The 288,358-nt window shown below is 47.2% G+C and overlaps 2 protein-coding genes and 1 long non-coding RNA gene across 3 annotated transcripts; 2 read left to right on the top strand and 1 right to left on the bottom strand.

Annotated features, from left to right (window-relative positions):
• Window positions 1-14,961: 14,961 nt before the first annotated feature.
• Window positions 14,962-19,491, bottom strand: LOC147738104 (uncharacterized). The gene is made up of 3 exons (XM_086952131.1): window positions 19,418-19,491; window positions 18,707-18,760; window positions 14,962-18,201 (listed from the first exon to the last, which is right to left on the bottom strand). Exon 3 carries the CDS (start codon window positions 17,139-17,141, stop codon window positions 15,018-15,020), a length of 2,124 nt encoding a protein of 707 aa, XP_086808257.1. The 5' UTR covers window positions 17,142-18,201; window positions 18,707-18,760; window positions 19,418-19,491; the 3' UTR covers window positions 14,962-15,017.
• Window positions 19,492-90,880: 71,389 nt separating this feature from the next.
• Window positions 90,881-216,692, top strand: LOC147738105 (uncharacterized). The gene is made up of 5 exons (XR_015307462.1): window positions 90,881-91,008; window positions 121,784-121,834; window positions 215,045-215,116; window positions 215,776-215,829; window positions 216,366-216,692. It is a non-coding gene; the product is annotated as an uncharacterized LOC147738105 (long non-coding RNA).
• Window positions 216,693-217,140: 448 nt separating this feature from the next.
• Window positions 217,141-221,075, top strand: LOC147738106 (uncharacterized). The gene has a single exon (XM_086952140.1). The coding sequence runs from the start codon at window positions 217,477-217,479 to the stop codon at window positions 218,620-218,622; it is 1,146 nt and encodes a 381-aa protein (XP_086808266.1). The 5' UTR covers window positions 217,141-217,476; the 3' UTR covers window positions 218,623-221,075.
• Window positions 221,076-288,358: the final 67,283 nt, after the last annotated feature.

Here is a 288,358-nt window from a genome sequence, read left to right on the forward strand (position 1 = left end):
CTGATCAAAAAAATCTTGCCATTTCTTCCTGAGGCAGCTGGAAAAACTTTGGTGAGCTCCTTGGTATTGTCTACATTAGATTATTGTAATGCCCAAGAAAGAGTGCTATACAAAATGCAAATTATCCAAAACGCAGCTGCCAAGCTCCTTGGAAGAATCCCCAAACACCAATCTGCGTCAGAAACTAACAGGAAGTTACACTGGCTTCCTGTTAGAAATAGAATCAAATTTAAGGTCCTCTGCATAGTGTATAAGGCTCTACGCAACGTGGGACCAGCCTTTTTTACTCAAAATCTTATTCCCTACAGTCCCTCTAGAACACTACGCTCCTCCAGTTCACATGAACTGGTGGTACCCTGTACCAAATCTGTCTTATGGGGAGACACAACATTTCTTGTAGCAGCACCCAAACTATGGAACACCTTGCCGCACTCGATTAAAACAAGCCCCTTTGGTCTTTTCGAAAGCAACTTAAGACCTGGCTTTTTAATCTGTAAACTCTAGCTCCCCTTTGATGGTTAAACACTGCAGATATTCTCTTAGCGCCGAGATGCCCACGGGCCTTCGTTCACGCTCTATAAAGGCTTTTAATAAATAAATAAATAAATAAATAAAGGAAGCACTGATGACAAGATATGGATTAACTCCAGAGCTCTATAGACAGAGGTTCAGGAATTGTAAGAAACTGGAGGGAACCAATTGGGTAGACTATGTGTCTTTCTTTTGCAGAGCTAATCAAATGCTGCTGGTGGGTTTGCAGCACTGGTGTGCCACCCACACAAGCAGCTTGTAATGTGTGTCTCCGGCCTCCCATTGCAAGGCCTGTGTGCAGCCTAGCACTGCCATGTCGACTTGGCCAAGTGCACCCACTTGCCAGTCGCTAAACCTTTCCTTTGCATCATATTAGATACCCCTATGGTAGACCCAAGGGCAGGGTGCATTGTAAGTATAAGGTAGGAATGCTCTGATGGGTGTAGCATGTTCTAATAGTGAATTACAGCCATTTTCGTTCTTCACTATTGAAGGCTACCTGTTCTTATAGGCCTGAATGAGCAGCTAGAATATACACTCTTATAATCCTAACTGACTCAGGGAACACAGTAGAAATTCGAATTTAGTATGTCTGAACTCAGAATAATAAAATACATCTTTTAGTAAATTGAAATTCAAATTAAAAAATTCTTTATTTCGGCAAATTTGGCCATAAAAGAGTACACAATGAAAGGAAAAGGGGAAGAAAGGGGGAAGGGAGGGCAGGTAACATTTAAAATTCATTTATATACACATGACAATATTTTCGTACAGGCAAAAATACCCACTCAACTATACCACATTAAAATTCATTAAAAATAGCATCAGATTCAGCACATTTGTTTATAAGCTTTGAGGCTAGCAATCGACTTTATTAATTTACGTCTCTTACACCACATAGCTAGCAGAAATTTAGAAAGCGCAAAAACAATAGGGCTCAGTGTACTGGTTTTAACAATTCTAAAAGCATGCAAGCAATGTTTAAAACCCAGGTTTCTGCACAATGGTATCAGCCAATATTTTCTTGATTTTGTGTATGCTGGACAAAAGAAGAGAACATGGAGTGCATCTTCTAAGTCCCAGCTGCAGCCCGGGCAAGACTTATTAGAGGAGGCCGTCCACTTGGATGTAACGGCCTTAAGGGGTAAAGTGCCATGTAGCCATTGGATAAAAAGTTTCCGAGCTAAAATCGGAAGACAACATCCATGAAGTCCTTGAAATAATAAGAATTTTTTTATTCAAAGAAGGAATTGGTGAGGGTGCCTGCATTAGGGGCTGTAGATAAAAGTTCCAGCTTTTACCCTTTGTAGATTTTAGTGAACATTTTCCGTGAGATCCTGCCACAGGCTCTGTCTGGCTCTTCCCACATGGGCTGTAGTCCTAACCTTAAAAGTTCACGCTTGATGAACGCGAGCCAGGGAATTTTGCCCACACAGTTAAAGCTCAGGATCTGTTTGAGTTCATCCCTGTAATTTATGAGATCTGGAGTGGTCCATAGTCTGTGCCAGCACCTTAGAGGTTTTACTGTTAACTCGTCTGCAATGGGCATCAGTCCCAAGTCTAACCTCAGTGGTGTTAATGGGGTACTCTGGGGAAGCGATAATAATCGCCTTACAAATTTGGACTCAACTTTTGTGATTTCCGGGGCAGCACAGTGGCCCCACAGCTCACCTCCATATAGAGCAGCTGCCCTTGCTTGCGCCTTATAAATCTCCAGGGCAGGACTCATTGGCCTAAAGCTTGAAGAGTTGGAAACCTTTGAGATGGCACCCGACAACTGTGACAGTTTCATATGGGATTTCGCCTTTTGCAGTCCCCATGACAGATTTCCATGAAGTGTAACACCCAGGTACTGGAAAGTCGAGACCCTTTCCAGGCATACATCGCCCAGTGATGGATTAGCGCGAGTCGACACTGGCGGGTTAAAAATCATGAATTTTGTCTTGTCGGCGTTGATCTCAAGGCCTCTACTGTGACAAAAGTCCCCAAAACCATTCAGTATCCTCTGAATTCCCATGGGAGATTTGGATAGTAGGAGGGTGTCGTCCGCGAACATGATCGCCGGCAGCCTCCTACCAGCCAGCCTTGGTGCGTCATTGTCGGGGACGCTGTCCAGATGTGAGATTACCCTGTTGACATAAAGGCAGAACAGGGTCGGTGCCAAGACACAGCCCTGTCTCACCCCCCTGTCAACGGGGAACCTTGGTGACAGCATCCCGTTCTTGCCACAACGGACCTGGGCAAAGTTCCCCTCATGTAATCTCATGAGCAGTGCTAGAATCTGATGTGGAAGGCCCAGATCATGAAGGACAGGCCACAATTTCCCCCTAGGAACCATGTAGAGGCTGCCACCCTCTACCTTTACCGTCTTCCAGTACAGTAGGATCAGTCGGAAAATTTGGTCCATAGTGGACGTATTCCTTCTGAATCCTGCCTGGAAGGGGCTCAATACATCGTGTTCCTCCATCCACGTCAAGAATTGGTCCAGGACCAGTCTCGCAAATATTATTTGTTGTACATCTATCAAGCTAATTGGCCTGTAGTTGCCTGGGAGCAGAGGTGACCCCTTCTTAAATATCGGGACTATCTCTGCCCCCAGCCAAGTACTAGGAACTTCCATACCTCTCGAGATGGCGTTAAATACCACAAGGAGATAGGGGCCCCAGATTTCAGGTTGATGTCTAAAGAGATCCCCCTTTAATTTATCAAGCCCCGGGCCCTTTCCTGCTGATAGTTTGCATATTGCACTTATCACCTCCCCCAAGGTGAACTCCAGGGGCTCCTGCTGATCTTCTGAGACTTGTAGGTCGGGCAGACTAGACAACACAGCTTCCCCCCCATATAGACCTTTAAAGTGGGCCTCCCATGCTGATGCTGCAACATTCGGTTCTATCGCAGATTTTGGTTCACCCGAGCCATGATTAACAAGTGACCAAAATCTGCGCGCATCTTTTGTGTCCAGGGCTAACTTTAGGTCCAACCACCTTTCCATATCCCATTCTTTTTTTGCATACCCTATTACCTCTTTGTACTTCAATCTACAATCTCGGATCACCATTTTACTTTGTCCTACCTTGATTGCTGTAACAAGATTGCACTTTGCCTTCCTGCATGCTGAGTTATACCAGGAAGAAGCAGGTTGTCTGGGCCTTCTTGTCGGTGCCTGAGGGTAGAAAACTTCAGCCAGGTTGTTGGCCAATTCTGAATAAATTAAGCTAAGTTCTTCATTGATGTCCCTGTGAGAATCTTGGGAGATTAGGGTTTCGACCTCCAGGAGTCGTGGTAGAACTATATTATAGACTTTAGCTAAGTACTCTTCCGAACCTACTATTCTACCCCACTTTACCCTGCGCCTGTTATTGGATAGAGTCAAACCAGTACCCTCATCATCTTCTCCTGCGTTAGCTGAGTCTACTTCTTGTTGCCCTGGATATATCAACTCCAGGCCTAACGCGTTGTGGTCACTGTCAGCTCTCTCGACTACCCTGAAATCAATGACCTTCGACCACATCTGGGTTTCCACCATGATGTAGTCGATTCGGGACTCTTGCCCCTTTTTGTTGTAGGTACACACTGACGGGCTATCGGACGCTGAGCGTCCATTACAAGCCCTAAGGGAGTTGTTTAATACCAGGGCTGTAATCTGAGTAGCCAAAGGGGACCACACCTTAGGGCGAGGGGACTGGCATTGGGGAATCGCCCAGTAGTCATCCTCTCCCAAAAGGGCACCTTTGCTACTTCCATAAATGGCTCAAATTGACACTTCACATCCCCTGCAACCAAAATCCTAAAATCCCCTGACAATGTGCTCAGGAATTGGGATAGATCATCGATTGTGGTGGACTCAAGGCCCTGCCGTACTGGCCTCGAGTAAACATTCACAACCGCCAGTCCATACCCGTTGGGCCATTTTAGCACTAGACACTGCACATCATCTTAGTCAGTGGGCATGCTTTCCACCACACAACACAGGTGAGGAGCAACTCATACAGCCAGCCCCCAGATGGTCTTCCTTTCCCTCCCCACCTTGCAGGTACATAAAAGGTGGCAAATCCCACTCTAGAGTGTTCCTCCCTGGCCCAAGTTTCCTGGAACAGACATAAATCCATCTGGTCTACCAGGGAGCCCCACTCTGTACAATGTAGCTTGTTTGTAATACCCGCCACGTTCCAGGATAATATATTAATTGATGTCAGTGTCGTGGCTACTTTTATAACTGCAGCGCCTACAGTTTGTGCCCCACAGTCAGGTGGAGCTTGGAGCTCTGGCACCACACTTTCTCGTATCACAGGCCCTTCTACCATATTCGGTGCCCGGGTCTGGATAATTGGGAACACTCTACCTGGACCACCATCTATCCCCTCTGCACTTTCAGTAGACTTTTTAAGATCCATAGTCTGAAAATTACCCACCCTCAGCTCCCTATCCACATGAAGTCAGTCTGCCATTTCGAGGGAACTAAACCTATTGTGGGTCGCTGGGTAATTATGGGTTATTAGGTCTCTGTGGCCGCCCCTGATCGCCCTTTGGCCCTGCCTTTGCATCACCAGTGACCAATCTGGTGTGCAGTCTTGCATTGCGAGTCTGGGGTAGAAGAAGGACAGAGGATAGGGTTTAATCCTTGAGTCTGCATTGTCGTGAGCCCAATTCCAAATGTGTTCTACTGTGCGCGGGTCCCCAAAGTTAACCAGAACACAGTCGCCTGAGATGGTTTTTCTGCTGCGTCCCACCCAAGCTATCCTGCGTACCATCAATACTTCACTTTTGACATTGTGTGGTAGGGGCCTATTGTAATTGAGCCATTGGGTCACTTTATTTTTTTAGAGACGTATGTGATTCTTGGCCATGGTTGCTAATTTCAGGAATACCTGTCAATACCACCACATACGGGCTGGTTTCAGGCGGCAAATCAATTCTTGCTACAACTTTAGATGTTGGATTAGATAGAGACTGACTCCTTTCTGGTGCTTTCGCAGCGGGGTCTGAGGTGGGCGCACTTGATTTGGCTGCCGGTCCAATCCCAGCACCGACTCCTGCAACCACGGCTGTCGAGTTGGCAGCAGTGTTAGGAGGCCCGGCAGTGGAAGAAGGAACAAGATTGGACACAGAACTGGTTTGGACTGTATCTACCGGCTGCATTTTTTTCTTTCTTTTTGCCCCATTCCCCGCCATAGCCTGTTGTAACTGGGAGAGCTGAGATTCCATGCAAGCAAGTCTCTCATCTAGTGGTTCAAGCGCTAACTTTAGTAGGGACCCCAGTCTCTCTAGAATGAGACCATCCTCCCCCTTGACCTCCCCCGTGCACTGGGCCTGCTCCAGAGTCAAGGGTCCTTGCGTATCTGGAGGTGACAAGGATGTGTCAGTGCCTGGGCCAATTGAGTCGTTCAAAGTAGGACCTCCCTTGATTTGTGAAGATGTAGCACTACCAGACCGGCCCTTCACTGTTCTAGTATTCCTGTGACAAGTCACTTTGGTGGCAGCCCGCTTCCTCCTATGTTTTGGCCCTCTTTTAGTACCCCTAGGTGGGTAATATGATGATTTCTCTGGCGAGGTAGGCGGGGATTCAGCCTCTGGGAACACTGTTGCCTCTGGAGTTGGGGAGCTTGTAGTTGAAGAGATGTGGAGTGTACCAGGACTGGAACGCAGGTGGTGCTGGCATGGTTATCGTGCACGGGTGTCCGAGCATTTGCAAGGTGGCCCATAGATGAGCGTTTGGCCATAGCAAGGTCCTGGGACACTCTACGCTCCATGAGGATAATACCCTGGTCGATCACTGAATTTGCTCTGATGATGAAATTGTCTAGAGTACCAGTAATCAACCCTCTGTTGGCCATTGTGTTACTCCATGTCCCCCGGGCAGCCATATTGGTGATATGCAGGACCCCCCCCCCCCGTTAGGCTATGCGCGCTGCTGACTTTCGGGACACCAAGTCCCACACGCTGTGGTTAGCCCACTGCTCTGCCTCTGCCGCTGCTTCCAGGGGCCGTTTGCCTGCCTGCTGAGCCCCAAATCTGTGAGGGCGGTTGTTAATCTCTTTGTTGATCTGTCGTCTGCAAACTCGTAGCCAGTCAGCAGCAGCAGCGTCGAAGTTACCAACAATGTCTCAAGTGGTTTCCGTCAGAGCACTTTATAGCACTTTATAGCCAATGCTCTTACACGTCTTCTTCCACACAAATAGAAATAAATGCACTCGCTATTGTGCTATTATGCTCCAGTGCTCACCGTGTGTTTAACTACAGCTTTCCAAGCCTAATTGCAAGCTCTCCTCTCCTCCGGCTCCACACACAAACCATCCGACTCCAGACGACCTCAGGTGAGCTGTAACGCGTTTAGCAACCGCCGCACCACGCCGCACTCCGCTCCGCTCTACTTGCCCATGGACACATTCCTTTTCTTTAATACCGGCAAAAAGTGCATATATATTTTTTTTATCAATCTGACTGCCCTTTAGTTTAGTTTAGTCCCGGAGGCAGGGGCAGATTCATGTAATTTATACACAACTGAATTGTCACTTATGCAGTCTTTCCCCTCACCTCACCTGTGCAACTCTGGAGTTTTGAGCCACTTCTGCTCCCTCCTCTTGTCCGCGGGAGCCCCTCGGCGGCACCGAGGCAGAAGACCCGAGTCCTGCAGCACAACTGGGAGACGGCCTCCAGGTGCGCCGCGCACTAGCCTGGAGCAACGCCCAGAGACCGCGCCGAGTCCGCACTCACTCCGCGGCCGAAGGAATCAGTGGCTCAAACACCGTCGTCACCTGCGGCCCGCGTCCAGCACAAGAAACCTCCAGGTAAGCTCTGTTTTCTCCGATTCGGACTCCGCCGAAGAAACCCTTGCAGGTTCGAAGAAGTAACGCTTATTTTAATATTCTGTGTTTGCAAATACCACTTTTAGAAAGTAGGTATTTGCTTGCCTAACCATTTGAGCCTTCCTCTGCTGTGTTGTGTATTCCTTGTCTGGGTTTGTGAGTGGTAGGCTGGGGAATTCCAGGAGACAGGCAGGGGCAGCCCGGTGGTGAATAGAGAGATCTGAATCTAGATGGGTGGGAGGAGTTCCACCTGGGACCTGAATAGGGCTGGGCCTTCCCTCTACAATGCTGGCTCCACCTCCTGTGGCTTGTCTGAAGTCTCTGGCCTGCACTGTGAAAGGAGAGGAAGAATCATGTCAACAGAGTGCTCCAGAGCTGTATCTTCCCTCCCCCGTGCTGGCTCCACCTCCTGTGGGGCATCTGATGTCCCTGCCCTGCACAGTGAAAGGAAGAAGAGAGTTATGTAAACAAATTGCTCAGGAACTGGTTTGGACTAGGCAGAGGCCTCTCTGCCTTCAGAGAACAAAGGATTCTGGGTTATAAATATTGGGACCCTGATCCCAAGAAATTAGATCTTTTCTGGAACAAGAAATCTTTCTGCCTAGGAGAAGAACCAAGAAAGCTGCAGGAGTTGGATTGCCCCTCTGCCAGTGTGCTGTTTGCTGGGTTGGCCTGCAGTGGTTGCTTCATTGTAGAGGGAAAGGAGAAGGAACTTTGTAAGGACTTTCATCTACAGACTATTCTCCAAGGGCTTGAACTGTGCTTGCCTCCTGCTGAAGTCTCAGGAACAAAAGGCTTCACCTCCAGCTCCCTCCTGAATTTCCTTGCTGGGAATTCTGACTCCAGTCACTGGAAGCTGGAAGCGCGATGCATCAAGATGAACCGTGTCGCCGCCGCAGCTGAAATTATCGCAATGCGGGAGAAGCGAAACTTTGTCGGATCTCCCTGGAAGCGTGTGTTCATCGAAGCTGCCTGCTGTCGCATCACCGGAGAAATGTGACACCATCGAGAGAGTCGTCATCGCATCACCGGAGAAGAGTGTCGCAGGGCCTGTCGTGGCTCCATAGTACAGAGTCGTCGCAAGGCAGCCAGGGCGTCATCGCATCGTCATCCCATCGCCGCATCAAGGGCGCCATCTTTTCGCATCGCAACCGGATCATCGCATCAAGGTGCCAACTTGCGCACCGCAACGGGCCCGCAAGCCGAGTAACTACTCATCACCTTTGCTCTGGTAAGGCTCACGAAGAGTCCCCTACTCTGCGCAAGCATTGAGGCAGGACACAACCGTTCCCCCGGATCACGGAACCGACGCAACTCCCCTTTTACGAGCCTTTTGTTTACTTTGTGTATCGCATCCAGGTACTTTGTTGAGAACTTTGTTGCATTTACCAACAACTTGTACTAAGCAACTTGCATCATCTTTTAAGTCATCTTAAGTGTAGTATTGTGGATTTTTGCCATTTGTGGTCTTGTGTTTACAACCTGTGTTGTGTCCATCTGTAGTGTTTTCACTGTATTACTGTGGATATTCACAAATACTTAACACACTGCCTCTGAGATAAGCCTGTCTGCTCGTGCCAAGCTACCAAGGGAATGAGCAGAGGTTATTAAGGAGTGTAACCCCCTTATCCTGACTTAGAAGTAAGGGTCCCTATTTGGACAAAGGTGAATACCATTGCCAATTAGAGACCCCCAGAGTACTTGTAGTTCTCACAGTACACTAGCTGCACATCAGAATCGGCTTGTTCCTATACAATCCCTCTGTGGCTTCCTTGGTCTTGCGACCTGAATGTCTAGGCCACACACTTTCAGACCACAACCACCTCAAAACGGTGATTCAGTGGAGCAGAAGACATGCACCAGTACCTACTAGGAGGCTGTATGCTCCGGCCCTGCAGGACAGAGTCTTCTGTGATACTGTAAGTACACATATTGCCATCTTTGAGGAGAACAAAGGGACTGCTTCTACGACAGTGATAGAGTGGGATACCTTTAAGGGTGTCACATAAGGCCTGTGCATCAAGATGTAGCATGGTGTAAAACATGCCTTGTGAGCCAAGAACCTCTCCCATGAACAAACAATATGAACAGCGGAAATATATGTGGGGTAGCTGCATGAAACAAGAACATAATCACCCCTCTCCGAAAGGAGTAAAGAGAGGCAATGGTCAGACTAGGAACACTACACTATCAAATAGTAGCAAGGCTCCTATGGTTGTTGACCCCAAAGACCCCAAGAAACGGCAGTAGATCCCCGGTGGGAGAGATATTGAATGTGCAAGCAGATATAAACCAGGCTTTCTGTAGTATCACACATCTGTCTACCAGGCCGAGGAGGGAGTGCAAGCTCCTCGATTAGATGAGTATTTGAATAGACTGTCGATTCCCAGACTTAAGCCCCTTTGGGGACATTCAACAGATGAAACCCTGACCACTGAGGATATTGGCTTCATGATTGACTATATCACGTGCAACAAAACTCCTGGGATGGACGGGTTCTCTGTAGACTTTTACTTCACCTACAGAGCAACCCTCACTCCAAAGCTTCTCCAAATGTACCAACAGGCCCGGCAGGAGGGCACATTGCCGGGATCCCTATGGAGGCTATGAGATTGGTCCTGCCTAAGCCCAACAGGGACCCCTGGAGATACGGTCCTACTGGCCACGGTACACCGAGCACAAGAATCGCAGGAAGGTCTTTGCAAACAGGCTGCTACCCTGCCTCTTTACATTGGCACCAAGACCAGAATAATTTTGTACCTGGGAGGAAAATGTATCTAAACCTATGATGCCTCTTGCGGCTGATGGAAGAGAATCTTCATGAATTGCCTCCATACAGAGCACTCTCACTAGATATAGAGAAGGCCTTCGACACCCTGAGGTAGTTTTACTTAGCGAAAGTGCTGATGTGCATGAAACAAGGAGCAGAAATTCTGCATTGGATAAATCTCCTCTACACCAACCCGCTGGCCCGCATCTGGACAGGCAGAGATCTCAGTTTTTTTTTAAGCATGCAGCAAAGATACCCGCTGTCAATTACTTTTGCCCTAGCCATGGACCTGTTTGCTGGCCTGTTTTGTTCGCAGGACCCAGCAATCAGTATACAGAGTGAGCCAAATTGAGAGGCCTTATCACTGTATGCTGATGATGCATTTGTGTGCCTCAGGAATGTGTATGCGTATCCATCGCAGGTGATGAAGGTTCTAGATGACTTTGGTAGGACTTCCGGACTGAGGCTAAATTGGACCAAATCCAGCTTATATCCCAAGCGCAAACTCACAACTTAGAACAGGAAGTGCTGCCCTAATTAGCACTGGGGTGGCACCATGGCCTCTTCAGGTATTTAGCGGTGAACTTACTACACCGAAGAAGATGTTATAGAGGGCAACTTAGGTGATGTCCAATGTTTGCAGCTCCCTGTCGTTTTGGGGTTCGTTGCCTCTATCAACCCATGGGTAGAGTGGAAGTTGCAAAAATGCTATTAATACATTTATACTGCTTCTCGACCCCTCTAGTTTACCTGCCCTGGCGCTTCTTCAGGAAATTGGACTCTGTTTCTGTTCTTATGGACTTAATCTGGGGAGCGGGCCACAAGAGAGTTGTGCTTTGCAAACTATACACTACCTTGGAACGGGATAGAGGAAAGGACATTTAAAAGACTAATAAAGAACTACAAACTACTGTGTGACTTGGAAGCCTATTATTTCTCAATACAGCCCTTGTTTGTGATCTTGTTACAGTTCTCACATTATCATCCGCACTAGAAGAAATGGGAGCCTGGGGTGTCTGATCACAGAAACTCATTTACATACAAAAGGGGGTGAAAGCCTGTTCACAAAGCACAACACAACTTGTTTATGTAATAGTTTATACATTGCACAAGGAGTGTGATTCAGGTAACAGTGTGGGTGTGACTGGAACGAGCAGTCTTAGTTGCTGAGACATGAATGTCTGACGGGTGCATCTTTAGCTCTTTCAACTGATTGAGAGAGGGTGGCAGTCTCAAATTCTGGGGGCATAGATACCAACAGCTTCCCTCATAATCCTTGATTTTTGTATCTACAGTTGGTGCAGATGCCACCTAAGAGAGTAACCTTTCCAGCTAGGTAGTATGCTTCCTGGAGTGAGCCTGCTTTGCTTTTCCCAAACTTTGGTCAGCAAAGGTAAATGTGTCTTCTACTAAAGTGTTCTTAGCTCGCTTTTGGTAACGTGGCTTGAGCAGTATGGCCTAAGGCGCGCTCAAAGGAAAAGCAAAACAGTGGAAGTCACAAATTTCAATTCAGTTTATTGACAATAGACAAGGAACTTTAAGATTCAAACCAAGTTTAGATAAAAAAGAATATTTAACAATTATTCAGAAGCAAAATCTAAAGGAGGGCTGTGATTTAAGGATTATTAATTAGCAACTGTCAAAACCAAAAAAAAAAGTAAATGAATTTTTAAAAAAAGCTGATCCACTGAGTCGATCAGGAAGTCACATACAAAATTGTAGCTGACTTCACTAGCTATGCTTGAGGGGTCAAAGGTAAGTTTAGTCCCTGGTGATGATCAACACTTGAATTTGATGCAAGGCTTTTGGCTGAATCTGTCTCACAAGGTGACGAGCTGCACAGATGTGGCTTGAAGGGCAACATTCCCAGTTGAACCTGAATTCACAGCAATCAAAATCAATGAAACTTCAGGCAGTAACAAGAACTGCAAAGTCTTCGGAGCTTCCAAGTTATGGAGATGGTTCAAGGTTGATGATACAAAGCTTGGAGCGCGGTGTGAGACAAGCAGCGTACTGGAGTTCACGCTGGCGGTTCAAACATGAAACTTGTAACCGCCAAGGTGTATCACAGCAGGTTCAAAGGTTGTTCAGCGATTCAAACCCATATCTCACTTATCCAAGTGGAAAGGTAGAATACCATTAAAGGCAGATCAAGGTGCAGGAATCTCAGGGTTTGGGCTCTCAGTGCTTACATTGTAGCCGTACAGCGAGGGTAAAAACTGTTCATCGTATAAAAATGTACACAAAGGATAAGACCTCAGAACCAATTAACAGCAAAGTACATTTCTGTGCTAATGTTTTGGTAAAACCAACAAAATCAGGTAAAAGGAAGAGGAGAAGGGAAAAATAAAAGCAAATCATGATAACATGGCTAACAACACAGAGAAATTACCAGATCCTACTACGGTAATGATAAATCACTGCTACACGAGGCCCTCAGGAGGCCCAATGATGTATCAAATCCAGGAAAATTACTTCAAGATATTTGTTGCCGCTCCCCAGCTAAACAGACACATCGGACGAGTGCTCTGGTGTTCGCGCAGGATCATCCAATTCACTCTAATAACAGCCCAAGTGCCCGTGTCCACTTTAGAGTTACCACAAAAATGACACACCCAGGTGGAGTTGGACACCTCGAAGGCTATTCACAAAGGTACCTTACACCTGTGAGTAATCTGTACATGCAAGGATGCTCGTAGAGTAACTTTGCTACTTGTATCTATTCACTATTACGATAACGTTACTCAAAAGTGTGGACTTGCACGTCTGCACACCCTTAAATAGATGTGGAGCAAAATGTACAAATGTAACTTACTGAATCATAAATGGAGCATTAGAAAGTGCAGCATAACCGACCACTGGTAATGGCTTCTAAAACTGCATATACATTCAAAAGAATGTTACAAAATTACCTATATTTTAAAAATAATTTTTGCATGATAAAATATGTTGACCTTTTAATTCATATTTTTTTTAAACTATTAAATAAATAATTTCAATTAATTCTATCTATAACTTTTTGTAAGGCAGTTCCACCTCTGAACAGAGTTGTGAAAGGAAATTTTGTAACTATGAGTACATAAAAAAAAGAATGATTTTACTGTAGGTGGAATTTTTCATACAAACCTTTGAAAAAAGATGTTTAAAATTAATTACATTTCAAGTTAATAGTGTTGCATCATTTGTATTTGTTATAAAGTAAATTTACATTCATATTTAACATACAAATATTTTATTTTTTCAAGTTTAATAAACTTGTAAAATGTTCCCTACATTTTTTACACAGGGAGAGCTTCACCCAAGTTGAATATATATAAAATTGTATTTTTTCTAAAGTCTAAATTAAAAGTAAGTAACATTTTTATTATGTATTTATAATTATTCATTGTGAGGTAGAGACATAATTGTAACAAGTGTAACTATGCCTTACTAAAATTGATTGTTATATCAGTGTTTAAATTAAATAACACATTTTTATTAAAATAATCAAAAGTTTACTTTTGAGATATTTTTTGCCATTGAATTTTTAATTTTTTATTTTTAACTAGTTGCAGTTCCAGTGGATGGCTATGTGTGATATTGGACTTACTCTGGCTCTGAGCAGGAGTACATTTACGACTCTTTAGGTACATTATGGCTGTAGTGACTTTATAAGTGTGGTTAGTAAATAGAAATGGGCCTACTCTCTAGTGAGTGCCTGTCCTTCCCTAAACCCCTCCCTATACTTCTCTTTACTCCTGCCTTACCCCTCCCCTTTATTCATAAGTATTTAACATTTTACAGCTACTTCCCTCTATCACTCCCACATTTACTACTAAAACTATACTAACTTGTGCGGAAACTCTGCAGTCGAGGCAGACAACTCCACAAAGAAAAAGACAGGCGAGGCAGAACGACTGCACATAGTTTGTGAATCGCATTTTGTTGTACTTTAGTCGTCCTATAGTAGTTTATGAATAGGCCTGATTATCTGTGAGACTCTCTTGGGTGTATCTGATGTGATTGTAAAGCTTGTGAAACTGTCCTCAGCAGATGAGAAGCAGGTTCCATTTGTAGCAAAAAGAACATTGAAAAAGGCCGCTAAAGTGGATCTTTGTAATATGAGGCTGTGTCCTATTGGAACAGAAGTCATTAGAACAATTTAGGGTGGGGCAAGAATGGTTTGCATATGGTTGGCCTTGTCTTTAGTGGCACGGAGACTAGAGAATAATGTGGTGAGATGTTGCCGAGATTAATGACCAGTCCTTCCATCACTGTTAGTTTTTCTCAAAGATCAGCCCTCCGTGGCACAGAACAGATGTTGGTTCCATAGAGACCTAAGACAAAGGGACTCCTGCTGCAGACCCCTGGTGAGGATCATTATGGGTGCAAACAGTTTGATGTTGCAAGCATTCCTGATCCTAGCAGCGTGGCCTCAAAGTTCAGGATCGAATGGCCTTTGTGGGTCAGAGCTCTACATATAAACACTCAGGGAGGAAAACACACTGAATGGAATGATGCCCCAAATAGTGGCTTAGGAATGATTTTAATTCAAGCATTTCCATCCCTCGCTGTGTGCTTTTCTCAGTAGACAGTTTGTAGAACAATCAATAGAGTGGAGTCTTTGTAGCTGCTTCATGTAAATGTTTTTTTGATGCTGAAAGCTCCTCCTCAGTGTTTACAGTGAGCACCTTTTATTCTACCACATTGTCTCTCTTACGTAGAAAGGTTACATTTACAACTGAAGTTTTTGTCACATTGAGAGCACGGATCATTTTCTTTCTCATTGTGGGTTCTCTCTTGTTGAATGAAACTGAATCTCCAGCAGACGCTTCCCAGGTATTTAGAACAAAGACAAGGTTTTTACAGGTAAGTTCTCCCAAATTGAGTGAGACCAGATTCCAACTGAAACTTTTCCAGTATTCAGAGATCTAATAAGGTCTTTCCCCAGTATGAGTTCTTTCATGTCTAGTGAGATTCCTTTTCAGTCGGAAGCTTTTCTGGCATTCAGAGCACTGATACAGGTTATGCCCAGTGTGGGTACTTTCATGTGCAGTAAGGCTGGATTTCTGACTGAACCATTTCCAGCATTCAGAGCACTGATAAGGTTTTTGTCCAGTGTGAGTTCTTTCATGTAAAGTGAGAGTGGATTTGCAACTGAAGCTTTTACAGCATTCAGAGCACTGATAAGGTTTTTGTCCGGTGTGAGTTCTTTCATGAAAAGTGAGAGCGGATTTGCTACTGAAGCTTTTACAGCATTCAGAGCACTGATACGGTTTGAGGCCAGTATGGATTCTCTGATGTACAGTTAAAGCGGATTTGTGACAGAAACTTTTTTGGCATTCAGAGCACTGATACGGTTTATGCCCAGTGTGGGTTCTTGCATGTGTAGCGACACTAGATTTGCGAATGAAGCTTTTAGAGCATTCAGAGCACTGATACTGTTTGAGGCCAGTATGGATTCTCTGATGTACAGTTAAAGCGGATTTTTGACAGAAACTTTTTTGGCATTCAGAGCACTGATACGGTTTATGCCCAGTGTGGGTTCTCTCATGTAAAGTGAGATTGAATTTGCTACTGAAGCTTTTAAAGCATTCAGAGCACTGATATGGTTTGAGCCCAGTATGGATTCTCTGATGTACAGTAAAAGCGGATTTCTGAGAGAAACTTTTTGGGCATTCAGAGCACTGATACGGTTTATGCCCAGTGTGTGTTCTTTCATGTACAGTAAGGATGGATTCCTGACTGAAGCTTTTCCAGCATTCAGAGCACTGATAAGGTTTTTGTCCAGTGTGAGTTCTTTCATGTAAAGTGAGAGTGGATTTGCAACTGAAGCTTTTACAGCATTCAGAGCACTGATAAGGTTTTTGTCCGGTGTGAGTTCTTTCATGAAAAGTGAGAGCGGATTTGCTACTGAAGCTTTTACAGCATTCAGAGCACTGATACGGTTTGAGGCCAGTATGGATTCTCTGATGTACAGTTAAAGCGGATTTGTGACAGAAACTTTTTTGGCATTCAGAGCACTGATACGGTTTATGCCCAGTGTGGGTTCTTGCATGTCTAGCGACACTAGATTTGCGAATGAAGCTTTTAGAGCATTCAGAGCACTGATACTGTTTGAGGCCAGTATGGATTCTCTGATGTACAGTTAAAGCGGATTTGTGACAGAAACTTTTTTGGCATTCAGAGCACTGATACGGTTTATGCTCAGTGTGGGTTCTCTCATGTAAAGTGAGATTGAATTTGCTACTGAAGCTTTTAAAGCATTCAGAGCACTGATATGGTTTGAGCCCAGTATGGATTCTCTGATGTACAGTAAAAGCGGATTTCTGAGAGAAACTTTTTGGGCATTCAGAGCACTGATACGGTTTATGCCCAGTGTGTGTTCTTTCATGTACAGTAAGGATGGATTCCTGACTGAAGCTTTTCCAGCATTCAGAGCACTGATAAGGTTTGTCCCCCGTGTGAGTTCTCTCATGTCTAGTGCGAGTCTTTTTCAGTCTGAAGCTTTTGTGGCATTCAGAACATTGATACGGTTTGATGCCAGTATGGATACTCTGATGTTCAGTTAAACTGGATTTGTGATAGAAACTTATTTGGCATTCAGAACACTGATACAGTTTATACCCAGTGTGGGTTCTTTCATGTTCAGTAAGGCTGGATTTACGAGTAAAGCTTTTCAAGCATTCAGAGCACTGATAAGGTTTTTGGCCAGTGTGAGTTTCCTGATGTTGAATCAGACTGGCACTAAAACTGAAGCTTTTTTGGCACACGGAGCACTGATACTGTTTACGCCCGGTGTGGATTCTTTCATGTATCGTAAGGTTGGATTTGTGACTGAAGCCTTTCTGGCATTCGGGACACTGATAGGATTTTCGTCCAGCACTAGTTTTCTCATGTTTAGTGAGGTGGGATTGATGACTAAAGCTGTTCTCACATTCATTGCTCTTATTCAAGTTGTTTGTTTCTCCAAATTCGGTCTGTTCCTGAATACATGCCATCTTCAGACTAAATCTGATTCCAGAGTCTGTTTTTGTTTGTGTTACACTCAGCATTAACTTCTAAACTACACTGCAGAAGTTCTTCTTCACATTTGTATTTAACTAATTATAGTTTTTACCTGGAGATCATTTTCCTACCTTTGAAGGCACCTATCTAACTTGTCTTATTAACTTTCACTGAGGAGCCCCTTGTATTGATTAAGAGGCCTCTCAGGGATTCATTTTCTCCAAGTTATGCCCGGGTGAATTCTCTCTTGTTTAATTAGTCTTATTTAGTGATTCTAGTTTATCACCTTTGATTTAGGAGTTTTAAAAAAACTGATAAGGTCTTTGGGCTTTTGTGTTTGCCTGTTAGGTATGTTTGTTCATACAAGTAATGACAGCTGATTAGGGCATGCCAGGGTGGTTTATGAATTATTAATAGCGTAACACCGGCCCCTTTTATACTTGCTGTGCCAGTATATGCTTTTTTGCTCAGTGGCTAAGACATGTACATGATCCACTTTGGAAGTTACAGGACACTTTGAAACCACTCGGATCAACCCAAGAGACAGAGTTGGTGGGGGAAAATCTTCCTATATTGGAAATGATAATCCAGCATCTTTGCTGTAACGACATCTGAGAAAGTGTATTTAGAATGACTTTCTTTTAAATGATCTTTTTCTTCCTCTTGTCTCCAGGAGACAGAGACAAAAGCTTGCACTTGTAAACCGAGGATATTAGTCTTTTTGACCGTTCTGTCACATTACAACACGTCTACGGGTGCTGATCTGTTGGAGAGGGTTTGGGTCTCCAAAGCATTTCTCATAAACCATCAAACAGAATTTAAATCACTGACTTTTCTCAAGTGCACTGCGTGGGGATCAATTGTGGCCAATGTTCTCCTTAATCTCAGTTACGGACATTTGGTAAACATTTATGGCCATTTTACTTCAGGGATTTGGCTACTTTCACATTCACCAGATTCTTCTGCTCCAACATCCTCACTATTTCTGGCACGTAGAATGTGTTTCTTCTCAAGAGCTTGAGAATGTTTTAACTTTCCTTGAAATAATCCTTTTCGTTGTGTTTCACAAAATTTAAACCTTCTTTTTTCTGTTCATGCTTCAGTCACCTGTAGAAATGGAGTCAGATATTGTAATTGAACACAAAGAAAACATTCATGACTGTATACTTTGCACAAAGAAAGTATTGACAAAAACAAGATAGGAAATCAGTTGAGTAGCATTTCTGATAGTGGTGAAACAGCTCTGGACACTGTGTGGATCGGGAGCTTCGGATCACTGGAGCTCATGGATGTGAGAGCAAACGTACAAGTTGCACATATATTGTGACACCGATTCTCAGCCAACACTATCAATTTACAATTGTTGTGGCAAAGACTGGCATCACAAGATATTTGTAATTTTTTTAATGAATTATCAGCTGTTATTTACTCCAATGCCCACCTAGACTATTAATCTATTCCCTTTTCCAGTGATCTAGGAAGGGACATTTTGTTGAACGAAAGAATTGGCCTTGTTGCACTCAGTACTTTAAATGCCACTGTGGACTGATGCTGTGTCCAGTTAGCTCAGTGGAATTCACTATTTCAAATTGTGCAGATGATAAGGACTTACTTTGTGGCCCAGAACTCATCACACTCCTCTGACAGGACGCGGGTACTGCAACACCTGAACAAGAGAAAAAAACAGCACAACAGTAAAGGAAACCAAAAAGGGTCAAGAAAAGAAAAACACAAAACAGAGGAAAGAGAAAAAAGGCTATCTTCCACTCTCACTACAGGGGTCCAGCATAGGAAACTCTGAAGCAGATGCGTGTGAACCCATAAGTTACTTCTAAACCCAATGCCCCCAAGGTCAGTACCAGGCGCAGCTCCACCGGCCGCACCACCCTAAAGCAAGCCCTGTGTGCATGTGTGTCCACGCACATGTACTGTGTCTTTTGCTTGTAGTAGATAAGACACAAAAGGATAGTTTAGGGGGACGCAATGAGATGGAAGTCAGATCCAGAGATGAAAGATGCTGAAAGAACGGACATAGGGAGGATAGTATCATGTGGTCTGGAAGAGGAGACAAATGTGCCAAAAGTTAAGGAGCTGCTGGGCAAAAATGACCTAAAAAGGAACTGGACTTGCACTACACCCCCCAACATGTTCCAAGAGTGGAATGTGGCTCCATCAGGTGATTATCAGAGGTTTGATAACAACAAGAATAGTGCACAGAGGGAGTCAAATATTGTAGTCGAAGAGACAGAAAAACAGATCAAGAAAGGGAATAGAGAAAGAAGAAACAGGGGAAAAAGAAACTTAGAGTTATAGGAATCCTTACCAGACAATTATTTTATTTTTTGTTCCTCCAAGGGTGGCAGCCACGCTGCACTGCCTGGTCATCCCAGCATACCTTGAAAGGAAGTAAAGAAATGGTTTTGCGTCAGACGACTATCAAACTTCATCACATTTTACAAATAACCGTCCTGAACTTACAAAACAAAAGAATCTCTTGTTCTCTGGAGGCCATTGTGAAACAACTCTGGTTATGAATACATATTTTTTTTTGGTTCAAGAACCATGATCCTTTGCTGGAAAAGGTCCTTGTGAATATAGAGTGCACCCACAGTCTCAGAGAACAAACCCTAACAACCCAGTCCACGTCTTCATAACCCCCATCTTTCCATTTACAGACCATGAAACTTGCAAATCAAAACAATCTGGTTTGCAAAGGTATGTTAATGTCCTTGTACATAATTCTACCCACCGTTCATAAATCAGTCTAAGCAGACTCAGATTTATACAAACCATGCTCTCGGAGCAACAGCAATTCAAGTTCAAGCTGATGCAGAGTTTGAATGCTAAGCAATGGAAGCAACAAGGCATCAATGTGTTGGCGCTTTTTATCAATAACTTATCTGAAGGGATGATGCGGAGGGTCAGTATAAATAAACCCTTCACGAGACAAAGCTTGGAACATTGAAATGTTTAGACCTCCATTGAAGACAACGGAGCAGCAGCAGCCTATACAACCTGATATAGACCCGCTGCTCTCAACATTACAATGTCCTAATACAGAGCCTCTGCCTCTCTGAAATATAGGGATTAGACAGGAGAAGGCAGAAGATACAGCCTGCAGCAGGGCACACAGGAGCCCTCCCTTCCTTCCCCCGTATCTCGCAGTGTCACTGGTGTCTCGGAAGGTGGGGGTGTTCTGTTCATCTCCTACATCTCCCGGCTCACCTGAATGATGAAAAGCAGTTTAGCCGAGCCCAGAGAGAACCGGGGGCTGACTTCAGTCTCCTTTCACAGCTATTGCTGTGAATGTTCAACTATTAACCACCGTGGTCCTGCATGCGGGTGTTAACTATTCAACATTGCCACTTACAGCAGTTCGGAGTACCGGAGGTGTTTCAACCCCCTCGGTCTATGGGACACCGTTGTTTTTATTAATTAACACATTCTGCCCTCATAGGGCAAACAGTTTAATGACCTTATAGTCAGCCATAGCAGGCAATACTGCCCATGAAAGGACCGCTCCCTTGGTAAAGGCCCTTGCCTTTGAAGCTGCAACAAGCTACAAAGCTAAAGTAAACGTTTCAAATAATTACTGAAGGCATAAACATGGTTACTCAGTCAGAGAAATAATTATCATAATATTTGCAGGCGGGTCACATAAAAGTAACATCTAAAGTATATCAAAAGCCAGAATCAGAAATAACTCTCGATGTAAAGCCAATAGACAGACCACCACAACAAATGTGCGCTAAGAAATAAGAAAAAGTTTTTCTATAATATCAAATAGCAAACTGACATAGAATCTGCTTTTTAAAAATCAAGAAAAAGTTCTTAATATCAGTAAGAGGACTGACATGTAGTCTGCCTTTAGGAAAAGGATAAAATAAAACAATTCCAGCAAATATCCCAAAACAGTCATTTTATATGTTTTTAGACAGAGAGAACACATTATTGACATGGTTCATGATGAGGTAAAAATGACTATTCAGAAAAGGGGGTGGTGATGAACAAGGTGTCTGAATTAAGCAGACCACTCTTACCCAGTCCAAAGATCAGGGCTTGATCCATCACCGTTTTTCAGCTCACTGCACCATCCCAGCTCAGAACTTGGCTATATGCAAATTAGTCTGACCCTGGCCCAGTGCATCATGGGAACAGGGCAGACCAAACTACCAAGCCAATTCTTATACTGGGAAGGAAACAAGCTACCGGGGACCAGTTTCTGGCATTTCAGCCGTCTTCGGCCCGGCTTGCTTGAATCCTGATGGTGCAATGAGCTAGGGACTCACATCTGAGTATACCCTTCCACGCTTATGGTGGACAAAAATTATTCAGAAAAGGGGGTGGTGATGAACAAGGTGTCTGAATTAAGCAGACCACTCTTACCCAGTCCAAAGATCAGGGCTTGATCCATCACCGTTTTTCAGCTCACTGCACCCTCCCAGCTCAGAACTTGGCTATATGCAAATTAGTCTGACCCTGGCCCAGTGCATCATGGGAACAGGGCAGACCAAACTACCAAGCCAATTCTTATACTGGGAAGGAAACAAGCTACCGGGGACCGGGTTCTGGCATTTCAGCCGTCTTCGGCCCGGCTTGCTTGAATCCTGATGGTGCAATGAGCTAGGGACTCACATCTGAGTATACCCTTCCACGCTTATGGTGGACAAAAATTATTCAGAAAAGGGGGGGGGGGTGATGAACAAGGTGTCTGAATTAAGCAGACCACTCTTACCCAGTCCAAGGATCAGGGCTTGATCCATCACCGTTTTTCAGCTCACTGCACCATCCCAGCTCAGAACTCAGGATTCAAGCAAGTCGGGCCGAAGACGGCTGAAATGCCAGAAACCGGTCCCCGGTAGCTTGTCTCCTTTCTGGTGAAGAATTGGCTTGGTAGTTTAGTCTGCCCTGTTCCCATGATGCACTGGGCCAGGGACAGACTGATTTGCATATAGCCAGGTTCTGAGCTGGGATGGTGCAGTGAGATAAATAACGGTGATGAATCAAGCCCTGATCTTTGGATTGGGTAAGAGTGGTCTGCTTATTTCAGACACTCTGTTCATCACCATCCCCTTTTCCGAATCGTTTTTGGCCACTATAGGTGTGGCAGGGTATACTCAGACATGAGTCCCTTTCTCACTGCACCATCAGGATTCAAGCAAGCCGGGCCGAAGACGGCTGAAATGCCAGAAACCGGTCCCCGGTAGCTTGTCTCCTTTCTGGTGAACAATTGGCTTGGTAGTTTAGTCTGCCCTGTTCCCATGATGCACTGGGCCAGGGACAGACTGATTTGCATATAGCCAGGTTCTGAGCTGGGATGGTGCAGTGAGATAAATAACGGTGATGGATCAAGCCCTGATCTTTGGACTGGGTAAGAGTGGTCTGCTTATTTCAGACACTCTGTTCATCACCACCCCCTTTTCTGAATCGTTTTTGGCCACTATAGGTGTGGCAGGGTATACTCAGACATGAGTCCCTTTCTCACTGCACCATCAGGATTCAAGCAAGCCGGGCCGAAGATGGCTGAAATGCCAGAAACCGGTCCCCAGTAGCTTGTCTCCTTTCTGGTGAACAATTGGCTTGGTAGTTTAGTATGCCCTGTTCCCATGATGCACTGGGCCAGGGACAGACTGATTTGCATATAGCCAGGTTCTGAGCTGGGATGGTGCAGTGAGATAAATAACGGTGATGGATCAAGCCCTGATCTTTGGACTGGGTAAGAGTGGTCTGCTTATTTCAGACACTCTGTTCATCACCACCCCCTTTTCTGAATCGTTTTTGGCCACTATAGGTGTGGCAGGGTATACTCAGACATGAGTCCCTTTCTCACTGCACCATCAGGATTCAAGCAAGCTGGGCCGAAGACGGCTGAAATGCCAGAAACCGGTCCCCGGTAGCTTGTCTCCTTTCTGGTGAAGAATTGGCTTGGTAGTTTAGTCTGCCCTGTTCCCATGATGCACTGGGCCAGGGACAGACTGATTTGCATATAGCCAGGTTCTGAGCTGGGATGGTGCAGTGAGATAAATAACGGTGATGGATCAAGCCCTGATCTTTTGACTGGGTAAGAGTGGTCCGCTTATTTCAGACACTCTGTTCATCACCACCCCCTTTTCTGAATCGTTTTTGGCCACTATAGGTGTGGCAGGGTATACTCAGACATGAGTCCCTTTCTCACTGCACCATCAGGATTCAAGCAAGCCGGGCGGAAGACGGCTGAAATGCCAGAAACCGGTCCCCGGTAGCTTGTCTCCTTCCTGGTGAAGAATTGGCTTGGTAGTTTAGTCTGCCCTGTTCCCATGATGCACTGGGCCAGGGACAGACTGATTTGCATATAGCCAGGTTCTGAGCTGGGATGGTGCGGTGAGATAAATAACGGTGATGGATCAAGCCCTGATCTTTGGACTGGGTAAGAGTGGTCTGCTTATTTCAGATACTCTGTTCATCACCACCCCCTTTTCTGAATCGTTTTTGGCCACTATAGGTGTGGCAGGGTATACTCAGACATGAGTCCCTTTCTCACTGCACCATCAGGATTCAAGCAAGCCGGGCCGAAGACGGCTGAAATGCCAGAAACCGGTCCCCGGTAGCTTGTCTCCTTTCTGGTGAAGAATTGGCTTGGTAGTTTAGTCTGCCCTGTTCCCATGATGCACTGGGCCAGGGACAGACTGATTTGCATATAGCCAGGTTCTGAGCTGGGATGGTGCAGTGAGATAAATAACGGTGATGGATCAAGCCCTGATCTTTGGACTGGGTAAGAGTGGTCTGCTTATTTCAGACACTCTGTTCATCACCACCCCCTTTTCTGAATCGTTTTTGGCCACTATAGGTGTGGCAGGGTATACTCAGACATGAGTCCCTTTCTTACTGCACCATCAGGATTCAAGCAAGCCGGGCCGAAGACGGCTGAAATGCCAGAAACCGGTCCCCGGTAGCTTGTATCCTTTCTGGTGAAGAATTGGCTTGGTAGTTTAGTCTGCCCTGTTTCCATGATGCACTGGGCCAGGGACAGACTGATTTGCATATAGCCAGGTTCTGAGCTGGGATGGTGCAGTGAGATAAATAACGGTGATGGATCAAGCCCTGATCTTTGGACTGGGTAAGAGTGGTCTGCTTATTTCAGACACTCTGTTCATCACCACCCCCTTTTCTGAATCGTTTTTGGCCACTATAGGTGTGGCAGGGTATACTCAGACATAAGTCCCTTTCTTACTGCACCATCAGGATTCAAGCAAGCCGGGCCGAAGACGGCTGAAATGCCAGAAACCGGTCCCCGGTAGCTTGTCTCCTTTCTGGTGAAGAATTGGCTTGGTAGTTTAGTCTGCCCTGTTCCCATGATGCACTGGGCCAGGGACAGACTGATTTGCATATAGCCAGGTTCTGAGCTGGGATGGTGCAGTGAGATAAATAACGGTGATGGATCAAGCCCTGATCTTTGGACTGGGTAAGAGTGGTCTGCTTATTTCAGACACTCTGTTCATCACTACCCCCTTTTCTGAATCGTTTTTGGCCACTATAGGTGTGGCAGGGTATACTCAGACATGAGTCCCTTTCTCACTGCACCATCAGGATTCAAGCAAGCCGGGCAGAAGACGGCTGAAATGCCAGAAACCGGTCCCCGGTAGCTTGTCTCCTTTCTGGTGAAGAATTGGCTTGGTAGTTTAGTCTGCCCTGTTCCCATGATGCACTGGGCCAGGGACAGACTGATTTGCATATAGCCAGGTTCTGAGCTGGGATGGTGCAGTGAGATAAATAACGGTGATGAATCAAGCCCTGATCTTTGGATTGGGTAAGAGTGGTCTGCTTATTTCAGACACTCTGTTCATCACCATCCCCTTTTCCGAATCGTTTTTGGCCACTATAGGTGTGGCAGGGTATACTCAGACATGAGTCCCTTTCTCACTGCACCATCAGGATTCAAGCAAGCCGGGCCGAAGACGGCTGAAATGCCAGAAACCGGTCCCCGGTAGCTTGTCTCCTTTCTGGTGAAGAATTGGCTTGGTAGTTTAGTCTGCCCTGTTCCCATGATGCACTGGGCCAGGGACAGACTGATTTGCATATAGCCAGGTTCTGAGGTGGGATGGTGCAGTGAGATAAATAACGGTGATGGATCAAGCCCTGATCTTTGGACTGGGTAAGAGTGGTCTGCTTATTTCAGACACTCTTGTCATCACCACCCCCTTTTCTGAATCGTTTTTGGCCACTATAGGTGTGGCAGGGTATACTCAGACATGAGTCCCTTTCTCATTGCACCATCAGGATTCAAGCAAGCCGGGCCGAAGACGGCTGAAATGCCAGAAACCGGTCCCCGGTAGCTTGTCTCCTTTCTGGTGAAGAATTGGCTTGGTAGTTTAGTCTGCCCTGTTCCCATGATGCACTGGGCCAGGGACAGACTGATTTGCATATAGCCAGGTTCTGAGCTGGGATGGTGCAGTGAGATAAATAACAGTGATGGATCAAGCCCTGATCTTTGGACTGGGTAAGAGTGGTCTGCTTATTTCAGACACTCTGTTCATCACCACCCCCTTTTCTGAATCGTTTTTGGCCACTATAGGTGTGGCAGGGTATACTCAGACATGAGTCCCTTTCTCACTGCACCATCAGGATTCAAGCAAGCCGGGCCGAAGACGGCTGAAATGCCAGAAGCCGGTCCCCGGTAGCTTGTCTCCTTTCTGGTGAAGAATTGGCTTGGTAGTTTAGTCTGCCCTGTTCCCATGATGCACTGGGCCAGGGACAGACTGATTTGCATATAGCCAGGTTCTGAGCTGGGATGGTGCAGTGAGATAAATAACGGTGATGGATCAAGCCCTGATCTTTGGACTGGGTAAGAGTGGTCTGCTTATTTCAGACACTCTGTTCATCACCACCCCCTTTTCTGAATCGTTTTTGGCCACTATAGGTGTGGCAGGGTATACTCAGACATGAGTCCCTTTCTCACGGCACCATCAGGATTCAAGCAAGCCGGGCCGAAGACGGTTGAAATGCCAGAAACCAGTCCCCGGTAGCTTGTCTCCTTTCTGGTGAAGAATTGGCTTGGTAGTTTAGTCTGCCCTGTTCCCATGATGCACTGGGCCAGGGACAGACTGATTTGCATATAGCCAGGTTCTGAGCTGGGATGGTGCAGTGAGATAAATAACGGTGATGGATCAGGCCCTGATCTTTGGACTGGGTAAGAGTGGTCTGCTTATTTCAGACACTCTGTTCATCACCACCCCCTTTTCTGAATCGTTTTTGGCCACTATAGGTGTGGCAGGGTATACTCAGACATGAGTCCCTTTCTCACTGCACCATCAGGATTCAAGCAAGCCGGGCCGAAGATGGCTGAAATGCCAGAAACCGGTCCCCAGTAGCTTGTCTCCTTTCTGGTGAACAATTGGCTTGGTAGTTTAGTATGCCCTGTTCCCATGATGCACTGGGCCAGGGACAGACTGATTTGCATATAGCCAGGTTCTGAGCTGGGATGGTGCAGTGAGATAAATAACGGTGATGGATCAAGCCCTGATCTTTGGACTGGGTAAGAGTGGTCTGCTTATTTCAGACACTCTGTTCATCACCACCCCCTTTTCTGAATCGTTTTTGGCCACTATAGGTGTGGCAGGGTATACTCAGACATGAGTCCCTTTCTCACTGCACCATCAGGATTCAAGCAAGCTGGGCCGAAGACGGCTGAAATGCCAGAAACCGGTCCCCGGTAGCTTGTCTCCTTTCTGGTGAAGAATTGGCTTGGTAGTTTAGTCTGCCCTGTTCCCATGATGCACTGGGCCAGGGACAGACTGATTTGCAAATAGCCAGGTTCTGAGCTGGGATGGTGCAGTGAGATAAATAACGGTGATGGATCAAGCCCTGATCTTTTGACTGGGTAAGAGTGGTCTGCTTATTTCAGACACTCTGTTCATCACCACCCCCTTTTCTGAATCGTTTTTGGCCACTATAGGTGTGGCAGGGTATACTCAGACATGAGTCCCTTTCTCACTGCACCATCAGGATTCAAGCAAGCCGGGACGAAGACGGCTGAAATGCCAGAAACCGGTCCCCGGTAGCTTGTCTCCTTTCTGGTGAAGAATTGGCTTGGTAGTTTAGTCTGCCCTGTTCCCATGATGCACTGGGCCAGGGACAGACTGATTTGCATATAGCCAGGTTCTGAGCTGGGATGGTGCGGTGAGATAAATAACGGTGATGGATCAAGCCCTGATCTTTGGACTGGGTAAGAGTGGTCTGCTTATTTCAGACACTCTGTTCATCACCACCCCCTTTTCTGAATTGTTTTTGGCCACTATAGGTGTGGCAGGGTATACTCAGACATGAGTCCCTTTCTCACTGCACCATCAGGATTCAAGCAAGCCGGGCCGAAGACGGCTGAAATGCCAGAAACCGGTCCCCGGTAGCTTGTCTCCTTTCTGGTGAAGAATTGGCTTGGTAGTTTAGTCTGCCCTGTTCCCATGATGCACTGGGCCAGGGACAGACTGATTTGCATATAGCCAGGTTCTGAGCTGGGATGGTGCAGTGAGATAAATAACGGTGATGGATCAAGCCCTGATCTTTGGACTGGGTAAGAGTGGTCTGCTTATTTCAGACACTCTGTTCATCACCACCCCGTTTTCTGAATCGTTTTTGGCCACTATAGGTGTGGCAGGGTATACTCAGACATGAGTCCCTTTCTTACTGCACCATCAGGATTCAAGCAAGCCGGGCCGAAGACGGCTGAAATGCCAGAAACCGGTCCCCGGTAGCTTGTCTCCTTTCTGGTGAAGAATTGGCTTGGTAGTTTAGTCTGCCCTGTTCCCATGATGCACTGGGCCAGGGACAGACTGATTTGCATATAGCCAGGTTCTGAGCTGGGATGGTGCAGTGAGATAAATAACGGTGATGGATCAAGCCCTGATCTTTGGACTGGGTAAGAGTGGTCTGCTTATTTCAGACACTCTGTTCATCACCACCCCCTTTTTTTTCTGAATGGTTTTTGGCCACTATAGGTGTGGCAGGGTATACTCAGACAAGAGTCCCTTTCTCACTGCACCATCAGGATTCAAGCAATCCGGGCCGAAGACGGCTGAAATGCCAGAAACCGGTCCCCGGTAGCTTGTCTCCTTTCTGGTGAAGAATTGGCTTGGTAGTTTAGTCTGCCCTGTTCCCATGATGCACTGGGCCAGGGACAGACTGATTTGCATATAGCCAGGTTCTGAGCTGGGATGGTGCAGTGAGATAAATAACGGTGATGGATCAAGCCCTAATCTTTGGACTGGGTAAGAGTGGTCTGCTTATTTCAGACACTCTGTTCATCACCACCCCCTTTTCTGAATCGTTTTTGGCCACTATAGGTGTGGCAGGGTATACTCAGACATGAGTCCCTTTCTCACTGCACCATCAGGATTCAAGCAAGCCGGGCCGAAGACGGCTGAAATGCCAGAAACCGGTCCCCGGTAGCTTGTCTCCTTTCTGGTGAAGAATTGGCTTGGTAGTTTAGTCTGCCCTGTTTCCATGATGCACTGGGCCAGGGACAGACTGATTTGCATATAGCCAGGTTCTGAGCTGGGATGGTGCAGTGAGATAAATAACGGTGATGAATCAAGCCCTGATCTTTGGATTGGGTAAGAGTGGTCTGCTTATTTCAGACATTCTGTTCATCACCATCCCCTTTTCCGAATCGTTTTTGGCCACTATAGGTGTGGCAGGGTATACTCAGACATGAGTCCCTTTCTCACTGCACCATCAGGATTCAAGCAAGCCGGGCCGAAGACGGCTGAAATGCCAGAAACCGGTCCCCGGTAGCTTGTCTCCTTTCTGGTGAAGAATTGGCTTGGTAGTTTAGTCTGCCCTGTTCCCATGATGCACTGGGCCAGGGACAGACTGATTTGCATATAGCCAGGTTCTGAGCTGGGATGGTGCAGTGAGATAAATAACAGTGATGGATCAAGCCCTGATCTTTGGACTGGGTAAGAGTGGTCTGCTTATTTCAGACACTCTGTTCATCACCACCCCCTTTTCTGAATCGTTTTTGGCCACTATAGGTGTGGCAGGGTATACTCAGACATGAGTCCCTTTCTCACTGCACCATCAGGATTCAAGCAAGCCGGGCCGAAGACGGCTGAAATGCCAGAAGCCGGTCCCCGGTAGCTTGTCTCCTTTCTGGTGAAGAATTGGCTTGGTAGTTTAGTCTGCCCTGTTCCCATGATGCACTGGGCCAGGGACAGACTGATTTGCATATAGCCAGGTTCTGAGCTGGGATGGTGCAGTGAGATAAATAACGGTGATGGATCAAGCCCTGATCTTTGGACTGGGTAAGAGAGGGTCTGCTTATTTCAGACACTCTGTTCATCACCACCCCCTTTTCTGAATCGTTTTTGGCCACTATAGGTGTGGCAGGGTATACTCAGACATGAGTCCCTTTCTTACTGCACCATCAGGATTCAAGCAAGCCGGGAAAAAGACGGCTGAAATGCCAGAAACCAGTCCCCGGTAGCTGGTCTCCTTTCTGGTGAAGAATTGGCTTGGTAGTTTAGTCTGCCCTGTTCCCATGATGCACTGGGCCAGGGACAGACTGATTTGCATATAGCCAGGTTCTGAGCTGGGATGGTGCAGTGAGATAAATAACGGTGATGGATCAAGCCCTGATCTTTGGACTGGGTAAGAGTGGTCTGCTTATTTCAGACACTCTGTTCATCACCACCTCCTTTTCTGAATCGTTTTTGGCCACTATAGGTGTGGCAGGGTATACTCAGACATGAGTCCCTTTCTCACTGCACCATCAGGATTCAAGCAAGCCGGGCTGAAGACGGCTGAAATGCCAGAAACCGGTCCCCGGTAGCTTGTCTCCTTTCTGGTGAAGAATTGGCTTGGTAGTTTAGACTGCCCTGTTCCCATGATGCACTGGGCCAGGGACAGACTGATTTGCATATAGCCAGGTTCTGAGCTGGGATGGTGCAGTGAGATAAATAACGGTGATGGATCAAGCCCTGATCTTTGGACTGGGTAAGAGTGGTCTGCTTATTTCAGACACTCTGTTTATCACCACCCCCTTTCTTTTCTGAATCGTTTTTGGCCACTATAGGTGTGGCAGGGTATACTCAGACATGAGTCCCTTTCTCACTGCACCATCAGGATTCAAGTAAGCCGGGCCGAAGACGGTTGAAATGCCAGAAACCGGTCCCCGGTAGCTTGTCTCCTTTCTGGTGAAGAATTGGCTTGGTAGTTTAGTCTGCCCTGTTCCCATGATGCACTGGGCCAGGGACAGACTGATTTGCATATAGCCAGGTTCTGAGCTGGGATGGTGCAGTGAGATAAATAACGGTGATGGATCAAGCCCTGATCTTTGGACTGGGTAAGAGTGGTCTGCTTATTTCAGACACTCTGTTCATCACCACCCCCTTTTCTGAATCGTTTTTGGCCACTATAGGTGTGGCAGCGTATACTCAGACATGAGTCCCTTTCTCACTGCACCATCAGGATTCAAGCAAGCCGGGCCGAAGACGGCTGAAATGCCAGAAACCGGTCCCCGGTAGCTTGTCTCCTTTCTGGTGAAGAATTGGCTTGGTAGTTTAGTCTGCCCTGTTCCCATGATGCACTGGGCCAGGGACAGACTGATTTGCATATAGCCAGGTTCTGAGCTGGGATGGTGCAGTGAGATAAATAACGGTGATGGATCAAGCCCTGATCTTTGGACTGGGTAAGAGTGGTCTGCTTATTTCAGACACTCTGTTCATCACCACCCCCTTTTCTGAATCGTTTTTGGCCACTATAGGTGTGGCAGGGTATACTCAGACATGAGTCCCTTTCTCACTGCACCATCAGGATTCAAGCAAGCCGGGCCGAAGACGGCTGAAATGCCAGAAACCGGTCCCCGGTAGCTTGTCTCCTTTCTGGTGAAGAATTGGCTTGGTAGTTTAGTCTGCCCTGTTCCCATGATGCACTGGGCCAGGGACAGACTGATTTGCATATAGCCAGGTTCTGAGCTGGGATGGTGCAGTGAGATAAATAACGGTGATGGATCAAGCCCTGATCTTTGGACTGGGTAAGAGTGGTCTGCTTATTTCAGACACTCTGTTCATCACCACCCCCTTTTCTGAGGTAAAAATGACAGCAATCAATGAATGTTCATGAAAACATGGCACATCAAAATGAAGTTTAATAAACCACACCTACAAAATTAATAATTAATTGTGACTCTTCCCCAAAAAGCCACAAGTCATTTTACAAGGTGATTCCCTAACATAATAACTGTATCTTAATCACAGTTTAAGTTTCTGGCCATTCATGTATGACCCAATTTGTACGGGAACAATTGCTGACAGATTATTACTTGTTTATTAGAAATGCCTACAACTTGGACTCCTTTCCCAAGAGGGGTGGGTCGTGAGCTCCCGTCAGTCTGACTGTGGAACGGGAGGCACATTTATTGATTAAAAGTGATGCTAGATTCCCATTTACTTCTTCTACAAAAGGGCCCTCTGGGTGACCTCTAGGACTGCACCAAGCATGCAATCCTTCTCCCGTCTCAGGCACCGTCATTGTGTCTGAATCAGTCCAGTAGAAACTCCTAGTGTAGATGCAAGTCGTGGAAAATCCTTATTAATCACTAAAGGATTTTGTTGAAATCTTGAATGTGTTGAGAATTTGGTGTTCTATTCTGCATTGGGCTGGGACCATCTGGACTGAAGGTATGTTCCAATAAATCTGCCTTTGATTCTGCATGCTCGTAACAAAGGCCAGTTGGGCTGGGACCATTGACTGAGACATCCCTTTCGGTGCCATCTGATTCATGTTCCAGTTTCCCAGGTTCCTGCAAACATCGCACAGATCATGTCTTATTCTGCACATCATTAGCGTTTGAGGTATTTAAATTGCCACTGTCAGTAAAACCTATACCCTAATCGGTGCCGGACTGGCCGGAACGGGCTTCCAGTGTTTCCCCAGGAGGCTGGAACAGTGGAGACCGATTGCTCAGTGCTGGGAAACATATTGGTCACTGGGGGTTGGTTTTGCTGTGGTGCTGCTATATCACCCCCAAGCAACAAAAGAGGCAGGGAGCTGGTCCGTTATAATTGTCAGGCCTGGTTTGGGTTCCCAGTCCGGCCCTGACCCAGAGGAACAACATTTCCTCCTTGCACATACTGAACATCATTACTCTGCACACCAACGCCGTGCATATCCAAATTCACACCAGCAACACACCCAGAATCAAAACAAGAATGCAATTCGTGAGAACCACTTTCGTCACCCGTTTGGAAAAATGTTGTCTGAGCCATCATTATTTTTATTTTGATCTTCTTCTGCTTAGTAATAAAATTGTCACTAGAGTACTTTGGTTACAATAAATTCTCATCCAGAATGTTGGTCGGCAGCCCCTCACATTTTGCTGGATATGTGCACTAACCTCTGGATGCAACGCTAAAAGAGGCGTCCTCTTTCACCCCGTCTTCGACTGTGCAATATTGTCTGTAAATCTGCATGAATCTCTTGTAATATATAATAAAATATTTTGAGGCGCTTCACTCTGTGGCTCTTCAATTGGCCAGTTTACAAACAACTTACACTCATTCCACAAATCTCTTAGGACAACAATTAATAAACTTAAACTCAGCTCTTGACAACCCTGCCTGGACGAACAGGCCTCATCTCCACTGCATCCCTCCTGGACAGGCCCCACCTTCTATGAACCATCCAAACACAGGACAGGCCTCTGCACCCCTGGACAGGCCTCTCCCCCTCTGCACCCCTGGACACCTCACATCCTCTGCACCCCTGGACAGGCCTCACATCCTCTACACCCCTGGACAGGCCTCACCTCCTCTCACCCCTGGACAGGCCTCAATTCCTCTGCACCCCTGGACAGGCCTCACCTCCTCTGCACCCCGGGAGAGGCCTTTCCTCCTCTGCAAGGCTAGAAAGGCATTACCTCCTCTGCAACCCTGGACAGGCCTCTCCGCCTTTGCACCCCTGGACAGGCCTCTCCTCCTTTGACCCCTGGACAGGCCTTACCTCTTCTGCACCCCTGGTTAGGCCTCTCCTCCTCTGCAGCCCTGGACAGGCCTCACCTCCTATGCACCCTGGACAGCCAACTCTTCCTCTGCATTCCTGGACAGGCCTCACCTCTTCTGCACCTCTGGACAGGCCTCAGCTCTTCTGCACCATTGGACAGGCCTCACCTCCTTGCACCCCTGGACAGGCCTTACCTCCTCTGCACCTCTGGGCAGGCCTCTCCTCCTCTGCACCCCTGGACAGGCCTCACCTCCTCTGCACCCCTTGACAGGCCTCTCCCCCTCTGCACCCCTGGACACCTCACATCCTCTGCACCCCTGGACAGGCCTCACATCCTCTACACCCCTGGACAGGCCTCACCTCCTTGCACCCCTGGACAGGCCTTACCTCCTCTGCACCTCTGGGCAGGCCTCTCCTCCTCTGCACCCCTGGGCAGGCCTCACCTCCTCTGCACCCCTTGACAGGCCTCTCCTCCTCTGCACCCCTGGACAGGCCTCACCTCCTCTGCACCCCTGGACCTGCCTCACCTCCTCTGCACCTCTGGACAGGCCTCTCCTCCTCTCCACCCCTGGAAAGGCCTCACCTCCTCTGTACCCCTGGATAGGCCTCACCTCCTATGCACCCCCTGGACAGGCCTCACCTCTTCTGCACCCCTGGACAGGCCTCACCTCCTCTGCACCCCTGGACAGGCCTCACCTCCTCTGCACCCCTTGACAGGCCTCACCTCCTCTGCACCCCTGGATATGCCTCACCTCCTCTGCCCACCTGGACAGGCCTCACCTCCTCTGCACCCATGGACAGGCCTCACCTCCTCTGCACTCCTGGACAGGCCTTACCTCATCTGCACCCCTGGATAGGCCTCACCTCCCCTGACCCCTGGGCAGGCCTCACCTCCTCTGCACTCCTGGACAGGCCTCACCTCCTCTGCACCCCTGGACAGGCCACACCTCCTCTGCACCCCTTGACAGGCCTCACCGCCTCTGCGCCCCAGGCCTCACCTCCTCTGCTCCCCTGGACAGGCCTCTCCGCCTCTGCACCCCTGGACAGGCCTCTCTTCCTCTGCATCCCTGGACAGGCCTCTCCTCCTCTGCCCCCCTGGACAGGCCTCACTTCCTCTGCACCCCTGGACAGGCCTCTCCTCCTCTGCACCCCTGGATGGGACTCACCTCCTATGCACCCCTGGACAGGCCTCACCTCCTCTCCACCTCTGGACAGGCCTCACCTCTTCTGCACTTCTGGACAGGCCTCACCTCTTCTGCACCCCTGGACAGGCCTCACATCCTTGCACCCCTGGACAGGCCAACCCCCCTCTGGACAGGCCTCTACTCCTCTGCACCCTGGACAGCCCACTCTTCCTCGGCATTCCTGGACAGGCCTCACCTCTTCTGCACCTCTGGACAGGCCTCAGCTCTTCTGCACCATTGGACAGGCCTCACCTCCTTGCACCCCTGGACAGGCCTTACCTCCTCTGCACCTCTGGGCAGGCCTCTCCTCCTCTGCACCCCTGGACAGGCCTCACCTCCTCTGCACCCCTTGACAGGCCTCTCCTCCTCTGCACCCCTGGACAGGCCTCACCTCCTCTGCACCCCTGGACCTGCCTCACCTCCTCTGCACCCCTGGACAGGCCTCTCCTCATCTGCACCCCTGGACAGGCCTCACCTCCTCTGTACCCCTGGACAGGCCTCACCACCTCTGCACCCCTTGACAGGCCTCACCTCCTCTGCACCCCTGGATATGCCTCACCTCCTCTGCCCACCTGGACAGGCCTCACCTCCTCTGCACCCATGGACAGGCCTCACCTCCTCTGCACTCCTGGACAGGCCTCACCTCATCTGCACCCCTGGATAGGCCTCACCTCCCCTGACCCCTGGGCAGACCTCACCTCCTCTGCACCCCTGGACAGGCCTCACCTCCTCTGCACCCCTGGACAGGCCACACCTCCTCTGCACCCCTTGACAGGCCTCACCTCCTCTGCGCCCCAGGCCTCACCTCCTCTGCTCCCCTGGACAGGCCTCTCCGCCTCTGCACCCCTGGACAGGCCTCTCTTCCTCTGCATCCCTGGACAGGCCTCTCCTCCTCTGCCCCCCTGGACAGGCCTCACTTCCTCTGCACCCCTGGACAGGCCTCTCCTCCTCTGCACCCCTGGATGGGACTCACCTCCTATGCACCCCTGGGCAGGCCTAACCTCCTCTGCACCCCTGGACAGGCCTCACCTCCTCTCCACCTCTGGACAGGCCTCACCTCTTCTGCACTTCTGGACAGGCCTCACCTCTTCTGCACCCCTGGACAGGCCTCACATCCTTGCACCCCTGGACAGGCCAACCCCCCTCTGGACAGGCCTCTACTCTGCACCCTGGACAGCCCACTCTTCCTCTGCATTCCTGGACAGGCCTCACCTCTTCTGCACCTCTGGACAGGCCTCAGCTCTTCTGCACCATTGGACAGGCCTCACCTCCTTGCACCCCTGGACAGGCCTTACCTCCTCTGCACCTCTGGGCAGGCCTCTCCTCCTCTGCACCCCTGGACAGGCCTCACCTCCTCTGCACCCCTTGACAGGCCTCTCCTCCTCTGCACCCCTGGACAGGCCTCACCTCCTCTGCACCCCTGGACCTGCCTCACCTCCTCTGCACCCCTGGACAGGCCTCTCCTCCTCTGCACCCCTGGACAGGCCTCACCTCCTCTGTACCCCTGGACAGGCCTCACCTCCTATGCACCCCCTGGACAGGCCTCACCTCTTCTGCACCCCTGGACAGGCCTCACCTCCTCTGCACCCCTGGACAGGCCTCACCTCCTCTGCACCCCTTGACAGGCCTCACCTCCTCTGCACCCCTGGATATGCCTCACCTCCTTTGCCCACCTGGACAGGCCTCACCTCCTCTGCACCCATGGACAGGCCTCACCTCATCTGCACTCCTGGACAGGCCTCATCTCATCTGCACCCCTGGATAGGCCTCAAACCCTCTGTACCCCTGGACACAGGCCTCACCTCCTGTGCACTCCTGGACAGGCCTCACCTCCCCTGACCCCTGGGCAGGCCTCACCTCTTCTGCACCCCTGGACAGGCCTCACCTCCTCGGCACTTCTTGACAGACCTCACCTCCTCTGCCCACCTGGACAGGCCTCACCTCCTCTGCACCCATGGACAGACCTCACCTCCTCTGCACTCCTGGACAGGCCTCACCTCATCTGCACCCCTGGACAGGCATCTCCCCCTCTGTACCCCTGGACACAGGCCTCACCTCTTGTGCACCCCTGGACAAGGCTCACCTCCTCTGACCCCTGGACAGGCCTCACCTCCTCCGCACCCTGGACAGGCCTCACCTCCTCTGCACCCCTTGACAGACCTCACCTCCTCAGCACCACAGGCCTCCCCTCCTCTGCTCCCCTGGACAGGCCTCTCCGCCTCTGCACCCCTGGACAGGCCTCTCCTCCTCTGCACGGCTAGAAAGGCCTCACCTCCTTTGCACCCCTGGACAGGCCTCTCCTCCTCTGCACCCCTGGACAGGCCTCTCCTCCTCTGTACCCCTGGACAGGCCTCTTCTCCTTTGCACCCCTGGACAGGCCTCGCCTCCTCTGCACCCCTGGACAGGTCTCACCTCCTTTGCACCCCTTGACAGGCCTCACCTCCTCTGCACCCCAGGCCTCACCTCCTCTGCACCCCTGGACAGGCCTCTCGTCCTCTGCACCCCTGGAAAGGCCTCTACTCTTCTGCACCCCTGGACAGGCCTCTCCTCCTCTGCACCCCTGGACAGGCCTCACCTCCTCTGCACGACTAGAAAGGCCTCACCTCCTTTGCACCCCTGGACAGGCCTCTCCTCCTCTGCACCCCTGGACAGGCCTCTCCTCCTCTACACCCCTGGACAGGCCTCACCTCCTCTGCACCCCTGGACAGGCCTCACCTCCTCTTTACCCCCTGGACAGGCCTCTGCACCCCTGGACAGGCCTCTCCTCCTCTGCACCCCTGGACAGGCCTCTCCTCCTCTGCACCCCTGGACAGGCCTCACCTCCTGGGGTCTCTACTCCTCCTGGGTCTGGGGGGGGGGTCTATGATGGTCTGAAGATGGAGGTAACTGCAAACACAGACAGACAGGGCTCCTTCCTCCTCTGCAACAGGCTGGACACAGAGCACAGGGAGGAAGTGATGTCAGCACTTGCTGCTGGTGCTGTTTCTGCCACCCCTTACCTGGAAGAGGAAACCCTCCTCACTTTCATCCACCGTACAGCTCAGTTGGTTTCCTCATCAGACGAGGTGCGCCGTCTGGTGGCCGCTGACGGAACCGCCGCCTCCAGGCTCCAGCAGTGAATACATTTCACACAAACAAGTACTGGTGCCTGTAAAGACCTGGGATTTCAGATGTCACAGACGGGAATGTTTTTAAAGGTCAGACAGTTCAACTACAGGGCCTCACACTTGGCTGCTGTAAAAAAGCATTTATAGCTTCACTTCAGATGAGCATCTTCCAAACACTGATGTAAAGGACTTAAGAGTATTTACAGACAGGTGACAACTGGAAGTGGCAGTCTGTATTTCAAATCATAATATATCTGTATTTCAATTAATATATAGGTATATGGGTCAGTTTTGCAATTAAGCTGGGCAGCTTATTTATTCTTTTAAATAATTTATTTGCAGTTTTTCAAATCCACAACGTCCTAGATAGCAAAGTAAACAGAGGTAAATAGTATGGAGTTGGAGACACCAGATCAGTGATAATGAGGCATAGGTCATGTGTCTAAGCGACAATTGAAGGAAGAACTTATTTCTAATTTTCCTATGTCTGTGGCTTATTCCTTATATTTAATATGGTTTTATATCCTTGAACAAGACTGAATTGTAGGTTCTAATTAGGTTGTGAGTTTCTGGTTTCAGAGCACAACTGTCTCCTAAAATATTAAGATAGTGGTCTTTTGCAGGCTTTCTTTTTTTCTATCCAGTAACCACCATCCTCTCTCAACAAAGATTCACTGACAAAAATAAAGCAATATATCTTTGAAACAATTAATTCCTAAAATAGGGCAACCAAGTATGAACAAGACATTTCTCACACGGTTTACATTGTATCATAAAAATGAGTGGGTGCTACTGGTCTGAAGAACAGGGGAGGGGCATTTCATTACTCGAATATATTCTACTCTTTCACATAGGCTCTTATATCACAGTACGCTTGTCATCAATACACCATTGATTACTGAGTGCGCATAGCTGCCAAGGTTTCAGATTGCCTTGTGTGACATTTTCATAACTTCAGTGTAATTATGAGTGACATTTCAAGAACTATGAGTGACACTTTCCCGTGCGGAAAATCAAGCAAGGAAGACTAGGGAAACACATAAATATATGAAATGACATCCTTTTGAGCAAGGTAGCGCTAAGATCTTGCCCTAAGAATACATTGCCCTACATAGAATATGGAAACCTCAGTGTTATAAGCGTGGTCGGTCTCTTCACTTATGAGTATTGTGTAATCCTTGTCAAATCAGCCGATCTTCATGTACTCCGCTCTGTTACCAACAACTTGTAACTAAAAATCCCTCTATTGCGCACCTGTTTTGGAAGACCATTGCTGGTTTGTACTGGGGTTTCTACATACATTTTTACCGAGCATAAATGCATACAATGTTGGCAACGTTGATATTCTTTATTCTTCAGTGTGGTATTTTAATGTGGATCCTTACTCTGACAATATGCAAATGCTCCACTGCACTGTAGTCCTTTGAATGTTTACTGGTGCTTTGTTACCCAGCAGCTTGAATATTTGTTTGTGTTTTTGAGTGTACGTGGCACAGCTGTATTTCCTTGAATTAAGGAGTAGTAGAAACACTTCCGATTTTGTTTGTTTTAAAATACTAAACCCATTTGCTTTACATTCTTTATTGTTCTAACAATATTGCAGCAAATACAATGTAATATTGAAGGGCGTGACTGAATTGCACAGCAAGGCCATATTTCTAAAGGAATACCCAGGCATTCTTTCTCATTTTGGCCACATGACCCGCAGATGCTAAGGGTCGCAAGGACAGTGCCAGGGGTCGCAAAAGACACATCAGGGGTCACAGATGCGACCATTTTGCGACCCGTAAATGGCATCCATGCACACACTGCGGCATTTGTTTAATCTGTCTCGGAAGAATGAAAGGGTATTCATTTCAGAGATCTTAGCAGGATGAAATGCGGAGCTGTACACAGCAGAATGTCACGATATGAGGACTGAGGTAGCCTCAAACAAACGCTAACAAATCCATGATCCAGACGACTTCTCACGACACAATGCTTCCTGTAGGAACAGAATTAGCAGTGAAGACAGCAAAAACCCAAGTAAACAAACACCCGCAAACACTATAGAAAGGCTCCTGCTTCTTCACTTCCACACTTTAAAACCGGACGTGCAAAAATGAGAGAGTAGGAGGAAGAGGACGACCACAAAAAATGAAGGATGTCGGAGACGGCTTCAGGAGGACGCTGCATAAAAGGTGGAATACGGAGAAAGCATTCCGGTAGGAGAGACAGAGGTTACCAGCTGCTCTAAGAGAGCTTTCTGAAGCTCGCCCAGAGGGTGTTGGTAGTGTTTTGCTTCAGTTCAAAAGAGCGTAAAAACAGCCCTGGGTGTGGTAACGGTCTAGTTGTTCCCAACTAGCGCCGGTACCGGAACATCTGAACAGGAACCGGAAGGCGGCCATCTTTTGAGGTGCCGACCGGCTCAATGAGAGTCACACAAACCCGGCGCTCCGGGAAATAAAGTACATCTCGAATACACGCCTGGCTCCGAGTTTCCTTTACGATAAGGGTTCCCACAATGGCGACAAGGCAGGACACGAGCCAGTGCTGGGCATAACAAAAAAAATGCACATGCACAGAGCATCAGGCGCCAATCCCGGAGCGCGGCAGAGGGCAAATGACAGCGCAATGACCGACTGAACTGAAAGTACCCGCTACGCTCAGCGACGCAGGGGAGGTACAAAGAGGCGCCGTGCCAAGGCACAAGGGCACAGAGCGACCAGTGGGCGGCCCATAAGGGAAAGCGAGGAAAGAGAGTGCGCAACACGCTACGCGAGATCAACGTGGCGAGCCCAGTACCATGCACAGTAGGAGAGGAAAGCACAGCATAAGCACTCACCCTCCGGCCACGGCAAGCTGGCGGAATAGCAGAGACTAGGTGAAGCGGCTTACTTGAGCCCGAGGAGAAGGAAGATACTGTTACACAACCTGGGCCCAGAGGGTCTGAGAGTATTTGACACCATCGTCAAAGGTCCGAGGGACGCGACGGACATGGATGTGTTTAGACATGCCATAGAGGACTTGGATGCGCACTACAGACCGGTAGTGTGCGTAGCCATAGACAGACACAATTTTTTCAAGAGGAAACAAGGTAGCTGAGAGGCGGTCGATGAGTACGTGGCGGCTCTACAGAAGTTGGCACTGACGTGCAAATTCGGGACCCTCCACGACGAGCTGGTGAGGGACCAGATCATAATGCACACGTCGAGCACACACATTCAGGAAAAACTATGGGTAAACGGCGATGCTCCCCTGAAGGAGGTATGGGCCTTAGTGAAAAAGGCAGAGATGTCCAAACGATGTGCCCAGGCCGCCAGGAAAGACACAGGAGGAACACAAACGGTCTGTAGAGTCATGACGCACAACAAGAGTGACAAGACCAGACAAAGGAAACCACCCAGGGGCCAAGACACCAGGAGGGGCCCACAGACAGGGGGGGCAACCCCGAAGACAGGAAGGGGAGGACGACCAAGCTGACCTGAGCTTCTCAGAAGCGGTCGCTCCCCTCGCTGCTCCCTGCTCAATCTTCTGGTATCGTAGTGCTTACTGCCAGACTGCCATCTATCACGCATTGCTTGCCTGAATATTGTGTTATCGTAGCGCTTACTGCCAGACTGCCATCTATCACGCATTGCTTGCCTGAATATTGTGTTATCGTAGCGCTTACGGAGATATCATCTTAAAAGTAGAGAATCTCCCTTTTAATAAACATAGGGATATATTAGTGACTCTAGACATTGAGTCCTTATGTAGTAATATTCCCCAGCCTGAAGCGATTGCCGCCACAATGTGGTTTATTGACGAACATAATATCCCCTGCTCGAAACCTTTTATAGAAGAATGCCTGTCATTGACACTAAAAGAGAATGTCTTTGAATTTGGAGATAATCTGTACTTACAAACAAAAGGTGGCACCCTCAATAGCGAACATCTACATGTCGCTCTTCGAGTCTAGATTTGTCTATAATGAAATTGCCCCCTTCTACGAGTCTGTTTCCCATTGGTACCGTTACATCGACGACATCTTTTTTGTATGGACCGATGGGGAACAGACTCTGGAGGACTTTCTAACATGGCTGAATCTTACAGATAAGAACTTGCATTTCACTGCCCATACCAATAGGAGGAGAGTCGAATTTCTGGATATATATATCAGATGCAATGACGATGGATACCTAGAGGTTGATTTATATACTAAACCAACGGCTAGAAACACCTTGCTTCATTTCAAAAGTTACCACCCTAGGTGCCAAAAGGACAGCATTCCATTCTCGCAATTCCTTAGGGTGAGGCGCAATTGCACCAATCTAAAAGATTATGATAGTCAGTCAATTACAATGAAGAAAAAATTCTTGTAGCGAGGTTACCCAAACCGGCTGGTGAGGTGAGCCTATAAAAGGGCGCGTTTCTATGATCGCGACTCGCTGTTGCAAACGCAAAGACAAAAACAAGAACAGAAACTTGTCTGTATTACCAGACATTCTACTCTGAATGCAACTATAAGGCAAATTATCAATGCCAATTGGCATTTGCTTAACACAAATGAGGATAAGAATAAACTGGCAAAACCTATGTTCGCCCATCGGCGGAATAGAAACTTAAAAGATTTAATTGTTAGATCCCGCTTCTCCAAGTCCATAAGTACTCCGTTCGTACAGAAATCCATAGACGGTAAAAACGGAGTCAGAGGGACATCTAGATGTGGCTCTTGCCAGTCATGCAATTCCATCATTACTGGTGAATCTAGCATTTTTAATGGTTTTACCATTGAGGCCAAAGAACTCTGCACCTGCAACACCCGTAACGTGATCTATTTAATTGTATGTCCTTGCAATTTAGGTTACGTAGGGAAGACTGCTCGCGCTATAAAAACACGCCTGACGGAACATAGATCCGCCATTAAAACAAAAAAACATATGGCACCTATGGTGAGTCACTATATGGAATATAAACATGCACCAACAGAGCTAAAATGGTGCATTCTGGAAAAGATTAATTTGTCAGAAGAAAGAGGGGGGGAAAAGATCCGGAAGAAAAGGGAAGTCTACTGGATTTTTACCCTTGGAACCTTCAATAGGGGTCTGAACCTTGAATTACCATGGGAAAATGCGATCACATGAAGTTCCTATGTACTGTATTTCTCCGTTGGCTATATCGATAGTCCTGTATTTCCCTTTGTTATCTTCTTTTAATATTCATTCATTCTTGATCACCCTTCCGCCTGAGCTGTCCATATACTTCATAGTATAGATACGTTAAGAATAATGTGTGTTTATTTTGCACTTTACCCTATAAGTGAAATACACCTTTAAAAGACGATTCGAGTCATGCATAGTCATGCCTAGCCGTGTGGACTAGCGATACTCCGTTAAGAAACAGGAGGAGTCACGTCCTATTACCTATAGGACACTCACTATATATAGACCAATAGCCTTACATGTTTCTTCTTTCTTTCCCGCTACGGACGGATGTGCTGCCTTTGACCACGCTCTTTTGAAACTTCTCTGCAGGTATGTGCTTCGGTAATGAGAATTTTTTTTTGTTTGCACTAGTGTAAACTAAATCGTGCTTCCTCTTAACTAAGATTGTATCCGAGTATCGTTTTATAATCATTGACAAACAGTATTTGAGGTCAGCATATTGTTAAATACCGGTTTGTTTAACGCCGGCTTTTTAATTGAGTGAAAGCATTTCTCTGCCTTAAGATAAACCGCCGCGTTCCTTCATTACATTGTTGCGCTGGCTCAACCGATTTATTTAGACTTTCGGTTCAATTACTCAAACCGCGTTAGCTTAATGACCTGGCTTTTTACTGAGCGGAAACATTTTTACAATTAAAAATTAACTTATGTGTTTCTCTCTTCATACTGTTTCGCAGGCACGACCGATTAATCTGGAGATTCGGTGTGACTGTTCAACCCTGTCTGGCTATATTATCATGTGTATCCTATTCAGAAAAGGTTTTACAACACGGACGAGTTAGGTCTGCCAATTAAATGTATGTACTTGATACACGCATTGGTATCTTTGGCGAATCCTTTCCGTTTATTTTTGCCGCTCGCATTAATACTGATCTCTTCCTTTATTTAGATAAGAGATAGAAAGATAAAATATTTTCTAAAGGTCGAATGAGTGTTGCACCCTCCGTTTCCGATTTGGGATTTTTACCACTGAAAAGTTTCCAACAGTGACCACCCTTCATCTCCGTAAAAGTTTTTAAAGGTAGGTTCATGTTTGCAGTGTATGCACTGCTCCAATATGCAATCATCAGGTTTTTACCTTTTAGGGCTCACGCCATATCCCTGAATTTTGTCTCAACAGAACTGCTGTTGGGTGGTCTGTTTAATAAGATGATGATGTGATTACTTGATCCACGTGCCGTCTAATATCAGGTAATCTGGTTAGTTGGAAATATCATGTATGCACTATGAGTAGGGTTTGCCCACTGCCCTAACAAGAGCAATAATAATACCTGTCATGTTTAAATATTGTTTTTTAGATATCATAAATATGTGTATTTATCATAATACACTCCACATTTATGAAATCATTTTTAAAAATTGGAAAAAACGGATGCAAAGCTGCTTTTTGGTATGTTTTTGTATTCAGAATTAACCCCTTTCAGTCTTTAAATCCTGTTCTCATAAAATTGAACTCTAGTGAAAAATATGACAAAATATAGGAATCCTATAAGGCAACCTAATATATAATACTGCTTTGTGTAGGGTAGGCAGAAGAAAATAGTGCATTCAGCTCTTTAAATATCTACTCATGGATGTATTAATAGAATGAACCCATTACTATCTTTACCTTTTACCTTTTACCTTTTACCTTTTATCTTTTACCCTCTATCTGTCCTGTTCTTTTTGAATGTATGCATCTTGTCATTTGTTTGAAAAGTCATGAAATGAGTTATTATTCAGTAATTGTATGTATTATATTAGACTGTAATCTACGCTTGGTTGCTTGTTTAGTACTAAAAAGAGAAGGTAAATAAAAGAGAAAAAAATAAGAAAAAATACATGTTCCGTACTGAACACAGAGTATAGGAGTGCTCTACGTAGAATAATAATATGGTTATATTATGTATGTTTTAGTCTATGAGCTCTTTGTATGTGTCCTTATCTTGCGGTATATTACGTGTTTGTGTAAGAAATGTCTGGCATCTATGTTTTATCTTTGATTATCAAAATTGAATGACCAATATATATTTTTTGGAACACATGTAAAAGAATCATAAATAACATAATTTTCTGAATTATAGATAAACGGTGATGTTGTCCTGATGAAGACGCATTGTTTGAGTTGAAACGCGTTGGCAGAAAAAACATCAACTGTGGGGAAGATCATAATTTTTAATTTTTCCCTTTCTTTTAACACTAGAAACTACGACAATTGAATTGTGTATCTTCTTTTAATGTTTTTATATATTTCTGTATTTGATTGTACATGTCTATCAATTTTTATCAATAAGATTAAATTCTAAGTATATCTATACGTATTGTGTCTAAAAAAGTTATTTTCTTTACTTGTGTTCATTTCTGGGTGTACTAGTTTGTTGCCAGCTGTCTACATTAGTTTTGCCTGGATATTATTTCATCCATCGTAGCGCTTACTGCCAGACTGCCATCTATCACGCATTGCTCGCAGTGCTGAATATTGTGTTATCGTAGCGCTTTACTGCTAGACCGTGCTTTGATATTTACTGTGCCATTGTGTATCACTCGCTTTGCCTGCTCAGAATATTGTTGCCTGACTGTGCTGCCTGTTCATAGCGCTTAATAAGGTCGTGCCCCAATCTCGTTCTATTTTGCTTCTGGCTTGCTGCCATTTTGTTGTTTGTTGTTGTGCCTCCCAGCCCGGCTCTCCACCCCGCTCCTGCCTCCCAGCTGCTCCTCCCTCCCACAGATAGTGTAGGCTCCACTCTTCCAGAACTAGCGCTGTGACCGTCCTGAGCTTCTCAGAAGCGGTCGCTCCCCTCGCTGCTCCCTGCTCAATCTTCTGGTATCGTAGCGCTTACTGCCAGACTGCCATCTATCACGCATTGCTTGCCTGAATATTGTGTTATCGTAGCGCTTACTGCCAGACTGCCATCTATCACGCATTGCTTGCCTGAATATTGTGTTATCGTAGCGCTTACTGCCAGACTGCCATCTATCACGCATTGCTCGCACTGCTGAATATTGTGTTATCGTAGCGCTTTACTGCTAGACCGTGCTTTGATATTTACTGTGCCTTGTGTATCACTCGCTTTGCCTGCTCAGAATATTGTTGCCTGACTGTGCTGCCTGTTCATAGCGCTTAATAAGGTCGTGCCCCAATCTCGTCCTATTTCGCTTCTGGCTTGCTGCCATTTTGTTGTTTGTTGTTGTGCCTCCCAGCCCGGCTCTCCACCCCGCTCCCGCCTCCCAGCTGCTCCTCCCTCGCCCCACCCCCCTCCACTAACCACTTATGACAGATGCTTTTGCGCGCAGCGTTCACGCGCAGCGGTCGCGCCCTATGCGCGCCAAAGGTGTGCCAAAGGTAAGCCCGTCTACGCCCGTCCGCGCCTGGACCACGCCCAGCGCCAGACCCCCTGGCCCCCGCAATATCCACTCCGCCCGCATAACATACGACGCCGCAACCCTCTCAGCCCTTAACCCCGGCCGCCCACCAAACTGCTACCAAGCCGCCCCAGGACACACCCATGGATCCTTCACCTGCCACTCCTGCAAGTTCGACTGCATCAGGACCCACACCAAATCCACAAACTACAAACTGAGCTCCGACACTAACCACCTAAACTGCATCCTGCTCAACACCTGCTCGCTCCACAGACACGCCATTGAACTCTGGAACCTACTTGACACTACATCGCCGGATGTCGCCTTCCTTACAGAAACCTGGATGAACGCCTCATCAGCACCCGACATCGCCATAGCCATCCCGGACGGCTACAAGATCATCCGAAAGGACAGCACCAACCAAACAGGAGGAGGCATCGCTATCGTCCATAAGAACACCATTCACATCACGACCAGTTCCGACGATAACCTCGCTACCGCCGAACACCTTCACTTCCAGATCCACACCAACCCCAAGACCACACTCAGAGGCACCCTCATCTACAGACCACCAGGACCCCACACACAATTCAGCGAAGACATCACTGACTTCATCAGCTCACACGCCCTCCCCTCCGAGGACTACATTCTACTGGGAGACCTCAACTTCCACCTGGAAAAGAAAAACAACAGCAACACCACCACCCTTCTGGACAACCTGGCCAGCCTCGGACTTGAACAACTTGTCAATACCCCCACCCACTATGCCGGACACACGCTCGACCCAATCTTCACCTCCAGCAAGCACATCTCCTTCAATCACACCACAGCTCTCCATTGGACGGACCACAGCTGCATTCACTTCAACTACAAAAAGACCACGACCCACAACCCCCCACAACCTATTCCCCGAAGAAACTAAAACAAACTTACCACCGACCAGCTCTTCACATCGCTTCAGCTAAACCCTCCTGCCAAATCATCGGACCCAAACCAAGCAGCTACCAAACTCACACAATATATCACCCACAGCGCCGACGAACTAGCACCCTTGAAAAACCATCAAATCAAGCAAGGTAGCAAAAAAGCCCCCTGGTTCAAAGATGACCTTAAGAAATCCAAGAAGTTCTGTCGTACCCTCGAGAAAGCCTGGAGAAAAAACCCAACCACTGACAACCTGGCCACCTTCAAGAACGCCACCCGCAAACACCACCAACTGATCCGATCCACCAAGAAATCAGCATTCAAGGATCGACTTGACAACAACGCCCAAAACAGCAAGGAACTATTCAACATCGTCAACGAATTTACCAACCCCAGCGCCGGCACCAATGACATCCCTCCCTCCCAAGACCTCTGCGACTCCCTAGCCTCATTCTTCCACAACAAAATCGCCGACATACATAACAGCTTTGAAAACCAGTCCGAAGACCAGTCCACTCCCCCCACCTCCGAACCAAAACCGCCCTCTAACAACCTTTGCGCCTGGAACCCAATCACCACTGAAGACACTATCCGCCTGATGAACTCTATCCACTCAGGATCGCCAACCGACCCATGTCCCCACCACATTTTTAACGAAGCAGACTCCATTATCGCACCCCATCTCCGTGACGTCATCAACTGCTCCTTCAACTCCGCTACCTTCCCAGAAAGCTGGAAACATGCCGAACTCAGCGCCCTTCTGAAGAAACCCACAGCAGACCCCACTGAACTTAAGAACTACCTCCCCATCTCGCTCCTCCCATTCCCTGCCAAAGTCATTGAGAAAGCCGTCAACAGTCAGCTCGCCGCCTTCCTTGAATCCAAAAAATCCCTCGACCCCTCACAGTCCGGCTTCCGAGCCAAACACAGCACCAAAACCGCTCTCATCGCAGCAACAGACGACATTCGATCTCTACTGGACAACGGAGAAGCAGCTGCCCTCATCCTACTTGACCTCTCCGCAGCCTTCGACAAAGTCTGTCATAGCACCCTCATACAATGCCTCAGCAACGTCGGAATACAAGAAAAAGCATTGGACTGGATCATCTCGTTCCTCGCCGGAAGAACCCAGAGAGTCCGCCTCCCCCCTTTTAGATCAGAGGCCACAAAGTCATCTGGGCCGTACCACAAGGATCATCACTCAGTCCCACCCTCTTCAACATATACATGAGTCCCCTCGCATCCATCGCACGCCAACACAACCTCAACATCATCTCCTATGCAGACGACACCCATCTGATCCTCCCCCTCACTAAAGACCACAAACACCGCCAAAACCAACGTACACGAATGAATGAAAGAAGTAGCCGAGTGGATGAAGAACAGCCGTTTAAAACTGAACTCGGACAAAACAGAAGTCCTCATCTTAGGTTCATCCCCCTCTGCCTGGGACGACTCATGGTGGCCACCAGCCCTTGGAACCGCACCCATACCTACAGACCACGCACGTAACCTGGGCTTCATCCTGGACTCCTCCCTCTCGATGACCAGACAAGTCAACGCTGTCTCATCATCATGCTTCAACATCCTACGCATGCTCAAAAAAATCTTCCGTTGGATCCCCACCGAAACAAGAAAGACGGTCACCCACGCACTGGTCACAAGCCGACTGCATTACGGAAACACCCTTTACGCCGGAACCACAGCCAAACTACAGAAAAAACTCCAACGCATCCAAAAGCCTCAGCCAGAATCATACTGGACATCCCCCATCAAGCTCACATTTCCAGTCACCTGAAAGACCTCCAATGGCTCCCCGTCAACAAGAGAATAACGTTCCGTCTCCTCACCCATGCACACAAAGCTCTCTACGACCTAGGACCCGAATGCCTCAACACGCGACTGTCCTTCTACACCCCCACCCGCCAACTACGATCGTCCAATCAAGCCCTCGCCGCAATTCCGCGCATCCATAGATCACCATGGGGGGAAGATCCTTCTCCTACTTAGCGGCCAAGGCCTGGAATTCTCTCCCCACCCACCTCCGCCTTACACAGAACCACCTCTCCTTCAGAAAGCAACTAAAAACGTGGATATTCGATAAGTAAAGTACCCCCCCTCCCTCAAACGCCTTGAGGCCCTCTGGGTGATTAGTGCGCTATACAAATTTTTGAACTTGAACTTGAACTTACAGATGTGGAAGTACATCGCACCTGGGCAACGACAAGGTGTGTCCGGCGTTTAGGGCGAAGTGTGCATTCTGCGGAGTATTTGGCCATTATGAAAAGGTGTGCCGCCAGAAACTCAAGAGCGCCGCCGTCAGATACATAGACCAGGCAAACACGGAAGAAGATGATACACAGGTGGAGGAAGAGGACCTCGAGGAAGTCCTCTACATTGATGCCCAAGTCCTGGACGTGGGATGTAAAGAGTCAGACAAACCAAGACTCAAAATGCACATCGGAGGAGTACCGATTGAAATAATAGCAGACTCAGGAGCCCCCATCACCATTGTTCAAAGGCAGGTATGGGAAGAAAAGTTTGCGACTAAAATAAAGGATGAATGGACGTGAGACCAGTTACTTACACTGGCCAGAGAATACCCATGCTGGACTATTGCCCATTGCTTTTTGAATTCAAAGGGCGTCAAGCCAACTGCAAACTGTACATCACGGAGAAGGGGCCATCTGTGCTCAGCTGGAAGGATCAAGGTGCGCTGGGAATCCAACTTAACCCAGGAGGAATAGAAAAGGTGCTACTGATGAAAACGGAGGAAGGACGCAAAGATGAGGCCTGGCACAGAGAATACCCGAAGGTGTTCAATGGACAGATAGGAGAATTGGCCAAGTACAAGCACCTGATACGGTTGAAGGAAGGAGCTAAACCGGTCATCCACAAGGTGCGAAACATCCCTTTCCGATGCAGAGAGGCAGTGCAAGCGGAACTCGACAGATTGGAGAAAAGCGGGGTGATACAGGCCATAGAGAGCGCGGAGTGGCTCTCACCCTTGGTGGTAGCTCAAAAGCCGAACGGAAAGGTGAGGCTGTGTGTCGACCTCAGGGAACTTAACAAAAACATCTTGATAGATAAGTTTCCTCTCCCGCGCATAAATGAGATGTTGGCCAGGACAAAAGGAATTAAATGGTTCTCTACGGTGGACTTGTCATCAGCCTACCATCAGGTAAAACTCCATCCATCCAGCAGTCATCTTACATCCTTCATAACACCTTTCGGGTGTTACAAGTTCCTGAGAATGCCGTTTGGGTTGGCATCGGCCGCTGCCATCTTTCAAAAACTGATGCACAGACTCTTTCAAAAGGTGGAAGGAGTTCAGTTCTTCCAAGACGACATCCTTGTCATGGGCAAATCCAAACAGAAGCACAATGAGAAACTGCATACCGTGCTATGCACATTACAAGAAAACGGACTCACCGCAGAGTGGACAAAATGCAAATTTGGCGTACCGTCAGTGACCTACCTCGGTCATAAGGTTAGCGAGAAGGGAATAGTGCCAAAGAGAGCAAACATGTAAGCGATAATGGACGCACCAGCCCCAGGGAAGAAAAAAGACATTAGGTCATTCTTGGGCATGGCCGAATTCTATAGTAAATTAATTCCCAACTTTGCCACCAAGACGCACTACCTACGCCAACTACTTAAAGAGAGAAATGGGTTCAAATGGAACAAGGAAGAGCAAGAGGAATTTGAGACCCTAAAGCAGGAAATGGGCGAAGCCATACTGCTGAAAGGATTTGACCCAGACGCACAATCCGTACTCACCACCAATGCCAGTGACAGGGGCCTGGGGGCAGTGTTAATGCAGAAGTCAGACAATGGTGAAACATCTACAGTCAGCTTCGCATCCCGATCCCTGGCGCCCAACGAGGAGATATTCAGCGTCATCGAAAAGGAAATGTTAGCTGTGGTGTGGGCGATGGAACGCTTCAGACAATACTTGTGGGGAGCCAAGTTCCTAGTCCGCACAGACCATAAGCCCCTGATAAAAGTTTTAACATCAAATGGTCATGCACATGCCACTCCGAGAATTGCAAAAATGACTTTAAGGCTGCTAGACTTCCTGTACGAAGTGGAGTACATACCGGGGCCCCAGAACAAAGTAGCAGACTTTCTAAGTAGAGCGGCGGCCAAGGAAGAAGCGGACAAACAAGAGACACCGGGGTGGGAAGGTTACATGGTGGCGACCATACAAGACATGGAGCAAGTGATCAGTGCGCAAGAGTGGGCAGAGGCCTACAGACTAGATGAGGACCTGGAGGCGGTAAAGGGATACGTTATTCATGGGTGGCCGGAGAAGAGGCACCTGAAAGATACCTTGAGGAGGTATTGGGAAGTGAGGGAGGAACTGTCGCTCGGGGAAAACCCCCTATTCCTGCTAAGGGGCGACAAGGTCACCCCCCCCAGGGACTCATAGACCACTTGATGGCGTTGTTACATGAGGACACCAGGGGATCACAAAGACCAAAGCCCTAGCTAGACAAGCGTACTGGTGGCCGGCTATTGATGCACAAGTGGAAAGGTATGTGAGACTATGCGACTCCTGCTCCAAGGCGGATAAATCCCAGTCTGTGCTGAGGCCACAGTTAGGGAAGTTCCCTGTGCCTGAAGGACCTTGGGAGATGGTGTCCATCGACATCATTGGACCCATCCTGAACACGGAAGGCATACAGAAGTATGCTATAGTATTAATTGACAGATACTCCAAGTGGCCGGTGGTGGAAGTGAAAGACACAGTGGACACTGAAGCGGTCATAACGTTCCAGAACACCATATTTATAAAGGAAGGAATCCCCAAGGTCATAACATGTGACAATGGGCCACAATTCACCTCGGCCAAATGGGAGGCTTTCATGTCCAGGAATGGGATAGAGGTTAAGCACACCCCCGTATACCACCCAGTGGGAAATGGACAGGTGGAATGTTTTAACAAGGTAATAATGGGGACAGTCCAAGCAGCTATAAACGACGGGCAAGATTGGGAGAAGGATTTGCCCAAGATGTTATGGGCCTACCGCATTACGCCAGGCAGCACAGGCTACAGCCCCTTTAAGGTACTGAGTGGAAGAGAGCCATTCACTAAAGACAATGTCGCGTGGAGGCAAATGGTGGTGCAGAGCAAATGGTCACCAGCGATAGTAAGAAGAAATCTAGAGAAAGCGCAAGAGACGTACACTGAGCATTTCAACAGGAGACGCAACGCGCAAGGAGTGTCACTAGAAAAGGGTGATTGGGTGAGAGTGCAGGTAGCGACCATGAGAAGGAAACGTGAGAGCAAATTCACGCCGCCCCTGCAAGTTATAGAGCCATATGCCAGATCGGCATTACTCAGCGATGGCAAGGTGTGGTCGCAGGACAGAATGGCGAGATGCAGCAAAATCCTGAAGTGGGGAGCGGAAACAGATGAAAAAGCGGGAGAGTATGTAGAGATGGCGAGTGAGGAATGTCGAGGAAAGAGACAAGAGCAGGTAGAAGAAGGAACACAGCAAGTAGAAGAGAGAAAGAACGCACAGGATGGGAGTAACAGTAAAGGAGAGAATGGATATAACACAAGTAGGAAAGGAAGTGAGAAAGAGAGACCAGAAGGGATAAAGGAAGGAACTTAGACAAAGGGTATGGTAGCGGTGCCAGAAGCACAAAGAAGCGAGAAGGATGAAGGTGTGGTGAAAACGAGAGCAGGAAGAACTGTAAGAACTCCCAAGAGGTTCAAGGACTTTAATATGGACATTAAGTAAGATGTTTATTCCTGTTTTATGTTGTCAGTTGCATGAAGGGGGCAGATATGTGGTAACGGTCTAGTTGTTCCCAACTAGCGCCGGAACCGGACCACCTGAACAGGAACCGGAAGGCGGCCATCTTGTGAGGCGCCGACCGGCTGAATGAGAGTCACGCAAACCCGGCACTCCGGGAAATAAAGTACATCTCGAATACACGCCTGGCTCCGAGTTTCCTTTACGAGAAGGGCTCCCACACTGGGCAGAAAAACGTCACCTAATTATCCGACCCGCAATGCAGGCAGCAGATAGCGTGCTGCCACTAAAAAGCTAATTTAATTAACACAATCGCCAGCTGCACTCACTAAGTTGCGAGGCTGCAAGCCACAACAATGGGCCCAGACCTGGCTGCTGCAACGTCACCACAGCAAATTCAAACAGAATATCGTCTCACATGTGCAAATCACGAAAATAATTACGTCAAATATATAAAACAATTTCAACCACAAATTAATAAAACATTATTTCCTAACATTTTTTGAAGTTTTTGCTCGCCTCAGTGTGCAGGAGGACCGCATGAGATCACATCCGATAAGGGGCAGGCCTCGGCGCCCTGTTGAGCGTGGGCTGTGTGTCAGTTTCACTGCCTGCCGCGTGGCGCCGCGGGCGGGACGGGAACATTAATTAAGGCTGCCTGGCAGGCGCGGCTGAGGCTGCAAATTGTAACAAATGTAGCTAGCGCACTTCCAGCCAGAGCTGCAATCCTTAACTGTTTATGAGCCAGAGAGCGCTCAGCGGCCTGGCGGCAAGTGACTGTGCTGGAAGCAACAGAGCTGAGGTGTGCTAGTAGTAGCACCCAAGACTGTGGCATTAAAATGCGTGACAAAACATTTCAGTGCGGTGATGCGGAACGCCGCACTGAAATGCGTTAGTGTCACACATGATGCGTGATACTTGGCAGGACTGAGTGCGCCAACTCTTAGTAGCATTGTCATACAAGCAGCCTTGAGTGCCTCAACAGTGACATTAGTTCGGAGGTGCATACATCAGAGCCCTCAAGCCTCACTCATCACGAGTGACACTGACACATTTGGAGGTCAGTCTGAAGTCTCACTCAAACCTGGCCCATTCTTCAAAATTATGGGGATTAACTAGAACTTCACAAGTGACTAATCGGCACAGAGCAGGCCCTCTGTCCCACATTCTGGTGGCAAAACCTTTCTCATATTTGACCATGAGTACTGCACACAGTTCAGTGGAATGTTACATTGAATGTCTATTTTAGTGAGACTTGGGTGTAATTTTATCACTTTACATGTGTTCTGATCATGTCTATAAGTTCAGTAAGGCCTTCCTTTGGAATTGTCAAAGTCAAATGTTAAGTGACACCACTTCCTGTGTCTTTTTTTATAAACATTAATTCTCTATTGATTTTTAATATACAATGAGCATATTACAGGGATGGAAGTTTATCGATTCAGCAGAGTCCAAGATACTGTGTAAACTAGAACTTGTGAGAAGACATTGAAAACAGGAAAAACAATAAATGAAATAACCCCTCTAGATAGAGGTGATGTGGCTCAGAAGATCCCGCAGATGACCAGGGAAGGATGATGAGGGAGAACACGAGGGGAAGGGACATGGAAACAGGAAAAAAAATATGTTAGGGTGCCAGGCCCAAAGGTCGCCACCAAAAAAGACAACTCCCACTATGAAGGCCATAGCCAGCTGACTCTTACAGTGGTGGGTAAATCCTGGAATACTGACATTTTGTGAAGCAAGATCAGACGTGCCATCAATTGCGGTGCCACCCCTAGGTTGGTCATCAAGGTATCCCAAAGTGAGCCCCAGTAGCACAAAGTACTGTACAGTCCGCAGGAAATGTAAAATGTCACAGGCGAGTGCGTCACACCTTCAGCACCTCCGGCACTTGGAATCGTCTGCCGTATGTGCTTTACAGATCCACTCCGGCATCCAGTGCAAGTGGTGTAGGAAGTTGAAATAACTGAATTTCAAACTGACCTCCTGGAGGAAACTGCCATGGTCTTTCCAAAGGTCGCACCCGTCCTGCTCAGACAGTGAGAGGGACAGCCTCTGCTCCCACAAACAGCATAAAGTGTGGGCAGTGGTGCTTGAAAAAAGGCTGTCCATAGTGGTAACATACAATCCCACCATAGTCTCATTGAATCTTTTCCACATCAGAGTATAACTCAACATTGGGGCAGTCTTCAGATCATAAGGGGGAGCACCCAGCATGTGTCGCAGGCTCTGCATGAGCTGTCGGTACTGTCAGTGATGCAATTGTGGCAGCGCATAATCACGCATGAGTGTAGCAAAGGGGCCCAACTCAACGTCCCCTACTATATCGTCAACAGATCGTATACCTCTGGCCCTCCACTGTGTAATGGGAGTTCAGATCATACTTGGCCCCAAGCAGCTACTTGAGAAGAGCAGGGATCAGCAGTGCGTTATACGTCTGAGCCATGTGAAACTCAAGGTCAGTCAACCAACGCTGTTATGCCTCACAGTGGCACTTGTAGGCAGCCAAATCGTTCATCGGCCTTCCTGCCCTCTCACAGCACCTGTGCAGAGGAGATGTACCCAGAGTTCTCTTCCAAGTACTGACTCAGATATTGGAACCGTCTGTGTTTGTTTTCAGGGGCTTTATACCATGCTGTATACATTCTCAAATGGGCCTGAAGGGTTTACAACAGTCGAAGATTATGGTCGAGTTGCAGTAGATCATGATCAGAGGTACTGTTTGCGAGGATCAAGGTGTAAACGTTTACAATGGACGCAGGAGGTGAAAGTATAGTCCACGTCCCTCTGGTGCGTCCATCACCATGGATCCATCAAGGCATGATCATCAATAATGTCAGAGAGGATGAACCGGTCTCTGGGTAGCCTGGTCGTTTGGTTTCTGGACTTGTCAAGGTGCCATATTCCAGCACCCCCCTCATGAATACTCCGGCTGCCCCAAAGGAGAGCAGGAGTTTGGTCAGCCGCCGGGGCATAGATAGAGCCCACACACGAAGACTCATTGAGAATCTGAACCTTGGCAAAAATATATCTGCCCAGGGTGCTCCCACCATGTCTGCAGTGTGCAAACCCCCAGGGATTTGTGAAAACAGATATCCAACCCACTCTCCCCATGTTCCAAAGGAGTAGATAGGTGTTTAAGGGTAGTCAGGATCCTGCTGGCATGTAGTACCGCACTCATCCAATCCCTTCTGAATGTATCATGTTCACTAGGTGACAGGTGTGTGTCCTGGAGCAATGCTACATCAAGGAGGTGCATCTTCTGAAATGAGAGGGTTTTCTGTCTCTTGATAAAATAGGTCAGGCTGTTGACATTAAGGGGGCATATTTACAAGGAAGTGGTGGAGCACGGCGTTGGCCTCCTTGGTTTAACGCCACACTCTCCACATCTGAAACGCAGGACTACACCGTATTTACAAGAATACGGTGCAGCTTTGCATTTGTCCCTGTGCTGGTGCTGAAGTTAGCTGCCTAGCGCCAATGCAGGCAGCCTTGCACCATACTGCAACGGTGCCTGCGTTGAGGGGAGCAGGCCTGCCAAGTACCACGCATCAGAGGTTAGAGTAACACATTTCAATGTGGTGGTCGGCATCACCGTACTGACATGCAAAGTCACACATTTTTATGGCTTCCTGAGCTGTCAAGTGCTGGAGCGCTGCTATAATAATTAGAAGTCAAACTGAGCAAAGCTGGCAGCGCACATTTAGGGGTTCTGGTTTAGCTACATTCAGGCATGTTATGTTTGTTGTTATGTTAAGTTAATTTCTATAGCGCACGACTCACCCGAGGGCATCTCAGCGCTCGCCTTGAAATTTGGCCCAAGGACTGAAAGTCAGAACAGAGTTAGAACAGGAATGCTTTTAGTTGTTTCCTAAAGGTGCTGTATATGGAAATTGTGTTTAGGGACAGCAGTAGTTTATTCCAGTATCTTGGGGCCAGATACGAAAAAGCTTTTCCACCAGTCTGACTCAAACGTATACGAGGAACCTGTAGAAGGCCTAGAGTACTGGATCTGAGATCTCTGTTCGGTGTATGAAAGGTGCGTTTCTTTTGTAGATAGTAAGGGCCTCTGCCATTCAGCGCATTGTAAGTGAGACAACAGATTTTGAGAAAGGATCTCTTCCTTACAGGTAACCAATGCAGCTCTCTCAGCAAGAGAGCAGAAGGGGAGCCTGAAGGGAGGTTCAGTAACATTCTGGCCGCCGTGTTCTGAATCACTTGTAATTTAGTAAGCAGGGTCTCTCCCAATTCTGCCAACAGAGCATTACCATAGTCTAATCGGCCGATGATCATGGCTTGAACTAAGGTTCTGCGGTGATTAGTGGGCAAGTAGGGAAGAATTTTGCAGAGTAAACGCATTCTATAGTAGCAGGAGCTAGTAGTGGCAGCAATGTGGTCTTTCATGGTTAATGACTGATCTAATTTTAGGCCTAGATTTTTAATACATGTTTTAGGAACAGGAGCTAGTCCCAATTGTGAGGGCCACCATTCATCAGACCAGCGAGCTGAGGCTTTCCCGGTTAGCATGACCTTGGTTTGGAGGCAGTTCTGTGTCATCCAGCTAGAGATTGCAAGCATTCCACTGGAGAACCGCAATTTCTCTGCTTCTATCTTTGGGCCAATAGTAACTATAAGCTGAGTATCATCAGCATATGAAATTATGTCAAAACCTAGCTGTTCTACAATTTTTTCTAACAGATATGGCCCTAGCACGATAGTTTGCATTCTGGCTGACAAAGTTCTGCAACCACTTCAAGGCTGCCCCTTGAATGCCACGGGAAGCTAGTCTCTCCGCGAGCACTAAATGTGAGATGGTATCAAAAGCCGCGGAGAGATCTAGAAGGATCAGATCCTCCAATGTCTATTTTCTGTCTGAGCGAGTCAGTTACAGCGAGCATGGCAGTCTCGGTACTGAAGCCCGGTTGAAACCCTGGATTGTGATTGATCCAGAATTTCGTTGGACTCCAGGCATAGACTTGGTTGTTTGTTAATTATACTTTCCAGCAGCTTGCCCAATAAGGGTACCAAAGAAATAGGGCAGTAGTTGCTGAGTTCTCGGGGATCCGCAGTTGGTTTCTTCAATATTGGACGTACGAATGCTCCCCTCCATGTTATTGGAATGGTACCTGATTGTATTGAATAATTATTGATATTTAGAATTGCTAGCACGCAACGAGTGGCAAATAGGGCCACTGTCTTTGGAGAACAAAGATCTTGGGGTGAGCCAGATTTTGAGAAGGAGAGAGCATTGGAAACTTCCTCAAGCATGGTTAACTCGAAACAATCTAAGGTGCTAGCTGCCATTTTTTCTAAGCCCTCTGTTCTAGTAGAGGCTTCAAGGTCTTGAGAGGTGATCGATGAAAAGGTAGCATAAATATTAATTATCTTTTCTTGAAAATAGATTGCTAACGAATTACAAAAATCTTGGGTTTCCATAGGCGATTGTCTACAGACATGAAGAGATACAAAGTCTTTTACTATATTAAAAAGGGCCTTTAGGACGTTACTGGCACGTTCAATTTGTTTAATAATAAATAGATGTCTGGCTGATTTTAAATTCAGATTACAGCTGGACAAGAATTGTTTAAACCGTAGTTTGTTTTGTGGGTCTTTACTACCTCGCCAAAGTCTCTCCAATCTCTTGCATTTGGATGTTTCAATCTTTAGCTCCGAAGTGCACCAGGGGGCTGATGGTGGACATTGGGAGAATCCTAAACTGTCACAAAGGCGGTATTAAATTCTTCCGAGGTCGTAGGAGCATCCTTATCTTTCTTTGGTGATTCCAGGTGAAAATTCTCATTAAAGGCTTCTACAGAAAGATTTCGCCAAGGTCTTGCGCCACTTGTTTTTTCTCTGCACTTAAGTCTGAGCTCTTAGAGCATGGCTGTTGGATAGAGAACCTAATCATTGAATGATCGGTCCAAGTGAGAGAGTTATGTTATGTTAATTTTTGACTTATATAGCGCCAAATCACCGTCAGGTCTCTAGGCGCTAATAACATGTGGGAAGAGACAACAGCTGAGTGAATGGAAAAAATACGTGTGGCGGTTAAAAATACGCAATGCTTAGGGCTTCTCTAAACAGGAGCGTTTTTAATGATTTCCGGAAGTGCAACAGATTTGATTCTTTGCGGAGAGGCTCCGGTAGTTTGTTCCAGATCTGTGGCACCAGCACAGAGAAGGATCTCCCTCCCTTGGTGGCCAGTTTGTACCGGGGACAAGACAGCAATAGTGCATTGGAGGACCTTAGTGATCGTTTGGGGTTATAAACCTCAAGACGTTCCTTGATGTAGGCGGGTGCTTGGCCATGGATTGCTTTATGAGCTGTGCATAAGCTTTTAAACTCCACCCTCTGCTTTATGGGGAGCCAGTGCAGTTTGCGCAGCAATGGGAAGGCATGGGTCCGTCTTGGTAGCCTGAAGATCATTCTAGCTGCGTCATTTAGGACCACTGGTAGCCTACCGGTCAAAGTTTTAGGCAAGCCCAGATAAAGGGCATTCCCGTAGTCCAATCTTGAGATTATTGTTGCAGAAACAATTATGCGAAGCGTAGGAGTGGAGAGAAGAGGGAGTAGCTTTCGTAGCTGTTTAATTAAATTTGTACAGGTCCCTACTACTGAGGAAATTTGGCTGGCCATTGACAGCTCATGGTCAACCTCTATACCAAGGCTTTTCACATTTGAGCATGGTTTCGGGGTAGGACCTAAGTCCTGAGGCCAGAACAGGTCACTCCAAGGTGATTCAGCGGCTGAAATCACTAGGACCTCTGTTTTGTCCGAGTTGATCTTTAACGAGTTCGCTGTCATCCAACTTACAGTGTGTCTAAGGATGTTTTGGGCCTTGGTCTTTGCAGGTTTGGGAGGTTACAGGTTAGATGATCAATATTAGAAAAGATTAGGTCTAGCGAGTGGCCAGCTGGATGAGTTGGGCCAGTAACTCTTTGGGTGAGTTCAATCATGTCAAGAGTAGAGAGGAGTTTATTAACCTCAGGGTTCGTATGATTTTCACCATGAAAATTAAAATCCCCCAACAAAAGAAATGTATTTGAGGAGAGCACATGTATAGCAATTAGATCTATCAGTTGGTCCGTGAAATTGGTCTTAGTTCCTGGGGGACGGTATATTAGTGCACCGTCCAACTATCTGTTGGTGACGTAATAATCTTGAAAATTCCCAGTTCTATACTTTCATGCATGGCACTCAGATCCGTCACGTGAGACATCCTGTGATTCTGGGCAAATCATTCAATATTCCCGTGCCTAACAAAAATGGATGTGTCCATCTGTAACGCAACTGGGGCTCATATAAAGCACTATGATCCCGTTACCTTCGGGTCGAGTGCGAGCTTAATGAAACTATGAAAAAAATCAAGGGGACATTCTTATTCCAACTCTAATGCTAACCCTATGAAGCACCCTACAACTTTAGGGCTACTTACACAAAGACGGACTGTAATCCAAGTCACAGAGTTTCAAACCCACTACTTCCTGAAGTAAGCCTAAAGGAGGTTCTGGCGGTGCCCTACCAAAAGAACCAGTGGAGGCCAAGTTGCCTGAAGTTTGGGTGGTTTCCTAGGGTCAGCTCTAACTGCAGCGGTTTAGGGGACGTGACTCTTCCTCCTTCAAGAGTTTGACATCAGCCGCTGTCCTAGTGGTTTATGATTTCAAACAAGTTTTTATTGGTTGTTTCCAGACAAAATTACATACAGTAAATCATATAAAGACATGCAAGGATATATACGGAAGGACAAACATCAACTAATCATATAAGAAAGAACAAGTGCAATGGGATCGTAGTCAACATCAATGCGCAGAATGGTACAGTAGAAAATCATAGATAAAAACAATACTAATACATACTAAACACAATTTGGTAGGAGAGGGCCTGATCCAATCACTTACTATGATCAGTGTGGATGATTAAGTGGCGATAAACAGGCTCGACATTGAAATCCATTGGCTTTGAGTCTCTGTGACCTCCCCTTGAAGATTTGACTAACAGTGTCACATCGAGCCCCTCACAAGTCCCGATGAGGAAGACTCTAGACATTCATTTCAAGCGTTGTCTCTTCATTGTGCCTGACTCCCTGCTGACAGCAGCCACACTGTCGGGACAGGACCCCCTTCTAATGCCACCTCTGCCAGCCTCCCTGCTGACAGAAGTCACACTGTCGAGACGGGACCCCCTTCTACTGCCACCTCTATCAGACTCCCTGCTGACAGCACAAATGATCTTGGGTTTAGGAGAGCAATCTCATTTCTTTACAATCAGCAGTCAAATGCCAAAATCCAAATCATTTTTTTAATTCTATTACATATCAAAAAACATGCATTTCTTTTTAACATGTAAAAGCTAGTAATTATTGTGTACATTTTATAGCATCGTGATTGGTTCTAGCTATATATTATTTTTTGTGCAATCAATCTTTTTGTTTTTCATTTCTTTAAATGCTGAGGAGATATATTTGCCTATCCTGACTCTCGGCGTGTGATTAGTGTAAAGGAGGTTTGTATAGGCTACTAATGTGGGGCCTATGTTTACCCTGTCGAGGACCGCAAACAAGTAGGGCCATAGTAATGTGTCAAAGGCCTTTTTAAGGTCCAATATGTATCTGTGTCTCATCCTGTATATGGAATAGCCTTCGTAGGTTTTGTGAGGTAGTGCGCCTTGGAATAAATCCGCATTGATCTGGGTGGATTAATGGTGTCAGAATTTGAGTGTATTGTTCCGCTAATATTTTCCCCTAGTATCTTGCAATCCATGTTGAGGAGAGTTATTGGGCGATATGAAGAGGGCAGGGTGGGATCTCTGTGCGGGTTGGGGAAGGTGACTATGACTGATTCTCTGAGGAGCCAGGAAGCATCCCTCTGTCTAGTGCATCATTATACATTATTGCCATGCGGGAGGCCAATTGGGTTGCGTAAGTGCTGTAGTATTGAACTGGGAAGCCGTCCATTCCTAGGGTTTTATTATGCGCCAGCACCCTGTGCTTGGGTCACGTCCGTCGGCTTGATCCGCGCTTCTAATTGTTTTTTATCTTCCGGTGAGATTTGCGGAATTGGTAATGAGTCCAGGAAATTGGCACTTGCTCAACAACTGTCCCATCTGGGGCCTTGTAAATGCCGGAGTAGTAGCCATGGAATACATTTAGGATGTCCGATTTTGAGTGTCGGAGAACCCATGTGATATCCATCACTGCTGTGATCGGCTTGATCTCCGTATCTTGTTTGGCTAACCAAGCCAGGAGCGCACCCCCCCTACTACCTCCCCGGTGGACCTTTGCTGCATACAGTTGAAAATTATATTTACGGAGGTCGGTAAGTGTTTCCGCGTAAAGCCTTTTTGCATCTTCCATTTGTTCTGGCATGGTCTCGGCCCGATCCGCCTGCTTGGAGAGGTTCGGTAGGGTGTTTTCAGCTTTTTGCAGTGCGTCTTCTAGAGTTTTATGTATCCCTACTATTTGTTGTATGCAGTGCCCCCTCGCCACTACTTTATATGTGTCCCACTCTATCAGACGTGACGTCACTGTGCCAGCGTTCAGTGTGAAATGTTCTTGAATGTGTTCCCCGTGTTCATGTGTAAACACTTGATCTGTGAGGCAGTCTCTCAGTAACTTCCATGTAGGAATGTGGCGTGTGGCGGTCTCCATCTTAGGGCCAGTGTGTATGCGTCGTGATCTGAGAGCACCCTCCCCAGGCAATCCGTAAGGTGCACTTTTGGTAGTATGGTGGCAGAGCAGAGGAATCTGTCCAGGCGCACCCGCAAGTCGTGAGGAATGGAATGGTAGGAGTATATTCTGGTGCTTGGGCTGCGCAGTCGCCAAACGTCTGTCAATGCCCAGTGTGTTACCCATGTATTAAATACCTCAGTTTGTTTAAGCGCAGGTGAATGTGGGGAGAGGGGGGGAATGAGACCTATCTAGGGATCTAGGGCACAGTTGTAATCGCCACTGAGGATCCACGGGGTGTGCATGTGATTTGTTAGCATTCCGGTGAGGCGATTCCAGAAGTGGGGTTGGTCTCCGTTCGGGGCATATATACTCCCCAGCAGTATAGGTTGGCCCTCTAAGAGGCCATCTAGCACGGTGTACCGCCCCTCTTTGTCAATCTCTCTTGTTGTTTCTTTGAATGGGGTACCCAGACGGATCCAGATTAGGACCCCCCGACAAAGGTTGAGTACGCTGTAGCGCATATGATCCCTCGCCATTTCTTACGCAAGCGCTCTACCTCTGGCGCCGTCAGGTGTTTCCTGGAAAAGGGCTATCTGCGCTTGCTGCCTCTTTATGTAAGCGTACACCGCATATCTCCTACTCGCTGTACGCATCCCCGCACATTTAGTGTGAGAATTGTGATGTCTGTGTAAGAGACACGCGTGATCATGATGGGTTGCATGACTGCCTGCCAACAGATCGGAACCCCCTCCCATCTGCATAATCACCCGCTGCGGAGTTGACGCCCTGCCATCCGTGTGTTCCTGTAGGGGTAATAAAGGGCTGCACAGGGGGTATGGGGAACTGTAACCAGAACTGTGGGAAAAGTTCTTAACTAGGGAGACTTATCACTCTGGGTAATATGTCCAAACTGCACATTGCGTGCTAACTGTAATTCGTTAGGTTAGGGGGGGTGTTGCGTATGTGCTTTGGATGACCCCGTCTTGGCCACCCGCTGCTAAATGGTGGGTACAAGAAGCCCAGAGATGGTATTACAGTGCATGCTACTCACGGCCCACCAGTCCATGATGCTGCAATCGTGGGGCGGTCCAGGATAGCGTCCCAGTGTGCCTCTACCGCAGAGGCGAGCTCAGGTCAGGTAGCAGGATCCCACAGGGGGATGGCGAAGATGGAGTTGCCGTGGCCTTTCCGACATCCTCTCCTCAAGATAGCAGTCATATTAGTGACACACCATCTCGGGTGTCACTAGCGGCGGTGTCACTGATCCATCGCGAGACGACGTGTCTTCACTACGTTCCTCATCTAATGTGAACAGGTGGGGGCCTCTTTCTCGGTCGAGCTGTTGCCCGTCAGTCCTGTCACCAGCGCTGCTTCTCGTAGAGCTCTCCTGCATTCCGCAACTATTTGTTCCAGGTCCGGGTTTTTTTTGGCTTGAGTTTCTGCTCGTTTGGGCAGTTGTGTTAGGGTGACCCACTTTTGCTGCCATTGTTGATTGTTTGATGGCTGTCGACCCTGTGAACCACCATGATCATCTAGGTCACTCAGATGTTGTTCCACACAGTCATTTGCCACCGCAGGATCCGTAAAGAAATTCGTGGTGTTATCATGAATGATCTTGAGACGGGCGGGATATAGGAGTGCATATTGTATTTTGTGCTGGCGCAAGACACGTTTCACCACCAAGAAGGAGGCTTGCTGGCGCTGCACGGCCTGTGAGTAATCCTGGAACAGCATGACCTGCTTTTCCTCTACTCGGAGTGGGGCCGCCTGCCTAGCCGCCCGAAGCACCGTGTCTCTATCCTGATAATGGAGCAGTTTCAACAGGCCTGCCGTGGTGGCGAGCCCGGGGGCGATTTTCTGGCTGGTGCCCTATGAGCTCTCTCCACAGAGAAGTATGGGGTTAAGTTCTGTTCCCGTGTAAAGGTTTTGATTCATGTCTCTGTGTAGCCGACAGGGTGCGCTCCTTCTGCTCCTTCCAGAAGGTTGAGGACGCGAATATTGCTCCTACGCGACCTCCCTTCCAAGTCATCTGTTTTGCTCTCCAAGGCTTTCACTCTCAGTTGTAGCTCTTTAAGGGACTCATGGTGCGCCTTCAGTTGGGGTTCCATTATTTGGAGTGTCTTCTCGCCTTGGTTGACTTTATCCGTTAATTTTCTGTGGTCATCCCGCAGTAAATTGAGGTCCGTAGCTAGTTCTCCAAATGTATTATTCGCCATGGTTACACGGGAGTGTTCGATTGCAGCAAGGACTTGGTCTAATTTGGTTGATGTGGCATCCTTGCCAGGAGGCTCTTTTGATGATTGTGAAGGCATCAGGTCTAAGGATAGTTTGCGGGTCGCCATCGGGGTAGTCGTCGCAACAGTAGCTCGCTGTCGTCCTATGACGTTCCAAGATCCCTGAGGATCACGTATGTGCCTCGGCTGCTCTCGTCTTTGGGGGGGCGCCGCCTCAGTATTCCCTCGGTGCGACTTGTGGTCTGAATCTGCGCGCAGAATATATTGGTGCCTTTCTCCCTCGGTTTTATCCAGGTGTGTGAGAACTGCGTAGAGTATCCGCACCTCCAGGCTTGGTCAGCGACTCTAGAGGATCCGTTCTTCCACCGCCCAGGTGCCCCAGTTGTCGCTGCTGTATGGTGGAGTTTGGGCTCCACTATTTCTCTTCAGGCTGATCTTGCTGGCAGGACCGCGTCCCGGGAGACATCCAGTGGTAGGGCACCCGTCTCACGCGAGGTGCATGTGTCCTGCTGTTCCACGCAGTACCCTCCTTGGCCCTCAGCACCACGGGGCCTCGCGGCAGGGCCGAGGAGGGGGGGCCTCTTCTCTCCCCCCTTAGGTGATAGTATGTCCTCCCGGGGGTGGCTGGATGGCTTCTGATGCTGTAGTGTGCCCCAGCGGGGCCTCCCCTTGATCCGGGCCTTTGAGAGTCGCCTCGGCCTCCGGGCAGGCAGGACGCTACGGGAAGTCAATCCCCCAGCGTTTTGATGGTCCCCTTGCATCTCAATGATGGACGCCGACTGAGGGGGAGGAGAGGGTCCAGGTGTAGGATGCTGTCCCCTCTCCTCACTGGGGCACAACGGCAGTCACTTCAGGGTGGGGCCGCCGCGGGGGCCAGGCACCGATGGCAGCGGCAGGTCAGTCCCTTCACGCTAGGCCCGAGTCTCGTACCGCCCCCAATCCGTGAGGCGGCGGGCTCCTCCAGTCACGCCTCTCGATGTTGCCCCCGCGTTCTTGTGCACCGCAAGTGCGGCCTCCATTCAGTGGGCCCCCATCTCCCGATGGCAGCGGAGGGGGCCGTCCGCCGACAATGGAATGGGTGCTCCGCCCCCGCTCTCACCGTGTGGGTCGTCCTGCCGGGACTGCACAGGTCAATGTTTGTGCCTCAGGTCTCGGGGGCCGTGCGCTGGTCTCGGCCCCTCTGCTCCCACCGGGTCGGCCGTTAGTGTGCAGCGGGCGCCGCCATTTTCACTGTGAGGCTCAGATGTGCCTGGCCGCACCAACGTCCCGCAGAGCCAAACTTCGGTCCCGCACGGGTCTGCCTATGATGTCCTGCGGTTCTGGTACTCCGTGTTCAGTGGACCCTGGGCATTACACCGCGTTTATGGTTATTTAGCGCGGGTGTCCATGCGGAGCTCTAGGGGAGTGCGTCCGCCATCTTGGCCAGCTTAGCCACTGCCCCCTCCCCCTGGGCTAAGTTGACAGAATTTGTAGTATGGTCATTTCATCAAAGGATTTGAATGAACACCACGTGGCAATATTTTTGGGGGGATGTGCAGGATGCTCAGGCCACATAGGTGAGTGGGGGCTGACGTGTGAAGGCGTCGGGAAGAGATCCAATGAAGTCTTTCAGTCACTTTCAATTTTTTCCCAGGAAGAAGGCGGCAAGTTCTTCGCAGTTAGGCTGCAGATTAAACCCAAAAAGTAGGTTGGGGCTGCCTGTTAGATTGCAATTTAACGAGTTCAAACAGTTTTTTAGGTCTATTCCTGGCATTGTTTAGCTATTTCCTAAAGATGTTTGCTTTTGAGCTATGTATGTGTTTGTTGTAAATGATTCTTAGAGATCTCACTTGCTGGAGGTGTTCAAGCGAGGAGTAGAATCTCCATGACCATCCAGCCAATCTTAGATTGCATCTTTCAGTGTTTAGACTACCATTGTACCAAGGCTCGGAGTCTTTGGTGGATACTCTTTTTAGTTGGAGGGGTGCCATAGAGTCTAGAATGTTTGTCATTGACTTAGTGTAATGATCTGTCTTCGGGAGGGGGAAGGATATAATTGCTGATAGATGTTAGTTTATTCAGGTTTATGTTTTGAGAGTTCCTTTTCCAGTGCCTGTTTTTTTATGAGAACCTTTTTTGAGGACAGTGATTCAGTGATGAGCAAAGTGATACAGTGGTGGTCTGTCCAATCACATGGAATGATAGATTGAAGTTGAATGGAATTAGCTTTAGAGATAATTAGATCCAATGTCTCTTCCAGGTTCTGGGTAGGACTTTCACATATTTGGATCAAGTTTAGATCAGCTAGGAAGATTTTTAGACTAATCACTGATTGGTCATCGGGTCATTCCAGTAGAGGTTGAAGTCACCAAGGAAGATTTGGGCGAAGTATACACTGGAGTTGGTTGTGATGATTTCCATAATTTGTTTAATGGATGGGAGGTTATCTCCTGAAGGGTGATAAAACTCATGCAGTTTGTGTCGAGGCCTATCTTTATTCAGGATATCGATGCCTAGACATTCACAAGAGATGAGAGTAACGTTTTGTGCTTGCTTCACAGAGAGATTATTGCAGTACAGGGGTTACCTCCACCAGGTCTGTTTGGTCGATCTAATCTGATTATGTCATAGCTGGGCGGTACTAGAATGTCGAGCGTTGGTATGAAGGAGTAATTTAGCCAAGTTTCAGTCGAGACTATAAGGTCAAGATGATGAGTAAGGATAAGGTCAGCAATATCCACTGCATGTTTATATGCTGATCTACAATTGAGTTGCGTACATTTCAGGTGGGTATGGCGACAGCGGAGGCAGCCTGAGTGATGGGAATTTGCTTGAAGTTGGAATTGGTACCTGCTCTGAGATTGGGCCTAGGATCTCTATGTGGATTTGACTGAAGGAGGAGAGAGTAAATATTGTTGTCTGATTGAGAATCTTTCAACCTGATGTGTGGAGTGGAGACGTGGGGGTAGGGAATTGACATCCAGGTCAAATGAGGAGACGTTGCAATTGCTGAGATCCCATTATATGTGTGGAGTGTCATCCGACTAACGTGATTGTTATTGGATCCCCTCTGTGGCGGGATTACAAACATATTTAACTCTGGTAAGAAACACTCTGCATTGATTCTACTTAACAAGGCTGAGATTTGGCACACTACATTATATAACAGCATTCTCAAGTAAGGAAAAATTGTCCTATATTTTACCAAACTGCCCGTGTGATGGAAAGACCCCTCAGTCCACTGTGCACTTCTTACTGTTTTGTACCTTTTATAAAGATATCCAGAGAATAGTTATAAAACAGCTTTTTTAACCAATAGGCTTTTCCATTATAAACATGCTTTTAACTTTTTATGTACTAGGGATAATGTAAAAACTGTTTATTCTGTTATTAATTTTATACAAAGGGGGATTAGGAAAAGAAAGGATTTGTCACAACTGGATGCATTAATATATGAAAAAACTGATAACTGCCTTTAGTTGTGTCATTATTCCATAATGTTGATATAATCTATCATCCTAATCTCAAGTATGTTTATGAATCATTTTTTTTCTACCCCTTTTGTTATATGTTAGGATTTTGCACGAAAATGCTTATTTTGTACATGTGCGATTTTTGCACTGATAATTATCAGAGTACTATCTATTGAATAAAGATGTAATGCCTGTTATGAAATACTGTTTTTTTGAAGATGTAAATATTTGAAAACTGTTTTTATTTATGTGTATATAGTACCTTCTGTCTAGTATGCTTTAAGGTTGTAAATTTTACAACAAATAAAGCTGGTTTGACATGAGTTGACTATTGGATTGCTAAAGAGAGGGTCTATTCTTACCCATCGGCCCGGTGGGACACCAACAATTAGCGAGCTCGGAGGTGAGGGATATTAGGCTTTAAACCTCAGCCTTAAATTGATGAAGCTCCTGAGAGATCTCAGTGATTTTGGCGTCATTAGTAATGTGGGAACAGGAGCTTGTGATGTGGGCCAGGAGGCCAGGTGAGACTGCTCAGGTTTACGGTGTTAGGGAGAAGCTGAGTTGAGACCAGGGGAGGGGTTAATAGAGATGGACTCATGATTGAGGAGTGGGGGTGTGGGACTCATACACTGATCAATGAATCGATAGGCGCCATGTTATTGGTCATGTTAGGGGGTTCTGAGACAGCAAGTGTCAGGGTTTTCCGGAAAGGGTGTCACAGATGCATCAGTACTGTCAGCGAGGGCTCAGCACTTTCACCCATTCTTTTTAATCTACTCATGGAGCCCCTGGCAAACGCATTGAACTCAGCAAACATTCTATATCACCTGTATGCGGACGACACCCAACTGTATATGAAAATCTCCTCACCAGAAGACTTCATCTCCCTCAACGCTATTCCACAGAAAACCCAAATTCAACTTCATTCGAAAACCTGGATTAGAATTAAGTTGGGAGATGGGTGCCATGTCTCAAGGAAGCTTTCGACCAATAGTGGTGTCAAACAAGGGTGCGTGTTGGTTCCACTCCTTTTTTCAACTTGTTTATTTCAGACCTACCTCCTTTACTTGCCAATGTCCATTCTCATCCCCCTCAAATAGATGGATCCCGCATTAGCAATCTGTAATATGCTGATAACCTTGTGTTACTGACACATACAAAAGTAGGACTACAGAGGTTACTTGATCAGCTGCTCCCCTACACAGCAATAAACTCCCTTGAACCGAATTTGCCTAAAACAAAATTAATTTCTTTTGGGAAGCGGAAGCAGCAGAGAGGTGGGTGGTTTTAATAATAAAAACATTGAAACAGTATCTCATTAAAAATACTTGGGAATTTTTGGGGACTCCAGAGGCTCCTTTTTTAAGCAGAAAAAGGCAGTAAGGGCAAACGCCTGGTCACTCGAGGTTGCCTCAGTGAAACTTTCGAAACAACTACTTGGCCCAAGCCTTACCCCATTGCTAAAGATGATGAAGGCAAAGATAACCAACTCCCTATCATATGGGCATGAGATCATGATGTGCGCATTAAGTACCCCTCTAAACAAATTAACCAACAACATTTTTGAACGAGCATGGCGCCTGCCAAGATCCTCTTCACCAGCCCAAATCAGACTTGAACTTGGACTATTAGACCATCATGGTGTCGAGGCCGGCGCGTTTATCAAGCTTTGCATAGACTGCACAATTCCCGGGAATAGTACTAGAACAGAGCCACCCAATAGTCCCACCAGGACTGGGTAATGTCAATCATATGAGCTAAATGTCCAGGTAGGAATCATTCACAGTATAAATTTTACATTCAACAGTGTCATAACTATGATCACTCAATTAGGGAAGGTAACCAAGGGGTTTCAGCAACAACAAGAATGAATAGTATCAAAAATATATATTTATTTTTTGATTTTCAAACATAGAATTTTTTGTGTTTTTCAATTTTATCCAGAAATTAAGAGTCTGGCAACGTTAAACCACCAAAACCATATATCACAAATCATATGGTGGCACATAAACACCTTTACCACATAGTGTGGACACAATCAAGGGACCACATGCACATTATTACATATGCAGCCTAATTCACAAAATATTGTTTCAAGTGAATTATACAGTCTGGTTGTATAAAAGGTGTTAGGCGTCGACGTTTCGGTCCATTTTGGTCAAAACGATCCGAAGGACCATCTTCAGGACAGAAAGAGTTGCACAGAGGTATCTAATACAAACATAACAACACGACATCATCAGTGAAACCCTAGGGTACACGGAGATTTTATGCAGCTCAATACAAAGAACAAAGTGACAAAACACTTCACTAGGACATGACTAGGTGTGGCATGCACCTACAGACCACCACCAAGTGCACGCAAACCAACCTACTTATACACATGTGCCAAAGAAGAAATATGCCAAAGAAAGAACCATGTGACTAGTGCCTCCAGGATTCTATTACTACAATGCCAGGAAAGTTCTACCTTATAGATAAATGCACTGAAAAGTGAGATGACCCATATATCAAGTGTGCACTACCAAGTTTAGCCTGTGTAGTGTATAATACTTACATACAGCCAAAACGCCTCACAGGTTGTTCTGTAAATCATTAAATGAATAAGTAAATAACGCTGCATGAGCGGTAAAATTCTCCCTTAGTTCTACAAAACGTGCACGTAAGAACACTTACATACTGGCGGCCACCCGAATCTCTGAAAAACAAACAAGTCCATAATCAGGAACCTGCACACGCCAGAACTACCTTAACTCCAGTACTATCATGCCTCAAAACTTACTTCGTTGGCCAAGAGACGCCGGCTCTAAGGAGTCCGTGTGTCTTCTCCGGGTGCAATCGCGGAAACCCTCAACTTCCGCATACAACGTAAATAACATTAGGCGTCATGACGTCACTTAGACAGTGAACTCGGCGGCCATCTTAGAGTGGTCTGGAAGGCTTACTAGTCGTGTGGCAACAAAACAATGAAAAGAATTAAGAACAGACTAATAAAACTAATAACTAAACCAAAATACAAAAACGTCCTCTACTCCAATCAGGTTCATAATTAATTATCACATACAGCCGTATGTGACAGTCCAGACTCGGAAGACACCTATATAGAGGTGGCCAATAAATGCCACTCAATAAGCGTGTTCAGCCCATTCTCCACTGTGTCGCATAACCAAATCAGTTTGTTCTCTCTTTGAGCAAGCAGTTTTTCCACATTAGGTCGTCTCCTTGTACCCTTTACACACTCAATAACAAACCATTTCATATCCGTGGGAGCATGTGACATATTATTAAAATGCTCAACCAGTGTTTGGATTTTGCATCTGATGCGGGACTGATGTTGTGTTATGCGTTTCCTTATTTCCTGTGTTGTTTTACCTAGGTAATTCAGGCCACAAGGACATTGGATACAATAGACCACGTTTTTGGTCATGCAATTAGAATGATGTTTAAGTGTCATCTGTCTCCCATTAATGCAGCAGGTTTTGGTTATTTGTGTGGTCGCACAAGCTGTGCATCCACCGCATGGAAAGTGTCCGACAATGGGTGCCAGGCCCCACATGCTAGTTAGGGTATTGATCTTAGGTTCCCTATAGGCAGTGGCGGCTGGTGACATTTTAAAGTGGTAGGGCGGAAACTTTTGGGATGAGCACCCTATAGCGAGTGAGCCCAGGAAAGGGGGGGGGGGGGTCTCCCCCGGGAAACTTTGGGGAAAAAAGAGAGGGCAATGGCTAATTTTCAAGCAAATTTGTCACCAGGCGGGCCCTGTGTTTTTGTTGTTAGTTTATGTCCTGGCAAATGGCTTGAATTTTACTGCTTACATTTGTCTGCGCCTGAGGTCAGAAAACCAGTGAGTTTATTATGTAGGCTGCATGCAAGCCATTTGTCAGGTCATAAAGACAGCAGACAGGGCCGAGGCCAGGGCTCATGACGAGTCAGATGGAATGACACGGCAGCTCAATTCCACAGTGAAAAACTATGAAACAGCTTGCAGTGGCCACTCTCTCTCGTGTGTAAATCACATTTTTCACAATAATAGTACTAAGCCAGCTCTCTAGAGGTCAGAGTGCTGTGCAATGAGTTTAAACGAGTGGTTACTTCAGCCAATACATAACCCTTCCTTATCCCGCAGAACAATTGGTTTCACAATCACGGGCACAACAAGTTTATGAAGGAACACACAAGACAAATTCCAATGCGCACATTAAAAAACTATGAGAAATGTCTGTTTCTGCAGAGTTAAATAGCGCTAATTCGCACGGAATACATTGAAGCATTTTACATGACCCCCAGCTACCTTACAAACAGGAAAGGTCACATTTTTGTTTGTTAGGCTCCAGGATTAGGTGATTTGCGCAGATTCACAGGATGTAGTGAAACGTCGAGAGTGAGACTCAACCCAGGTACCCCACCCATTTTTGAAGTTGGGAGCTCTGGCCCTTAGGCTCCATTCTCTCCACTTATTTGACTGTACCAATTCCTATAATCCCCACAGGCGACCTAAGCACATAAGGTAGTAGAATCATATTACTTCAAAGCACAGCTGGCTGCTGTTACAAAATCAACATTATGGCACTTGGACCTCATAAAAAGTTAGAGCCACATTTTCCACGTTGTATTTTTAACATGCATCATGTATGCACATTTCACATCAAGAGAGTATCTAACATATTTTTAGCGAACAGCCAGTTTTTGAATGGGGAATACCTCTCTGAAAAAATATAGTTATGTATGGTGTATTTAGCAAGTTTTAGAATACTTCAGAAACCGCCTCTGACAGTACTTCAAACTGGGTAATGGACAATCATTCAACTTCTAGGAACAAATAATCAGCTTAGTGTTCTGAGACACGCAGCATCCACATGCATAGCGCTGAACAACAGGGCAACCCCCTTGGAGGTTTGTACATATTTTACACCTCTTACAGAACCAGTGCGTGCACAAACATTAAATTATAGTCGAACATCTCAATCTTCACTAACCACATGCAATCACCGTGGACCAAAATGACTGCAGTCAATAAAAAACAACAAATCTCATAGAAGGGAGCCAGAACTGGAAAGCGCTGCGAGGTCAAACAAATGGCAGAAGTGTGCTATAAAAATGATGGCAACGTATCAACTGTCCGCTCGCCGTGCAGAGTTGGACAATGAACAAACACAGACAAGACCTTAGTGATTTCAGTGACAACCCCCACTGACACATTCAAAGGAGCTGCTTAAGGAACCGGTATCTGCTGAGAGAGGATTCCAATGGCATTTACAAGAACGATTACACAATCTCTACTAATTACGCCAAACACCGGAAGAGGTTCTTTCATGCAGTCGGAGGCAATTTCTCCTCTCAGTGAGAGAACTCCCTCTTGCTGACATCCGAGGAAATCGGTCCGGCCTTGAGAGATACGGGTCCAAACCTTGGAACGTATCTTGATTTCCGGGCCCGTGCACCCTCTCTGGCCTTCCAGACTGCACAGACGGTGAACCATCCATAAATTACCCCTGGAAATTTCGGCTGCTTTTATCAAGGAGATTAGAGAACTAGTCAGTTTCCGTACGCCACTGCGCCTGCCTAGTAACTTCCAAAGGGGCCACTAACTCTATTAAACCAAACCACCAATACAGCAAGACAGTTGTTCATCATTAATCCTGTGTCCTAAAAGCTCCATAATTGTTACACAAACGTTTCAAGCTTTAAAATCGAGTGTCTCGCACTCCCTCCCCGCCTGGCGCATGAACACTCACTAAAGTGCACATTCAAAGCGCCGGGTATTATTTCCTGGGAAATCTCACATAATGTGAGATTTCCCAGGAAATAATACCCGGCGCTATGAATGTGCACTTTAGAGAGGGCTGAGCAAAATGCCCATATTAACGTTAAGTCAAACTTAACTTACCTTAGGCTCCGCTTCCCGCCTTCAAGTCCTGACTCCCGCGGCGCCGTCCAGTTTGAAATTCCCATGGTGCTCGACTCGTCGTGACGCAGCAGGAAGGCTGCAGGCAGCCTCCCTCCCCTCCCCTCCACCACAGCACAGCGCTGTGATAGGTTCGGCCGGCTGCCCCCTACTGACGTCATTTCTCTCTGTATGCTGCAGCACAGCAGCATACAGAGTGCAGGGAGAGTGGGAGGGGTTACGCGAGGGCAGGGGGGAGCGGCTTGCCTACTGTGTAAATACTGTCTGTTTGGGTAGCCTCTCAGGCAGCCCAAACAGACAGTATTACCAACAGTGGGCAAGCCGCTCCCCCCTGCCCTCGAGTAACACCGCCCACACAGAAACTTCCGCGTTTTCGCCGTGCGAGAAGGCAAGGCAGAAACAAATGGTAGTTATTATCATTGGTAATAACTACCTTTGTTTGCCTTCTCGCACGGTGAGAAAACAGGGGGGGCGGCGCCCAAACGCCCCCATGGACCAGCCGCCACTGCCTATAGGCTTTGACCAAGTGGTCACGTAGATTCTTTCCTCTTTTAAAGGCAAATCTGGGGATGGCTAACTGGGGTTCAACCTTTTTGATCAAATGCCAATTGCGTTTGATGATTTTAGTGATTTCTGTAGATTCTGTACCAAAAGTCAGGACACAAGTTAAGGGTACTGTATCTGATGTGGTATTGAGGTTTATTGACTGCTTTTTTTGTAGGAGGGCTTGACGGTCATAAAACCAGGCACGCTTCATAGCATGCTTTACCAGCCGGTATGGGTATGACCGAGTCACGAGTTTTTCTTGCAAAATTTTTGCTTCCCTGAAATAATCATCCCTCTTGGTACAATTCCTCCGAATTCGGAGGAACTGACCAAAGGGGAGATTATCCCGTAGATTACGGGGGTGGTGGCTGTTATACCTTAAAAGGGTATTTCGTGCCGTGGGCTTAGTATATAAACTCACGGCAAGTGTCCCTTCTACATGAATTTTGCAAGAATGAAAAACAGCAAAGTAAGTGGGGCTGACACAGAAGCACACTGCAATTATGCTCCTATTTAGGCTTACACTCCCTTTCACTGCAGACTTAAAGGAACTTCTACTCATCATGCAGTCCAGCTTGACCTCCATCGAATCCAAGATGGACTCCATGAATGCAAGGCTGGACTGAGTCAGGCACAGGGTGGACAAACATGAGGACCAGCTGACGGAGGCGGAGCGCCGTATTTCGGACCTAGAGGACTCAGCCACTGCTACCACGTCTCGAAAATCTGACATGGAAAAAATCCTCAAGGTAATAGCCGCCAAGAATGAGTATTTGGAATCCCGCTCCCGCCTCGACAACCACCGAATCCTTGGCGTATCTGAGACGACAGCTACAGGGCGGATGGAGGACTTTGTGGAGCGTCTCCTTATAACACTATTTGGGAGGGAGGCCTTCTCGCCGGTCTTGGTGGTGGAGTGAGCGCATCATTCCCTTTCTGCGCGACCTGTCCCAGGTTCCACTCCCCGGCCGATAATGGCCAGGATAGTAAATTATCGGGACCGGGACAATGCCCTCCGCCTGTCAAGGGAACATGGGCAGCTCTGTTTCGAGGGTATGGAGATCTCGCTCTACCCTGATTTTACCATGGCAGTGCAGGAACAGAAGAGAAAGTTCATCCCAGTCAAAAAGAAACTGCAGCAGCTAAATCTGCCTTACGCTATGCTCTTCCCGGCACGGCTCAAAGTCATGCACTCAGGGAAACAGTTTTTTTTCAACACTCCGCAACAGGCACAGGGCTTTCTTAAAAGCTTGCCGAAGCAGCAGACTGCTCGTGCATCTCCTCCCCACCCCCTGGAAGACCGCGGCGGTGCCTGCTGCGCCGGCCCTGCACTAATGATTGCATGATGGACGAGAATTTGCCGTTCCGTCATGCCCTTTCCTGGATGCATCCTGTTTCACACAGCCGATGGATGTTGAGGGGAGGCACTGCGACGTAGACACTGACCGGATGGTCTGTGTGGACTTCCGATGTGCGCCTCCCCCCTGCCCAGCCCTGCTGAGACTATTAAGCCCGGGACGGGGCGAAGTTGGTAAGTCCTCTGTCCCCTTATTGTGACCTGCAAGCTGGTAAGGACTTTAATCCTTCAGAACGCCTATATCCTCGCACTGGTCACCCATTAAGGCATAGACTTATAATGTGAACTGACACGAGATGACCTTCTAACGTTGCCCGAACGCCCTCGCTCCTGCGAGAAGGTATTGGATGCCCTCTAGAACCCACCCAACAGGAGAACCCTACCCACTGTTTGAACATTTTGACTGGGGTAGAAAAGTTTTGGTAGTTTGAGTTTCTCTCTCAGTCTTATTGTTTAGAAGGGAGTTATGGTGTCTCTCAGGACACAGAATTGCGGGGAGGGAGGGAGGGAAGGGGACCACAGAAGGATTGGGCTGTTGATGTGGGAGGGGGTAGGGGCAAGCTCACTTATCGCCACAGAATCATACAGTTTAATGAGTTGCCACACGCCACTGGCTGTCAGTCCCAGTTTGCAAAACCGATCTGCGACCGCCACTCGACACACATTGCTGATGAACATGTATTGCCATGTCTGCTGCCGTGATGTGGCTTATCACTAAAGGGTTTATCCCGTGGCTGTCACACTCTCTCCATCTCCCTCGCACTTACTCCGACCATTCCCCGGTGCTCATCACTCCTGCCCCCCCGCATGAAAGCTCTCCCTTTTTGAACTGGCGACTGAATCCACTCTGCCTGCTTGACTCGGTCTTCAAACAAGGGCTTGAGCCGGAGATTGCAAATTTCTTCCCGCTCAATGAAAACGTAGTTGTGAACTTGTCCACGATATGGGGGGCATTTGAGGTGACCGTCCGTGGCCTGTGCATTGCCAAGAGCGGGGGAATACTTAACCACATGGCTGCTAGGCGTTTTCCCGTCCTGCGCTAAAAACAACAAAATCCCATAAATCATGACGAGCTGGCCTTGTCATCCGCGCACGGCAGGTAAGCGCCATGACGAGCCCAGCTCGTCATTAGCTTCGAAGGGGTTAAAGACATCAGGGCCAGACTGCGTATGCTCGAGGGCGATCTCAAAAATATCGAAACTCAACTACAGACAGCCCCGACGCCTGAGCTGCAGGCGCAGTTCAGGAGCACACTAGATGAATACCAGGACACTGCGGAGAGCGAGTGTGAATTCAGGGGAAAGTACTATAGGGCCCGCCAGCACGGAGAAGGAGATAGGCCGGGTGAGTCATCCCTGATCCGGCCCCCAGGATTCTCGAATACAGTCCTAGAGGTGGAGGATGAGGATGGCCAGATCCATAGGGATACAGCTGATATAGAGGCAACCTACTGACGAATTGTAATATTCCAATTAAAATAAGCAGGTTTCAAAAGAATGAAGAAAGTCTTTATTTACAGAGGCACAGTATCAGCTCCTAATGCAGCAGCTGTCTCTCCAATAACTGCCTTCCAAAATATTCAAAATAGAATCCTTACAGAGTGGCTTGAAGCAAAATCATAAGAATACAATTCTATTAAAAGGGCAATGTAGAGAAGAATAAAAAGGGAAATGGAAAAGGAAATAAAACATGACAATGTAACACGCTTCAATAAAAGTTTGTATAGGACTCAAAGGGACCACTGAGTTTGATTCCTTTTTTGAGAACACAGCGATTGCGTTGTTGGGAGATGGCCAGCGAAAGTTTCTTTTACGACATCACGAGGATGAGGAAATGGTAACAGCTATAATGCAGCTATCGTCAGGGAAGGCACCGGGCCGGAGGTCCTCCCGGCAGAATTCTATAAAACCTTTCATCATCTGCTCATCTCGATCTTGCGACACGTGTTCGAGGAGGCTAGGGAGACTGGCGTTCTCCCCCCCTCTATGCGAGAAGCCCATATTATCTCCATAACCAAACCCGGTAAAGATGCTAAGTATTGTGATTCGTACAGGCCCGTCTCTTTAATAAATGTGGATGCGAAAATCCAAGCCAAATTAATTGCCAACCGTATCAGCCCCCTGATTACCGCATTAGTCCTCCCAGACCAGTCGAGATTTGTACCTACTAGAGGCACCTCCCACAAACGGCGTACACTGTTCGCGCTCCTGCAGGACATGGATCCGGAGACAAACGCTGCAGCAATATTCCTAGATGCCACTAAGGCATTTGATTCCCTGGAAAGGGACTACCTCGCCTTCATGCTGCAGAGCATGAGGCCCCCCCCTTTCTGGCTTGGATCAATCTGTTGTATTCAGGGCTGCAGGCACAGATCCTGATTAACAGTGCACAATCAGCCCCCTTTGCGATAACCAGAGGCACCCGACAGGGGTGCCCTTTTTCTCCCCTCCTATTTGCTATTGTCATTGAACAGCTGGCGGCAACAATTAGACAACAATTAGACAACACCATCGGTGCAATGTCTGTATAAAAATCGAAAGGTTTCCGTTAGGGTAAAAAGTACGAATGATAGATTAAACAGAACTGGTGTGTTGGTAAATGGATACTTTCCACAAAAAGATGCCACGTGCTTTTTATGCTATCACGCTCCGAAGCGAAGAATAATAAAAAGAAAAGTATTCATTGAAAACTGGATAATTTTGGATAATTATTTCTATTCTGGATTACAAATAGGCGGACGGATCTCCGCCAAAGGTAGTGCGGATAGGGGCTAGTGACGGCAGTCACTAGCACATCAGTGGTTTAATCAACAAGGAGACTGGCCGCTCCTTCCCTCCCAGCACACCACAACACAAACAACAAGCAAAAACTTTTTCCGACAGATGACACGTATTATTAAAAGGAGTGCACCTCACAACCACCAACATTTGCAATCACCTTTGTGAGGACGGCACAATATACCCGTTACACAAGAGGGGGGATGCTGTTAGATGTTGCGACAGCTCTCTCGGCTCACTTGGGGTCAACTCTACACACAAGGGACTTTTTGCACCAATGACGAGTTTTTTAGTGCCTCCTCCCCGACCGCGTTGGAACGCTTCTCCTCTGTGTGACTCCTGCAGGACGTTCGGGCTCTTGCACCTTGCTTCCCCCATGAACCGCCCATCGTGGCCCCCCTGCACGTCCTACTTAAGCAAGAATCCCCAGAGCATGTAGTCTCGCGGCTATACTCCACTACACAGGGGGAGTGGGAGAGGGACCCCGCCCCAGCCAAGACCAGATGGGAGGAGGACATGGGACACCCCCTCATGGAGGAACAGTGGTTCGGCTAACCGCAGATTATGACTCATACATTATAGATATCTACACCAACTTTATTATACACCTGCCCGACTGCACCGTCTCCGGCTGCACGACACCGACCGCTGTGACCGATGCGGAGAGGAGGATGCCGGGTTTGGATACTTAGCCTGGGATTGCCCCCTGGTCTGGAAATACTGGTGGGAGGCCCTTAGCGCTTTGGACGAGATGACCGGGGAGCACGTGCCTGATACCCCCTTGTGGCGCTCTTGGGGTACACTGAGCAGTTGCCTGTTAAGATCCGAAAATACACTTCTTTGGCCCTTTTGTTAGCAAAAAGACGGAGTGGTTGAACGATCTTATACACTTTCAAGACCAGCTTCATACTTATGCTGAACTTATGCCACCTACATCTCGCCCACGGGACATTTGGGCCCTTCTGCAAACTTACCTCCTGACACATACTGGCACTGGTGATATACACCCAGACCGGCTACCGAAGGAGGTGGGCGGATGGGAGGGGGAAGAACGCAGAGAAGGGGTGGACTCATGAGATATTGGATGAGGTGGTCTGACAGGCGCTGCACAATCTGAGGGGCTGGGAGCGGCAACTGAGAGGGAAGGTGGCACATGGCGTGGGAAAGTGGTAGCGATAGTCGACCCAGATGAAGACTGGTGGCAAGAGAATTGTGGCCTTTCATGTTTTTGGGGATATTTATGTGGTTAGAGACCTTCATAGATGACTGATTAAATTGAATGCCCTCCTTACGTGGCCGGCCCGATGGGTTGTAGGCGGCTTGCTGTGCTTCTTCCCATACCCCCTCAGATGAGAATACAAATGGGACGCAGTGCCGGCCCGCTGGGATGTAGGCACCCTGCTGTGTCAACTTTGCAAGCAGTCAATAAAGGTCTTGTTGAAAGCAAGAAAGAAAAGAAAAAATAAACAATATGCTTTCACTTTGTCAGAAAATAGCACACATGATTAAAAATGGCAGCACCGTAAGTTTACAAGATTTCACATGGAATGTTACACATTTACCGTTCACATTTATGGAGACAGCGGGTCATCGTCAGTAGGAGTAGCAGGTGCAACACATATACCTCCCCTATAGGAGTTCCACTGAGCCCAGACTCAGGACCAATTTCGGGGGCAGCCCCGTGCCACATACACAGTCCGTGGGTTCCCACACATTAAGCAAACATCTTTTGTCTCTGGACTGACAGATTTGTGTAGGACCTCACACATGACCTTATGGATCTCTTTCCAGTAAGTCTGAATGTACTCACACTCCCAAAGAATATGCATGAACGTGGCCACCATTCCACATTTTCGCCTACATTTTACATCATCACCCCGCCCCATGTGAGCCAGCTGTGGCCCCATAATATAAACCCTGTGCAGGATTTTCAGTTGTATCAGGCGGAAACGTGAGGAAATCGCTACCTCCCTTGGTGAGGCCACTCCTGCGGTCCAATCCTCGTCATCAAGTAAGAGGCCATCTGCCTCCCACGTCTCACACAGTTTAAGTAGGGGATCTGGTTTGTTTTTAATAAGTTTCTTGTATGTCAAAGAGATGGCCTTCTGCGGGAGGAGCCCATCCAGTAGCCTATCTTCCAGTGGGGAGGAGTCAGGGGGAGTGGATCCGTCGCCAATGGTGGTGGGTAGAGCATGACGGATCTGGAAGTATTGGAAAAACTCCATGTCCGCAAGCTCATATTGCTGCTTAAGCTGGTCAAAGCTGAGGATTCGGCCCTTCACCCACAGATCACCCACCCCAGAAATGCCTATGAGGTCCCACTTGTCAAAGCCTTTGGAGGAATGAAGACCACCCAGCTGAGCCATGTCCCAGAGGGGGGTCGCGAGTGTCAACTTGCACTCCCATCCCAGACTCATGTTAGCTGCGTGCCACACCAGGACCGACTGAGACACTAGTCCGGTCAAATGTAGGGTATTGGGATTAGAGTAGAGGGCACGGTTGTACTGCCTAGTATTAACCATCTGTCCATGGTCTCCCTGGGCCTGGTACGTACCCTGGTTGATGGCAGCGAGGTGTCCCGCCCAATAGTATTTTTTAATGACAGGGAGGCTGATCCCACTATCATACCAGTTACGGGTTAACTTGTGGAGTGCAATCCTGGGTCTCCCGTCGCACAGCAGCTGCCTCTGTAATCCCTCTAGCTCCCTGAAGAAGCGCGACAGGACTGGATCGGGGTAATTCTGAAGGGCATAAAGGAAGCGGGGAAGGGACATCATCTTGAAAAGAGCAGCACTTCCGAGCAGCGAGAGTGGTAGGGTCTTCCAAACTGCGATATCTCGTTGCAGACGCTGCATGGGCGGGAGCAGGTTTCTCTCATACCGGAGCTTGGCATCGGCCGTAACATAGATCCCTAGATAGCGGAAACCATTGGCCACTACTTTTATTGGACAGTGCCTAGGAAGAGACGGGGTTCCGCTGGATAAGACATAGAGAAGAGACTTCTCCCAATTGATAGAGTAGCCAGAGGATCTACAGAAGGACGTAAAAATGTCCAAGACACATCTGAGCGATTTATAAGGGGAGGCCAGATAGAGCAGAATGTCGTCCCCGTAGAGGGAGATGTGGTCCTACCAGTCTGCCGACCACCGCAAACCCCTGACGGACAAATCCTGCCGAAATCCAGGCCGACAAGGGCTCCAAGGAGAGGGCGAAGAGCTGGGGCGACAACGGGCATCCCTGCTGGTGCCCCGACCAAAAAGAAAGGGGTCAGAGCACTTGTTATTAAAAACCACTTGCACCAGAGGGGCGGAATAGAAGAGTCTGACCCAAGAGATGAACTGCGGCCCAAACCTGAATTTAGAGAGTCCTGCAAATAGGTAAGGCCATTCGATGGTGTCAAAGGCCATTGACGCATCAAGAGACAAGATGACGATGTCTTCCTGTATTGTACCAGCTCGTGCTATCACCCCATGGACACCTCTCAGATTTAAAGCAGTGCTGCGGTGGGGCATGAATCCAAACTGGTCAGGGTGCACCAGGGAGGTGAGCACTTGTGATAGCCAGGTGGCTAGAAGCTTAGCGAGTATTTTTGGTTCGGCATTGATCAAGGAGATGGGTCGATAGGATGTGCAACTGTCTTTCGGCTTTCCCTCCTTCGGGATAACTATAACGGAGGCAAACCATTGGTCGGGCGACAGCTCTCCCACCACTCTGCTATCTTCGAACATGGCCCACAGGTGTGGGGCCAGCTTATCCGGACACATTTTGTAAAACTCGATGGGGAGCCCGTTGGGCCCCAACGCTTTACCCGGTTTAAGGGCCCTGATTGCTTGTGCAATCTCATCATTAGTTAAAGCACTGTCCAAGTAGCCCCGGTCATCCTCTGATAGGGACGGAAGACCAATGTCTGTAAGGAGATCCACCGAATCCGCCCTCCCGAGGAGCGAGTGTGATGTGTACACCGCCGAGTAATGTGCCAGTTATAAGGGCAGGATCCCGGACCTTCTCACCCGAATATGTCGTGAGTTCAGCTACCAGTCGACTATAGCTCGCCCCCTCTTATCCAGTCATGCAAGAAGTTTCCCGGCCTTATACCCCCATTCATACACCCTACCATCCCTCTCTTTACCCCAGAACTTGGCATGCTCAGTGGCGAGAGCCTTGTACTCATCCGTTTTAAGACACAAAAGATGCTCTGCGGCTGGGGCCCCCCTCTCCACTTCCACCTCCAGGTGTATTACATCCCTTTCAATCGCCTCAATGTCCTTGGAATTCTCATTCCTGATCCCCGCCACTAAAGGGCAACCCCTCGCACAATGGACTTGAATGCCTCCCAAAGCATCTGAGGGGAATCCACCGACCCGAGGTTCTCACCAAAGTAATGGTCTATCACCTTCTGCAGGTCCTTACGAGGAGATGGGTCACGTAGAGGAACCATGGATTAATAGGCGCCACCATGTCAACCCGCACTCTCCCAGCGCCAATCTTGCCCACACCGGCTAGTGGTCAGTTATGCCCCTCGCCAGGTGGCGGACCTCTTGCAGGTGTAGCAGTTGGGAGGCTGGCAAGAGTAAGTAATCAATGCGGGAGAAGCTGTGGTGGGCACCGGAAAAGAATGTGTATTGTGTGTCCCCAGGGTGAAGGGTCCTCCAAGTGTTGAAAAAGGTACAGGCAGAAGACCTTTTCCGAAGTTGCCCGGCGTTAGTCGCCTCTATACCCATTCAAGTTTATCCAAACAAAGAGGCAGGCGCTGGAGACTGGAAGGCAGGAAACAGAAGTTTTATTCCGACGGAGCAGAACACATCAAATCAGACAACAGGGTATCTTCTCGAGGTGCTCTAACCGCATCTCTGAGGCCTGGCCTCTTATACACGAGTTTATTGCTTTATTACGTTAAACACATCTCTGTCATTACTTTGATGTAAGGAAAGACATCCTCGGAATCCCTGCTTCAGGCCCGTTCCCACACATATTTACAGTTGAAGTCCCCACCCCGGTCACAACAGGTGATGATTATCGCGCAGCTGGACATTCCGCCGATTCACGGAATGTGTGAGGTCGATCGGATCTCATGGGGTGGGGGCTTTGATCAATTCATGGATCCTTTGATGGGGGAAGCTTCCTACTGTACAGGAGGGGGGGCAATGACAGTATCCGCAGGGCCAGGTGGCGGCCTGGGAACGAGTGAGACAAACGGGCACAAAGGAAAGGGGGGTTTTATCAAAGGATCCGGGACCATGAAAGGAATGGAGGGAGGTGTCGCGCTGGGAACAGGATGGGGTTCCGAGGCAGAGCTGCGTGGAAGAGGGGTTTATGACCCAAGCATCAGATTGGAATTAAATATTGACCAGCCAATCCAGCCAAAAACATCGGCATCATCTCAACCATTCCTTGCAGCTACTCGGCATCAAGGAATACAGGGGAGCAAATCCATCACAGCCGGCGTTAAAGACTGTTATTAAGGGAAGTGTCCGGCTTTGGCCCTTTCATTCAGACAGGGTAAAACTGTCCAGAAGGAAACATGCCTGGGCTGGTATTTCTGACTTCAAACCGGGGGTTGAATCATCTTATTTATCATGCACGTTCGTACTTTTTTGGAAGTTAAAATTTATGGTCCTGAGATTGGGAGAATGGCCTTTTTTAGAGATTTTACTTAAATGGTGGCACCCAAACGTCAGTACCGAATGTAGAAAATGCGGTTACCACTCTGAAGCAATGGAGCACGTAGCATGCGCGTGTCCCGCATTGCTCAATGACAGGAGGAACTTACTGCGTGACGAAAGGAACAAACTCGGAGCTCGTACATGTCGTCAGGCAATATTAGTCACCATGAGCTCTGAAAATACAAAGCTGAACATTCGGTTCACCAAATTTGCCACCAGAGCGGCCAAATCACTGGGCAAATACGGGGCCGCAAACCTCCCTTTCTCTGGTCGTACCGTTACGCAGCCCCATGATGAACTCATGAACATTTGATCACCCAGTGTAGTTTATTTGACCATTTATTTTTTACCTAATACTAATTGTTCTTACTTACTTATGGCTTGAAAATGAAATGTATGTCTAAGTCTCCCTCTCCAGCTTTTTAAAGTAATGCCATGATTGTCTTGTCAACCAAGGCTTTTAACTTTTTGGGCAATCGGTCATTATCCAGACACTTTAACTACACCTCACTTTTTAGCAAGATTAACACACCTTTTTAGCACTAATTGTGTCTTTAAAAAAAATCCTTGTATACATGAATTACGCAATTTTAAAATTGAATGCTTGAAATGTATGTCTAAGGTGGAGGTGTTCAAAGTTGGGGTGTGCCTCAGGTGATCCCAAATGGGGTGCCAGGCTTGGGCCCAAAAAATAATACTGATAACAGTGCTTTATTTTAAGTTGAAAATAATGAGCGGCAGTAAGCTGCTCTCCAGTGGGCCATCACTAACATGTTTTGTCATTTATATCCTAGCTGGGAGTATGTGTCAAAAGGGACGGGACTCCAAATGTTCTTCAAAACCTCCACCCCCACTTCAAATAAACTTACTGTGGGTACTTGTACCCGTTATTATAGCATTGGAATGTTGGGAGCTCCAATGAAGCAGCTCCGGGCTTGTAATGGCTGGCATAAGTCTGGAGCTCCAACATTCCAATGTTTGTCTTCATGATTTTCTCTTTTTATTTAGAACATTCTACCCTTAGTGGGTGGAATCTTCTAATTGCCTTATAGGCCTTCTGCCTCTGGATATACCAGTTGCTAAAGGCCCTATACCGGTTACAGGCCCTAGACGCATGCTCTCGTCAGCGCGCCCTAAGGCTGTATTAAAGCCTGCCTGACATTGTTAATTGAATAGAATAATTGTGAAAAATTCTGAGGGGGGCCTGACGATCGCTGTGGTGGTGGGGGTGGGGCATTAAAAGGTTTTAAGACCACTGGTCTAGGGTGTTCCTCATCAGGAGGTGTGAGGGGCCTGATGTAACACTGTTGATTGGTCAAATCTTAAAGGGAAGGGTTCAGAGCCGATGGATTTCAATGTCAAACCTGGTATCACCACTTAATCATCCTCTCAATTGCAATAAGTGACTGGATCCGACCCCCTCCTCCCATGTCCAGATGGGCTGCGGGCTGAGTATATTCAGCACAGGTTTGGAAATCAAGGTTTGAGATGTAAAACATGAAAGTAATAGCAACATGTGGTGATGGTGATGCCAAGCACTATGTGCCACTGTTAGTACTGCTAGCAAGTGTGTACATTTATCTGCTAACAGTGCCGCTCCATGGGAAAGGTCAGCCGTCCCTCATAATAACTGCAAACCAAACCTATTCTAGACCCTCTCTAGCAGCACCTGTAGGCGACAGGTGAGTGAACAATAAACTCTCTCTCATAAACCCACCTTTATCAGACATGGGGGTGAACACTTCAGGCGAAAACAACAAAACTAGGGCTGCTGATCTACCCCGATCACAGGACCAGAGTGTTTGGTCTAGAGATCCACGAGGACTAGTTTGATCCTGTGTGGGGCTGAAACCTAACTGGTTCCTTACAGAAATACTGAGTGTTGACAGGGAACAGACAGCCCTTGTTCTGGAAGAGCATGGGCGTTCAGTGCTTATGACCAGGGGTTGCTCAGCCCCTTAAAATAATGTATAGACAGTACATACACCACTAGGACAGCGGCTGATGTCAAAAGGGGGAAGAGTTGCGTTCTCTAAACCGCTGCAGTTTGAGCTGACCCTAGGAAACCACCCAAACTTCAGGCAACTTGGCCTCCACTGGTTCTTTTGGTCGGGCACCGCCAGAACCTCCTTTAGGCTTACTTCAGGAAGTAGTGGGTTTGAAACTGTGTGACTTGGATTACAGTCCGTCTTTGTGTAAGTAGCCCTAACGTTGTAGGGTGCTTCATAGGGTTAGCATTAGAGTTGGAATAAGAATGTCCCCTGCATTTTTTTCGAAGTTTTATTAAGCTCACACTCGACCCTGAGGTTTCGGGGATAATAGTGCTTTATGTGAAACCCAGTTGCATTACAGATGGCCACATTCATTTTTGTTAGGCACGGAGATATTGAATGATTTGTCCAGAATCACAGGATGTCTCACATGACGGATCAGAGTGCCCTGCCTGAATGTAGCTAAACCAGAACCCCTAAATGTGCGCTGCCAGCTTTGCTCAGTTTGACTTCTAATTATTATAGCCGCGCTCCAGCACTTGACAGCTCAGAAAGCCATAAAAATGTGTGACTTCGCATTTCAGTGCATGATGCAGACCACCACATTGAAATGTGTTAGTCAAACCCCTGATGCACGGTACTTGTCAGGCCTGTTTCCCCTCAATGTACTATGGTGCAAGGCTGGCTGCATTGACGCTAAGCAGCTAAATTTAGCCCCAGCACAGGGAGAAACGTAGGGCTGCACCGTATTCTTGTAAACACGGTGTAGCCCGGCATTTCAGAAGTGGAGAGCGTGGCGTTAAGCCAAGGAGGCTAACGCTGCGCACCTCCACTTGCTTGTAAATATGCCCCTTAATGACAACAGCCTGACCTATTTTATCAAGAGACAGAAAATCCTCTAATTTCAGAAGATGCACCGCCTTGATGAAGCATTGCTCCAGGAAACACACCTGTTACCTATTGAACATGATGAACTCAGAAGGGATTGGATGAGTACGGTACTACATGCCAGCAGGATCCAGACTACCCTTACACACCCATCTACTCCTTTGGAACAGAGGGAGAGTGGGTTGGACATCTTATTTCACAAATTCCTGGAGGTTTGCACACTGCGGACGTGGCGGGACCCCCCTGGACAGATATATTTTTGCCAAGGTTCAGATTCTCAATGAGTCTTTGTGTGTGGGCTCTATCTATGCCCCGGCGGCTGACCAAACTCCTGCTCTTCTTTGGACAGCCAGGGTATTAATGATGCTGGAATATGGCACCTTGACAAGTCCAGAAACCATACGACCAGGCAGCCCCGAAACCAGTTCATCTTCTCTGACATTATTGATGACCATGCCTTGATGGATCCGTGGTGGTTGACGCACCTGAGGGACACGGACTATACTTTCACCTCCTGCGTCCATTGTAAACGTTTATGCCTTGATCCTCCCAAACAGTACCTCTGATCATGATCTACTGCAACTCGACCATAATCTTCGAATGTTGCAAACCCCTCAGGCCCGTTGGTGTATGTATACAGCATGGTATAAAGCCCATGAAAATAAGCACAGACGGTGCCAATATCTGAGCCAGTACTTGGAGGAGAACGCTGGGTCCATCTCCTCTGCACAGGTGCTGTGGGAGGGCAGGAAGGCCTCTGAGAGGCAATTTGATGAATGATTTGGCTGCCTATAAGTGCCACTGTGAGGCATACCAGCGTTGGTTGACTGAACTCATGCTTCTCCTGGCTCAGACGTATAACGCACTGCTGACACCTGCTCTTCTCAAGGACCTGCTTGGGGCCAAGTATGATCTGAACTCTGATTACACAGTGGAGGACCAGAGGGATACGCTCTGTTGATGCTATAGTAGGGAACGGTGAGTTGGGACCCTTTGCTACTCTCATGCGTGATTATGGGCTGCCACAATCGCATCACTGACAGTTCCGACAGCCTATGGATAGCCTGCGACAGATGCTGGGTGCTCCCCCTTATGATCTTGAGACTGTCCCAGTGTTGCATTATACCCTGGTGTGGAAAGGATACAAGGTCACTATGGTGGGATTGCATGTTACAGCTGTGGACAGCCTTTTTTTGAACACCACTGCCCACACGTTATGCTGTTTGTGGGAGCAGAAGCTGGGCCTCTCACTGTCTGAGCAGGACGGGCACGACCTTTGGAAAGACCATGGCAGTTTCCTCAGGAGGTCAGGTTGAAATTCAGTTATTTCAAGTTCCTACACCACTGGCACTGGATGCCGGAGTGGATCTATAAAGCACATATGGTGGAGGATTCCAAGGGCTGGAGGTGCTGAAGGTGTGACGCACTCGCCTGTGACATTTTGCATTTCCTGCGGACTGTACAGTACTTTGTGCTACTGGGGCTCTGTTTGGGACACCTTGATGACCAACCTAGGGCTGGCACCGCAATTGATGGCCCGTCTGACCTTGCTTCACAAAATGTCAGTATTCCAGGATTTAACCCACCATTGGAAGAGTTAGCTGTCTATGGCCTTTGTAGTGGGAGTTGGCTTTTTGGGAGCAACCATGGGGCCTGGCACCCTGACATTTTTTTCCTGTTCTCATGTCCCTTCCCCTCGTGTTCTCCCTCATCCTCCATCCCTGATCATCTGCGGGATATTCGGAGCCACATCACCTCTATCTAGAGGGTTTATTTCATTAATTGTTTTTCCTGTTTTCAATGTCTTCTCGCAAGTTCTAGTTTACACAGTATCTTGGACTCTGCTGAATCGATAAACTTCCATCCCTGTTTTATGCTCATTGTATATGAAAAATCAATAGAGAAATCAGGTATTTAAAAAAGGCACCGGGAGTGGTGTCACTTGACATTGACAATTCCAAAGGAAGAGACATTACTGAATTTATGGACATGATCAACACACCTGTAAAGTGATAAAATTAACAACCAAGTCTCACTAAAATAGACATTCAATTTAACATTCTACTGAACTGTGTGCAGTACTCATGGTGAAATATGGGAAACGTTTTGCCACCAAAATGTGGGACAGAGGGTCTGCTCTCTGCCGAATAATCATGTGCAAAGTTCTAGTTAATCCCCAATGTTTGGAAGAATGGGCCAGGTTTGTGTGAGACCTCAGCACGACCTCCAAATGTGTTAGTGTCACTCGTGATGAGTGATGCTTGAAGGCTCTGATATATAATAAAAATAATAATAATAAAACCATTTATAAAGCGCCTGGTTACCCAAAAACAGTGTGTCCCCGCGCTTAATACTGCAAAATAGCTTAGAGGAAGGGACAGGGGTGGATCAGAAGGGAACAGAAAAGGAACAAAGGTTACGCCCGGGGAAAGAGAAAAGTTTTAAGTTTTCTCCGGAAACTATTTTCAGAGGGCTCCATCCGGAGATCGAGCGGAAGTTCGTTCCAGCACTTGGCAGCTAGGAATCTGAACGAACGTCCGACCATCCTGGCTCTGGTGATTTTGGGAAGTTTAAATATGCAAGTCCAAATTAATGTAGCTGTCGAGGCACTCAAGGCTTCTTGCATGACAATGCTTCAAAGAGTTGACGCACTCACTAATCAGCGGTGTATTGATGACGAGCGTACTGTGATATAGGGGCCTATGTGAAGGAGTAGAATATTTTAGAGTAATGAAATGCCCCTCGCCTGTTCCTCAGACCAGTAACACCCACTCATTTTTATTATGCAATGCAAACTGTGTGAGACATTTCTGGTTCATACTTGATATCTATATCTTAGGAATTTGTTGTTTCAAAGATAAATTGCTTTAATTTTTGTCGGTGAATCTTTGTTGAGAGAGGAGGGTGGATACTGTAAACAAAAAAACAAAGCCTGGAAGAGGCCGCTATCTTAATATTTTAGGAGACAGTTGTGCTCTTAAACCAGAAACTCAAAACCTAATTAGAACCCACAATTCAGTCTTGTTCGAGGGTATAAAACTGTATTAAATATAAGGAATAAGCCACAGACATAGGAAAATTAGAAATAAGCTGTTCCTTCAATTGTCGCTTTGACACATGACCTATGCCACATTGTCACTGATCTGGTGTTTAAAACTCCATGGTATTTGTTGTTGCTATCTAGCACGTTGTGGATATGAAAAACTGCAAATAATGTATTTAAAAGACTAAATAAGCTGTCCAGTTTAATTGGAAAACTGACTGATATTCTGATATATTCTTTGAAATACTGAGATATTCATTGAAATGCAGATATATTAATTGAAATGCAGATATATTCATTGAAATTTAGATATATTAATTTAAATGCAGATATATTCATTGAAATACAGATATATTCATTGAAATTTAGACTGTCTCTTCCAGTTGTCACCTTTCTGTAAATACTCTTAAGTCTTTTACATCAGTGTCTGGAAGATGCTCATCTGAAGTGAAGCTATAAATACTTTTTTACAGCTGCAACCAAGTGTGAAGCCCTGTACCTGAACTGTCTGACCCTTAAAAACATTCACGTCTGTCTGTTACATCTGAAATCCCAGGTCTTTACAGGTATAAGTGCTTGTTTGTGTGAAATGTATTCACTGCTGGAGCCTGGAGGCGGCGGTTCCGTCAGCGGCCACCAGAGGGCGATCCTCGCTTGCTGATCGAACCCACTGAGCACGCATCGGAAGAAAGGGAGAAGGGTTTCCTTTTCCGGGTCAGCAGCGGCAGAGACAGCACCAGCAGCGGTTTTGACATCACTTCCGGCCTCTGCAGAGGAGGGAGGACCCTGTGCGTCTGTGCAGTTATCTTCATCTACAGCCCCTCCTCAGACCCCAGATCTGCCCCCCTCAGACCCAGATCTGTCCCCCCAGAAGGAGGAGAAAGCCTGGACAGGTTTCTGCTCAGGTAGGAGAGCTGCTTACTCACTTAGCTGCAATGTATGAATCCCTGGATCTTCTTGCTGCTGAGCCTGAGTGGGGAGCGGAGGAGGAGAGGCCTGTCCAGGGGTGCAGAGGAGGTGAGGCCTGTCCAGAGGAGGGTCAGAGGAGGTGAGGCCTGTCCAGGGGGCAGAGAAGGAGAGGCCTGTCCAGGGGTGCATAGGAGGAGGGGCCTGTCCAGGGGCAGAGGAGGAGAGGCCTGTCCAGAGGTGCAGAGGAGGTGAGGCCTGTCCAGGGAGTGCAGAGGAGGTGAGGCCTGTCCAGAGGTGCAGAGGAGGTGAGGCCTGTCCAGGGGAGCAGAGGCCTGTCCAGGGGGGCAGAGGAGGGGAGGCCTGTCCAGGGGCAGAGGAGGTGAGGCCTGTCCAGGGGTGCAGATGAGAGGCCTGTTTTAGGGGTGCAGAGGAGGTGAGGCCTGTCCAGGGGTGCAGAGGAGGTGAGACCTGTCCAGGGGGGTACAGAGGAGGTGAGGCTTGTCCAGGGGTGCAGATGAGAGGCCTGTCCAGGGGTGCAGAGGAGGTGAGACCTGTCCAGGGGTGCAGAGGAGGTGAGGCCTGTCCAGGGGTGCTGAGGAAGTGAGGCCTGTCCAGGGGGGTACAGAGGAGGTGAGGCTTGTCCAGGGGTGCAGATGAGAGCCCTGTCCAGGACTGCAGAGGACGAGAGGCCTGTCCAGGGGGCAGAGGAAGAGAGGCCTGTCCAGGGGTGCAGATGAGGTGAGGCCTGTCCAGGGGTGCAGATGAGAGGCCTGTTTTAGGGGTGCAGAGGAGGTGAGGCCTGTCCAGGGGTGCAGAGGAGGTGAGACCTGTCCAGGGGGGTACAGAGGAGGTGAGGCTTGTCCAGGGGTGCAGATGAGAGGCCTGTCCAGGGGTGCAGAGGAGGTGAGACCTGTCCAGGGGTGCAGAGGAGGTGAGGCCTGTCCAGGGGTGCTGAGGAAGTGAGGCCTGTCCAGGGGTGCAGAGGAGGTGAGGCCTGTCCAGGGGGGTACAGAGGAGGTGAGGCTTGTCCAGGGGTGCAGATGAGAGGCCTGTCCAGGACTGCAGAGGACGAGAGGCCTGTCCAGGGGGCAGAGGAAGAGAGGCCTGTCCAGGGGTGCAGATGAGGTGAGGCCTGTCCAGGGGTTCAGAGGAGGTGAGGCTTGTCCAAAGGGTGCAAAGGAGGTGAGGCATGTCCTTTTCAGGGGGTGTTCCAAAGAAGGTGATGTCTGTCCAAGAGGTGCAGAGGAGGTGATGCCTCCCCAGGGGGAGGAGAGGAGGTGAGGCCTGTCCAGGTGTGCAGAGGAGGTGAGGCCTGTCCAGCGGGGTACAGAGGAGGTGAGGCTTGTCCAAAGGGTGCAAAGGAGGTAAGGCATGTCCTTTTCAGGGGAGGCTTGCAAAGAAGGTGACGCCTGTCAAGAGGTGCAGAGGAGGTGATGCATCCCCTGGTGGAAGAGAGGAGGTGAGGCCTGTCCATGGGTGCAGAGTTGCCTGCGAAGCTGGTACAGAAGAGTTGAGACCTGCTTCGTGGGGGTGCAGAGGAGGTGAGGCCTGTCCAGGGGTGCAGAGGAGGTGATGCCTGTCCGGAGAGGGGCAGAGGAGATGCCTGTCCATGGGGAGCAGAAGAGGTGATGCGTGTCTTGAGGGGTGCAGAGGAGAGGCCTGTCCAGGGGTGCAGAGAAGGTGAGGCCTGTCCTGGAGCGTGCAGAGGAGGTGAGACCTGTCCCGGGGCATGCAGAGGAGGTGAGGCCTGTCCCAGGGTGCAGAGGAGGGGAGGCCTGTCCAGGGGTGCAGACGAGGTGAGGCCAGTCCTGAGGGGTGCAGGGGAGATGTCTGTCCAGGGGGAGCAGAGGAGGCAAGGCCTGTATGCAGTGCAGAGGAGGTGAAGCATGTCCTATCCTTGGGGTTAAGAGCAGGTGAGGCCTGTCCAGGGGTGCAGATGAGGTGGTACCTGTCCTGAGCTGGGGTGCAGAGGAAGTGAGGCGTATCCGGGAGGGGTGCAGAGAGGTTGAGGCGTGTCCAGGAGGATGCAGAGGAGTGGATGCGTGTCGTCTGCGGGTATGAAACCTGCCCTGTAGGAGGTGAGGCCTGTCCTGTTCTCTTGGTATGAAGAATGTGAACCGCCTCAACCGCTGCTCTCACCGCCCAGAGATGCTCCTTTCCAGACATATCATTTTATTTTAAGAGCTCATAATTCGAGTTTTTGAAAAGTATCCAGAGTTACCAGAGAGCCGCATATGGCTCCTGACAAAGGCTCACATCTCCTCGATTCATGGCATTTATTTTTTAAACCACAGTCTTTAGTAAAGTAACCAAGACTACAACCCCCAGAATGCACTTTTGTATTACATGAAAGTACTGGCATGAATATTCGGGGGATCACTCTACGGAAATATTTGGTTGCTCCCGGGGCATCGTGGCAGAGACGAGTAGAACAGTTCATGTGCAAGAACTTTCATTCTCAGCCTCTCTCTGCAGAATGTGAGTCCAGTGAGATCTGTGATAATATGAATCTATCTCAAAGAGATTTCACACAGTTTTATCTGTTTCAGGGAGAAATACAATGAAAAACAGGGGGTACAAGTCCAGCGCCCCAGTCTCTGGTGTCCTTGGATCTCTGTACTGGCCCGTGACTGGTCCTGCAAGAGAGGACAAACAAGGTGTTTAGTCTAGCCTCTCTAAGGGAGCCAGAGCTGGCTCAGTATCCTGGTCCACCAGGCCCAGCCCACGTCCTGGTCCTCACAAGGCCCTGGCTCAAGTCCTGGTCCTCACAAGGCCTCAGCTCACGTCCTGGTCCTCTCAAGGCCCTGGCTCACGTCCTGGTCCTCTCAAGGCCCTGGCTCACGCCCTGGTCCTCACAAGGCCTCAGCTCACATCCTGGTCCACACAAGGCCCCAGCTCACGTCCTGGTCCTCACAAGTGCCCCGCTCACGTCCTGGTCCTCACAAAGCCCCAGCTCACGTCCTGATCCGCACAAGTCCCTGGCTCACTTACTGGTCCTCACAAGGCCCTGGCTCACTTATTGGTCCGTCCTCACAAGATCCCGGCTCACGTCCTGGCCCACCAGACCCCGGCTCACGTGCTGGTCCATACCAGGTCCAGGTTCACGTCCTGGTCCTCACAAAGGCCCAGGCTCACTTCCTGGTCCACCAGGCCCTGGCACACATCCTCATCCTCACAAGGCCCTGGCTCACGTCCTGGTCCACACAAGGCCCTGGCTCAAGTCCTGGTCCACACAAGGCCCTGGCTCAAGTCCTGGTCCTCCAAGACAATGGCTCACGTCCTGGTCCTCACAAGGCCTTGGCTCACGTCCTGGTCCTCACAAGGCCCCGCCTCACGTCCTGGTCCTCATAAGGCCCTGGCTCATGTCCTGGCTCACCAGACCCCGGCTCACGTTCTGGTCCTCACAAGGCCCTGGCTCACTTCCTGGTCCACCATGCCCTGGCACATATCCTCATCCTCACAAGGCCCTGGCTCATGTCCTGGTCCTTACAAGGCCCCAGCCCACGTCCTGGTCCTAACAAGGCCCCGGTTCACATCTTGGTCTTCACCAGGCCCTGATCACATCCTCCTCCTCACTAGACTCTGGCTCACATCCTTGTACTCAGTAGACTCCGGCTCATGTCCTGGTCCCTACCAGGCTCCAACACACGTCCTGGTCCTCACAAGGCCCCGGCTCACGTCCTGGCCCTCACAAGGTCCTGATCACATCCTGGTCCTCACTAGACTCCGGCTCTCGTCCTGGTCCTCACCAGGCTCCGGGTCACGTCCTGGTCCATACCAGGCCCCTGACTCACGTCCAGGTCCTCACCAGGCCAAGCCTGAGAGGGAGATCAATTGGTTGTTGGCCCACAATGCCACCTCAAAAAGGAAGCAGACATATGCAAATCAGCTTTAGACTTCTTCCAATAGGGCAGTCCAGCCTGAAGAGCCAATCCAGATCCTTTCTGAACCGGAACACAATCAACCCAAGACCGGTTTCAGCCTATCTGGGCCTTGACTGTAGGGTGTAGCTTCATTCCAATGGTGCAGCGAGCACGGGACACACATCTGGGCTCTGACTGTAGGGTGCGACTTGATTCCAGCGGTGCAGTGAGCACGGGACCCACATCTCGGCACACCTGGCCTATTTATGAATAACCAAAATGATGGGTGAAATGTTTGAGTTCCTCCCAGGCTCTGGTAATTACTCTGGGACATATCCAAGCCCATCTTTCTTGTTCTTGCCCTCCGTTGCACCCCAGCGTGCAGCCAATCAGAGTGTTTTAGACAACATTACTTCCAGATGTCTGCTCCAGTAGTCACAGCAGTTCTAACTCTAAGGATTGGCCTGTCTCTCTGTTCCTGATGTTCACCAAAGTAACTGAGGCCACGGTGAACAAGCAGCTCACCAAATACCTTGAGTCCGAGCAACTTCTGCACAAAGTCCATCCAGGGCTCCAAAAGAGCTAAAGCCACGTGGGATATTAGAGACATTATGGATGGGGGTGGGGAGGTGGGGGCTCTGATCTGATTAGATCTATCAGAAGCCTTTGACACCATCTCCCACTCCACATTACTACAGAGATTGGAGATGGTGGGTCTTAGGGGAAAGTGCCTGCTCGGTTCTTATCCTTTTTGAAAGATCTGACCCAAGCGGAGGCATCAGCTCATTTCAGATCAACCCCTAAGACAATTCCTCCTCCCCCTGGTTTTGAGACACAATCTTTTCAATCTTTACATGGCCCACTTTGCCAGCCTGATCGAGTCATTCCATATCACCTCTACTCGATGATTCACAGATCATTAGATTAGAAGAAAATACAGCTGACCGAGTCATTCGATAATCGATATCACCTCTACACGATGATACACAAATCATTAGATTAGAACAAAATACGCCTGATTGAGCCATTCTATATCACCTCTACTCAAATGTACACAAATCATTGGATTATAATTAAATACAGATAAAATGCCCAGTAATTTCAGGAGCTGCTTCTGGAAGTCACTGATTGGATGAGCTCAAAATTCCCTGGCGCTAAACGGTGAAAAAAACGGAAATAGTGGCATTTGGGACCGGAGCCTCATGGCACAAGGGTGGCGGCCGGTGTCGTTGGGAGATATGTCCACCCCATTCCATCAGGTCAGCAAACTGGGAGTTTGGGTGGACTTGCATCTGTCCCTAAAAGGATACATTAAAATCACCTGCTCTACAGGCTTCTGACTGCTGAAAGTTATCAGAAAAATACTTCCATTAATCCCTGCTTTATCTAGGAGGGACCTGGTACTTGTTCTGATCCTAGAGAGAATGGATTCCTGCATCACATTAAACGTAGGCATATCTGAATATTGCCTACATAGATTGTTGCTGCTACAAAGACAGCAGTTGGGCTGGTTCTGAGGTTAATAAAATCAAGGTCGATCTCCAACAAACTGGTCAAATTGCACCGGCTTCCTGTCCTGAAAAGATGTCAATATAAAGCACTTAATCTCATAAACACTCTACAATCAGGGGGTTCATTCTTATATGTCCTCGCTTTTTTGCCTGGTATCAGCTGGCCGAGGAGTGAGATCCCATCATGCTTTGCTGACTAAAGTCTCTAAGTGTACAAAAATCAGAATAGATGGCTGCTCTCTGCCTGTGGTGACTGGTACCTGGAATGAAATACCCTCCCACCTGCTCTGTGTGCCCAAGAAAACATGAGTTCTTTCAGGAAACAAATCAAAACCTTTCTGTTCATGTTCAGGGGCTGTGGGATTTTGATACTTATGTGCTCATATTAGCGCCAGGACACTTCTTTCCCGATCTAGCTGTGCAACGCTATATACATTTGCTCTCACATTATGTCATAAGCCATCGATCTCTGGGCAACAGATCGTTGCAGCTATAGACGCCCTATCCTAGAGGACGCGCTAGAGGCTGAGTCATTTGTCAGAGTCTGAGGTACGAAGCGCATGGTAAAGTCCTTCCAGCAACTGTGCACTGCTTTTAACTTCACTGTTTTTAAAATAAATCACTGTTCATACTTTAAATCAGCACGCATTCCTTACCTGAGCATATTGGTACTGTCACAGCCGGTCGCCTAGCGCCTTTCCCCGGTCCACCACGGATTCTTCCGTTTGAGTGGAGGGAAACTACGGCGTAGACCGGAAGGGGAGCATTCCTAGGGCCTCACACACAATCGAGGTCGGCAGACTAGCTCTCGTCTGGTGGTATAAATTTGCATGCTTCCCTCAACTCACAGCGGGCGCTACCTGGCATTACGGTTGCTGTCCCTGACAATTACGCAATTGTCAGGATAGATCGCACCACTAAAACAGGGGGTGGCATCGCCATTATTTTTAAAAAAGAGTATCAATGTGAATTTACACATCTACTGATTCCCAATTGTGAAGCAGCCTTATTTAAGTTGTTTCTTACTCCCAAATTTACGTTTTCCGGTGCACTTGTTTATCAATCCCCTGCCCCTGTCTCCTCCTGGACTTCTGCCTTTCCTGAATTTATAACTCCCCTGGTTATGAAAACAGCTAACTATTCCCTCCTAGGGGACTTAAATATTTATTTAGAAAATCCTTTTTGTAAAACGAGCACTGAGTTTATCTTTGACTTGGCCTCCCTTAACGTGAACTTGCTCAACTCTGGACCTACGCATGAGGCGGGTCATTTATTTGACCCTATTTTTTCTAATCTCCCTGAGATTACATGTTCGCCTGCACTGCCATTATGTTGGTCCGATCACTATCTTGTTGGTTTCTCCCTAACAATCCCAGCTAATGTGGTACTAACCCCCACGGATCAAATCGTGCAAATTATAAATTGAAAAAACCTGGATATTACTACCCTGAACACTTTTTTAAACTCTCACCCTCCCTGCTCTAAACAATTGGTTCACTCACTATCCACCTCAGTGTAGAAATGGCTTCTCACAGCAATAAACACTTGTCTACCACTTTCTAATAAAAAAGTTAACAATCGCCGGACCCCAGCACTTTGGTTCACAGAACTGCTGAAAAAAGAAAAATCTGACTGCAAAGCGCTGGAGCGAAGGTGGAGAAAAAGCTACACGCTTGAATCTAAAAATGTCTATAAAACCAAGATAAAAAAATATAACCTTTGCAGAAAAGCTCGAACTGGCTATGTGTCTTCTACTATTTCTGACCCCGTAAATTGCGTAACATGGTGAAGGAGCTTGCAGGCTCAAAAACTATAGCTACGCCCCGTCACTAAATAAGCAGCAATGCGAGACACTGGCTACGTTTTTTTACAAAAAGTTGAACAAATCTACCAAGACATTGTGCTTGCGCAAGATAAGTGTCTCCTTAACCCGATTGAATCACCTATTCTTTTTGTCGCCCACAAAAACTGCAGTAACCAAATGAAGTCAACTGATACCTCCGGTGGCTTCATTGATTTCTGGCCTAGGCTGAAATTAGACACTCTAATAAAACTTCTTAATAACGTCAAATCTGGATCCCCTAAAGATCCTTTGCCCGTCTCTGTATTTAAGCAGTTAGATCCTTTTTCTCTGGATGTAATTACAGATCTCCTTAATGCTTCTTTCAGGAAGAAACCGTCCCACCTGAGTGGAAACATGCAATGATACATCTACTTCTGAAAAAAGCAGGAGCTGATCCTGGCCAACCCACGAATTATCGGCCTATTTCTTTATTGCCGGTGTTCTCAAAAATTCTAGAAAAGCACGTTCACACGCACCTTGTCCAATTTGTAACCACCCAAAACGTGCTACATCCCAGCCAGTTGGTTTTTAGAACAGGCTTTTCTACTGAAACCACCCTGTTAGGAGTCACGGAAAACATACGTTGCCACTTGGATATGGGAGACACAGTGGCGCTTATCCTATTAGACTTAAGCGCCGCATTTGATACGGTATCTCACACTGTATTAATTATTACTCTTAGCTCCTTGGGCATCCGTGTCTCAGCTCTCAACTGGCTTGCCCCATTTTTGACCAAACGCACGTTTCAAGTCTTCTCCTGTACAGCCTGCTCCGACACACATGTCTTTGCTCATGGGGTGCCACGGGGCTCCACACTCAGTCCCCTACTTTTTAATCTGTATGTGAGTCCTTTGGCCAAAGTGGTAGAGAAATCTGGTCTGACACTATACTCTTATGCCGATGATTCCCAACTTATTTTTTCCCTTTCTTCTAAGAATACTAAGGACTCCTCCCCCCTAAAAATGGGCCCTATCAAAATAGCATCATGAATGCAACAAAACTACCTTAAATTAAACGGAGAAAAACGGAAGTGCTCATATTTGGTAAAAACAAAAATTTGTGGGGTCCCCAACACTGGCCATGCGAAATGGGTGCTCTCCCTATGCCCTCTCCCTAAGCGCGTAATCTGGGCATCATTATTGATGAATCCCTTAGCATGCACTCGCACGCAGTAAAAACTACAGCTACATGTTTTGCCATCTTAAATGGCTAAAAAAAATCTGTTGGATGCTGCCTGAGTCCACCCAGAAAACCGTGGCCAATGCCTTGATTACTTCAAGGCTTGACTATGGTAACGTGCTTTACCTGGGCTCAAACAAAGCCATAACACGTAGACTACAGGTGGTACAGAATTCTGCAGCCAGGCTGTTATGTAAGGTCCCAAGAGCCATTCCTACCTCCCAACACCTATGAAACCTGCACTGGCTCAGAGTTGAAAACAGAGTCAAATTTAAAGCACTTCAGAGTTCAATTGTTCGAAATCCTTGAAGTTAGAGGTTTTATGGACAGGTCCGCTGTCCTCTGGAGATCTGGTTAATGTTAATGTTAACGTTATGGAAATTTGTATAGCGCACGGCTGCCCCAGCAAAGGGGCGTCCCGGCGCTGCGCGCAGACAGAGTGCAGGAAGATGTAGACGCAAAGAAGAGAAAAGGTTATTGAAAGAGATGAGTTTTGACGGCCTTTCTAAAGGCTAGGAGGTCTTGTATACCACAGATGGCTTCGGGCAGACTATTCCATAACCTGGCAGCCAGGAAACTAAAGGATCTGCCGCCTACTCTGGCCAGTCTAGTGCGAGGGATGATCGCAAGATGTTTCCCCTCTGAACGGAGCGATCTCCTAGGAATGTACTCTGACAGCAGGGGGCGCAGCATTGGGGGAGAGGCGGTTTTAAGGATTTTAAAGGCTAAACACAGAGCCTTAAACTGGATCCTTTTACCCACCGGGAGCCAGTGCAGTTTTTTCAAGGCTCCGGATACCGAGGAATGGCGGTGGAGACCAACCAGAGCCCTGGCTGCCGCATTCTGGACTCTCTGCTGTCTGATGGTTTCAGCCAGATTAGCTCCCAATAGACGAGAGCTGGCATAGTCCAGTCTAGAAAGGATGGTCGCCTGGACAATTAGCTGGCGAGTGCGGCAGTTGAAGAACTTCAAAATGGGCCTGATGTTGCGCAAAATACCAAAGCATGTGGCAGCCACTTTTTTAGTGTGGTGAGTGAACTTAAGAGCAGAGTCCACCCAGACACCCAGATTTTTGACACATTCCTTTGGCTTGGGAGGTGGGCCTAAGACATCAGGCCACCAGTTGTCTCCCCAGGACGAGGTGTTTTTCCCCAGGAGCAGTATTTCAGTTTTCCCGGCGTTTAATTGGAGGAAATTCGCCGTCATCCAGTTGGTGATGTCAGTGAGTGTCTGTTTGAAATGAAGGGCCTCCAGACCACTGTTGTCATTCAGAGCCACCACCAACTGGGTATCATCTGCATAGGATACCAGTGCAAGTCCGTTCCTTCTAGCCACCTCCGCCAAAGGGCGGACATAGACATTGAACAGGGTGGGGCTAAGGGAAGAGCCTTGCGGCACTCCCTGTCCAATGCTATGCTCCTTAGAGATGTAAGGGGGGGTAGAGATTCTAAAAGACCTGTTAGAAAGGAAGTCTCTAAACCAGCCCAAGGCTATCCCTGTGACTCCAATTTCCTCCAATCTCGTCAAGAGGACCTCGTGTGACACCGTATCGAAGGCAGCACTAAGGTCCAACAGAACCAGTGCTGCCGTTCCGCCGGTGTCGAGAATGGTACGGAGGTCCTCTGAAACACTGAGCAAAGCTGTCTCGGTGCTGTGACCAGCTCTAAACCCGTGTTGGGAGTCATCCAGAATGTTATTGGTAAGGAGGAAATCGGAGAGAATGTTGTTAACATGTGCCTCGATGATTTTGGCAGGCCAGGGAAGCAAGGAGATGGGCCTGAAGTTCTCCGGAAGCGAAGGGTCCAAAGTGGTTTTTTTTAGGATGGGGGAAACCCAAGCCTGCTTCCACTTAGAAGGAACTCTGGCGGTGGAAAGAGACAGATTGATGATGTCTCGGATGTGCTCTGTGATAAATTCGTGAGCTTCACAGAAAGTATCCGGTTTTAGGGGATCTGCCGGGGAGCCAGATTTGATCTTTCTGCAGATTTTTAGAAAACTCTCTCGCTCAAGTGTAGGAAGGGAGGAGAGAGGGCCTGGTAGGATCAAAAATGGCCAATGACTGAGGACATTTTGGGAAGGTGTCATATATTTTCTTGATCTTATTAGTAAAAAAAGTAGCCATGTTATTGCAGAGGTCGGGAGAAGTGGTAATCGTATTGACGTTTTTTTTTGCAGTGAGATCTTTCAGAATTTTAAATACAGCTTTCGAAGTATTGGAGCTGTTGCTGATTTCATTGGCATAATATGCCGCTCTAGTTCTGCAAACCTTACGATGATAAGTTTTTTGGAGCAGGACATAGTCCTGTTTAAGGTTGGCATCGTAGTTTTTCCTCCAGCACCTCTCCGCCTTTTTGCATTCCTTTTTCAGAGTTGCTAATTCTGAGTTGGACCAAGGACTAGCTGTGTGGGTGCGGGCCTTGGTCCATCTGGCAGGGATCAAGGTGTCAAGTGCCTGGGTGATCCAGAGGCAGAACTGGTCATAGCCTACATCCAGGTCTTCACTAGGGAGTAGGGGATTTAAAACTAAAAGATTATGCAAATCTTCAAGGTGAAGTTTTTTTCCATGGACGTTTCTGGACTGATGGAGTAGGCACCGCTGCAGGGCTCGGGTTGCAGGAGATAGACAGAGTTACTAGGTGGTGGTCTGTCCAGGTTATGGGGATGGGCAGGCCTGCGGAACCACTTGTGATGTTAGAGAAGATAGGATCAAGAAGGTGTCCCGCTGTGTGGGTGGGGCCACTTACAAGTTGATTAAGTTGGAAGGCCGCAAGATCCGCTAGAAAAGTGGCCACTTTAGGTTCGGTGTCCCTATCGAGATGTAAATTAAGATCACCTATGATCGTAAAGTTAGCCGTTTTGATAATGTTAGTGTCCAGATACTGGAGGAGTGAGTTAGTGAAGGGGGCGTCTGCGCCAGGGGGTCTATAGATCAAAAGGCCAGTAGCGCAGAACTGAGAGTTAACTTTGATCGAGAAACGAGCGCTTTCGCAGTCCTTAATGTCCACTTTGATTAATTGGCAGTCAAGATGAGATTTAATTATGAGCACTAACCCCCCCCCCCTCTCGTGCTCCTGTTCATCGTGTGTATAGTATACCCTGTGGGAGTCGCCAGGTTGCAGACCGAGTCCATATCATCAAGGAGCCACGTCTCAGTCATGAACAGGGCATCAAGAGAGTGGTCAGTTAAAAGGTCGTAGATTTCAGAGTGATGTTTGTGCATAGATCTGACGTTTAGGTGACCTAGCCTGAAGGTGTGGGCTTTGGGGGGTTTGGATTTAGTTTTAGTATTGGGAGGGGTGTGCTAGGGGATGTAGTATATGGGCAGGGTTGCGTCTAGCACAAGAGCATGAAGGGTGCTGAAGGCCCAGCAACTCAGCTTTAGAGTAGCACATCTTACCGGCTTAATAGCAGAGAGAGGAGCAAAAAGCCTGGCGCCTGGCGCTGACTTAGCGCGGACGGGCGCAGACGGGCAGCTCTTTGGCGGGTCTTCGGCGGGGCTGCGCGCGATCGCTGCGCGCTCGTAATACTGCGAGGGCTAAGTAGCCCAGAGGAAGTTGGACACTAGAGCGCTAACCGCTCTGCGTGCAGGCCGACCGGAAGTGCCCCTACGAGGAGTTTGCAGGGAGACGGCTCCCACAATCAGTGATGGCGTGTGGTGCAGGGGGAAGTGAGTTTTAAAAGAATACACAATTTACAAAGCACACATAAAGATTTCACACAATTACAACAGAAGATAAAAGTAGTTTAAAATTAAAGCGCAGTCTAGCTCTTACTGCCTGGTCAGTTATTGTCTTTATTGAAGAGTAGAAAATAAAATATCCTCTTGGAATCAAAAGTATCACCAAGTAGGTATAGCCACCATTCAATCCACTCTACTCAATCACATCTACACAAGATCCGTTAATTATACATATATATACCACCAAGAAAAAAATTCTATATATTAGCTTTAATATAGAAAAATACAACTCATGTTATTTCCTTTGTACGTAAAAAGGAGATTATGTATGTGACTCCCTATAAACAGTTTTAATTTTAATCCCCCTGTACAAAATATAATTTGGCGCACTAAAACACTTCAGATAAAAATACACGAGGTATTATTTATTTATTATTATTTTGAGTATTTATAAAGCGCGGCTGATACCTTGCAGGCTTCCTGGCGCTGGAGAATACTCTGCTGACGGATAGCCGGAGTAACTAGCGGACGGGCAGGTTTTAGGGGAAAAGCCAGGTCTTGATGCGTTTCCTAAATGGAAGAAGTTGTGAGATCTGGCGTATGTCAATGGGCAGGCTGTTCCATAACTTGGCCGCTGCGACCCTGAAGGATCTGCCCCCGGTTCTGGCTTTATTGAATCTGGGCACCTTTACCAGACAGGCCGAGGATGAGCGTAAGTCTCTGGTGGGAGTGTACCACAGAAACAAGGCTTGCAGAGGTCTGGGCCCGAGTCCATGCAGAGCCTTAAAGACAATGCAGAGGGACTTGAATGCCACACGCTGCTTTAAGGGTAGCCAATGTAGCTCGGCCAGAGCTGCTGTGGCCGAAGACCTTCTCGTCCAGCCAAGAGCCAGCTTGGCGGCGGCAGATTGAATTCTTTGTAGTCGGTCCATCAGCGTGACTGGAGACTCAAGGAGCAGGGCGTTACAATAGTCGAGGCGACTGAGTATCGTACACCTGACTATCGACGCCCGGGCTTGTGCAGGGAGAAGTGGCATGATTTTACGCAGGGAGCGTAGCAGGGCTGTACAGATCCCCACTGTTTTTGCTACCTGGGTTTCCATACTCAGCTTGTTATCGAGCATGGCTCCCAGGTTGCGGACCGAGGAAACTGGCAGAGGTTTGTCTCTAGTCTCTGGAGGCCAGAATGCACTCGGAAACTGGCGGGGTATGATGGTGCCAGCACAAAACAGAACCTCTGTTTTAGAGGAATTAAATTGGAGGGAGTTTCTGTGGAGCCACCCAGCCGTCTCTCTTAAGCAGTCGTGGAAGGTGGATAAAGGAATGGAATCTTCTCCTTCCCAAGAGAGAGTGAGCTGCGTGTCATCCGCGTAGTTTATTGTTTTTATCCCAAAGGACTTAATTAACTTGATTAGCGGGATAAGGTACACGTTAAAAAGAATGGGGCTGATGGAGGAACCCTGGGGAACTCCCTGGGGCACCGGTGCAAAGGTGGATTGGAATGGGGGGAGGGAGACAGCCTGTCTTCTGTCCCGCAGATAGGAGTGAAACCAGAGCAGCGCTGTGCCATCCACACCTACTTCACCGAGTCTCTGCAGCAGCGTACTGTGGTTGACCGTATCGAATGTGGCAGACAGGTCCAGCAATATCAAAGCCACTGGCTGGCCCCTGTCTGCACGCATGCGAAGGTCCTCCATGGCAGTCAAGACCGCTGTTTCGGTGCCGTGGGCAGGACGGAATCCGAACTGATGATCGTCTAGAAGGTTGTTCTGTTCTAGGTGGCAGGAAAGGCAGGAACTGACCCATCGTTCAGCGACTTTCGCTGGAAATGGCAATAGAGAGATGGGTCGGTAGTTAGATAGACAATCTGGGCTCAGGGAGGGTTTTTTTAGGAGTGGAGTGACAAGCGCCTGTTTCCACGGGGTTGGGACATAACCACTGTGCAAGGACTGGTTACATATTTGGCGCATGGTGCCAAAAAGTTCAGTTCCAAAATTTTTCCAAATTTTTGGAGGCAGGGGGTCGAGAGGGGAACCCGAGGTAATTCCATGCGCCAGTCTTTCAAACTCGGAGGCCGGGATAGGAGGAAATTCCCGTAATCTGGCCGTAAGGCCAGAGCCTAGAGACGTCAGGTTTTGAGAGCTGGTGCTGGGTCCCTGCATGTTGGGGGCTCCCAAAGAGGGAGGTGTTTTCAGGTTTTGAATGATGGTGTTTATTTTGTTGATGAAAAATGCTGCGAGATTATCACAGAGGGCTTGGGTGGGGGGCTGTGTGGAGATGACACAATCTGGATGGGTTAAGTTTTTAAGTATCTGAAAAATACTTTTTGAACTATTAGTGGCATTGGTAATGATGGAACAGTAATATTTGGCCTTATGTTGGGCGATGGCAGTTTTGTACGCCCAGAGGTTTTCTTTCCAAAGAGTTTTGTTAGTGTCAGAATAGCCTTGCCTCCATCTTCTCTCTGCTTGTCTGCAGGCTAGTTTGAGTGCTCTTAATGAGTCGTCGAACCATGGGGCAGGTACTCGTCTCTTTGGTTTGCCCTTTTTCTGAGGGACGAGGCGTTCCGAGATGTTGGAAATCCTTGTGCAAAGGGACAGATAGTTATCCTCTACCGATTGAGTGATGGAAAAACTGTCTTCCACCTCAAATACTGGGCCGGTCAGTCTTAGTTTATCCAGAGCCTTCCAGTCTCTGTACGAAGAGTCGGGCCGGGGCGGAGTGACGGTCTGCAAGACCTGCTGCCGGCTATGTGAAATTTAATAAGCGCATGGTCGGTCCAGCACATCGGCAGAATATCGCTCAGGAATACTAGCTGGGGAGAGGAGAAGATTAGATCGAGCTGGTGCCCTGCTGAGTGTGTGGGTTTATTAACCAGCTGGGAAAGTCCCATACCTTCACATGAAAGTAGAAGATTGTTAAGGGCGGAGTCTAGGCTGCCGTTAGGCCATAGGTTGAAATCGCCCAAAACTATCAATTTATTATGAGAGGTAGCCATATTAGTAAGAGTGGTGAGGAGCGATTGCTGCTGAGTGGAGTTGAAAGCTCCCGGCGGGCGGTAACAAATCACAGCCGTGAAAGTTGTTCCGGAGTGGCAGTCGATTGAGAGGCCAAGTATTTCGGTACCCGCCACTGGGTCCATAACAAGGGTTTTTATGGACCAGGAGGCTCTATAAATTATACCGACTCCACCACCCCGACCCTTAGGTCTTGGGAGATGCAGAATTTTAAAGTCTTGTGGACAAGCCCAATCCAGTTCTATATTGCAATCGGAGTGGGTCCAAGTCTCCGTCAGGAATAGAGCGTCAAGATGGTGATTGTCAATGAGCTGAGAGATTTCGTTAGCGTGTTTGGGCAGTGACCTGACGTTCAGCAGGCCACCCGACAGTAAACCTTTGCAGGCAAAGTCGTGCAGAGGATAGGCGGTGTCCAAGAAGGACAGATGACCTTCATGTGCGAAGTCTCTAAGATGGAGTAAAGCCTCACGCGCCAGGTGCGGAGGGCTAATGGTGGACAGGGGGGCAGGAGCCTCGGGAGGCGCTCCGGGCGCTGCCGAGGCGCGGACGAGCGCAGACGAGCTTGCCTTATGCGCGCCTTCGGCGCGCATTCGTCGCGCCCGCTGCGCTCGTCCGCTGCGCTTCCTGCAGAGACACATAATATATAGTGAGCTGGCTGCGTGGGAGGGGGGGCGTGGCCAGCCGCGGAGGGCGTGTCTGGCGGGTCCCTCAACCAGGAAGTGGTGGCAAGACGCGGGACTAGGGCAACAACAACAGCTGTCTGCTGCTGAGCGCTATCGCGGTAATGCCAAGGTTTTCAAGTGCACGCAGTTATTAAAAACACAGAAATACATTGTAAAATAGGGCACAAGTTTTAAAAAGTCGTTGCTCCCGGCTTTCCGCCTCAGGAGTTTCTCAGGATTGTAGATGGCGACGCTCGTAGTCAGCGCGCTTTTATGTGAGCCTGGGAGGGGGGGGCTTGGCCAGCCGCGGTGGGCGTGTCTGGCGGGTCCCTCAACCAGGAAGTGGCGGCAAGACGCGGGACTAGGGCAACAACAACAGCTGTCTGCTGCTGAGCGCTATCGCAGTAATGCCAAGGTTTTCAAGTGCACGCAGGTATTAAAAACACAGAAATACACTGTAAAATAGGGCACAAGTTTTAAAAAGTCGTTGCTCCCGGCTTTCCGCCTCAGGAGTTTCTCAGGATTGTAGATGGCGACGCTCGTAGTCAGCGCGCTTTTATGTGAGCCTGGGAGGGGGGGCGTGGCCAGCCGCGGTGGGCGTGTCTGGCGGTTCCCTCAACCAGGAAGTGGCGGCAAGACGCGGGACTAGGGCAACAACAACAGCTGTCTGCTGCTGAGCGCTATCACGGTAATGCCAAGGTTTTCAAGTGCACGCAGGTATTAAAAACACAGAAATACACTGTAAAATAGGGCACAAGTTTTAAAAAGTCGTTGCTCCCGGCTTTCCACCTCAGGAGTTTCCCAGGATTGTAGATGGCATCAGTGTGGGTTTAATGTGCTGAGAAGTTTGATACCAAACTTTTCAGTTTTCTGTGTAGCCATTATGGTGTTGTGGAGTTCGTAATGACAAACTCCCAGCACCATTTACTCTTAATGGCAGCACTGTACTTACAATGCCCAAGAATGGACTTGGGCACTGTAGGGGTACCGGGCTCATTCACCTGTACCCTCACCGCTGGTATAGTGCACCAAGCTGGAGGGGTGACTGATCTAGGCCAGGGCAGTGGGTTGTAGGCATGGCTCACAGGGATGTGTGCCATGTCGACTCTTCACTTTGTTCTGCATGAAAACACGCAGCCTACAAAGTGTGTGTGTGTAGAGGTACAGGGCCTCTAAGGGTGGCACAATAAGTGCTGCAACCCTTAGAGGCCTTCTCTGGTCACAGTGCCCTGGTACCTGTGGTACCATTTGCTAGGGGCTGAGCTGTGGCCAGAGATGCCAATTGTGTTAGTTTTGGGGAAAGAACACAGGGTCTGGGAACGGATTGTTTTCATAGATAAACTTCTCCTCAAATTTGGCTGTGAATAACAAGGCCAGCTCTGGGGAAGAAGGAGAACCCATTGCTGTCCCTTTGATTTCCTCTCCATGGGCAGCTCACTGGTGTGACAGTGTCTCCATGAAGACACGTTGAGATGTCTGCCCCAGTAGTCATGGCGGAAGGTTGAGTAGTTGCAGCGGAAGGATCTCCTTCTTGGGTCTGAGGTGCTGGTGTTATCGCAGAAGTGCAACAACGGTAGAGTCCGCAGTGGTTGTCTGCATCTTCCCCTCTGCGGTCTCCAAATCATTTTGTTTGTATTTAGCAGTGGACACTGGCAAGTGAGACACAACCTCTACACAGACTTGCTCAGTCAGGGAGACTGGGGGACCCTAAGCGCTTCATTTCATTTCAATCTTTATTCGGTTTAAAAAACCTTGTAAGATACAATACATTAAAATCATAATACATCATATTACAGTACATAGTAAAAAAACAGCGGTGGGTAAGAATATCATCACATCTCATTTGCACAAAATACGCAAAATTCAATACATTTTCCAAAACATCTACATTGGGGTTGGCTAGATCTTGATCGGTCCCTCTTCTATAGAGAACACTAAATAAATATACGTAGTAATAAAATAATAAATTAAATGTCTGTTTTTGTTAAAAAATGGTATACCATAGCGATAGAGCAGGCAGCACTATAGCGACTAAAAAATGAGTCAATAACATGGTAAAATGGCCTATTACATTAGATTTTTTGATTTTTCTTCCTCCTGATCAAGGCTACACATAGGAGAAAACGACTTAGGCTGAACACAATCGGTTGCGCAGTGTCTCCTTTGAATATTCTGAGACCAACCTTGATTCGTCAAAGGCCTAACCTATTACAGATTGGCTTAAGCCATTTTTTCCTTGCTTTAAGGTTTTCTGGGCATATGAATAAAACATGAGACTCATCCTCTTTCATCCCCATCTCACAGAACTCACATATGTCAGAGCCAGCGGCCCCGGTCAACCCCTTATTACAGTTCCATCTAGTTGTTCTTTCTTTTAATTGCAAGATACTATACCGGAACTTTAAATATAGGCTTTTAGCCAATGGAGGGTGAATTTCATCCATGAGGGGCTCTAGTTGCATATTCATTTTGGTTTCAAAAAATTTCGAAGTTAGAGTCCCTGTTCTGGGATTCGAAAGCACTGAATCTCTAATATAGTCCCAGTACCTTTGCTTCAAGATCTTTTTTGAGCTGTTTGTAAGAGAATCAGGGTCAAACCAAAAGTCACTTAACCCTAGTTTTTCAAACCATTTTTTGACGTACTCTAGCCATGGCAAGTGCGTGATGTTCTTTATAGCCAATATCTCTTTCAATGCTTCTGTATAATCAGCCAGCTCTTCAGTGGACCATAAGCGGACCCAATAGAGCAGCGGACGAAGAGAAGCATAGTCGTCAGTACGTCTGAAGTTAAGGTCCCATAGTACGGGTGTCAGTGGTGTTGACCCAGGTATCCCTAAAAGTTGCCTAATGAAGGAGTTTTCCCTCACTCGGAAAGTATCCTTTAAAGCATAGGCCCAAAGGTCCGCACCATAAAGTGAAGATGATTGCACTTTATATTTAAATAATTCGATAGCTGGTGAGACTGCTTTGAAATGACTATTCTTATGCTTCCTTAAGATCGGGCCCTGGTTTTGAGTCAGCCTTAGTTTTGAATTCTCCAGTTGTGTCTTCCATGTAACATCACTGTCTAAAATAATACCCAGGTATTTAAAATTGGGGACTTCTTCTATATGTTCATTGTTTATCTTAAAAACCTTGTTAAAACCTTTATGGGGGTTGATTGTCATAACTTTTGTTTTAGAGGAGTTAATTTCTAATTCCTTGTCATGGCAATACAGACTAAATGTATTTAAAAGGTTTTGGAGCCCCCTAGGTGTCTGAGAGATTAAGATTGTGTCGTCTGCAAACAATAGTGCCGGAACGGCTTGCCCACTCAATTTGGGAGAGTCATGCTCGCAGCCCAAAAGAGTATCGGGGATGTCATTGACGTATAAAGAGAATAAGGTGGGTGCCATTACGCACCCTTGCCTTACCCCTTTTGATATTTTTATTTTCTCGCTGACTTCTCCATTCGGTCCCCATCTGACTCGTGCGTAATTATTCTCGTGGAGTCTGATTAAAATTTGAAGGATATTTCCAGGGACACCCATTCTGTTTAATGTCTTCCATAGGGCTGCCCTTGGAACCATATCAAAAGGTGCCTTCAAATCAACAAAGGCCACGTATATATGGGAACTCCTTATAATCGTATATTTCCAGACTAGACATTAAAATCTAAAAACCTGGTCTACAGTGCTTATCTTGCATCTAAAACCTGCCTGGTATTTTGTGTAGATAGAGTGCTCTTCAATCCAAGAGGTGAGCCGACCAAGAACCTGTCGTGCAAAATTTTTTATAACTCGTCAATTAGGCTGATAGGCCGATAGTGCGAAGGATTTGACCTATCACCCTTCTTGAACAGAGTTACAATCTCTGCCCCCTTCCAGGTTTCCGGAATAGGAGCTCCTCGGGCAATATCATTGGATAATAAATTGATATAAGGATCCCAGATGTAATTTTCATGTTTCCAAAGATCACCTGGTATTCTGTCAGGGCCTGGCGCTTTCCCTGGCTTAACTGCCTTGATTGCTAAAATTGTTTCTGTTAGAGAAAAAACGAGGGGAGCGTCATGCACAGCCAAGGGAGCCTGCAACCTGTCCCAACCTCCACTCTCACCTGAACTTTCACAGGAATATAACAAAGTAAAATGCTCGACCCATGTTTTCTCCTCTAAAAATTTATCTTTGCATTCTGTCGCCCCCCTGGTGCCTCTAGCAATGAGGCTCCAGAAGGAGGTCTGAACTTTGCGCTTACATGCGTCCAGCAAATCGGACCAAACCCTTTCGTCCCACTCTTTCTTGGCCTTTAATAAAATACTTTTATACTGGGCTCTCTTAGTTCTCATAATATCCGCTGAACCCCCCCGACCGCTGTAATTAGGTCTGTCTTGGCTTTCCGGCAATCCTGGTTATACCAGGTGATCCCAGTTTGTTTACTCTTTTGGGGGTTATGTGATCTTTTTACCGCCCTGGTCAGGATACCGCCAAGTTGGTTGATTAAATGTTCATGGGATTCTATCAGACTAGGATTTTGGATGACAGTACTGTTACCTAAGAGAAAAGACATATGCCTCACAAATACATTATAGATTTGACTAATGATTTTTGAGTTGTCTAATACCACTGGCCACTTCAGGGATCTACGGTTATTTGCCACTAGGGGATCCTGTGGCAAGGACACTGTGCTATTAGCACTTTTGTCAAGGGTTTTAAAAATCTGAGTTTGGACAGATAAGATCAGAGGATAGTGGTCGCTTTCCGTGCGATCATCCACCATTAGGTCGATGGTCATGGGCCACAAGTTCAGGGAAACTAGTAGATAATCTAGGTGGCTGGAATGTGTCCCTCTGGTGAATGTTGGTCTACTGGGGCAGTCTGATGGCAACCGCCCATTACATGCACGTAGGCCTGATTCTAATGTCAAGTTCAGTAGTTGTAAGGCGCTCACTGTGCAAGGTGCTTTGTATTTCGTATCTACTAAAGGAATATTGTTGGCACTGTCCTCATCCTTATAGATGTCTTCTAGACCTATTATGGGTTCAAAACCTCTATTAAAATCACCACCTATAATCATTTGTGCATTTTGATCAAACCCCGCCACAAGATTACTCAGGTGGGTTACAACTGTTGATTCTTTACATGATCGATGTGGTCTACTATAGATATTGATCACGTAAATGCTACAACCCTTAGTATTTTTTAGCTCAAGTAATAAGAGGTCGGGATTATTTGTATCAATTTGCTTAAAGGACAAGCCTCCTGTGATTTTCACCCAAATTGTTAGTCCGCCAGAGGGTCTCCCCCCATTTGTATTTACTGCGGGTATGAAAAAAGATCTATAGTCAACCTTAAAGTAGTTTTCAAGCCCCCAGGTCTCCTGGAACATAATTAAATCCCCACTAGCCAGATAATCATGCCAGGACGGATCTGAGAGATTTTTTTTCAGACCCGCAATGTTCCAGCAGATAATTTTTGTGCTTCCTAAAACACCTAGTTTCTCTACTACCTGGCATGGAGCAGTTACCCCAGTTGTATCTAAATGCGGTTGTTGTGCCATTATGTCAGCAAAATGCAATGGCTGTTGCGAAATTTTAACAGGTGCAATCTGCTTTGATTCGACTTCAGGATGCAACCTAGGATATATGTGATTTGTACTGCATGACGTTGTCGAGGCCCCTCCATCAAGTCAGTCGCAGTCAGCTAAGCCAGCTAAAGCTTCAAACCTATTAGAGGTGCTGACTCCCCAGTTGTAGGATGGGGCCCCGAAGCCCCAACCATTTGCAGGGGCATTCCATCTAGGTGCAGGGGTAATAGAAAAGGGTGGATTCTGGTGAGAACCCAGCCATCCTCCATTATAGTCAACATTGCCTGTAGGTGCTGGGGTATTAGGATACAATACATTCTGCTGCATGCCTGGCCATCCTCCATTGTAATTAACTTTATCTAAGGGCCCACAATTATTAGCTAATGTACCAAGCCCTCGTCTGCCCATTTGGTTCCAGTTTTGCCCTGAGATAGTGTGGCTAGGAGTATTGTGTTGGTTTACTAGCCATGGACCTGCCCTGTTTTTAGGAGCGTAGTTTGTGTGAAATGCTGATAGTCCCCCACCCCAACCATTATCTCTCACTGACCAAGCTGGCTTCCGGGGCTTTTGATTGTTGGCCTTTTGTGACTCATTATAGAAAAATTCTAATGTAAGAGGGATTATAGAACTACTTCTTTTTTGTGGTGGAAGGATATTTGATAGAATATCGGGAAGAGCAGCTGGTGTTGAAAAGTTTAATATCACACAGTCGCCCTTCCATTTTTTTTGCTTATTTCCTATCCAACCAACCCTCCTTGCCGTTTTAATTTCATCAGCCAGCCGCTGTTCGCCCCCCTGTGCTATCCGCATATTATTTGACAGCCAGTATAGTGCCTTGCTTTTTAGTGACGAGGCTGACTCAGCTTGGTCCGGTGATAAGGTTGGTGTGTTGGCTAGCACTAGCACCAACGGTGCTGCTTCAACTACAAATTGTATTGGATTTTCTTCAAAACTAGAGGGCACTGTAACATGTGGTGGATCAATTAAATGGGCAGTTGGGGCTTCTGTTGGCAAGTCGTTGGTAATATGGCCAGTTTGTGGGCATTCTGAAGGAATTGCTCCTAGTGGGGTAGCATCTGATGATACCCTGGATTCATTATCTTCCTTTGGGGAATCACGACCTTTATTGACATTACTTAAAGCATTGCCTATTGCATCTGCTAAAACATTTTGTGTGCTTCCAAGTTTCTTTATCTCTGCAGAAAGTTTATCAATCTTACTGATAAGTGGCTTAATAATTGTCTGAATTTTTATTTCTAACAGCTCCGCTATTCTAGACATTAAGTCCTCGTCCAATGTGTCCCTCAGATTGTTTTCCTCATTATTCTGGCAGGTACTTTTTGACTTTGGCGGTGGTGTGACCTTATTTTTTCCTGAACGTGCCCCCCCACGTTTACTTTGCAATCTGCGACAGGCTCTGACTGCCCTTGAGGTCTGTTTTGCCGGTGGTTCGTCCTCCACGTCTTCTTTTTCATCATTTCCTTCAACCTCAATGACAACCTGTGCATCTGGGTCATTATCCTCATGTTGCTCAATGTCTCCCACATTCACTGTGCTGGCATCAATATTGACAGCTACTGGGGAAACTATTGCATGGGGATCGTTGTTAGAGTCTAATAACAGAGACTCGTTAGTTTGCGAGGAGGTGGGTGGGCTCATGGGAGGGAGAATAGGTGATTGAGACAGACCTAACGATTGTCTGCGTTCGCTGTTTATTTTGCTGACCACTTGGACAAGGTAGTTTTCCATGGTGTTCTTTGGTGTTTCGGATGCCATGTGATGATTTCTTTTACGCATAATTTATACAAAGGTGTGTGAAAGTCTTACACCCACAGCTCGATGAGATAACAAAGTATAATTCTCAAGGTTAAAACAAAAGTCTTATTTCAATAACTTGTGCAGATGTCCAGCTGACTCCTTTCCAGATTCGTCGGTGTGTTTGACTGCTATTAACTTTTCCACGTAGGCCCCCTCTTTTTCCCGGGCTCCTGGGCGATTCGATAATAGCTGTACAGCCTGCTTACCGACCCCCGTCTGGATAACTAGGGCTCAGGAGGTGGTCAACCAGCGTCAAAAAACACCACCTACTCACAATAGGCTGTCATGGAAGTAAATCCCTGGTGCACAATGAAGTATTTTAGGGGGGTGGCCTAGCCTGGCCTACTCGTGCCGATGAGGGCCGTAGAGGGCCCGCCCTTTGCCCGGGCGTCTTGCTCGCGTCCCGCGACGCGGGGGTTCTCCTTCCTTTATGCCTCTGTTGGCGCTCTCAGGGCGCAACCCGCGTCACTCTGCACGCGCCGCCGCGAGGCCTGCCGGGATTTGTAGTCTCCCGGAGCGGCGGCGCGGAGTCCGATGCCCTTTGACTCTTGGCGGTGGCGGCGGTGAATCCAGTGGGCTTCTCTGCACACGTGTGACTCTCGGCGGTGGCGGCGGAATAGTAAGTGTCTCCCCCGCTCTGCCGGGGTTCTCCTTCCTTTATGCCTCTGTTGGCGCTCTCAGGGCGCGACCCGCGTCACTCTGCACGCGCCGCCGCGAGGCCTGCCAAGATTTGTAGTCTCCCGGAGCGGCGGCGCGGAGTCCGATGCCCTTTGACTCTTGGCGGTGGCGGCGGTGAATCCAGTGGGCTTCTCTGCACACGTGTGACTCTCGGCGGTGGCGGCGGAATAGTAAGTGTCTCCCTTCTCGGCACTCTGCCACATTTCCTCTGTTCCTTCTGGGCCGTTCCTCATTAAGGGGTTCTTCTGCTGCTGTTTCTCCTCAAAGGGCAGGAAGACTTCTGCCAGACAAGGCTCTCTCCTCTTCCCTCTCATCGGACAGGCAGCTCACAGGGCCACTGCCCAGGGCAATAGTTTCATCCTGGAAGACTTGCAGAAACCAGGCAATGTGCCCTCGCCTCAGGCAATGTGCCCTCGCCTACGGGGGAGTCACTATCAGCGCTACCTATCTTGAAACAACAGCTCTTTGTGTCGGGCAGTAAAGAACTTCAGTTCCAACAAAGCCCATATGATTGCCACCCACTTTTCTGTGCTATTTTCAGACCCGGAATGCTTATTCCCTGTCTGGGTTTCCCGGTTTCCCTGGTTGCATTTCATCGTCTATTTTCTTCTGCAGCACAAACAAGGGCTTTGTGCAGGGTGATTGCTGCTCACAGCAGGTAGTGCTGATGCTGCCTCCATGTGGGAATACTTACAACATGAGCACAGTAAGTGTGAACCTTCTAAAAGGTGGTCCTGACTCCATCCCTCCACCCTTATGTCCAAAGTTACACCCTTTTCGTGTGGATTGCTGACAATATTGCCTATCTTGTGCCATGTTAGATGGTGGGCAATCCAGCATGGATGTGACTGGTAACAACATACATACACATTTGTAAACAATATAGAGCCCTGCTACCTTATATTATAAATACACGTCTCAAAATTCAAACGGGGATGCCAATGCAGGGCCTGGTCATGACACGTAAATGGAACTTTACTCAATGCCCTGTGAGCATCGCAGCCGCTCTCTGACAGGAAAAATAGCCTGTTCAGCCGGTGACCGTAGTCTTTGCCCCACCAACAGTGTGCTTTTAGTGACTGTCAATGACCCCAGAGCCAGGCTCTGGGTCTTAAGGTCAATTTTGTGCCTCGTCATGCAATGCACACACAGTAAATAAAACCAGGATACCAGAGTCACTTGCAGTTCCGTCTCTCAAGGCAAGGGTGCACGGGCTTTGGCAGAGGTGGGGGTAGGTTGACCAAGCAGGGCCAATCCAGTCTATTTTGTTGTCTTCCCATAAAACAATTGGCATCCGATATTTTCATTTATATATTTTAGCCTTCAATTGTAAAATCAGAATACATTGCAGCAGAACTTTGAGCTGTATGAGGGTTGTGCCAATCAGGTCAAAGTGGGAGGAATGATATTATAATATGCACAGCTAAAATGAAGAGTAAATGCAAGTTAAACTATTCTGTATGAAGTGGTCAATTGTTTAGTGTTATAATTTCTGATGTCTTTGTCTCAATCTGGAGGGTCGCTAATTTGAATCCTGGTTGGTGCACTAGGGAATAGTGACTTGTATTTTCACAGTGCTGTGACGTCTGCCCGTGAGAGACAGCACTTTGAATAGGAAAGCCAATAGATTAAAGAAAGAATTAAACAACATATAAAATACGCTACACAAATCATAGGACGGGCTGCCGAGAGTATAAGATCAGTCGAGCATAATTTGCAAAAAGAGAATACGTGTAAATGCTTACCATGCTATCAGATGTTACATTTTTAGTAACCGCAATCGTACTGTAGCTAGTGTTAACCTTTATTTTGGGTTTCCATGAAAATACTGCATTTTAGAAGTACTGGTAGCACTCTCACAGTAATCTTTAAAAGAATTACTCTTTGTCACCGGAAACCTCCAGGTTTGTCGCGCCCTCTGGGGGTCTGCTCCATTGCCCGTAGTCATCTAGTGCAGCTCGGTGATGCCAGCACAACTGGACCAGCCTGGAGGGCGCACACAGCTCAGCTATACAAGTCCTGCTTGTTTGGTACAGGGTGGCAGGAGCTGTCGGGCAGCAAGGATCCCGAAGTGAGTGTCCACATGCCAGAGGTGTCGCGGCTGACAATACTTCGTAATAAGATGCTTGAGTTTTATGGAACGCTGCCTCTAGCTACATTGAGTGCGGCGTATGGATTATCCTTTCGATTTTCCTACTTCACATGTGTCCAGCCGGTGTTTCATTGCCTGAGTTGCGGTTTCGACTGGGCCCTGGATTTGTGTCTCTGCAATTCGGTGTCTCCCGATGTGGATTATAATCAGCTCATGAGCCCCTTAGTTGCTCACGACCTGCTTGGTTCTGACGGAGGGATTATGGCCTTTGCAGCGATGCATGGAGTCCTGGGTCGTTGGAATGTGTTCGCAGCGGCGCAAATTTCTTGGCACACAGCTTCATTGAAAACCCATCGAGTTGTCCTCTGATGGTACTAGAGGCTCCGGTGATTGAGGAACATGTATGTTCTTTCCCTTTGTTGAATGGGATGGCTGAAATATTCTCGGATGAGAACAGTGACTTCCTGTTGGAGGCTGTTGCTGCATATTTCGCTTATTCTTTAATGGATTGAGATGTGTCATCGCTTATCTCTCTGCCATGACCGAGTTCGCAAGTTGGACATCTGATGTTTTTTGAGAATTATGATTTTTTCTTCTGCCCAGGCCTATTGACCTTACAATACAAATGTTCGAATTTTGAATTTTTTTTGGGGGGGTTTCTGAAATGATTTTTCTCACCAGTGCAAATTTAGGACTGATCCTGACTGTCGTTCTTGAACTCTGCTTTCTGAAATGTGCCCATTATTTTATCTTATCTTATCTTATCCATGCTTGGATCAAGGGAGGGTGTCATGGTGATGGCGTTTGCCTTTATACTGTGTTAAGTTAGCATGAGCTTATTAGAAGTTTAAACACCATTTTCTCCTTTCTGTTGCTTTTGCACACAACACATGATATTATAAATGTTTAGAGTTTAGCAGAATATTTTGCTTCACACGAGAATAATATGTTTTTCCTATAGTATCAGTCTGGCTTGGTAAGCTATGTCTGAACAGTGAGTGCCGAGGCCCTCAAGGTTACTTCAACACAGTCGTTGTTATTCGGTCTGATCAGCGCACGTCCTAGACATAACACATATGCAGCTGTGGGTGCCTCGAGTTTTCAGCGCGTTTAATATTGCACTGCGCAGAGCATGCAGACACAGTTTGACGAACCTTCGCATGGAGAGAGCTGGTGTAGAATATGATGTGATCTCATTCTACTAGAACCTAAGGTATGGGGCCGCCCTTGTAATCCCAAGAGACCTTCCATAGATATAATATAATATACTAGCAAAGGAGGGTAAGATTTAGGTGACATTCTTCCCTTCAGCATTTTAACATGCTTACTCCCTTTGTATTTTATGGAATCGTAAATATGCTGATAACCTTGTTTCTTATAATATGTTTGCTTGTATTAGCTAAACTACTGTACTTGAGAACACACAGTAGAAATAAATATTTCAAACTTGCACGTGTCCTCATTCACTCCTTGTTTTGGACTGATCTGTGAGTATAACGAAAGAGTGTTTATGAGTTCCACGTTTCCTGAGGTGTACTAAGTTCATGTTCTGGGTTGTCTAATTATTGAGGATTTGTAAGAACCAATGAGACACTGATTGCTAGTCTGGTAGGGGATTTTGGGTACTAAGGTGAGTTTTTGGCACACCCTAACTCACCAAAGTTCCAAGTCTTTGCGCATAGGTCTGCGTAGAAGCAGAATCCCTGCGACAGATTGTGTTTGCAACACAACCCAACCATATCAGCATACTACGAATCTTTGCTGCCACCACACAAGCAAACTGACCCAGGAGTTACAAATTAGTCATGGAGGCTACAGGCCATTGCTCACATTGATGGCCTCACTCAGGTCTCTGGACCTCTGGACAGCTATCCAAGCAGAGGACATGCCCTTTTGAGAAACTGGTAACTCCAGTGCTTCTTCAAACAGTTCTTTTATCGTGGCGCGCCATTTGACGCATGAAATTCTCACGCCAGTGGCCTCCTCAACATGGTGCGATGTTTGAGTGACATTCGTTCCGCAAAGTCCTGAAGATTGCATAAAGCACAAGCCCGAAACCCATCACCCTATATCTTCCAGGATCAACACCTAACGAGAAGAACAAACGCAGAATTCAAATGTTTTGATAGACCAATGTCATAGTCACAGTTTGATGCGCTGTAGTCGTTCACTGTATTAGCAGGTCTTTTGTAATTAGGCGCTCCTACCTGGAGACGGTTGTTATGTGGTCCCTAATAATAAGGGTTTATTGCCCGCCATTGCGGATACACCGTGTGCCTTGATACTTCTGCTTTTCCTTAACCTTTGTGTTGTTCTAAAAGTACCAGAAACCTTTATAAGACAAGTTGGCAAGCTTTATAATGCTGTCTATCCATTGCCGCTTTATCTCCTTCTCGTAAAATATGCCAACCTAACTTGAAATAAGTACATTTTGTTGTGAGAATAGCTATTGTTGCCGGTGATTTATTTTATTGCCGCACAGCAATGCCTCTATTCTAAATCAAATATTGATTATTCCAATAGTATTGATTTAATTCCAGAGTGTCTTTTGCACCGTTAAGGCGATAAATAATACGTTGACCTCATATTTGAGTTAGATCAGTTTATCCTATTAGAGTCCTGTCCTTATCCGTTGTTTTCTAGTAAGCGGCCTAGGCTCTAGAGGGTCATAGGGGCTCTCCCCCTCCTTTTGCTTCCACAGGGTTTGCCTTTAGAGATGCTGATATGGAGTGCGGAGACCTGCAGTTAAGCAGCTCTGAACGAGTGAATGAAATCCATGCTAGTGGTTTGTGCTGGGAACGTGCCGTTTATGTTTATTTCTTCATCCATGCTCCATCATGAATACTTTGTCAGATCAATGGACAGATGCACAGAAAGAGTAACATTTGCCTACTTCTAAACAGTTTAAGTCTGATGAATGCAGAACTATTTTTTCCAAAGGTTATTACTTGGCCACGTTACATTCTGGTGAATAGTCCATGAGAGTGGGTGCTGTGTACCCCCCAGAGGCAATGTCTATGTGGTAATCAAACTCTTGTGTCATCGGTAGGCAAAGTGTAAGATTTATTCACCACTCACCCAACTGCACCAGGAACGTAAATGCCGGGAACACTCCTGGCAACGCATCAACAACAACATTCCAGGAGCCGCTGGAAGGAATCTTTAGTTAAAGACGCATCACCACAGTCTGGGCCCATTTTTAAAAGCACAGTTTTACTTACAACTTTAGGATGGTTGTAAATACCTCAGAACTTGGACATAAATGGGGGAGAGGCATACATTTACTTAGTGATTCCTGAAGCTCACTATTTCACAAATTGTAGGTCAGGGTTAAACAAAGAGTCTCCTGATTGCACAGTTTCCTAGTGCAATAAACCACACGTGGGGTGGTGGAGATTGTGATGGAGAGGCCAAGGGACTACAATCCCTGGATAATGACCTGAATAGTGGCACTGTGTAGAAGTAACATTTGGGGGCCCATTAGGATGGCGGGCGGATTGCCCTCGCCAGGCTGGTGGTAGCCACCGCCAGCCTTGCGGGGGCAATCCGCCCGCCATCCACACCTTAATTCCCCCCGCCATAATAGGATGGCGGGGGGGACTGCAGCGGACGGAAAGACCGTCCGCTGCTTTTCCGCCCAGGTCGCCTTGCGACCGCGGCGTAAAAGGTTTAATATGGTGGCGGTGTCTAATAGACACCGACAGCCATATTATAATGGGCTTAGGGAGATGCCTTTCCGCAGCGGCGATGCCGCCACGGAAAGGCATGCGGTCTTCACTCTGGGCCCCCCTGCTGGCCCCCAGAGTGAAGGAGAGGTGGGGGCTGCACACGGGGGGGGTACCTGTGGTACCCCCTTCATTTGCTTAAACAAAGCGGCAGGCACCGCGCGGTGCCTGCCACTTTGTTTATGCAAATGCATTACTGCATTTATAGCATTGTGGCGGGCGGTGCATAGAGCACCGCCGCCACAATGCTATAAATGCAGAATGTGCCCGCCACTGTGGCGGGCACATCCTAATACCCCCCACGGGACCCCCGCCCTTATGGCGGGCGGTCCCGTTGTCCGATAGGATGGCGGACGGACAAAGTCCGCCCGTCATCCTAATGACCCCCTTGGTGTCTATTTCCAGCATATTTAGGTAAAGTGGTAAAGCCTGGATTAGATGTTATGTCTAATGGTGGTGCGCGCACATGCCTGTGAATTGCCCACCTCGTTAAAGGGTTGTGTCAAGGGATATTTTTACATAATTTTTCTAGATGTATTGAGCATATATATAAGTGCCTTCCGACCAATATTTTCATTTAATTGAAAAAGTCGGAGAAAGGTTGAGACCTTTTCTTTTAGCCCTGGAGCAAAAGCTGCTTGTTGTATGGGGACTACCGTCCCCACAACCAGTCCTGACACTACTAACTAGAGTAGTCAGTTTCCAGTAACCTGTCCCTAAACACCTACTAGCTCTTCCTTCTATGTTTGGGTTCTGAGCCCCTCCTTCTCACCTCGGACTCACCAAGGATGTTTGGTCTCTGTGTGAAGGCTCTTTCGTGTACTGGATTCATGTGAGGTGCAGAGCTCATTTCAGGTGTCTCCCCTGTATCTACGTAGCCTCTAAAGTTGTGCGCTGTTCCAGAACGTTGGTGACAATCTGCATTCTCTCCTCTCACTGCATGCCCCGCCGCTGCTTACTAGAGTCTCTCCTCGTATTGAAATTCTTTGTAAAGCAGATGACCCTTGTAGAGAAGATTATAATCTCTCTGACACCACTTGGTACGTAATATCCCACACCTGCCCCTCCAAAAAGCGGTGCACAGTCAATATATCGATGTTGTAATATCGACCTACCTTAATATCGATTTTTTTATATCGTAGGTACAGAATATCGACAGCAAAAATATTGTTGACCCGAATATCGACCTTAAGGTAAGGAATATTGTTTTATTTAATATTGATGTAAGTAATATCATTAGCAAAAATATCGTTGTAAATAATATTGAGATTTATATTAGTGTTATGTATTTAAGTATGTATTTTATATGTATGTGTTTAATATTTTGTGTAATGTATTTATTTATTTCTAAATATATGTATGAAATGTTTAGGAAATATAAAAATATTTTTAGGTAGATTTTGCGTTTTAGTATTAGAGCGGGTTGTGGGTTTATAGGGGAATACGGTGGGAAGTAATTTAATTATATTACATTAAATAATCATTTTTATTAAATATAAATCAATTTTATTAAAATTTTGTGTTTTAGTATTAGAGCGGGTTGTGGGTTTGTAGGGGAAGAGGATGAGACGTAATTTAATTATATTATTTTAAATATTAATTTGTATTAAATATAAATACATTTTAATAAAATATTGTGTTTTAGTTCTGTTGCGGTTTGTGGGTTTATAGGGTAATAGGGTGGAAAGTAATTTAATTATAATTATGTAATGAATATTTTTATTTAATGTTATTTATTATTAATGTATTGTTAATGAATAACTGGTAATCAATTTTTATGACTTTATTAATTATACAGAATTAGTTATTATTTTAATGTATGGTTATTGATATTTACATTACTGGTTATTAATTTATAATTGGTAATTAATTTGTATTACTTGATTAATTGTTAATTATAGTAATGTTGTTAAGTTTTTTATGTGTAGCTTTTTGTGTGTTTATTATAATTAAGTATTTATTAATTTTAATTAATTATTATTTAATAATCACTTATTGTTAAATAATTATTAATTTGTAATATTTTTTTATTAATTGATACAAAATGATTGTGTTATTTTTTATGTGTAGTGTGTTGTTGGTTTATAGGGGAATATATTTGGAAGTAATTTATTATAAATAAGTAATTATTATTTTTAAATAATTAATATGAAATTATTGTTAATTACTAATTGTTAATTATTTTTAATTAAATTATAATTAAAATAATGTTCTTTTTTATGTGTAGTGTGTAGTGTATTTATTGGGGAATAGGGTGAGATCTAATTTAATGTTAATTACGTAAACATTTCTTTCTTTTTATTGATATTTATTGATAATTTTTTTATGAAGTTTTTCAAATGTTATTATTATTAAAATATTTAAACTATTTGGGCCAGATGTAGGAAGAACGTATTTACCGATTCATAAATACCGAATTTTACCGATTCGGTATTTATGAATCGGTAAATATGAAGGAGGGAGATTTAGGAAGAATCGGTAATTGAATTACCGATTCTTAAAAATTCGGTAAATACCAAATCAGTATTTCCTATTGATTCCTCTAGGCTGTGAAGCCCATAGGAATCAATGGGCAATACCGATTCGGTAATTACCGAATCGGTAAATACCGATTTTTGCAAGGGTGCAGGGGGTGTCACTTTGACACCCTCTAGCACCCCGAATACAGGCATGTGTGCCATGTGGCACACAGACATGCCCTAAGGGCATGTCTGTCTGTTACATGGCATAGGTGTGCATGCACACATGTGCATGCACACCTGGATTCGGTATTTTACCACCCAATTGGATTGGGTGGTAAAATACCGAATCTGTAAGGCCTTTGGGACTCTGAAGAGTCCCACCTACATATCAAAGTTACCGAATCGGTAAAAATATCGATTCAGTATTTTACCGATTCGGCAAATTTACCGATTTGGTAAATTTACCGAATCGGTAAAATTGGCCCCCTGCATGCCAATTCTTAAATACCGGTCGGTAACGGCCGAAATCGGCCGTTACCGACCGGTATTTAGGCTCCTACATCTGGCCCCTAGTGTGTAAAATTAACACCTACTCTATCCAACACTTTCCCTACTGTTGTACCTACTGGAGTGGGAATAGTAATGTTTACCCCTACTCTATCCCACACTTTCTCTACTGTTGCATTTACTATAGTTGTATGTGTATATATGTGTTTATAATTTATAATTTTTTTTAACAATTTAGAAGTTATGAAAATAATAATTAATTAATATTAATTAAGAATATATATAATATATATTAAATGTAAATATTTAATTTTTGTTTACATTATAAATACTAGGTATTTTTAAGCATGTTTAATTTAATTATATATAATTATTTATTTTACATTATTTTTTTAACTTAAAAAAACCCGATATTGTTAACAACGATCAATAATTTTGTTTCGATATTTATGTACTTACCTTAATGTAGGTAGGATGTCGATATTCTTGACTTCGAAATTTTGGTCCCAATATTTTTGTAGGTCGATTTTCTGTCCGTTGATATTCTGTCAGTGATTCAAAAAGAAAAACTGACTCTGCATGATTTACTATATGGTAATACTTCCTTGAAATATTGCTCATTCTGCCCATGCTTCAGTCCATATGAGACTAGTCTTTGCCCTCCCACCCTCTTGTCCACACAGTACCCTGAATCCCACCACCTATTACATGTTCACCTCTCAAGAGAACTTACAGACAGAATAGAACTTTTCCTGCTGGTGGACACTGAACATTTTCTGTTAGTAACTCCACTGGGTGCAATCCCATTGGTGCCGGCCTATGTTACTGCATTGTTTGCATCAACCCTTGTGCCTGGCCTGTGTTAATGCATTGTTTGCATTAGATTCTCCTAGTGCCTGGTCTGTATTATTGCATTGTTTGCATCAGATTCTCATATTGACTGGCCCTTGTTATTGCATTGTTTGCATCAGATTCTCCTAGTGCCTGGTCTGTGTTATTGCATTGTTTGCGTCAGATTCTCCTAGTGCCTGGCCCGAGTTATTGCATTGTTTGCATCAGATTCTCCTAGTGCCTGGTCTGTATTATTGCTTTGTTTGCGTCAGATTCTCTGAGTGCCTGGCCTGTGTTATTGCATTGTTTGCATCAGATTCTCCTAGTGCCTGGTCTGTGTTATTGCATTGTTTGCGTCAGATTCTCCTAGTGCCTGGCCCGAGTTATTGCATTGTTTGCATCAGATTCTCCTAGTGCCTGGTCTGTGTTATTGCGCTGTTTGAGTCAGATTCTCTGAGTGCCTGGCCTGTGTTATTGCATTGTTTGCATCAGATTCTCCTCTTGCCTGGCCTGTGTTATTGCATTGTTTGCATCAGATTCACCCAGTGCCCGGCCTGTGTTATTGCATTGTTTGCATTAGATTCTCTAGTGCCTGGCCTGTGTTATTGCATTGTTTGCATCACGTGTTCCTAGTGCCTGGCCTGTGTTATTGCATTGTTTGAGTTACGTTTTTCTAGTATCTGGTCTGTGTTATTGCATTGTATGCTTGCCTTTTGGTAAGTTATCATTCTAATAGTTGCAGCTTTACTAACAAACATGGTAAGGACACTGCACTCTTTCTGCAGTAGCACTCTATTTCCTATTTATGTAGCAATAGACAGCACAACATGTCTGCCAGAGATGTTATAAGGTCAGAAACAGTACATAGGCAAGTAGGTATGATGGAAAACAAACTGTTGAGTACAATATTAAACGAAGCTGTTGTGATAGACGGCAAAACATCCATGTCAAAACAACATCAGTAGGACAATGGTACATTGAATTATAATGGTAGATTTATTTACACTTCTGTGCCATGTGTGTCACTTATTGTTCTTTTCTTCTACTCTCTTGAGATGGTTTTACAAGGCAAATCTGAACTCACTGAGTGTGGAGCTTACACGAATCTGAGAGAAAGGCAGTTCCAAGGATGGTAACAGAGAAGGGTGAAAGATCTGAGTCTTGATGCTGGTAGACGGACTGGTGATCCCTGAGGGGGTGAAGTTGGTGTGTATGTTGCCATGGCTGTCCAGGGGGTGTAAGAAAATGTCAACAATTATGGAGGGCCCTCTTTTGGGTGAGAACCACCCAGCTTCATGCAATACGGACTTGAGGGTTTGTGCCTGCACAGGATGAGTTACATTCTGATAGCAAAATGGAGGATCTTGTCCAAAGGGGATTGATGTTACCAAGGATTAAGTTCTTCATTTACGACAGATAGAGAAAGTCCAAGTACCTCAAGGTGCTTGAAAAGCTTTCTGCACTCTGTTGGTGCAGGCTGGATGTTTATTCTCTAGTTGGCATTGCAAGGGGATGTTCAGATACAGTGGTTTAATAAAACCTTGGAGCAGCACTTGGAGCAGCACTTGGAGCATTGACTCTTGGAGTCTTGTAGTGTGTGCTGAATGCGGTAGGACTGTCTCAATGCTCTACGGAGCTCATAAAATCCAGACTCTCATTCATCTCGGAGCTCGAGCTCTGTGGCATGACCAGTAGAACTGCACTAAAGAAGATGACCTAGACCAGTTATACCTCTCCCGACCTTTGAACTGATCATTGAGGAAAGAAGTCCTTGTCTGGAGGGCAGATCTACACAAGGCACAGCTGACAGAAGACCCTGCCTGGGAGAAAGATCTGCACGAGACTCAGCTGACAGAAGACCCTGCCTGGGAGGAAGATTTGCATCCCGGCTTCAGATGCGGCGCAAACTTCCTTAATCAATGGCTGAATGATTTGTGCCCGCAAGGAGGACAGCTGCGGCCTTGCTAAATCCTTCACGCTGGGCTCTGACATCGGCCCTAAACTTGACACCCTGCGGCTCACCCTAGGGCGGAAATACCACGGAGCTCCAGCACCTGAGTGCACTCAGTGTCGCCCCCCCTTCCATATGCTACCCCACTCAGTATTAGCAGCAATTTCTGCTGTGTGCCTCCCCCTGAAACGACTCAGCTCATTTAAAGTACTGGCACCCTATCCAACATGGGACATGCTTAGTTGCATCACTACTTGTGCTTGCGTTATGCCCCGCCTGCGGCTGTCTAGACTGCCATTCAGTGGGTGCTCTCATCCTTTGCTGCATAGACTGTGGTTTGTTTTGCATGCTCTCCTGGTGTCTGGTTTGCCACGATCCTGGACTTTGCTGTGCTTCCCTCATGCTTGAAACTGCGTCTAGGTGGTCCTACACACTGCTTGTTCTATAAGGTCCCCCTTGCAGCGCCGCATCAACAGCCCCACTTACTGGCTATATTCTCGCCACCTCATTTGCTTCTTCCAGTTCAGACACGGCATGGGCCGCAAAGACCCTAAGCAACGAGTTCTTCCCTTTGGAAAACTTGTGGCACACTCCTGCGACCAGCAAAACACACAAGATGATGGACGGAATGTTGCACAATGGCAAAACATTCACCCCAAGTCACAGATCTGGGTTTAATCCATCGTTATTTTGCTCACCACGCCACCCCAGTTCAGACATGGTCATACTCCCCCAACCAGCCTAGCGACATGGTGGAAGGTGGGCAACTCCCGTCTACCTCGATGGACGACACTAACCAGTTGAATCCATTACTGATGGAAATGAGGGCAGGATTCAAGGCTCTGGATGTCCGCTTTGACTCCTCGGACAAACACATAGCAGACCCGGGCGCAAAGGTCCAGGTGCATGATCAATGTCTTGATGTAGTTGAGTCCCGCACTTCTGACCTGGAGGATGGAATGGCGCAATCAGTCAAGAGGATAGACCGCATGGTACGGATCCTAAAGTAGGTTGCAACAAAAAACGAGGATTTGGAAGCGCGCAGCCGGCGTAACAACATCAGCCTAGTAGGTGTGCCTGAATCCACAGCGTCTGGGCGCATGGATAATCTGGTAGAGACTATACTAACCAACCTTTTTGGGAAAAAGGCCTTCACCTCTGGCTTTGTGGTGGAACGCGCTCATAGGTCACTTGGCCCCCGCCCCAACCCGGGCTGCCCACCTAGACCCATAATTGCGTGAATAATGAACTTCAGAGATAGGGATACAGCACTGCGACTGGCACGCGAGCAGGGCAAACTCTCTTGGCAGGGCTCCAAACTATCTCTATACCCGGATTTCCCTGCTCTGGTTCAGGATGGGAGGAGGAAATATCTTGGGGTAAAAGCAGCGCTCAGAAACCTACGGTTGAAGTATGGTATGCTATACCCTGCCAGGCTGCGGGTGGAGGTGAATGGACGTGCCCGAATTTTTGAAAATCCCAGTACAGGCCTTTTGTCGCAAATATGAACTCAATCAAAAGCGCCCTACAGAGACAGACACTACCTCTTCCCCGCACAGTGGCTCAGCTGTCAGTATGGATTTATTCTCAAATTCTGGTCATGCCTGACAGATGGTCACTCCTTTCACTATGCCGCTCATTTGATAATTTTTTGTGAAAGCTGGGATTTATCATATTGCTCATAATGTTTTCTAAGGTTGCTGGGCCATTGGATATCAAACACCCCCCTACTTTGGTGTACACCTAGAGATAGTATTGGTGATGATAGACTGTACCACATTGTTTGACATTCACTATTTTTAGGATGCTATTGGTACTATTGCTTGTTTTGGTAAAGTTGGTATTGCCTCTCCGGATGGGCGGGAAGGCTGGGTGGAGGGTGGCGGGAGGGGTTATATTCATATTGCTCTGCACTGAATCTAAGTTACATTTGTTTGCAGCCACAGCAAATGGGTATGACTCTTGGTTAATCTTTAATCCTCAGACTATCACCAAAGGCTGGCACAGTTAGGTTACAATGATGGCCCGTCGAGCATCACACTGGCTACATGGAATGTCAGGGGCTTAATCAATACTCGCAAATGGCGTCAGGTTGTCCATTATTTACTTAGGCAAGGAGTTGATGTGGCCTTCCTTCAGGAGACACACCTTCCTACCAGCGACCAGTCCCGGTTTGCGTCCTCCTGGGCCCCGAACAGATTTTTTGCAAATTACAGCAGTTACACCACAATTATGGTGTGGCGATCTCTAAACTTGAGATGCAAATAGACCATTGGTGGAAACTCCTTCTCTCCATGGCGGGGCGAGGGGCGCTTATTAAAATGATTGTGCTCCCGAAATTTTTGTATTTGTTTCATAATATCCCAGTATCACTTACGAATACAATTTTTAATACTCTTCGCACTCAGCTGATTAGACTAGTCTGGGGCAATAAGACACCCAGAGTGCGATGGCAGGTAATGACACTCTCATGGGACAGAGGAGGGTATGGGATTCCGGATCTGCAATTGTACTATCTGGTGGCACAGTGGAATTTTGCCCAGCCATGGTATTACCCAGACGCCAGGATCACGTACCTGAGGCCAGAGTCAGATTTTGTTCTGCCAGATTCCCTGGCTGCGGTTCTGCCCTTTGTTATTTTTGAGATCCCAGGGATATTCAACCGGTCTCCGCAACTAGTTGGGCTTGGGCTAGGCTGGGCCATCTTACTAACACCCAGACGGTTTACTCCTCTGACCTACCACTCCCTAATGCAAAATGGATGCCCATAACAGGCGTAAAGTTGGTACAAAAGACTTGTACAAAATTCAATATTGTCAAAATGGGCGACCTGTTCCCTGCAGGCCTACAGGCCATATATTTGACCAAGAAGACGTGTCCTCGTTTCCAGACATGACATTCATGGACAGATTTGTTCTGGCTAGACTCCGGTCTACGCTGAAAGCTCAGTTCCCAGACTACCCGCTGGAGCCTCCGTCCTTCCTGCCACTCTCAATGGTGATAGGTAGTAGCAGGGGGGTCCATTTGATATCCCAACTTTACAGAGCATGCGCTGACTTAATCACACTAGACGATAGCAGGGTGCGCAGTGCTTGGGAAGCGGACTTGGACAACTCAATATCTGACGAGCAGTAGACAGATTGTTGCAAAGTGACGAAGGCAGTATCTTTAAATAGCAGACACAAGCTGATCCATTTCAAGTTTCTACGCAGAATATATGTTACCCCCGGCCAGAGCACACAGGATAGACCCCGCTAGATTTCATCATTGCCAGCTGTGCCACTTCCTTCAGGCGGACTTTGCACATTTATCCTGGACGTGCCCACGCATACACACTTTTTGGGTGGAAGTATACCATACATTGAGCGAGATAATCAAGGTGCCTATGAACCCCCTGCCGGAGATCGCACTCCTTGGATACGTGGTCCAACTCCCTCTTAATGTTCGCAGATTTGCTGCCATCGCTCTACTTTTGGACAAAAGGGAGGTAGCAATACACTGGGGCGGCAGAAGGGCTCAAATAAAAAAGGGACTGATCCAAAGGTTAGCTTCCTGTTCTGTAACCAGTATGCTAGCACAATCCCTCCCTCCTCCATGCCTAGAGATATCTAGGGCCCCTTTAAGGCCTTCCTAACGGCACAACAGCAAGATCCCCCCCACACAGCAGTAACAGGGGTGGGCTAGGCTGACACCCACACCGGACTAACACCCCAGAGTATATAGCATCCACCTCCGGTGGCCTGGGTCTATTCTCATTTTGACAGTAAGCTACTGGGTGGAGGGAGCAGATGGGGTTAAAGATGAGCATATTACACTATCGCTCGAGAGGGGCCTTAAATGTACTCTAAGTATGCTGCATCATATATTACATTGCCTACTGTGTATCGAAAGTAACTAATATTGAAATGCCTCATGATTGTACCCGAGATGTCCTTTCTTTGAAATTAGTGCCTTGCTTTGTCTTATTAAAATGCTAAATAAATAAAAACCATGGTCACAGATGGTTGGTGTGAGAAGAAGGACTGTGAAGAGGTCTTGAAGTGTGCTTTCTTCAATAAAGTTGCACAGCAATCCACATAGACCAGGAGTAGATTTATTGTAGTTAACAGGATACACAGCTATACAAGTATAGAGGGCTCAAGGTGGTAGCTCCAACTGCCTGTGAAGCAATTCCAGTGCCTGGCCCAAACATTCTAACCAAGTAATACATGGATTACATTGACAAGAACAAAGTAAAATTTCAATATTTTTATATAAAGAAAGTGCACTAGGAATTGATGTACAGACACCACATATGTCCCTCCTTTTGATAAAAATAGAAAACAGCACACTTAACAAAACAGTGAACAGAATGCTTACTGAACATACCTACTAGGAATCCTCTTAACTCTTGAACTTCTTCTGACATCAGGAAAACTCTGACCAATATTTACAACTGGATTATGAGCAGGATTGATTCCGGCCAAGCGACCAAAATCCCACCTTTGACCATTTTCTAACTTTGCACTGTTGCTTTTAATTGTGACTATACGTGCAGGATTCCTGAATTTTTATTTACCTTTTTGTAGCATCAAAGGATCCTTGAGCCGAACAAGATCACCAACAACAAATTTGACTTCTTTTTCAGAAACAGGCATGGCGAGTTTATTACGCCTGCTAACACTAGCTTCATCACTGCGATTTTTAGCGATGAAAGAATTTTTTGCAACATCACATTTATTATCCAAATAATTCAATTTCCAAAATGGATAAAGTGTAGACACTACTTTTCTCCCTCTCATCAATTTAAAAGGAACACAACCCGATACAGAGTGAGGGGTGGTCCTATATGCCCATAACACATCTCTGATAGCAGACTCACAATCTGCTTTTGCTTTGATGGCACTTTGAATACATTTGACTGGAACCCTGTTGAATCTTTCAACTTTGCCATTTCCCTGAGGAAAATACAAAGGAGTGCGTAAATGTTTGATACCCATCTGTGTCAAAAAATCTTGCATGAGTTGTGAAGTAAACTGAACTCCATTGTCTGTAAGTAATTCCTCTGCTGAATACATTTTGAAGAAATCGAATTACAGATTTGGTATTTAGCTCAGAAACATCTATGACCTCCATCCACCTGGATAAGTGATCAATTAGAACTATGAAATACTTCATACAATTGGGTAGAACATGAAATGGTCCAAGAAAATCTACTGCGACCTTTTGTCATACTCTGTTGGGAGAAATGGAGGGTTCGGGAGATGGAGAATTTGTAACTAAAAGTTTGTCACTGTATAAACATTGTGTACAGTTATTAACAAGTGCCTCCACATCTCGATCTACAGACGGCCACCAAAAATCATTACGTATTCTGTGCTTGGCGGCCGTCATACCCAGATGACCTGAATGCGCAGTTTCTAGAATTCTTTGTCAAAAACAAAATAGAGGGATTAATTTGCCTTCTCTGACTAAAAGTTTGCCTTCAAGGGAAGATTCATTTGCTACTTTACAAAATGGCTGTAACTCGAGTTCAATAGATCTCTCCTTAGGCCAACCTTCAACCACAAACTCCACAACTTGTTTAAGTAGTGAATAACTTTCTAATGCTTTACACCACTCTACCATGTCAGGGCAAATTACAGTGTCATCAATACTAGCAATGATACATTCTTCAATATCTTCATCTGTTTCATTAGACTTATCCTCATGCACAGGATGTCTGGACAAAAAGTCAGCTTTGATATTCTTTCCTCCAGCTATGTATTGTACAGTAGAATTGAATTCTAAAAGCTTGGTGGATAATCTAGCTAATGCAGCTGTTGCTTTTTTGATTTTGTTGCCAGAGAGTATACCAACTAATGTCTTGTGATTGGTCCTCAAACAAAATGTTCTCCCCCACAACTATAGTCTGAATTTCTCAATTCCCCATACACAAGCAAGCAACTCTTTCTCAATAACCGAGTATCTCAGTTCAACGTCTTTCATTCGTCTTGAAGCAAAACAAATTATAAACTCATTGTTGCCTGTCATTTGTGATAACCCAGCACCCATACCATAAGAACTGGCATCCACTGTAACAAATGTTACAGAAAGGATACTCTCTTTGATGCATTGAAAATGGTCTTTACAAGTAGCTGTCCATATAAAATCGGAGTGTTTCTTTAAAAGACTTCTGAAACATTCAGTGAGACTTTCAAAATTCTTTATGAACTTGGAATAGAATTCACAAAGCCCAATGAACAAACAAAGTTGATCTTTGTCACTGGGTGAGGTGCATTGACAATGCCATCCACAATACTAGTTTGAGGTTTGACAACATCTTTAGTAAGATTGGGTCCTAAAAACACAATCTCATTTACTGAAAAGATGCATTTGTCCTCTCTGACTGTAACATGATTGTCTTGTAGTACGGTAAGTACATTTTCAAGTACGACATTGTGTTCTTCTTTTGAAACAGTGTGCACCAAGATATCATCTTGAAATACAACTACGTTAGAAATATCTTTAAACATATTGCTCATAACTTTCTGAAAAACAGACGCAGCTGACGCCAAACCAAATGGCATCCTGCGGAACTGGAATGTACCATCAGGTGTAATGAAAGCTGTGAAATGTCTTGAAGACTCGTCCAGTTCCACCTGATGGTACGCAGCTCGTAGGTCCAGCTTGGCAAACCACTTGGATTGGCCAACTGCAGTGATAAGCTCCTCAATGCGGGGTAAAGGAACATTTTCCACCCAAATTGCGTTGTTGATGGAACGCAAGTCAATGCATAAGCGTAGTTCGACATTTTTCTTTTTGGCCAAAACAATTGGAGAAAGCCACAGAGTAGCATCTACTTTCTCTATAATACCATCTTTCTGCATGTTATTTAAAATAAAGAAGGTGTGCAACGAGTCAAACATAGATAACGCAATGTACCTCACAGTTTTAGAAATGAACGTTCTGTAATTTTAAATAACATGCAGAAAGATGGTATTATAGAGAAAGTAGATGCTACTCTGTGATCTTAATCTTGTGACAAAAATCAAACCAATTTTGTCTGAAAATACATTTTTACATTTTTCTTTCCAAGCTGTGTGGTCAGACACTGAATTGGTAAGAGACACAGAATGTTTGTGACCAGGTTTGATGATCATACCAAACTCAGCTTGATGCCACCAACCCAAAACATTAATACCTTTGTATGCCACATAAATCTTAGTGAATAGTCTTAGTTTTAAAAGTAATATTGCCACAAAAATACCCAGCTAAATCAATTATGCTGCCTTCAAATGCTGTAGTGACAACATCAGGGGGCAATAACACTTTATGAGTCTAATTTTGTTTATACTTGTCAATAGAAATGATGGTAATTCTTGCCCCAGAATCTATAAGTAGCGGAATGTTGATATTGTCAATAAATATCTGAACCAAGGGATCTGAAATTGTGTTATCGGAATGTCAATACAATCTACAGCTGACATCAATTCTCCAAGTTTATTTTCTACAACATCAATATCAACATCAGAGTGTTGAACAAATCTAACAGGGTGACGTTTGCCTCCTCTACAAACATTGCCAAAATGACCAATTTTCTTGCATTTCCAGCACTCTTGCGCTGCAGCTGGACAATTTTTAAAACTTGACACATGATAATTCGAACCACACCTAAAACATTGTATTCTACCACGACCAAAAGATGTACCTCTGAAACTTCTGGAATTAGAAAAAGAACCTCTAGCTTTGATTGCTAAAGTATCAGTTGTATGTGGAGGCTTTGTAGAAAGCGCACCCAATGTGGTTGTAGGTGAAGGATGAGTTTGTAAGATTTTAGAATCACTTTCAGAAGTTTCAATGCTTTTCGCTATATCAATAGCTTCATCCAATGAGGGATTCTTACAAGATAAAAGTTTTTGTTGAATTGTTTTGAGTAACATCTAGACACTAGTTGATCTCTAATTAGTTGTGAAGTGAAGTGATCAACATCACAATAACTAGCTAAAACCCTTAGTGCTGTGATGTAAGTGTCAATAGATTCAGTGGGACCTTGGATGCGAGTAAAAAATTTGTGGCACGAACCACTAAATTGACTTTTGCCTCATAATAAATAGTACGTTTTTTAAATGCAAGTTGATATTCATCAAGGTCACCCAAATCTTGAGCTAAATATACAGGTAAGTGGTCAAAAACACTTTGCCATTCAACACCCAAATAAAAATATAAAAGACTACTTTTTCTTTCTGGTTTGAACTTTAAACCATCAATGGCACCAGTATATGCTTCAAAAGATCTGAACCAAAGATGCCATTTTAACAGTGGTTCTCCAGGATTCTGTAGGAACAAAGCGGGAGGAGTAATGGATTGCATAATGTAACCAGAAAACCATGCAAATTAAATTGGAAAACACAATAGCAATGTAGTCAAATAAATAAACTACCAGAACCCGAAAAAGAAAATATTAGTTAAACATTAAAAATAAATATTGATACATTAGTAGGCATAAAAATAATATAGCATCAACACATCAAACAAGCACTGGCGTTGCCAATAGGTCTCGCAGTAGAAAAGTTGGAGCTATTGGTTTTGTAAATGACATTTTATATTTATGTTTTGTGATTTACAATGCCAATACTTTTAACTTTAGCATATGTGACACTTTTAGTATTTCTAATGTCACATGTTTTGTATTGACGTGACTTAGATGTATTGATATTACAATTAACATTGGCTTTTAATTTTTTTAAATAATTAATACTTAAATAAAAGTGATTGTAATTTTTAATGGCAATAGCTTAAACTTTTGTAAATAACTTTTGTGAAGATTATGTTCAGTGACGAAAATCCAAGAACAGAAGTGAAATATTAACATTTTTTGTGACATTTGCAATAAAGCTTGAAACATTGAGAGAACATATTTGAACCAGTGATGCTGTGGTGGTGCTGAGTGATGCTGTGGTGGTGCTGAGTGATGCTGTGTTTGCGCTGAGTGATGCTGTGGTTGCGTTGGGTGATGCTGTGGTTGCGCTGAGTGATGCTGTGGTTACGCTGAGTGATGCTGTCGTTGAGCTGAGTGGTGGTGTGGTGGTGCTGAGTGGTGCTGTGGTGGTGCTGAGTGATGCTGTGTTGGTGCTGAGGGATGCTGTGTTGGTGCTGAGTGATGCTGTGGTGGTGCTGAATGATGCTGTGGTGGTGTTGAGTGATGCTGTGGTGATGCTGAGTGATGCTGTGGTGGTGCTGAGTGATGCTGTGGTGGTGCTGAGTGATGCTGTGGTGGTGCTGAGTGGTGCTGTGGTGGTGCTGAGTGGCGCTGAGGTGGTGCTGAGTGGTGCTGTGGTGGTGCTGAGTGATGCTGTGGTGGTGCAGAGTGGTGCTGTGGCGGTGCAGAGTGGTGCTGTGGTGGTGCAGAGTGATAATGTGGTGGTGCTGAGTGATAATGTGGTGGTGCTGAGTGATAATGTGGTGGTGCTGAGTGATAATGTGGTGGTGCAGAGTGGTGCTGTGGTGGTGATGTTGTTGTGGTGCTGAAAATGCAATAGGTCTCGCAATAGATAAGTTTAAGCTTTTAGTATGTAAAATGTAAATGTTTGTAATCTTTTTTTATGTTTTTAAAAAGATTAAAGTAATATTTTGTGTAATACAAATGGCAATACTTCGAAATTTAGCAAATGTTACATCTATAGCATTAGTAAAGGTACATGTTTAATTTTTCCCTGTCTTCTATGTATTGTTCTGAATAATTACAATGTTTTATCAAGAACATAATTGAAAATATTTAACTTTTTAATGTATTTTTTAATAAATGTAGATACATTGACAGAAATGTTTTGATGCATTTGTAGTTGAATTGTTTAACAGATTGATGCTGTGGTGGCGCAGAGTGATGTTTTTTTTGTGACAAGTGATGCAGTGGCGTTCAGTGTTGCTGTTGTAGCGCATAGTGATGTTGTTGTACCCCTGAGTGATGCTGTGGTGATGCTGAGTGATGCTATGGTGATTGAATAGATAGAGTGAGTGAGATAGATAGATAGAGGGAGGGTGAATCATAGAGGGAGGGCGACACACACACAAAATGCTCACAGCGTCTGCAGACAAAAAACGCATTGACACAGAAACTGAAGTTTTCACAAACTGTCACAAACAGTATGCACATAAATACATTTGTGAACAAATATACACAAAATCGGTAACACTAACAGAAAGAAACAGCCACAAGGGCCATGAGGTACCAGAAGCCGAAGGCCAAGTTCTACAAAAAAACAAAGCGCTTGGCACACGGCGTGAAACTTCAGCAGGCAGACTGCAAGGAAGTGATCGAGTCCGTGAAGGTTTGGAGGGCGGGACCGGTCAGGATGGGAAATGCTACGATTGTTAAGAGTAAAATCGCACTGTAATGCGCTGAAACTAAAAAAAAACCAAGCACTGTAAAAACAAACACGCATTGCTCATTTAACGCTATAGTCTGGAAGCAACATGGAAGCTTTGAAGGGCGGGACTGGGTGGTATGGAGACGGCCGCTATTGTTAAAAGTGAAAGCGTTTAAGATGTTATCTGCTTATATTCACTGCTTATGTACTGACAAGAGGAAATAATATCAGCTTTATGTGATTTCCCTCGTTTTGTACTGGCCAGGATATATACTGGTCATGCTGGTAAAAAAAAACAAGCAATGTCCTGAGCAAATGGTGGGGGCCTGAAGCAGTGGAGTGGGAGAGGTGAGGGGGGAGTCACGGGGAGATTAAGGGACAGAAGGCAAGCAGATTTGCAGACCTGATGAGCGAGGAGGGGGTGCGAGGGATGAGTGAGGATGGGGTAGCAGGGGAGGGAACACGGCCTGAGGGAAGCTGGCTGGGGAGGGGGAGGAGCACTCTCCCAGCTGGCCACTTGAAGTACAAACAAAGAGAGGGAGAAGCGACACTTAGAACTGAAGCACACTGCTCTCCAGTATACACACGAACTGTAAACAAACAAAATCCATAAACAGAATACCGCCATACAGTGGAAAACACACACACACAAAATGCTCACAGCGTTTGCAGACAAAAAACGCATTGACACAGAAACTAAAGTTTTCACAAACTGTCACAAACAGTATGCACATAAATACATTTGTGAACAAATATACACAGAATCGGTAACACTAACAGAAAGGAACAGCCACAAGGGCCATGAGGTACCAGAAGCCAAAGGCCAAGTTCTACAAAAAAACAAAGCACTTGGCACACGGCGTGAAACTTCAGCAGGCAGACTGCAAGGAAGTGATCGAGTCCGTGATGGTTTGGAGGGTGGGACCGGGCAGGATGGGAAATGGTACGATTGTTAAGAGTAAAATCGCACTGTAATGCGCTGAAACTAAAAACAAGCACTGGCGTTGCCAATAGGTCTCACAGTAGGAAAGTTGGAGCTATTGGTTTTGTAAATGACAAAGCCCTTTATGTTTTTAAAATGAAAACAAAAATAAAAGGCATTGTTATTTGCAATTGTACTAGCTCAAACTCTCGTGAATGCGAGACCTATTGCATTGCAAATGCTTGTTTGCATTTGTCGCTATATTTTTGCCATTTGTGTGCATATTTCACGTTTACAAAATAAATAAACTAAACCATTGCTCACTCAAACTTTCTTCCTTTCGGTCGTAATTGAGTCCCAATGGCGCCTGTGGTCAGTATCTGGTTCCTCTCAGGTTTTGATGTTAAGTGTTTTTCATTGCTTGGGTGACACGCTCTTCCCACTCTGCTTCTTGGGTTCTAGACTGTAGTTGACTTTGAGAGTTTGGGCCGGCGGTCTGTTGCTCCGTTTTGGAGAGATTGATGGCACGTTGCGCTGCTGCCAGGCGGCCTGTAGTAGAATCGTTTACCACGAGCCCTCAATACCGTGCGAACTGAGTAGCTTCGGGAATTGGCGAGAACAGACCCTGTGTGGTGTGTGCACGATTGGCGTTGCGAGGGCCTTGCTTTTATTACGCTAAATGTATGTGACTATCTCCCCGCATGTCGGCGATGCAAAGACAGTGATCCTACTTGCTAGTTGTTTGCGGTGTGAAATGAGTTAAGCCATAGGGTGAGATTTCCTGCTAGGGGACGTTTACACAACCACTGTTCAACCGTATTTTATGCATCATGGCGCCCAGTTTATTCAGTTATCACTATACCCTGTATGTACACGTACGCAGTTGAATGTACACGTGCATGATGGATTATTTTGGACCAGATAAACGAGATACCAGTCCCGGCACAAACCGGGAAAACACTGTGACGGGCGTTGCCAAAACTTTACTTAGGAATACTGTTGTCTTCAATTGATCTCTATAAGGGGCGTTCTTCCAATGAGGAAAATAAGTTCTCTTTGGTCAGTCAGGCATGCTAACATTCGTTAACAATAAGCATAAAATAAATAAGCTTCCCAAAATGTATTTTTGTTTGATGGTTTTGGGGGGTGGGGGGACGAAACGCACTGTTGCAACATTAACCATATGAAAGTCAATGTCCCCTCTATTAACCATACCAAATGTATTTCAAAGTTACTAATGTAATAATGTAATAATGTATGCATAGTGTGAAATGCAGTTGGTCTCAGTGTATGTAGTAAGGTTTACTAAGCTAAGCTTCACTTCAAAGGTGTGGGAGGAGTGCTGCTACGGCCTGGGGGAAGGTGGCTGGGGAGGGGGAGGAGAAATGCAAGTAAGGCTGTGTTTGCGGGGAGAGAGAGGGGAGGTGCTGGAGCTGGTAAACAGAGTTTATGGCCCAAAAGCGCGTGCCTGTGGCCCGTGAACTTAAAGAAAACCGCAGGAATGAAACCCTTGGTTTGACGAGCATTTTGAGGACTTGAATTCTCGCTCCGCTCAATGCACTTGCGCGCATTGATAGGTCGCGAGACCTAAAAAAACAAGCACTGTAAAAACAAACAAGCATTGCTCATTTAACACTATAGTCCATGAACGCACCTACAGCGTGCGTGTGAAGTTTTCTTTTTTTTTCATTTACTGATTCAAGTTGTACTCGTAAATAAAGAAAATTATTAGCATTGTTATTTACAAAGCCAATAGCTTACACTTTCCTAATGTGAGTTCTATTGGCTATGGCAATGGTTGTTGGTAGCAAGCAAGGACAGTGCTGAGTGATGCTCTTGTGGTGCTGAGTGATGCTCTTGTGGTGCTGAGTGATGATGTGGTTGGGCTGAGTGATGATGTGGTTGGGCTATTAGAGTGATGTGGTGGTGTATTAGAGTGATGTGGTGGTGTCCCAGAGTGATGTGGTGGTGTCCCAGAGTGATGTGGTGGTGTCCCAGAGTGATGTGGTGGTGTCCCAGAGTGATGTGGTGGTGTCCCTGAGAGATGTGGTGGTGTCCCAGAGAGATGTGGTGGTGTCCCAGAGAGATGTGGTGGTGTCCCAGAGAGATGTGGTGGTGTCCCAGAGTGATATGGTGGTGTTCCTGAGTGATGTGGAGGTGTCTGTGAGTGATGTGGTGGTGCCCCTGAGTGATGTGGTGGTGTCCCAGAGTGATGTGGTACTGCTCGCCTTCTTTCTTTCCACTTAAAAAACATAACTAAAAAACATTGGCATTTACAAATTTCAATAGCTCCAACTCCAACAAATGATAGACCTATTGCATTGCAAATGCTTGTTTTTTGTGTGAATTCGCCTATGGCTCGTCAAATCTAAGGTTTACAATCATTTATGATGAAATACAGAAAGCGGACGTTTATTGTCATATGGTTACTGCGTTTCTATATATTGTGTTAAGTTAGCATGAGTTTATTAAATGTTTAAACAACATATTTTCTTTCGGCTTCAGTTTGCACACAACACATAATTGTTATTGTAGCTTTCAACCTAGAAGAAAGATGTGATTTATTTGAGAATAATATGTTATTGCTCTGATATCAGTTGTGCTTGGTACACCTGGTACCACTGTCTGCACACTGAGAACTACACCCTCTAAGAATAACCTAACACAAGGTTGCTGGGAGGCCTTATCCTCGCACCACATTAGACATAACACAAATAATGTTGCTGCCAATATTGGTCTCTACGCGGGTTTAAGATAGAGTTACAGGGAATGAATCAACACACTTGATGCTTCGCATGCAGAGAGCTGGTAGCTGTTGATGTGATCTTCTCCTACTGACATTTAGAGGTATGGGCCCGCCCTGCTAAAAACCCAAATGAGACCTTCTTAGATATAATCTAGTATGCTGAATAGGGTGCGCGAAATATAGGTGATATAGATTTCTATAGAGTTTGTATTATAACATGCTATCACCTTTTGCTTACTATGGATTAGTGACTATGCTGATAACTCTGATTTTTATAATATGTATTCTGGTATTATATAAGATGCTGCGTTTGAGAACCTTGCATTGAAAAATAAATATTTCAAACTTGCACGTGTGTTCTTTGACTCCCAGTTTTGGTTTGAAATGATTATATAACAAAAGAGTGTTCATGTGTTCCACAATTCCTGAGGTAACCAAAGTTCATGTTCTGGTTTGTCTAAGTCATTGGGAGTTTGTTATGACCAATGAGACACTGTAGCTAGCTCGGTAAGGGGATTTCTGATACTAAGGTGAGTTTTGGGTCACCCTAATTCACTAAGGTTCTAGATCTCTATGCACAGTTCTGTGGGAGAACGGAAACCCTGCTACATGGCGCCCATACGTTGTTGGCCTTATATCATGACACTCGAGTAGTATATCATTCAAACCTTAACCCCTTCATTCCCGTTTCCGGAAAACGGTGGTGTCGGACAACCTACCTATTTTTGAAATAGGTCTTTTCAAGCTTGAATTCATCTAAAACGGTTTCCTTGAATTACTACCCAGTTGTGCTACAAAGTATTCTTTGTTTTTTCATTTTCCTGTGCTGGCATGGCACAAGCCGTGGACATCCCGCAGCATAGTCGCATTGCGGTGCGTGACCTCGTGCGGGCTTTTAATGTCCCTGTGGAAGGCTTGGCTGTGGTTCTGGTAGTGAGTGCGGAACATGCTTACCCGTACGAACTATTTTATTCGTGGGTGACATTTCCGGCAGTGGACGCTACTTCTGGTGTGTTCCATTCTTATAATGCTTCAGCTGTACTGGCTGCGTATGCTCCGTACAGGGCACTGGAGGTTCCTATTGATGTTTGGAGCATGGAGTTTGGTTTGGTGGCGCCCTACCACACGCTTTAACCGCTCCGAGGTTGGGTCCTTTGTCCATTCCGGGCACTAATTGGCCCGCTTCGGCTGGATTCACTCCTCACCCTAATCGCGCCACTTGTAACGTGGCTGATCTGCGGCGACTTCATGAGGTCGCAGTGTCGGTGATTAGAGCGCTTGTTCATTACACAAGCCGTAATGTTCAGGACCCGGCCCCTAGGGGTGCGCAGCTTCGAGCAGAAGAGGCTGGTTTGAAAATCAGTCCTGCCATGGTGAATTCCGTAATGGGCAAGAAGCCCCAGGATAAGGATGATTTTCCTTTCCGGCTTGCCGAGAAATTTGACCAGCTGGAGGCTGTGTTTCCTAATACGAATCCTGGTGAAAAACACTGGATTCTCACACTTAGTTTACCAAAAGATTTGGCCCCTGAACTTGTTGACTGTGAGACCTGGGGTAAGACTTTTGCAGCGGTCTATTCGAGGTGCTATGGCACCCCGTCTGTGACCAACCTGTCTGCGGTCCTTAAACGTGTTCAAGATGATCACGGACCGGAGTCGGCGGTTGAGTTGGGTATGCGCCTGTGTGGCACTTTTGATATAGTTTGCGATCTGATCCTTGCGAATGTCAAGGGGGATGCTGTGAACTTTCAGGTGGCGAACGCGTTGGCGTTGATTCCCGATGCCGAGAAACCCGTCAGTTAGCGAGGATAATTGTGGCGGCTTATAAAACGGTTGGCCGCAATGCAAAGGGTCTTAAGACTTTTTCTGATAAAGAGAAAAAGCAGCCCCAGGGACAGTCTTCGGAAACGAGTGGTCAACCCAAGTCCAAGAAACAGAATTATCCAAAAAAGCAGAATCAGGGTAAGCAACTACAACAACAAACACAGGTTTCTACTCCTGCATCTCCGTTGCCTGCGCAGTCGGATCGAGTTTATGATTTGCGCGATCGCGCAATGATTAAATCACCTGAAAGGTTTCAGGCTTCTGACCAACGCTCTCCTCGTTTCTTTCAGGACTCATCGGCTCCGTCAACCGGTGGTGGAGGGGGCGGCAGAGGCCGGGGTGGCCAGCAAGGACGTGGTCAGCCCCGCCCGCGTAACGGTGGAGATCAGCAGGAAGGCACTACGCCCAAGAGACCACAGTTTGCCACGAAGAAAGTCGCTGCTTTGACAGCGCATCGATATGCCCCAGATAGTGAGAACGCGGCTTCGGAATCTGACGTGGACAGTGCAGCGGAGATTACCATAGTGAGAGAAGCCCTCCGTCCACTGTTGAAGGTGACAGCGACTGACACTTATGTTGTGATTGAAACGGCTGATACGCATGTTGCTCCCCCTGAAAGACTTTTTGAAATTGTCCTGTTAATTGAAGGTGACATGCAGCGAACTGTAAAAGAGGTATTTTGGGAAAATCTTTCGTCTACGTATGACATTTTGCTTTCGGAGGCTGACTGGCCCCCACCTTTTGTTCTCGCAGCCCCGCGAGGGGAGGAGGTGATCCTCCCCAGTTTCGCGCACACTGTATCGAGAGTGGAAGCGCTGCATTTTGCAGAGGAGTGGGCTCTGGCGCTTGCGCTGGCTGTGTACCGCAATCAGTGTGGCTGGGATAAATTGTCTCCAAGCCACGAGATTCCTTTACGGTCTCAGCCGCAGCCTCAACCTCAATATCCCATACGGCGTGAAGCCAAAACTTCAGTCGCGGCTATCCTTGAACAATTGGAATATCAAGGTGTAATTGAAACGTGTGTGTCACCGATGAATAACCCCCTTTTTACTGTAAACAAGCTGGACGGCTCATATCGTTTGGTTTTGGATTATAGGCATTTAAACTCGCATTGCCGTAACTGTGCAGTACAGAATACTCACGGCTCTGCTTTAGTGAATAGTCTTGAGCGTAAACGGTTCAAAACCTCGCTTGACATTTCCAATGGTTTTTATGCCCATAGATTAGATGGTCTAAGTTCCCAATGGACCAGCTTTATTTGCGGCGGTGTGCAAAAAATGTTTCGACGTCTCCCGATGGGCTATAAGAATAGTCCTGGAGTTTTCTCCACCCGCATAGTCTCTCTTTTGGAGGGAATCGACCCAGTTGCTTGTTCGTATGTGGATGACATTTATCTCACAGACGACGATCTTTGGGAGCATCTGTGTCGAGTTAATAGCATAATTTGTAACTTTGCAGACATAGGTTACAAGTTTAACTTTGCAAAATCGCACATTGCAGAGTACACAGTGTTGTTTCTCGGCTATGAGCTTAACAACGAGGGAAAGGGGTTGGCACCTCACTTCCTGGAGAAATGCGCACAGTTGCGTTCTCCGACAACACTGAAAAAATTACAATCTTTACTGGGCTTTTTGAATTTCGGGAGGACTTACATTCCGGAATATGCCCAGCGTATCAAGCCTTTGTATGCTTTGATACAACCATCTTTTTCCAAATCATGCTGGCTGCCTTAGCATTCAGCCATTCTGCAATCTTTGCAGGCTGATTTGCTCGCTTCTGAATACTTACAGACCCGTGATAACCAGACCAACCTGGTGATAAGAATTATCCCTGGGACGGTGGGTTTCACGTACCTGACTTTTAATGAAGGGGATACAGTACCTATTGCTTACAAGTCACACTTGTACACTTTGGCTGAACTGCGTTTTTCCACTGTGGAGAAAGTTTTAACGGCTGTACAGATGGCAATTCTTAAGGAACGTGCCCTGTCACAAGGTTGTTACCCCTTGTCCTGCCTTGGAGGCAGTTACGAAAGCCAGTGTACCTAATTCCAAAGCTTTGCACCCTAGGTGGATTCAGTGGGCTGCATCCTTGATATCCCAGGATGTCACGTTTATTTTTTACGCCACTTTACGGTCGCAGGAGTATTTACAGTATGAATTTGTTCATCCTGCTCCTTTAGCAATGCGGCCGTTGGAGGATTTCCATTGCATCATTTACACTGATGGTTCGGCGCAGGTTGCGCATGGCTCTAAACATGCCTACGTTTCCGCATGCGCCATTGTGGTCGGTGCCATGGTGAACGATGAGTTCAAGTCCAGTGTTGTGCACACGCAGACGCTTGGGGACTGCACCGCACAATTAGCAGAGCTTCGTGCTCTGATGCTTGCATTGGAGTATGCAGATCCTAGTGTGACGACTTTGATCGTAAGTGACTCTTACTACTGTGTCCAGTCTTACAATGAAAACTTGTTCTTTTGGATTCAGAATGAATTTTGTGATTCCAAAGGTAGCACAATAAAACATAAAATGATCTGGGTCCGGGTGGCGGAACTTAAAGAGAAGTTGCCACTCGTGTTTGTGATTCATACTCTTGGCCATCAGCGCGTGGGGGTCCACGCTGTTGGTAATTCGCTTGCTGATGAGGCAGCGAAGTCAGCGGTATCAAAATACTTAGTTGCAGCGGTCACGAGGTCCAAAAGCAAGATAGATGATGACATCTTGGCAGCTGTTGCTACCACCGAGAAGGGAGGTAAATATCCTGCGGGGTTCCCTTCAAAGTACACATACCACTTAAGTCCCGATAAGGTTCCTTATGTGAAAATTCCTGATGTTGGCGAACGTCTAGTTCCCAACTCGGATCGCAGGGCTGCTTTGATTACAGCGGCTCATGAAGGTGTGGCGTCTGCGCATGCGGGCGTCTCAGCCACTGTAACTCAGCTACAACAAAGGTTCTGGTGGCAGGGACTGTACAAACAGACGTGCGATTATGACCTTCAATGTGACATTTGCCAGCAGATTAAACCTTCAACTGCTACGCGTCCGCCTCAGACACCGTTGTACATCTCTAATAAACCGCTTGGTTGCGTTTATTTGGATCACTGCGGTCCATTTTCTTCTGATACTGCATACAAGTACATCTTAGTAGCAGTTGATTCATGCACACGCTTTGTGTGGGTATGGCCACATCGGAGCGCTGATTCACGGACTGTCATTAAGGATTTGCGAGTCTTTATAGGGATTTTTGCCTGTGGTACCTTCCATTCGGATCAGGGTCCGGATTTCGCCTCTAAGGCGTAAAAGGATGCTATGGTTTCGTTGGGGGTCCAAGTCAAGTTTTCGAGTCCGTACAGACCCGAGGGTAACAGTGTAGTGGAACGAATGAACCGTGACTTAAAGCAATCTTTGACAGCTCGAGTTATAGGCACTGGCAGAAACTGGTTGGCCCACCTCAATGGCGTGCTGCGTGCGCTTTATAATCTCCCTAGAAGGTCTCTGGGTGGGCGGACCCCGTACGAAATGCTCTTTGGTATCAAGATGTATGTACCCGACCTCGATGGTCTAGACTGCAAGGCCCAGGCCGCGGCCTTTGACGTAGATGAACATTGCAATGTTTTACAGGATCTACAAAAGACCAGAGACAGTCTAGCTAAGGAACATTTGCCCTCCACATCGGATGATGCGTTGCAGATCCCGGTAGCTGGCTGGCTACCCCAAGTTGGAGAACTGGTTCGAGAGAAGATCGATAACAAGAAAGAGTTTGGTCCCTCATATCGTGCACCGGTTCGAGTTCTTGGAGTGAAGGGCACAAGAACAGTCATTTTACCACCACTTCCAGGTCGTAAGGAAAAGAGATTTATCTCAGTTGACAATGTCAAGACACACAGGGTGGCTGATTCTTCATAGCATGACACCGGCTGTATCCTGTCCTTCCATGGTGAGGCAATCTGTGCTGGCTATTACTTCTGGTGCAGAACCGGAGGTGTCCCTCGAGATGCCTGCTATTTCCAGTCCTTTATTAAATACTATTCCTGTTACTAACATTGATGAGCTGAACTACACCTATCCTGCTGATTTATCAATGCCTGATTTGCAGACTCGTTTGGCCGACCAGTCCAGATTCTCTTTTGACTCTGTTTCGGAACTTTCAAGGAAACCCTCAACTATTGCGAAATATGCCACTTTATTTAAAAAACATTTTTTAATTCCCCCTTGGACATACATTTGGTTGATTCTATTTTCATTTTATCTTTTTATGTCAATTGGTTTTGTGTTTTATTTTTTCCGCCTGATCGATGGCCACTATGTCAAAGAAAGAACAGGAATTCGGTACCTTAATGGAACATTGGCCCCTCTTTCCTCCTCACATTCAGCACACAGACTGAAACGAGACTTGAATACAGTCAACATTACTGCTTGGCCTGTCCTTGATGGGATTGTGTGGGATGCGGTTAGATTTCAAATACATGGCCCCACTGAAGTGATTAATGTTCCGAATGTGCTTAGAGTAAACATGGGGGATGTGATTAAACAAAATATACGTTCTGATGATTGGGATATTCAGGCCGTAGAAGCATTATTCTCTGATTTAAAATATTATGCAGCTTTTGATGCTGAAGACTTATATTTAGATTCTGCTAATTATGGTGATTTGTTTTGCTTCCAACATTATGGTAATCATTTTCTCCATAAGACGAATTCCAGGAGGGTTGCTGTGAATTACACACAGTGGGAACACTGCCCAGCTCCATTAATAGGAAGCTCCAGTACATTTCTGAAAAAATACACTTATTTTCTGACTTTAATCAATCTAATCCTGAGTCATTTTACTTCAGAATGACACAAAAGTCCATGTCCAAAGTTAGACTTACCGATACAAAGTTGCTGTATTCGAAGTCCTTTCTAGACAGATTGTCTGTAGATGGCTACGAGTTCTGGAAGGGAATAATTGACCTTAAATCGATTTGGGGTACCAAAGATTGGCAGGTACAAGGCACTGAGGGTTTGCTCCGTGCATGTCTCATCCCGAATCACATGTTGTTTCTAAATTCTACTATTTACCAAACAACATGCTTTGGATTGGCTACTTCTAAAAAATTAAATACACCAATTATCCCCGAATTAGAAGAATATTTAGGTTGGGGTAATTTTTCTGATTTGTCTATACGTGAGTTACAGTCTCTAGTACACAATTCGTCCTTTAATGTATCCAGTTTGGATCCAAAGGGTTGGCTGTTGTGGCAAAGAAGTGCTGATACTTGCCAACGTCGCTTTCTGGGGTTGGCTGAAGGGTTCACACAAGTCAGACCAGATCCCCGTTTTGAAACTGATTATACTGTCACCACTTATTCTATGGGGAAACTGTGTCAGAATTGGTTACAACATCCCACATTAGCTGCAGTTAAACTCCATCTGTCTCAGTTGACTGAAAATGTGGATTTAAATGATTTTATAAAAGGCCCGGCTAAGGGTAGATCTAAACGGTGGATTTATGCAGTTTACAATGAAATTTGGAAAGTTTCTCAAATTGAGGCTGCTAAGCGCCTAAGGGCAATTGACCAAGCAAATTTGGAAAAAGTACTTGCAGTCGTCGATAACAGTATTAACATGCTTTCTTCCCGAATTTACACGTTGAACAATATTGTCTCTTCTGTTGTTGACATTGTGCATGATGAAGTGTCCGTATTATATCATGGTCAAAATCAGTTGCGTTCTGTGATGCAATTTGCATGGACACTACAGACTCTGAAAGCTGGTTGCGTGCCTTGGAGTTACATGAACGTGTCATCACTATTTGCCCCATTTAATTTGACAGACAAGCAGCGCATGCTTTCCATGCGAGATGCATCATTTTCTATGTTACACATTGAAAAATTAGAATCTTTGCCCTTTTCTGTAGCTGAGGCAGCTGCTGCTACATGGCTTATCCATGGTATTATTACTTTACCATGTGCTCTGTATAAATTTACAAATTGTATGCGATATATTGCTATAGGGCGATAGGAACCACTAGGCAGTGCTTTCCTACATGAGACATGGTCTTTACCATACACATACAGATGCCTGAAGGAAGGGAAGGAAGTGAATCTGAATGGTGAAGAATGCACTCAGTCGCCTGACCGTTCACTGATATGCAGACACATCCAGTTGCATGGTTCTTGTAATCAGGACCGGCCTAATTTAGCCTGTGTTTTAAAAGGCGCACCGGTTCCTGCAATAGTTCCCACATTCACTTTATTGACTAACGGTAGTTATTTACTTTTGAATAACGAGGAGTGTTGTGGGTTAATGGTCGGTATCGCCTATGTGGTTACTGTATCAGAACGTGTGGTGTGTTGCAAGAACGTGTTATATCCACCCACGCATTGGAATTCAGATGTTTCCATCTGGCCGCGCATCCCAGCCTTGAGAGCAGAGTTCAACGGTTTGAGCCGAATAAGAGCCCTTTTGTCTCAAAAAGAAGTGGCCCTGAGCTCGGCCCGTGAAACTTATGTCCTTCACATAGCTAACACACGCACAGAGGTGCAGGCACTTTTAAATACTGACTTGCCGTTTCATTTCTGCGAGCTGGTTCATCAAATCTTTAATGCCTCCTCCACGTCTGGACTCGAACATTTTTTTAAATTAGTTAGCAGTGGTCTCGTGACTACGTTTGAAAAAGTATGTGGTATTATCCCTGCGTTCTTTCATTCTATATTCGCGAGTTTGTTTGGCGGATTCCCTGTTTTGCTGGCTTTGGCTGCAGGCGTTTTGGTGATATTTTGCTTTATAAAACATGGATGCCCATCCTGCACAAGAAGCCGTCCAACAGCTCCTGATGCTGTTTCGTAATAGGATGCTTGATTACTATGGCACCTTGCCGCTTGCGGCTTTAAGCACGGCTTTTGGATTATCATTTCGATTTTCCTATTTCACATGTGTCCAGCCTGTGTTTCATTGCCTGAGCTGTGATTTTGACTGGGCCATTGATTTGTGTCTCTGCTTGACGACTTCTCCTGACGTCGATTTTGATCAGCTGATGAGCCCCGTAGTTGCTCAAGAGTTGGTTTGTTCTGGCGAAAGGATTATGGCTGTGGCAGCGATGCATGGACTAATGGGTCAGTGGGACATACCCGCAGCGGCGCATGACTTTCTGGCACATAGCATTCTTGAGAACCCACTGAGTTGTCCTCTGATGTTGCTAGAGGATTCGGTGCTGGAGGAGCACGTATGTTCTTTCCCATTGCTTAATTGGATGGCTGAAATGTTTTCGGATGATGACAGTGATTTCATGTTGGAAGCTGTGGCTACCTATTTTGCATATTCTATCCACCCATGAGTGGCTTTGGAGACTTTCACTATGATGGCACGTGACTTTTTAGTAATTCTGAATGGTGCCTTTTCTCTAACGGACATTCAACTTTTATATGTTCGAGGCCTATGATTTTATCATTGGCCTCCAGTTCAAGATTTTTTATATTTTTGTGTGGCCACTATAGGCATTCATACATATTTTGTATTATTGATTTTTATATACATCTACATACATTTAGCTTGGCTCAATATTGTTGAACTCTGCTTTCATGTTTTGCCTTTCTTATAGTATTGGCTTGTTTTTTTGACCGTCCTCGGATCATTGGGGGGGTGTCATATGGTTACTGCGTTTCTATATATTGTGTTAAGTTAGCATGAGTTTATTAAATGTTTAAACAACATATTTTCTTTCGGCTTCAGTTTGCACACGACACATAATTGTTATTGTAGCTTTCAACCTAGAAGAAAGATGTGATTTATTTGAGAATAATATGTTATTGCTTTGATATCAGTTGTGCTTGGTACACTTGGTACCACTGTCTGCACACTGAGAACTGCACCCTCTAAGAATAACGTAACACAAGGTTGCTGGGAGGCCTGATCCTCGCACCACATTAGACATAACACAAATAATGTTGCTGCCAATATTGGGCTCTACGCGGGTTTAAGATAGAGTTACAGGCAATGAATCAACACACTTGATGCTTCGCATGCAGAGAGCTGGTAGCTGTTGATGTGATCTTCTCCTACTGACATTTAGAGGTATGGGCCCGCCCTGCTAAAAACCCAAATGAGACCTTCTTAGATATAATCTAGTATGCTGAATAGGGTGCGCGAAATATAGGTGATACAGATTTCTATAGAGTTTGTATTATAATATGCTATCACCTTTTGCTTACTATGGATTAGTGACTATGCTGATAACTCTGATTTTTATAATATGTATTCTGGTATTATATAAGATACTGCGTTTGAGAACCTTGCATTGAAAAATAAATATTTCAAACTTGCACGTGTGTTCTTTGACTCCCAGTTTTGGTTTGAAATGATTATATAACGAAAGAGTGTTCATGTGTTCCACGATTTCTGAGGTAACCAAAGTTCATGTTCTGGTTTGTCTAAGTCATTGGGAGTTTGTTATGACCAATGAGACACTGTAGCTAGCTCGGTAAGGGGATTTCTGATACTAAGGTGAGTTTTGGGTCACCCTAATTCACTAAGGTTCTAGATCTCTATGCACAGTTCCGTGGGAGAACGGAATCCCTGCTACATTATCCTGCATTCAAAATATGATTACAAGGCAGAAAGAAAATGAATGTGGTTGATGGAATAATATCACATATGGGGTTGCAATTCATGAACGAATTCATTAATTCGAGGTGAGGTAAATTCTCAGCATTCGTATGCAATGACGGTACGTGACTGAAAATTAATGCATCTGATCTGGCTATGTCAGTGACAACGATAACAGACTTTAACAACGTCCTTGTGCATCTTAGCAAATGCATGTGCATGCTCGAAGTAGCAAACGCAGGCAAGCCCACAGCGTGGCTCTCTGAGCTGAATGCTGGTCCTATCACTTGGCGATTAAAGGCGTCCGAATTCTGTCAGGGCCGAGTCAGTCCTTTAGCAGTCCAAAGCGAGCGGAAATTAGGAGCATTATCCGTGTTGTATGTCTTTGGCTTTTGTTCCACAGCTACAGTTGCTCTCCTGTCGAGCGCAGCCTTACGATTGACCTCACGCAGAACACCTCCTGCTGTTAGGCGCTTCATAGATATTGTGCCACAATTCATGAAATGGTTTCCTTTTATTTAATATTTGTGGTAGACCCCGTGCACAAGACGAGCTGTCAGCAATTTAACCTATCCCTTGACCGCAACGATTCATGCCTCCTCATCCTTCTTGACCTCTCCTCAGATTTTGATACTGTCAAACATGAGAACCTTCTGGAGCTGCTAAAGACCAGAATGGGTCTATCCGGGACTGTTCTCAAATGGTTCACTTCCTTCCTACATAACCGTTCACAGAAGTTCAAGATCAACAACGTGCTGTCCTCACCGGTGCCGGTAACTTTAGGCGTCCCACAAGGCTCCTCCCTATCCCCCACTTTGTTCAACCTCATCATGGAACCACTCACCTCCTTGCTTCAAGCATCCAATGTACTCTTCCATATGTACGCCGATGACACTCAACTTTACCTCATGCTACAATCCCGGAAGACATTAAGCTTCTGAACTCCACACTCGGAAACACCCAATCATGGTTGGCCGATAATCACCTCAAATTAAATGCTCTGAAAACTGAGTTCCTTCTGATCTCACCCCCCACGAAAATTGCCATCACCCAATTCTGGCTCAATCAGCTAACTGCGCTCAATGTCCAACCCACCATTGTGGAATCTGCAAAATCCTTAGGCATTACACTTGACGCCAAGACCAACATGCAGCAGCACATTAGCAAAGCCACTAAAGGAGCTAACTTCCAAGTCAACACGTTGAGGAAACTTAAACCCTTCCTCCCAGCTAAGGACTTCCAAACTGCTGTACAGGCCCTAGTCATCCCTCGCATAGACTATGGAATTGCGACCCTTAGCGGACTCCCTCTTTCAACAACCGCTCCCCTAAGAGCCTCCTTGAATGCTGCCGCGAGACTCATCACTGGTTCTAGGAAACACTCGCATATATCCCCTGATTTAAAATCTCTGAACTGGCTGCCCTTTGAGGCCAAAATACAGCTGAAAATAGCCGTTATGACACACTCGGCCGTACACCACAAGTCACCCAGCTACCTCACCCAAAAGCTGACTATATCAGGAGGCTCGAGATCCAACAGAAGTACAAAAAACGTACTCCTGAAACCTCGTAGATTCCGGAAGGAAAAAACATACAAACGCACCTTCTCAGGAATGGCGCCCAGGATCTGGAACTTACTCCAGCCTGAAACTAGGCATATCCCCTCCACGGCACTTTTTAAGAAAGAGGTAAAAGCCATCCTTATGGCCAAGTTCACCTGAACTCTTCTGATGCTGGAACAGAGACGTCTGTATCGTTGCTGCAGTACTGGTTACCAGTTTGTTTATTGTATTTTATTTGTACATGACTGATATCCTATTATGCTATTTCACTTACCACCGACTACTATTTTGTTCCTAATAGTTGGTTCCAACTACCTTCCTGTTACCCCTACCCCTTGTTCCTGCAAGCATTAAGAAAGAGGTAATAGCCATCCTTTTTAGCCTAAGCTCACCTGATCTCTATTGTTGCTGGATCTAAGTCTCTGCACCGCTTTTGTTTTATTAGTTACTTGATCGTTTACTGGTTCTCATATATGTACTCGATTGTTATCCTATTCTATTATGCTATCATATTGTACCCAATATTGTATCTATTCTCCCCGCCCCTACCCCTGTCTCTGTAAAGCGCTCTGATATCTGCAAAGATCTTGTTCACGATATATAAAACCTTGAATAAATAAATAAGTAAACCGTAATCGAAAGAGCTCTTGTCGTCCCCTTTAACTGAGTCAGTCACATTTACAGTAGTTATTCCCAATAACCTGGGAAAGTAGGATGTGCTTTTAACATACTGTTTGTTAAAGAGATCGCTGCAGAAACAAAACCGCATTGCAAAAGACTGACGGCATTGTTGGCAGCTGATGATATTGCAACAAAAGCGCCCCTGTCGCTCTATATGTGAAAGCGCCGCAGGGGGACTAGTAAGCACAATAAACAAGTTATCTTGGAGACACAAAGGGTACGATAACAAGAGCAGCCGGGAAACTGAAAGTACCGCCAGCCAGCCATGAATAATTAGGGGAGGAGAAGCCGCAGAGCGCACGCTGGGAGAAGCCCTTTGATGTGGTGGCGGCCGTGAAAAAATGCAATTAGGAGGGAGGGAGGCTGATGCGCGTGCTTGTTTGGTCACGTGATTCACGTGAACTCGAAGAAAACCGCACAGAAAAAGCCATAGTATGACGAGTATTTTCACCACTAGAATTCTCTCCTTTTCCATTCCTGCGGAATGGAAAAAGGCGAGACCTAAAAATAGCGTGTTAATCGCTGAAGAAGAAAAATAGCATGAAAAACCAGCAGGTGGTGCTGTGACACGATGAACAAGAAAAGAAATATAGCATGAAGAACCAGCAGGTGATGCTGTGACACGATGAGCAGGACAAAAAAAATTACAGGGGAGTTCTTGTTGCAGAGCAGATCCTTTGTAGAAAGAGAGGAGATGATCTATAATTAAAGCTTTGAAAGATCTGATGAAATGGCTGTCATGGAGAAGCACAAGGTAAAATGATTATAATCGTAGATGTTTGAATTCCACTTTGTTTTATTTAGAAAAAAAAATTCAGTTTCTTTGATAACAATGTAAGCACTGTGTAGAAAGCAATAAAAATACTTGTACAACTTCATAATAAATGTTGCTGCAAATAATGTTTATTGTAAAGAAGCAGCGCAAATGCTTGAAGCCTGGATGCAGTGGATTGGCTGCTTAATATTAAGCGTTATTAAAACTGTGTTTATTCTTAGACTGAAGAGAATGATTAACACTCTGCTGTGCGCACTGATGCACACGCACTGTATGCAGCGTTAAATGAAAACAGAAGCGAATTCCCTTGACGCTTGGCTGCACAGGCTGGAACTTAATTTGCCTAATGGAAAAGCATTGCCAGGAGCCGAGATTATTTTCAAATAAACTCCTTAACACTTGGCTGCACAAGCTGGAAGAAACAAGCTGAAGAAAACAATTAATAGATGAGAAAATAGCTTTCCCGTCATGCTTGATTGAACTTGTAGAAGTTAAAGTGCAGTTGATAGAAAGGTTTCCTTGAACAGTTGACTGCACATGCAGAGGCTCACACTTTGAGATTTAAAGCCGCAGGAAACCGTAGTTATTCAAAAGCCTTGAAATTAAGGGGCAGATTTACATGCCCCTTGTGCCTCTTTTACACCGTCGTGGCATCACTTTTGTGACGCAGCGGCAGCGAAAAAAGATGCACCATGGTGCGGGGTATTTACAACGTGACGCATCTGGGAGATGCGTCTCGTTGTAAAACCCTGTGCCAGAAGTAGGCATTCCTGCACAGGGGGGGGTGTTCCAGCGCAGGAAAGCCTCCCTAAACTGACTGAGTGAAATGTACAAGATTTCACTCAGTCACTTTTGAGCCCATGCTGCGTCAAAACCCTGCGCCTACTTGAAGCAGGCGTAAGGATTGACACAGCATTGTACAGATAGGGCCCCCAGAGCATTGCTGGAGCTGCGTCGTGCTTGCCTTTACGGCACAGATGCGTCACGCATCTGTGCCGTTTTTGCCCCATGGTGCGCTGCATTGTAAATGCGGCGCATCCACGGTGGCGGAGCTGCGGCACACAATAACTGGCGCATCCCTGCTGATATGCAGGGATGCGCCACTTATTGTAAATCTGCCCCTAAGTGTTGTCAGAAGCTATGTTTATTTACTTAAATAATTACACGCACTTCGTAGCTTTGAAGAAAAGCATTGTAGGGAGCCGTGTTTATTTTCAAACATACACACAAACCCTTAAAACTTGAAAGCACGAACCGAGGCAGGAGATCTTAATGCTTGGTTGCACAAGCTGTAATAAATTATGCTTATATTGGATCGGTGGCTTTGTGAAGTTAGTGATTAACTGAACAGATAATGGCTTTCTCTTCACGCTTGGTTGAAGGCGCTGAAACAGACGCGCTGATAACTATTTTCACGAAGGAATGCATGCGCTCAGACACACGCACTGTAGATTTGAATGAAAACAAACAAATGATCGTAGAGCGCTTGAATGATCGCAGTAAATTCAAGGTGGAGATTATGTTTATTATAAATCCACAAGTGAATTAGTTTGAAGTAAACTGCACGCTGAAGTAAACAGTAATATATTCAAAATGCGCTGTTGACAGGAGTTGTTTTCAGACTTGAAAGCACGCGCTATGACATACGCGCTGTAAACAAGATTTATTTGAAAACAAACAGGGATTCCTTACACGCTGGGAAAGGCACAGTAAAGTCAAAGTAGCTTTGATAGAGCTCACTATGTATGTTGGAGCATACATAAGAGGCCATAAATAGTAGAACTGCACAAGTAACAGCGCGTGTTGATTAAGAAACACGGGCACTTGCGCAGCCAATTAACTCTGAATACGTGACAGAGAAATGTCACAAGATTGCCACCATTAGCAGAAAATAAGTCCATGAGCCCTCAGAAGTAACAAAGAGGTTACAGTACCTTCTTGAAGTAGAAAAAACAAGAAGTCCTTCTTTTTATCTTTTGAAATAAAAAAAATGTTCATCCCAAGCTTGTCGCCAAAATTGAAGTGTACTTTCTTGAATAAAGTTGTACAGCAATCCACATAGACCAGGAGTCTTCAATCTTTGAGTAGATTTATTGTAGTTAACAGGATACACAGCTATACAAGTATAGAGGTTTCAAGGTGGTAGCTCCAACTGCCTGTGAAGCAATTCCAGTGCCTGGCCCAAACATTCTAACCAAGTAATACATGGAATACATTGACAAGTAAAAAGTAACATTCCAATATTTTCATATAAAGAAAGTGCACTAAGAAATGATGTACAGACACCAAAGGTCTTCGAAGGCTTTTGGCGAGTAAGAGAAGATCTGACGGTGGAGGATGGTCTCCTCATGCACAGTAGTAAGTTGGTTGCACCCCTTGCAGTAAGGAATAAGCTAGTTAAGACTGCTCAAACCTCACACATGGGCATTGCCATGACAAAGGAAAGGATCAAGTAAGCATATTGGTGGCCTACCATGGAAGCACATATAGAGAGGTTGGTGCTTGAATGCGCTGAATGTGTGTGTTGTGACACAATATTGAAGTGCAGGATGCAACCCATGGGTATTAGGGAACAAGCTACTGGTCCGTGGTAGACATTTCTATAGATATTTTGGGACCTGTGAACTGGAAGACTCGGGATCGCTATTTGATCGTGTGTATTGATATGTTTTCCCATTGGCCTGATATCAAGGTGGTTAATTCCGTTGAGTCTGGAGAAGTGATTGAGTTTCTAGAAGAGTTATTTGTATATGAGGGTTTCCAGTTAACACTCTTGTCAGACAATAGTTTTCAGTTCACGACCTTAGAGTTTCGGAGTTCCAGGGGGATCAAACATAAGAAGGCATCCCTGTACCATCCACAAAGCAATGGTGTGGTGGAAAGGCTTGTCAAGTTTGTTGAAGAGACTCTGCAACAAGCTGTTGCCTGTGGTGAAAGTTGGGAGTTGGCCATGAGGAAGAAGGTTACCGAGTATAGGTTCACTTCTTATTCTTCCACTGGTGAAACTCCCTTTCGTTTATTTAAAGGAAAGGTCCCCAACATGGAGGTCACTCCTTTGTGGGTAACGGCCAAAAGAATCTTTGTAGATGAAAAGCTGTGTTTTAGAACTGGTGGTTTCTAGTTGTCAATGGCTTGCACCTTTGTCCAAATAGGGACCCTTGCTTCTAGTCAGAGGAAGGGGGGTACCCTCCTAAAATAACCCCAGCTCAAACCTGTGGTAGCTTGGCACTAAATGAAATGAAATGAAATAACAGTATTTGTAAAGCGCACAGCTATCTTCGAAGTGGTGTACTGGCTCTGGTGGTCCTCTGGAAGATTAAGTGAGCTGTTGCCCAGAGTCACATGGTGTTGGGCGAACCTGCCGCCAGCATCTGGGATCGAACCGTGAACCCCATAGTCCGGAGTCAGGCACCCTGGCCGCTGCGCCACACCTCTTCCACAGCAGGAAGGTTTATCTCAGAGGCAGTATGTAAAGCATTTGTGAACACATACAGTAATACAGTGAAAACACTACAGATGGACACCACACAGGTTTTATAAAAATAAGTATTCTTTATATAGACTTAACACAAGACTCAAACGACAAAAATCCACAATACCCTAATCAGAAATAAGATAGGAGAAGTAGCTCACAAATACGTTATTCACTAAAATGCAGTGTTTAGCAACAGATAACCCCAACTGGAGTTATCACGACGTCGAGGTCAAAGAAATCCCAAAGTACGGCATCGACCGCGAGGTGCGCGGCTTCGGGTGTGGACTCAAAACAGACCCACAAAGAACAGTACCTTGGAAAAGCAAAAACAAAGACAGCTCGCGGCATCGAGGAGATGCGGAGTCGTTGGTACTGTGCGGCGTTGTTTCCTTGCTTCAGGGGAGGCGACGCGTCGGGTCCTCGTTGCTTGCGATGCTTGCGCCAAGCAAGGGAGGCGTTGGTTCCTTACTAGAGAGGAGGTGACTTCACAATGGTGCCAAAACCACGGTCTCGTACGATGTTGATGGATCGGCTCTACGATGATGTCAGCTTTGGAGTCGATGCAGCACAGCAGCTGGTGCTGGGCCTTTGTCACAAAGTCGGAGCAGCGTTCAGGGCTTGTGGCAGGTTAGGATGTCGCTCGCTGGTGTCGATGTAACACTGTGGCCGGCGTTGGGTCTACGTTGTAAGTCGGAGCAGCGCTCACGGCTTTGATGCAGATTACGGCGTTGCTCGCCAGCGTCGGTGTTGCAATTTCCTTCTGTAGCAGCCAGAAAAGCAAGTTCCAGATGCAGGCAAGCAGATGGGGTGAAGTCTTTGTATCCCTGAGACTTCAGACAGGAGGCAAGCTCAAATTCAAGCCCTTGGAGATTTTCTGAAAGATGAAAGTTTCAATAAAAGTCTTTTCTCCTTTCCTTGGCGATAAAGAAACCACTGCAGGCCATCCCCAGCAAACAACACACTGACATAGGGGTAGTCAAAAACTCCTGCCGATTCTCTGGATCTTCTCCTTTATCCCTGAAGAGTGTCTGTACCTCGTCCAAACCAGTTATGGGTGCATCCTGCCAGTGCACAACTTCTTCCTTTGTCAGTGTGGGCCAAGGTCATCAGACGCACCACAGGAGGTGGAGCCAGCATTGTGGAAGGCAGGAACAGCCCTATTCAGGCCCAGGTGCTACTCCTTCCACCACTCCCAATGCAGACAGGTCTATTCAGCCTTGTGTTGACTCACCCTGTCTCCTGGAGCCACCCCAGCCCCTGTCACTCACAAACCAGACATGGAATACACAACGTAGCAGAGACAGGCTTGAATGGTTAGGCCTGAGACACACTTTACAAGCTGCTTCTGCGGGTGGCATAATCAGTGTTGCAAGCTTACCAGCAGCATTTGACTTACAAGCCCTGGACACGTGCAGTGTACTGTACTAGGGACTGACAAGTAAATCAAATAAGCCAATCATGGAGTCACTAATCCATTAAATCAATTTAACATAGGGAGCACTTGCACTGTAGCACTGAATAACAGTGGCACAGTGCCCAAAGCACCTAACCAGCAAAAACATATCAAAAACAGAAGAGACAACAACGAAAAATGGAAGGGAGACTGATGCCAATGGTACCAGGTATAACAGTGGACAGTATTGAGGACTGGAAAGAGAGAAAGAGGTGATCAAAAAAAGAAAGATCTTGTATGATAAAAGGAGGGCCGTGTAGAAAACAATGGTCGACGTGCGAGACTGGGTCAAGATCAAGTCTCCCAGATCCAAATTCGGTCTTCCGTTTAAGGATATCAAGGTTTTCAAAAATGCAATAAAGATGAGTGACAATAGAATCACCATAACTGGTGGGCCTGATTCAGGGTCTGAGGTGGAAGAGCCTGTTGCACAAGAAAGGGGCTCTGGGCCACTTCGCTTGAAATGTATTCCCTGACGTTTGCACAGTTGTGTTTTTTAAAGTGATCTCTTTCCCATTTCCCATGCACCCCAGTTTTCTCTTTGTCTATAAAATCGCTTTGTTGAGTTCTTCAAAGATCCTACCTGCATTCTCTATTATGTTCTTTGTATCTTTTGCATTCATAATTAAGTTTCCTTTTATTTTCTTTAAGTTTAGAATGTGTTAGGGGTAGAAGGTGTGAAGTCCTGTGTCACGATACGCTATGTTATGTTATATGGGGATTTCTAGAGCGCAGGTACACCGCCAGGTTTCTTGGCACTGTGAGAGTGAATAGATGAGTGCAGTTGTGGGCCCGAAATAGCTAGTTGTAGAGCGTAGTGAAGAGACAGGTCTTTAGCTGTTTTCTGAACCGCAGATAGTCTCCCTCAAGCCTGAGGCGAGCAGGTAGAGCATTCCAGATCATGGGACCCAGGAAAGGGAACCTAGTCCCGCCAACGCGTTTGCGACGGATTCTGGGCACCGTCAGGAGGTTCTGGTGCGAGGACCTCAAAGTCTGCTTAGGTAGATGTTTATTGATCAAAGAGACGATGAATCTTGGGCCGGTGTCTTGAATAGCTTTGAAGAGTGTACAACCAGCTTTGCGCAAGGCTCGTTGCTCCACTGGGAGCCAGTGGAGGTCTCTAAGCAGGGGATGATATGGCATCGCCTGTCCTTAAGATAGATGATCCTCGCCACTTGATTTTTAATCATCTGCAATTGGTGTCTCTGGAATTGTGGGAGTCCAATGTAGAGGACATTCCTATAATCAATTTTAGAAAGGATTAGGGCTATGGCGATTTGGGTGATGGCTTTCTTACTAAAGATGAAAAACAGAAAGGGGTGGCTGGACAGGACAATTTAACACAATATCTTACAGGCACGCAGTCTATATGTACTACGTGACCACTGTATTAATATTCCAGAACACATTTATTTTTCTTTTTTTCAGATTCTTAAGGTTTCAAAATACACCGGCACAAACAAAAGACCATCAAGACAGTAGGTTCATATACACGGTATCTACAAAAATACAAATTTACAAATGTACACTATTTACAACTCTCGAGTCAAACGAAACAAATAATAACACACCAAGACAATAGAACATAAAGTGGTTCAATTCAATTGCAGATTTGAATAGTGCAATACTGATGCAAACAACAAGAAGGAAAACCAGTCCTTAGAACTATGAACCCAGGGGACAGGCGGGATGAAGGTGGAAATGAGTGTCTGCCTGTCTACCAAAACCTGTGGTCAGATATTTAAATGGGGTTGCACTGCTAGGGGTCCAATAAAGTGGAATTAGTTGTGTCCTAGCGGCACCCTTTGAAGTTGCCACAGGGTGGGGTGTCTACGCGTTTCGAACCAGGGTGTTGTAGGTTCTCTTCAGGACAGGGACTGGGAAAAATGGATCTGCGCACTGGCACAGACGTTGCCGTAGTGTGGGCAATTCTCAGAAAACAATCAGTTCTGCAGTTGATACGTGGATGGCCTGAAAACGTGGTGTCCGCCTTGCGGAACACATTCAGGGTGGGTATGCAGCTCTCATGGTTTGCTGCGCCGATGTGATGGGCTGAACGCCAAGGGTTAATGAATTTATGAGGCGCACGGAAAGCAGAATCCAATTCTGTCCGGCTACGGTGTCAGCTCTACCGAAGCCCGTTCTGTCGGGGAAAATCAATCCATCAATTACGAGCAGAGTTCTGTTCTGTTCTGAGAATTGCCCACACTACGGAAGGAAGTATGTCCTAATAGTGAATTACTGCCAATTTCATTTTTCACTATTGTAAGGCTACCTGTTCTCTTAGGCCAAGATGGGCTGCTGGAATTATTAGCATTTGCTTGCCTAACCATTTCAGCCCGCCTCTGCCAGGATGTGTATCTGCTGTCTGGGTTGTGTGAGTGACAGGGCTGGGGATGACAGGTGGTGAATGGAGGGATTACACCAGAGAGGGTGGTGGGAGTGCCCCTTGACTCTGACTAGGGCTGCGCTCTGCCACGACAATGCTGTCTCCACCTCCTGGGGAGCGACTGATGACTCTGCCCGACACCTGGCCCAGGAAGAGGGAAGCCTGTCAACAAGGTGCTCCTGACTGTACTTGTCAACTCAATGCTGGCTCCACCTCCTGCGGAGCGTCTGCTGTCCCTGCCCCACACACTGAAAGGAGAAGGCAGAGTCTGCACAACAAAGTGCTCCAGTGCTGAAAAGGACTATGCAAAGGCCCCCCTGGCCTGAAAAGACAAAGGAAACTGACTATAAATGTAGGAGCCCTGCTCCTACCAAATCAGATCCAGTTTTACCACAATGAACCTCTGCCCAACTAGAAGGACCAAGAAGAAGCTGAAGGACTGGCCTGCAGTTTGCCTTGCTGAGGGAGGAGAGGAGAAGACCAAAAAGGACTTTGCTTTGCTGTGCTCTAAACTATCTCCAAGGGCTTGTCTGAGCTTGCCCCCTGCATTGAACCCCAGGATCAGTGGGTTCTTTGTGCCTTGGCTCGTCTGCAAACTGAGTCGTGTGTTTCCTCCCGCTGGAGTTGAGACTGCATCCCCTCGCCCCCTCCTAGAGCCGTGACACTCTGGAGCTGGCCTGCCCTTTGGCCCGTTGAGGGCCTCGCTCCGCCGGAGCCGCTCTCTGCCCCTCGGGTCAGGCCACCTGCTCCTCTGTCACCTCGCTCGTTACTAGAGTGCCTGGAGTGCTCCCTCGCCCCTGGAAACCTGGTCAACCGAGTGCACTTCCAAGCCTGGACGACCGCCCGTGCGCTACATCGCACCCGGCCGCCCCACTGTGCCCTCTGACCTCTGGAAGAGGCCACGCCGCACCACAAAGGGACTCACCCTGTGCAATCTGTACCGGAGCTCCCGTGCCGCACCTGCTGGAGACCACCCGCCATTGAAGGACCCCAAGGTACGCTGTACCACAAAGCGCACAACCAGTCCCCGACTCAGCCTGATCGACGATTGGACATTACGCACTTCACAGGTACGGTCCTTCATGACCTGATCAACTCGGGCTTGGTCCCGCAACGTTCTGATTTCCCCGTTCTCCGCTGTGCGTCTTCACCTGTTCTATTCCGTGCCTGCCTGCCCGCCCAGTACGCAGCGTACCGCGAGGCGTGCAGGTGACAGCAGGACTTGTCTGTCCTGCCCCGAACAAAGCACATAGCGGTCACAAACTCTGCCCCTGGTGTCCCGCAAACACACCCCGGAGTGTGTGGAAGTATCGTGAAGCTAAATTGAATAACTTGAAAGTAACATAAGCCATTGTCTTTACTCTAAAAGAACGCTTGCCCTTATCCTTACATCTTGTGGCCTCCTTTGAAACACATTATATAAGGTCTTGTGATAATTTTCCTGCATATATATAATTTTACATAAAGTCTACGTATTTTTATAAAAATACCGCCTGGTGTCTATTTGTGGGGGATTCAGTGTATTTATTGTATGTGATTACAAATGCTTATCTGACACATCGCCCTGAAGTTTAGCCTTGGCTGCTCGCACCACGCAACCTAAAGGGTGAGCAGGGGTTATTCTAAAGGAGTAGTTCCCTTGCCCTAATTAGAGGAGAGGGTCCCTGCTTGTCACAAGTACATACCTGTGCCAACCAGAGACCCCCAATTCTAACATTGGTGGCAGCGAAAGGATTTTCGAATTTGCATTTGTGATTTATATACAGTAAATTATTGTTCACCACATAGTGAGAGCAGACCTATAACACAGCCACAGATTTCTGTTTTTTTAATTTTGTTGAGAGATCTCCCATTTTTGAAGCCATGCCTGGCTCACTCCCTGATGGAAGGGCACCCTCCATAATCTCCGGGATTGATGAAGTAGATTGGGAACACCGGGGACTGGAGGGCTACACAGTAGAGCAGTTGAGAGGCTACTGTCAGAAGTTCAGAGTTGCCCAAACAGGATGCAAAAAGAAAGCCCAATACATCAAGGCCCTGAGAGCCTGGAAGGAGTCAAGGGAGCCACAGAATGCGGTGGTAGTGGAACCACCAGAAGGCATTTTAGATTTTGGCAGAGGCCTGTCGCCAGAGGAGCTGGCAGACAGGGCAGCAAACAGGGCACATGAAGTGGAGATGGAAAAATTAAATGGACAAATGGAAATGGAGAAACAAAGATTGGCAATGGAGAATAAAAAGCTCCAGATGGAACATGATATGAGAGTAAAGGAGATGGAGCTGAAAGCTAAAAGTTTGGAAACAGCTCCTCCTGGTGGCAGCACAACGCCGGTGCAGGTAGAGTCAAGGGTGTACATGCCTAAGGATGTGGTAAAGGAATACTTTAAGGGGGGTGACATAGGGCAGTGGTTCAGGGCCTATGAGGTAGCCATGTCCTCCCACTGGGTCCCTGAGAGACATTGGGGAGTGGGGTTGTGGGGGCGGTTCCTTACTGAGGGGCGGGACACACTGCTAGATCTACCCTCTGACGTTACCAATTCTTATCCCCACATGAAAGAAGCCTTAATTACCAGGTTTGGGTTAACTCCTGAAATGTATAGACAGAGGTTCAGGGGTTGTACTAAGATTCCTGGGAGTACGTATGTGGAGTATGTAACCTTTTTCTGCAGAGCACTGGATGGTTGGGTGAAGGGTAGCAAAGTGGATGATTTTCAGGGGCCTCTTGATTTAATGGCGTGGGAGCACTTGTCCAGTAATTGTTTTCCTGAGCTACGCCAGCAGCTGATTGATAGCAAGCTGTCCAACCCGAGGAAGCTTGCTGAGGAGGCGGATCGCTGGCTCAGCACCAGGGTCCATAAGGGTCCAGTGGGAGACTCAGCCAAGGGTGGGCAGGGTCCCCAGCAGAAGAGTGGGGGAGACAGGGGTAAACAGAAAGGGTTCCAGAAAGGCCCCCAAAGTAATCCCCAAGGGAACCAGCAGAAAGGTTCTCAGCCTCCCCCACCCCCGAAGCAGACCAGGGCCCCGACAGGTAAACCTGTTCAGAGAGGGCCCATCACCTGTTTCAGGTGTGGCGACCAGGGTCACATTGCCACTGATCCTAAGTGTCGCCTATTTGGAATACCCGCACCCACTGGTGCTCCACTCAGGCAAATAGCTAGTGTTAATTTTGGGGAGGAAATAGCAGTCCAGGAGAGTGGGGATCCTGTTCAGATGACCCTAGTCTCTTTAGGAGACAGTGAGATGGTCCCAGAAAACTACTTACCCTCTAACACTAAGAAATATGGGCAAGTAGTGACCGTCAATGGAAAGAAAGTAGAGGCCCTTAGAGACACAGGAGCCAGTGTGACTGCAGTGAGGCAGCACCTGGTGTCTCAAGAGCAGGTTGTACACCATGCCTACTGTAGGGTTATCAATGCTGACAACTCAGAGAGTCAATGTCCAATGGCTCATGTTCCCTTTGAGTGTGGGGGGTCTCTGGTACTCTGCAGGATGTTGTGAGAACTGCCATGCCTGTAGACTGTTTGCTAGGGAATGATCATGAGAACTCCCCTTGGGAAAAGGTGGAGAAGACGGCTCACCTGCAGATGGTGGGTCTACCCGACTGGGCATGTGTGACCATCTGGTTAATGGCAGCCAGTAGGGGTGTTGAAGAGGCCCTGGAGCCTGAGGGAGAGGCCCAGGAACCGGCCTTAGAGGGAGGGCGCAGGATGCGCGAGAAACCGGCCCCTGAAGTTCCCACGGCCCAGGAGGAAGCAGACCTTGAGGGGGATGCCCTGGAGCCTATAGGGGAACAGATTGCTGAACTGGGAGACCTGCCTGAGCTGACCCATTGGCAGCAAGAAGGAGGCCCGTCCAGGGAGGCATTCTGCAAGGAGCAGAGAGAATGCCCCTCTCTCGTGAGTGTGCGGCAGCAGGCTGCAGACCAGGCCAATGGTAGTCAGTCCGGTACTCACTTCATTTACTGGGAGAATGACCTCCTGTATTCAGAGCCTAAGGTTGCTGAACCTGGGTCAGCCCATGCGCTGGTGGTACCCCAGAAGTTCAGAGCCTTCCTACTGGGGCTGGCTCACGACGTTCCCTTAGCTGGACATTTGGGGCAGGACAAGACCTTTGAAAGGCTTGTCACCCACTTTTATTGGCCCCAAATGCACAAGATCTCAGATGTGCTCTTCAGGACTTGTCAGACTTGCCAGGCAAGTGGGAAGAGTGGCAGGAAGCAGAACGCTCACCTCCAACCCTTCCCTGTGGTCAGTACCTCATTCCAGCGAGTGGGAATTGACATTGTTGGCCCTCTGGACCCCAGGACAGCCATGGGCAAAATGTTTATCCTGGTCCTGGTGGATCATGCCACCCGCTACCCTGAAGCCATCCCTCTGAGGACAGTGACGGCCCCCGTTTTGGGACGGGCACTGATGGGAATTTTCTCCCGAGTGGGATTCCCTCTAGAGGTGGTTTCTGACACGGGCCCCAATTTCATATCCAAGTATATGAAATCCCTTTGGCAAGAGTGTGGTGTAACCTACAAAGTCACCACGCCTTACCACCCCCAAGGAAATGGGTTGGTTGAGAGATTCAACCGAACTCTGAAGGGCATGATCATGGGTCTGGAAGAACCCATGAGGCGTAAGTGGGACGTCCGCTTGCCATGCCTTCTCTTTGCATACCATGAGGTACCACAGAAGTCTCTAAGGTTCAGCCCCTTTGAGCTTCTGTATGGTCACCTAGTGAGAGGACCTCTGAGTTTAGTTAAGGAAGGCTGGGAGCAATCTCTCGGGAAACCTCCCCAGAATGTATACAGTTACATGCTGACCTTCAGAAACCAGACCCGGCAATTCAGGCAACTGGCTGAGGCAAATCTGGAAGCCAGCCAGGAAGAGATGAAGCGGTGGTATGACCAGAATGCCACTCTGGTGGAGCTTCAGCCTGGACAAAAGATGTGGGTCTTGGCCCCGGTGGAGCCTTGTGCACTTCAGGATAAGTGGACAGGTCCATTTGAGGTTGTGGAGCGCAAGAGTCCTGTCACCTACTTGGTGGACTTGTGATCTCCTAGGAACCCTTTGAGGGTCCTACATGTTAACCGCCTTCAGCCCCACTTGGAGAGGTCCGCAGTGGGCATGCTCTTGGCAACTGATGATGGGAGGGAGGAGGAGACTGAGCCTCTTCCTGACCTCTTGGTAGCCTCTGAGAAAGATGGGTCAGTGGATGGAGTTAACTTCTCGCCCACCCTGACTCCTGAACAACGGAATGACTGCCGCCAATTTCTGGGGCAGTTTCCTGATCTGTTCTCCCTGGTTCCTGGTGTCACAGATTGGTGCGTCCATGATGTGGACACAGGAGACAGCTTGCCTGTAAAGCACAAAGCTTACAGAGTAACTGACAGGGTCAGAACCTGCATCAAAGAGGAGGTCTCAAAGATGCTTGCTCTTAGGGTGGTTGAGTCCTCCAGCAGTCCTTGGGCCAGCCCAGTGGTCCTGGTCCCAAAGGCTGCAGCGCCGGGAGCCACACCTGAACTCCGGTTCTGTGTGGACTACAGAGGGCTCAATTCAGTCACGAAGACTGACTCGCACCCCATCACCAGAGCTGATGAGCTCATCGATCGGTTAGGGGCTGCCCGGTGTACCTCAGCACGTTTGATTTAATGTCTGGGTACTGGCAGATCGCCCTGACCGATGGGGCCAAAGAGAGGTCAGCATTCTCCCCACCAGAGGGGCATTTCCAGTTCCGGGTTATGCCATTTGGGATTGAGAATGTCCCTGCCACCTGCCAGAGATTGGTCAACCGGGTATTGGCGTGACTGGCTGAGTTCAGCGCCGCCTACCCTATCAAGGGAGACCTCCTATGCCCCTATGGAGTCTAGCATCATGATTTAAATGGGGCAGCAGGTTCAGTGGCACAGGTTCCAAAAGCTCTAGGAAACCCTTTGAAAACCGATTATTGCTGTATTTAACTACTGCACAAGCATTCACAAGTGCAATTACCTTGCAGGAACTAGGACTCTGATTTGAAAGGTGCAGAAGGTGCAGTGACACAGGGGCCCAAAGCTCTAGGAAACTAAATGAACACTAATTATTGCTATATTTTACTCCTAAATAAGCAGTCAAAAGTGCAATTACCTTATAGGAATCCTGGCCTTTTCTCCTCAGACCAAGCCCACCCATGAGCTGGACATATTCGTCTGAAGAAAAAGTAAGGATGAGGTTCTCCCCTTGTTCTGCTGATGGGTTGGGTGTGTGGCCCGTGTGTGAGGGTCCTTTATCATGTAGGATTTGTCTCTTTTAGGCCACCACTGACTGTAAGACTTTCACTATTACTGGTGGGATTAACCCACTATCTCACACCTCCGCAGCTAATTTTAGCACCATCCCCTCCAATTTACAGCTGGGGTGGAGAGGTTTACTGTGCAATGTGCGATCCCTCCCTAAACACTCCGTTGAGGTTTGGGATCTCCTCTCTTCGGTGCAGCCCGATTTCGGGTTTCTAACCGAGACCTGGCTGAAACCCCACTCGGTCCCCTCCATAGCTCTTGCTGTGCCAGAGGGATACAGATTTGTCTGCATGGACAGGCAAAACAAAATAGGAGGCGGAGTTGCCACTGTGCACAGGGATAACATTATAATTACTGCACTGGAACAGCACAGTGATCCAACTATGGAAGTGTTGGTCTTTCGTATGGACCTTTCGTCCCGTGTAAGTTTTAAAGGGAGCTCTGGTATACCATCCCCCGGCCCTCTAAACAGCTTCCCTCTCTATCTCGTTGAGCTTATCGCCCTGCATGTAATTGCGGGTAGTAACTTCTTGCTACTCTGCGACTTTAATATACATAGTGAATGTAGCTCCAATGTGGAAGCAGGGATACTTATAACAGAGTTAGCCACTCTCTGGTTAATTAAGCTCAATGAGGGCCCTAGACACATAGCGGGTCATACCTTGGACATTGTTTTTTCCAACTGTCCTAATGTCTCTTGTAAACCCCTTCAGCTTCTTCTCTGGTCTGACCATGCGTCAATCGAGTTCTGCATTCAGGCACCTAGGAAGAAGAATCAAGTCATGAAGGACTCTCCTGCCTTTTTCATACAGTGGAAGAAAGTCACCCAGGAAGGCTTTAAAGCCATCTTTGCTGAGCCACGGATATTAGAGTCGGATGGCACTGAAGAGGCGCTAGCCAAGTATAATCTAGCTGTCTCTAGTGCAGTGGACCAACTAGCCCCCCTGAAATCTCTCCTGAGTACGCCCAGGCAGCTTCAGAATGCCTGGTATTCCCCCCTACTTCGCAAGCAGAAACGTATCTGCAGGAAGTATGAAAAGCGGTGGCGTCTCACTCATGAGGAGGAGGATAAAGCTCGATTTTATGTGGCCCTAGCTGAGTACCATGGGAAAATCAGGGTGGCACGTAAAGATTATATAGCCTACAATTATTCCAGGCCAATAATGACCCTAAGGTGTTATACCGTATCCTAAAGTCCTTCACGGACCCTAGGCTGTGCGAGAACCCGATGGTCCCCTCACAAAAATAATGCGATGACATTGGCACCTTTTTCTCCAAAAAAATTGAGTCTATATATGATAAAAGTGTTCAATCAGGAGAGCATTCTGCTACCACTATGATTCCTGTAGAATCTGGACAGGTAACCACTGAATTGTTAGGGAGCTTTCCCCTGGTGACGCAAGAGTAGACGGAGTCACTGTACCGCTCCGTGAAATCTGGATCGCCTCTTGATTTTCGACCGGCAAACATTACTATTTCTCTTGCCAGCCACTTATCCCCCTCCGTTGCACATCTCCTCAATATTTCCCTGCGAGAAGGCCTGGTCCCACTGGAATGGAAGGCAGCATAGGTTATGCCTATTCGGAAGAATTCTAAGGCCCCCCTAACTGAGTTTGCCAACCTGCGCCCCATCTCTCTCCTCCCCTACCTGGGCAAGCTTCTGGAGAAGCATATAAACACCCATCACTCCAAACACATCGAACGGACGGGCAGTCTTGATCCATCTCAATCAGGCTTTCGCCCAAAATACAGCACAGAATCAGCCCTACTAGAGGTAACCGATAACATCAGGATGACCCTAGATAGAGGCTATTCTACGATTCTGATGCTGTTAGATCTATCCGCCGCGTTCAACACGGTTTCCAATGGGATCTTGCCCAGGAGATTGGAGGAGGTTGGACTCAGAGACTCGGCCCCCCAGTGGCTGACGAGTTTTGTATCTTCTCCCTCCCAGGTGGTTAACCTTGGATCTTATCGTTCAGCTGCAACTGAGTTGTCCAAGGGAGTCCCACAGGGCTCTTGTTTGAGCCCCACTTTGTTTAATATCTATGTGGCTCCCTTGGCCAATCTGTTGAGGAACAGTCGGTTTATCCCTGTTTCCTATGCAGACGATACCCAAATGCTCTTTCCATTTGCTAAGTTCACCCCTTCAGTACAGGCCGCCTTCTCTATGGGGATGAGAAACATCTCTCTGTGGATGAGGACTAATTTCCTTCAGTGCAATGTGGGGAAAACTGAAATAATGCTTTTCGGGGAAGCTCGACTACTGTGGATCCCTGATTGGTGGCCTTTAAATCTTGGCTCTCCTCCGGCACCAAAAAACTGTGTGAAAAATTGAGGTGTTCGCCTTGAACAGACCCTCACCATGAAAGAGCATGCCACCCACGCAGCTGGCTAATGTTTCCAAGTGTTGGGCTTATTGCGCCGTATACTCACCTTGCTTCCGGACTCCTGTAGGAAGATGCTAATCCAGGCACTCATATTAAGCCGCCTGGATTATTGCAACAGCCTTCTGCTGTCTGCCAATGAGGCCGCTCTGGACAGACTACAGGTCGTCCAGAATACGGCAGCTCGTCTGATTCTGAACGCGCCACCAAGGACGCCTCTCAGCCTTTGCTTGCTCAACTCCATTGGCTCCCGATACGAAAGTGTGTACAGTTCAAGGTGTGCTGTATGATTCATAAGGCCTTGTTTAACCCTGGCCCTAGTTATTTGGTAGATAAATGTATTCCCTATGTCCCTCAGCGGTCCCTCCGCTCACAAGGGAAACATCTGCTCACAGTGCCTAGAATCAAACGAGCCAGGCAAGGTAGGAAGGTCCTATCCTACCTGGGTCCTTGTCACTGGAACAAGCTTCCTGCCCAATTAAAACAATGCATGGAACACCTCCTTTTTAGGAAACAGCTTAAGACCTATCTGTTCACCTCCGACTCTTAGTCTTTCTTACCTTGTCCGTCGACAGCGCAGAGATAGCCCTTCGGGGGTCGATTCTGGCGCTTTATGAATAAATAAATAAATAAATAAATAAATTAGAGTAATGATTTGAATGGTGCAACAGGTGCAGCGGCACAGGGGACAAGGGGTCTAGGAATCCCACTGAATGTCGAGTATTGCTGTATTTTACTACTACCCCCAACGCTGAACCAGCTCTGGCTGATATCTCCCTGCTCCCTACCAAGTGTCTGCCGTCCTATTGCTCCCTGTGGCGCAGTGCGTGCGCCGCCTCCTCGCCTGCTGCTGCGCTTCCTGACCCATCCTCTATAACCTCAAGGGCTTCCTCCCTCGCAGGCTTCCTTTTCTACTTTCCTGGGACACTGGAACACCTTAAATGCTCATGAAGCACCTTTTTTCACAGTATGGGCAGCTTTCATAAAAAGCACTTAAAAGTTCTATAAAGTATTTCTGCAATTCATAAGAGCGCGAGTTATATTGCACAAAATCCCCTTTTTATGGCACTGGGCAGATTACATGATTTGGCCAGGATCACATGATGTTGAGCCGAGACTCGAACCCGGATCCCCAATTTGGCAGCCCATTATTTAACATCTTTATGATCTAAATGTAAATACATGCTAGCCCATTTTGAACAGGAGGCAGCATGCAGATGTCAGGAGTGTGCTTGCTGCAACCAGATTATAGATCTAGAGGGAAGTTACAGTATAAATTATAAAGCAACACCGGCTACAGTGCAGCATAGCTGCAAGAATAAAAAAATTCAAAAAACACTAACACAGTCAATGCTAGCTTTGTCATAAAGCTTTTATCTCTATACTACTTTCAGCCATTTGCAACATGGCAAAAAAACTATTGCTGAAACACGCATAGGCAAATCGTATTGGCTTTGTCAATGCTTGTTTTAAAATAGCAGACGCCTTTTTCAAGTAGCAGGTTGATTACATTTCAGATCTGCATCCCACCTCAATAAGACCTAAAGAGAAGATGGTGATGATTTAGAAATGCTCAAGAAAAAATACTACTTAGGAGGGGTTTTCCTTACTAAAACAAAACAAGCATTGGTGTTAAACTTTCTGCGCTTGTGCAGGCGAAGTCACTGTATTGTATTTGCATTTATATAGTGCTTACTACCCCTGGCGAGGCATTGACGCGCCTTTTCCGTGAGTAGCATGCTACTCCAGAACCCATAAATGATTAGTGTTGAATTAGTATAGTAAAATATGAAATACTTTGAGTGGTGGACATGTTAGTCAATTCTTTGGATTGAGAAGGCTAGTGGAGCGATAGAAGAGGGAAAAGGTTTGCATTTATATAGCGCTTTGAGCATAACATTGAACCTTCAGGAGTTTATTTCCACTCTTGTACCTAGCAATGAACAAACAGTCTAATTCTCTAATACCTGTAATGTACATAAAGTAAAAAAGAACAGCTTTCTTGTGCCTAGTTAAGGAATCTGTGACTTCTGGCAATTGTAAGAAGGGTACATTTAGCTTTCCGAACAGGACTCATGGTGTCCTCCTAAAAATTGACAATTGGTGAATTAATATTTTTAAAAAGGCTGTCTTGCCTCTTGCCAGTGCACAGAGAATTGCAATGGTGAACTACATCCTACCCAACAAGCCTTTCACCGCAAAGCATCAGCCAATCAATTGTGTCCTGTCCTCAAACACGGAAGCACTCTTGGATTTGTCGCTGCTAGTGGAAAGAAGTAGTGGGGTCCCATGTACACTTCTGTGTGGCTGTGGACAAGGCGGTAACTTGTAATCAGAAAGGTCAATGTGGTTCTGCATTACTGACATAAGAATGGAGTCCCATGTACACTTCTGTGGGCTGTGGACAAGGCGGTAACTTGTAATCAGAAAGGACAATGTGGTTCTGCATTACTAACATAAGTGGAGTCCCATGTACACTTCTGTGTGGCTGTGGACAAGGCGGTAACTTGTAATCAGAAAGGACAATGTGGTTCTGCATTACTAACATAAGAATGGAGTCCCATGTACACTTCTGTGGGCTGTGGACAAGGCGGTAACTTGTAATCAGAAAGGTCAATGTGGTTCTGCATTACTAACATAAGAATGGAGTCCCATGTACACTTCTGTGGGCTGTGGACAAGGCGGTAACTTGTAATCAGAAAGGTCAATGCGGTTCTGCATTACTAACATAAGAATGGAGTCCCATGTACACTTCTGTGTGGCTGTGGACAAGGCGGTAACTTGTAATCAGAAAGGTCAATGTGGTTATGCATTACTAACATAAGAATGGAGTCCCATGTACACTTCTGTGGGCTGTGGACAAGGCAGTAACTTGTAATCAGAAAGGTCAATGTGGTTCTGCATTACTAACATAAGAATGGAGTCCCACTTGTGCAACTATAAGCAAGACACGGCTTCTTTTTCAAAGGCATGCTGCCCAATAAGGGCTCCTGGTTTGATATTATTTTGTCAACCGTTCTGGTTTTATGCACCCATATTCAAATTATTGCAATGTATCCTATTTATTTAGTAAAACTTGAGTCACAAATGATATATTTCTGCATTTATTAAGCTGATAACTACACACTCGCATGCAGATGCCCCTAGAACCATATTAAACAACCATACATTAGAAAACAATGCAAACATTTACAAAGCAGTGGAAACAAATGTGCACATCTGTTGATTTATTAAGGAAATATCATCTCTATTAGATAACCCCTTATGCGATCACAGCACAGCTGTTGTTTGAAAGCATGGGGAGTTGTGCCAAAGAGACACTTTCTGTGGTAATCGTTTTAAAAAAAAAAACATTTTTATTTAGTTTCTTTATTTGTAAATATCAGTAAAGAAGTTACTCTTCTTCAATAAAACCCTCTCTCATAGACACTCTATTTAATGAGAGAGAAATGTAAGATGCACCTGCGGGGTAACTGGGAGGGGTCACTGGAGAGATCCAAGACATGCAGACTGAAGAGCACGAGGTGGCATACAGGTGCCACGGAGGCCGGGGCAAGGGGCGTGGGTCCGGGGGGGGGGGGGGGGGTGCAGGAGTCCCAGGGAGCAGGAGTCCCAGAGTCCCAGGGAGCAGGAGTCCCAGGGAGCAGGAGTTCCAGAGTCCCAGGGAGCAGGAGTCCCAGGGAGCAGGAGTCCCAGGGGGCAGGAGTCCCAGGGGGCAGGAGTCCCAGGGAGCAGGAGTCCCAGGGGGCAGGAGTCCCAGCAGGGAGCAGGAGTCCCAGGGAGCAGGAGTCCCAGGGGGCAGGAGTCCCAGCAGGGAGCAGGAGTCCCAGGGAGCAGGAGTCCCAGGGAGCAGGAGTCCCAGGGGGCAGGAGTCCCAGGGGGCAGGAGTCCCAGGGAGCAGGAGTCCCAGAGAGCAGGAGTCCCAGGGAGCAGGAGTTCCAGAGTCCCAGGGAGCAGGAGTCCCAGGGAGCAGGAGTCCCAGGGGGCAGGAGTCCCAGGGAGCAGGAGTCCCAGGGAGCAGGAGTCCCAGGGGGCAGGAGTCCCAGGGGGCAGGAGTCCCAGGGAGCAGGAGTCCCAGAGAGCAGGAGTCCCAGGGAGCAGGAGTCCCAGAGTCCCAGGGGGCAGGAGTCCCAGGGGTCAAGAGTCACAGGGGTCAAGAGTCCCAGGGAGCAGGAGTCCCAGGGAGCAGAAGTCCCAGGGGCCAGGAGTCCCAGGGAGCAGGAGGGGAGCAGGAGTCCCAGGGGGCAGGAGTCCCAGGGAGCAGGAGTCCCAGGGAGCAGGAGTCCCAGGGAGGCCGGGGCAGGAGGCGTGGGATTGGGGGGGGGGGCAGGAATTCCAGGGAGCAGGAGTCCCAGGGAGCAGGAGTCCCAGGGGCCAGGAGTCCCAGGGTCCAGGAGTCCCAGGGGGCAGGAGTCCCAGGGGTCAAGAGTCACAGGGGTCAAGAGTCCCAGGGGGCAGGAGTCCCAGGGGCCACAAGTCCCAGGGAGCAGGAGTCCCAGGGAGCAGGAGTCCCAGGGAGCAGGAGTCCCAGGGAGCAGGAGTCCCAGGGGCCAGGAGTCCCAGGGGGCAGGAGTCCCAGGGGCCAGGAGTCCCAGGGGCCAGGAGTCCCAGGGAGCAGGAGTCCCAGGGGGCAGGAGTCCCAGGGGTCAAGAGTCCCAGGGGTCAAGAGTCCCAGGGGGCAGGAGTCCCAGGGGGCAGGAGTCCCAGGGGCCACGAGTCCCAGGGAGCAGGAGTCCCAGGGAGCAGGAGTCCCAGGGAGCAGGAGTCCCAGGGGCCAGGAGTCCCAGGGGGCAGGAGTCCCAGGGGCCAGGAGTCCCAGGGAGCAGGAGTCCCAGGGAGCAGGAGTCCCAGGGAGGCCGGGGCAGGGGGTGTGGGATTGGGGGGGGAGGGGGCAGGAGTTCCAGGGAGCAGGAGTCCCAGGAAGCAGGAGTCCCAGGGAGCAGGAGTCCCAGGGAGCAGGAGTCCCAGGGGCCAGGAGTCCCAGGGAGCAGGAGTCCCAGGGAGCAGGAGTCCCAGGAGTCCCAGGGAGCAGGAGTCCCAGGGAGGCCGGGGCAGGGGGCGTGGGTCCGGGGGGCGCAGGAGTCCCAGGGGGCATGAGTCCCAGGGAGCAGGAGTCCCAGGGAGCAGGAGTCCCAGGGGCCAGACTCCCAGGGAGCAGGAGTCCCAGGGAGCAGGAGTCCCAGGGGACAGGAGTCCCAGGGAGGCCGGGGGCATGGGATCGGGGGGGAGGGGGCAGGAGTCCCAGGGAGCAGGAGTCCCAGGGAGCAGGAGTCCCAGGGGCCAGGAGTCCCAGGGAGCAGGAGTCCCAGGGAGCAGGAGTCCCAGGGAGCAGGAGTCCCAGGGAGGCCGGGGCAGGGGGCGTGGGATCGGGGGGTGGGGCAGGAGTTCCAGGGAGCAGGAGTCCCAGGGAGGCCGGGGCAGGGGGCGTGGGATTGGGGGGGGCAGGAGTCCCAGGGAGCAGGAGTCCCAGGGAGCAGGAGTCCCAGGGAGCAGGAGTCCCAGGGGCCAGGAATCCCAGGGAGCAGGAGTCCCAGGGAGCAGGAGTCCCAGGGGTCAGGAGTCCCAGGGGGCAGGAGTCCCAGGGGGCAGGAGTCCCAGGGGGCAGGAGTCCCAGGGAGGCCGGGGCAGGGGGCGTGGGATTGGGGGGGGGGGGGCAGGAGTCCCAGGGAGCAGGAGTCCCAGGGGCCAGGAATCCCAGGGAGCAGGAGTCCCAAGGAGCAGGAGTCCCAAGGAGCAGGAGTCCCAGGGGCCAGGAGTCCCAGGGGCCAGGAGTCACAGGGAGCAGGAGTCACAGGGAGCAGGAGTCACAGGGAGCAGGAGTCACAGGGAGCAGGAGTCCCAGGGGGCAGGAGTCCCAGGGGGCAGGAGTCTCAGGAAGGCCAGGGGCGTGGGATTGGGGGGGAGGGGGCAGGAGTCCCAGGGGGCAGGAGTCCCAGGGGGCAGGAGTCCCAGGGAGCAGGAGTCCCAGGGAGCAGGAGTCCCAGGGGCCAGGAGTCCCAGGGAGCAGGAGTCCCAGGGAGCAGGAGTCCCAGGGGGCAGGAGTCCCAGGGAGGCCGGGCAGGGCGCGTGGGGTCGGGGGGGAGGGGGCAGGAGTCCCAGGGGGCAGGAGTCCCAGGGAGCAGGAGTCCCAGGGGGCAGGAGTCCCAGGGAGGCCGGGGCAGGGGGCGTGGGATCCGGGGGGGGGGAGGGGGCAGGAGTCCCAAGGGGCAGGAGTCCCAGGGATGCCGGGGCAGGGGGCGTGGGTCGAGGGGGGGGGGGAGTCCCAGGGAGCAGGAATCCCTGGGAGGCCGGGCAGGGGGCGTGGGTCCAGGGTGGGGCGTGGGTCCAGAGGGGGGGGCGTGGGTCCAGGGAGGGGGCGTGGGTCCAGGGGGGGGCAGGAGTCCGGCAGGAGTCCCAGGGGCCAGGAGCCCCAGGGAGCAGGAGTCACTCCACTGCTTCCGGACTTCGTTTTAAGGGGTGCTTGGCCCGGCCACTCATCTGAATAGGTTCCTGTGATGAACAGGTGAATAGACGGCCACACAGTTTGACATAAAGGTGGGCGGAAAGAGACCCCTGAGCACGAAGGCTGGAAGGAAAATCATGGGATCCCTGCCTTTCGAAAGTGTCCCGAGGCAGAATAATGAACCCAGACACATCCAAGCCCCCATTCCCATTGCTGCTCCGTTCAATACATGCATTGGGAGAGGGCGCTTTGCTCTTATTAAATCGCAAAGCTGCTTTGGCTTTAACCTTTTTTAAATAGCTGCGTTGGTCCTGGCTGGGTTCCTGCTCTGTCTGCTCACTTAGCCAAGGCGAGCGCCCATCCCCCAGTCCAGGCCTGAAGGTGTTCTCCGCCATGTTGGCTACTTGCAGCCCTTGTTATGCAAATGAAGCGCATTTGCCCCTCTTTGGCTCCCCACGGAAACAGAGGGCGCCCTTTCTTTCTTTGCACAGACACACAGGCCAGTGCCTCTGGGATTCTTTTAACAAGAATCTAAAGAACCACACCATTTTAAACAAGAAATCAGCAGCATCAAATATCAGAATGTGTTTAGAGGTGCAAGGTCAATCATTTACATAGCATGATAAACAAACTGCAGAAGAACGGCCTGATCTTTTAAGCCTTTCCCTGATTGTTAAGTTGCAGTTGCTCGACATGCACCCTTTGCTGATGGTACGAGTAGCACCAAACCTTATGTTGCGGACAAGCGCATGAGCCCTGGCAGATCTCGGCATACCTGTAGCAAGGACACCATCAAACTGCAGACTAAGAAGTGTAAAAAATAAATTAAAAAAAGACAATACAGCAGGCCTTTTCCTTCAAAGCACCAAAGGCCTCTATTATCAAAATGGTTGCATCACTATGACAAAACAGCGATGCAACATTTTCACTGCGCACTCCTTGCGACATGGTGGATGCACCGTATTTAATGTACGGCGCTCCATGCCGCAAGGAATTAAAGATACGTCAGTATTACCAATGTATTTGTAGGCGCAAAAGTGACACAGTGTTGGAGTGTGTCTGAAAACAGACGCAACTCCAGCAATATGTCAGTTCACATGGAGGAAGCCCCATGTGAAAGGGCCTGTGTCAGTCTTACGCCTGCTGTGAGGCAGGCGTATGGTTTTGACGCAGTGGCGTCCTAGAAGTGGTGCCGTGAAATCAGATAGATTTTACTGCGACCCTTCTACCAGGCATTTTATGGGGGAATGCCCACACTGCATAAATTATATCTGACGCAGGTATAATGTAGCGCAGGGCTTTACAAAGTGACGGAGCTGCTTAGATGCGTCACTTTGTAAATAGGGCACAACATGGTTCATTTTTTACGCCACAAGTGCATCACAAAAAAGTGATGCACTGGCGGCGCAAAAGTGTCTCAGGGCCTGATAAATAAGGCCCCAAGAATCTGGAACGACGTCCTAGAATGCCTCAGGACTGCCCCAACGCTGCTCAAATTTAGGAAAGAGTTGAAGACTTACCTCTTTTAATGTACACTACATCACAGTGAACTAACCATCAACAATCCAGTTTCTTCTCAACCTACTACTTGACTTTATTCTTATCTCTGGTCCTGTACAGGCATTCCACTGCTTTTGGCTAGGTTTGAGCTATAAGAATATAATATGCATACATATATTCATACATGACATGAAAAGACAAATTCTTTTATTTGAGAATACTGCACCAGTTTGAATATTCACTCCTCTTCCCAGGACCGTACCTCCTGTGTAACACCCTGTGGTACCTTTAGATTTCTAAGAATGCCTTTTGGACTGATTTCTGCATCATTTTTTCAGAGGGCGAGGGAGGGCATTCTTGGAGGCCTTCAGGGTGTCAAGGTGTACCCAGATGATGTGCTCATCTTTGGTGTGGATCTTGAGGAGCATAATGGGAGGCTGAGGTCAGTATTGAAGAAGTTACGTGATGCTGACCTCACCCTTAGGGCTGACCAGTGCAAATTTGGTGTCAAAGAAATAGAGTACTTAGGGCATTTTGTGTCCGCTGCAGGCATCAAACCCAAAGACTCATTGGTAAACACCCTTTGTAATTTGCACACCCCTTTGAACAAAGAAGAGTATGTAAAGTTTCTGGGAATAGCTGAATTTTATCACAAGTTCGTTCCGAACTTTGCAGGGAAAAGTTTTTGTTTGAGGTCTCTCCTCTAGAAGGGAAGCACATTTGTTTGGTCCGAGTGCTGTGAGGAAGAATTTGAGTGCATTAAGAAACATCTAAATGAAACACCTTTTCTAGAAAGTTTTGACCTCACAAAGGTATCTTATCTCATGACTGATGTCAGCTTGAAGGGGTTAGGAGCAGTTCTTTTGCAGAAGGTTGATGTGGAGGTTAAATGATTCTTTGCTTCTCTAGGCCCTTGCAGGGTGCTGAATGCAACTGTTCTGTTGTAGAGAAAGAAGCTCTGCGTGTTTTGTGGAAGGTGCGCAAGCTGAGAAAGGTTTTGTGGGGGAAAAGGATCAGAATTCTTACTGACCACAAACCTCTTAGGGAGGTCTTCTCCAAGAAAGGCATTGACTTTGTCTCCCATAGGATACGGAAGTGGGTTGTGGCTCTACAGTTCTGTCAAACTCTCTGTCAAGACTCGGGGTGAGGAGTGTGAAACGACAGATGATGTTGAGTGGTTTAGAGGGGAAAAACTGGAGGAAAAAATTAATGTGTGTGTGATTAGTGAAGGGTTGATTTCCAAGACAGATTGGAGGGACTATCACATGATCGATTTAGACTTGCGGAAAGTCCTAACCATGGTCACAGGTGGTTGGTGTGAGAAGAAGGACTGTGAAGAGATCCTCAAAGGCTTTTGGCGAGTTAGGGAAGATCTTACGGTGGAGGATGGTCTCCTCGTGCGCGGTAGTAAGTTGGTTGCACCCCTTGCAGTAAGGGATAAGCTAGTAAAGAATGGTCACATCTCGCACATGGGCATTGCCATGCCAAAGGAAAGGATCAGGGAAGCATATTGGTGGCCTGCCATGGATGTACATGTAGAGAGGTTGGTGCGTGAATGTGCTGAATGTGCGTGTTATGACATGATATTGAAGTGCAGGATGCAACCCATGCTTATTAGGGAACAGGCTACTGGTCCATGGTGGGCATTTCTATAGATATTTTGGGACCTGTGAAGTTGAAGACTCGGGATCGCTATTTGATTCTGTGTATTGATATGTTTTCCCATTGGCCTGATATCAAGGTGGTTAATTCCGTTGAGTCTGGTGAAGTGATTAAGTTTCTAGAAGATTTATTTCAATATGAGGGTTTCCAGTTAACACTCTTGTCAGACAATAGTGTTCAGTTCACAATCTTAGTCATGGAAGAGTTTCGGAGTTCCAGGGGGATCAAGCATGAAAAGGCATCCTTGTACCATCCACAAAGCAATGCAAAGCAAACACCGTCCTGACTCTCTCAGAAGCGGTCGCTCCCTGCTCCAGTGGTATCGTTGCTGAACGCGCTGCTTTGCTCTGTGTTACTCGTTTTCATAATTGCTGCTTGTCATAGTGCTGGAGTGCTAGAAGCCTCAATCGAGTGTATATTATTTATTAAGAGCGCTTTGCCGATTTTAGCACTGTCCTGGTTTCACATGCGCAAGCCCAGTTGTTGTGTCTGCTACCTGCTGCTTGGCATAGCGCTTGACTGCTAGACGCATTATCGAGTGTTTTTTAATACATATTGAGTGTTTAAAGTCGCCATTCACTCGCTGTGCCCCATCCTGTTGCCAGTTTCACATTGCGGCCATTCTGTTTGTTGTTTGTGCCTCGGAGCCCGTCCTCTCCGCCCGATCCCGCCTCCCAGCTGACCCTCCCTCGCCCCTCCCCCTCCACTATCCATATTATTATTTATTATTATTATTATTATTTATTTAGTTTATAGAGCGCGACAGATACCCAAAAAGGGCTTCCCGGCGCTAAACAGAAATTTGAACTAGAAGGACAGAAGGGTTGTAAATGGGAAACCGAAAAGCGTTCACTGATTAAAAAGCCAGGTTTTGATGGCCTTACGAAAGTATAGGTACCTGTTTTCAAAACGGAGTGGTTGGGGAAGGGAATTCCAGAGCCTTGGGCCTAGGAAGGAAAAAGATCTGCCTCCCATCCTAGCCCGACGTATTTTAGGGACGCAGAAAAGACCTTGGGAGGCGGATCTCAATTCTCGGGCAGGCATGTAGGTATGCACAAGAGTCATAAGGTATTTGGGAGCATTGCCCCACTTTATCCTGTGCATAAGGCTGAGAGTCTTAAATTTAACCCTGTTGTCTATTCTTAGCCAGTGAAGTGCCTTTAAGTGACTGGACATGCGGTCTCTCCTGTTACATTTACAGAGCAGCCTAGCTGCCGCATTCTGTACCAGTTGGAGACGCCTTATAACTGCCTGGGATGCCCCCAGATAGAGGACATTCCCGTAGTCTAGGCGGGAGGTAATTAATGCATTTACAACTGTCTTTTGGGTGTCTTCAGGGAGTATCCATATGATTTTCCTGAGCCATCTCAAGATCGTAAAACAGGTGGCTGAGAGAACGCTCACCTGGGGCTCCATGGTTAGGTCTCTGTCAATGATAAAGCCCAAATTGCGGACCTGGTACGATGGAGTTGGCAGGGGGCCCATTTCAAGGGGCCAGTGTCTGGAGTTCCAGAGGTTCTGGTCGGGGCTTACTATCAGAACCTCGGTTTTGCTGCTATTGAGTTTGAGTACATTATTGTTCATCCAAGATGAAATGTTCCTAAGGCCGGTCTGGAGGCGTGAAGAGGTATCTTGGTTCACATCGGATAGGGAGAATATGATTTGGGAGTCGTCAGCGTATGTGTACATGGTAAGGCCAACAGATTCAGCAATCTGAGCCAACGGCGCTGCATAAAGGTTAAAAAGCAGGGGGCTTAGTACTGATCCCTGTGGGACTCCAAGCGGAGAAAAATGAGTCTTGGATGCCGCATTGCTGGAGGAAATTTGAAATTTCCTGAGCGTCAGGAAGGATGCTATCCAATCTAAAGCCTTTCCTCTTATGCCCATATTGGAGAGGGAAGCAAGCAGGGTGTGGTGAGAAATGGTGTCAAACGCCGCGCTGAGATCAAGAAGAATCAGCGCGGTCAGAGTGACCCTTGTCGACCAAATGTCGAAGATTTTCCACAACTCCAAGTAGTGTGGTTTCTGTCGAAAAACATGCCCGGAAGCCAGATTGGGTGGGGTGTAGAACATTGTTTGCCTCCGTAAACTTAGTAAGATGTTCATGAACGTGCTTTTCCAAAATTTTGGAAAGTGCAGGCAGGAGGGACATCGGGCGAAAATTTGCTAAGACCTTAGGGTCAGCCGTTGGTTTCTTAAGGAGGGGGGAGACCATGGCATGTTTCCAAGGTGACGGAACCGTGGCTGTGGAAAGAGATAGGTTTAGAATGTGACATAGCACGGCTAGGGAAGAGGTGTCCAAGAGTCTAAGTATAGAAATCGGGAGAGGGTCAACTGGCGACCCGGATTTAACTTTCTTTAGAATGTTCTGTAGACCTTGGACGTCTAACTCGGGCCAGGAAGTGAGTAACGCGTGGGACAGATAAGGTTGGGCCATGCTGACATCAGTATGAGGTCCAAGATTGTGCGCATATGTAGATTGAGCTTCCTTTTGTGTGGCTATGTCTTGATGAATGTTCTCAATCTTAGAAGTGAAATATATAGCCAGTTCCTCGCACTCTAGACTGTTAAGGGGGGGAGGTTTGGAAGAAGTGTTTGCGCCTGCAAGTTCCTTTACCAAATTGAAGAGAATTTTCGATTTGTTTGCAGCTTCATCTATAGATTTGGTGACATAGTTAGATCTTGCCTTATTGCAGGCTTTCTGATAGAGTTTAAGCTCGCTTTTATAGCGCGTTCTAGCAGCCGGAGAGTAATACTTCCTCCACAAGCGTTCAAAACGCTTACATTTGGATTTGAAGGCCTTAAGGTGCTCGTTGTACCATGGGGCAGGTGGATTGTGGAAGGTAGTTTTTTTGTGAGCTAGGGGCAGGCAGACGTCTAAAGCATCCAATAGCCATTTATTAATAGTGGTGGCTGCCATTTCGATGTCACCGGTGTTTAACGCTTCCACTGGAATAGTCAGGCTTAGAGTGGACGTGAGGCGGTCAATGTCCAGATTTTTCCAGTTTCTTTTTAAAGACTTAGAGGTCTTACTGGGAGAGCTAACAGCTGAGTGGTCTCCCAGCTGGAATTTAATTAAAAAATGGTCTGACCAATCTAGGGGCAGGACCTGCTGGCACTGTAGCTGGGGGAGACTGGAGAAAATAGGGTCCAGAAGGTGTCCTTTGTTGTGGGTAGGACCTGAATTCCATAAAGTAAGATTCATGGCAGCAAGGTCATGAATTAAATTAGGGCCTGGTTTATTAGTAGGATCATCAAAATGAATATTTAGGTCTCCTAGAATGGATAGATGGTTATGATTCACTCTTACTGTAGCAATCCAGTCCACTAGTTGAATAGCCCAGGGCAGCATGGGGCCGGGTGGGCGGTAAATGAGAAGGCCAGTAAAAGTGAAGGTCGGGTGAAGTTGGAGTTTAAAAAACGCAACCTCGCTGTTGGGGAGAGAAACAGGCTCCAGAGTGCATTGCAGCGTTTTTCTAAAAATTATTGCTATCCCGCCTCCAATACCGGAACTTCGGTCTTGGTGCATGATGGAATAATTGCACGGTAAGGCTTCGGCTATATCAGGGCCAAAACTGGCATGTAGCCACGTCTCGGTAAGAAACAGGGCATCAAGGGAATTATCGGATAAGAGGTCAAAGAGGTCTCTTTTATGTTTGCAGAGTGATCTGCAGTTTAGACTACCAAATAGCCAAGAGCGAGTTGTTTTATGTTCTTTGGGTCTGGGCCGCTGGCCACATAGTTGCGGGGTGTCGAGATGGAAGTTACAAGCACGACATGCGATGCTGGATTCGCGGTAGTTAGATAGTAAATCGCAGTTCGGTTTCGCAGGTGGACGAAGGGACCGTAAGAAATCGGGTGCGTAGATGGTTGGTCCTCCAGAAACTAAGGGCCCTGGGACCGGCCGGACGCGGACGGGCGCAGACGGGCTTGCCTTAGGCGCGCCTTCGGCGCTCAAACGACGCTCCCGCTGCGCTCGTCCGCTGCGCTTCCGGTAAATACACATTTTATCTCCAAAGGGAGAGGGCCGGAAGGGGCGTGGCCTCGAAAAAGGGGCGTGGCGCGGCTCCCGGCTTTCCGCCTCAGGAGTTCAAAGTATCTAATGACGCTCGTAGGTCAGCGCCTTAAATACGGCAGTCAGGGGGCGTGGCCTCGAAAGGGGGCGTGGCCTTCGGGCTCGCCAGCAAGCAATGGCAGCAAAGGTCTTTTACGTCCTGCTGCAGCGCTAAGCTCCGCTGCGTGGGTGTCTGGAAGGAGTAACAGAGGAGAGCCACAGAGCAAAGTGCAGGTAAAAACACAACAAAAGTACTGTGACGCTCAAATATTAAAATTAGCAACTGATTGTCGGCTCCCGGCTTTCCGCCTCAGGAGTTCAAAGTTCATATATGACAGATGCATCTGCGCGCAGCGTCCACGCGCAGCTGATGCGCCCCTTGCGCGCCGAAGGTGCGCCAAAAGTAAGCCTGTCTACGCCCGTCCGCGCCTGGACCGCGCCCAGCGCCAGACCCCCTGGCCCCCGCAAACTGCACTCCTCCCACTTAAAGTATGACGCCGCCACCCTCCTAGCTCTTAACCCCGGACGTACACCTCTATGCTGCATAGCTGCCCCAGGACTCACCCATGGACCCTTCACCTGCCTCTCCTGCAAATTTACCAGCATCAAGACCCATACAACATCCACTACCAGCAAACCCAGCTCCGATCCTAACCACCTGAAGTGCATCCTGCTGAACACCCGCTCGGTCCACAGACACGCCACCGAACTCTGGGATCTACTCAACACTACATCACCGGACGTCGCCTTCCTAACTGAAACATGGATGAACGCCTCATCATCACCCGATATCGCCATAGCCATCCCGGACAACTACAAGATTATCCGAAAAGAACGCACCAACCAAACAGGCGGAGGCATCGCCATCGTCCATAAGAACACCATCAAAATCACGACCAGCTCCGACGATAACCTTACAACCGCCAAACACCTCCACTTCCAGGTCCACACCGATCCTAGAACCACACTCAGAGGCACCCTCATCTACAGGCCTCCAGGAACCCGTATACAATTCAGCAAAGACATCACAGACTTCATCAATCCACATTCCCTCGCCTCCAAGAACTACATTCTATTAGGAGACCTCAACTTTCACCTGGACAAGAAAAACGACAGCAACACCACCACCCTTATTGACAACCTGGCCAATCTCGGCCTTAATCAACTTGTTGACACCCCCACCCATTTAGCCGGACATACGCTCGACCCAATCTTCACCTCCAGCAAACACATCTCCTTCGATCACACCACAGCTCTCCACTGGACGGACCACAGTTGTGTTCACTTCAGCTACAAAACCACCTCGACCCACAACCCCCCACAACCTATCCCCCGAAGAAAATGGAACAAAATCACCACCGACCAACTCCTCACATCGCTCAACCAAAACCCACCTGCCCTCTCATCGGACCCAAACCAAGCTGCCATCAAATTCAAACAATGGATCACTCACAGCGCTGACGAATTAGCACCCTTGAAAAACCATCACACCAAACAAGACAACAAAAAGGCCCCCTGGTTCAACGATGACCTTAAGAAATCCAAAAAGCTATGCCGCACTCTAGAGAAAACATGGAGAAAAAACCCAACCACCGACAACATGACCACCTTCAAGGCAGCCACCCGCAAACACCACCAGCTGATCCGAGCCACCAAGAAATCAGCTCTCAAGAATCGACTCGACAACAACGCCCATAACAGCAAGGAACTATTCAATATTGTCAAAGAATTCACCAACCCCACCGCAGCCTCAAACGACATCACTCCCTCCCAAGACCTCTGCGATTCTCTATCCTCCTTCTTCTACAACAAAATTGCCGACATACATAACAGCTTCCAAAACAGCTCCAACAATCAATCCTCTCCAACCCCTTCAGAACCTAAACCGCCCTCTAACAACCTCAACGCTTGGAACCCAATCACCAATGAAGACACCATCCGCCTCATGAATTCCATCCACTCTGGCTCGCCAACCGACCCATGTCCCCACCACATCTTCAACAAAGCAGACTCCATCATCGCACCCCATCTCCGTGATGTCATCAACTGCTCCTTCACCTCTGCCACCTTCCCAGAAAGCTGGAAACATGCCGAAGTCAGCGCCCTCCTGAAGAAACCCACAGCAGACCCCTCTGAACTTAAAAACTACCGCCCCATATCCCTCCTCCCATTCCAGGCCAAAGTCATTGAGAAAGCCGTCAATAGCCAACTCGCCGCCTTCCTCGAATCCAACAACTCCCTCGATCCTTCACAGTCCGGCTTTCGAGCCAAACACAGCACCGAAACCACCTTCATCGCAGCAACAGACGACATCCGAACACTACTGGACAACGGAGAAACAGTGGCCCTTATTCTACTCGACCTCTCCGCCGCCTTCGACACTGTTTGTCACAGCACACTCATTCAACGCCTCAGCAACATCGGCATAAAAGGAAAAGCTCTGAACTGGATCATCTCGTTCCTAGCTGGGAGAACTCAGAGTGTCCGACTTCCCCCCTTCAAATCAGAGGCCACCGAGGTCATCTGCGGTGTACCACAAGGATCATCACTCAGTCCCACCCTCTTCAACGTCTACATGAGTCCATTCGCTTCCATCGCGCGTCAACACAACCTTAACATCATCTCCTACGCTGACGACACCCAACTGATTCTTTCCCTCACCAAAGACCCCAACACCGCCAAAACCAATCTTCACGAAGGCATGAAAGAAGTAGCCGTATGGATGAAAGACAGTCGCCTTAAACTTAACTCAGACTTAACGGAAGTGCTCATCCTAGGATCAACCCCCTCTGCCTGGGAGGACTCATGGTGGCCTTCTGATCTAGGTCCAGCACCCATACCCACGGATCACGCACGTAACCTTGGCTTCATCCTAGACTCTTCATTCTCAATGACCAATCAAGTCAACGCCGTCTCATCCTCCTGCTTCAACGTACTTCGTATACTCAAAAAAATCTTCCGCTGGATCCCCGCCGAGACAAGAAAAACTGTCACCCACGCATTGGTTACGAGTCGACTAGACTACGGAAACACCCTCTACGCCGGAATTCCAGCCAAATCACAGAAAAAACTCCAACGCATCCAAAACGCAGCAGCGAGACTCATTTTGGACATCCCTCGCCAAGATCACATCACCGGCCACCTGAAAGACCTCCACTGGCTCCCCGTCAACAAGAGAATAACGTTCCGTCTCCTCACCCACGCACACAAGGCCGTCTACAAACTAGGACCCGAATGCCTCAACACTCGACTATCCTTCTACACACCCACCCGCCAACTAAGATCATCCAATCAAGGCCTCGCCGCAGTTCCGCGTATCCAAAGATCCACCATGGGAGGTAGATCCTTCTCCTACTTGGCGCCCAAGACATGGAACTCACTCCCCACTCACCTCCGCCTTACACAGAACCACTTCTCCTTCAGAAAAGAACTTAAAACCTGGTTATTCGATAAATAATGTACCCCCTCCCCAAGCGCCTTGAGACCCTCTGGGTGAGTAGTGCGCTATATAAATTCCTGAACTTGAACTTGAACATGTGGTGGAAAGGTTTGTCAAGTTTGTTAAAGAGACTCTGCAACAAGCTGTTGTGTGGAAAGTTGGGAGTTGGCCATGAGGAAGGTTAGCGAGTATAGGTTCACGTCTTGTTCGTCCCCTGGTGAAACTCCCTTTTGTTTATTTAAAGGATAGATCCCAAACATAGAGGTCACTCCGTTGTGGGTAACGGCCAAAGAACCTTAGTAGGTGAAAAGGTAAGTTTTAGAACTGAGGGTCTCTAGTTGGCAATGGCTTGCACCTTTGTCCAAATAAGGACCCTTGCTTCTTGTCCGAGTAAGGGGGCTACACTCTTAATATAACCCCTGCTCAACCCTGTGGTAGCTTGGCATGAAATGAAATGAAATACCAGTATTTGTAAAGCGCACAGCTACCTTCGAAGTGGTGTATCGGCGCTGGGGGTCCTCTGGAAGATTAAGCAAGCTATTGCCCAGAGTCACATGGTGCTGGGCTAACCTGCCGCCGGGGATCAAAACGTGAACCCTGTAGTCCAGAGTTAGGCACCCTGGCCGCTGTGCCACACCTCTTCCACAGCAGGAAGGTTTATCTTAGAGGCAGTGTGTAAAGCATTTGTGAACACATACAGTAATACAGTAAAAACACTACAGATGGACACCAGACAGGTTTTATAAAAATAAGTATTCTTTATATAGACTTAACACAAGACTCAAACGACAAAAATCCACAATACCGTAATCAGAAATAAGATAGTAGAAGTAGCTCAAAATAGGTTATTCACTAAAATGCAGTTTTTAGCAACAGATAAACCCAACTAGAGTTATCACGACGTCGAGGTCAAAGAAATCCCAAACTACGGCGTCGACCGCGAGGTGCAAGGCTTCGGGTGCGGAGTCAAAACAGACCCACAAAGAACAGTACCTTGGAAAAGTGAAAACAAAGACAGCTCTCAGCGTCGAGGAGATGTGGCGTCGTTGGCACTGTGCGCCGCTGGTTCCTTGCTTCGGGGGAGGCGACTCATCAGGTCCTCCATGCTTGAGATGCTTGTGCAAAGCAAGGGAGGAGTTGGTTCCTTACTGGAGAGGAGGTGAAGTCACAATGGCGCCAAAACCACGGTTCCATACGATGTCCATGAATTCTTGACCACCCATGTCGAGGAAAGGCTCCACGATGATGTCATCTTTGGAGTCGATGCGGCAGAGCAGCTGGCGTCGGGCCTATTTCACAAAGTCGGAGCAGCGCTCAGGGCTAGTGGCGGGTTACGATGTCGCTCGCTGGCATTGATGTAGCACTGTGGCCGGCATCTGGTCTACGTTGTAAGTTAGAGCTGCGCTCGCGGCTACGATGCAGATTACGGCGTCGCTCGCTGGCGTCGGTGTTGCAATTTCCTTCTGTAGCAGCCAGAAAATCAAGTTCCAGATGCAGGCAAGCAGAATGGGTGAAGTCTTTGTACCCCTGAAGCTTCAGGCAAGAGGCAAGCTCAAATTCAAGCCCTTGGAAATTTTCTGCAAGATGATGAAAGTTTTAATAAAAGTCTTTTCTCCTTTCCTTGGCACTAAAGAAACCTCTGCAGGCCATCCCCAGAAAACAACACACTGGCATAGGGGTAGTTAAAAACTCCTGCCGATTCTCTGGTCTTGGCGACAAAAGGTCCATTTTGATTCCTAGAAGTGATCTAAAGTTCTAGGGTCTGGGTTCCCCTTTTTATATACACAAATCCTTTGTCTCTGAAGGCAGAGAGTGTCTGTACCTAGTCCAAACCAGTTCTGGGTGCATCCTGCCAGTGCAAAACTTCTTCCTTTGTCAGTGTGGGCCAAGGTAATCAGACGCACCACAGGAGGCGGAGCCAGCATTGTGGAAGGCAGGCACAGCCATATTCAGGCCCAGGTGCTACTCCTCCCACCACTCCCAATGCAGATAGGTCTATTCAGCCTTGTGCTGACTCACCCTGTCACCTGAAGCCACCCCAGCCCCTGTCACTTGTGGTAAATATTTTACCGTATACGAGTTTGCCAGATAATTTCGGATAATTAAAGAAAATAGCTCAATCAAATGAGAGGCAGAGTCCGTGGTGTCTGAGTCATAAGGGCTTTAATCATAAATGATGACTCGAGCCATGGAAATCTATTCCATCAATACAAGGGTTCGGGTATGCAATGATGGCAGGAAAGATGTCAACGATTTATTCACAGTACATGACATATATAGTAAAATGACACAATAGCATTGAATACAGTAGGCGTGACAAGTGAAATGTATATGATAAGAACACATGTGCGTAGCAAAAAGGCGTGAACAGGGGTGTGCACAGAGGCGTACACTAGACACGTCACAGAAAAGTGTCACAAGTGGGTGGATGCTTAGAGAATTCTTGCAGAGTCAGCTGAAACCTGTGGCCTGAATGCGCGCGCAGCTAATATGACGTGTGATTGACGTGCATCTGGAGGAAGCTAAGGGTCTGACTTTTAGCACTAGTAGAAGAGACAGAAGTCTGGCATGTCAGATCGACCTGTCCCTATAACATATCTGATATCTAATATTTGGAGGATGTTTAATCTAGAGTAAAAGGTCACTTGGGCAGAGGCTACTCTATACTGAATGTTAGTGCGTGTATAGGTGCCTGCGTGTCTACGTGCGGGGCCATGGGCCTACTCTGGTAACGGGAACTATAAATTACTTGCACGGAGACAGGGAGACTTGCTCTTTGCTCTGCAGCCGGGGATATGTTTACCTAAATCACTAGACAGGAATGTGTTTTCGAGGAGCTGAGCTGGCTACGCTGATAACTTGAAGGTAAAATACTGTTTTTGGCAGGCAGACCAGGCCGAGCCGGGCACCGCTCGCTTGGCAGGAAGTAAGGCAGAGGTCAGGGATGCATCTTCATGCTGCAGCTTTCAGAGGCAGAGACAGACGTGGCTTGAAGACAGAATTCAGGGCCTAGCTCGGCAGAGCCAGGAAAAACGTGAAAGTACACCATATAAAGACGGTGGCACGGCATACTTAGGAACTGATTTATCAATCCATTCATGGTGGATTTGATAGAGGACATGTTAACGTTGGACGCAAATGTATTTGCGTCTTCATATTCGGTTGTGGAGGGAAATTACATGTACTTGAAACTCGTACATGGAGCCGTTGGGGTACACGTTAGGGGACACAATTGACCATAAAAATTTCAATTACCTCATTCCCTCCTTGTCCCCTACGGACCCTTCATGATATGTCGATGTTCATGAGACCATCAATCTGTTCATATAACATCATTTGCTCTTCTTTCTTTCTTCTGGAATGGGAACGTGAACTTGGATGGGGAACACAGGATGTGGCGCACAAGCCGCAAATCGCTGGCCCACATTGCAGACATAGACAACAACTGAATACTATGGCCAATATGATTCCTAGGAATGACAGTAGCTTCCATCCCCAGGCTGTGATTACACTCCAGAGCCAACCGGACCAAGTCCAGGAGCCTGGATTCTGGTGTATCAGATGGGCAATTTCATGAAGTCTGGTAATGGCCTTATAGACTGATGGCGCGTTATTTGGAATAAACACGCAGCAACTGGATCCGATGACTCTACAAGCCCCGCCCCTATCGGCCAGGATGACGTCAAGGACAAGGCGGTTCTGAAGAACGACAAGTCTCATAGCAGACTGCTCCTCTGTTAAGTTGCCCAAGGCAGAAGTAGTCTCATTCACTACGGCTTCAAGTATTCTGGTTAATTTGCGTATCAGTTTACTATTGGAGACAGTGCCTAGATAAGGAAAGAATCCTTTATTGAAATCTGTATATTGTTCCCATGTAGTTTCAGTCTGATCAACTATTGGGAGGTCTCTCTTGTGCCTAACAATATTAAGGCGGGAATTCCTGTGATAGTCAGATGGGGCTAGGAATACTGGTGGCAATAAGAATGCAATGAAACAGGTACCATTCCAGTCTGGAGGTAAACGTACATAGGCAGTCTGACCACATATGAAATAGGAATGTCGGGAAGCTTTAAATGTAGACTTGCCTTTGTCACTGAATTCGACCACAGTAGTACAGTCACTGTGACCTAGATGTACTGAACCATTCTTTCTGACACATAATTCACCTTTCGCTGGTAAAACTGATATGGATGGCAAGTCTGGACTGGCTTCTGACTGAACATTTAGAATCATGAGGTTAAGTGTAAAATTGCCTAATCCATACACTTCATTTTCTAGATCTGTCCCTGTCATTTGCGGAAAACCCTCCTTGTCTGGGAAACATGCCTTGTTCATGACTGTGTTCAGATTACCCCATATCCAATTGCTTTGGGAAACTCTAGATTCGGTGTTTATAGAAGATATTAAACTAAACCATGCACCACAGGAACCATTATGTGTAAACGGATAAGGAAAGAGGGGCAGAGCTCCCTTGTAGTTCTGATAGGGAGGGAGTCGGCCACATATCCAACAATTAGTAGCATTGTTGGTCTGGTGAGAATGGTGTAACATACGAATAAATGTATTGTTGCGCAGCGCTAGTCGATAAGACAATTCGTGTGGAGGAAGAGCACTAAACGTGTGCTTGACAGTGTCATTAGAAAAAGAATGTGCAAGAGGAAAATATATGTATAACATCCAACTTATTGCAATAATCGTAAGACTCAGAAAAAAACATAATAAGTAGTGTGCAGACGCATCTGCTCCGGAGACTTTTACAATAATTTTGTTTCTTGGTCTCCTGTCTATCTCTCTCTCTATTTGGGTCTAACTTGTACATTGTCAGAAACTGCCTAACCGCTTCACCCGAGGGGGACTTAAACAATTAAACTGTCTGACTTACTAGACCTCAATTTCTGTCTGTACTCCTCTTGGGGAGTTTTCTCTAGAAGGGGGAGTTTGGTATCAGTCACTGGTACGTGGGAGTTCTGGGATTCAGATTTTGGCGGAAGTCCAAAGAATCTCTTAACGTGACTGGAGTGCACCCAACCCTTGCGCCCCTCCAGTTTCACGGCAGTCCTGGTTGTTAACAAAACGATCTTCGGCTCCTTCCAGCGGGGCTCCAAAGGGCTCGATCTGTCAAAATTCCGAACGACCACAACATCGCCCGGGACCAGTTCATGTGGCTTCACCTCAGTGTTGTCTGGGAAGGCTGCTGCGACCTGTGAACAACATGATTGTAGTGCAGACATCAAGGAAGCAAGGTAATCTGTCAACATAGTACTATCAACATCGGTAATTTTTCGAGGCAGAGGCGTCCCCCACATATTAGGAGGTCTACCGAAGACCACCTCATACGGGGATAGCCCTGTCCTAGAGTGGGCTACCATTCTCATATAAAAAAGAGCAACTGGCAAAGCTACTATCCAATCTACTCCCTTCTCTTTACACACCTTTGCAAGGCGAGTTTTCAGAGTCTGATTGTGCCGCTCCACGAGACCTGCTGCCTCAGGATGCCGGACACAGTGAAACTTCCACTGGTACCCCAATAGAAGCGAGACCTGCTTCATAAGTTCGGATGAGAATGGCTGGCCATTATCTGAATACACGACACGGGGCAAACCGTATCGAGGGAAGAATTCACGAACCAACTGCTTGGCAGTGGTCGGGGCAGTGTAATCTGGGACGGGATATGCTTCTGTCCATCGGGATAGGGCACATACAACTACGAGGACATACTTGAATCCTCTGCATCTTTCCATCTGAATATAATCCATCTGGAGGACTTCAAAAGGATAGTCGGGAGGATGAAATCCACCTTGCTCTACGGGAACACCTTTTCCTTGGTTAAACTGACAACAGATCATGCAGGTACGCACTTTCTGTTTGGCTGCTACTCGTAAATGCTTGTTGAACCAGAGGTTCTGTAAACTGTCTAACATGGCTTTTTCTCCTAAATGTGCTGGACTATGTGCTGTATTAATGATAACTTGAACCATAGAGTCGGGGAGAAACCATGTGGTCTTTCCCTTCGTCATCCATCCTTGATCTGTCTGGACCCCTCCTTGTTCAGTCCATTTCTTTATTTCATCTGGAGTGGCATGTGTCTGTATGTCGATGACATCTTGTGTGGGGTCCCTAACTGTCATAAAATGTGTCAGTGAGGTTACATCAGTCTTTGTCATGTCCGTTGTTTGAGTATGAGTCAGTGCTGTATGTTTCGCTATTTGATCTGCAAAATCGTTGCCCTGAGAAATCTTGTCGGTGACTTTCGTATGTGCCTTGCACTTCATGATAGCTATAGCTGTAGGTAAATGTATTGCTTCTAACAGAGCTTGAATGAGGGGGCCATGCTGTATCTTGGCTCCGTGAGAGGTCAAGAAACCTCTTTCTTGCCAGAGGACACCGAAGTCGTGAACGACTCCGAATGCATAACGTGAATCTGTGTATATATTTACTTTCAAGTCCTTGGCTCGTATACAGGCTTGGGTCAGAGCAATGAGCTCTGCTGCTTGGGCTGACAGGGTGTCAATGCGATGCGTTTCTATGACTTCAGTTTCAGTGGTCACTGCATATGCGGCCACTAACTCTCCTGTACTTGTTCTTAAACATGAACCATCCATATAAAGTGTCAGGTCTGGATCGGATAATGCGACATCTGTCAAGTCTTGTCTGGGTTTCGTAACTGTGTCAACTACATACACGCAATCATGTGGAGTAGGGTCTGTTGTGCTCGATGGTAAAAGTGTAGCAGGATTCAGTGTATTACAACGTCTGATTTCTATGTGTGGCTGGAATAATGTCAATTCATAACCTGTCAGTCGTGCTACAGTCAAGTGTTGAGTCTGGGTTCTGTTTAGGAGAACCTCTACAGAATGTGGAACTTGTACTGTCAATTGATGTCCTAATACAATGGAATCACTTTGTCGGATTGCTAGAGCTGTCATTGCAACTGACTTTAAGCACGCAGGCAGGGCCTGGGCTACTGGACCCAATGTACTCAAAAAATAAGCACACGGTTTGTGTTTGTCTGCTTGTACCTGAGTGAGAACCGACAACGCTGTGCCATCGCGTTCTGTGACAAAAAGTGTAAAAGGTTTGCTGTAACATGGTGTCGCTAAAACTGGTGCTTGACATAAAGCTTTCTTTAATTCATCAAAAGCTTGTGTATGTTCCTGAGTCCAAGGGAGGACAGTCGAAGACGCTGCCTCCTGTGTTGTCAACTGTATAAGTGGTTTAGCTAGAAATGCATATTGTGGAATCCATTGTCTGCAATAGGAAGTGAGTCCAATAAAGGCTCGTACTTCTTTCTGTGTCTTGGGCTGCGGAAGATGTGCAATTAACTGAATTTGTTCAGGTGTCAGCTGCCTACCCCACTTGGACAGCAAGTGCCCAAGGTACACCACTTGCTGGGCACAGAATTGTAGCTTCGAAGGAGACACCTTGTGTCCCTTGTCCGCCAAGAAATTCAAAACTGTCAGTGATGCTTGTTCACATTCTGGTTCACTACGGGCGGTGATCAATAGATCATCGACGTATTGGAGTAGGGCAGTGTTGGCAGGCATGTGAATACTGTCAAGTTGTCGTTTTAATGCTTGGCTGTAGATGCTGGGGCTTTCTGTAAATCCTTGAGGTGCGCGTGCAAATTTGAAGCTTCGGCCATTTAAACAGAATCCGAAAAGATATTGGCTTTCCGGATCAATGGGGACACTAAAGAAGGCGTTCTTGAGGTCAATTACAGTAAAGAACGTCGCCTCAGAATCAATAGCTGTCAATAGGGACGAAATGTCTGGGACCACAGGATACTGTGGTATAATACATTTATTCAATTCTCGTAAATCGATGACTAATCGATAAACAGGAGGTGCATTTGGATCTGTACGTTTAAGAATTGGAATGATAGGGGAATTACAAACATTTGAGTCGGTTTCTACAACCACTCCTTGTGCAATGAGTTAGTCAATGATTTTCAGTAAAGCCACTACAGCATCTGGTGGTAACTTGTATTGTCGAATACGGGGTAGTACTACTCCTGTCTTGAGTGTAACACGATATGGAGTAATGTGCATACAACCTACATCAGTGGGGCCTTGTGCCCATAAATGTGCAGGAACATTCTGTAACCTGGGGTCAAAATCTCTCAATACATAATGGCCTTTGAAATCACGAAGAAACAACCTTACTCCTTCTGGAGAACAACAAATTACAGCTCCTAGAGCTTTCAGGGTCTTTATACCAAGCAAGTTTTCTGGACATGATTTCGTGAGCAATAAGTCTGTAGTACGGGATAATGGACCAACTGCTAGGGGAACAGGTTTCGATACTTCATTGACTATAGGCTTTCCTGAAAATCCAAGGGAAACATTCTGTGAGCCTGAGAGGGGTGCCCCTGGTACCTCGTCATGACTGATGGTCGTTCTGCTTGCCCCTGTGTCAATCAAAAATTTTCTATCCTTCCCAAATACCTGACTGTGTACATAAGGGCCTTCTTGATCTACAGGAACCTCGATAAGGGGCAAGCCAACCTCCCTCTCTAGGCTGTTTCATGTGTATTGCTGATAATCGGGATAGTCAGATTGTGCATACTGGTACATCTGCTGTGTAACATGTTGTGTTGCGGCAATGGGTTGTGGCTGTGGTACTGCTACGGTCTGTTGTGGAACCTGTATAGGCTGAACATTCTGTGGAGCGTGTTGTTGGACCTGGTCCTGTCTAGGAGGACGCGGTCTCTCTTTAGTTTTACCTTTGGCTATGTTGTGTTTCAAAACTGCACAATCGTTTACATAGTGACCTGGCTGTTTACAATAGTTGCATATCCCTTTAACAGGAGCTGCTGAATTTGAATTATTAGATAGTGTCGTACCCCTTTTATGACCATCAGCTGGAACTGACTGAGCAACTAGTACTTTCATTTTCGTGTATTTCATACGTCTCTGTTCGTGATCATGTTCTTCTCTGATTCTGTTCTGGTGGTACTGTAACATTTGTAACATTTGGGAAGGCGTATTAGCTTGCCACGTGCTCTCGACTTTTAGTACACGGTTCTTAACCTGGGGCAGGGAGTTCTCGACTAATTTTGACACAAAAAGGTGTGGGTATGACTCGCTACTGGTTTTCAGGCCACTATTAATAATAAAACATTTCTCAAATCGGGAATAAAAATCACTGGTGTCTTCGTCGTGTTTCTGTTTGCAGGCTGAGATTGCATCCCAATCCTCCTTTTTAGTTGCCAATAATCTTGGCAAGACCTGTACTAACAATCCTGGTAATGCTTTAGTTTTCGCCCCAAGACCTAAACCTGGGGTTCGACCAGTTTCTTCGGTTTCTAATTCAGCCCAATTAATCTTTTTGTCTCCCACTTCCCATTCTTTTTCCTTGAGTTTCTCGTAAATACCGGCAGGCAATAACACTTTCAGTATCTTCATAATGTCTGGATAGGTGTAATCTCCCATTAGTAACATGTCTTTTATTTCACGGTGGAAACCTGCAGGGTCTTTATCATGACTGGGCACTATTTTCTTCATTTCTAACAATTCCATTTTAGTTATAGGCGTGTATACAAACACGCGTTCAAGGGTATCATCGGCTTTCCTGACTGGATGTACTTCTCGTAAAGGATTCTGTTTGTCTAGGTGATATGGTTGCCTGACTGGGGGTGGAACGGAAACAAGATGTGGAGTTAAGAAGGTTCTATACTTGTGACGTTGTTCTAGAATTATTTCAATCAGATCGGTACCTAGACCTCTCCATCTTCTCATGAGTAAGTCCTGCAATAAATTATATAATGGACCTGGGTCAGATGCTTGGTTTTCATACTGTATAATGAGGTGTTGGGTCATGTATATACCAGCTAGTCGCTGTTCTTCTGGAGTAAGACTTAAAAATGTTTGCACTACTGAATCGTCTTTATATATGCTGTCATCCCCGGCCCACTGTACCGCGGACCGGGCTAGTTCCTGATCACGTAAGGTATTGAGTTCGTGGTAACCTACTCTTTCTTTCAGTACTTTATCAGTAATTTGGAATATATGTTCAAGGGAACATCGCTCTGGTATCGGACAAAGGTAACGTTTCTTGTTTTCTAAACGAATGGGTCTGTCGAAGGGCTTATCAAGAGGGTACTGTCTAGGTAGTTTCTCTCTACCTACATATGCCACCAAGTCTCCCCTCGCCTGTTGCGAGGTTTCTGCTGGATTCTCTGGTTCTTCCTCATCCGAGGTCTCTTTATCGTCTGACCCAGAACGCCTTTCAGATTCTCGACGGGCATGTATTGCTATTATTTCTTTACGGATCTTTCTAACCATAGCATGTATACTTCTCTCTCTATCATGTTTGCCCTCGGCAATATTCTGACTCCATCTTGACAATCGCCCCATCTCTTCTTGTGGAAAGCTAGGCTGATCTTGTTCCCTTATCAGACAATTAACCAAAAATCGCATTATTAAACCTTCTGTCTCGACTTTCTGATGTGACATGGCTTCACCAACACACTCGGGTCTTTCTCCTGTTCTAATAAAATGATATATATTGTCTAGATGGTCTGGCATTTCTGGTAATAACACCAAGTAATCTGTAACACGTCTTAAACGTAGGGATGCTAACAACATGGGTCCTGTTTTACCAGGCACTGTGTCATATCTGCAATCTGTAAGCTGTTCTTTAAGCTTTTCGGCTGGGGCTGCTTTAGGCGTACGCTGCATTGCTAATTCTCTCATTGTCATACGTTGTAACTGTGGCGGGGTGCGATAACCTCCTGTAGCACCTCCCGTGGCGGAGGCTTGAGCATAACCTGGCTGTAGGGTCGGTATCTGTAACGGAGTTGGAACCTGAGCAGCGCCAGCCCCAAAGGGATTAAGCGGATGAATACCAGGGAGAACAATAGGGGAAGTGACAACAGGTGCGGGAAGTGGTGCGGGAGGGATCTGCTGTTGCGGACCTGGGGGCAGATGATCAACAGGGGGTACAGGTACAGGTGGTACGGTTACATTGGTATATGCGGGAGCTACGTCGTCTAAATAGGAAGAGAGGAAAATATCTGCTGCGGTTTTGTGACGTCATTTAGTCGGAACCAATGGAGGGGGCAGATCTTTCGGTATTTCCGGGGTCGCCTTGGGCAGGCCCTCGGCCAGGACTGGATACAGTCCTGTCATAATGGCATTACTCTGTCTTTCGTGTTGTTCTATTCTGACTCGCTGCCCTTCTTCTAGTAATTCTTTTTCTTTGGCTTTTTCGGAATCTTCTCTACTTTTCTCTACTTTTCTGAGCGCCTTCTCTGTCCGTCTATGTGATTCTTTACGCCATAATTCGATGGCATCTTTCTGTGATTGTCTGGCTTTCTTTTTCCATAACGCTTCCTCTACTCTCATGATGCACTCGGCATCCCATGTCCCTGTAACGGGCCATCTCTGATTCTCTGCTAAGTCTTTCGTATAATCCACCCACAAGTCTAGATATAATATGGCATCTAAGCCGTGCTTGTGGTACATAAAATGTCCAGGAGTGTCCCTGGGTGGGATGGGAACTGCTTCTTCGAGTATCCCTTTCCTAGTTCCTATCTGTCGCAATTTCGAAAATAAAGGCATAGCTACCTCGATCTAGACACAATGAAAACAATAAGAAAATGCAAACAATCACTCATACCACGACATTAAAACACATTGAAACATTTCGAAACAAACAATAATAACTGGATATCTGGATACTAGATGCACTGCTAAACAGTACAGATACACTGCTAAAACAGTGCAGACCGGATTTGTGTACCCAAACCCGTCTTGACCGGACACAAATCAATGCACCCGTCTTGATGCGTCCCCAGCAACAGTACTCACCGGGAAGCACGGAACAGAAGGCCTCGGAAACTCGTCTGGACTGGACCGCTACGACATCACTGCTGCTGCTGCGCACTACGCATGCGCCTCGACACTACTGGTGGGCCTCTCGATACCTCGGACACTGCTCTCTCGGCTGGGCTCTGGTCGGGATCCTCCGCACTCCTCACCGCCTCGTCTGGATGTCGACCGCAGTCTCCGTCACCTCCGTAGGCCTGAGGGAGATACAGGAAAACCTGCAGATGCGCATGGGGTCCGTCACAGCTGTAGTCGGGGGCAAAGCCTGCAACGCATCACCGGCGCGTGGGGTGGGGGAGGGGTCCCTATTCGGGCGCCAAATTATGTGGTAAATATTTTACCGTATACGAGTTTGCCAGATAATTTCGGATAATTAAAGAAAATAGCTCAATCAAATGAGAGGCAGAGTCCGTGGTGTCTGAGTCATAAGGGCTTTAATCATAAATGATGACTCGAGCCATGGAAATCTATTCCATCAATACAAGGGTTCGGGTATGCAATGATGGCAGGAAAGATGTCAACGATTTATTCACAGTACATGACATATATAGTAAAATGACACAATAGCTTGAATACAGTAGGCGTGACAAGTGAAATGTATATGATAAGAACACATGTCCGTAGCAAAAAGGCGTGAACAGGGGTGTGCACAGAGGCGTACACTAGACACGTCACAGAAAAGTGTCACAAGTGGGTGGATGCTTAGAGAATTCTTGCAGAGTCAGCTGAAACCTGTGGCCTGAATGCGCGCGCAGCTAATATGACGTGTGATTGACGTGCATCTGGAGGAAGCTAAGGGTCTGACTTTTAGCACTAGTAGAAGAGACAGAAGTCTGGCATGTCAGATCGACCTGTCCCTATAACATATCTGATATCTAATATTTGGAGGATGTTTAATCTAGAGTAAAAGGTCACTTGGGCAGAGGCTACTCTATACTGAATGTTAGTGCGTGTATAGGTGCCTGCGTGTCTACGTGCGGGGCCATGGGCCTACTCTGGTAACGGGAACTGTAAATTACTTGCACGGAGACAGGGAGACTTGCTCTTTGCTCTGCAGCCGGGGATATGTTTACCTAAATCACTAGACAGGAATGTGTTTTCGAGGAGCTGAGCTGGCTACGCTGATAACTTGAAGGTAAAATACTGTTTTTGGCAGGCAGACCAGGCCGAGCCGGGCACCGCTCGCTTGGCAGGAAGTAAGGCAGAGGTCAGGGATGCATCTTCATGCTGCAGCTTTCAGAGGCAAAGACAGACGTGGCTTGAAGACAGAATTCAGGGCCTAGCTCGGCAGAGCCAGGAAAAACGTGAAAGTACACCATATAAAGACGGTGGCACGGCATACTTAGGAACTGATTTATCAATCCATTCATGGTGGATTTGATAGAGGACATGTTAACGTTGGACGCAAATGTATTTGTGTCTTCATATTCGGTTGTGGAGGGAAATTACATGTACTTGAAACTCGTACATGGAGCCGTTGGGGAACACGTTAGGGGACACAATTGACCATAAAAATTTCAATTACCTCACACTCACAAACCAGACATGGAATACACAACCTAGTAGAGGCAGGTTTGGATGGTTAGACCTGAGACACACTTTACAAGCTGCTTCTGCGGGTGGCACAATCAGTGCTGCAAGCTCACCAGCAGCATTTGACTTACCGGCCATTGGCACACGTAGTGTACTGTACTAGGGACTGACAAGTAAATCAAATAAGCCAATCATGGAGTCACTAATTCATTACATCAATTTAACATATGGAGTGTGAGAAGTTGGCCTGATATGTGATGTCCACTATTCTAGTGGGCACCTTGTATCAGTCCAAACAACCCTTATGGTGATGGTTGTAAAGTCAACCTTATAGACCAGCTATCCTAGTGGTAGCATGGACAAAGCAGTCTTAGGCTAAACTCAAGAGGGCATGTGAAGCCAGCTGTTTTACCTTATGCAATCCCTTTAATACAAAGTGAAAGGACACCACACAGGTAATATATATAAAATATATATGTATTTATTACTAAATTAATCCTTTATGAGGGCAGAGGCACAAGCACATAACAAGATACTCAATAAACATACAATAAGTTGCACAATATGCAGTAATGCCCTAGGGGCACCTAAAACCATATAATAAAATAGTGGTATTAGAACCACGTCACGAACAAAGGATAGGCCTAGGGCCTAGGGAATCGCTGGGTCTACGCTGTACTACCAAGAGTTAGGAAGCTGGAGGCCCACGGGAGGCGTGTGCAGTGTCTGTACTCACACGCGGGTTACCATAGAATGGGAACAAAATAATTAGAAAGTAGTTCTTTAAGGACACTTCTGACTGGGCTAGGAACTAACTATGTGAAACTAGGACACTAGGATAGTCAATCTTCACAGGACCACCAAAGTACTCGCGTTACCTCACCCACAGGAAGCGGGTGCATAGGTCCCAAAGTGTGTCGGGTTTCGTTGTTGATTCCTATGGAGCCTTGGAGAGAGATGCTGCAGGCGACCAGGAGAGAAGTGTCCGGTTGGATCCAAGGGCGGATCGAGAATGAAGAGTACCTGAAAGCAGAGGGGGCAGAGTCTGGGTCACTAGCCAGTGACCAGGATGGAACCAGAAAGGAACCAGGCGATGTCGGGAAGCAATCAGGTGATGTCGTGAAGCTTGTCTCTGCTGCCACGTGGACCAGGAGGTGTCGACGACAACCAGGAGCTGGGCACGGACTGTCCCACAAAGGCTCTTGCTGTCGGTGGTGTCGGCTTCCGGATTGGAGTCAACAAGCCTTCGCAAAGGCAACCCACGCAGGATTCGAAGAGGGCTTCTTGATCAGACCAGCAAGGTCTGATGGACGTCTCCTTTTCAGGGAGGCAGGGACCAGTCTGGAGCAGCCAGACCAGCATTGTAGATTCAAAGGTTCCTCGTCACAGAGGCCACAAGCCAGCGGGCAAGTGACCGGACAGACGCGTCGAGCAGGAAAATGCAGAAGGACTCCACGCAGAACTCGTGGAGTGTGGAGGGCTGATCTTCGGTGCAGTTGGTGCTCGGGGCTGGGGCTTCTCAATCCCCAATGCACAACTTCGAGGGTGCCTCAGAAGTTGCACAGAAAGCAATTTGCTTGCTTTCCAAGATGGCCGGTCCCACGTCTCGTGTCGCCTCCACTGGTCTCAGCTTTGCTGTGGCTGCGGATCAGGCTGAAGGAAGTCCGGGTCTTGTCAGGCTCTATGTTCGGGCTCCGGCGGGAGCGACGACAAAGCGAACCGTTGAGCGCTTGATGGTGCCTGCTTGCACAGGGTGGTCACTCCTTGACCACAAGGGAGATTCTTCAGTCGTCTTCTTCAAGGAGATCGTCGAAGGTCCAGAGTTTTGTTTCAGTTTTCGAAATCAGGATAATCTAAAGTCTTGGGACTCAGCTCCTACCTATATACCAAATCTAGTGTCTGGATTACCTGCTGAGTCCCTCCTATGGGTGGGACCAGGGAAGGGGGTGGGTACACCCCTTTCCCTTTGTCAAGTTTCGCGATAGAGCTGGGGCTGGAGTGTCCCAGCAACCAGTTTCAACTGGAGTATGCATGGAGCACCTTGTGAGCCCCAGGCAGTGTCTCATTTCATTTAGCCCTCCCTGCCCCAATACACTTTGGCCTGTCTGGGGTGGTGCTAGCACCTCCCTGTGACAGGAAACCTTTTGTCCAAGCCTCCCTCGCTGGAAGGGCTCCCAGCAGCAGGAGGTCAGACTTGTGTCTGTTGCAGCAGCATCCATTTTGTGATGCTGAGGCTCTGGTTAACTTTAACCGGGATTAGTAGGAACAACATGTCTTCCCCCTCTAGAAGGGTGGAATGCTACCCCCGCCACCAGAACTGTTGAAGGGGTAGTATTCCAAAGCGTATGACACCTTACACGACATGTTTTGATAAAGCCAAACCAGAGTTAGCCTTTAACCGCAAGGTTCATAATGCACTTAAGAGTATATGGTATGGCAATATCATGGAACAGCTATAAGGACATGGTTCCGCAAGCTGCAGACAGACTCAGCTCATACTAGAGCACCATCTCACATAAAACCCAGCACTCTGCCTTCAGGATTGTTAAGGCCTGCCAAAGGATTGACTTATAGGTGCATATGTGTCTATATATAAGGGTAGATATAGGAATACTATATCTAAGCAAGGGGTGATTACACCACCTTGCCCCAGCTGAGTGATCAGCCAGTTGTGTCAGATTGGGTGGCCAGCCAGGGGTGGTATAATACATGCTGCAGCCCCTGGTAGGCCTTGGATGCACCTATGCCCTGGGTACCTATGGTACACTGTACAGGGGCTGATAAGGTGAACCAATATCCAATTGGAGATGTACCTAGAGTACATGGAGTCCATTTTACAATGAGAGCAGATCGCCTGGGGTCCTGATTAGCAGGATCCCAGGCCAACTAAGTCGAAAGCCAGCTAAACACAGGGAAAAAAAATCTGGGGTAACCATAGTCAGGTATCCATCCTCCTACATGGAGCACTTGCACTATGGCACTGAATAGCAGTGGTACAGTGCCCAAAGCATCTAACCAGCAAAAATAGAGGAGACAACAGCGAAAAATGGAAGGGAGACTCACGTTAATGGCACCAGGTCTAACAGTGGGCAGTATTTAGGACTGGAAAGATAGAAAGAGGTGATAAAAAAGAAAGATCTTGTATGATAAAAGGAGGGCTGTGAAGAGAACAGTGGTTGACTGGGTCAAGATCAAGTCTCCCAGATCCAAATTCCGTTTAAGGTTATCAAGGTTTTCAAAAATGCAATAAAGACGAGTGACCATAGGAATTTAAGTTGAGTGGTGACGTGTCAGGCTAGTGCTAGTTTTGATACTAGCACCGCAACTAGAGAACCTGATTCAGGCTCTGAGGTGGAAGAGCCTGTTGCACGAGAAAGGGGCTCTGGGCCACTTCGCTTGAAATGTATTCCCCGACGTTTACACAATTGTGTTTCTTAAAGTGAGCTCTTTCCCATTTCCCATGCACCCCCAGGGACGTAACACAGGCCCCCGCAGCCCCTGCAGTGCCAGGGGGGGGGGGCAAGCTCCAAGGGGCCCCCTTGACACTGCACAAAGGCCAGAGAGCTCCTAATTGAGCCTAGAGGGGGCTTCTCTTCGCACCATGCAGGGAGGCCCCCTCAATTTTCGTTACGCCAGTGTGCACCCCAGTTATCTCTTTGCCTATAAAATCGCTTTGTTGATTTCTTCAAAGATTGTAACTGCATTCTCTATTATGTTCTTTGTATCCTTTGCATTCATAATGGTTTCCTTTAAGTTTAGAATGTGTTAGGGGCGAGAAGGTGTGACGTCCTGTGTCATGATATGTTATGTTATGTTATATGGGGATTTCTAGAGCACAGGTACACCGCCAGGTTTCTTGGCACTGTGAGAGTGAATAGATGAGTGCAGTTGTGGGCCCGAGATAGCTAGTTCTAGGCCGTAGTGAAGAGCCAGGTCTTTAGCTGTTTTCTGAACCGCAGATAGTCTCCCTCAAGCCTGAGGTGAGGAGTTAAAGCATTCCAGATCATGGGACTCAGGAAAGAGAACCTAGTCTCGCTAGCACGTTTGCGACGGATTCTGGGCACCGTCAGGAGGTTCTGGTGCGAGGACCTCCAAGTCTGCTTAGGTAGATGTTTATTGATCAAAGAGACGATGAATCTTGGGCCGGTGTCTTGAATAGCTTTGAAGAGTGTACAACCAGCTTTGCGCAAGGCTCGTTGCTCCACTGGGAGCCAGAGGAGGTCTCTAAGCTGGGGGGTGATATGGCATCGCCTGTCCTTAAGATAGATGATCCTCGCAGCTTGATTTTGAATCATTTGCAAGTGGTGTCTCTGGAATTGTGGGAGTCCAATGTAGAGGACATTCCTATAATCAATTTTAGAAAGGATTAGTGCTATGGCGATTTGGGTGATGGCTTTCTTACTAAAGAAGCGTCTGATCTTGCACCTATGCCCTGGGTACCTATGGTACACTATACAGGGGCTGATAAGGTGACCCAATTGGAGATGTACCTAGAGTACATGGAGTCCATTTTATAGTGAGAGCAGATAGCCTGGGGTCCTGATTAGCAGGATCCCAGGCCAACTAAGTCGGAAACCAGCTAAACACAATGGACCTTGAGAAAGAAGGTCCACTCTGAGAGGCAGATGTAGAGGGTGGCACAAAGAGAGGCGCAGATGGTCCACGTACCACAGCCTTTTGACCAGTCATGGGTGGTAAGAATTGCTTTGCACCAGTCATGGTGAATCTTCCTGACAACTGGAGGAATTAAGGATAAGGGAAAAAAAGGTGTAGTGAAGAGAAAAACTCCACCTCAACCAAAACCCAACCCCAACATTTCCCATAGTGTAAACTGGAGGGCACACAATTGTGGACAATGGACGTTTTCACAAGTTGCAAATCGGTCAACCTGAGGGCGACCCACAGGGCTAACATGTTCTGCACCAGAATCCAAAAGGAGATGCCGCTCGTGGTTGGCAAGATGAAGCCAACTCAGTCTGAGAGCTGACCAGATGGTTGGCACCTAGCCAGGCCCAATGCTGGTGCAAGTCGAACCCAGAGACTGGCACTTTTGCGCCACCGGAACTTCACTTTTTTGATCTTCCAGTGGCACAATGTGCCACTGCATATTTATAAGGCCACGTAAACCCACCTGATTGTAGATTGCATGAGGCATGCTGGACAGGACATCAATGTATCCTTCATCTACTGCTCAACTCTGCAGGACCAGCAACACAGCACAATGGAAACCTTCTGAAAGGAGAGCCTTCGAAGAGTCCACGTTATGATCAACACGCCAGACGATGTATGATTTTTATCTTCCAGAAGAGACTGCCTAGGTGGAGGGGAAACAGGCTGATGAAATTACATCGACCACCTCCATTGGCAGCTGGAAGGAGCTCCGATGCCCCTTTCAATCTCTAGAAATTAAGGTGGAGGCTCTGGAGGGTGAGGCGCGGGTCCTGCCCCTCTCGATCTCCAGATATGAAGGAACCATCAATATATCCATCCGTCCATCCATCCAGCTATCCATCCACATTCCACCCACCCATCTGCCCAGCTATCCACCCACAGATCCATCCATCCACCCATCCGTCAATCCATCCACCCACCCACACATCCATCCATCTATCTATCCATCCATCCACCCAGACACATCCATCCATCCGTCTGTCCATCCATCCACTCGCACATCCATCCATCCATCAACCCACAGATACATCCATCCATCTCACCCATCCGTCCACCCACACATCCATCCATCCATCCATCCACTTCTTTCTTCTCTCTCTGATCGCTTTCTCTCCACCTCTCCTCCCAGAGACATTTTAAGGCCTTGGCAAAGTGGGCTCTGGCCCAGGCCCCAGCCTTTCAGGGGCCCCTGATAGACCTGGCTCTGTTCTCCACACAGCCCTGCCCTGATGATCTTGAATGGTTTTTAAACACAGTTTGTTTTCATATATTTGTATTACAGGTGGGTCTCAGGGAGTGTGCGCAGTGACGTCAGTGAGCTGCTGCTAAGTCATTGGACACACTTTAGAGTCTGGAGCAGACTGATTGGACCATGAATTCACAACTGGTCTGCGCAGGGGCCCCAAAATGTTTGATCCAGGGCCCCCAAAATCCTTAAGATGTCCCAGCCTCCCCTTACTCTCTTTCCATCCATCTAACTTCTCTACCACCCCCACAAGGAGAAGCAGAGGGCCCCTCCCACATGGAGAAGCAGAGGGTCCCTCCACATGGAGAAGCAGAGGGCCCCCCACAAACAGAAGCATGGGGGCCCCTCCACATGGAGAAAGAGAGGGCCCCCACAATGAGAAGCAGAGGGCCCCCCCAATCAGAAGCAGTGAGGCCCCTCCCACATGGAGAAGCAGAGGGCCCCTTCCACATGGAGAAGCAGGGGGTCCCTCCCACATGGAGAAGCAGAGGGCCCCTCTCACAAACAGAAGCATGGGGGCCCCTCCACATGGAGAAAGAGAGGGCCCCCCACAATGAGAAGCAGAGGGCCCCCCAATCAGAAGCAGAGAGGCTCCTCCCACATGGAGAAGCAGAGGGCCCCTCCCACATGGAGAAGCAGGGGGTCCCTCCCACATGGAGAAGCAGGGGGCCCTCTCACAAACAGAAGCATGGGGGCCCCTCCACATGGAGAAAGAGAGCCCCCCCCCACAATGAGAAGCAGAGCCCCCCCCAATCAGAAGCAGAGAGGCCCCTCCCACAAGGATAAGCAGGGGGCCCCTCCCACATGGAGAAGCAGGGGCTCCCTCCCACATGGAGAAGCAGGGGGTCCCTCCCACATGGAGAAGCAGAGGGCCCCTCTCACAAACAGAAGCATGGGGGCCCCTCCACATGGAGAAAGAGAGGGCCCCCCACAATGAGAAGCAGAGGGCCCCCCAATCAGAAGCAGAGAGGCCCCTCCCACATGGAGAAGCAGAGGGCCCCTCCCGCATGGAGAAGCAGGGGGTCCCTCCCACATGGAGAAGCAGGGGGCCCCTTTCACAAACAGAAGCATGGGGGCCCCTCCACATGGAGAAAGAGAGGGTCCCCCACAATGAGAAGCAGAGGGCCCCCCAATCAGAAGCAGAGAGGCCCCTCCCACATGGAGAAGAATACGGCCCCTCCCACAAGAAGCATGGGGGTCCCTCCTCATGGAGAAAGAGAGGGCCCCCCACAATGAGAAGCAGGAGGCACCCTCCTATAAGGATGCGCAGGGGGGACCCTCCCACAAGAAGAAGAAGCAGGGGGCCCCTCCCACAAGGAGAAGCAGAGGGCCCCTCCCACAAGGATAAGCAGGCGGCCCCTCCCACATGGAGAAGCAGGGGCTCCCTCCCACATGGAGAAGCAGGGGGTCCCTCCCACATGGAGAAGCAGAGGTCCCCTCTCACAAACAGAAGCATGGGGGCCCCTCCACATGGAGAAAGAGAGGGTCCCCCACAATGAGAAGCAGAGGGCCCCCCAATCAGAATCAGAGAGGCCCCTCCCACATGGAGAAGCAGAGGGCCCCTCCCACAAGAAGCGTGGGGGTCCCTCCACATGGAGAAAGAGAGGGCCCCCCACAATGAGAATCAGGAGGCACTCTCCTATAAGGGTACGCAGGGGGGACCCTCCCACTAGAAGAAGAAGCAGGGGGCCCCTCCCACAAGGAGAAGCAGAGGGCCCCTCCCACATGGAGAAGCAGGAGGTCCCTCCCACATGGAGAAGCAGGGAGCCCCTCTCACAAACAGAAGCATGGGGGCCCCTCCACAGGGAGAAAGATAGGGCCCCCACAATGAGAAGCAGAGGGCCCCCCCCAATCAGAAGCAGAGAGGCCCCTCCCAAATGGAAAGCAGAGGGCCCCTCCCACATGGAGAAGCAGGGGGTCCCTCCCACATGGAGAAGCAGAGGGCCCCTCTCACAAACAGAAGCATAGGGGCCCCTCCACATGGAGAAAGAGAGGCCCCCCACATTGAGAAGCAGAGGGCCCCCCCAATCAGAAGCAGAGAGGCCCCTCCCACAAGGATAAGCAGGTGGCCCCTCCCACATGGAGAAGCAGAGGGCCCCTCTCACAAACAGAAGCATGGGGGCCCCTCCACATGAGAAAGAGAGGGCCCCCCACAATGAGAAGCAGAGGGCCCCCCAATCAGAAGCAGAGAGGCCCCTCCCACATGGAGAAGCAGAGGGCCCCTCCCACATGGAGAAGCAGGGGGTCCCTCCCACATGGAGAAGCAGGGGGGCCCTCTCACAAACAGAAGCATGGGGGCCCCTCCACATGGAGAAAGAGAGGGTCCCCCACAATGAGAAGGAGAGGGCCCCCCAATCAGAAGCAGAGAGGCCCCTCCCACATGGAGAAGCAGAGGGCCCCTCCCACAAGAAGCATGGGGGCCCCTCCACATGGAGAAAGAGAGGGCCCCCCACAATGAGAATCAGGAGGCACTCTCCTATAAGGGTACGCAGGGGGGACCCTCCCACAAGAAGAATAAGCAGGGGGCCCCTCCCACAAGGAGAGGCAGAGGGGCCCCTCCCACATGGACAAGCAGAGGGGCCCGTCCCACATGGACAAGCATAGGGGCCCCTCCCACATGGAGATGCAGAGGGGCCCTCCCACATGAAGATGCAGAGGGGCCCTCCCACATGAAGATGCAGAGGGGCCCCTCCAAGAAGCAGAGGGGCCCCTCCTAGTCTTCCACAGGGGCCCCCAGGGGGAGGCAGCAGCAGTTCCCCAGGGAGGGATTTATTCTGTATTTATTTTAGGATGTTTATAAAGCGTGAAGGAGGCCGGGGGGAGTCAAGGCGCCTCGGATTAAACATTTATTATCACAAGTTGTGCACAAGAATAGATACACACAGTAAAACACCCCCAGAGGGACAGACATCAGGAGTGGGGTACAGTGGGGTTCAGTGTCAGCTGCACAAGACACAATCACACCACAAGCCAGAAATACCCCAGAGATCCGCCCCCTCCAGAGAGGACACTTCAGGGTTAAAGGTCACTATTGGGGACGGATCATTGAGGGGGTTTTGGGGGGGGGGCGTAGGGGACAGCAGCATCACTGGAGCCAGGCCCCGGGGCTGAAAGATGGAAATGGATCAGGACATTTCCCTTATTTCCCTCATTCCGAGGGAGGAACACGTGCCTCGTGTGTAGTGCCTCGTGTCTGGTGTGTGGTATTAAAGCGCCTCGGTCCGAGCCACAGTCCTGCCTCTGGGGGGCGCCTCTGGACAGGTCCAGGGGAGCAGTGTCTCTCTTCGGGGTCTGTGCATAGCGCCCCGAGGCTCAGCGCGGAGTCAGAGGCGCTGTATGGTGTGGAATGAACTCTGGGCTCCTCTGCCCTTAATGAGAATCCTTCACCGAGAGGCCTGTCCAGAGGAGGGGCAGAGGAGGAGAGGCCTGTCCAGAGGGCAGCGGAGGAGAGGCCTGTCCAGAGAGGAGGGGCAGAGGAGGAGAGGCCTGTCCAGGGGTGCAGAGGAGGAGAGGCCTGTCCAGGGATGCAGATGAGGAGAGGCCTGTCCAGGGATGCAGAGAAGGTGTTGCCTGTCCAGGGGGGCAGAGGAGCTGAGGCCTGTCCAGGGGGCAGAGGAGGAGAGGCCTGTCCATGGGGCAGAGGAGGAGAGGCCTGTCCAGAGGTGGGGCAGAGGAGGAGAGGCCTCTCCAGGGGTGCAGATGAAGTGAGGCCTGCCCAGGCATGCAGTTGAGGAGAGGCCTGTCCAGGGATGCAGAGGAGGTGAGACCTGTCCAGAGGAGGGGCAGAGGAGGTGAGGTCTGTCCCAGGGGGGAGGCAAAGGAGTTGAGGCCTGTCCAGGGGGCAGAGGAGGAGAGGTCTGTCCAGAGGAGGGGCAGAGGAGGAGAGGGCTGTCCAGGGGTGCAGAGGAGGAGAGGCCTGTCCAGAGGTGCTGAGGAGGTAAAGGCTGTCCTGGGGTGCAGAGGAGGTGAGGCCTGTCCAGGGGTGCAGAGGAGGAGAGGCTTGTCCAGGGGTGCAGAGGAGGTGAGGCCTGTCCAGGGGTGCAGAGGAGGTGAGGCCTGTCCAGGGGTGCAGAGGAGGAGAGGCCTGTCCAGGGGTGCAGAGGAGGTGAGGCCGGTCCATGGGTGCAGAGGAGGCAAGGCCTGTCCAGGGGAGCAGAGGAGGAGAGGCCTGTCCAGGGGTGCAGAGGAGGTGAGGCTTGTCCAGGGGTGCAGAGGAGGTGGGGCCTGTCCAGGGGTACAGAGGAGGTGAGGCCTGTTCAGGGGTGCAGAGGAGGTGCCCCAGGGTGATATATGCATATTACTACTAAGCCACTGGAGGGCCTTGTTTCTTAAGGAATCTGGTGACTCGATCTGTCCAGTTTTCAGCATGGGTGTGTTTGCTAGTACTAAGATAAGAGGCGAGGCTTCAACAATTAGTTCAACTGGGGCAGTTTCTGGGTTTAGAATCTCAAGGATGCTGTTGCCCACTAATTGGGCTGCATCTGGGACTAGGGCCAAGTCAGGGGTATTATCGTTCCTAGGGCTGACTTGTTGGACATGCTCTGATGGAGCTTGTAGGCCAGTGTTCATGTGCACCCCGAGTGATTTTCCCACAGTCTCCATTTGTTCAAATTTGGATGCTACTAGATTTGGTATTTCCCCCACCCCCTCATTGGTTTTCCTTAACAGGGACTCTAGTTTGTTGACCTTATTAGCTAGTTGGTCAACTTTTGATATGAGGGGTTTCATTAATCCTAGTAGTTTGGACTCTAATGTGCCCATCAGTTTGATTAAGAGGGTATCCTCCCCTTCTTCGTTTCCATACTCTTCCTCCCTTATCCCGTCCTCTGCCTTTTTCTTCGCTCGTCTAGGTGGAGTTACAGGTTTGTTTTTGCAAGAGCGTAGACCGCCTCTTCTAGGTGGCGCCTTAGTGATCCCTTTTTTGGCTCTTGGAGCGGGGACCGGTGTTGGGGGGGTATTGCTCTCTATAACTGACTCCTCAATTGTTACAGATTTGTCTTGATCTTCTAAGTTGATCAGATCTGTAAAAGGGTCAAGTCGTTGGTCCATTGAGGCCATTGAAACACTAATTGCAGAGTGCTCTTCTAGGTCTTCAATAGGGTCGGTGACAATGAGATCATCTGTGACAGACTGAGACACCCCTGATTGATTAATTTGAGCACAAGGTGGTGAGTCTCCCATACCCAGGGAGGTCCTCCGATTGTTATTAATTTTTGTCACTACCTGGACCAGGTAATTGTGCATTGTATTAGCCGGGTGACAGGCGTTTTTTGTTTTGACATGTTGAACAAACAATTATTAGCAGCAAGACCCTAGAAATATGCGTCAATGATAGTCCAATTACAATGTAGATATTAAAGTGTTTTTACCTTGCCACAGTTCGGTTTAGAGGGTGGGAGTTAGAGGGTTGGCCCAGTCCAGTCTCTCACTGTCTAGAACGGGCTAAAACGGGCCCGCCCTTGGCCCGGGCTTCGCCCGGCGTCCCGCTCGCGTCCCGCGAGACGGGGGTGTCGCGCAATTTGTACGCCTCCTGGCGCGTGGATGGCGCGGCGTGCGCCGCTAGGCTGATGGGAGTTGTAGTTTTTGGTATCCTCCTCGGACCGCGCTCCGCTCGCCTGCTGGACTCAGATGGAACCAGAGCCGGGCAGCGGGAGGCGGGAAGAGGGCTGGCAGGGTTTGCTGAAATCCAAGGTTTTACTCCTGCAAAAGAGCAACGAAACAGGTAGGCGGCAGAGATTTCCGCTTTCAAGGGCTTCCCACCCCTCGACCGGGGTGTCGCGCAATTTGTACGCCTCCTGGCGCGTGGATGGCGCGGCGTGCGCCGCTAGGCTGATGGGAGTTGTAGTTTTTGGTATCCTCCTCGGACCGCGCTCCGCTCGCCTGCAGGACTCAGATGGAACCAGAGCCGGGCAGCGGGAGGCGGGAAGAGGGCTGGCAGGGTTTGCTGAAATCCAAGGTTTTACTCCTGCAAAAGAGCAACGAAACAGGTAGGCGGCAGAGATTTCCGCTTTCAAGGGCTTCCCACCCCTCGACCGGGGTGTCGCGCAATTTGTACGCCTCCTGGCGCGTGGATGGCGCGGCGTGCGCCGCTAGGCTGATGGGAGTTGTAGTTTTTGGTATCCTCCTCGGACCGCGCTCCGCTCGCCTGCAGGACTCAGATGGAACCAGAGCCGGGCAGCGGGAGGCGGGAAGAGGGCTGGCAGGGTTTGCTGAAATCCAAGGTTTTACTCCTGCAAAAGAGCAACGAAACAGGTAGGCGGCAGAGATTTCCGCTTTCAAGGGCTTCCCACCCCTCGACCGGGGTGTCGCGCAATTTGTACGCCTCCTGGCGCGTGGATGGCGCGGCGTACGCCGCTAGGCTGATGGGAGTTGTAGTTTTTGGTATCCTCCTCGGACCGCGCTCCGCTCGCCTGCAGGACTCAGATGGAACCAGAGCCGGGCAGCGGGAGGCGGGAAGAGGGCTGGCAGGGTTTGCTGAAATCCAAGGTTTTACTCCTGCAAAAGAGCAACGAAACAGGTAGGCGGCAGAGATTTCCGCTTTCAAGGGGAGGTAAAGGCTGTCCTGGGGTGCAGAGGAGGTGAGGCCTGTCCAGGGGTGCAGAGGAGGAGAGGCTTGTCCAGGGGTGCAGAGGAGGTGAGGCCTGTCCAGGGGTGCAGAGGAGGAGAGGCCTGTCCAGGGGTGCAGAGGAGGTGAGGCCGGTCCATGGGTGCAGAGGAGGCAAGGCCTGTCCAGGGGAGCAGAGGAGGAGAGGCCTGTCCAGGGGTGCTGAGGAGGTGAGGCTTGTCCAGGGGTGCAGAGGAGGTGGGGCCTGTCCAGGGGTGCAGAGGAGGTGAGGCCTGTTCAGGGGTGCAGAGGAGGTGGGGCCTTTCCAGGGAAGCAGAGGAGGAGGGGTGCAGAGGAGGAGAGGCCTGTCCAGGGATTCAGAGGAAGTGAGGCCTGTCCAGGGGTGCAGAGGAGGTGAGGCCTGTCCAGGGGTGCAGAGGAGGAGAGGCCTGTCCAGGGGTGTAGAGGAGGAGAGGCCTGTCCAGGGGTGCAGAGGAGGTGAGGCCTGTCCAGAGGTCAGAGGAGGAGAGGCCTGTCCAGCGATGCAGAGGAGGAGAGGACTGTCCAGAGGTGCAGAGGAGGTGAGGCCTGTCCAGGGGTGTAGAGGAGGAGAGGCCTGCCCAGGGGTGCAGAGGAGGAGAGGCCTGTCCAGGGGTGCAGAGGAGGAGAGGCCTGTCCAGGAAGGCAGATGAGATGAGGCCTGCCCAGGGGTGTAGAGGAAGAGAGGCCTGCCCAGGGGTGCAGAGGAGGAGAGGCCTGTCCAGGGGTGCAGAGGAGGAGAGGCCTGTCCAGGAAGGCAGAGGAGATGAGGCCTGCCCAGGGGTGCAGAGGAGGAGAGGCCTGTCCAGGGATTCAGAGGAGGTGAGGCCTGTCTAGGGGTGCAGAGGAGGTGAGGCCTGTCTAGGGGTGCAGAGGAGGAGAGGCCTGTAACTAAGCAGATTCTATGTCAGTTTGCTATTTGATATTATAGAAAAACGTTTTCTTATTTCTTAGCACACATTTGTTGAGGTGGTCTGTCAATTGACTTTACAGCTAGAGTTATTTCTGATTCTGGCTTTTGATATACTTTAGAGGTTCCCTTTATGTGATTCTCCTGCAAATATTATGATAATTATTTCTCTGACTGAGTAACCATATTTATGCCTTCAGTAATTATTTGAAACCTATAATATAGCTTTGTAGCTTGTTGTAGCTCCAAAGGCAAGGGCCTTTACCATGGGAGTGATCCTTTAATGGGCAGTATTGCCTGCTATGGCTGACTATAAGGTCATTACACTGTATGCCCCATGAGGGCAGAATGTGTTAATCAATAAAACAACAGTGTCCCAGAGACCAAGGGGGTTGAAACACCTCCAGTACTCCAAACTGCTGTAAGTGTGAATGTTGAACAGTTAACAGTAGCATACAGGACCACAGGGGTTAATTGTTGAACAGTCACAGCAATAGCTGTGAAAGGAGGCTGAAGTCGGCCGCTGGCTCTCCCTGGGCTCGGCTAAACTGCTTTTCATCATTCAGGTGAGCCGGGGAGATGCAAGAGATGAGCAGAACCCCCCCTCCTTCCGAAATGCCAGTGACACTGCGAGCTACAGGGGGAGGAAGGGGGGGGGGCTCCTGTGTGGCCTGCTGCAGGCGCTATCTTCTGCCTTCTCCTGCCCAATCCATATATTTCAGAGAGGCAGAGGCTGTGTATTAGGACATTGTAAGGTTGAGAGCAGCGGGCCTATATCAGGTTGTATAGGCTGCTGCTGCTCCGTTGTCTCCAATGGAGGTCTAAACATTTCAATGTTCCAAGCTTTGTCTCGTGAAGGATTTATTTATACTGACCCTCCGCATCATCCCTTCAGATAAGTTATAGATAAAAGCACCAACACATTGATGCTTTGTTGCTTCCATTTCTCAGCATTCAAACTCTGCATCAGCTTGAACGTGAATTGCAGTTGCTCAGAGAGCTTGGTTTGAATAAATATAAGAGTCTGGTTGATTTATGAAGTGTGGGCAGAATTATGTTCAAGGACTTTAACATACCTTTGCAAACCAGATTGTTTTGATTTGCAAGTTTCATGGTCTGTAAATGTTAAGATGGGGTTATGAAGACGTGGACTGGGTTGTTAGGGTTTCTTCTCTGAGACTGTGGGTGCACTCTATATTCACAGAGACCTTTTCCAGCAAGGGATCGTGGTTTTTGGTGAACCAAAAAAGTATTTATTCATACCCATATTTGCATCACAATGGCCTCCAGAGAACAAGAGATTCTTTTGTTTTGCAAGTACAGGACGGTTATTTGTAAAATGTGATGAAGTGTGATAGTCGTCTGACGCAAAACTATTTCTTTACTTCCTTTCAAGGTATTCTGGGATGACCAGGCAGTGCAGCGTGGCTGCCACCCTTGGAGGAACAATATATAATATAACTGTCAGGTAAGGATTCCTATAACTCTTAAGTTTCCTTTTCCCCGGTTTCTTCTTTCTCTATTCCCTTTCTTGATCTCAGTTTTTTTTTGTCTCTTCAGCTTCAACATTTGACTCCCTCTGTGCACTATTCTTGTTGTTATCCAACTTCTGATAATAATATGATGGAGCCACATTCCTCCTGGAAATGTTGGGGGTGTAGTGCAAGTCCAGTTCCTTCTTAGGTCAGTTTTGCCCAGCAGTTCCTTAACTATTGGCACATTTGGCTTCTCCTCTACACCAGGTGATACTCTCCCCCCTCTGACTGTTCTTTCTGCGTCTTTTCTCTCTTGATCTGACTTCCATCTCTTTACTTCCTCCTAAACTATCCTTTTCTGTCTTATCTACTACAACCAAAAGACACAGTATATGTGTGTGGACACACATGCACACAAGGCTTGCTTTAGGGTGGTGCAACCGGTGGAGCCGTACCTGGTGCTGACCTTGGAGGCACTGTGTTTATATGTAACTTATGGGTTCACAAGCATCTGCTGCACAGTTTCCTGTGCTGGACCCCTGAGGTCAAAGTGGAAGATAGCTTTTTTTCCCCTTTGCTCTATTTTGTGTTTTTCTTTTCCTGACCCTTTTTGGTTTCCTTTACTGTTGTGCTGGTTTTTTCACTTTTTCAGGTGTTGCAGTGCCTGGTTCCTGTAGGAGGAGCATGATGAGTTCTGAGCCACCAAGTAAGTCCTTATCATCCGCACAATTTGAAATAGTGAATTCCACTGAGCTAACTGGACACCGTGTCAGTCTACAGTGGCATTTAAAGCATTGATTACAACTAGGCGAATTCCTTTTTTCAATAAAATGTCCCTTCCTAGATCACTGGAAAAAGGAATAGATGAATAGTTTGAGTGAGTAGGGGAGTAAGTAACATCTAACAATTCATTAAAAGAATTACAAATATCTCACTATCATGCCAGCCTGTTTCACAGAGAGTGTAAATTGATAGTGTTGGCTGCTTCTGAAAATCTATGTCGCAATATATGTGCAACTTGTGTTTCTTTCTTAATTATTAAATACGTTTTCTCTCACATCCATGAGCTCCAGTAATCCGAAGCTCCCAATCTACAGTGTCCCCGAGCTGTTTCACCACTATCAGAAATGATACTCAACAGATTTCCTGGCTTGTTTTTGTCAATACTTTCTTTGTGCAAAGTATAAGGTCACAAATATTTTTTCTTTGTGTTCATTTACAATTTTGACTCCATTTCTACAGGTGACTGAAGCATGAACAGAAAAAAGAAGGTTTAAATTTAGTGAAACACAACGAAAAGGATTATTTTAAGGAAAGTTAAAACATTCTCGAGCTCTTGAGAAGAAACACATTCTATGTGCCAGGAATGGTGAGGATGTTGGAGCGGAAGAAACTGGTGAATGAGAAAGTTGTCAAATCCCTATAGTAAAATTGCCATAAATGTTTACCAAGTGTCAGTAACTCAGATTGAGGAGAACATTGGCCACAATCGATCCCCACGCAGTGCACTTGAGAAAACTCAGTGCTGTACATTTTGTTTTTATGGTTTATGAGAAATGCTTTGGAGACCTAAACCCTCCCCAACCGATCAGCATCTGTAGACGTGTTGTGATGTGACAGAACCGTCCAAAAGACTAATATTCATGGTTTACAAGCGCAAGCTTTTGTCTCTGTCTCCTGAAGACGAGAGGAGAGAAAAGATTGTTTAAAAGAAACTCATTGTAAATACTCTTTCTCAGATGTCGTTACAGCAAAGATGCTGGATTACCATTTCCAATATAGGAAGATTTTCTCCACCTGCTCTGTCTCTTGGGTTGATCCGAGTGGTTTCAAAGTGTCCTATAACTCCAAAGTCATGTACCTGTCTTAGCCACTGAACAGAAAAAGCATATACTGGCACAGGAAGTATAAAAGGGGCCAGTGTTACGCTATTGATAATTCATAAACCACCCTGACATGCCCTAATCATCTGTCATTACTTGTATGAACGAACATACCTAACAGGCAAACACTAAAGCCCAAAGACCTTATCAGTGCCTTTAAAACTCCTAAATCAAATGTGATCAAACTAGAATCACTAAATGAGACTAATTAAACAAGAGAAAATTCACCCGGGCATAACTTGGAGAAAATGAATCCATGAGAGGCCTCTTAATCAATACAAGGGGCTCCTCAGTGAAAGTTAATAAGACAAGTTAGATCGGTGCCTTTAAAGGTAGGAAAATAATTTCCAGTTAAAAACTATAATTAGTTGAATACATATGTTAAGAAGAGCATCTGAAATGTATTTTAGAAGTTAATGCTGAGTGTAACATAAACAAGTACACGATCAGAAATCAAATTCAGTCTTAAGATGACATGTATCCAGGAACAAACCCAACTTGGAGAAACAAACAACTCTAATAAGAGCAATGAATGTGAGAACAGCTTTAGTTGTCAATCCCACCTCACTAAATATGAGAAAACTAGCGCTGGACGAAAACCCTATCAGTGTCCCGAATGCCAGAAACACTTCAATCACAAATCCAATCTAACATTACATGAAAGAACCCACACTGGGCAAAAACCTTATCAGTGCTCCGAATGTTGTAAAAGCTTCAGTCATAAATTCAGCCTTACTGTACATGAAAGGACCCACACTGGACAAAAACCTTATCAGTGTTCTGAATGTCAAAAAGGTTTCTATCACAAATCCAGTTTAACTCAACATGAGAGAATCCATACTGGACTCAAACCCTATCAGTGCTCTGAATGCCAGAAAAGCTTCAGTCGGAAAATAACTCTCACTCACCATGAGAGAACTCACACTGGGCAAAAACCTTATCACTGCTCTGAGTGCCAGAAAAGCTTCAGTCAGAAATCCCACCTTACTGTGCATGAAAGAACCCACACTGGGCATAACCCGTATCAGTGTTCTGAATGTCAAAAAGGTTTCTATCACAAATCCAGTTTAACTGAACATGAGAGAATCCATACTGGACTCAAACCCTATCAGTGCTCTGAATGCCAGAAAAGCTTCAGTCGGAAAATAACTCTCACTCACCATGAGAGAACTCACACTGGGCAAAAACCTCATCAGTGCTCTGAATGCTGTAAAAGCTTCAGTCATAAATCCAGCCTTACTGTACATGAAAGGACCCACACTGGGCAAAAACCTCATCAGTGCTCTGAATGCTGTAAAAGCTTCAGTCATAAATCCAGCCTTACTGAACACGAGAGAACTCACACTGGACAAAAACCTTACCAGTGCTTTGAGTGCCGGAAAGGATTCAGTCAGAAATCCAGTTTAATTGAACACCAGAAAACTCACACTGGACTAAAACCTTATCAGTGCTCTGAGTGCCGGAAAAGCTTCAGTCAGAAATCCACCCTTACTGTGCATGAAAGAACCCACACTGGGCATAAACCGTATCAGTGTTCTGAATGCCAGAAAAGCTTCAGATTGAAAACAACTCTCACTAGACATGAGAGAACTCACGCTGAGGATAAACCTTATTAGCTCTTTGAATGCTGGAAATGTTTCAGTCAGAAATCTGGTCTCACTCAACCTGCGAGAACTTACCGGGAAAAACCTTGTCATTGTTCTAAATGCCAGGGAAGAGTCTGCTGGAGATTCAGTTTCATTCAACAAGAGAGAACCCACAATGAGAAAGAAAATGACTCGTGCTCTCAATGTGACAAAAACTTTAGTTGTAAATGTAACCTTTCTACATAAGAGAGACAATGTGGGAAAATAAAAGGTGCTCACTGTAAACCCTGGGGGAGGTTTCAGCATCTACTGAGAAAAGCACACAGTGAGGGATGGAAATGCTTGAATTACCTCATTCTTTTGTAACTATTTGTGGCCTCATTCCATTCAGTATGTTTTGCTCCCTGAGTGTTTATAAGCAGTGGCTCTGACCCACAGAGACCATTCGATCCTGAACTTTGAGGCCACACCTCCAAGGATCAGGAATGCTTGAACCTCAAACTGTTTCCAGCCTTAACGAGCCAGGGGGCTGCAGCAGGAGTCCCTTTGTCATAGGTCTCTATGGGACCAACATCTGTTTATGTCTGTACCACGTAGGGCTGATCATTGAGAAAAACTAAAGATGATGTATGGACTGGTAGTTAATCTCTGCAACATCCCACCACATTATTCTCTAGTCTTTGTGTAACTACAGATGAGGTCAGCCATATGCAAACCATTCTTGGCCCCATCCTAAATAGTCCTAATTGTCACGTCCTCTCTGGCTCCTCAGGATCAGGGTGATACTATATGGGGTCCACCTACTGACTTCCCCCACACTCTGACTATTGAAATATACAGAGTATAGAGATAATCAAGCGAGGGATGGGAAAGGGTAGGAACTTCGGTGGAAAGGGATTAACTGTAACAAAAAAGCATAACATTAATACTGTACAGCAATCCTATCTACTCTCATATGTTCTCGCTAGAATCCTAACTATACCTTATAGGTCTTTCCCAACAAGATGTTCTTCTTGCGAACAGATAAACAACACCTCCTGTAAAAGACAATAATCATTCATCAACACCACACCAGTACCCGTGTATTGAAACACAAAAAATCCTTTTACTCAATCATACTCACATCCACAACCAGCGGATCCCAGAACAAAAATAGAACAAAATTATCCTTCTCCAAAGATAAAAAATAGGGTTCAAATCCAGTAAGTTCCTGGTGGAAACAACTCAGTCTCAGTCTTGAGCCAAGAAAGAAAAAACACACAGTTTGGGGTTCCACCCAACGTGGAAAAAACACTAAAGGAAATCCAGAACTTTAGTCTCCCACAAGTATACTGTCTGAACAGGATAGGAAGTCACTCTGGAATACATATATATCTTAGCATATATCAATTAGGCCAAGTGTTTGTCATTGAAAAGGTACAACTATACCCTTTAAAGATCGAGTACAGGGTGAGATGCTGCCATGGCTCCTAATCTGAAAATCACCAAAAACAGAAGGAATCCACAAGTTCTCCGCAGCCGTGAGGGAACTCACTTCTTTGATCCACACGCTCAGACGAGCGGTGATCAGGAATACAGCCCGCCGCAGCCGCGAGCGGGCAAGGAACAAGAGCAGTTCACGCTCAGCCGAGCGGAACACAAGAAGAGGCCCGCCGCAGCCACTAGTGGGCAAAAATGAAGGAATCCGGATCGCGTCCTCACGGAAGATGAGACGCGAGGTGGTACATCGGCTCACCTGAGCCTCCAGCGATACACGGATCTAAGGAAAACAACGGGAAGAAACACAGGAATCCAATCCTCCAACAGCACGGCTGTTGACAGAGTCCAGGAAAGCCAGAATCATGTACAACGCTATCGCGTTGTCACGTGATTTTTATCAACTAGCGCTGCTTCCGCCCAGAAGGCATTCTGGGACATGTAGTTCTCGATGTCTATAACAATGTAGGCGCATGCAGATCTCAGTTCCTGACACTAATGACTTCTGTTCCAAAAGGACACAGCCTCGTATTACAAAGATCCACATGAGTGGCCTCCTTCCATCTTCTTTTTGTTTCAAATGGAACCTGCTATCCCCTTAACCATGACTCAGGCCTGCCACGTTCCATGCTTTGGCTCTTATCCTCAACCTTGAACCATCTCCATAACTTGGAAGCTTTGAAGACTTCGCAGCTGTTGTAACTGCTTGAAGTTTCACAAATTTTGATGGCCGTGGATTCAGGTTCAACTTGATGACCCAACTCTACTCTGTGGGAAATTTGCACTTCAAGCCACTTCTGTGCAGCTCGTCACCTTCTGAGAATTCCAGTGATAATCATTACCTGAGACTAAACTTATCTTTGTCCTCTCGAGCATAGCTCCCAAAGTCAGCTACAATTTTGTAGGTGACTTCCTGATTGATTCCGTAGAACTGCTTGTTTTTTATTTATTTACCTTTTTGTTTGGTTTTGACAATTGTTTTTGCTAATTAATAATCCTTAAATCACAGCCCACCTTTAGATTTTGCTTCTGAATAATTATTAAATATTCTTTTTGCTCTAAACTTGGTTTGAATCTTACAGTTCCTTGTCTATTTTTAATAAACTATTGAAATTTGTGACTTCCACTGTTTTGCTTTTCCTTCGAGCGTGTTTTAGGCCATACTGCTCAAGCCACGTTACCAAAAGCGTGCTAAGAACACTTTAGTAGAAGACACATTTACCTTTGCTGGCCAAAGTTTGGAAAATGCAAAGCAGGCTGAGTCTAGAAAGCACTCTAAGGTTACTGTCTTAGGTGGCATCTGCACTACCTGTAGATGCAAAAATCAAAGATTATGAGAGAAGCTGTTAGTGCAGAAGTGTGGCTCACTGGTTAGAGGGGGCAGACCCTGATGCAGAGGTCCGACCTGGGACCAAGGTTCAATTCCCGACGCGGCAGGGTCTTGAGCTCAAAATGTCCACGGACTCGATAATTCTCGCCTCGGTGCCTACTAGAATCATGGGTTCACACTCTGCAACTCTGGGCAATAGCTTGCTTAATCTCCTCTACAGCCCCACCGCGATGGGATGCCTGGTCTTCACCTTGGGGATGCCCAGTAGGGGTTATCTCGCAGGGAAAGCCAGGACAGGTTCCCAAAGCAAGCGCTAAGAGACCTGTCGGTGATTTGGCGCTATATAAATCAAAATTAACATAACATAACAAGCTGTGCCCCTGGAATTTGAGACTGCCGCTCAAACAGTTGAAAGAGCTCAAGAGGCACCCGTAAGCGATTCATGTCTCAGCAACTAAGACTGCCCGCTCCTGTCATACAACACTCACACTGAATCACACTCCCTGTGCAATGTACAAACGTTTACATAAACAAGTTCTGTTGTGCTTTGTGAACAGGCTTTCACCCCCCTTTGTATGCAAATGAGTTTCTGTGATCAGACACCCCAGGCTCCCATTTCTTCTAGTGCAGATGATAATGTGAGAACTAACGAGATCACAAACTAGGGCTGTATTGAGAAATAATCGTCTTCCAAGTCCCACAGTAGTTTGTAGTTCTTTATTAGTATTTTAAATGTACATTCCCCATCCTGTTCCAAGGTAGAGTAAAGTTTGCGAAGCGCGACTCTCTTGTGGCCTTCTCCCCACATTAGGTCCATAAGAACAGAAACAGAGTCCAATTTCCTGAAGAAGCGCAGAGGCAGGTAAACTAAAGGGATCGAGAAGCAATATAAATGTATTAACAGCATTTTTGCATTTTTCCACTCTACCCATGGGTCGATAGTTGCAGGGAGCCCCAAAACAACAGGGAGCTGCAAACCTTGGATATCACCTAAGTTGCCCTGTACACGTTCATTGTCGTGTGGTAAGTTCATCGCTTAATACCTGAAGATGTTAGGGTGTCACCCCAGTGCTAATTGGGGCAGCACTTCCTGTTTTAAGTTGTTAGTTTGCGGTATGTAACTGTTACCACGGATTTTTTACAACGCATACCATTACAACGCAGGTCATTTTACAACGGATACCTTTACATCGCATTACACTACAACGCACATACTATTACAACGCATACCATTACATCGTAAGTATAATTATAGGTAAGTTTATTTTTTTTTATAAACATTGGGTTTTGGGGTACAGGGGTATTTTTAGGTTTTAGGGTTGGGTTTGGGTTTTGGGGTACAGGGGTATTTTTAGGTTTTAGGGTTGGGTTTGGGTTTTGGGGTACAGGGGTATTTTTAGGTTTTAGGGTTGGGTTTGGGTTTTGGGGTACAGGGGTATTTTTAGGTTTTAGGGCTGGGTTTGGGTTTTGGGGTACAGGGGTATTTTTAGGTTTTAGGGCTGGGTTTGGGTTTTGGGGTACAGGGGTATTTTTAGGTTTTAGGGCTGGGTTTGGGTTTTGGGGTACAGGGGTATTTTTAGGTTTTAGGGCTGGGTTTGGGTTTTGGGGTACAGGGGTATTTTTAGGTTTTAGGGCTGGGTTTGGGTTTTGGGGTACAGGGGTATTTTTAGGTTTTAGGGTTGGGTTTGGGTTTTGGGGTACAGGGGTATTTTTAGGTTTTAGGGTTGGGTTTGGGTTTTGGGGTACAGGGGTACAGGGGTATTTTTAGGTTTTAGGGCTGGGTTTGGGTTTTGGGGTACAGGGGTATTTTTAGGTTTTAGGGTTGGGTTTGGGTTTTGGGGTACAGGGGTATTTTTAGGTTTTAGGGTTGGGTTTGGGTTTTTGGGTACAGGGGTATTTTTAGGTTTTAGGGCTGGGTTTGGGTTTTGGGGTACAGGGGTATTTTTAGGTTTTAGGGTTGGGTTTGGGTTTTGGGGTACAGGGGTATTTTTAGGTTTTAGGGCTGGGTTTAGGTTTTGGGGTACAGGGGTATTTTTAACCTATTTTTACAAATATTAAAATTAAAATTAAGTTAATTAATAATTTTACTAAAATAATATATAACAAATAATTAAATTAAAAAATACATTAATAAATATTTACAACATATTTTAAAATTATATATTATTATTATATACTTACCTATACTTACTTTGTAATGGTATGCGTTGTAATAGTATCTGCGTTGTAGTGTTTTGCGTTGTAATGGTATCCGTTGTAAAATGACCTGCATTGTAAAAAATCTGTTGTAATGGTATGCGTGCTAAAAGTACGCGTTGTAACATCATACACATGGGATATAAGCTGGATTTGGTCAAATGTAGCCTTAGTCTAGAAGCCCTACCAAAATCGTCTAGAACATCACCTGTGGTAGATACGAATGCACGTTTCTGAGGTACACAAATGCATCATCAGCATACAGTGATATGTCCTCTCAATCGACAGCGGGCATCTTTGCTGCATTCAAAAGAAACTGAGATCTCTGCCTGTCCGGATGCAGGCCAGCGGGTTGGTGTAGAGGAGTTTTGTCCAGTGTAATATTTCTGGGCCTAGTTTCATCCACATTAGCACTTTCATCAAGTAAAACTACTCCAGGGTGTCGAAGGCCTTCTCTATATCTAGTGAGAGTGCTGTGTATGGAGGCAATTCATGAATATTCTTTTCCATCAGCCGTAGAGGCGCCATAGGTTAAGACACCTTTTTCTCCCAGGTACGAAACCATTCTGGTCTTGGTGCCAATGTAGAGAGGCAGGGGAGCAACCTGTTTGCAAGGACCTTCCTGCAAATCTTGCGGTTGGTGTACAGTGGCCAGCAGGAGCATAGCTCCAGTGGTCCCTGTTGGGCTTAGGCAGGACCAATATCATAGCCTCCCATAGGGATCCCGGCAATGTGCCCTCCTGCCGGGCCTGTTGGTACATTTGGAGTAGGTTTGGAGTGAGGTTTGCTCTGTAGGTGAAGTAAAAGTCCACCGGGAACCCGTCCATCCCAGGAGTTTTGTTGCACGTGATGTAGTCAATCATGAAGCCAATTTTCTTGGTGGTCAGGGTTTCGTCTGGTGTATGTCCCTGAAGGGGGTTAAGTCTGGGGATTGTCAGTCTCATCTAATTGGGGCGCTTGCGCTCCCAACACAGCCTGGTATACAGACGTCTGGTACTACAGGAAAACCTGGTTTATATCTGCTTGTACATTCAATAACACTCCTACAGGGGATCTGCTGGCCTTTCTGGGGGTCTTTGAGGTCAACGACCTTAGGAGCCATGCTAGTATCTGATAGTGTAGTGTTCCTAGTCTGACCACCGCCTCTCTTTACTCCTTTCAGAGAGGGGTGATTGTGTTCTAGTTTCATGCAGCTACCCTACATTTATTTCCGTTGTTCATATTGTTTGTTGAAGAGAGGTTCTGGGCTCGCAAGGCATGTTTTACACAATGCTACATCTTGGTGCACTGGCCTTATGTGAGACCCTTAAAGGTACCCCACTCTATCACTGTCGTAGAGGCAGTTCTTTCCTTCGCCTCAAAGATGGCGATAGGTGTACCTTCAGTATCACAGAAGACTCTGTCCCGTAGGGCCGGGGCGTACAACCTCCTAGTAGGTACTGATGCATGTCGTCAGCCCCACTGATTCATCATTTTGAGGTGGTTGTGGTCCGAAAGTGTGCGGCCTAGACATTCAGGTCACAAGACCAAGGAAGCCACAGAGGGATTGCATAGGAGCAAGCCGATTCTGGTGTGCAGTTAGTGTACTGGTGAGAACAACGAGTATTCTCGTGTACGAGGATTCATCTGTCATCGGATGTTTCACGTCTGGGTAAGCATAAGCCAGTCCACACTGCATGGGTCATTCTGATTGCATTCTCGTGTTGTGGTGGGGGAAGGATCTATCTAGGGAGGTTTCTTGTGAAGGTAAATACCCAGGCAGGCTAGAAAAGCAAAAGGCTGGCTGACTATAATAGCAATATTCATAAAAACACAATTTTTATAATAAAAATAATCTAAGCAATGGACTGAAATGATATCAAAAAATATTCTTTAATATAAATATATAGGATAAACATATACATAAAAATAAGCAAATTTACACAATAGACAAATTACTCTGAAGTTCATATATATATTTTTTAGGAAAACTTCATGTAATATAAAAAGGGAGTTCTTATTTCTTTCAAAATATTCTCTAACTGTAGAGAATGGGGCTGTATGTCGTGTGTCTATCTAGGGAGGTGTCATGGGCAGAATTAAAGTTCCCACCCCATATACTCTGCATTGCCAGGGCTTGTATCAAAAGCTTGGATGAAGTACACCTGTCTAAAACGCAACACAGACTAGATGGAAGTCCTCATTTTTGGAAAAAACACCTCACCGTGGAATGACACATGGTGTCCCATGGAGCACGGCATACCCCCCGCATCAACATACCAGGCCCATAACCTCTGCATCATTCTGGATAGCAAGCTATCCATGAAGAAACAAGTCGACGCAGTCTCATCCACCTGCTGCCACACCCTTTGCAGGCTCCACAAGAGCTTCAAGTCGCTCCCAGCAAACACCAGAAGGACCATCATGCAAGCCCTCATCACCAGCAGACTGGACACTGGAAACACAATCTGTGTAAGAATTACTGCACGCCTCCAGACGAGACACCAGACAATACAGAACTCAGGAGCAAGACTCATAATCAACCTCCCAGAAGGATCCAAGTCACAGCCCATCTCAAGAAACTACACTGGCTCCCGATTCAGAAGAGATGCCAGTTCAAGATGATGAGTCATGCCTACATGGCCTTGCATAACGTAGGACCAGCATACATCAACAAATGCCTGACCTTCCACTATCAATCAATCAAACAATCAATCAATCAATCAAAATTACTTTATTCGGTATACAGCAATACCATAAAAGTACAATACAATTAAAATAAAAAAATACAAGAAATAAAACCTTCTACCGGGTACCTAGACAGTTGGTACAAAATATTAGCAAATAACAGTGCAAATCATTGTGGGTAATAAGGTTAAAAATGTGCTGAAAGTTAGAAAGTCTAACACTCCTGAGCAGATTACATTCAAAAAGGGCAAGTTACGAAACAAGGGTAATATAAAACCAACATGTTAAAAAAGGAAAAAACCCCAAGCATAAAATTAATCTGTGTAAAAAACAAGGAGAAGGGCGTCATAAGTGTTGGTACCAAGGAGAAAAAAGGATAATTTAATGACCAGTGTCATAATCCCCTGTCTTTAGTATTCCTCAGTCTTGCGGTCATCCTTAGGAAATTAACAGTACAAAAAAGTGTGAAGGCCTCCTCAGACAATTTCAAGAACAATAGCGCAACCTTTGCGTGTTTGAACCTAGCATTCTTTAAAATGCTCTTTAAAAACAACTTCCTGGGGTGAGCGTAATAGGGGCACAACAAAACAAAATGGAGTGTGTGATGGAGTAGGTTCAACCTAAATCTAGTCATCAGGAATCTGTCCTGAGCATTATAAAAATAAGACAGGTATGGTTCCAAACCTGGGCTGGATTTAGCCAAGAGGTGGGCTCTCACGGATGGTTTTACCATCTCTGTGTCTTCCCTGATGCAGGCCTTGTTCTTTAAGAATGCGGACTTAACAATCGCCTTGTCCTGGGCTAACAAGGATCTTGGGGTGTTAAAATAATCAGCAAAACCCAGGCCCAACAGGGTCTCCCTTACATATTTAGGCCAAGGGATATTGTTCCCATGCTCCCTTTTAATGCAATCAGTTATTATCTGTTTGCTTAGAGCAGCTTCAGGGTTAGTCCATATTTTAAGCCAGCAACTGAGAGGTTTCAATTGAATCTCATCTCTGATGTAAATGAGACCTAACTCTTCGTGGATTTAATAGGAGGGGGTGCTCTGTGGGATTCTAAGTAACCGTCAAAGGAATTAATTTTCTTCTATTTGGATCCTTAATGGGTCAATGAAACCCCAAACCTCACTGCCATATAGTGCTTTGGCATTACAGATGGCCCTATACAAATTCAAGATTTGCTCAGGAGCCCAGCGACCCAACCTGTGTGCAAAATTCATGATTGCCCCGGAAGAGCTGATAAGAGATCTGCATTTCTCATCTGACAGAGTATTAAACCTGATGCGGCTATCACATAAAATTCCCAGATAAGAAAATGCCTGCTATTTTTCTAGACAGTGGGTGCCGATCCTGAAGGTGAATTTTCTGCCTGGCCTTTTTCCCATCTCCATGATGTATGATTTGGAGAGATTAGCGGACAGGTCCAGGTTCTCCATGAAGATGACAAAGCCATCAATGAGGTGCTGAAGGCCCCGCGCAGTGCGTGACAGAAGTACTGGTCGTCCGCGTAAAGCGGAACCGGGATCCCTCTTCTACCTATCCTCGGACAGTCCACCCCTAATGCTCCCAATGCCTTATCTAAACCATTAATATATAAAGTAAATAAGAAAGGCGCCAGGATGCAGCCCTGTCTCACTCCTCTAGAGCAAGGGAAAGAATCAGAAATGTCTCCCTCGTCGTTGTATCTGACATGGGCTGAAGTGTACTGGTGGTGCAAAGTGCTTAAAATATTAACCAGTCCTGAATCCACGCCCATGGCCCCCAATAGCTCCCACAGTTTCTTACGGTTAACCCGGTCGAATGCTGCTGTGAGGTCCATGAAAGCCAAGTACACCGTCTCATCGCTGGCGACAGTGTACTTGGCGACAAGGAGATAAAGGTTGAGACATTGGTCAGAGGTTGAGCGACCCGGCCTGAAGCCATACTGTATATCCGAAATGATGTCATGTTCGTCTGCCCAATCCATAAGCCGATTAAGAATAGCTCTCCCCATGACTTTCACTGTGACATCAATGAGGGAAATAGACCTGTAACCTTGTGGGTTATCTTTGTTACCCTTTTTGAAGATTGGGACAATTGTCGCAGTGGACCAGGGTGAAGGCATACCTGCCTCCACTGCCGTATTGATCACTCTTAATAAAATAGGAGCCCACAAGTCTACCTGGGTTAATAGGAGATCTGGAGGGATCCCATCCGGGCCCAGGGCCTTATTCCGGGTTAAGCCCTCGATTCCCGCTTTTATCTCACCCAAAGAAAATGGGGTTTTAACAACCCTTTGATTTCCTATCCCTGCTGATGGTACTAAATTGCTCGTACTCTCATGATTATAGAGGCCTTGAAAGTGCTCCACCCAAGCCTCTGGCAGGACGTGTCAGACCGGCTTGGATTTATTCTTATCCTGAAAACAGGGTTTATTTAGAATTTTCCAGAAGGCGGTCATATCCCTTGATTCGGCCGCTTCCCTCAGATTCTCCCAAGCCTGGTATTGCAATGAGGTTTTGTGTTGTTTTAGTGCCTGTTTATACCTCCCCCGGCAAGTGGACACCATTGTCTTATCTTTGGGAACAATCTTTAAAGCTGCCTTCAGTTCCCTCAAGGCACTAGAGCATTGCTGATCAAACCACCTGTGAGTATCCTCATCCTCTTTTGGCGTTCTACATCTAAGCAGGCCGTCAATACAATGTGCTACTCCCTCAAATGCATTGATGTGGTCCACCTCCTCTACTGTTGGGTCTAGACACTTCCAGACCTGCTGGGTTTTCTCCATCAGTAGTGCCCTGTAGAATTTATCACAATTGATGTTTGACCATCTCAGTCTCCTTCCCTGGTCCGTGGCTGTAAAAGGAGCCTCTGGTCTGCTTACAATGGGAATGTTTAACTGAGTCAGGGTCCTTAGGATCAACACCAGGGGGCTATGGTCATTGAAGGTGCTAAACTCCACATTAAAACTTAATATCCGACATATTAAGGAGCTTGGAACAAAAATAAAATCAATAACAGAGCCCCTTCCCTTCCCTTTAAAGGTTGGGAGGATACGATAGTCCCCCGCTGCTCCTATCAAATCCATCGTGTGAGTACGGGCATGTGTGCCCAACAGCTTGCTTAACTCAAATCCCTCCCTGGTGTGTTCCATATGCAGTCCCTCTTCCCTTGGGCAAGCGGACCATTCCCCCTTACTGCTAATTAAGTGGGGGCACAAGTGACAATTAAAATCTCCCAACACCACCAGTTGGGCGCTAGCAACCCCATGCGATTCTAATCATATCAACCTATGTTCCAGCTCTACCAAGCTGGCTAATGTCTGTCGGCCCTTGATAGCATTACAAAAATTAATACAAATTGATTTTAATCCCATGTTCGTAAACCGTATTCCCTGTGTGCATACTGAATCCCAAACTAAGTCCTCCCATTTCCCATCTCCCATTTCCCATGTAACCTCAAATCCACATAAGTAATTAGGTCTCCCTTGGCTCGCCCTGAAGAGGATCTACATGCTGGAACAGAATACATTTTGTAGCCTTCCAGTGCTAGTGCGCTACAATCTGCCTCCCAAGTTTCTTGCAGACTAATAATGTTAAATCTCCTGATATATCCCAGCCAGTCCTGATTTTTAAGTTCACTGGACAGGCCTGCTATGTTAAAGGAGATTATATTAATATTTCCCTGCCCTCCTACTACTGGGGGGTTAGACCTTTGGTCAATGTGCCCAGTTAAAGATGCAAGAAATCTACGTGGATTTTTCTCTATATCCAGCGTGCTATGGGCTCCATGAATAAGGGGCGGTTTTGACGTCACCGTCATCTCCTCGACTAACCCTCCATTATCCCTGCTGTGGTGCACATCTTCCTGTGCCACCCCTTGTCCTAGGATTGGCCCCCCCAACCAGTCAATCTAATTCACTTAGGGCGGAAACACTTTGGAGTGGCGCGTATCGATTAAATAACTGTGCTGGACGATCCCCCCAGGTTAACCTCGCAGGCTTTCGCCTTGGATCTTCCTTGTTCATAGGGTGCATCAGGTCTCTGTAAAAGAAACTAAGTGGGAGCAGTCTGATGATAGTACTGCACTGTTCCTGGTAGGTCCCCTTCTATTGGTAATACAAAAGTTCTCTGGCCATTTCCGGATATCTAAAGTTTAAAATGACAGTCTCCCCGGAAACCCTTCCTGCTATTTCCGATCCATGACACTCTTCTGGCCATTAGAATATGCCTGTGATTTATAATGTTAAAGCCTAAATTATTGGCCAACCAATGAACTGCTTTGTTGATCAAGGAGCGTGTGGTTTCTTCCCTCGCGTCTCTACATGCTGGAATCCCTGTCAGAACTACTGTGTAGGGGCTTGCAGCTGGTGGGAGGTCTAGTACGGGTAAATCTCGGGTGTCCAATGCCTAGTCCTCTAGTGATGACCCTGGTTCTTCGGGGTTTAGCAGGTCTACCCCCGGGAGATCTAGTTATAGCACCAGTGTTAGATCTGTGCTCTAGCCTCTCCTCCATTGTCTGCCCGTTGTCTTCCCTAGAACTAGATGGGCCTAGGTCCTTGCTCTTATTCGTTCCTTCTGTTGGATTCTTCTTTACCACCTCTTGCCTAGACATGTGTAGGACTATTTCATTGTTTGCCCCTCCCATGCGATCTACTGACTGTGCTACCTCGGGGGGGGGGGCGGTTTCTTTGCGGTTTGGCACTTGCAACTCGTAGCTTCTGCCGCCTAAAGAAAGAGCTTTACTCCTTTTATTTTATCTCATCTGGTCCGGGGAATCTAGCTGAGTCTAGCTTATCGGAGCGCTGTGCGAGGCTGAGACTCTTCACATTCAGCCCCGCCCGCTCAGTTTTAGCCGACCGACCGCCCCGGCTGCACTTTACTCTCCCCAGAGTTCGAATCGGGGGGAGGGGGCGTTTGGGCTGGGCTGGGCTGTAGCGGGAGACACCGTAGCGGCAGAAGCTGCTGACCTCGACCCTGTAGCTGTAGCGGAGGAGACGGTCCGCGTCCTTGGCGTCCTTGGCGTCTTCCGCGCTGCTCCCCTTCCACCTCTGCAATCAACAATCGGTGATCGACTCGTCGGACTGCGGCAACCAGTCAGTAGTGGTAAAGTGCCCAGAGTCATTAAACCAACAAAAACAGGTCAGAGAGAATATTGGAGGAAGGAAAAAAGTTCAGGGATGACCCCGCAGAGAGGGCCAGGTCCAACACAAGATTTGAGGGTCTCTGGTTGGCACAGGTAGGTACTTGTGACAAACAGGTACCCTCTCCTCTAGTCAGGGCAAGGGAACTACTCCTCAGAATAACCTCTGCTCACCCTCTAGGTTGCGTGGCGCGAGCAGACAAGGCTAATCCTCAGGGAGCTAGTTAGTTAAGCATTTATGATCACATACAGTAAACACAATGACCCACCATAAATGGACACCAGGCATAAGATTTGTATAAAAAATACGTAGGCTTTATATAAAAATACTTAGTTATGATGTCCCTGCCCTGCACCCTGAAAGAAGAAGGCAGCTTCCTGTAAACAAAGTCCTCCAAAACTGGGCTGAACCAGGCTCAGGCCCCCTGGCCTGCAAAGACAAAAGAAACTGTGTATAAAAGTAGGAGCCCTGCTCTTAAACATTAGATCCTGTTTTAACCACGAAGAACCTTTGCCCAACTAGAAGGACCAAGAGAAGCTGAAGGAGGAAAGACTGTCCCAGACCTGAAGGACTGGCCTGCAGTGGTGCCTTGCTGAGGAAGGAGAGGAAAAGACCAGAAAGGACTTTGCTTCATTTGTGCTTGAAACTATCTCCAAGGGCTTGATCTGAGCTTGCCCCCTGAACTGAGCCCCAGGAACAGTGGGCTCATTGTGCCTTCGCTCGTCTTCAACCGAGCCGTGTGCTTCCTTCCCGCCAGAGCTGAGTCCTGTGCACCTTTGCCCCCACCTAGGGCTGTGACACCCAGGAGCCTGGCTGCTCTTGCCCGCTGAGAGCCCCGCTCTTGCATAGTCGCTCTCTACCCGTCGGGCCGGGCCTCCTGCTCCCCTGTCACCCCGCCTGCTATTTGGAGTACGTCGTGTGCTCCCTCGCTCCTCCCGCCGGAATTCTACTTGGAGCGCGATCTACGCCCCGGACGGCCGCCCGTACATTACAACGTACCCAGCCGCCCCGCTTTGCCCTCCAGCTCTTGAAGAAGGCCGTGCCGCCCCCTGAAGGGACCCCCCAGTACGGTCCGTACAGGAGGCCCTGGGCCGCACTTGCCTGCCGGAAGCCGCCAGCCGTTGAGGATCCGAGGGTACGCTAGCCCATCGGCGCGTACTAGGAGAGTACGACTCGTCCCCGCCTGAGACGCCGCATGGACTTAAGCGCCGTACTTGCCACATCTAAACAAGGTACTGTAACTCACAAGCAAGTCTACAACGGACTCGGGGTCCGCACCGTTCTGTTTTCCCCGTCAGCGCTGTTTGCCTCGACCTACCCAGCTCAGTATGCCTCGTACGCAAGGCGCGTAGAAGTCGACAGCCCTATGTGTACGCTAGCGAGGTACGCCTCGCACGGGAGTGTGACGACGCACACCGTTTTGTAGTTCTTATAGTGGTGTACGCCTCGTACCAAACGCCGAGCCTCGGGCTACCGTGTCCGCGAGGCGCGTGAGGGTTGGCGAGGCTGCGTTTGAGCATCGTGTACAATGTACAGAAGCGCTACGAAGCGCTCCGCAGTGCGAAACACTGCCAGAACAGAATAGAGCTTGTACCTTGCAGTTTGTGGAAGCAGCCTAAACTACCTGTAAGAACTTTAAAAGAACACTTGCCTTTTTGACATCTTGTGGCCTCATTTTCAATCGTTATATGGTCTTGTGATAACTCTGCATAATGAAGTATTTTTATATAAAGCCTACGTATTTTTTATACAAATCTTACGCCTAGTGTCCATTTGTGGTGGGTCATTGTGTTTACTGTATGTGATCATAAATGCTTAACTAACAAGCGCCCTGAGGATTAGCCTTGTCTGCTCGCGCCACGCAACCTAGAGGGTGAGCAGGGGTTATTCTGAGGAGTAGTTCCCGAGACCTGACTAGAGGAGAGGGTCCCTGTTTGTCACAAGTGCCTACCTGTGCCAACCAGAGACCCCCAATTCTAACAGTTACCAAAGCAAGTATTCTAGATGCCAAAGCATTACATCCTCGATGGATACAATGGCCTAACTCTCTCACTGCAACAGATGTAGATTACAAATTCAATTCTACATTACAAGCATTCCTGCAGAATGAACATGAATATCCTTTGCTGAATGAAAGAATGCCTCTATATAGCTTTATATCTGTTATTTATACCAATGGCCCAGCCTGCCATGGGAACACAATAGCAACATTCTGCTGCATGCGCAATCGTAAAGGGACGCATGCATGACGGAAAGTTCTGTTTTGAAAAAACACACACTCAGTGCCTAGGGGACTGTACAGCGCAGCTGGCAGAACTCAACGCTCTGATTATGGCACTACAAACTACGGATCATGGACTCCCCATACTTATAGTGTGTGATTCATTCTACTGTGTCCAGTCCTATAATGAACACCTTCACTACTGGGGCCAGAATGGATTTCGAGATTCAAAGGTTGTACTAACAAGCTGCATTTGGGAACAGGTGGCAATGCTGAAAGAAGACCTGCCACAGGCTCATTTTATTCATACATTGAGTTATGAACGTGTTTGTGTTCACGTTGCAGGGAATTCCATGGCTGATTACGCTGCTAAAGCGGCAGTTCGCACTACTGCCGTTGCTGAAATCACTGGTTCAAGTACAAGAATGGACAGAGGCATCATGGTGGCAGTCAATGCTGCTCACAATGACACTCTCTTGCTGAAAGGCTTTCTATTCGAGTACTCCTACAAGTTAGATGCACCAAACATTCTGTATACTGAAATTCCAGGAGTGTGGGATGGAGTAATACCAAACAGTGCTCGCAGATTGGGTTTAATACTAGCTGCTCACGAGGGTCTGGGGTCAGCACACACAGGGGTTGTGGATATAGTTTAAATACTCAAGTATTGGTATTGGTGGCCGGGTCTTACAAAATAGACCTAGGACTTCGTCCTCAAATGTGACATCTGCCAGCAGATGAAAGGCACAACTGTAGCACATCCACCTCAGACACCCCTATTGATCTCAGACAAGCCTTTAGCGGTTGTTTATTTGGATCACTGCGGCCCCTTACACTAAGTCGGGGTTTACATGTATATCTTGGTGGCAGTGGATCCATGATCCAGATTCCTGTAGGGTTGGCCACAGCGCTTGGCTGATGATCAAACTGTTATAAAGGATTTGTGAATCTTCATTGGAACATACGCAATTGGCACACTAGGTTCTGACCAGGGCCCAGCGTTTAGCTCTCTGACTTACAAAGAAACTATGGGAAGTATGGGTATGACCTTGCTGTACTTCTCCCCCTCCTATCCTGAGGGAAATTCTGTAGTTGAGAGGAAGAAACGTGACCTAAAGCAGTCCTTAACAGCAAGGGTATCAGGGTCAGGTGGTAATTGACTCAATTACATTTATGGGGTCCTGAGAGCACTCAATAACATGCCAAGAAAATCCCTAAGAGGTCGTACGCCTTACAAATTCCTGTTCAGTATGAGAATGTGGGTACCAGACCTCAATAATGTCAGCAGAGTGGTAGTGGAAACACCATTTGACATCAATGAACGTTTGGCTGTTTTACAGGAATTCCGGGGTGCACAAAGCAACGTCCAAGAAAAACGCACCGCCACTGGAGAAGTGAAGGTTGTACCAGCAAGACTAGCCTGGATCCCGAAGATTGTAGACCTAGTCAGAGAGAACATTTTGGACAAGAAAGAATTTGGGCCATCTTACTGAGCGCCTGTACCTGTCCTGGCTGTCAAAGGTACTAGAACTGTACTTCTTCCGCCAATTGCCGTTCGCAAAGACAAAAAGTTTGTCTCATTGATCTGATCTAACCACACTATGTGGCCAATTCTCAACAATAGGCCGTGTGGGCTCCTGGGTAACCACTGCTTTAATAACTACAGAAGATTCCCCTCTGCAAACAGAAGCTGTATACAAAGATGAAATAATACTGCTTCCTGTTGAAACAACTGCAACTGAACAGTCGACGAGTACTGAAATCTTAATTCGAAAAATTGACGAAGTCTATGTGAATATGCCACAGATCGAGTCATCTCCCAGTTCTAAAAAACCTGCTGAGCTGCCAAAGTTAGTCTGAACGGCATATGGCTCCTTCGTGCATTATGGAGACTTCTCAGCGGATTCTAGTGAACCTGAACTGCCACCACTGCTTCTCTCTTTAAAGCTACTATTGTATACTCTCTATTTTTGGCTCAAAAAGACATACTTTGTTGTTCCATGGATTCATCTCTGGATTACAAACACTTTACTGTTTCTGGTCCTCTGGATTGCTTTGATGACTGTCATTTTCCTGCTCCTGGGCGGACACTATATCCCAGAAAGCTCTGCAGTACAACTTGTGAACCTGGTTCTGAAACCACATATATCATCGCACCGTGAACAAAGAGACCTGTCCTTGGTGACGATTACATCAGTTCCAGTTCGGGAAGGAATAGTTTGTGACAGGGTATCATATGATGTGTACGGGACGAATGAGCTATTGAAAATTCCATATTTGTTTAAAATTTCCCTAAATGATATCTTCATTTCTAGTACTTTCTCTGATGATTTGGACATTGAAACTGTGCATAATTTGCTTGCAGATCTCAAGTAACCTTGGGTGTAGTGTGCATAGTAGGGCTAAGTGGAGTGCCACAGAATTTGCAACAAGCTCCATGGAACTCCGATTTGCTCTGTTACGCCGCCCGCCTCCACCTCCCTTTTAAGATATACCTTAACACTAATTTAAAACAATTAAAAATCACTTACCTCTTAACTGTGGCATCCCCGGGCTGCCCTCCTCCTCTTCGCGCCATTATAATACTGCTTAAGAAAACGTGCACGTCCACACATGCGCATTATTCCCAAGAAACGGAGGCGGGCGGCGAGCCAACTCCGCTCTGCTGCAGAGTGTGCAGAGTTTTACCTACTCAACATTCTCTATGGAACGCGGACGAGGCAAAACTCCACACACTCCACAAGCAGAGTGGAGTTCTCTGCCCACGGTTATTCTAGAGCCATAAGCTGCATTTTCTAATGATGAATTGTATAATGGTACATCAAATTATGGAGTCCTGCTGTATTAAAACATTATTGCCACCATTTCTTACACAAAGCTAGTGTCACATGCACTGTTTATAATTACACTCAATGGGAACATTACCCAACACCTCCAAAGGATAGTTCAAAAACATTTGAACAAAACCTTTGCTTGTTTTTCTTGTTTTTTAAAAAAAAAACATATTTTATTGAGGTTGTGAACGTCAACACAGGGATTCCATATGATGATAGACATATAAATCATATATAGAAAGAAAATTACAGTTCACTTCTTATGTATCTATTTATTTATTTTATTTTATTTTAGAGTTTTATATAGCGCTAGCTAGGTATGGGCGGAAAATCCGTTTCGCTCGCGGATTTTGCGGATTTTCGGGAAATTCGCAATCCGCGAGATTCGCAAATCTCCCGCAAAATCCGCAAATCCGCGAGCAGCGGATTTTGCTCGCACTGCTCGCACTGTTCGCGTGAGTTCGCGGCTTCCCAGTACAACTTCGCGCCCCGCGAATAAGTGCTAAATTGCAGAAATACGATCTTAGCAAAACTGAAACTACTTACCAGGTTCAAAAGTTCAGGCTCATCATTAGTAGCCATTTCCTGTAGTGCTTCCTGAGGGGCCCCTCCAGAGTTCAGTTGCCAGTTGCAACTATTATGTGACCCTGCTCTGAACCTCAGAATAGTTACACATATGCCACAAAGATCCTGAATTACAGCTAAGGGAGACAAGCAGGAGCCAGGCTGGAAGTTAAAATCCATTAATCAGCCCCTAATTCATTATTGTCAGTTGGGGCAGGGCAGGTGTTGTAACTAATTTTGCAACAATGAAAGCACTTAGCAAGTGCAAAAGATCACTAATCAGGGCGCACTAAGGAAGCAGGTGCCAGCTAAAAAAATATTCTGTGACACATTAATCAGCCCCAAATTAATTCAGGTCACTTGAGGCAGGGAAGGTGTGCTTTGCTTTGCCGAAAATAATGTACACTGGACAACCAGAGGGTGTGGTGATGAAACAGAGGGTGGCATGGGTGGGCCAGAGGGTGGCATGAGTAGTCAGAGAGTGGCAGTGGTGACAGAGAGTGGCAGTGATGAAGAAGAGTGTCCCAAACAGGCTGGACACGTAGAAACAACAAGTTCGCAAAACTTGCGACCCGACAGGTAAGTTCGCAAATTGCGAAATTGTAAAAACCCTCGCGAACTGGCAGAAACACGGGCGAACACAAAAAAAAAAATCCGCAAATACGCGGGAATTCGCGGATTTTGCGGATTGCGAGTTCGCAAATCCGCAAAATTCGCGAACGCGAGATTCGCAAAATTCGCCCATGCTTAGCGCTAGCCAGACCCGAAAGTATCAGAGCTCTTTACATCAGGATCACTCCAAAGATACATAAACATAATAGTATGTACAATGACTCAAGACGCAGCGCATAATATCGTAGAGAGCACAGTGTCACTCGTAGGGTATGTTAACTCAATAGTATGTACAAAGACTTGTCGTCAACAAGAGCACAATGACTTGTGGCAAGATTAGACCAGGGAGGGGGGATATAGGAGAGCCATGAGGAGAGTGAGCTAGAGGTCTTAATGTCAAAGTGTCCGTGTGCTGCTGTGGGCAGGCTTCGGTGGTTAGGTGGTATCTATCCATTTGGGAGAGATCGGTTGAGGAGGAAGTATTTGAGCTGCCTTTTGAATTGCAAGTAAGAGAGGATAGTCCTGATATGGACTGGTATGGAGTTTCAGATTTTGGGTACCTTTCCTGCAAAGGATCGAATGCGTTTTTAGGGCTCGCCTTTCCTATTCCACAGGAATAGGAAAAAGAGCCCTAATGCAGCTAAACCACTACTTAAGGCCAAGGGCTCTCCCCAAAAGCGGATTTTGGGAAGTGCACGCCTCGTGCACGAGCTTGCCTGAGCCTTCTGCCTATCAGCCTGCCAGTTCTCCTCCCCTAATTATTCACTTCACTTATTCACGGCCGTAGGCCGTGACTCTGGCTCTTCAAAGGCTCTGCTCCCCGCCCCCCCGCCTGCACTTCACGCCCCTGTCGCTTCATCTGCTTGCCTTCTGTCCCTTAATCTCCCCGTGACTCCCCCTCACCTCTCCCACTCCACTGCTTCAGGCCCCCACTATTTGCTCGGGACATTGCTTGTTTTAACTTGTTGTTTTAGCTACAGCCCTCCCCTCACCTCCATTGTACAACCGCCTTATTAATGCAATGTGGCAATGAAGTTATTATAAACTGGTATATGTTTGCCGATATTATTTCTATAGGTATGGACCCAGCTTGCGGTTTGAGGCAATGTTTTGGTTTCCAGCCAGAGCTCGCCTGCCCTTTACATCAGTGCTTGCTTGTTAGCAGTGGCTTAATTTTGCGAAAGACTGTACTAAAACAGCTTTGCTTTCAACGTGAGGTGATGTTTTTGTTTTTTTCGTTTTCGCTACAGCTTCCCCAGCATTTGTCATGCCGCATTATTAGTGCTCCATGCCTCGGCATCAACCACTTAGCATTGCTTCTACGGTGATGTTTTTATTTACATATTAGCTACAGCCCTCCCCCCACCACCGCTGTACGATCACCCCTGCCCTTTACGTTAGTGCTTGCTGCTTGCTTGTTAATGGTGGCTTAATTTTGCGAAAGACTGCAGCTACAGCTTTGCTTTCCACAGAAGGTGATTTTTTCGAGGCTATATTTTGGTTTTAGCTACAGCTCTTTCGCTGTAGCAACTGCTTTGCTTATGTCGTGTTTTGCATTTCGTTTTCGCAACGGCATTTCTCAGACCGCATTCTTAGTGATCCATGCCTCTGCATCAACACATTAGCGGTGCTTCTGAGGCTAAGTTTTTATTTTCATTTTAGCTACAACCCTCCCACACCTCCTGTTACATTCTGTATATATAGTACAAATGTGTTAAGTACATGTATTTACATATATCACTTTAAGGCATGAGACTTGTTATCTTCTGCAATTGATTCTATATTCTAAACAGAGCTTTGTTAATGTAGCATTCTGTACTGGTTAGACAGTTGTATCCTGCTGCCATCCAGTCTGGACTTATGCTGTGCTGTTTCTTCAATAAACTACTTAAAATCTTTGGATTGCATCTTTACAAATTTTGGCGACGAGGACCTATTACTCCTGCCTTTCTCAGCACAGGAGCGGAGTATAAACTGAACCCATGGAAATTTTTCAACTTATTTTCAACTTTATGGATTTTCATTAAGCTGCATCATTATTCAAGGTACTGTTCCTTTACATCATTTTCCTGGTGTTTACTACCTCGAGACTGGCTTTTTATTATATTTTATACAATTTTATTTCATTTCGTTTTTCAAATCTGCCAGCGTGTGGACACTTTTCTGTTTTGGCTCCACATCCATTTTACTTCATTCATATTTATTTGTTGTATGCGCTCAAAATCGTACCTGCAGCGTTGGAAATTTATTTTTAAAGCGCATTTGATCCAGCGCTATGAAGCCTGCATCCTTTGAATTTCACCGTGACACGTGAAGTATTGAGGCCTTCGTGTGTATTCGCGCTGCTGCCTGGAAACAAGATTACGCGTCTCTTCAAGTGACGTTTGTTACCGTGCTGCCTAGTAACGAGACTTTGTTTTGCTTTTGACGTAACACGCGCGTGTTACAACCGAACGTCTCGCATTGCATGTTACTTAGCTACGATACTAACAATACGGAAGAAGCCGCGGTGACGCATTGCTTCGTGTGGTTACCTGGCAACAACAACAACACGGAAGCAGCCGTTTTATCATTTCTTCATGTGCTTACTCGGCGAATAACACGGAAGCTTTCTCTACCATTATTATTGGTATTTCAGCAAATTAGTAACAAGGAAGAGTTTTAAACACTTTCAACCAAGTGTTTCTTTTGAAGTCCATTGTTTCCTTTGCTGTGATCTGCTGAGGTTTTCTCACGGTAACATTTTATTTTAAATGAAATAGTATATCTACCATTCAGCACCTGGATAAATCTTACTATTATATTTAAATTTATTTTCCTCTACTTTATTTTCAATTTTTTTTTAATTATTAAAAATGCAATTTTATCCCCCAGCCAAATTTTTACAAAATAAAGGTGATCCTCCCATGCCATGGTCCAGATGGAAGGGGGAATTCTTTAACTATATGAAGGTTATTGATTGGGAACGCATGGGCGCTGAAAGAAAGAAAAGCATTTTACTTCACTGCCTTGGTTCAGAAGGCCAAAAAATTTTCAGAACATTGCCACAGTCTGTTTCACGTATGGGGGAAGGTGATGCTTTGAATGTCTATGTTGAAGCTTTGTATCCCTATGTAGTGAAAAAGACATGGTAAGTACTACTAGTCATGAGGTGGTTGGAAAAGAAGATATGAGGGAGGACATGAAATGTTGGAGTCTCAAATATTTACAACAAGGGGTGGTGAGGGACAGAGTCTCTGAATTAAGCAGAAAGCTCTCACCCAGTCAAGAGATCAGGGCTAGATCCAACACCGTTTTTTAGCTCACTGCACCATCCCAGTTTCAGAACCTGGCTGTATGCAAATTAGTCTGTTCCTGTCCCAGTGCATGATGGGAACAGGGCAAACCAAACTACAAAAGCCAATCCTTACACTGGGAAGGAAACAAGCTCCCGGGGACCGGTTTCTGGCATTACAGCCGTCTTCGGCCCGGTTTGCTTGAATCCTGATGGTGCAATGAGCAAGGGTCTCACATCTGAGAATACCCTTCCACGCTTAGGGTGGACAAAAATATTTACAACAAGGGGTGGTGAGGGAGAGAATCTCTGAATTAAGCAGAAAGCTCTCACCCAGTCAAGAGATCAGGGCTAGATCCAACACCGTTTTTTAGCTCACTGTACCATCCCAGTTTCAGAACCTGGCTGTATGCAAATTAGTCTGTTCCTGTCCCAGTGCATGATGGGAACAGGGCAAACCAAACTACAAAAGCCAATTCTTACACTGGGAAGGAAACAAGCTCCCGGGGACCGGTTTCTGGCATTACAGCCGTCTTCGGCCCGGTTTGCTTGAATCCTGATGGTGCAATGAGCAAGGGTCTCACATCTGAGAATACCCTTCCACGCTTAGGGTGGACAAAAATATTGGGGTGGTGAGGGACAGAGTCTCTGAATTAAGCAGAAAGCTCTCACCCAGTCAAGAGATCAGGGCTTTGAATGTCTATGTTGAAGCTTTGTATCCCTATGTAGTGAAAAAGACATGGTAAGTACTACTAGTCATGAGGTGGTTGGAAAAGAAGATATGAGGGAGGACATGAAATGTTGGAGTCTCAAATATAGCAAAGTGTTTTGTTGTTTCTATTGTACAAAGGAGCTGTGTCATTATAAGTACTATGAAGTCTCCTGTTTGTTCTTTTCATGTATATAGTAAGGAAATAAATCTAATGGTTGATTCAGGGTCACCATGGACGATCATCACTAAAGAACACTTTAGTGAGAGACTTGTAAATGTATGTGATATTAGAAATGTACTACCATCTGATATCATTTCCGAAAGTTTCAATGGATCTATTCTGTGTGCCTACACCCCCACTAGAACGCTCCGTTCATCTTCAAAGAATAGGCTGGTAGTCCCTAGGTTTGCTAAGGTTAGATGGGGAGGTAGAGCCTTTTCCACCTTGGCTCCCAAACTGTGGAACTCCCTTCCCCTTGAGCTCACCAGTCAATCCTCCTTGACAATTTTCAAAAAACTTCTCAAAACCTGGCTTTTCTCTCAAGCATATTAGATTCTTGCTCTCCCAAATGGCCTTTGGTCTACCTATCTGGAGTCTGGACTTTTCATGTCTGTTCGTATTGCGCCTTGATGCCCCTTGGGGCTAAGTTTTGCGCGGTATAAAAACGCCATTCATTCATTCATTCATTCATTCATCTATCATTGATATTGAGGGTTTCTTAAAGGTACCACTTACTTTCAGGAACAGAACTGCTATGATTAAGTTATACATTGCGGTCAAGGGTGTTAATGTTTTAGGTTGGCATGACCAATATGAGTTAGGTATCATTCTCAACCCTCGTTCAAAAGATCCGGTATCCCTATGTAGTGAAAAAGACATGGTAAGTACTACTAGTCATGAGGTGGTTGGAAAAGAAGATATGAGGGAGGACATGAAATGTTGGAGTCTCAAATATAGCAAAGTGTTTTGTGATGATTTGGGGAAGTTAAAACATTTTGCACACAAAATAGTGTTAAAAAAAGATGCAGTTTCGGTTAAACAAAAATTGAGAGGTGTTCCTCTCAATGTGAGAGATGAGTTGAAGGAGATGTTAAATGACCTTCTTAAAGAGGATACAATCGAACCAATTGAGTCCTCAGAATGGGTTTCTCCCATCGTTCTAGTGCGGAAACCTGATCAAAAATTGCGCGTATGTATTGATTTAAGAGCTTTAAATTCAAATATAATAATAGACTGTCATCCTCTACCCAACATCAATGAGCTTGTTTCCCTATTTGATGGTGCGCAGATCTTTACCACACTTGATCTCAGATCAGAGTATCATCAAATTGAGTTGACTGAGGAATCAAAGAAGTACACTGCATTTATCACACCGATGGGGTTATTTCAATATAAGAGAATGCCTTTTGGGTTAGCCTCAGCGGCCTCTGTCTTTCAGAGAGTAATGTTTAAAATTTTCAGAGACTTGGATTCCTTTGTCAAGTGTTTCCAAGATGACATTTTAGTATTTTCAAAAAATGAACTTGAACATGTGTCACATCTGGATCAAGTGTGCAAAAGACTTGAGGATAGTGGCCTCACCTTAAAAGCACATAAATGTAAACTGTTTTGTAAATCAGTTGAGTATCTAGGACATACATTATCGGGGGAAGGTTTAGTTCCCAAGAAATCCAATATAGAAGATATTCTTAAAGCACCAGCTCCAGTCAATAGAGAACATTTACTGTCCTTTTCAGGCATGTAAGAGTACTACAGTAAGTTTGTAGAAAATGTTGCAACCAAAATGGAACCGTTAAGAAAGTTGTTAAGGCAGAAGGTAACTTTTGAATGGAAAGATGAACAAGACAAGGCCTTTCAGGATATTAAAAATGATATTGTTAGTGCCCCTACTTTGAAACCATTTAGGATGGGTCATAAGTGCATTATAACTACTGACGCTAGCTTGTATGGGCTTGGTTGTTTTCTATCTCAACGTGATGGGAATACTGAGTGGAATGTTGCTTTTTCATCCAGAACCCTGACTGATACTGAACGGAGATATGCTGTCATAGAGAAAGAGTTGCTTGCATGTGTGTGGGCAGTAGAACATTTTAGAATTTATGTTGGGGCAGCAATTTTGTGATTAGGACAGACCATAAACCTCTTATACACATACCATCAGTTGGTGGAGGATGGAATTCTACGGCAAGGATTGCACGTTTGGCGTCTAAATTGCAAGAGTATAATTTTACTGTGGAATACATTCCTGGCAAGAAAAATGTAACTGCGGATTTTCTTTCACGTCTACCTTGTAGTGTGTGTTCAGACAAGGTAAATGTTGTTAATGATATGGACTTTGTATTGGGTGTGACGGATGTAATTCCATCCCATTATCAGGAAATTACTGAGAGTAAGTGGAAAGATTCACAAGATGCAGATGAAGTTTTGGTACATCTCAAGAAATATGTGATGGAGGGCTGGCCCAGCAAAAATTGTATTAGTTCAGATGTGTTACCATTTTTCCATATTGCTGATGAATTATTTTTAGAAGGAGATTTTCTATTTAAATCCGTAAAATGTATCCCACCACATGGTCTACGAGAGATGATTTTAAAGTTGGCACACAGAACACATCCTGGCATTTCTGCAATGAAGCGTCTGATTAGATTGCACTTTTGGTGGCCAGGCATGGACAGATTCATAGATCGCACGGTCAGGGATTGTTGTGAATGTTGTGATAAGGACAAGATGTTAAAGGTTCATGCGCCACCGCTTAAACCTGTCCAATGGCCTCAAGCTCCTTGGAGTAAGATTGCTTTCGACATCTCTGGTCCTTTTTTTATCCTACCAGAAACCTCACGTTTTGCTCTGGTCATGATTGACTATCACTCGAAGTGGCCTGAGGTAAAATTTGTTGCCAAGGCTACTACGAGTGCGGTCATTAATTTCTTTAGAGAAGTCTTTTCACGGGAGGGTTGTCCTTCTACTTTGGTCTCGGATAATGGTGTGCAATTAGTCTCTGCAGAGATGGAAAGTTTTCTGAAGGGGTGTCAGATTAAACATGTGCGCACTTCTTTGTATGAACCCCATGAGAATGGACAGGTTGAGCGCTTTACCCGGGTTTTGAAAGGGTTTGTAGTGGATGCAGTTAAGGAAAAGGGTGATTGGTTGAATATTGTTAGAGAAAAATTATGGACTTACCGCATCACTCCACATACCACCACGGAAGTTAGCCCTTTTAGATTACTTAAGGGTCGAGAACCTGCTTCGGCTATTTGCCCTTGGTGGTTTAAAGAGAAGTGTACTGAAGTAATGGTAAACAAAGTTGATATTCAGGAGGTTGCTGAATAAGTTGTTTGCAAACAGGACAAAGCCACGTCATGGTACAATAATAAATGGAAGACTAAAGAACATGACTTTGTTGTGGGTGATTGGGTGAGGATTCTCAATCCTTTTCTTGTCAGTAAAGGTATGAGTAAATATGGTAGACCTATTCAAATAAAAAAAGTTTTGAGAAATACTGTCATCACCCAAGATGGTAAGGTTTGGAATTCAAGAAGGGTGGCTAAGTGTCCTGTGCAAAATATCAAACGGTACCAAGAAGATTCCGTGTTTAAAAACAAGAGTGTTGATGTACCAATTTGTGATTCAGTAGCATCTAGAATCAAAAGTAATGTTCGGGTCAGGAACAGGCCCGTGTCTTTACATGATTTTGTATAAGTCATCGTTTTCATTCATTTGTAAATGTGTTTTATTTAAAGGGGGAGATGTGTTACATTCTGTATATATAGTACAAATGTGTTATGTACATGTATTTACATATATCACTTTAAGGCATGAGACTTGTTATCTTCTGCAATTGATTCTATATTCTAAACAGAGCTTTGTTAATGTAGCATTCTGTACTGGTTAGACAGTTGTATCCTGCTGCCATCCAGTCTGGACTTATGCTGTGCTGTTTCTTCAATAAACTACTTAAAATCTTTGGATTGCATCTTTACACCTCCATTATACCACTGCCTTATTCATACTATATAGCAATTAAGTTCTTAAAGACTGCTGTGTGTTTGCCGCTATTATTTGTATACTTATGGACCCAGCCACCAGACTTACACAGAAGATTGCTTTACTTTGCCATTTCGTTCAATGCATTGCTTCGGTTTCCAGCTCCTCTGCCCTTTGCATTGGTGCTTGCTTATAACACCTACACACTCTGCATCACTTGGTGCGCTCAGCAAAAAAAAAAAGAGTTAGTAATCCTATATTGTAGCAAACTATATGGACATTTAATGGAGTTCCTGTTACAGTGTTGTACTCAATGTGCTGTTAGTGTAAGCAAACAAAACAGCCCACATTAGTTTGTGCGCTTAGCAAACACGCCAAACAGTTAATAAGCATGTATTGTAACCAGCTATATGGACATCTAACTGCGCTCCCTATAACAGTTTTGTCATCAATATGTTCTCAGCACAAACTTGCCTAAGAATGATTTGGTGAGCCAGGTTAAGGGCCGGATTACAAACGAAAAGTTGCTATGGCACAAATGTTAAAACCATCCTCATACTCTTCCTCTTTCATTGCCTCGGTTTTTATCTCCTCATTCTACTACCCATCCACTTACCGAACCACTCCATCCCATTAGCCAGCTAGCCAGTAACCCACCCACCCATCTATCTACCCACTCATCCATGCATGCGTCAACCCATAACCCTCTCTCCTTCAGGCTTTCTCTCCTTTTTTTGTCTCTTTCTCTTTGTCGCACACTCTTATTCTAATTATATCTTATATCTCCCTCTGTATCTCACTATTTTCTTAAGCCTTCTCTGTGCCATGTTCAGTAAATGTTAAGGAGCATCAATAAAAAACAGCGGCGCCAGCAGTAACCTCTGGGCTTCCATAGCCAGCGGCAAATATGCAGCATTTCGTTTGAGGCAATGTTTTGGTTTCATTTACATTGGTGCTGTGTGTTTGCCGATATTATTTCTATACTTATGGACCTAGCCAGCGGACTTGCACAGAAGCTTGCTTTACTGTCCCATTTCATTCAAGGCAATGTTTCGGTTTCAGCTACAGCTCCACCGCCGTTTTCCGTTTAGTTAAATATTACATTTACTAATACTGTGCTATTTGTTAGCCAAACCCGTCATATTGCTAATGTCTAAATGTTTTTGCCTGTAATATTAGTGGTCCAATTACAATTTTTTGGTGTTATACAGTCTTTTGCTGCTAAGCGCATAATGTTTATAAATGTAAAACGGTTTTCGCTTATAGCTATCATGTGATTCCTCCGCACACAATAGTTTTTTGTTTTTTTTAAACTACGTTAGTGTCTGTCCTAACGTCCATTTTCTTGTAGCCACAGCTATCAAATTTACAGGCCTCATTTTCATTCGGTGCTTTTCTTTTACAATACAAACACATCATTGCACCCTTGCTGCTCGGCTTGGCGTTAAAGCTGCACCCAAGTACTTCACAGGTCTTCTTCACATTGTGTGCTTTAGCGCCATAGGAGAAACAAATAACTTCAAAGTAGCAGTGCCACTTGGCGTCCTTCTTCTTGGAGCCCAAGGTAACTACTTCACAGGTTTATAAAAACACCATATTTACGTTAACACAGCTGTATTGTTGCTGTTAACTACAAGTCTTGCTTTTCCGCTGTGTTTCTCTATTGCCAATTATGTGCCTCCAAGGCACAAACTTAGATCAAATGCGCTATCATCCCATTATTACAATAATAGTTTACTTGTTAACTTAGAATACCCCTCCCACCTAAGCATGGTGAAGTGCCTTTATTTACATCGCTGGTGCTTTCAGATCCCTCCCGCCTCCCAACACAGCATGACAAAGCGCCTTCATTTATTTAATATCACCGTCGCTTTCACTTTGGGCCTGTCTGCTGAGAGAGGCTAGATGTTAAGTCTGACTCAGGTAAAATTCAGAAAAATGGTGAGGCAAATACACGTGTTTGGTGTGGGTTATATAATGGCAGGCTATTGTGTTCAACTGTTTGCTGGTGGACTGTACTCAGGTCTTGGTATGCATTCCTCTAATGGAGTTCAAGCAACAGTGGTCAACATACAAGGACTACTCAAAACGCTGACGTTTGTGCAATTACAAAACGGAATCACTGATATACACTGTTTGCACTTGCCCGGCTTACCTACCTAGATGCTGTAGATTGCAAAGGCCACTTTTCATTTAAAAAGGGTGTTGCCCTGTTAAAGATGCCCTACAATATGTAATGAGCAGAGAGAATCTCAAAATAACCAGACGCCTTGTTAAATTCATATACGCCTCGATGAAAAATTTTGGAGATTACATTTTTGATAAAGCAGATGAGTTACATCAATCAAAATAAGACTGTTTGGATTCTGTCCTCTAATTGTTAATTTTAATGCTCTATGTAAGGTATATTTTTAATTAATTTTACAATAACCATTTACATTTTTTAGTTCATTTTAAACCCTTATATTCAGCCTATATAGATTCACTTGCCTAAACAAAATAATTAACTTTGCTATGCAAAGCCTCTGTAGCTTCCCCAGACTGACAGCTCGCTCCCAATACAAATATCATGCCAGATGACAAATGCACAAAAAAGGGTACACTACAAACTGAAGGTCATTACCTATAACTATGCCCATCCATGTTTTTGACGTGGCTCACTAGCATGTTTTTTCTGCTACACCACACACACAACACACACAACCACAACCACACACACACACACAACCACACACATACACACAACCACACACAACCACCCACACACAACCACCCACACAACCACACCATCAGTGCACACTTTCGCCAGGCACTGGCACCATCAGTCGTCAGTGCACGCTTTCACCGGGCACACACACACCACCAGCCGTCAGTGCACGCTTTCACCAGGCACACACACACCACCAGCCGTCAGTGCACGCTTTCACCAGGTACACACACCACCAGCCGTCAGTGCACGCTCCCAACAAAGCACACACTCCACCAGCCGGCAGTGCACACTTTCACCAGGCACACACACCACCGGACATGAGTGCACAATTTCTACAGGCACACACACCACCAGCCATCAGTGCACACATCAATTGTGAACGCATCCACAATTTACTATTGTAGCAATCGCAGTAGGGTGCACTTTACTTTTAAAGTGCACTTCTCCGCATTTCTCATCCCCCCCTCCCCACAGCAATGCCAAGAGCTTTTTTTCTACAGTATTCGGACTCTGTCTCTACTTTAATACACACTTTAGCTCCTTCTTCATATCTCTTTTCCCCTCCCCCTCTCGCCAGCCACATTTCTTTGCTTCCCTCTCTACCCCTCCCTCCACCGGCTTTCCTTCTTTTTCTTTCCTCCCACATCTCTCCATCCCATTCCCTCCCCCTGCTGCTCTCTGTCTTATCTCCTCCCTCTTCCTTTATCTCCTTTTCCTCCCCGGCACAGAAAGCTCTCGTGACCCGCAGTCCCTTCCCTCGCGCCCTCTCCCTCCTGTCGCCCTGATATCTATCACCAGTCCCCGCGCTCACATCATTCTCCTGTCTCTGCCCGCCTTTTCTTCTCGCGGACTCCTCTTTCTGTCTCCATCTTTTACGAGCAGCCGTCTCCCTCCTTGCCCTCTTCCCGCAGTCTACCTCTTCCTCCCCCGCCATGATAAACTGTTGTTTTCCATGATGTGCAGAGCAGCACCGCCTGGCCCAGCCCCACTCCCAATCTCGTGTCTAGTTTCACCGGTGCAAAGTGTGTCTGTACTTCTCTCACGTTAAGCTTTAACTGCGTTTCTGCACTGTGGCCCACGGCTGTGTCCGTCCTGTTTTCAGAGCACAATTTTCACAATCGCATGTCCACTGTTGGTGCTGACGGTTAATCATTCCTTCCTTCGTTCTGTGCTCACCCCGACCCCTCTAGCTCTCCATTTCATCATACTCTTGTCTCTTATTTTCTTGCCCTTTGTTTCAAGCTTTTTTAAAAGTTTTGTTTTCATTCTTCTGTCCTTTTTCTGTTTTGCATTTTCTCTTCATATCCGTTTCTTCTTTTGTTGGTCCATTTTTCTTTCTTTTTTTCCTTATTTGTAATATCAATACATCTAAGTCACGTAAATACAAAACATGTTGCATTACAAATGCTATAGGTGTCACATTTGCGAACGTTATAACTATTGGCATTGTAAATGACAAAGCTATTAATTTAGCTATTTTAAAAAATAACACATAAATGAAAAAAAATTCATTTATAAGACCAATAGCTCAAACTTTCCTAATGCGAGCCCTATTGCATTTCCAATGCTTGTTTTGTTTGCGAGTTCTCGGAGGGATAAGGAGTAGGGTGTTGGTTCTTCTCAGGCTTCTTGTCTAAGCAACTTTCTGGAGTTTGGCAGCCAGGTAGGCGGGTTTCCCTGTGTGCAGCACTTTGTGCGTGAGGCAGGCAGTTCTGAAATGTGTCCGCATTTCGATGGGGAGCCATTTTAGCTCTATGAGTGCAGGGGAGATGTGTTCGTATTTCTTTACTCCTGTGACCGTTCTGGCTGCTGCGTTCAGAGTTGATCTTAGGGGACCTAGGTGAGATTTGGCTGATCTTGTGAGGGTTGCAATCCCTTAGTCTAGTCTGGACAGCACAAGTGCTCGAGTAGCTTGCTTGAGGTCATTCAGAGGGCTGAAGAGTTTTATTTTGTTGAGTAGTTTAAGGTTGAGGAAGGCGTTCTTTGCAGTGTTCTTGATGTGTTTGCTCATGTCTAATTTAGGTTCCAGGGTGATTCCCAGCGATGTTGCAGAGTTGGCTAAGGTGAGTTTGTAGTTGAGCGCATCAATCCCTTTTAGCCATTCTGTCATTTGAGGGTTCTTCTCATCGTTGGAGATTAGTAGGATTTCTGTCTTGTCTTGATTGAGTTTTAGGTGGTTGCGTGATAGCCAGTGTTGGACTTCTCTTAGAGCGCCGTTCAGTCTCTGAATGTCTTCAGTGGAGGAGATTTTCAGATAGATTTGGGTATCATCTGCTTGGAGGTGGAAGGGAATGTTGAATTTTTTATGTTTAAATTTGTTTTATTGGTTTCAGGGAAAGAAAAAAGCACAGATAATACAATGCAATATTGCGGCCACAAAAAAAGTGGCGAACATGCTGGACGATCCACTTCGTATGATACAACAAATAACTCGCACAGTTTGTAGGATCCCATAGTTTTTCTCTCATTGTATCACTCCAATGAGTTGCGGCATCGAGCAATAATCTTCCGTGAAGCTTAGCTAGCAAAAACAGGAAGAAAATCCCCCCCACCCAGCACCCAAAACTTCCCTCCTCCCCAACCAGTGTGCCGAACCTTATGAGTATAGGATGTTTCAAGTACGACGCTTTATGGTGCGTTCTTCTTGGACTCTATGGTATCATTGTTTGTGTCTGTCAGGTGCAGTAGACGGAGGTATCTAAGGCACGTAATTTCATTGAACTGTTGAGAGAGAAGTGTAAGCAGTAGCTTCCATACCGTTGAAGTAGTGTGGCTCACTGGTTAGAGGCGGCAGACCCGAGAGCAGAGGACGGCCCGGGACCAGGGTTCGATTCCCGGCGCGGCAGGTTTCTGGACCAGGGTCAGCGGACTCGATAATTCTCTCGCCTCGGTGCCCACTCTGATCAGCGATCACACTCGGCAACTCTGGGCATTAGCTTGCCTCATCTTCACTAACGGCCCCACCAGACCGCCGGGGATGCCTGGTCTCACCCTGGAGATGCCCATTAAGGGACCATCTCTCAGGGAAGCCAGGAAGGGTTTCGCAGCGGTCGAAGCGCCTTGGGACCCTACGGGTAAGTAGTGCGCTATATAAATGCCTATACATTTACATTTACACATTTACCGTGTGGAATGTTGCTTTAGTTTGTGTAAGTGTAGTTTGGATACGTTCCATCCCTAGTGTGAACCAAAGTCTGTGCAGCCAGCCCGTGTGGGTGGGTCTTGTGTCAGTCCCTCAGAAGGAAAGTATGTGCTGGGAGGCAGACTGTATCGCAAAGGCCCATTTAGCGCCCCCTCCTGATTTCAGAGGGAAAGTGAGTGCATTCGGGAGACCTAGAATGGTGTAGGCCGGAAGCCGTGGGATTTCAGTGTCTATGGAACTATCTATACCATTGAGGTCTGCGGTCCAGTACGCCTTGACTTCAGTGCATTCCCATAAGAGATGTGTTAACGTGCCTATTTCCCCGCATCCCCTCCAGCAGGACGCGCTCCGGGCTGGGTTGCCCCTGTGAAGCCTCGCAGGTGTGAGGTACCAGTACGTGGCCAATTTCACAGCTGATTCTCTGCCTGCTGCATTCCTCACTGTGTGATTGGCTCTGTAATAAATCGATCGGCACTCTTGGAGTGTTAATGTTCTCCCCAACTCCTGTTCCGAGCGTCTCTGCCCTGCAGTGTGGCGTGTCTAAGGGAGAGGAGTAAGCATTTTGTATAGATCCGTGATAAGGCCTCGATCTGAGTCCCTCGTTACCAACCATTTCTCAAACGCGGTCATACGTCTACCAACAAGTGGGCTAATCGTGGGTTGCAGAAGCCAGTGCCGCAGCTAAAAGTATTGAAAGAGCTGTGGCGATGTGATGTCGTACCCTTGGGACAGCTCGGTGAATGAGAGAAAGCCCTCTAAGTCGACGAGATGCCCTGCAGATCTACAGCTGGAACATCGCCATTGCGGGAATGCTCGGAGATCCGTGCCCGGGGGGAACTCTGGATTGTCCAATAGAGGAGTGAGCGGTGAAAGGAAGGTTGTGAGCTTACACCCAGCAGCAACCGAGTCCCACACCCTTAGTATGGTGCGCGTGATGGGCGAATTCTGGAGGTATCGTGGCCTGTGCGGGCGGCGGAGGAATGGAAGAGCCATCTCTTCACTGATTCAGGCCTATACCATTCCACTAAGTATTGTAGCTGCGTTGCCTGAAAATATTGTTGTAAATTGGGAATCCCCATCTCCCCTCGTCCATTCACCGGTATGCCATTTGTTTGTGCATGCGCGGTCTCTTCCCCCCCCAGACAAAATGCTGAATCGCTGCTTTCAGTTGTGTGATAGTCCCAGCCGGCGGGGTCACAGGAATAGTTTGAAAGATGTGCAATATCTTGGGGAGTGCCGACCGAAAGGTTCTTGCCCCATGTTCGGGACATATAAGGACCCCACCGTCAGCTGCATGTTGCCTACCATGATACTATGGGCCAGAAGTCTGCCTTTAATCTCCCCCACTTTGTCTCTGACTTGACCATGGATATGCCTAGCAACTAAAATCGCGACTCCCGCCTTTTTATCAGGGGTAGAGGAGAAGAATTGTTGAGGGAATGCCCGGACTTCAGCCTGTGCCAATCTTTAGAAATTAAATGTGTTTCTTGAAGTAGGCATATTGCCGCCCCTGAATTCTCTAGATATGATAGTACTGCTCACCTTTTAATGGGGTTATTGAGGCCCTTCAAATTCAGTGTTACGATATTTACGGTATCGTTAGTCATCGTGGCGTCGATGAGTGGTGTGTGCAAGATTCGCCCCCCTGCTGTCTCATTGCACCTTGCGCACAGGGCCCCTGCCGGCACACTGGTTCCCACCCACCTCCCCTCAACCCCGTAACTCACCCAACGTCTACCCCCCTCCTGTCTCACCCATCTACCCGCCCCCCCTTCCCCAACTTCCCCCTCCAAACCCGCCTTCCTCCAAACCCCACCCGAGCCCCAACACCCTCTGCCCACCTCCCCCCTCCCTAGCCCCAACCTCCCCAAAGCCTTCCCCAGCACCCCAGTCCCCTCCACCCCCGCTCTAACCCCAACAGAGAACTCTCAAAGTCGTTTCATAGTCCCTGGCCGGATAACACCCAGTTCTGGTCTTTGGTGACATTATGTGAAGGAGCAAGTGGCTGTGGTGACCCGTTTGCCCCCCCCGCCCACCCCCCATCTGACCCGCATGCTCAGAATGCGAAGAAAGACCCCATCTCTGTTAGGTCAATTCAATGCCGCTGGGTCCTAAGACACCTCCTGGATAGCCGAGGCTTGTTCCTGTGCCACAGTGGCCGGGTCCGGTTTTAAGTTGACCTGGGGTGAATTCCTGCGACCCACTCGATGCCACCCATCTCGCGAGGGCCGTGGTGATTCCGCTTGTGAAGATCGTGGAGAAACTTCCTGTGACTGGGATTCCTCGTGGAGGTCAATGCCCAGGAGGGCGCACGTGAGGTGCAGGGATCTGAGTTGGTGCAGGGTCCCCTTCCATTTAAAGATCAGTCTAAAGGGGTGGCCCCACGAGTAGGGGATGCCTTTGTCATGCAGGAACGTCGTGGCCACCTTAAAGGCCTTCCTCTTGTGTAAGGTGATGGCCAAGAGGTCCTGATACAATGCAACCTGGCATCCCTGATATTGGAGAGGTTGTTTCTGACGCGCCTCTCGAAGGATCCTCTATTTCAAGGCAAAGTCAGGCAGGAAGGCCAGGATGTCGGGCGGGGGGGCAGGTGCACCCGATGCCAGGCCTACCCTGTGTGCCCAGTCTATGCGAATTGCAAAGTCGTCAGTTTCCCCCAGAATCTCCCGGAACATTCCCTGCAAGAAGCTTGTGACACTGTCCTCTTCTGCTTTGGATGGAACGCCTCGGACCCTAATGTTGTTCCTCTTAAAGCGATTTCCGATTTTCGAGGTCTCCGCGTGCGCCTGCAGGCCAACTTGCTGTTCTTTGAGGCGGATAACTTCTTGCTGAAGCTGCTCCACTTCTTCGCTTCTGGACTGTTCCGCCTCCTCCACTGCCGCCACTCGTTCCCCCAATCCATCTACATCTCGACGCAACTCGCGGTGCTCTCCGGCCATTTTCTGTTTTAGCGTCTGAAAATATCCGCGCAGGGAATTAAATAAAATTTCAAGAAATTATTTAGTGATGGCATCTCCTCATCTCCCGGCCCAGCGGTCTCCTCCGCCACTGTCGAAGCTAGGGATGGGGACCTTATTTGTGTGGGGAATCATGAGGAGGTTGGCAGTTGAGGCTCGTAGGGTTTCTTGTGGGTGGTTTTATTATGGGAAGTAGTTGAAGGGGTGCTGTCGGAGGACGGTATCTGTTATTCTTTTGGCATACCCGGCATTCTCTGCAGTATTTTCTCTGCAGTATTTTCTCTGCAGTATTTTTTCACATGCTGGTATCTGCCAGGTCAATAAAACTGTTCCGTGATCTGTTTTTCAGTTTAGCCTGCCCCAAAATGTCCCCCCAATAAGTGGCTGTGGGCTAGATACTACACTTTTTCCCTGAATGGACCGGGGATCAATAGCTGGGGGTTCTGAGTGGGACTCCCTTTTCCATGCAACAACCCCTTTTTCTTAAAGAAATATGGGCCTACGTGTTGAGGGTCTTTGACCTCTAGGGCCTCGTTCCATGCTTCCTCTAACACCAGATCTTCCCTTTGTGCCGCATGGAAATTTCTATTGGTTTCCCAGGTGTTCTCATCTTGTAGAAAGGGCAAAACCAATGGATTCCTGCCTTTTTCTGCCCTCCTTTGTTTTCTACTCTTCCTAGTTTTTGATGGTGGCCATTCCTTGTCTGTATCCTGTGAAAAAGGTGCTGTGGCCCACCATTCTTCATCTTCGAGTTTAGTGCTGTGCAACAACTAAGATAACTTCGGGTAATCGTTTCCGAGTATAGCTTGTTCTGGTAACCGGGGTATATGTCAAACAGTTAAAGTGGTTCCTGGGTCATGGGGGTGTGTATTTGTAATTGTGCCGTGGGGTACGGTTTGGTGTCACCATGAACACAACGTATAGCTACAGGTCCATCTATCGGTCCAAGGCGGGATCCCAGGTCTTGAGTTCGGACTATGCTGTGTAGGCATCCCATATCAGCCAGAGCTGTCACGGGGTGTCCATTCACTGATACTGTAGAGCGATAGGGAGGTGATTTGTTTCTGAAGGGGAGCAATAGTAGTTGCGGGCCATACCTATTGCCATGGGGTCTTCCTTTTGGGGACAAAACCAGGAAATATGTCTCATCCCTCCACACTGGAAACATTGAGGACCCATAGTAGGAGGTCTGATAATAGGGGTTCCAGGAATTATGGTTACGGGTTCGGGCTTCTTTGCTAGGGTTGGATGGAGATGATGATGTACTCCTGGGCCTCCTGTTTTCCCTGTTGACTCGTCTCACCCTTTTAGAATCTCTTGAGCTCTGTTGTCGGCACTAGCAATCTCTATGGCAGTTTCAAGGGTCAAATTAGCCTGTTGACGCGCCCACCTCTGAATGGGCGGATGAAGTGAGGACAAATATTGCTCCAAATATATTTTGGCCATGATCCCATCTTTGTCTGTAGTGACTGGTTTTAACCAGCGATCCGCCATATCTTTTACCGTACAAGGTTCGAGGTGTCTCTTGGGAGTCCTTCCTTCATTTGCCGTAGTTTTAGCCGGTAGGTCTTGTCATCTACACCCAACCTCTCCATGATGCACCTCTTTATATCAGCATAAGGAGCGCTATCCCTTGAACTGTAGCGACCTGGTAGGCTGCTTGTGAGTCACCAGACAGGAGAGGTCTCAAGTACTGGACCCATTTATCAAGTGGCCAAGATGCTGCCGTGGCCATCCTTTCGAAATTATTGAAAAAATAGTCAGGGTCTTCCCCACTCATGTACCGTTGTACCGCGGGGCCTCTCACTCTCTGAGCAGGGCAGGCACGACCTTTGGAAAGACTATGGCAGTTTCCTCCAGGCGGTCAGGTTGAAATTCAGACCTTGCTTCACAAAATGTCAATATTCCAGGATTTAAAACACCATGGTGAGAGTTTCTGGCTACGGCCTTCGTAGTGGGAGTTGGCTTTTTGGGGGGTGACCATGGGGCCTGGCACCCTGACTTTTCTCTCCTGTTCCCACATCCCTTCCCCTCGTATTTCCCCTCATCCTCCTTCCCTGATAATCTGCAGGATCTTCTGGGCTACATCACCTCTGTCTGGACGGGTTATGTTATTTATTGTTTTTCCGGTTATCAATGTCTTCTCACAAGTTCTAGTTTACACAGTATCTTGGACTCTGCTGAATCGATAAACTTCCATCCCTGTTATATGCTCATTGTATATGAAAAATCAATAGAGAATTGAGGTATTAAAAAAGACACAGGGAGTGGTGTCACTTAACATTTGACTTTGGCAATACCAAAGGAAGAGGCATTACTGAATTTATAGACATGATGAGAACACATGCAAAGTGATAAGATTGACAACCAAGTCTCACTAAAATAGGCATGCAATTTAACATTGTACTGAACTGTGTGCAGTACTCATGGTGAAATATGAGGAAGGTTTTGCCAACAAAATGTGGGACAGAGGGTCTGCTCTGTGATGAATAGTCATGTGTGAAGTTCTAGTTTATTCCCATAGTGTCGAAGAATGGGCCAGGTTTGAATGAGACTTCAGACTGACTTCCAAATGTGTTAGTGTCACTCGTGATGAGTGAGGCTTGAGGGCTCTGATGTATGCACGTCTGAATTAATGTTGCTGTCGAGGCATTCAAGGCTGCTTGCATGACAATGCTACAAAGAGTTGACGCACTCACTAATCAATGGTGTATTGATGACGAGCGTACTGTGATATAGGGGCCTATGTGAAGGAGAACAATATTTTGAAATGCCCCTCCCCTGTTCTTCAGACCAGTAACACCCACAAATTTTTATGATACAATGTAAACTGTGTGAGAAATTTCTGGTTCATACTTGGTTGCCCTATCTTAGGAATTAATTGTTTCAATATATTGCTTTATTTTTTGTCAGTGAATCTTTGTTGAGAGAGGAGGGTGGTTACTGTAAACAAAACACCAAAACCTGGAAGAGACCGCTATCTTAATATTTTAGGAGACAGTTGTGCTCTTAAACCAGAAACTCAAAACCTCATTAGGGTCTACATTTCAGTCTTGTTCGAGGATATAAAACCATATTAAATATAAGGAATAAGCCACAGACATAGGAAAATTAGAAATAAGCTGTTCCTTCAATTTTCGCTTTGACACATGACCTATGCCTCATTGTCACTGATCTGGTGTATAAAACTCCATGGTATTTACCTCTATTTACTTTGCTATCTAGCACGTTGTGGATTTGAAAAACTGCAAATAAATTATTTAAAAGAATAAATAAGCAGCCCAGTTTAATTGCAAAACTGACCGAAATACTCATATATTCATTGAAATACCAATATATTCATTGAAATGCAGATATATTCTTTGAAATACAGATATGTTCTTTGAAATACAGATATGTTCTTTGAAATACAGATATATTCATTGAAATACAGATATATTCATTGAAATACAGATATATTCGGGAGGGATGTAAGATGGCCGCTAGTGCGTTGTAGAGTAAAGTCGCATTTACTCCCTCTCCCGACCGGGAGAATGAAGAAGGATTACTACCCGAGGCGGAGATGTGGCTGGTTCACAGGATAATACAGAAACTCCTGGAGAATACCAGTAATAAAGAATATCATCTTCGACAGCGAGTGGGTATTGCTTGAACAACTTTGAAGGAGTACTGGAGGAGTGTCTATATTGGCGTGAAGACAATGTCTCAGCGTACGAGACATGAGAAGGAAAAGGAGAGAGAGAAGCTCCTGCCAACAGTTAATGGCGCGAACCAAGCACTGAGTGATAGTTCCCGGACCGGGATTTTACCGAAAATGCCACCACCAAACAAAAGATCAACGCCCACTTTGAGTGCGACTCAGAAAGCACAGCAGCGGAAAGCAGAGAAGGAAAAGAAAATAAGCTCTCAAACAACACAAGCGGCAGCAGCAAACAATGAAATACCGCAAGTAACGCAGAGCTCAAACAAAGACAGTGCCACGAGCGTACGGAATACAGGCGGGACGGCAAACAAGGACGCCAGAGATGCAAACCTCAGACAGCCTACCTTGACAGAGACATTTAACATGAAGATGAATACTGTCAGACCCTCTGTGAGTCACTCTCCCGTGAGCGTTGCTGAGTCCGAAGCAGGGGCATAGAACGCTGTCCTCGAGGACGCCGGCGTCGGGATTGCTAAGCAACCAGGAAGAACCGCTGGGAGTTGCACACTTCTAGCAGGATTAGACGGAGCGGCAGAGAAGCTACAGAGCGGTACGATTACCACAGAGGTAGCGGTGATGGGGGAGACGGTGGAGATGGAGGAGAACTTGCGAGGTAATGGCACAAACCAGTTGATGACCGGGACAATACAGAATGGGAATGTGAAGCAATCAGCAATCGGCATGCCCCATGTGGATTTAGTGGAGACCGCAGAGACGGAGGAAAAATCGCAAGACAGCTCAAAGCAGCCGGCGATCGGGAGGCTACTGGAAGTAGGTAGCGATGACATCACAGGGGCTGAAGGTATGAATAACGCCCAGATTATGGATGCATTGTTACTGGTAGAGGCAGAGTTAAAGAACGATGCAAGGCAGAAGCAGGGCGCAAAATGGGGGAGTCTGGCAAGCCTGGACTCGCAGAGAGAACGCGAAGGGGAGAAATTCTTTTCAGTTAATGAGGGGTCGGATTCCTCTAGTGAGGAGGAGGAAGGTATAGAGACTACTGATATAAGCTCGGATGCAGAGGAAAACAGTGGCTCTAAGGATATAAACACTCAGAGAAGGAGGACATCTGCAGAAAAACGAGGCTCTCTAGCCAACATAAATAAAAAACTTGCATGGGATTATTCTGCAACATCAGGCATGTATCAGGAGGGCATTCATGCAAAAGGCACAATAGGAGGGGAGGAGAGTGGAGCTACACAGCATGCTACATTAGACCTGCTGGTCAATATGTTAAAACCGATGCAGGGGGAAGCTAGGGCGGAGAGCCATAGAGCAAGGCATGACACTAAAAAAATACAGGCCTCTATAAGAAAAATGAACAAAAAATACGATGAGGTCGAGGAAAGAGTAGTGCTGGTGGAGGAAAGAACAGGAAGGCTCGAGGATGAGGTAACGGACTAGCAGACGTTTAAGATGGAGCAGACAAAAGCCGTGGAGGATATGCAGTGGAAAATTGAGGACTTTGAAAATCACCAGAGGCGTAACAACGTGAGACTTCTTGGACTGTAGGAAGGGATTGAGGGGCAGGATGCAAGAGGATATGTCATTAAGTTATTAAAAGGGGAATTTCCGGAAGCACAGTGGCAATGGGAGGTAGAGGTCCAAAGGGCACACAGGTTTCCACTAACAATAAAAAAGAAACAAGGTGGGAATCAGGATACTCTACCAAGAGCCATGCTAATCTTCTTTGGCAATTTCTTGGCAAGACAAGAAATCATGGAAAAAGCCAGACATGACTCTAAGAAAACATTTGAGGGGGCTACATTTTTTGCAAGACCTGACTTTTGTCATGTGACTGTGGAGAGGCGGTGGCGCCTTAGGCAATTAATTGCTCCTTTTCGTTTGCAAGGTGCAGAGGCATACTTAATGTTCCCGGCGAAATTGAAGGTTATCACTGGAGGGTACACCAGAATGTTTTTCTCAGAAGTAAAGGTGGGGGAATATCTAGAAGAGCTGACGGAACAGCGCAGAGGGGGGGAAAAATAAGACAGTATAAGACAGTATAAGACAGTATAAGAGTGATGTATGAGCTTTAAGATGTTCTGATAGTATCAGGAAAGTTACGGGGAGGAGAGGGAGGGCGACACTACAATGCAAGCAGTCACACATAGGTCATGCATGACCTATTTGCCTGTGAAAGGGGGGGAGGGGGAGGGATGACTCTGGGAGGGGAGGGCAGGGGGGAAGGGATGGGAGTGGGGGGTGGGAAGGCTTGGTGATGGTCGGGTGGAGAAAGCAGCACAAAATGACAAAACACATAAAGAAGAGGAAGCTTGGGTATACATAATGAGAGAAGAGAGTTTCAACCTGGCAGGTAGTATGGACAATCCTTGTAAATATACATGGCATTAAGGGTGGCCTCTTTGAACATATGTGGACTGAATAACGGAGGGAAAAGGCAGAAGGCTGCAGCTATGCTAAGGATGTTAAGGCTGGACGTGATGTGTCTCCAAGAGACTCATATTATGGGGAAGGATAAATTCATGCTGGAACAGATGGGATATAATGTTCTTGCTCATACAAATCAGGATAGTAGGACAAGAGGAGTAGCTATCCTAACTAAAAAAGAGCTGCCAAAACTAAAAGAAAAAAGGAGGATCAGGAGGGGAGATGGGTAATAGTGGAAACATCCGCTGGGCATTTCACAATTGCTTCTGTTTATGGCTCTACCGATGATGAACCAGAAGTTTTTGAATATTTGGATTTGGAACTCGCACTGTGGCTAGAGCCTGTAATATGTTGAGGGGATTTTAATATCAATGGGTTGCATGGGCTGGGAGTAACGGGCAGGGGAGGATATGCTGGGCGGAAAAGGAAAACTTGTAACGCGATAAATAATTTAGTGCAACATAATGCATTGGTAGATGTGTGGGCCAATAAAAATCCGCCAGGGACAGGGAGTACTTATTACTCAGCGCCACACAGGATGGTTGCTAGGCTGGATTTTTTTCTTTTGTCAAGTTCTAGGATAAATGGAACCCAGATAGAACGGCTGCCAAGGATTATATCAGATCATGGAATGGAATGGAATGAGAATTTGTAGAGCGCGATGGCTACCCAGGGGCGTCCCAGCGCTGTAGAAAACTGGATGGTTGAGCAGAGGAGGGGGGAGTGGAGTTTGTAAGGAACAGAAGGGGTTAGGTGGGAGTTTTATTAAAAAGCCAAGTTTTTAACAGCCTTCGAAAGGTAAGTAGGTTGGATTCTGACCTGATTGAAAGGGGAAGGGAATTCCAGATCTTGGCCAGATTGTAGGAGAGCGAGCGGCCTCCGCATCTAGCTCTTCTTATGCGTGGTACAAAAGTGAGGTGAGAGGTCGCGGATCTGAGGGGCTGGGAAGGGTGGTAGGCTTCTACCAGAGGCTGGTTTATGGCGGGGCCTGTTCCCCAGTAAGAGCGGCGTGCAACGCACATGCTCTTAAAATCTATCCTAGCACGCACAGGGAGCCAATGAAGGTCCTTCAGTCTCGCCTTGACTGAGGAGCGGCGGGGGAGGTTCAACAGGACTCTTGCCGCGCAGTTTTGAACAACTTGTAGTTTGGCGAGGGTGGACTGTGGGGCGCCAAGATATAGGGCGTTACCGCAGTCGAGACGTGACAAGATTAGTCCTTGGACCATGATCCGTCTTGAGTGAAGCGGGAGAAGGGGGAGAATCTTTCGGAGTAGTCTCAACAGCCCAAAGCAGGTGGCGGCAAGTTTGGTGGCTTGATAGTTGAAAGTGAGGTTTTGGTCGAGCCAGATGCCCAGGCTCTTAATTTGGTCTTTGGGTTGTGGGGGGCTGCCTAGACAGAGGGGCCAGATGGTATCAATGGATTTGGTGATGTTATTTCCAAGGAGCATTACCTCTGTTTTATCCCCATTAAGTTTTAGACAGGAGTCTGACATCCAGGTTGCGACAGCTTTTAGGCATTTATGTAGGCTGTGGTGAGAGTTGAGAGGGGGGTCCAGTGCCACCACCAGCTGGGTGTCGTCCGCGTAGGTGACAATTTTCACCCCGAAGGGGCGGACGACATCAGCTAGAGGACGGAGGTAAACATTAAAAAGGGTTGGACTCAGGGAGGAGCCCTGAGGCACTCCACAATTAAGCGGTTTACTAGAGGAGGTGAACTCCTTTTCGAATACCCGGAAGGATCTGTCTGTGAGGAACAATTCTATCCAGGTAAGCGCAGTTTCTGACACCCCTATCATAGCAAGCCGGTGGAGTAGGATGCCATGATTTACAGTGTCGAAGGCGGCACTCAAGTCAAGTAGAACGATGGCCGTGGAGCCGCCACCGTCCAGGATCCTCCTTGCCTCCTCCGTCACTGCAATCAAGGCAGTCTCAGTTCAATGGCGAGGCCTAAAGCCCGTCTGGGTGGGGTCCAGTATATTGTTAGTTTCTAGGAAGGCTGCCAACACGGAGTTGACGTGTTTCTCAAGAAGTTTGCTGAGCCAAGGCAGAAGAGAGATGGGACGGTAATTGGAAGGGTTGGACTGGTCAAGGTTGTTTTTTTTTAGCAGAGCTTTGACCATAGCTCTCTTCCATAGGGGGGGGGACGATGCCAGTATCAAGGGAGGAATTGAGCAAGTCTCGAATAGTGGGTAATATCTGGCTGTAATTTTTAATGGCTGCTCTATAACTAACTTTGTCTGCTAGGCGGTATTCCATGCGCCATTTTCTCTCCAAACGTTTGCAGGCACGTTTTTTCTCCCGGAGATCGTTTGTGTACCAAGGGGCTGTAGGATTGCCCCGCTTGGGATGGATGCTACTCAGAGGGAGTACAAGGTCCAAGGAGTTGGTGATCCATCTGTTGTAGTTATCGTTACCCTGAATAGGGTTGGATGAGCTGGGAGGTATTGTGCACTGTAGGGAGGTTTGCCATTCCGGTAGAGGGATTTTTTGCCAGTTCCGTGACTGCTGAGTCGCCGGGGGTTTGGGGTGTGAGTAGTTGGGAAGGATCCAGGTAAATGGGATAAGAAAATGGTCAGACCAGGGCAGCGGGGAGGGGTTTTTGGCGAGTAGGTTGGGGCAGTTACTGAAAATATGGTCTAGGAGATGTCCTTTTTGGTGTGTGGGCCCGAGGACAAGTTGTTGTAAGTCCAGGGCTTATAGGCCCGATAAGAGTTCTCTAGCAGAGGGGTCGGTCTGATCATCCAGGTGGATGTTAATGTCGCCCAGGATCGTATAGTTGGCTGAGCTAAGTGCCAAATTTGCGACTGTCGGCGCTAGATTTGAGAGAAATAGGCCTTGGGATCCTGGTGGACGGTATATGAGCATACCGGAAAAAGTATGAGTGGGGCTAAATTTTATAGAGAAGGGGAGACATTCACTGTCTGGAAGATGCACCGGGGTGCTAGTTACGTCATAGTCTGGTTTATGAATCACTGCAAGGCCACCTCCAATTCCTTTTTTCCGGTCGAGGCGGAGTATTTGGAATCCAGGCGGAAGAGCTTGAACCAGATCAGGTCCTGAGTGCTCCTGCAGCCACGTCTCTGTGGCAAAGAGGATGTCAGGGTTAATTTCCTCTAATAATAAATGTAGTTCTGTGGAGTGTTTGGGAATAGAACGGCAATTAAGCAGAAGCATGGAGTACGTGGTAGGTTTCATAGGGGGGTGAGAGGCGAGGTGGAAGCCACAACAGCTGCATGCAGAATGTTTTATTGAAGGATCCCATGCATGGAGGCAGGGTGGCTCGCGTTGGTTCAGTTGCCGAAGGGAGTGAGAACTATAGGTGATGGGCTGGCTTGGTGGCTGGGTAGGGGAAGTGGCCCCTGGCCTCGTGCGGTCGCGGACGGGCGCAGACGGGCTTACCTTTGGCGCGCCTTCGGTGCGCCAACGTCGCGCCCGCTGCGCTCGTCCGCTGCGCTTCCGGAAGAAGCACATATTTTATACAGCCTCAGATGGGGGCTGTGGGGGCGTGGCATCGAGAGTGGGCGTGGCCTCCGGTCTTTGGCGAGGTGGCGCCAAGAAGTGTTGAGAATAGCGGTCTGCCACAGCGTTAAGTCGGCTGTTTAGGACCCTCGTTCCCAGCAGAGTGAGTATTTTAAAAGCACAAATAGTGACACAGAAATATTTTAAAAATCGATCTCGCTCCCGGCTTTCCGCCTCAGTAGCACAACAACCAGTGATTCCCTGGCGCCCTAAATCGGCGCTTTAAGTGGTGGTTGACGCAGGGGGGCGTGGCCTCGAGAGTGGGCGTGGCCTCCGGTCTTTGGCGAGGTGGCGCCAAGAAGTGTTGAGAATAGCGGTCTGCCACAGCGTTAAGTCGGCTGTTTAGGAGCCTCGTTCCCAGCAGAGTGAGTATTTTAAAAGCACAAATAGTGACACAGAAATATTTTAAAAATAGAACTCGCTCCCGGCTTTCCGCCTCAGGAACACAACAACCAGTGATTCCCTGGCGCCCTAAATGGGCGCTTTAAGCCTCCAGCTGGCTAGCAGAGATAGTGTAAAACAGTATACCTGGTCGTTTGAGAGAAGGCTCTTAAAAGAAGAAGGATATGTTAGTCGGATGCAGGAATGGATTGAACAGTTTTGGGAGATTAATAGGGGCTCTGCTCCAGCTAATATGGTCTGGGCCGCGTTCAAGGCCGGAATTAGGGGGGAAACCTTGAGCTATACATTACAGAGGAATAAGAAGGAGAAAATCAGGATGGATAGATGGCTGAAGGAATTGGAGAGACTAGAAGAACGCTTAACCCAGACATTGTTAAATCAAGGAGCAATAGAGGGGCTACTGTTGGAAATAGAATTAAATAAAGCAGAAGCAGGGGAAAGTTTGGTACAGAAGGCGGCAGGGAACTTCTTGGCCAAAAAAGAAGAGTGCTATGAATACAATGAGAGAGTAGGACACCTACTGGCAATTCGAACTAGACAAAAATTAGCAGCAGAAGAAATCAAGGAGATTAGGATTAGCACAGGCAATATTGTAGATAAGGTAGAAGAGGTACAGGAGGCATTTAGGGAATTTTACGGGAATTTATATGCACAGAGTATAAACAATACAGGATTGGGGATTATGGAGTACTTGGCAGATATACCACACAACAGGTTAGATGAGGTGGAAAAAGAGAATTTAGATCTTCCTTTAACTCTACAGGAAATAAGAGAAGCAGTGACTAATCTCCCCGCTGGGAAAGCCACAGGACCGGATCAAATACCGGCAGAGTTTTACAAAACATTCTGGGACACAGTGGGGGAGGACATGTTGGAGACTTTCAGACAGGCACAGATGAGTAGGTTAGCCCCACAGTCTTGGGCAGGGGCGGATATGGTAGTCATATTGAAGAAAGATAAATCCCCATTAGAACCTGGGTCCTACAGACCAATTACCCTTTTGAATGCGGACGCAAAAATATTTTCTAAAGCATTGGCACAGAGACTAAGCAGGGTCATAGAGGGGTTAGTCAGTAAAACACAGCATGGATTTATCCTTGGAAAGGGGACCACCCAACATACTAGACAACTGATCACTATTTTGGATGCTGCGGAGGTTGCAGGGGACCCTGTCGCGGCCATATTTCTCGACGCTGAGAAGGCATTCGACAGGGTCTCCTGGGACTATTTGTGGAAGGTTATGGAGTGGTTTGGGGTAGGCGAGGGTTACATCAGGGCAATTCAGGTCCTATACGAGCAGCCGACAGCGAGGGTGAGAATTAATAAGGGCAATACAGATAAGACGTGGGACAAGGCATGGTTGTCCAGCTTCACCCTTGCTGTTCGCTTTATATTTGGATCCTATGTTAAGAAGATTAGTCTGCAATAATAATATCCCCCCGGTTAGGATGCATGGAATGGAGTATAAATTATTTGCCTATGCAGACGATGTGGCACCCATAACTCCGGAACCAGGGAGGGCTATAACTGAGATAGAACAGGAGGCCATGAACTTCGGGCAGTATCAGGATATCTAATCAACAAAGGAAAGACTCAGATAGTCCAGAACAGATATACAATACACCAAGATGCTAGAGTAGTCCCCGAGGCATTATATCTTGGGATTAGGGTGACAGCAGATTTAGATACTCTGGTGGGGGTGAACATGGAACCATTACTAGCTAAAGTAAAAAAGAATACTGAAAGGATTCACAATTTACACTGGACATTAATGGGACGCACAAATGTGATCAAGATGGTCACATTTCCGAAATTTCTTTATATTTGTAGAGCCATCCCTCTTTTTTTTCGATCAGAGCTGGTTTAGTAGGCTGGAAGCAATTCTTAATAGACTAATCTGGGCACAAGGGAAGACCAGAAGAGCTTATAGGTTCATGACACTGTCTAGGGAAAATAGGGGATGGGGGGCCCCAGATTTTAAACTCTATTATTGGGCCACGGCTATGCAATATTTTCAAGGGTTGATAGGTGGTAGGGGGGAAATACAAAGGGATGGAAGACCTGCCTTTACGAATGTATACAGAGCATTGATAGAGGGAAGCCGAGAACGGTTTTCTAAACACGATTGATTTTAGTTATTACAAACACACCAGGTTTAAGACCCTAAGAGCGGCTCACAACATCTGGAAGGCGGCAACGAAAAAGTTTGGAGTGGGGAGATACAGTAGATATACTTGATTGTTAAATAATCATTCACTCCCGGGAGACATCTTTAGAGTTGCAACCATGAGGGTTTGGGACCTTAAGGGTATTAATAAGATCGGAGACTTACTGGATATGGAGGGGGAGATATTACAATTCCAGGAGTTACAAAATAAATTTGAAATACCTACTAATAGCTTCTTTAAGTATCTACAGGTGAGAAGCTTTCTGACAAACAAAATGGGAGGTCCTAAAGGGTTTAAACACTGTAGAATATTGGATTATATAGAGCGGAGTAAGCACTGCACAATTCGTCAGCTATATATAGAACTTTGTGCTTTTAAAAGCAACGACAGGGATAAACATGCCAGCAAGTGGGTGGAGAAAGTGGGGTCTAGCTTGGAGGATTTTCAGATGTCTTTGGATCTAGGAAGATCTGTTCTGTGTTCAGCAACGTTGCAATCACAGCATTACAAAACATTGTATTCTCTCTATTACACCCCGGCTAGAATTGCACAGTGGGGAGGGACAACAGGAACATCCTGCCCACGTTGCGATGCAAGCAACGCTGACATAGTACACATGTTTGCGCAATGCCCACAATTACATACTCTGAAGGGAGCAATTGAGGAATTTCTGGAGGGCTCATTGGGTATCAAGATCAAAATGTCTGATGAACTAATAATGCTGGGGGTGATGGCAGTCGCGGAGGAATCACATGCAGATTTTCCCTTTATGGCAGCTGCTGTCTTTCGGATTGGCATTGCGAGGGCATGGTTGGACCTTTCAAAACTGGGTATCAAGATTACTGTCCACGTACATATTGGCGAAAGCGATATATGACAGGAAGGGCAGAAGGGCGAAAATACGGGGAGGGAAGATATGGCAACCCATAGCTCGGTGGAAAGCTAGGCAGAATGGGGAAGGGGATTAGGATGCGTGGCGAATGCTGCATGTATTATTGGAAAATGTAGCTTGTCTCTCTTTATTTATGTATATAAATTCTCTTATTTGGCTTTACACAAAGATAAACCATGTATGTACTGCTTGAAAGTATTTTGTATTTTGAGTTTTGTGTTCTGTTCATTTGCGCTGTAACATGTATCGGGAAAAAAATACAAAATAATAAAAAAGAAAAAAAAGAAATACAGATATATTCATTGAAATACAGACTGCCACTTCCAGCTGTCACCTTTCTGTAAATACTCTTTAGTCCTTTACATCAGTGTTTGGAAGATGCTCATCTGAAGTGAAGCTATAAATACTTTTTTACAGCAGCAACCAAGTGTGAGGCCCTGTACTTGAACTGTCTGACCCTTAATACCATTCCCGTCTGTGACATCTGAAATCCCTGGTCTTTACAGGTATAAATGCTTGTTTGTGTGAAATGGATTCATTGCTGGAGCCTGGAGGGTCCGTCAGCGGCCACCAGAGGGCGCTCCTCGCCTGCTGATGAAAAACCACTGAGCTGCACATTGGATGGAAGGGAGAAGGGTTTCCTCTTCCGGGTCAGTGGTGGCAGAGACAGCACCAGCAGTGGTGCTGACATCACTCCGGCCTCTCCTGGTGTGTTCAGCCTGCTGCAGAGGAGGAAGGAGCCCTGTCTGGTGGGCAGTTACCGCCATCTTCAGACCCTCAAAGACCCCCCTCAGACCCAAGAGCTGCACCTGCCCCTCCCTCCCCCCACATCCCCCAGCTCCAGGAGGAGGAGAGGGCCTGGACAGGTTTCTGCTCAGGTAGGAGTTGCTAACTCACTTGGCTGCAATTTTTAATCCATGGATCAGACCCCCCCCCACCCCCCTGGCATTCATGCTGAGCCTGAGTGGGGAGCAGAGGAGGTGTGGCCTGTCCAGGGGGGTGCAGAGGAGGTGGTGCCTGTCCAGTGGTGCAGAGGAGAAGAGGCCTCTCCAGGGGTGCAGAGGAGGTGGGGCCTGTCCAGGGGTGCAGAGGAGGAGATGCCTGTCCAGTGGTGCAGAGGAGATGAGGCCTGTCCAGGGGTGCAGAGGAGAAGAGGCCTGTCCAGGGGAGCAGTGTCTCTCTTCGGGGTCTGTGCATAGCGCCCCGAGGCTCAGGGTGGAGTTAGAGGGGCTGTATGGGGTGGAATGAACTCTGGGTTCCTCTGTCCTTAATGAGAATCCTTCACCGAGAGGCCTGTCCAGGGGTGCAGAGGAGTTGAGGCCTGTCCAGGGGAGCAGCGTCTCTCTTTGGAACCCGTACATAGCGCCCCGAGGCTCAGGGAGGAGTCAGAGGTGCTGTATGGGGTGCAATGAACTCTGGGCTCCTCTGTCCTTAATGAGAATCCTTCACCGAGAGGCCTGTCCAAGGGTGCAGAGGAGGTGAGGCCTGTCCAGGAGTGCAGAGGAGGAGAGACCTCTCCAGGAGCGCAGAGGGAGAGAGGTCCAGGGGGTGCAGAGGAGGAGAGGCCTGTCCAGGGAAACAGAGGAGGAGAGGCCTGTCCAGGAGTGCAGAGGAGGAGAGACCTCTCCAGGGGTGCAGAGGAGGAGAGGTCTGTCCAGGGGGTGCAGAGGAAGAGAGGCCTGTCCAGGGAAGCAGAGGAGGAGAGGCCTGTCCAGGGGTGCAGAGGAGGAGAGACCTCTCCAGGGGCGCAGAGGAGGAGCGGCCTGTCCAGGAGTGCAGAGGAGGAGAGACCTGTCCAGGAGTGCAGAGGAGGAGAGAGCTCTCCAGGGGTGCAGAGAAGGTGAGGTCTGTCCAGGGGCGCAGAGGAGGAGAGGCCTGTCTAGGGGTGCAGAGGAGCAGAGGCCTGTCCAGGAGTGCAGAGGAGGAGAGAGCTCTCCAGGGGTGCAGAGAAGGTGAGGTCTGTCCAGGGGCACAGAGGAGGCGAGGCCTGTCCAGGGCTGCAGAGGAGGTGAGGCCTGTCCAGGGCTGCAGAGGAGGTGAGGCCTGTCCAGGAGTGCAGAGTAGGAGAGGCCTGTTCATTGGGTGGCGGAGGGGAGGACTGTCCAGGGGGTGCAGAGGAGGTGAGGCCTGTCCAGGGGGGTGCAGAGGAGGTGAGGCCTTTCCAGGGGTGCAGAGGAGGAGAGACCTGTCTAGAGGGGTGCAGAGGAGGTGAGGCCTGTCCAGGGGTGCAGAGGAGGTGAGGCCTGTCCAGGGGAGCAGTGTCTCTCTGCGGGACCTGTACAACCTGGTGTGGTTCTCCTTTCATTTGGTCATTCATGAGATTATAGACTGGTAAAAAAAAGCTGCTTTACATTCCTTCAAGATTTAGCCTGAAGGCTGCTCTCCATAGCTATCATCAATAAGGGTTGTTTGGATTGGTACAAGGTGCCCATTATAACTAATGTACAGCATATACCAGGCCAACTTCTCACATTGTCCATGTGAGGGCAGCAGAGATGAGGCATGTCCTGCAAGGGTTGGGGGTGCAGAGGAGATGAGGTCTGTCCTGAGGGGGTGCAGAGAAGGTGAGGCCTGTCCAGGGGGCAGAGGAGGTGATGCTTTTCTGGTGGGGGGTTGCAGAAGAGGCCTGTTCTGTGGTGTGGTGCCGAGTAGAGGAGGTGAGGCCTGTCAGGGAAGGGGGATGCTGCAGGCGAGGCCTGTCCAAGGTAGTGCAGAGGAGGTGAGGCCTGTCCAGAGCTGGGGGGTGCAGAATAGGTGAGGCCTGTCCAGGGGGGTGCAGAGGAAGTTAGGCCTGTCTAGTGGGGTGCAGAGGAGGTTAGGAATGTCCAAGGGGTGTAAAGGAGGTGAGGTCTGTCCAGGGGTGCAGAGGAGGTGGGGCCTGTCCATGGAGCTGCATTGTAGGTGAGGCCTGTCCAGGGGGTGTGCAGTGGAGGGGAGGCCTGTCCAGGGGGGTGCAGTGGAGGGGAGGTCTGTCCAGGGGTGCAGAGGAGGTGAGGCCTTCCCAGGGGTGGAGTGGAGGTGAGGCCTGTCCAGGGGGCAGAGGATGAGAGGCCTGTCCAGGGGTGCAGAGGAGGTAAGGCCTGTCCATGGGTGCAGAGGAGGTGATGCTTTTCTGGTGGGGGATTGCAGAAGAGGTCTGTTCTGTGGTGTGGTGCCGAGCAGAGGAGGTGAGGCCTGTCAGGGAAGGGGGATGCTGCAGGCGAGGCCTGTCCAAGGTAGTGCAGAGGAGGTGAGGCCTGTCCAGAGCTGGGGGGTGCAGAATAGGTGAGGCCTGTCCAGGGGGGTGTAGAGGAAGTGAGGCCTGTCTAGTGGGGTGCAGAGGAGGTTAGGAATGTCCAAGGGGTGTAAAGGAGGTGAGGTCTGTCCAGGGGTGCAGAGGAGGTGGGGCCTGTCCAGGGAGCTGCATTGTAGGTTAGGCCTGTCCAGGGGGGTGCAGTGTGCGGGATGCCTGTCCAGGGGGGTGCAGTGGAGTGGAGGCCTGTCCATGGGTGCAGAGTAGGCAAGGCCTGTCCTGGGGTGCAGAGGAGGTGAGGCCTGTACAGGGGTACAGAGGAGGTGAGGCCTGTCCAGGGGTGCAGAGGAGGTAAGGCCTGTCCAGGGGTGCAGAGGAGGTAAGGCCTGTTCTGTCCAGGGGGGTGCAGCTGAGGTGAGACCTGTCCGGGTGGTACAGAGAAGGTGAGACCTGTGGAGAGGGGATGAGGGGATGAGGGGCAAAGGAGGTGAGACCTGCAGAGAGGGGGGAGGGGCAGATGAGGTGAGACCTGTCCTGTTGGAGGGAGGTTAGAAGAGGTGAAGCCTGTCCAGGGGGAGGCACAAAGAAGGTGAGGCCTGTCCAGCAGGTGCAGAGGAGGGGAGGACTGTCCATGGATGTAGAGGTGGTAAGGCCTGTTTGGAGGTAGGTGCAGGGGAGACGAGACCTGTCGGGGGATGCAGAGGAAGCAAGGCCTGTCCAGGGGGCTCAGAGGAGGTGAGTGAGGCCTGTCCGGGGGTGTAGAGGAAGTGAGGCCTGTCCGGGGATGCAGAGGGGGAGAGGCCTGTCCAGGAAGGTGTAGAGGAGGTGAGGCCTGTCAGGGAAGGGGGATGCTGCAGGCGAGGCCTGTCCAAGGTAGTTCAGAGGAGGTGAGGCCTATCCAGAGCTGGGGGTGCAGAATAGGAAAAGCCTGTCCAGGGGCGGGCAGAGGAAGTGAGGCCTGCCTAGTGGGGTGCAGAGGAGGTTAGGAATGTCCAAGGGGTGCAAAGGAGGTGAGGTCTGTCCAGGGTTGCAGAGGAGGTGGGGCCTGTCCAGGGAGCTGCATTGTAGGTGAGGCCTGTCCAAGGGGGTGCAGTGTGGGGGATGCCTGTCCAGGGGGGTGCAGTGGAGTGGAGGCCTGTCCATGGGTGCAGAGGAGGCGAGGCCTGTCCTGGTGTGCAGAGGAGGCGAGGCCTGTACAGGGGTACAGAGGAGGTGAGGCCTGTCCAGGGGTGCAGAGGAGCTAAGGCCTGTTCTGTCCAGGGGGCTGCAGCTGAGGTGAGACCTGTCCGGGTGGTACAGAGAAGATGAGACCTGTGGAGAGGGGATGAGGGGCAAAGGAGGTGAGACCTGTGGAGAGGGGGGAGGGGCAGAGGAGGTGAGACCTGTCCTGTCGGAGGGAGGTTAGAAGAGGTGAAGCCTGTCCAGGGGGAGGCACAAAGAAGGTGAGGCCTGTCCAGCAGGTGCAGAGGAGGGGAGGACTGTCCATGGTATGTAGAGGTGGTAAGGCATGTTAGGAGGTAGGTGCAGAGGAGGTTAGGTGCCGGGTTTTTAGGAACCCGGTGGTGCCAGGGGATAACACCCGAAGACCTCTGAGTTCTCCCTGTTCCGGACCACAGAAACACAGAGTCTTCTAGGTGAAGTCAGAGATAGAGTTTTATTGCCTGCAACCAAGTAACAAGTGTCCTAGCAGTACAACAGCACGGGATGTAAGTTCTCAGGAGACTGTTCGTTTTTACAGAACCAGCCTTCTCCTTTTATACAAAAATAACAGCTGCAGGCAAAAATTCTTGAGTTTACAATACGGTCATATACATATTTCCACAATAATGGAAAAGCAAAGTCATGATGGTTAACCCACATTTTCGTGTGTCCAGTTTGTGATGGATTACCCAGCCAGGCCCAGAACTCCCATCAGATATCGATGAAATCCCAAGAAAATCGGGCACCTCCTCATCGTAAAACCGGCCATAAACAAGAAACATGGACAGGTGTATGTGTGTGGATAACATGGTTTGTATGTGGTGAATGGTTTATGGCATGTTGTGCCTTGATGCTATCTTACTCGGCCACTGGGCGAGGAACTGCCCGAACAGGTTTGGCTGGAGGCAGTGGAGTCAGCTCGGCCAGATCATTGGGCAGTCAGCTAAGGTGGACGTGTCCTTTCAGATCAAACTCGGTCTTAATCAATTGACTATATGAGGGCAAGCTACAAGATGGATGCCGTTCACAAAATGGAACCCGAGGGTTCGAGACGGAAACCACGATTTAAGGGTGTTAGCATCACTCAATCATGACGCAAATGCATAGGGATAATGTCCTAATCATTACCGGTCTGCCGATACCAAATTCGTCAGGGTACGATGATATTTTGTGACACGAGTGTTGGGCCTCGGTACCGTATTATAGCAGGGCCCAGAATTTTCAGAACCACAGACCCTCCTTTTGCCCTTATATAGGCAATAACTCATGCTAATCTGAGTCCAAATCTGTATTCATCAAGTCATGGAGATGCTGCTGTAGCATCATCCTGTTACTCAATTCGTCCCTTGACACAGGCTTCCTCACACATGATGTAGCACAGAGGCCACATATTGCAGGAGTGCACTGCACAAATAGGCAGAACAGGAACAGAATGGCTAAGATCATCCCAATGAATATCAGAATTTTCCATCCCCAGGCAGATATCAGTTCCCAGAACCACCCTAGCAAGGACCAATCTCCTTTGTCCACATGAATGGAATCAGAGATCTTGTGCAGTTTGGAGATGTCCTGGTACACTGTCGGAGCATTATCAGAGATGAAAATGCAGCAACTGGATTGGATCACTCTGCATACCCCGCCACGGTCTGCAAGTATGACATCTAGGGCAACCCTATTTTGGAGAGTCATAAGTCGGTCCGACTGGAGCTCAGCAGTCAAGTTACTAAGGGCACCGGCCGTTTCGGTCACGGCGGATTCAACTACCCTCGTCAACTGGCGAATGTTCCTGCTGTTCACCATAGGCCCCCAAAACGGCTGAAAACCCTTTGCGAAGTCTCCAAACTCTTGGCCTGCAGTGTCGTCTTTACTCACGACACCCCTAACTGTCCTTGTTCGATGGTAATCTGCCTCGACCGTGTAGGTGGGTGGCAGCAGAAACGAGATAAAACATGTGCCCGAGAAGTCAGGGGGCAACCATGTATACGCCCTATCGTGGCAGACAAAGTAAGTACCCTTAGCTGCCAGGAATGAAGGGGAGGTCTGAGACGAGAAAACGTAAGTCTCAGTACAGACACTCTTCCCTAACTGGGCTCCAGGATTTTTGCCATTTCCCTGCAGACATAAGTGACCTTGGTGGGGCACTATCCAGACTGGGGAGGATTTCTTTGCTTTCAGACTCTCAGCAAAGGCAATTCCATATTGTGTTATATTCCATCTGCTGTAAGGCATCAATTCATCTCTGGGAATCGTTTTGTATGTGTCGACATCCCTACTCATATTTCTAATTCCTGCAACTAGTGCCTTGTTGCTTGAGTTTTTCCCCGGAACATCTGGTTCGAGGACAAACAGGAACATTGCTCGGAATGCCCACAGAGAGCCATGGTAGCCAAAGGGCAGGACAAAATACGGAATACCCTTATCTGTTGTGTGCGGCATAAGTCCACATATCCAACCGTTCATGGTGTTCATTACAGATTGGTGCTGGTGTAGGAGTTGGACGAATGAGTTATTTACAAATTCTAATCTTCTGGCAGACTCATGTTCAGGCAGAGGGTGAAAAGAATGCGGGGAAATAGTAGGAGGAGGTGTTGGCTGAGTGTTGTGTATGAACGGGACTAGAAAAATGAACAGGGCATAGCCCACCAAAAACATCATTATGCTACACAACATTAAAATGCAAATTACTAAAAATCGTTTCCTTGCCATCACAGTGCAGATTTTCCTTTCAAAGTTCGTAGATCTAGCAGGTCTCTCTACCCTTGGAAACTCCATCCTCTAGTTGCTGCCCGCGGTGGGAGATTGATTCTGCCAAGGAGTGCTTCTGTTCAGTCCAGGGTAATTCCCTTGGACCAACCAGAACCGTCAACCTAAATGTCTCCAGCTGTACTCCCTAGACTGTCAACCGCGACTCTAGCAGCAGAACCGGATGGCGGTTCGAAAATTCCCTGGGCGAGAGAGTTGCAAAATCAAAAATAGTTCTTGGGGGAAAGAAAAATCTTATTAGTTTACTTTTATTAGTCAGTTTTTCTTGGCCTCAGATTATACCGTTGTTTTCCAGGTGCGGTGTTGTCTTCAAACAATATTTCAGGTTCTGTAGTGTCCAACTGCATTGACGGTGGCACAAATCCTTGCAAAACACGATCGCTCTCCTTTTCCGTACCAGTTCCTTTCAAACGTGCATCACAGAAGGGCACGAAGCGAGGTACGGACTCAGTCTCTGAGTCAGCAATTCCCTCCTGGAACCATCGGTCATATGGAAGGGGCAGCGGGACCCGTTTGCAATGGGCGCCGTGCACCCAATGTCTTTTGCCGTGGACACGTACTGCAGAGCGGGTAGTCAGTAGGACTTGAAAGGGTCCGGTCCAACGACGCTCCTCGTTCTTGGTTCGCCTGAAGTTCCGCACTAGGACCCAGGAACCAGGTTCAATGGCGTGGCCTGGATCATCAGACGCTGGCGGAGAGGAGCTGTGGACCTGTTGGTGTAAAACACGCAATTTAGTTGTCAATTCGTGAAAATAGTCAAGCAGTACAGGGTGCTCTATCTCACTGAGTTTCTTGGGCCTTGGTACGCCCCAGATGTTGGCTGGGCGGCCAAACACGATCTTGTGAGGGCTAAGTCCTAGTCTGGAATGGACAGTCATTATGGTGGACAGGAGTGCTAAAGGCAGGGCGTCAGGCCACTTAAGACCTGTGCTGGCTTGGACCTTGGCCAATTTCAGCTTTAGCGTGCCGTTGTAGCACTCTAATAATCCGGCTGATTGGGGGTGATTTGCGGCGTGGAACTTCTGGTGTATGCCTAGACATTCACACACTCTCTTCATCACTCGTCCCACGAATTCACTTCCATTATCACTCCAGACAATTCTAGGCATACCGAATCTTGGGAAGAATTCCTTGACAAGGGCTTTGGCTGTGGACAAGGCAGTATTGTCCTTAAGGGGATACGTTCCACCCACCTGGAGAAGGCGCAAACAACAACAAGCACGTATTTCAGATTGTTGCACCTCTCCATGTGGATGAAATCGAGCTGAAAAACCTCGAACGGATACGTTGGAGGCGCGAAATGACCAGCTGGAGTTGGAGTTCCCCTACCGGGATTGTATTTCAAACACACCATACAGTTCTTGACCACGTTCTCTGCGCATTTTGGGATGCCTCTATTTTGCCATACTGGGGCCAACAACTTACAGATTCCTTTCACACGGATGTGAGCCATCCCATGGACCATTGTCACCACTGCAAGTACATACGCATCGGGTAACAGCCATCTTTGATGTTCTGACAATTCGACCCAACAACCATTCGCATCCAATCTACCCTTGCTTTCTCTCCATTCGTTCACCTCTTTCTCAGTGGCCTCGGACTGTATAGACTTCACACTTTCAATAGTGTCCTCACACATACCCACATCAGTAATCCATCTCGCAGGACCTACGACATACATTCGACTCATTGTGTTCCTTGCAGTCTCTTTCGCAACTTCGTCTGCAAATGCATTCCCACGACCAACATCATCTTGAATCTTTCTGTGTGCACTGCATTTCACAATCGCAACTTGTAGTGGCAAGGTCAGTGACTCGAGAAGTTCGTTAACTAGCTGACCATGCTGTATTTTTGCGCCATGCGATGTCAGGAACCCACGTTCACGCCACAATCGTCCAAAACTATGAGCCACGCCAAAGGCGTACTGGCTGTCCGTATACACATTCACTTGTTTTCCTTTCGCCAACACACATGCTCTTGTAAGTGCAATTAACTCTGCTGCTTGCGCAGAATTATGGGGGATACGTGCAGTTTCTACAATCGTGTGCAATGTTGTCACCGCATATGCTGCAGTCGTATCACCATTTGGCAACTTGAAGCATGAACCATCAACCCATAAAGCATCATTACATTCAGGAAGGGGAGTGTCCTGCAAGTCTACTCTCCCTTTTGTCTCTTCTTCTGTCCTAAAACAGCAATCATGTTTTTCAACCTCATCTGTCTCTGCTGGAATGGGCAATAACGTGGCTGGGTTGAGTGTATCGCACCTCTTTACGTGAATGTGACTCGCTAATAGTGTCAGCTCATAACTTGACAGTCGAGCACTAGTTAAGTGCTGTGTCCTCGTTCTGTTTAGCAAAATGTCTACTGCATGTGGGACCATAACGATCAGTGTGTTATTCATTACCAATCCAGCAGAGTGTCGAATACAGACAGCTGCTGCAGCAGTGGCCCTCAAGCAACTTGGTAATGCCTTAGCTACGGGATCTAGACGCTGTTTGTCCCCAAAGGATTGTGTCAGGACTGATAATGCGCAACCTTCCTTCTCATGGACGTATAATGTAAAAGGCTTACTGTAGTCGGGGTTACCCAACACAGGAGCCGAACACAATGCATCACGCAACTCGTGAAAACTCTTCTGACAATCATCAGACCAAGGCACAGGATTTGGTGTATCTTTACAGATTAGTGCCAGCAAAGGTTTGGCCAACAATGAGAAGTTCGGTATCCATTGCCTGCAATATGATGTAATGCCCAAGAAAGCACGCACTTCTCTCTGTGTCCTTGGGACACCCAATTTTGCAATTGCCTGTATTCTCTCTGGGGTCAGTCTCCTTCCCTCCTTCGATAAGATGTGACCTAAGTAGGTCACTTCTTGTCGACAAAATTCAGTTTCGGAAGAGAGACTTTGTGCTTCATGTCACATAAATGACGCAATAATAACAATGTGGCTTCCTTGCAAATCTCTTCAGTATCTGCAGTGACCAGTAAATCGTCTACATACTGAATCAGAGTCGCACCATCAGGTAGAACAATCGTGTCAAGTTGTGCTTTCAGAGCTTGACTGAATATAGATGGACTTTCACAGTAGCCCTGAGGAGCGCGTTTGAAGCGGAAGCTTTGTCCTCCCAAATTGAAGCCAAAAATATCTCTGCTCTCCTCAGCAATCGGGATGCTGAAGAAAGCGTTCTTCAAATCAATCACCGAGAACCAAGTGGCTGAAGCTGGAACCATAGTCAATAGGGCAGTAATATCGGGAACAACTGGAAACTGTGGCACAACAATCTTATTCACTTCTCTAAGATCAATCACAAATCTGTACACAGGTGGCTGTGAAGGCTCAGTACGCTTTAAAACAGGCATAATAGGACTGTTACAAATGTTACCTGTTGTCTCTTCAATGACATCTTTCTCAATCAGATCGTAAATGATCGCTAACAACGCTTTTCGCATTCGCTAGAGATCTTGTACTGCGGAATACGTGGCAACCTAACATTGGCTCGCAGTGTTATGACATATGGCGCTATCTCCAAAAGACCCACGTCATTAGAACCAGTAGCCCAAAGTATATCTGGAAGAGATGACAATTCTGTTGGAATATTCTCCCTTGACAAATACATTGGGGAAATCACTTTCCTACCTAGGGTAAGTTGTACTCCCGAAGGAGAACAGTACAAAGTCGCATATAATCTTTTTAACAAATCCAAACCTAACAAGTTTTCACCGCAACCTGTTGTCAGAATAAGGGGTGCTTCTAATTCACATGGCCCAACAGAAAGGGGCATAGGACTAGAAATCGGGTTTCTAACCGGGGCGCCAGAAAAACCTACTGAAACATTCATTTCGCCAGACAAAGGTGCGCCAAGAAGTTTAGAGTGCATAATCGAACTTTTTGTAGCACCAGTATCCAGCAGAAAAGGCTCTGACACACCTGATGTAATCACCTCAACATAAGGTCCATTCTGATCTACTGGAACTGAAACAACTCCCTCTCTTTGTCCATGGCTGTCCTAGCAATCATTACCCTCATTCTTGTTTTCTGCATAGTAATCATCAGCATAGTACTGAGCTGACCTAGAAGACGCATTATTCTGCTGGTCAAAGCTGTTCATGTATTTCTGAGGCGGAAAAGAAGGAGCATTCTGGGGGAAATTTCCATGGCCCCTACCCCTAGGAACTACAAAAATGGGAGTCTAGAGGGAAAGACAAACAGAACTAGGACGCCCATAGGCTTTATTCCCATTTTTCCATTCTGTTCCTGGCCTACAGGTCCGTTTACAAATGGCCGCGTCTTTTCTCTGAAGACCGGCATTTAGTATCAGGATAGCCTGGGTCCAATCACAGCCCCCGAAACTCGGCGGCCGGGTCCCGTGTCTTCTGACACTGGGGACCAATCGAAATGCGCTGTACGCGCTTGCAGGAACCAATCTGAGATCCTGGAAACCGGCAGCCTTGACTCACGTGATTTACCATGGCGGACCAATCGTAACGCGCAAACACCCGGTAAATAAACAGAGACTCATTCGGTCGGCGCTCGAGGGTTGAGAGGACGCCGACCGCTACTCTAAAACCGGTAACATCTAGCTTAACTGCATTTAGGCTGTGTACAATGCGCAAGGCAAGAGTAGGCTCCTATACTAAAAGTATTGAATGCTCTGTGTTTTTACATTCTAGTGACTTTCTCGAACGGAGAGTAAGGACCATGTTCACCTAAGGGAGCTGGTTCCCGTTTTTAGCATAACTTCATCACTGGTATGAGAGGCAAAACTGCATGCAGGGTAAATGGAAGTCTTTCATTTATTTACCAATACAGCATGGTGGTTTGATAGTTTGATACGCAGAAAATAGAGAGGGATACCAGGTGACCATACTCTTGTTTGTTTATGTTACAGCACTCAAGCTTCAGTGTCTCTTGCAGTGGCATTTAAAGTGTATTGCCCTGAAGAAATTGCCTGATAGAAACCAAGGCAATGAAACATGTCGGCTGTGAGTAGAGAGTGAATCGATAGGTAGTATTTACTCTCTTCTTTTTTAGTATATGTGTGTTCACTGTTTTGCAACAGAGAAGGGAAAGAAAGTAAAGTTTATGGTCCCAGTTGCCCAGTGACTTATATGTTAAATGTTGTTAGTTTTGTCACATATAAGTTGTGTCCACTGCACCATTCACTGTCTTTTTATTTTTGAGGTTCGAGACACGTTTTTTGGTTTTAGCTTGATGGCACCGATGATGAGAACAGGGCCATCCTGGTGAGTACCAACCAGGGGTCCCATTGGTGGTGCGCCCGTGAGGTGCCATCGCGCTTTTCACACATTTTTTGTCTGTGCTGTCCTGTGTGTATCAATCAGAGAGGTTGTTGTTTTAATGAGGCAATAGATTGAAACATCTTAGGATTTTCTTGAGACTAAAGAGATCCCTTGGATAACAAATTTCGACCATGGATGTTTACAGTGCAGCAAATGAAAATTGCCATGAGAACTAGGACTGGTGTTGTTTATTACCCTACCCCTAGGAGCCTGTTGAATACCTCTACCTCTTGCACCAGAGACACCATTTAAACGTCGCAATAAAGCTGGTCAGCTATTCTTGAAATGACCCTCTTCTTTGCAATACGCACACTGATTGGGACCATACGGTAAACGCTGTTGAGAAGACTCATTTCTTTGTGAGTTTCTCGAATACTGCTGTGGTTGCTGGTAATCAGGCTGACTAGTAGTGCGAGGCGGATAGGCTTGCTGGAGAAGGACTTTAGTTTTCAAATCTTTTGTCTTTTTGTCTGCTTTATCTAGCTTGTCCATGCCAACTTGTCTAGTATCAGCAGCAGTGATATTAGCCCATGTGTCACCTAATTCTTGGCCATGATCTGTATGACGAATCTTACTCCATAAGGGCTGTGGAACAACATTCCCAAACAACATGTCTACATTCGTTAAATTCATTATACATGAGCTGGCAGTCTGTGATAACTCCTTATAATACCCTGCAGGATTCTTACGAGGATCAGGCAATGTCTGTGTTAGTGCTAAAACTTCAGATCTTTTCCAGGGGACATGTACCCATACACGCTGGAAATGTGGCAGAATTGCTGGATTCTCATTCGCATCACCTTCCCTCCAAACTGGAGGAACTTCTCTCATGGGATACTGTTGCGCCTTTTTTTTTACTTAACATGTCATCCTCATACAGTGATCTAGAGACGTTTCCCTTACTCCTATAAGATAACAATAAATCTATTGCTCGTTCAATATCGGCACCTACAATCATGCCTTCATAGAACTTGAAACGCATACGGAATAATTCCTTCCACAGGATGGAACTCACTCCCACGTAGTCTACGTCTGGAACCCTCTCACGCGCTATTTCAAAAAAAACTTAAAACCCTCCTGTTTCCCAAATAGTTCATTCCCTCTCCCCCCTCTCCTGGTCTCCACAGATTTACAGCGCGGGGATGCCTACGGGTCACCAGGCGCTTTAGAAATCGCAAAATAAATAAATAAATAAATAAACAGTTGGAGCAGTAGGCAAAGTCGTTGAAAAAGTAGATGGAGTATGTAGCAAAGGCGGCGGCCCTTGAGAGGGCTGCGCCGGAGAAGTAGGAACCAGCTGAAGAGGAGCTGGTGCTTGTGCAAGAACTGCATTTCGCGCACTGGGGCGCGGTATAACAAAGCGCTTTGGGGGTGCGGTAGCATCTAGTGCATATGGGGGTGGTGAACTCAATAAGTGGGACATTAATGGATCCTTATCTGATGTCTCTTTTGAACCTTGTCCTTCATGTGGCAACATTGGGTAGCATTTATCTACTGCTAACTTCTTGCTTCTGAGCATTTGTTCACTTTCCTGCTCTTCCTCATTATCCCTGTATGCAACTGCAGCTTGCACCATAGACATACCTCTTTTATTATTCTTTGCTAATTTCATTCCTTTCTGTTTGGCTTCTTTACGCCATAGCGAAAAGAGTCAAACATCGCCGGCCGGGCTTTCTTCTTGAACAATTTGACCTCGAGATTATCTAAAATTTCTGCGTCAAAGCTACCATATTGGGGCCATTTTAAAACACCATCTTTTCTGGTGTATTTTATCCACACTTCATTATATGTGATAGGGCCTACTCCATGCTTTATATTGAGCTCATATGTTGGATTTCCAATCGGAGGAACCGGAAACGAATCCTCTAATCGGGAGTCCTTACTACAACCAAGACAGAACAAGTTTCCAAGTCTGCTAAGACCAGGCATCTTCGCTCACTAGTCTAGCTTCAAACTTCAAAGGATTATCGAATACGATATTTTCGTGAATACACAAATCCCTTGGTTTTGGCGCTTGCAAGTTCCAAACAAGGTGTATCTCAAGGATACCAAAACTAAGATTCAAACTAAGGACTGGAAGACGCTCCACTTATACTTAACTGAAGTATTGATGATCGATGACGTCACTAAAAGACTCGTCTATCGTTTCGCTCGACCAAGGATCACTTTGTCCAAAACAGGGCGATAGTCAGGGCAGCAGTCCTTCGTAGCCGTCGGGATGCGGGGAACCTCGCAGCAAAGACCTTCGGAACCACGTCGACATACAGGGGTCGCTGAAGTGGCTGGCCGTCCTCTGGAATTTTCACACGAAGCTCCTCACGAACATCTGGCTTGGACCGTCGCCGCTTGATACCGCCCCGAGTTGGGCGCCAACTGAGGTGCCGGGTTTTTAGGAACCCGGTGGTGCCAGGGGATAACACCCGAAGACCTCTGAGTTCTCCCTGTTCCGGACCACAGAAACACAGAGTCTTCTAGGTGAAGTCAGAGATCGAGTTTTATTGGATGCAACCAAGTAACAAGTGTCCTAGAAGTACAACAGCACGGGATGTAAGTTCTCAGGAGACTGTTCGTTTTTACCGAACCAGCCTTCTCCTTTTATACAAAAATAACAGCTGCAGGCAAGAATTCTTGAGTTTACAATACGGTCATATACATATTTCCACAATAATGGAAAAGCAAAGTCATGATGGTAAACCCACATTTTCGTGTGTCCAGTTTGTGATGGATTACCCAGCCAGGCCCAGAACTCCCATCAGATATCGATGAAACCCCAATAAAATCGGGCACCACCTCATCGTAAAACCGGCCATAAACAAGAAACATGGACAGGTGTATGTGTGTGGATAACATGGTTTGTATGTGGTGAATGGTTTATGGCATGTTGTGCCTTGATGCTATCTTACTCGGCCACTGGGCGAGGAACTGCCCGAACAGGTTTGGCTGGAGGCAGTGGAGTCAGCTCGGCCAGGTCATGGGGAAGTCAGCTAAGGTGGACGTGTCCTTTCAGATCAAACTCGGTCTTAATCAATTGACTATATGAGGGCAAGCTACAAGATGGATGCCGTTCACAAAATGGAACCTGAGGGTTCGAGACGGAAACCACGATTTAAGGGTGTTAGCATCACTCAATCATGACGCACATGCATAGGGATAATGTCCTAATCATTACCGGTCTGCCGATACCGAATTCGTCAGGGTACAATGATATTTTGTCACACGAGTGTTGGGCCTCGGTACCGTATTATAGCAGGGCCCAGAATTTTCAGAACCACAGAGGCGAGACCTGTCGGGGGATGCAGAGGAAGCAAGGCCTGTCCAGGGGGCTCAGAGGAGGTGAGTGAGGCCTGTCTGGGGGGTGTAGAGGTGTTGAAGCCTGTCCAGGGATGCAGAGGGGGAGAGGCCTGTCCAGGAAGGTGTAGAGGAGGTGAGTTCAAAGGAGGTGGGGCCTCTCCAGGAGGGATGCAGTGGAGATGAGGCCTGTTCGTCCAGGCAGGGTGGTCGAGAGCTGAGTTTAAGTTTGTTAATTGTTGTCCCAAGAGATTTGTGGAATGAGTGTAAGTTGCTTGTAAACTGGCCAATTGAAGAACCACAGAGTGAAGTGCCTCAAAATATTTTATTATATTACAAGAGATTAATGCAGAGTTACAGACAATATTGCAAAGGCAAAGACCGGGTAAAAGAGGGCGCATCTTTTAGCGTTGCATCCAGAGGTTAGTGCACATATCCAGCAAAATGTGAGGGGCTTCAGACTAACATTCCAGATGAGATTTTGTTTTACGCAAAGTTCTGTAATGAAAATTTTGTTGCTAAGCAGAAAAATATCAAAAATCAAAGAAAAATAATGATGGCTCAGACAAAAATGTTCCAAACGGGTGACGAAAGTGATTCTCATGGATTGTATCCTCGTTTTGATTCTGGGTTTGTTGCTGGTGTGAATTTGAATATGCACGGCGTTGGTGTGCAGAGAAATGATGTTCAGTATGTGCAAGGAGGAAATGTTGTTCCTCTGGGTCAGGCCGGACTGGGAACCCAAACAAGGCCTGACAATTTTGACGGACCAGCTCACTGCCTCTTTTGTTGCTGGGGGGGGCGATATAGCAGCACCACAGCAAAACCAGCAAAAATACGTTTCCCAGCACTGAAGATTCGGCCCCCACTCTTCCAGTCTCCCCGGGAAACACCCGAAGCCCGTTCCGGCCAGTCCGGCCCTGCTCAGGGTGTTGGTTTTCCTGACAGTGGCAATTTAAATACCTCAAACACTAATAGTGTGCAGAATAAGACACGCTCCTTGCGATGTTTGCAGGAACCTGGGAAACTGGAACATGAATCAGATGGCACAGAATGGGATGTCACAGTCAGTGGTCCCAGCCCAACTGGCCCCTGTGCCGAGCATGCAAAATCAAAGGCAGATAAATTGGAACATGCCTTCAGTCCAGATGGTCCCACAGCCCAGTGCAGAATAGAATGCTAAATTCTCAACAACTGTGAGATTTCAACAAAATCCTTTAGTGATTAATAAGGATTTTCCACAACTTGCATCTACACCAGGAGTTTATACTGGACTGAATCAGACTCAATGACTGTGCCTGGGACGGGAGAAGGATTGCATGCTTGGTGCAGTCCTAGAGGTCACCAGAGTGGCTCTTTTGTAGAAGAAGTAAATGGGAATCCGGCATCACTTTTAATCAATAAATATGCTTCCCGTTCCACAGTCAGACTGACGGGAGCGCCCAATTTGTTGAACTCCATTCCTCTTTCAATTTCGATTCTGGAAACTCATTCCGTAAGGCCTTGAAGACCTGGCTCTTTACCAATACGAATCTCTACTCTCTCTATCTATGGACACCCCTAATCATGACACTGATTGTAAAGGAGTGCGGGGGTAACCGCAGATAGACCGTGAGATGGTACGGGAAAGTTCTGATAAAACGCGTAACGCGGATTATAATGATGCTTTTAAATAGCCAACGAACACTAGTCACAGTAAGCAGGGTATGGGGTTTAATTCTTCGATTGCTTAAACTGGAACAGAGATTAGATGGAGGGCTCAGGGGGAATCTGGGGGTCTTGATGTACTTTAAAGTTTCCCCAAAGGATGCGATTGTCAATCCACTAACATGTAAATTATATTAAAGGTTTAGTTTTCCACATCAAAAAGGGAGCTACGTGATGTATTAAATTGAGGAGGGTATTGTGACCGAGCTGTGGAGTTTGAAAAATGAGCAATGAAATGTTGCACACTCTTTGACTGTTGTAGTAGATAGCACTGATAAATGACGCTTTACACTTGGCTTGATGCTTATGTACAGAAACTTAGAAGTTGGATTTTATTAATAGTTGTGTATATATTTTTTCCCAGATAAACCCCTGACGAAGGGTTATCCCGAAATGCATTGGGTGTTCTTGAATAAATTGTGACCTGTGGAAACACGTTTCTCCTGTGTTGTTGTAAAAAGACGTTGACAAAGAAATGAAATGAGTAAAATAAATCGCAGAAAAGAAAGGATAAAAAGTTTGATAAAAATGAAGTTAATATGGATTAACGGAAGTATAACATGAGTTTGATTTATTGGACGTATTTGAAGGCACGGCTGTGCAGCTTGGCGGGGTCATAATTGGCTCCTCTTCAGTTTGGTTTCACAATTGCAGCCTCAAGCAAATTTGAGAACAGAGTGGATGTATGTAGCAGAGGCGAGTCTGTTCACCCAATATGAGTGGCGATATCCGCTTTGCTGATCTGCCTGAAGTTATGATGCTGCTGACAGTAGCGTGTCTGCTAAAAGCGATGGCGTGACTTGTGGAACTATAAAGCCAAATAAGAGAAAGTTATCTTCCGACACCAAAGTCTTCGTGACTGAGGCCAGTAACACTGAAGACTCTGAGACTCACAGCAGTAATTTCTCCTTTCAGAGCGTTATTGCTGCAGATGGAGTGAAGCCAGGAAGTAAGCACATCACTAAGGTACCAACGAAGTTTAATATTGTTCATTTGTATTAACTGTTTCTCTTTTGAAGCATTTGGAAATGCATTTTCTAGTTTTGTTGCTTTTTGTTTAGTTTTTTATTGTAGGCTGTTATCTTCGGTTTAAAGGGAAAGATGTTGTAGTGTGTGACCTTAATGCTGCAGTTTGCATTTCATTACCATCATTTGCTTATCCCGGAGAATCTCCAGGGTGCAGGAGGTTTGCTGTTTCAGAGTTCTTTCTTCAGCTTCTGGACAGTTGTTGCTCTGTGGCGAACTGTGGTCCTGTTTCTCTGCTCTTCTAGTAGTAGCTCCTATCAGACCTTCATCCTCCCGCCAACGATAATTTGATGCCAGGCATCACCCAGCACACAACACAGCCTATGATGGCTACGTATATCTGCTCGGCGCAGTTAGAACGCGGATAAAGTTCTCCGGACCCATCAGGCTGTGACTGTAACCTAAGGGCTTATGATGAAATGTAGAGCTTACCTCCTTCCTGAGTGGCTCCAGACTGCTGTGTGCAGACTTTTAACAGGCAGAAGAACAACACTTGACCATACATTTTCCTGGGTTTGTCTTTAAAATGACGTACACATTAGGAATGGCATTTCGTTCTGCTGGAATAATAACACAAGTTATCTTGCACTCTGCTATGATTTTGCACAGATCGTTGGCTGCAATACTTCCATGTTTCATTCAAACATGCTTTCTATTGGGCACATACATGATTTGCTGCTGTAGAGAAATAATGCTCCTGTGTACTGTGGCAGACTCAGAAATATTAAAATACTTAATGTTTTCTCTTTTAGCACTTCCTAGTAACACCTTTCACTTTTTGACTCAGTCATTTGGCAGAAGCATAACTTTGTACCATTGTACGATGAAAGGTTTATGATATGTTGGGCCTTGATACTAATCTCCTTCGGCCACTGGGAAAGGAACTGGCCGAACGGGTTTGGCTTCAGGCAGTGGAGTCAGCTTGCCCAGGTCACAGAGGAGTCAGAAAAGGTGTACGTGTCCTTCAGACTTGTTTTTGGCCTTAGTCATTGGCCTATGTGAGGGCAATCACAAAATGGCTGCCATTCACAAAATGGAACCCGGGGTGTCAGGACGGAAACTCAGATTTCAGGGTGATTTCGTCACCTGAATATGACGAAAATGCTTGTGCATAGTATTCTAATCATTCTCGGTCTGCTGATACCAAAATAGTCATGATACGATGATGTTTGTAACATGGGTCCAGAATTTTCAGTACCACAGACCCTCCTTTTGCCCTTACATAGGCAATAACCTATACTCACGCTAATCTGAGTCCAGGTCTATACTCAAAAAGTCATTGAGATGTCGCTGTAAGATCATCCTATTACTTAGCTCGTCTTTCGATACAGGTTTCCTTACACACACGATGTGGCACAGAGGCTACATATAGTAGGAGCACACTGTATGCACAGACAGAACAGGAAAAGAATGGCTAGGATCATCCCAATGATCATTAGAATCTTCCATCGCCAAGCAGATAACAGCTCCCAGAACCATCCCATCAACGACCAATCTCCTTTATCCACGTGAATAGATTCAGAGATCTTATGCAGTTTGGAAATGGCCTGGTAGACTGTCGGAGCGTTATCTGGAATGAAAACACAGCAACTTGATTGAATCACTTTACATACCCCACCTCGGTCTGCAAGTATGACGTCTAATGCGACCCTGTTCTGAAGAGTCATAAGGCGATCCGACTGGAGCTCAGCAGTCAAATTACTAAGGGCACCGGCGGTTTCAACTACAGTGGATTCAACCACCCTTGTCAATTGCCTTATGTTCCTGCTGTTCACCATAGGCCCCCAAAACGGCAGAAAACCCTTTACGAAATCTCCAAATTCTTGTCCTGCAGTGTCTTCTTTACTCATGACACCTCTAACTATCCTTGTCTTATGGTAATCTGCCGCAGCCGTGTAGGTGGGAGGCAATAGGAACGAAACAAAACATGTGCCAGAGAAGTCAGGGGGCAACCATGTATAGGCTCTATTATGGCAGATGAAATAGGTACCCTTAGCTGCTAGGAATGAAGGGGAAGTCCGAGACGCAAAAACATATGTTTCAGTGCAGATACTTTTCCCTAACTGAGCTCTGGAATTCTTGCCATTACCTTGCAGACATAGGTGAACCCTGATGGGGTACAATTCAAATCGGGGAGGCTCTCTTTGCTCGCTGGTTCTCACTCAGAGTAACTCCATATTCTGTTACGTTCCATCTACCATAAGCCTGTAACTCATCTCTGGGAATCGTTCTATACGAATCAATGTCTCTGCTCATATTTGTGATTCCCACTACCAATGCCTTGTTGCTCGAGTTACTTCTCGTGGAACGTGGGGGATATGGTTCAATGGCATATATGAACATCGTCTGAAACGCCCACAAAGAACC

This window comes from Lissotriton vulgaris, chromosome 1_1 (genome assembly GCF_964263255.1).
Source record: "Lissotriton vulgaris chromosome 1_1, aLisVul1.2, whole genome shotgun sequence".
NCBI classification, from domain to species: Eukaryota; Metazoa; Chordata; class Amphibia; order Caudata; family Salamandridae; genus Lissotriton; species Lissotriton vulgaris.

Excerpts from the sequence above, each read along its gene's own strand:
- LOC147738104 (XM_086952131.1), bottom strand. The coding sequence starts at position 17,141 with ATGCTGAGTGTAACACAAACAAAAACAGACTCTGGAATCAGATTTAGT.
- LOC147738106 (XM_086952140.1), top strand. The coding sequence starts at position 217,477 with ATGACATGTATCCAGGAACAAACCCAACTTGGAGAAACAAACAACTCT.